Source organism: Phyllostomus hastatus, unplaced genomic scaffold, assembly GCF_019186645.2.
Source record: "Phyllostomus hastatus isolate PE091 unplaced genomic scaffold, TTU_PhHast_1.1 phas_scaffold_555, whole genome shotgun sequence".
Taxonomy (NCBI): domain Eukaryota; kingdom Metazoa; phylum Chordata; class Mammalia; order Chiroptera; family Phyllostomidae; genus Phyllostomus; species Phyllostomus hastatus.
Window position 1 is genome coordinate 12,710,618 of NW_025334036.1, and position 285,300 is coordinate 12,995,917.

Consider the following 285,300-nt stretch of genomic DNA (forward strand, 5'->3'; position numbering starts at 1 on the left):
TTTTGCAGCCCAGTGGCAATACCAAGGAGCACCAAGGTCCTCCTGGCCCCAGGAGAACAGGCGTGCTTCTGAATGGAGCCTGGACTTGTTGGGCACAGGACAGAGCTGAGGGTGTGCATGCAGTGGGATCTTCCCGCGTCGACTGAGCACGTGCTCTTGCCTTCCATGGAATCTCCCACTTTACAGGTGCTCAGGTGCCACACAAGCAGGCTCGATGCCTCAGACTCACACCCAAGTGGAGAAATAGGAGCTTCCCCACGAGCCAGGTGTCCCTCCCAGTCTCGGCCCCCTCTTCCAGCGGAGATGAGTCCTCCCTGCCACTCTCTGCTGTTGATTCCTTGCAATTGCACAGCTAAGCTGTAGGGATATGGTTTACATAGTTTTGCCTACCCTTGACTGTATAGGGTTTGTCTTTTTTGTGTAATTTTTAATATTCATGTTGCATGTACCTCCACTTGTTCCTTTTCATCTGCAGATAGTGTATTATCTGTATCTACCCTACTGTAACTGTATTCATGGATTATGTATGTATCTGTATATGTCTGCATATTTGTGTGTATATATGTGTGTATGTAGATGTATACATATATATAGTGATGTTAAATATATGCCTATACCTCTGTACCTACCACATGTAGAGGGTGCCTCTCTACCTGACTGTTGTTTGGGTCCCATTTAGTCTGCATTGTCATGAGCATCATCGTTTGTGTGTCCTGAGACCCTGACACCTAAACGTAGGGGTACACCAGACCCTCCTGTGTGAGTTATCATCCAAACCCGCACACTTCCGAGACAAGGGAGGGGCTGTTCGTAGCCCTGCTGGAAGGGTTGCAAACCGATCTTTTACCAAGAAGTGGGATATATATGGCCCCCGGGGTAGAAGACTGACTTCTCACTGTGTGTCATTACATAAGGTTTGAGTTTTTAACTCTGTGAACATGGCTATTCAAATACATAAATAAAACAAGCACATAAATACATAAGGAGCCACTTAAAGTATCGATAAATATAATAAACATTGGAGACTGGCTGAATTATTGAAATGTTCATAGAGTAGAATATAAAGTGACTTCAAAAAAAGGGAGGTAGATCTATTGTATGAATACCACCAAAAGTATAAAGGTAAATATTTATACTACTTTCCAAATCCAACCTTCACTCACAAATACATGCATACATAAACACATGCATACATTATAGTTTTAAATTTTAAACAAATGAGTGTACTCATGCTATTTTTATTTAACCTCTGTTTTGAAAAAACAAACTTACAGAAATGGCAAGAATATTAAAAAAAGAACTCTCATTTATACTTTACTGAGATTCACCCATTTAAATATTTTTAATTTATTGATTTTAGAGAGAGAGAGAGAAAGGGAGGAGTCAGGGAGAAAGAAACATCGATTTTTTTGTTCCACTTATTGATGCATGCATTGGTTGATTCTTGTATGTACCCTGACCGGGGATCGAACCAGAAACCTTGGCGTATCAGGACGTCACTTTAACCCACTGAGATACCCGGCCAGATCCACCCATTTTAAATATTTCGCCACATTCACTTTGTCATTCCCCACCCCTGCCCTGCTCTCTACATGTGCACTTTTTCATTTGTTCTGACAAATCTGAGAGAAGGTTGCAGACACCGTGCCACATATAAATTCCTTAAGAACAGAATGTCCCTTTGGATAACCATGGCACAGTTATTAATTCAGGAAATTGAACATTCACGCAATTCTTTCACCTAATCTGCAGTCCACAGCCCAGTTCCTTTACTTGCCCCAATAGTGTTTTTTTACAGCATTTTTTTCTGCTAAAGGTCTAGGTCAGGACCACAGATCCTATGAAGCTGGCATGCCTTTTGTAAATCATCTTTAATCTGGAATGGTTTCTAGCCTTTTTTGCTTTGCATGTGGTTATTATCTGGGAAGCACCTACGTCAGCTATAGAGTATCCTCCACGTCGGTCTATCAGAAATGTCCTCAAGGCTGTGTTAGGCGATGCCTCTTTGGTTCTTACAGCACAATTCTTTACCACTGTGGTTCAAAATGAGGTTTTGGCCCCAGCTGGTGTGGCTCAGTGGATTGAGTGCCAGCCTGTGAATCAATAGGTTGCCGGTTCGGTTCCCAGTCAGGGCACATGCCTGGGTTGTGGCCCAGGTCCCCAGTTGGGGGTGCATGAGAGGCAACCACACATTGATGTTTCTCTTCCCTCTCTTTCTCCTTCCTTTCCCCTTTCTCTAAAAATAAATAAATGAATAAAAACTTCAAGAAATTATTTGGTTTAAAAAAAAAAACAAAATGAGGTTTTGACTACGTTATTCCTTCGGTATTCTTTAGTTGGCATTCTGTTATAACAAAGGACTCCCCCAATTCTCTCTTGCCCCCCACTCTTCTTCCCTTGTGATAGGGAAAGGCAGAAACCATGTCTCAGTGCTGCTGATATGTTATTGCTTTTAGATAAAAATACAGTCATACCTGCCTGTGCAACCATATGTGGCTGTACATGCCTTACAGGGGTGGGCAAAAGTAGGCTTGCAGTTACAATACAGATAAATGTTACAATAATTAATAAGTAGCCCTGGCCGGGCAGCTCCGGGGGTTTGAGTGTTCTGATGCACCAGGGCTGCAGGTGCTGTGCCCTGGTCAGGGCACATACAGAAATCAACCAGTGAGTAAGTGGAACAACAAATCAATTTTTCTCTCTTTTTCTCCCTCTCTCTCCCCCTGGTTCCCTCCCTCACTCTGTCTCTCTAAAATCAATCAATACAATTTTTAAAATAATAAATAATAATACAAGAATAAATTGTTTTGTGTACTCACAGCTGTAAACCTACTTTTGCCAACCCCTGTATACATGTAGTTTGTGTGTGTGTGTGTGTGTGTGTGTGTGTGTGTGTGTGTGTGAATGAGTTTCCAGCCCCCAGGGTTTGTCCTCATTTCCTGATTTGTCCATTCTTCTTTTTACCTTTTTTACTGAATTTACTGGGGTGACATTCCTCATTTGTTGTCCACTCTTACTTGCATCACCTCCTTCCACCGTGAGAACCCCCCTCCCAGCCAGGGCCTCCCCTCTGGCCTGTCTTCTCCCCTCCCCACCCTCCCCCTCCAATCTCCTGGTTCCCAGACCCAAGGAGCACAAGGCAGACATCATGGATTTAATATCAAACTGTGAAAAGTATCACAAGAACCGCAAGCAGGCTTTTGGAAAGTGACAGAGCCTTGACCTAGGAGGATGCCTGTGGGCACCCGGGGCTTCGGGAGAAGCTGCAGGGACCCTGCCAGGTGGGTGTCCCTTCACGCAGTGACAGCCTCTGTGCCTGGGCCTCTGGTCTCCTGTGCCAGGTCCGTGCACATTCTGTCCTGAGCAGGGGGCAGTGTGTATTTTGGTGGGCAGAGGGTCAGGGTCACCACATGATTCTTCTGTCAGGGCCAGTGTCTGCCCCGTGGAAACATACATATTGTTCAAGTAAAAGAGTTAAGGACATGACAAGTCTGCCTAAAGATTAACAACGTGTTTGCTCAGGATTGAACTTTCACCGTGGTCAGAGCTCTGGGTAAACGGGCCTCTGAGAATATGCTGACCGGTGGTCTGTCGGTCTTTCCAGTTCAGAGGTGGGACTGATCAATACATTGTGTTATCGAAGAGGGCAGAGGATCATTTATGCACAAAGGTTTTTCATGTTCCTGCGTCCTGGGCTTAAATTCTCAGAAGACTGATCACGATCTCTAGACACCTGTGAATATGAGTCTCATCCCATCTATACATTCTTAGAGCTGAGTTTCAACAGGTTTTTTAAAAAGCAGTTTTGTCATTGGAAGTTACATGGCTACAAGCTAATTTTGTAGAGCTTATTTTCATAGTTGTGTATTTTATTTTGTGATTGCACAGTCTTTTATTATCAGGACATTCACACTTAGTTTTGTTTCTGTGTTTTGTTTTGTTTTTAGATCAGAGAATTTTATTTACTGGAAAGTCAGAGGATCAGTACAATTTCCTGAACACAGTTTTGTTGGTGATAATGAACAGAATCAAGAGTAGTTTAATATATGCCCTGGCTGGCGTAGCTCAGTGGATTGAGCGTGGGCTGCGAACCAAAGAGTAGTTTAATATACAACATAAATGAACAAACAAAACGGAAACAGACTCGTACATACAGAGAACAGACTGATAGCCAGTTACCACAGGGATAGAGGGGTGGGGGGCTGAATGAAAAGGGAGAAGGGATTAAAAACTACAGATGGGTGGTCACAAAATAATTGTGGGGATGTCAAGGGCAGCACAGGAAATAGAGTCAGTAATATTGTAGTGACTATTTATGGGACCAGGCAGGCACTGGAAATATCCCAGGAAACACTCTGTAAAGTACATGACTGTCTAGCCACTACTCCATACACCTGACATCAATACAAAATAATATGAAATGTGCCCTGGCTGGCGTAGCTCAGTGGATTGAGTGTGGGCTTTGAACCAAAGCATTGCAGGTTCGATTCCCAGTCAGGGCACATGCCTGGGTTGCAGGCCATGGCCCCCAGCAACCGCACATTGATGTTTCTCTCTCTTTCTCCCTCCCTTCCATCTCTAAAAGTAAATAAATAAAATCTTTTAAAAATAATATGAAATGTCAACTGTAATTGAAAAATAAAATTTAAGAAATATGTTGAAAAGAAAAAAATTTACCATGTAACATCACTTGGTCACTTGGTGTATAATCTACCTTAAAATAAAATTAAAATATAGTTTTTGTGCTATCTTTAGCCATTAGTTTTTTTATATATTTCATTTGAAAACAAATCTTAAAAAGGCAATATCTTCAAAAGGCAATATATGGGAAACAGATTTGTTACATATTTTCTTTTTTATTTTTAAAGGTTTTATTTATTTTTAGAGAGAGGAGAAGGGAGGGAGAAAGAGAGGGAGAGAAACATGAATGTGTGGTTGCCTCACATGGCTCCCCAACGGGGACCTGGCCTGCAACCCAGGCATGTGCCCTGACTGGGAATCGAACTTATGACCCTTTGGTTCACAGCCTGTATTCAGTCCACTGAGCCACACCAGTCAGGGCTGGTTAAATATTTTAAACATGTTCTAGCTTCTATGTGAGATACCACTTCAGTTTTAAAACCATCTGCAGTCTAAATGCCATTTCCATTATAATTCTAAATATTGAGGCAATGAGCATCAATTGGAACTCAAAATCCATAAAAGAAACACCATAAAATTTATCTTTTAATTATATATTTTTTTATTTTTTGTTTTCACTTTTTTGTTGTTATTCAAGTACAGTTGTCTCCATCCCCCCCCACCATTTTCTCCCCACCCCAGCCATCCCCACTCCCCACCCTTGATCCTACCCCACTTTGGTTTTGTCCATGTGTCCTTTATAGTTGCTGCTGAACACCCTTCCCCCTTTCCCCCGCCACCCCCTCCCACCTCCCCTCTTGCCGTAACATTTCAGTGCAAACTGTCACATCAGCAATATCATGAATTAACAAAGAATCATCCAAAGAGCATGGCATGGATTAAGCGAGGCACATGGAATGTTTCACGATGACTAAGTCCTGACTGTGCTGTATTGGTGTCCTGGTCCACATCCAAAACACTGATGCTCTGCTGACTGAGGAGGACCATTTGGGAGTGGACAGTAGACGAAGTGTCTGTCGCCTTAGGGATAAGGTACAGATGGGCCAGGTGCTTTGATTTGCAAATGATGGTACTAATCCAACCGACCCTTAATGACCAGATTCTTTAAGTACTATGAGAAGGAAACCATCCTCTTACTGATGGGAAGATGCCCATCTTACTTGGGTTGGATCTCCTGGATGTCTCAGTTAAGTAACAGATTGCCCTGGCCATTTGCTTAGGGCTTCATCCAGATACGCTAGGGTTGTGGGTTCGATCCCAGGTCAAGGCACATAGAAGGATCAACCAATGAATGCATCAGTAAGTGGAACACAAATTGATCTCTCTCTCCCTCTCTCCCCTCCCTCCTTCTCTCCTTCCCCCTCTCCCACCCCCTTCCTTCTCTAAAGTCAATAAATAAGTTAAAAAAAAGTTGCAGATCACTCTAAGGTGGCCATCACTAATTTGCACATGTGGAACATCAAATCATTTATTTATGTGAATCTATTTCATGCAGGACTATCAGATATGCAGTTGATTCTCGAATGGTTTTCAAATTTCTATATGGTAGAGGAAAATCGTCTTCCAGAAACACCCAAGATAATGAAGAGTTTCCCCTTATATGATTTGATAGTAAGCATTTTTGTTTTCAGTTTACTAAGGGTTCTCAGTTCAGAAAAGGTTCCCGTGTGATGTTTCACTTCACTGAGGGATTCCTGTGTCTGTGGCCGTCCTCCTCCAATCGCTCGGTTCCACTCCCAAGTCTTCCTTTCACATTTTGCTCTTTGGCTGGAATGGTAATCAGACCATCTCATTACATTGTGTCTCAGTTCTGGGAACTCTTCTGTCCTTAGTGCTATGAGAATGGTGTACATTTTTCAGGGGTCTCTTTCTGCCATTGGCTGAGTTCGGTGGCCTGAGGTTTCACTGCATAACCCAGAACGGTAACTGAGCATTGGAACCAGTGAGTGTTGGGGGAAAGACCCCCCAAGTGTAAATTCAGGATCGGTTCTGAAGAACTGACACGTAGCTTTGTTGAAATTCATTAGAGATTTCATAGGAGAAATGTCCGCACAGTGGCAAGGGGCAAGAGGGCAGGAAGAGTCCACCCCCTCTTGAGACGGGGTCTCTTTGTTCAGGGAGTTAATAGTAAACCCGCCTGGTGGGTGGTTTACACAGACCACCGGAAAGAACAGAACATTCCTCAGATAACAGATAATGACATCGGGCGGTTATCACACTCTGTACACTCATTAACCTTCTTTGTGGGGGCACAGCATTTGTCTTTGGGTGGCATGCTCGTTTTCTGGGGACTCCCCCAAGCTGGGGGGTGCCCAGAGAGTGAGGAGCCCAGCATTTCCCTAGTGCACCTCCTGCGGTTGCGCCCCGCCATCCAGTGAGTGTCCCCATGCCAACCCACAGTGGCGTGTTCTGACCTCCTTCCCCATCATCCCGTCTGTGTTCCTTTGCATTTTCTAGCAAGCTCTTCAGCATCTGCCCCGTTGGCAGAGCTGTTTCACTGACCTGTGCTTGTGATTTCCTTGGCCTTATTATTTCATTTAAAGAGCGTGAGACCTTGACCAAGTCACTCAAAGTGCATCAGTTTCCTTATCACTCAGCTGGGTCCTATGAAGGTGCCAACTCCCACCAAGAAGATGGGAGACTTGGCAATGCCTCAAGCCCATTTTACTGTCGGACACGGTTGAAGACTCTTAAGATGGGGGAGGGCAGAAGAAGGGGGAGTTGGGGGAAATTCCTGGGGTCTCTTAATGAGGTCTGATTCTAAGACACTATCAGCCTGTCACCACACTTCAGGGCTGATTGTGAGTGAGTGTCACTGTTTTCTGCAAATAAGCTGGTAAATGATTGTCCCGGGGCCATTTCTTTCTATAAAGAAGCAGACCCATTGAACTGAGATGTTATCTGGAGTCTGTCCCAAACTGTTGTTTGATCAGGCGGTCACGGTCATGAGGTATTGACTCAGGAATTTAGCAATCTTGCTAAGCCCCGACGTTTATACATTAAGCAACCTGTGTCTACAAAAGGACAGGGATCGAACCTGCAACCTTGGCACAGCTCTGTACTTGGCCTGGCTGGTGGGCTGGGATTACCCTCTTCAGAAGATGTGTTATAGAGATTAAACAGTTTAGGGGAGAAGACACATTTGGAGTTTTTGAAGGGGAAACCACAATTATGCAGTTCCTTTTAGGCCCCACCCCTCAGTCTTCCTTTCCCCTCCTCACCAGTGGGTTTCCAGAGCTGGCCTTGGTGTGGGGGCTGGAGAAGAATGCACTCAAGGCCCGGCTGGACGTGGGGTAGCAAGCATGGGGTTCTGCACCCCATTTCTGCATGTATAGTCTCTTCCCCAAGCTGCTAAGCAGTTCTCAGATGATTGTGGCCTACAAATCAACTTGATTCTGATGCTCTCTACCCAGAGACGGCATTGGATTCCACAGGCGGAGGGCTCAGCCCCACAGAACTGTCTCCCCTCCCCCACTTAAGGTGCCAATCGCAAGTCCAGGTTGTCACCCGCGCTTCTGACCACCTGGCTGTAAGTCACAGGGTCCTGTGACCTACTCCTTGGGTTCGATTAATTGGCTAGGGGCGTTCACAGAACTCAGGAAGCCTGTTCACTCCCCGGATGACCAGTTCATCATGCAGGATCTAAAGGACAGAAATCAGGCCTGGCTGGTGTGGCTCAGTGGATTGAGTGTGGGCTGCAAACTGAAGGGTCACGGGTTCGATTCCCAGTCAGGGCACATGGTTGGATTGCGGGCCAGCTCCCCAACACAGGGAGTGAGAGAAGCCACCACACATTGATGCTTCCCTCCTTCTCTTTCCCCCTCTAAAAATGAATAAATAAAATCTTTTTTTAAAAAAAGGATGGAAATCAGCACCTGATGGAGAGGTACCTGGGGCAAGGGCCGGAGCGAAGGCACGTCTGTCCCCGGGGATTTAGGGTGGACACCACGGCACGTGGACGTCTTGTGGTTCCTAGACATGGAGGCCCTCGAACCCTTTCCTTTGCAGGTTTTTATGGAAATTTCATTACATAGTAGGACTAATGAAATTGTTGACCAGTGAAGATTTTGTAAAAAACATTTTATTTATTGATTTTAGAGAGGAAGGCAGAGGGAGAGAGAGAGAGAATTGAGTTGTTCACTCATTCATGTGTTCACTGGTTGACCCTGGCATGTGCCCCGAATGAGGATTAAACCCACAGCCATGGCCTGTGGGGACGACGCTCTAACCACGGTGATACCCGGCCAGGGCAGGCCCAGGAAGCTCAATTCAACCTCAGGCCTCTCTCCCCAGAAGACGGGGGATGGGATTCCAAGTTCCAAATTCCGATCACTCGGGTCTCCAGGCAACCAAACCAGCCCCCACCCTTCCATTGTCTTCCCTGAGCCACTGTATTAACATAACAAAAGACACCTTATTTATGCCCATCAAAGGAAATTTCCAGAGCGCGAGGAGCTCTGTGCCTGAAAGGGGAGTGACTGCCAAGTCGGCATTTTTTACTAAAGATTGCGGTGTCGCAGGCCCCGCGTTCCCAGCAGAGTCTTCCCTTCGGACTGGAGCTCTGTCTCCTGGGGGCTGCCTGCCGCCCCAGTGGCCATTCACTGCCGCCGTCAGACATTATGTCGTACATGTTCTGTTGTGTCGTGTGTCATATATTAGATCCTGTGTTCTACATGCTATGTCCTGTGGCCTATGTTCTATATTCTATGTTCCATGTTCTGTGTCTGATATTCTATAGTCTATGTTCTGTGTTCTATATTCTCTGTTCTGTGTTCTATGCCCAGTGTTCTGTATTCTGTGTTCTATATTCTATGTTCTGTATTCTATGTCCTATGTTCTATATTCTATGTCCTATGTTCTATGTCTTATGTTCTATATTCTTTTGTTTTTTTCTGCAATGTTATATTGCACTTCCTCTAATGTTCCCTCCTCACCACTAACTTCTGCTGTCTGCACGGTATGCTAGAAGCAAGGTGGGACTCTGTGAGTAGTCTAGTCCTATTTTCATTCAGAAATCATGGTGTGTTGGTAGATGTTTAACAACCAGCTCTCTGGGTAAAGGGTTAGATCTGCAATATTTGTCCATTTCTCTGGTGTAGATACTCCCACCACAGCCCATTTCCATCTACCACCTCCGTCCCTGAATACGGACTTGGCAAGAGTCGTGTGCAGGCCCTTGGCTGTCTAAGACCTCTCGTGTGACGGGGCCCAGGGACACTGCCTGCAGGCTGGTCCTCATGGGGCCATTCGGAGTTGCAGGCTGGGTTCTCCAGAAGCAGCTCAGGTGGATGCTGGGGAGGAAGCAGCAGTGGGAGGAGGGAGAAGCCAAATTATGATGGAGGCACCCAAAGCCTCAGGGGGTCCTGTGTGGGGCTGAAACCAGCCCTTCGTACCCTGTGCCTGGCTCTAGGGCCTGCTGGGTCTCAGGCAGACCCTGGCGGAACCAGTGAGTGGGGGCTGACTGCTGGTGTGCCCTGTACAGCTGTCCTTCACAGGGGGACCTGGGCAGCACGTCTCAGTGACAGCCATGCCATGACACACCTAAGTCAGAGTGCGGGGCCCCTGCACATGGGTGGGTTTGGGGCTCTCAGCAGGGGCCCCTAATGGCCTGCTCCCATCTTCTGAGGATCAACCTGAGCATCTGTCCCTCACCTGGTCCCTGTCTCTGCCTCCAGTCTCCATCCTCAGGCTCCAGTGGAAACTCCCACAGGCTCCTTTGTGAATTCCGTCCATGCTGCTTGCCTCGACATTTCTGTGCCTCCTCTGAGTGTCTCACCTCAGCTGCTTTGAGCTCCTGGCTGCTGGCAGCTGGGCATGGTGGTGGGGGGTGCAGACCCGTCCTATAGGGCAGATAGGAAGGGGCCCTGGGTCCCAGCTCAGCAGTGCTCTGGCCCCAGGGCAGGAGGCAGGGCCTCCTCTGCGCATGGGTGAGGCAGCCCCACCTGCCCAGACTAGTCTGAGGAACATGGATGGGTTTGGTCTGACACTGCAGGAGCCGAGAGTGACTCTGCAGCTCCATGGTTTATCCTCCTTGCTTGTGAGGACGCTGTGGCATGCTGTAAGTAACCGGCTTGCCCAGAGTCTTGTGGCTGGTCAGAGACAGGGCTGGCATGACCACATTGCCCAGCGACATTTTTGTATATCCTTCCTGAGGTCCGATTTGTTCCCCAAATTACAGTCTTTCCCCCTGCCCAAGTGAGTCTGTGTGTTTAGAAACGGCCTGGTTAGCAGATTTTATGTTCTCCCTGGTGAGCCCCTCCGCACACTTGCCCAGGTCTGGCAGGTGGCCTCTGTCTGCGGGGGATTATGCTGCCTGCCCCCGAGGGTTGGGTCACGTGCTAGCTGGGCCCCGGGGAAGTCTGTGGTCTGTGTTCTGTATCCTATTCTACATTCTGTGTTCCGTGCTCTATGTCCTATGTTCTGCATCATGTGTTCTCTGATCTATGTTCTACGTTCTGCATTCCATGTTCCCTGTTCTATATCCTGTATTCTATGTTCTACATTCTGTGTTCTATGTCCTATGTTTTCCATATCCGTGTTTTCCATATGTTGTCCTATGTTCCGTGTTGTCCTATGTTTTCCATATCTGTGTTTTATGCCCTATGTTCTATGTCCTATATTCTGTGTTCTATGTCCCATATTTCATATTCTATATTCTAAATTCTGTGTTCTATGTTCTGTTTATATTCTATATTCTATGTTCCATGTTCAATATTCTATGTTCTATATTCTATGTTCTATGCTCATAATTTATATTCTATGTTTTATATTCCATGTCCTCTGTTCTATATTCTATATTCTATGTTCCGTGCCCTATAGTCTATGTTCTATAATCTGTGTCCTAAATTCTATATTCTATATTCTGTGTTCTGTGTTCTCCATTCTACATTCTGTGCCCTATGTAATAGGTTCTATATTCTATGTTCTGTGTCGTATATTCCCTATTCTATGTTCTATGCCCTATATTCTATATCCTATGTCCTAGGTCCTATGTTATATACCCTATGTTCTATATTCTACATCCTTCTTTTTAAAAATTATTTTATTGTTGTTCAAGTTCAGTTGTCTGCATTTATCCTCCGGCCCCAGCCATCCCCACCTCCCTCCCTTGATTTCACCCCACCCTGGTTTTGTCCGAGTGCCCCATGTAGTTGTTCCTGATAACCCTTCCCTCCTTTCCCCCATTTTCCCTTCCTGCCTCCCCTCTCGTTACTGTCAGACTGTTCTTAATTTTAACGTTTTTGGTTATATTTTGCTTACTTGCTTTTTGTTGATTAGGTTCTACTTAAAGGTGAGATCATATGGTATTTGTCCCTCACCGCCTGGCTTATTTCGCTTAGCATTATGCTCTCCAGCTCCATCCATGTTGTCACAAAGGGTAGGAGCTCCTTCTTTCTGCTACGTAGAATTCCACTGTGTAAATGTGCCATAGTTTTTTGATCCATGCATTGACTGATGGGCACCTAGGTTGCTTCCAGCACTTGGGTATTGTAAATTCTGCTGCTATGAACATTGGGGTGCATAGGTTCTTATGGATTGGTGTTTCAGGGTTCTTAGGATGTAATCCTAGCTGCGGAATTGCTGGCCATGTTTAGTTTTCTGAGGAAATTCCATAGTTTTCCACAATGGCTGCACCAGTCTGCATTCCTATCAACAGTGCACTAGGGTTCCCTTTTCTCCACATCCTCTCCAACACTTGTTTGTTGATTTGTTTATGATGGCCATTCTCACTGCTGTGAAGTGGTATCTCATTGTGGTTTTAATTTGCATCTCTCTGATGGCTAGTGATGCTGAGCATCTTTCCATATGTCTCTGGGCCCCCTGTATGTCCTCCTTGGAGAAGTGTCTGTTCAAGTCTTTTGCCCATTTTTTTAATTGGGTTGTTTGTCTTCCTGGAGTGGAGTCGTGTGAGTTCTTCATACCTTTTGGAGATCAAACCCTTGTCCAGGGTATCATTGGCAAATATGAGTTCCCACATAGTTGGTTCTCTTTTTATTTTAATGCTGTTTTCTTTAGCCATGCAGAAGCTTTTTATATTGATGAGGTCCCATTTGTTTATTCCTTCTTTTATGTCCCTTGCTCTAGGGGACATATTGGTAAAAATGTTGCTGCGTGGAATATCTGAGATTTTCCTGCCTATGTTTTCCTCCAGGACTTTTAGGATGTCACGACTTATATTTAAGTCTTATACACCTTGAATTTATTTTTGTATATGGTGTAAGCTGGTGATCAAGTTTCATTTTTTTTTTTTTTGCATGTAGCTGTCCAGCTATACCAACACCATTTGGTGAAAAAGCGATTTTTATCTCATTTTATGCTTCTGCCCCTTTGCCAAATATTAATTGAGCATAGAGACTTGGGCTTATTTCTGGGCTCTCTATTCTGTTCCATTGGTCCATGTGCATGTTTTTATGCCAGTACCAGGCTACTTTGATTACAGTGGCCTTGTAATTCAGTTTGATAGCAGGTATTGTGATCCCTCCTACTTTACTCTTCTTTCTCAGAATTGCAGCAGCTATCAGGGTCATTTATGGTGCCATATAAATTTTTGAAGTGTTTGTTCTGTATCTGTGAAATATGCCATTGTACTTTAATAGGTATTGTGTTGAATCTATAAATTGCTTTGGGTATTATGGACATTTTGATGATGTTAATTCCTCCAATCCATGAGCATGATACATGCTTCCATTTGTGTGTGTGTGTCTTCCTTAATTTCTTTCTTCAGTGTTGTGTAGTTTTCTCAGGACAGGTCTTTTACCTCCTTGGTTAGGTTTATTCCTAGGTACTTTATTTTTCTTGTTGCTATATCAAATGGGATTTTTTCCTGATTGCTGTCTCTGATATTTCATTGTTGGTTTACAAAGATGCCTTTGATTTCTGAATATTGACTCTGTATCCTGCTGTTTGCCAAATTCACTTATTAGGTCAAGTAGTTTTTGGTGGAATTGATGGGATTTTCTATGTGCACTATATACTATACTCCATGTTTTATGTCCTATATTCTATATTCTATGTCCTATGTTCCATATTATATATTCTATATTCTGTGTCCTATGTTCTGTGTTCTATAGTCTATGTCCTATGTTCTATATTCTAAATTCTGTATTCTATGTTCTCTGTTCTATGTCCTATATTCCAAATTCTAAGTTCTGTGTTCTGTGTTCTATGTTCTATGTCCTATAGTCTAAATTCTGTATTCTATGTTCTATGTTCTATATTCTAAATTCTGTATTCTGTGTTCTATGTCCTATTTTCTACATTCTAAATTCTGTATTCTATGTCCTATACTCTAAATTCTATATTCTATGTTCTCTGTTCTATGTCTTATATTCCAAATTCTAAATTCTATGTTCTATGTCCTATGTTCTAATATTCTAAATTCTGTATTCTGTGTTCTAGGTCCTATATTCTAAATTCTATGTTCTGTGTTCTATGTCCTATGTTCTATATTCTATAGTCTAAATTCAGTATTCTGTGTTCTATCTCCTATATTCTAAATTCTATATTCTATGTTCTCTGTTCTGTCTTATATTCCAAATTCTAAATTCTGTGTTCTATGTCCTATGTTCTGTGTCCTATAGTCTAAATTCTGTATCCTATGTTCTGTGTTCTATGTCCTATGTTCTAATATTCTAAATTCTGTATTCTGTGTTCTATGTCCTATATTCTGTATAGTCTAAATTCTGTATTCTGTGTTCTGTGTCCTATGTTCTACATTCTAAATTCTGTATTCTGTGTTCTATGTCCTATACTCTAAATTCTATATTCTATGTTCTCTGTTCTGTGTCTTATATTCCAAATTCTAAATTCTGTGTTCTATGTCCTATGTTCTAATATTCTAAATTCTGTATTCTGTGTTCTGTGTCCTATATTCTAAATTCTATGTTCCATGTTCTATGTCCTATGTTCTATAGTCTAAATTCTGTACTCTGTGTTCTATGTCCTGTATTCTAAAATCTGCATTCTATGTTCTGTGTTCTATGTCCTGTGCTCTATATTCTATAGTCTAAATTCTATATTCTATGCTCTCTGTTCTATGTCTTATATTCCAAATTCTAAATTCTGTGTTGTGTTCTATGTCCTATATTCTAAATTCTATATTCAATGTCTTACATTCTAAATTCTATATTCTATATCCTGTGTTCTATGTCCTACATTGTATATTCTATATTCTAAATTCTGTATTCTGTATTCTGTGTTCTGTGTTCTATGTCCTATATTATGTATTCTATGTCCAATTTCTTTCCTATATTCTATGTTGTGTGTCCTATATTCTATGTTCTATATTCTATGGTATATTCTATATTCTGTGTTCTATATTCTATATTCTGTGTTCTTTGTCCTGTATTCTGTATAGTGTGTCCTATGTTGCATTCTCTATATTCTATGTTCTGTGTCCTGGATTCTGTATTCTGTGTCCTATGTTCTATATTCTATATTCCATACTGTGTATCATAGCACCTCCACAGCCCATCTCTCAGCAACACAGAACTGTTGGTTCTTCCGTTTCTTTGTTCTGCCCCATGGCATTCCCCTCCCACACCCTTGTCTACACTACCAAGAATGCCAGGTGTATGTGGTGATTTCCAGTTAATTTCAGTTTTCCTCTTTCTTCATTACAATGTGTCTCCCAGCCGTGAGCCATGGATTCTGCAAGGTGGATTGAAAGTCGGGTTTTTGCTCGCCCATTTGTGGGTTGGTTGGCAAAACAACTGTAGTTCTCTTGGGCCGAGGGGAGCTGTTTTGAAAATGAGGGAGGGCGAGCCATGGGGCAGCCTGTTCTCTGTGAGAGTGGGGGAGCCAGGTGCGGCGTGTTAAGGAGCTCAGAGGAGCAGCCTGGCAGGGACCCTTAGGGGAGACAACAAGGGGGCTGGGCCTGGGGTGAGTGTGGGGTCTGGAAGTGGAGGGGTTCAGTGGACGCTCACAGACAAGGAGCCTGGGCCCACCAGAGGTCCTGGCTGAAAGGCAGAAGACCTGCCTCCCAAACAGGGAGGGAAACTGGAGAGGCAAGGCCTGGGGCGCTGCAGGTGTGGAGGGGAGCCGGCGTGCACAGACAGACTCAGGGCGGCCCCTGGTAAGCCGCGGAGGAGCCCGCAGGCGACTGGTGAAGCAGAAAGGGTGGGGCTGCAGTGGCCCATCTGGGAGCTACACGCACCGCCTCCCTGTGTGTGCCGGGGTTGGTGAGTTCGGGCTGGGGCCCCATCTGGGTGTGCTTGGGAGCTCAAACTGAATTTTATGTTTTTAAGCTCTTAGGGGAAAAACAATCGAAAGGAAAATACTACTTCTTTGCATTGCAGGCTCCGTGAGGATGGTTCCATGGGAATCCGCTCATGCCCCCTTGTCTGCCCACTGTCTGTGACTTGCTTTTCCAGCCCTGTGAGGTCGTGTCCCAGCCCTGCAGATCGACAGCTCTTAAAGCCCGAAGTGTTCACTCTGTGGCCCTTTACGGAAGACACACCCGGCCTCTGAAGGACACAATGAAACCGTCTTGTTGAATGCCCACGTGGGAGCGGGTGCTCCATGTCTGTGTATGTTGTGTGGGATCTGAAGTTAGGAAGACATGACATCTTAAAGGTTTCATTCTGGTGTAAGTTACTTTTTTTTTTAAATAGATGGGTTTATTTGAAATCTAGATAGAGGTACTGGCATAAGAAATAAGCTTTCAAAATTTTTTTTCAAACAGATTTTTAGAGAAAGAGGGTGAGAAACATCGATTTGTTGTTCCACTTATTATTGATGCACTCACGGGTTGAGTCCTGTCTGGACCCTGACAGGGGATCGAACCTTCAACCTTGGTGTATCAGGACGACACTCTAACCAACTGAGCTATCTGGCCAGGGCTGATGGAAGTTACATTTTTTTAAATAGGTGGGTTTGTTTGAAATCCAGGTAGACGAACTGGCATAGGGGATGTGCTTTGTGTTAAGGCACCTCTGCCTCTGAGAACCTCCAGAGAAGCTTCCCGAAGGTTGTGTTGTCCAGGCTGAGATGTGGATGGAAAGCAAGAGGTTCTAGGCAGGTGGCGAGAGTCTGATGTTCGGATGGGATGGACCGTGGAGAGATAGGGGCTGTTTCTGGTCTTGCCCACAAAGTGGGAAACATGTTGGGGACAGGGCAGGGAAGAGAAATTAGACAGGGAAGGTTCCAAGGGGGTGCGGCGACCCACGCCAAACACATCAGTCACGTGGACTGCAGATTGCTTTGCTCTAACCGTGTCATCGCCAGCTCTTTGGAGCAAATGCAGTCAAAGGAAGCTTTAAACAAGAGACCTTTCAGACCAATAGAATTGAAAAGTTGCCCCCAAATAAGGTTAGGTATTAGAAGGCCACCCCTGGTCTTGGGAGAAGTGAGCGGTGGGTGCCCAGTCTCTGGGACCAGGCGGAGAAGCATCATGGATGGTGTCGGTTATGTTCCTTCTCCTGCTTCCTTCCACGGATGACCCCCACTAGTGTCCTAAGAATTGTGTCATTAATGAACTTCCTGCTGCAAGACACACTTTTGTTTTTATCCTCACCTGGGGACATTGTTTCATTGCTTTTTTTTTAAGAAAGAGGAAGGGAGAGAGATAGAGACCTCGATACAAACATCCATTGGTTCCCTCCTATATGCACCCTCCCCAGGACTGAACCCGCACCCCAGGTATGCACCGGACTGGGGATTGAACCAGCCGCCTTTCGGTTTACGGGACAATGCTCCAAACCACTGAGCCACACCGGCCAGAGCAAAAGACACACTTATTTAAAGCCCATGAGTTTGTGTAAAGCTTGTCCTTAAGTATCAGACGTAGCTGAACAATCTCTTTGACATCAAGCGTTGGGAAGCCAAGGTGCATCATTAGGGAACCCAGACTCCTGGTATTGGATGATGAAGGTGGTGCTGAATGGTGAGGGGGCTGGAATGAGGCCCTTGGGGAAGGGGAGGGGAGTCATACAGCATGTGTCCTTTGCTCTCTTGCACATAATGTCCTCAAGGTTCATCCATGTTGCAGACATGTTTCAAAATCCTACTGTATTAATATACCACATATATATATACCACAGAGAGGAACAGGGAGAGAGAGAGAGCAAGAGACAGAACATCAACTGGTTGCCTCCTGTGTGCACCCAGACTGGGGACCAAACCCACAACCCAGACATGTGCCCTGACTGGGAATCAAACTAGCGACCTTTTGGTTCACAGGCTGGTGCTTAATCCACTGAGCCACACCAGGCTAAAGTTATTTTTTCTTTTTTTTTTTTTAAAGATTGTATTTATTTATTTTTAGAGAGGGAAGGGAGGGAGAAAGAGAGAGAGAGAGAAACATCAATGTGTGGTTGCTTGGGGCCGTAGCCTGCAACCCACACATGTACCCTGACTGGGAATCAAACCTGCGACACTTTGGTTCGCAGCCTGTGCTCAACCCACTGAGTTATGTCAGCCAGGGCAAAAGTTATTTTTTCTTAATCAGGTTTTGTTATTGTTGAGTTGTAGAAGTTCTTTATGTACAGGGGTGGTCAAAGGTTTACAGGTATACAGCTGTGAGTATGTAAAACACACAGTTCATTTCTTGTGTTATTCTTTTCTAATTATTGTATTATCTGTATTTACTAATTGTATTATTTGTATTGGAACTGTAAACCTATTTGACCAACTACTGTACATTGGTTATTAATGTCTCATCGGGCATGTAATTTACTGATATTTTCTCCTGCTCTGTGGTTTTTTACTTTGTTGATTTTACATGCAGATGTTTTAAACTTTGCTATACTACAATTAACCTCTTAAATTTTGTTCTCTTTGTTTTTGTTGTCATATCCAAGATATTTATTATTGCAAAATATGATATTGTAAAGTACTCCCCAATGTTTTCTAAGAGGTTTAGAGTTTTAGCTCCTCAGTTTAGGACTTGGGCTGCATTGTGAGTTAATTTTTGTGCATTATGTAAAGTAAGGGTCCGGCTTCACTTTTTTGATGTGAGGATATCCAATTTCCCCAGCAGCGTAGGCTGAAATGACTGCCTTTTCCCCATCGGATGGCCTTTGCATCCTTTTTGAAATCATTTGACCTCCATACGAAGGTTTATTTCTGGGCTCTCCACTCCATTTCACGTTTCTCTACATTTTGCATCCTTGAAAAATACTTTTAGGCTTTCCATTTCAAAACCAGCATCCCTGGTACAGCTTATAGGTATGAATACATCAGGGAAGGTTGTTAATCGCACTGTGCTGCCCAGAAATCCCTGACTGCGTTTGTGATGTAGGCCACGTGACTATGGCAGAGATCCACAAACTTCTTCTCCTCGGGGCCAGTTTATGAGACAGACAAATTTAAGGAACTGACTTGCCCTGGTCAGGTAGCTCAGTGGGTTCGAGTGCCCTGCCCATACGCCAAGGTTGTGGATTTTATCCCTGGTCAGGGCACATTCAAGAACCAGCTGGTGAATCAATGAACACATAAATAAACGGAACAACAAATCAATGTCTCTGTCTCTCTCCCTTCCTGTCTCTCTAGAATCAATCAATAAAAAGTGAGGGGGAAAGAAGAAAGAAACTGGCTCATGTGATTGTGTCGCCTGGCAAGCTCCAAATCATTATGATAAGCTGGCAGGCTGGAGCTGCAGGGGACAGTCCCACAAGCTCATCGAAAGCCAGACGGGGACACAATTCCATCTTGTTAGGAGACCTCAGTCTGTTCTTTCTGAAGGCCTGGAGCTGACTGCAGGAGGCCCACACACGTTAAGGAGGGTGATCTGCCTTCCTCAAGGCCTGCGCACTTAGATGTTAGCCTCATCCAAAGTACAATTTCCAGGTTGCTGTTCGACCAAGTATATGGGTCCCGTGGCCCCGTCAACCTGACCCCCCAAAATTGCCATCTCAAGTCCACCCCTTGTCAACTGGGCACCCAAGTGCATCTCCTCAAACCGTCCTTACTTCCCGAAGCTCCTGCACTGGGGACCCTCCCAGATCTCACCCCATGCGTCTCCTCATGGCTGCTCACCTGTACCCTGTACCTCATCCTCTGATCCACTGGTCAGCGTAAGTAAATATTTCCCTGAGTTCTGTGAGCCACGTTAGCAAATGAATCAAACCCCAAGGGGTAGGAGGTCATGGGAACCTCCAGTCTGCAGCCAAGTGGGACAAAAGTGGATGATAAGCTGGGACCTGGCCGCCGGTGACAGGCATGTGAAGGGAGGGCAGTCTCCCTGACCGAGGGAGGCCTTAGCCTGGGGAGCTGACTCTATCTCCGGGTGGGTAAGGTCCACGATGAGTTCAGTCATAGGACCCCAGCTGGAGTCGTGGCGAGTACTTGGCGAGAGAAAAAACCACACACATTTGGGGACGGAAGTGTCAGAAATGAATGATTCCGTGTAAGCGTGGCAGTAGCGTGATAGTAACGATCAAACACACAGGAGGGGGAGGCCCGGGCTTTCCCTACTCTGGAGAAAGAGACTGGGTGTTTCTTTGTTTTCTTAAATTATGTATTGATTTTGAGAGAGAGAGAGGGAGAGTCATTCGTCGTTCCGCTTGTTTAGGCATTCATTGGTGGAATGTCCATTACCAGGGATGAAAGCTACAGCCGTGGTGCATGTGGTTCGACGCGAACCAGCCGAGCTGCGCAGCCAGGGTGAGCCGGCTTTTGTGTTCAGCTGTGTGCTGACCTCTCTTCATTTATGGGCATCGGATTGTGAACTTAGCACGTACTTTCCCCATGTCACGCAACAGTCTTGCTTCGGATACCTTTGCAACGTTTTGAATCACAACCATCTGAAAAAGGTACAAATAATAAATGGGATTGGGCGGAGTTTGCTGACCCTGTGGGGTGTTCCTGACCAAAGGCTGACACGATCAGGGGTAGAAGAGTGTCTTTTTTCTTTTTTTGGACGCTGGCATCCCACAGGAGTCTTCTCAAGAGAAATAGGGACTGTTTTCCCTGCAAGCTCAGCCTCTTCCGCAGCTGGCTCTGCACTTGCTCAGAAGGCCGCCATTTGCAGAATCTTCCTCCTGCTGTTCCCAGGTTGGGGGAGGGGGCCTGCAGCCAAGACTCCTCTCTCCGGGTCCCCTTTTCTGGGAGCGGCCTGTGCCTGTAACGAAAGACTGCCACCCAGCGCTTTGAGAACGGCTTTTGTGTTGAGAGTGCGCCTCCTCTTTTGTCTCCTCACCCAGCTTTTCTCCTTGGGTTTGAGCTTAATCCGCAGGGTCCTGCAGAAGGCGCGTCTGCGTGAGTGTGGTCGGTAGGGCAATGACACGGGTGTAAGGATGTATAGCTTTAATTTCAGCGTTTCACCTGAAAAGTCCTAGGGTGTGCCTGAGCGTGATATTGGTATGTTACAGAATGACATGCTTATGATGCTTAAGACAAAAAGGAGGCGTTATTTGTGCCGGACCCTGGGTATGGATTTGTATAAACCCTTTGTGGAGTAAAAATTACAATGAAGAGAGGCATTGCCCATAGTAGGTGGAGGTTGTGGCATAGGGTAGTGGTTAGGGGCTGAGGCCATGGGAACCACCCTGCAGGGCTGGGATCTGAGTTCAGCCACTCATGAGCTGTGTGTCTCTGAGGGTGGTGGTTTACCTCTCTGGTCCTAACCTGTGAAAGGGATAGAGATAGGGAACGACTCCTGCTGTAGAGGTGTGGACTGATGTTAAAGTGCCTGGAAAATGACCTGGTGCATGGTAAGCACAACATGTGTTTGGAAAAGAAATAAGTCAATAATAAAATTAGCAGCCCTGGCCAGGTAGCTCCATTGGTTAGAGCATCTTCCTGATAACACCAAGGCTGTGGGTTCAAACCCCCCCCTCTTCTGCCCTGCCTTGGGGCACACGCGTTTTTTCTCTCTCTCCCTTCTTTTCTTTCTCTAAAAAAATTAATCCATAAATGAAAAAAAGAAAGAAAAAGAAAATAAAATTAGTTGCTCGCATAAAATGCAGACTTCAAATCATATAGTCTTTATAGTTTTGTAGCCTTGAGTTTCTGCGGCCAGAAAAGGACTTCCGTGGCTCTGCGGCACCATTTCCAATATTGTCCACGTTCCCCAGATTTTTCAGATACAAGATGATTTTACCTTGAACTCGTTTGCATCTTATTTGATCATTCTCATCTTTCATATTTGTTTTAGTTTTCATACACTGGAATGAAATTTTTGTTTTTAAAAATACTATGTTTATTTTCATATTACCTGAACTGCTTTTTAGTGAAGACATTTTATGTTTTGCTTTTGTCTTTTTTCCTTCTTTTAGTTTTTTTTTAAGACAAATATATCTTAAAGCCTTCCACAAATGTTCTCCTAATGGCACAGGAGATAGACCGAGCATTTTCCAGTGGTCACAAAAACAAACTTCGTTAATACCTCATTTTATATGTAAAAAGTAACCTGGTTTTATAGTTTGTGTGGAAAGAGAGTTGTGTTTTTGTTTTCAAAGGTTTTTCACCCCCTCTAAAAGTCTTTTATCCAAGAGCGGCACATATATTTTTTTTTTAAATGACTGGGCAGGACTTTTTATATTTGCTTCAAATTGAGAAAATGCAGCAAATTTATGAGCCTGATGATCTCCGTCTACCACTCACTCTTCAACAGGAGTTTATTAACATCCCCTCCATTTGAGAAGAGCCTTAGAACAATTTGCCCTTAAAACCCAAGACTCTTTCCCTTCGCTCCTCCCTGCCCTCAGACCTTAACCCCCCCTCCCCGCCCCACGTTTAACCACCTTATCTCAGAAAACATCAAGTGTGTGTGCTTGGAGTTCCCACTGTTGACTTGGAGGCTTCCAAAGAGCAAGAAAAGTCAAAATAATGGCGCTGGGGTTTGTACAAATCTTGCCCCGGCCGCAGATTTTCCAGGGGCTGGAATACGTATTTAAATGCTGAAGCCCTCGTGGTCAGACTGTTAACGTTTTCTCCCCGATGCTTCTTCCACCATTCGCGGGCCTGTCCCCTCGCTTCCGGTTGGGGGATGGGCCCCTCAGCCCCGCGAGCTCGGGGTCTGTTCTTTGTTCTCCAGCGGCGGGAGGAATTCGGGGCGGAGCGGGGAGGCTGCACGCGGTGCAGGGTCGGGGGTGACTACGGTGAGGCTGGGAAGGGCCCCCGAGGTAGGGAGCTGGGGCAGATGCACAGCAGAGAGATCCCAAAGAGCACACTCGACCTAGCGACTCGGCGAGTATCTTTTCTTTGAAGTACACCCTTCTTAATAAAGACATCTTGCTCGATTCCCATGAGTTCTTGATGTAACAGGTAGATACACTCATTCATTATCAAGGAATGTTGCAAACGAGTTCCCTTGTGTCCTTTCTTGTAACCTGATACATGGCGTCCGTTGGACGGGTTTCCTCGGACAAGTTTTTCGCTACCAGTTGCTTTGTTTGCTTTTCATTGGGAACAATTGATAAGTATAACAAATCTTTTTAAAAACGGAATTATGGAGATTCTTCGGTGGGGTGTCTCCCTGTTGCCCTTGTCCTCCAGCCTTCTCCTTTGTAGTTGATCACGTTAGACATTTTTGTATATCCTTTTCCGACAATTCTTCCTTTAATTTTTTATTTTAGAACAGTTGTATATTGATATAATTATTTCAGAGAACACCCCTACACTATGTGGACACACACACACACACCCCATCAACATCTTCCGTCATTATTACAGTCAATAAACCAATATGTGGCTGCGTTAGTATTAACTGAAGTTCATACTTCATTCAGATGTCCTCCGTGTCTCCATAAATGTGCTTTTTCCGTTCCAGGCTCTCATCCAGGCGACATTAAATTTAGTATACCTCTCCCAAAGCTCTTGTTGGTCATGTCAAGACTCAGTAAGTGTCTCAGATTTTCTTCGTTTTGTTTTTTGAACTTTGTTTTCCAATTCCAGTTTACATCCAGTATTATTAGACTTTTACTTTGATTCCTTTGCTGGTTTTGGTGATTACTGGGCAGGTATTTTGTAGAATGCCCATCAACTGGGGTTTTAAAAATACTGAGTTAGAATGCACACATGAATTACACATGAAATGCACATAAAATCTGCTTTCTTAAAATTGCACAATTCAGTGCTTTTTAGTAGACTCACAATGTTTTACAATCATCCCTACGTTTTTAAATTTTGTTTTTGAACATCTCTACATTTCTTTAATCCTATAAAGAACCCTAGAACTCCCTGTTCCCTGATTTAAGAATCCCTAGTCAGCTTTCCCTGTGCATTTGCCTGTTTTGAACATATCCTATAAATTGACTCAATCAAAATGTGTGATCTTTTGAGTTTGATTCTTTCACTTCGCATAACATTTTTGGGGGTCAATTATTCTATAGCATGAATCTATACTTCATTCCTTTTTATGACCTAATGATATTCCATTTTATAGATATATCATACCTCATAACTTGTTTATCCACTGATCAGTTGGTAGATATGTGGGTTGTTTTCACTTTTTTTTAGTATTATAACAAGACTTTTAAAAATTCATGTGCAAGTTTTTGTGTAGATATATTTTCCCTTTGGGGGGTTAGATACGTAAAAGTGGAATTGCGGTTCATACAGTAACCTTATGGTTAAATTTGCAGGTGCTCCCAAAGTCTTTTTCCAAAGAGGCTGCACTGTTTTACCTTCCTACCAGCAACATAAGAGGGTTCCGGTTTTTCCATATCCCGCATAACACTTGTTCTTGTCTTTGTGAATATAGGTCCCCTGGTGAGGATAAAATGGCATCTCCTTGAACCACTCATTTGCATTTCCCTTATGATTCACGGTGCTGAGCATCTTTTCGTGATTGGCCATCTGTTCATCCAGTTATTTGGGAATTGTCTACGAATCCTTTGCCCATTTTAATTTGGGGGGGGATTTTTATTTTTGAGTTGTCAGGTTCCTTTGCCATCTGGATGACTCACAAATATTTTCCACCATTTTGTTGGTTGCCTTTCCATTTTCTTCATATTGTCCCTTGAAGCAAAATCCTTCATATAATGGTGGTGAAGTCCGATTTGCCTTTTTGTTTGTTTCGGTTGCACATGCTTCAGGCATCCGATCTAAGAAACCATTGCTGAAGTCAAGGTCACACAGGTTTGCAGATTTACACCTATGATTTCTCCTAAGAGATTTCTATTTTAATCACCTGCATTTAGGTCTTTTGAGCCATTTGGAATTAATTTTTGTGTCGTATGGGATGTAGAAGTTCTGATCAGTTTTTGGAGATTCTCCGGCTTCAGCTGTGTAAAGAATAGTTTTTTTCTCTCCCAGATTCGATGTCCTTTAAACTCACACCCTTGTGTGTTTGACTTGGAGGTAAGTCTAGACTTGGGAGAAAATCGAATCACTGGGAGACACATCAGGCTCTATGAGCATAGTCCTGACAGCCGAGTTGACTGGTGAGGTCTCCTTCCCTGTATTGTAGGTCCCTTCCCACTAGTAGTATGTGTTTTGGCTTATAAGCTGATGTAAATGATCCTATTGATGTAGATGAAGGAGCTAGAATGGCAGCTGTCTTTGGATTGTCTGAGACTCGAGGAGCCCCTCATGCCCAAGGCAGCTTCTCACTGCAGGAGAGGAGCCCGGAAACGATGGGCAGAGTGGTCAGCGTTGTCAGAAAGAGCAGGCTGGAAAGGGTGAGAGGTGGGTCAAGAAATTAGACAGCCCTGGCTGGTGTGGCTCAGTGGATTGAGTGCCGACCTGCGAACCAAAGGGTCGCTGGTTTGATTCCCAGTCAGGGCACATGCCTGGGTTGTGGGCCAGGTCCCCAGTGGGGGCCATGTGAGAGGCAACCACACACTGATGTTTCTCTTCCTCACTTTCTCCCTCCCTTCCCCTCTCTAAAAAAAAGCTAAATAAATTAAGTCTTTAAAAAAATTAGACAATTCAGTACATTAGAGTTAAAATTAAGTATACTTTTCTCTTAATAATACTTGTTTTTTTGTCATTCTGAAACTATTTAATGATCACTGAAAAAAGTGTAAACACAGTAAAAAGTAAAAGACAACCCCTCTAAAATATCTGAATTGTCTCAACCAAGAGGAGCCTAAAGAAACAGGACTACCGAACACAGTATGTGTGTTAATTTGCAAAAGGAAAGGGATTAAAACTGAGGAAACCTGAATTATGTATGGACTGTTGTCAACGACAAGGAATACATACGCAAGCTGGATAGCCCCTTTTCCAGGTGCAACTACAAGTGTGATATTTGGTACAATTCTAAGAGCCACCGCTACCGTAGAGATGTAAGTCTGTATCAGACCTTATTCTAAGTATGTATGTTAACTCATTTAATTCTCAAATCATTGACTAAGATAAAATTCTGCCACATTTTACAGAGTAACAAAGTAAAACAAAGAAAGTGAACTTGCCCAAGGGAACATTACTGTCCAGGGTCAAAGCTAGAATTCGAATCAATCGAGTCTGAGTCCAAAGGCATGTTTTGGGGGCGGCATAGTCTAACATCCTTCCTATGGGACTTCCCATGAATATGTAAGGATGAACTATTAGAAACTGCAATTTTCACAGTCACTGTGCAATTTTCACAAACACTGTTAAATGTCGATAATTTACATGGCTCAGCCTAATATTTCCTTCTTTACACCAGTTGCATTATATTTTATTGTTTATATGTACATTAATTTTTATTTTTTCCATCACCTTTTGTACCCACATACCCTCTTCCACATCTGCCCACCTTATACATTAATTTATTTAGCCTACCCAACTTCCACGATGCACATTATATAGTTTCCAACATTTTGCTGTAATCGAAGTCTGCACTGGTATGTCTTCACACTTGCTTGAGTAGAAGATCTTTGGGAACAGAGAGCACTGGCGCAGGGGGATGGGGAAAGGATTTGAGCTGTATTAGTGACCATTAATCCACCTCCACCTTAGTTCTTTGATATGGGCAATTGAAAAAAGGGCAGAGATATGCAAAGCACTGTGCAGATGGAGCTTCTGGATTAGGTCCTCACCTTTCCCTTCTTAGCTTTGTTTTTTTTTCCGTGCTATACATAGGCGGAAACTTTAGAGTTACTGAAGAGTCCATTGCATTTGTAGAGGGTCTTTTTAGGAAAGAAAATAATTTAATTAGTTGTCCTTTTGTGTTGTATGACGATACTATTCCTCCCAGGCCAGATATCATTGATTATTGGGGAAAAAACCCAATCATTTCAATGTACCCAAGTATGATAAAATCTCGTTTTATGTAGGGATTCAAGTTCATTTTTTTGTTGTTGTTCTACAGAATACGAACAGCCAATTTTGCCTATTTAATGATCTATTCGTTCTGTATTGGAGAGTTTAATTACATTGATATTTTTGGCGTAGCTTTCGATTTACCAAAAAAATGTAGGAAGTGGGAAAAAGAGGGAAATCTCATCAAATTTGAACAATGCACTATCTTTGTAGATTTGCGACTAGCCAGGGCCCCGCGTCCTAGCATCTGTGCATTGACTGTGGTTTTGCATCAAGTGTGATTTTCCAAACCAACAGCTCTGCTGGGCCTGTAGCAAGATGTGACCACTAATTGTGGATCGGGACTGTTTGGTCAGTGGTGCCCGCACACATTGGTTGGGAACCAAGAATCATTTTCTGAACATTTTACACACACGTTAAAATAGGGAGACACGATCATTAACCTGCAGCGGCGGTGGTGATCACTGGAGCCCCTTCCCCAGCCACCAGCGCCATGGGGACCGGGAGACAGCACCCCACCGTTTTTCCAGTCTAGAAGGGCGCTGGCGCCCGCACTGCGGCAGGAACGCGGCACTGCGGCAATTTGCCGCGCAGGCGCGGACGGCAGTGGCGCGGGGTGGGGCGCATGCGCAGACAGAACTGGGGTGATTAGTTGGCGCTGCGGCGGCGGGGGCCAGCGCAGTCTGGAGCGGCCGCTGGCGATGCCTGACGTGGTGTGAGGAGCGGCAGGAGCGCGATGGAGCGGGCCAGGTCAGCGGTGCGGGCAGCTTCCCTCACCGTGCCTGGGGGACAGTTGTAGTTACATCTAATACTCCGGGGTCGCAGAACCTGGAGCGTGTTGGAGATAAAGGGAACCTGGAACCTCAGAGCCTTTGTTCTTGAGAGCCGCAAGGAACGCCTTAGGAGGCGCAGGACTCGGCTCTGCGTGCAGACTGTGCGCTATCCGCATCGTGGGGTGTTCTGGCCTGTCTGCACCCTCCTGCCGCTTCCGATGAGGTCGTTAGCGGGGTGGCCCTTTGTCCTTGGGACCTGAGGCCATGATCGTGGGTGGGGGGGATTCACAGCGATGGCGGACGGCCTCGCTGCGTCAGGCGGGACGGTATGGCAAAGGGTGGGCGGGGGCGTCGGCAGTGGTGGGGAGGGGGATATAGGGTGGGGCGTCCGTGGTGGTGTGAGGGGGCGGAGCGTGTTGTGTTAACAATGAAGTCGGTCGTGAGCGGTGGCCTCTTCAGTGGTTCGGGGATCTGCGGTGGACACCGTGGCGGTTTACGGGGAGCTCAAGGTTGACCACGGTGGCTGTGGTGGGAGTGGGAAGTGGAGAGACCGCCTTGGCGGTGGTGTGGGGAAGGGGGCGGCATGGCGAATGGGAATGTGGCCCGTGGTGTGGCCGAGGTGGCAGTGATTCGGTAGTACGGTGGGGGTTCGGTGCGGTGTTCGCCTCGTTGGTGGCGGCAGCGCCTGAGGGCAGGGCGGTGGCGGCGGGGTCTGCAGGGGCGCATTCTGCGGTCCGTTGACGTCATTTGTAAGAAAGGGAATGTTCGATTGTCTGATGAGTGGCTAGCGGGTTTAGTACGCTGTGGCTATTCTGTGCCCCACCCTTGGCTGAAGGGATGGCTGCATTAATGTTCACGCCCTTCATTTTTGCTGTTTTGCATCCCTTGTTTTGTACAATTGAATCTCTTGCTTTGTAGTCTTGTGCAAGATAAAGTAGAGGGCTTGCAGCACTCCCTAAACGTGTGGCGAGTACGTGCCAGGGCCGGGATGCGGCATTGCGAAGCGTGTCCGGCCCTCATTCGAAATGAGGTGTGGCGGGCGGGCGGGCTGGCCGCGCGCGGTCCGGGGTCTCAGCCCAGCCTTTGTGCAGCTCTCCCAAGATGGCCGCTGCCGCAGCCATGCGGGGCGCGCAGGCGCGGGCAGGGGGCCGCCGCCCCCACAGCAGTGCCGCAGTGGGGGAGGGGCAGCGCGCGCCCCTGCGCGGCAAGAATGCTTGCCGCCATCGCCCCCTGGCGCAGTGCGGCCTGCGGAGGCGGGCCCGTGAGGGTGGCCGCCCCCTCCCCTCCTAGTCGCAGTGGTGGAGGGTGTGGGGTCGGGTTGCGCAGGCGCAGTCGCTGCAGTGGGGCCCGCGCTGGGGAGGGGTGTGCACAGCATATACCTGGAGGCGGCAGCAGCCACTCCCCTCACCTGTCTGTCACATACGCCGTCCCTGCCTAGTGGAGCTACGGTTGCGGGAGGGAGGAGAAGGGGATTGCTTGCTCTGCAGCCACACAGCTGCCCCTCCCCACAATGGTTGGGGGAGAGCGGAAGGCGTGAGGCCCAGGATTTGCGCAGGGGCGCCTTCTGCTTGTGGGGCCCGCCAGGGGAGAGGTGGGGCCTGGAGGCTGAGAAAAGGGAGGGTCAACCACTGGTGCTAACGCAGCCGCCTCCATCACTGGTAGGAGCAACTTGAATCTCTTTTCTGACTCTTAAGAGTTTTTTTTATTTTTTTCATAGGTTTTTGGGGGGTTGTATTATATGAGCAAGCTAACTGCTCTCTATTCAAAGTGGATTTAGTAACCCTTTGGAAAACTGTTTTTCCTATAACCTTTTATAAATATTTCCACTTTCCAGATTTTGAGATTGCACAAATGTGTCACCCTTAAGAGGGTTGTGTTTCTTAATTTGGGGGTATTTTGTTCATGATGTCACCTTTACACTGTAATATGAAATTGGGAACTGGGCCAAAGAAGAAGAGCACAGGAGAGAATCAGAAAAGGGTAGAGAAGGCTACAGGTTGGTGGTTGTACGTGGGATTCAGAAACTGATATTTGTCCGTAATTGGATTTTTAAATTAATGACTTAACTGTTTTTGAAGTTGGAGGTACTATGAAAACTTGTTGGAAAACGAAAATTAACAAAGTAAGTTCTGTTGAGTATTCCACCATTTTGACTGGGGAGGTGCATTTTTAAGGATTTAGTTGGGGTGGGGTTTTCTGTTCTTTTTTTTTTTCTGGATTTGGATGTGTTTCTTTTTATTTCCTCTTTTCTCATCCATCATACCTAAATTATCTGGTTGTGCTCAGTGGGAACATAATTAAGACAAACATAAACCGAGATCTTGGAAAGATTTGTTTCAAAATTGTTTATTTGCGAGGAGATCGAAGAATAACAGGACTGTGGAATCTTCTGGTGCTTCAGATTTGCGCCTTTTATCTCTGGCTGCATTCTGGAGTCGCTTGTACGCCCTGGGCCCTTTGGAGGCCGCCGGGCGGCGGGTCCGCCATTTTACCTTGTCCAAGGCGGGCGCTCTCTGGTTAATTCTCGGGGGTTATCCTGCATTGTCTTGGTCTCCCTGGCCTGTCTCTGTTTTTATTTCAGAAATATTTTCCCATATGTGGTTATACTTAGCTCTGTGTCCCCTTCCATCTTCTTTAATGTGCATAGTTTTTAACTTTTATAGGACATCAAGGAATTTTTACTGTAATCTTTTACTCTGACATCGAAAGCTGATACTAATTATTTTTTTCTATTGTATTGAATTTAGCGAGGTGATATTGGTTAATTAGGGTACTTAGTTTTAGGAAAAATCCTTGAAGTGAGAGTGGGAGCGCTGCCTCAATATGGCGGGAACAGGGAAGATTAGATTTGATCTCCTGTCTTCAATGTGCAATTAGGGTTTTATTGGAAGTCCATTGTGTCCCCTCTGCTTGGTGGCCCAGGGCGAAGCAGCCTGAGTAAGTGTGGCTGAGCCTCCCTTACTGATCAGTAAGATTGGCGGGGAAGGTCCTTTGTCTTCTGATTCATGGATGCTGCTGGCCCAGATTCTTCTGGGCGATTCCACGTGCTTTGTTTTGGAAAAACTGATTTTTCTCATTTTTGCAGGAGAATGTACAGACTGGGGTTAGCTCACGTTGCCTTTTTCTTTTTAAATTTTTAAAAGAATTTTACTTACTTTTAGAGTGGGGGCGGGAGGGAGGGGGAAGGGAGGGAGAATGGGAGGGAAACATCGGTGTGGTTGCCTCTCGCCCGCCCCCTACCGGGGACTTGGCTCGATCACAGGCCAGCACGCAAGCCACTGACTTACACAAGCCAGGGCTCAGTGGATTGTAATTTTGAGATATTAGTCATTGAATATTAAGGGTTTTTTTGGGGGGGGTGTAAGGGATATTAAATATTTGGTAGACTATTAGACAATAAGGAAAACCATTGTGTGATCTTAAAACTTTGCTATTTGGTGTATTGCCATATTTTAATGAAGTGATTTTGAAACAATGTTATGTACATGAAAAAATTTTTTCGCTTTAAATGCTTAATTTTCTGAAATGTTGGTTTCCGTGTAGTGAATGCAGTCAAGATTATAAGTGTGTATGTATTTAGAACACATTTCAATATTTTTTAAAAGAAACTACTCATAGGTATTGAATGTAACTTTTAAAAAGTAGGTTAAAATTGATTTTTTTATACTCTGGTTCTTTTTTCTTAGTTGAATGCAGACCTCTGCACACTGAGCAACTGATACGAATGCGTAAAGGAACTGAAGATATTTTTGGAAATGGTGTTCTCAGTTACAGTTTGAATCATAACAGTGGTCTCTGACAGCAGTGGTCCATGATAGCCCATTTTTATTGTTTTAATGTGTAATACATTAAAAAGTATGTGAAGTGAGAAAAAGTAGGTTTACAGTTCCGAGTACCTGAAACAATTTATTTTCTTGTGTTATTTATTTGTATTACAACTGAACATGTACTTTTGCCCACCCTGTATTTGAAACTGTTGTATGAGTCAGTCCTTTCTTCCTCTTATGGCTGAGTGACTTTCCATGGCTGGGTGTACCATCCACACTTTGTTTATTAATCAGTTGATGTTCTTAGGGTTATTTCCATGTTTGGCCATCATGAATAATACTGCTAGGCAAATTCACATTCAGGTGTAAATTTTTTATTTCATCCCGTCTAGTAGGTATGGAGTCAGTGGGTTAAATATTAACTACCCAATCAACATTTCAGTTTACATTCCCACTGGCAATTGCTCCATTTCCTCCTCCTGAGGTGTGAAGTGGCATATTTTTGTAGTTTTGATTGGCATTTCTCCAATGACTACGCTCTGGAGCATCTTTTTGTGTTGATGGAAATTTGTACACCTTTTGGAAAGCAGTCTGTGAGTCCTTTACCCTTTTTAAATTGAGTTTTGTTGTAAGTACATAATTAGGGTACTAGATTTTCATCAGCTCTATTAACTGCAAATATTTTCTAACATTGTTTTTTTCCCCCACTTAATAGTGTCCTTTGAAGCAAAGTCTTTGTTTTTACTTTTGGTAAAATCTAGTTAACAAATTTAACAGGTATCATGAGTAAGGAACCATTTTCTAAAAGAAATTAAAGACTTACTTAAAATATAATGATTGCACATGATTTTTTAAATCTTCATTATTGCTTGATTAGACCGTTACAGTTTTTTAAGCAATAATACAATTTATTTGGGGTTATTGGCAATCTGGGTTACTTTGCGCAATCTACCAAGAATTTAAAAAAAAATTTTAAACCAGAGTTCTACCTTTCTTGACTTTTGTAAAATGCCTTGTCTTCTGTCTTTCTGAATTAGCATCTTTAACGTTTCACAAGGGGCTCGGGTTTCTGGCGGGAATGGCTCAGGGGGCGGACTCCCCGCCCAGGCCTCTGGGGCAGCCATTTTGTGAGCCGCTCACGCTTCCTAACATGGCGCCAGCTGGGATTTCCTTTTTTTTTTTTCTTACACATCCCTTTTATTTATTTCATTTTTACCTTTTTCTTTTTTTGCAAATCCTAAGAAAGCAATTGCACAGAAATTGCTTAAGTAGATGTTTTGTAATTTAAACTTGATCCTTTATTCAACTATATAAAAAATTTAATGTTTTAAAAATTATTTTTCCAAACAACTTAGCTATTGTTTCCACAGGTACTTAGGTGTATGTAGTACTTCTGTATATTTATATATAGATTTACATCTATATGTGAATAAAAGCAAAATGTTATTTTGTTTTTGCTTAATTTTCTTATTTTTCTCCTAGGTTTTTTGTTAAGGGGCTTCTAATGGAGGGGGAACTGGTGTTAGCATAGAACCTGGCTACTGGAAGACAAAGACGTGCTAATATTTTAACTTTGTTTTTTCCAGTTTCCTTGAGAACTAATTGACATATATCACTGTACCTTGCTTTAATTACATTATGGATGATTAAAAAAAAACTCCATTGTGTCAAATACAGCTATAAATATGACTTTCAAATAAATTGTAGTTTCATAAACTGATGAATCGTATCAAACAAATCCCTTTTTCTGCTCCAGGGACCGCTTACACTTGAGAAGGACCACGGAACAGCACATACCCGAGGTGGAAGTCCAGGTCAAACGTAGGAGGACGGCCTCCCTGAGCAACCAAGAGTGAGTGCCATCTGGGTTGAGAGCCAGTTCCCACCCAAGTCCTTCCTCATTTCAGAACAGAGTACCCCCCACAGTGAGGGGCCAGAATGCATACATGTGATACAGAAGATGTAGCGTTAAAACCAGTGAAATTCTCCTTAACTATGTTGTCTTAAGTGCTTATTAAAGTTTTAGGAAAATGTATTTTCTTTTTTACACACATGTGTAGGTAGGTTCTATCTTTATACAATTATGTATGCAACATATAGTAAAGTTGTCTGCTTTATTATTATTTACTAAGTAACTGCATATAAAATGCTCTGTTCATTGAATGGATGTTAATTTATGTATGCATGCTTGCTCTGCAATATTGAGACTTTTTTGATTAGTACGTTTATCCACTTAAAAATTTGAAATATATAAATATTTCCTCCTTTATGTACTATATACAAGGTCTTCCCAGAAAAAGCCCAACCATTGTTAACATGAGCATTGTTTGCGCAACATTGGTGCAACTTGGCAGCCAAGGAGAGTGGAATGGAATGCACGTGGGTGAACAATGGTGACTTAACTCCACTATTCAGTGGGGGTGGTACATGCAGCTCAGTGAGCATGTGTACTGTGTGGCCGTCACATTCAAAATGGCTTGAGTAAGGAGAGTAACAAATCTGCATCAGATTTTGCATTAAGCTTGAACATTGCTCTGTGAAAACTATTTGGATGATTCAGAAAGCTTTTGGGGCTGATGCAGTGAGTACAGCATAAATAAAGGGAGCACACATTTCAGAGAGGGTCGAGAATCTGTTGAAAGTGATCCACGTTCTGGGAGGCCCGCAGCAAGCAGAACATTTGAGAATGTTCAAAGTGACTTGATTCAAAGTGACCTGAATGACTTGATTGAAATTGCTACTAATGAACCATATTTCCTCAAGAAGGTCATAATTGGAGGTGAAGGTGGGTGTATGGCCATGATCTGGAAACAAAGGCCCAGTCATCCTAATGTAAGTCTATGTCACTTGGTTCTCCATGCCCAAAGAAGGCGTGGCAAAGTTGCAGTAAGACCATGTTAACTGGTTTTTGTTTGGGTGGGTGTTGTGCATTATTATTAGTATATTTCTTCAGGCCAAACAATAAAAGGTACTACCCTCAATGTTCTTAATTGGTTGAGAGATTGAATATAATCAAAATGACTGCAGCTATGGACAACTGGTGATTGGCAGCTTCATCACAACATGCCCACTCAAGCATTGTGACTAGAGATTTTTGGTGAAACATCAAATCATGCAGGTGACTCAGCCCCTCCTACGGCCTAGATTGGCACTGTGCATCTTCTGGCTTTTCCCAAAGCTGCAGTCACCTTTGAAAGAGAAGAGATTTCAGACTGTTGATGAAATTCAGAAAAATATGATGGGGCAGGTAATGGCGATGCCAGCACAGGGTTTCAGAGTGTTTCCAGCAGTGGAAGAGATGCTGGGAGAAGTGTGTGAGGTTCCAAGATGCCTACCTTGAAGGGGTCTGAGGGGTCATTGTCCCTTGTGCAGTGTTTTTTTGTAGCTTGTATCTTCCATGTAATATTTTTCATATTACATGGCTGCATACTTTCTGAAAACACATACACACACTATAATGTTCAGAATTTCAGAAGGGATGTTTTAATTGAAACCATGTGAACAGTTTTAATGATACATATAGAGTGTACATTAAAGAATTTTGTCATCCTAGCAAATCGTAACAGTAGCTAGCTTTTTTTTTTTTCTTAAAGTCCCCGTAAAATGTAATTTTGAGAGGTAACAAGGGAGTATCTACTTCAAGTTTCCAGCTGTCTGTTCCATCCCCAGGTGATTCTCAGGTAGTTTGACCTGCGTCCTCTCATACCTTTTCCTCTGCGTTCCTGTGCACACTCCTGCACCAGCACTTGTCCCCGCAGACACAGGGGGAGCATTTGTGATTGTTTCCATCTAGAGACTTGTACATATGAGGCTTCTGTAACAGCCTTGGGTCTTTGGAAGTCAGTGCATATAAAGCCTCCTTATTTTACAAATTGCAGGGTATGGGTGGTGTAATAACATAATTGTTAAGTATAATTATCTTAGGTTTTTATTTTTATTAGCTGTTAAAAACAAGATAAGAGAAGTCCATCTGAAATTTGCTAATATTTGCATTTTACTTCAAATCTTGAAAGTTTTTAAGTGATGAAAAGTACGTAACTATCGTCTTATTTTATTTGCTCATATATGAAGACTTAGAATATTTATTACCACAATTTCTTTTTTTTTTCTTTTTTCTTTCAACTTGTTTCCCGTGACAGGATACAAGACTAACACCCAGTTTGCTTGAGTTTTAAAAGGACAGTTCCTTTGCCCCACTTGAATGGCCAATTAAAGACACAAGTCCAGTTGGCAAAGTGAAAAGGGGGTATATTTGCACATTTTAAATTACCAATGAGACTAAAGATTGCCCCATTCTGTGTTTACCTTATTTACATTTCTGAGTATATTCTTCATTATATTTTCATTTTAGAAATTTCAAAAAGTATTTTTATGAATGAATATTCTACAAAATTTATCCTTTATAATAGTATATTTGTTTTTTTTTTGATATGGTAATGTCTTCTAGTTTTCTGTAACTTAAGGAATTTTTAAGTATTTTATTTTCAGAGAAAGGGTAATAGAGAGAGGAACATCAATGTGTGGTTGCCCCTCTCTTGTGCACCCCCTACTGGGGACCCAGCCTACAACCCAGGCATGTGCCCTGACTGGGGATCAAAACTGCAACCTTTCCGTTTGCAGGCCAGCACTCAATCCACAGAGCCACACCAGCCAAGGCTGTAACTTCAGAGTTTTAAAAAGTGCCAGTGCCCCTAATCTCTACAAATACCTTGAGATAGTTATTGTAGGGAGGGTCCACTGGGGGGAGATATTTTGTTAGTGGGTAAAGATCCCTTCCTATTTGTTACATTTTGTTAGATCCTTCATACTGTGCAGCGTCAGTGTGGACAGGTGATGTCATCACATCCTTTTTCAGTCTGTTTTTAGGTATGGCCACTTTGTCCACGTGTGGGGAAACCTTTTGTTGTTTTCAAGAAATAACTTCATTTTCTTGATCTAAAGTCTGTAGTATCAGATTCACATACAGGGTGCTGCCTTGGAGGAGGATCTGAGGAAAGGTTTCAGTGGTGGAAGTAGTGTAGAGCATAGTTACAGGAATGGGTAAGGAGCGTGTTGATGTTCTCGAAGCTCTCCCTAATGGTGTGTATGCTCAGCATCCTCAGGATTGAGATACTTAGACTAATTATAGTGTGAGTGTGCATTTTCATCCTCATTCCTATCTTTCCCCAAAACATAGGTACTAGGAATCTCAGTATTCCTGAGTAATTGCCTGGGTACCAGTTTGAAGACTAATATGATTATCCCATTCCAAAAACAAAGCAAAATTGAATTACTTATGTAATTGGTCCTTTTACTATTTACCTGTTTTCTTTAATGTTGTTGTAATAGCATTTTCCCTCTAGTATTTTGTAAAACCTGAGTTTTAAAAAGTGCCATCTCCCTTCCAGAATCTCCAAAAATATCTTGAGGTGGCTTAGAGATTGTTGAGGGGGGGGGTATTGTTGAGGGGTTATGGGAGAGGATATTTGTTAGTGGGTGAAGTTTCAGTCGTATTTGTTTTCTTAGAGCCTTTATCCTACATGGCATCAAAACAAAACCCAAAGCAATATGCAGACCAAAAAAAAAAAACCCCCACAGACCAACAGTAATGCTAATAGCTCATTGATATTCCCTAGAGTTGATGGTACTCTGTCTGCCAGTACATACAACACCCAATCATTTCTTACTCTTTGGGCCTGGGGAATGTTTTCCCTATTTCCTGATGTACTGTGAGTTTGAGAGAAATTGGAAATTGGGCTGGAGAGTTTTGTGACTGTTTTATGTCCCCCTTCAAATGTCTTCCTAAATGTATACTCTGCATTTTATAAAGTAAAGGCTTTATGGAATGAGTCTTACTTTCTCAGTCTTATCCTCAGTCTTCAGTTGGGTTTCAGGTTAAACCCAAGAGGTACACCGCAATAAGAATTTCAAGAAGAAAATGGGGGGTGGGATGGAGGATACAGCACTGTTAGAACCTTGTGGATTGTAAAGAGAGTTTCTATTTAGGAATGAAGGAGTTGGAACTGAGATTGCCCAAGCAAAGATTTAATCGTTCAGCAGTGGCAAGGGGAAAGTTGAAAGGCATGAGCAATACCTTTCTGTCTGACCCTTCCTTCCTTCCTTCCTTCCTTCCTTCCTTCCTTCCTAGAGTAGGTTAGGTGCAGGCTTAGATTTGACCGGAAGAGCTCAGTCCCGCAGTCCCTGCGTAGGAGGACCCACAGTTTCAGGCCCCTCCCTTCTAAGGAGCTCTGGGCTCAGCCCCAGCCCTAGAACTTCTTGATTGGTCTTTGGGTACTGGAAAGCTGCTTTCCTCATCTTGTTTACATTACCTCAGGTGTGATTATTGCGGCAGCCGTGAATAACAAAGACTCCCATCAGTAGGACCACAGCCTTTGCTAGGGATTAGACTTGCTCCAGATGAGGAGATCAGAAAGGAAGTGGGTGTGGGGCTACTGATAGTACTTCCGCAGGAAAAGCTGCTGGGTTTTTTTCTGCTTGGTTGGTAGTATCCCTGAGATGGGTAAGTATCCCTTGGTTTCCTGTGTGCAGAGACTCCCATTTTTTGTTCTAGTGTCTGTATAAGGTGATGCTGTGCTTGGACCCTGACGGGAGATCCTCTTACATGTAAGGGTCTCTGCTTGCTTTTAGGGTTACCTGTGTGGGCGAGAGCCTTTCATGCATTTGTGTTGTGCTCTTGTGACAGGTGTCAGCTGTACCCGAGGCGCTCCCAGCAGCAGCAGCAGCAGCAAGTACCTGTGGTGGACTTCCAGGCGGAACTGAGGCAGGCTTTCCTAGCTGAGACACCCAGAGGTGGTTAAAGCAATCTTGGGACATCCCAGGTAGCTTATTCCAAGCGAAAACCCAGGTTAGAGCTGATGCAGCCATGATCAGGAGTACAGAAATCCTTAAGAATAGGGTTTTGGGAGGTAAAAACAAACTTCTTTAAAAGCCTCATGCCATAAACCCTTCGCAGGAAGTCTGTAACAGTGACAGCAGGACCTTAGTGCTCTTGCACTGACACCTTCGTCATGTTTCTGTATTCCATCTCATTGTGCTGCATGCCTTCTGGGTAGTTTTCATATTTAATTTATATTGATTTCAACTTGATATGAAAAATCACTATGAATGGCTGCTAAATACCCTGCTAATGAATGTTTTAGAATTTTCTTTGGTAAGATACTTTATTTTTTCTGCTGATAGCAGAAAATTGCATTGCATGAAAGTTATTTCCTCAGATGTCCACATGCGCAAATAAATCAGAAATACCAACGCATGCTACGTTTTCTAAATTTATACAAAGTATTATTTATATTAGTCCATCTTTGTTGCCTTGAAAAGCGGAGTGCCAGATAAAAGCACTTTGTCCTATGTTGCTGTAACTTAGGCCTTCTGAATTACAAGTTCACATCACATTCATTAGCAAATAAAAAGCTAAATATTTTCCCATGCTTATTTACTAATTATTCCTTTTTGGTGTGTCTTTTTCTCACTTTTTGTTTTCATCACTGTATTTCAATCAGCTGACAATGTAATAAAGACTTGATGATTTTTCACTGTGCTGTAGATTTATTTGCAGTCTGTCTTTGTGTTGCATACATTTTGTAGGAAAAAGCTATTCATATTTAGATTCTGATTTAATGGTTTGTTTTTACTTTATGACTTGAAATTTTAAGATGGGAATGACCTCAATCCAAAGGGGTTAAAAATATGCTGTCAGAAACTGAGACAGAGAGGAAAGGGTGTTAGGGCTCAGTTTACTTCTTTCTGTGTGTTTTAAATGTTTCTCAATGCAAGTCAGCTGGTCCTGTTTATGGCCACCATTTTGAGTTAGAAAACAAAAGAAATTTTTAAAGAAAAACCCACCCCTGCTAAATTCTTTTTCTAGCATTCTTCAGTGATTGCCTAGACTTGAGTATAAGAGTGGGACTGATTTCAGTGGAATCTCTTCATAGCCCCAATTTATTCCAGGAGAAGGGATGCTCTTAAATGCCTAAGTGTTCACAAGTTTTTTAACAGTCATTTTTTTGGTTCCTTAATACAGGCCACATACTCTCCTAAGTCCCGAATTACAATGTTACTTAAATCATACCTTATGCAAGTAGGACTGTGTCATTTCTGATTCTCAAATCTAGTTTTATGTTGTAAAGGGTAGTAGTTGCTAGGATTATTTCAGAGTAGGGAGGTAAGGATCTGACCACTCACTGCCAGATCTTGTCAATAAAAGTTGACTGGCACACAGCTATGCCCATGGATCTGCATATGGTCGATGGCTGTATTGACAGTACAGTGACAGGTTGAGTGGCACACAGAACCTGAAACACTGCCTTTTAAGAGGAAAGTTAGCTGATCTGTCTTTAAAAAACCCCATGCAAAGATGAGAACACCCAGGTGAAGCCATTGGGGGGGATGGTCAAGAAAGGGATTAGCATTCCAGGGCAGAGAACCAGGGGTTTATGGGAAAAGGGTCAGGTCTGGGAATCACATTCAAGTCAGGTAGACATGTAGATAGGTAGTTTTGAAAGACAATTTTGACAGTCGAATAGTTTTTTTCATTAAAATCAAAAGCCTGGTAGCGATAGCAGAGAAAAGTGGAAAAAAGAGAAAAACTGTACCAATGTTTCAACCACAGCATGAGGTTGGAATTTTTTTCTATTTTGATATGAGAATGTTGTGTAGTTGGACTCTTTTAAACTAGTTTATTTTCTATTCTACTTTAGTATTAATGATTTTCATTTTATTACACAGTCCTTGTAACTTACCATTTATAATGAATAGATGATAGACCATGATTTACATTGCTCCTGTATTTTTTTTCCTAGTGTGCTAAGCTGTTGAAAATGTATTATACTCTTAAGATGTATTTGCTGCCTTACAGTAGAGTAAGGACACATGCATTTGTGCTGCGAGTATGAATGTTACTATGACTAAAGTGTTCTGTTCCCATGGCTTTCTAGCAGCATCATAAAGCACGATGGATTGTTGTCAAGGGTTACCAGAGCGCTAGTTACTCAGAACCACGTTTGGTATCTTGATTACTATTGTTTTTGATGAATAAACTGATCCACAAAAGCATAAAATTTGTAGTTTTAACTGACATTGCTTTGTGGATGAATATTTTCCATGTGCTTATATTTTTCTCCGGTTACTTTTAAACTCTTGCGCCTTTTTTGGTGGAGATTCTGGTATTTTACTTGATTTAGTTAAGCACTAGTGTATAACCTTTTTTCCACAATGTCCCATGTGTATTGGCCAAGTCTGACGATGTTATTCTCTGACTTTTAAAAGAGCTTTAATTTTTTATGCATTTTAATCACTTGAAGGTCCACACTGTCCAGAAATTGGAGAACTTGAGTGAGGGATCGTAGCATGTCTGGGCCAGGGACTTGGGGTCATTGATTTGCCCTATGCCCCGTGATGTACAGGTCCGTACAGGTCCTGACTGGAACTGCGTAATACAGACGTGCAGGACGAAGTCCTTGCTTCCCTTGTCCTATCCCTCACGAGTCACTCTGTGCTCCTTTGCTGTCGAGGTCAAGTTGACCATTCTACATTGTGACTGACTTTCACAATACGTGGATTTCAGGACCAAGGTGAGCTAAATTTAGGGATGAGGGGTAACTTAAATTTTAAGTTGGTCTCATTAAAGTAAGTCCTTATTTTTTAATTTCCAGTCAGCGCCTATTCTCTGGTTCTACTCCCTAGGTCTTCATGGATTGCTGAAGACCCTAAATCTTAATAGATACAATGTTATGAGAGTGGAAATGGCTAAGCATTCACATGTAGACCCTGCTTAAGGAGATTCTTGTCAAAATCGAGAACATCAAAATCATGGGCCTTAAGTTCACTCTTGTGAAGTTGTGTCAGTAACTGCATTTATGCTAGGGTTTACTCTGCTGATTTCACCAGGTCTTTACATAATTTTATTTTCAACAAACACTGCATACCAGACATGGGCAATACCTGTGATGTCACCCCTGTGTCTGAGGATGTAAGCAGGGTAGACGGGAGAAGAGGGACTCTGCATGGCAGAGCAGTGTGGACAGACTGTTGAGGGCGGATGGACAGTGATCTTCAGCCAACGCTGCATGCAGGAGGCGGACAGTTTGCATGTGGACAACCAAGGTTGGGATTTTGCTTTTTAGCCAGTTTGATGCACTCCGTTGCCATAGAAATGTATTTAACTGAATCAAATTTTTGTAGTTAAGGGAAACATCCCTTCTACATCTTAGCACACTCGTACTGAATTACTTGTCATGCCATGGTTACTCTTTCGAACAGTGTGAGTTTGTTCCACATGGAAAACTGTTGTCCTCAACATTTTTACTTTATTTTGATGTTCTGGTTCATAACCACCATTTAAATGATACCATTTTCATGTCCTGAAATTGATGATTCGGTATTAACAAGTTTATATTGCTGCTTGGACATGTTCTCTTAAGTGGGCATCTTAATGAAATGTTTGTTAAAAGCAAACAAACAGTCAAATACAGATATTCTATCTGTAGAATAGACAGATATTCTCTCTGACTTTGTTTATGGTATTTAGCTACTTAGGTGCATAAGACCAAATGCTCATTCAAAAGTAATATAATTTGAGTTTTCTTTCGTATTAACTAGTAATTAATCTGAGTCCCTGGACAAGTTTCGGCTAGATTTGGTTGCCATACTTAATAGCAACCTTTTTTAGTATATTGGGGAAATAGTAGCATTGTTATACTGCATGCAAGAAAGTTGCCCATGTATCCATATAAGCATTCCATAGTTGCATGAACCCTTCCAACAAAGGAAGTATTTAAACCCTTACTTGAGGAAACATTGGGTTCTCGGGAAAGACCGACTCCCTGGAAGTATGTTGAAGGGAATTGGCTGGGGAGGGGGAACAACAAGGTTGCAGACAGGTGGTTCAGTCAAGAAGTGAGAATTTGCTCTAGTCAGGGATGAATTCAGAAGGAGAAACTTAAGGACGTCAGACTGTTGAACTTGACATACTCGGTATAAACTCGGGACCAGAGAATGAAATACTATGAACAAGGATAAAAAAAAAATCATTTTAGAGTGGAAAAAGATCGGAAGGATCTGTGTTAAGAAACATGGATGGGTATGGGTGAAAAGGTGAAGGGGGGGAAATAGTTAATAGTGTGGGAAGAATGCACAGTGAGAGATGATTGCTAGAATGAGTGTGGAGAACCCATAGTAAAGTATAAAAAATGGCAAATCACTTAATTGGACACCTGGAATTAATATTATATCAGATATACTTTTAAAGGAAGAAGAAAACTTCATAAATCTGAGGTGCATAAAATGGGGGAGTGAAGGTGAGAGAAGCATAAAATCGAGGTTTTTGTAGCGCATGGGAGAATGGGGCTGGTTTTCAGTGTGTCTGTTAGTGATTTTCATGCCAAATAGCTTGCAGTGCAGCTGGACCATGCTTTCCTCTGCAGGCTCAACCCACTGTTTGAAGCTTCTGCCCCAGCTTGCATTGTGTTTGTTGCAGAACCCGCGTCATACCTTTATCTATAGCCTTCCCTTAGGTCTTAAGGATCCTGAATCTTTACTGTGGATATTGGATTTGGTGAAACAGCAATCATGGTAAGATATGTATTCGTGGGGGAGGGGAGAAGATACTGTATGGGCCCAACACAGTTGTTTGACAGATCATAGGGTAATTAGGTATTAGAGATAGTTTAATCAATATGGAAGGTGTTCAATGCATTGAAAAATTACCTCACTGCGTGGACCAACAAGTGCAGAAGGGCAGTGTCATGACATACTGAAAAAAGGATAAAAAGGCTTGGAAACGATCTTGAGTTTTTGGTCCTTATGATTGTAATAAGGAGCCTTCTGCAGATGGGGCACTGACTTCAGTTGGGAACAGTAGACAAAGCCTACTTTGAAAGTGGAGGGGTTTGATGAGAACAAAGGAAAGCAGTCTGAGAAACATAGCATCCTGATCAGTGTGCTTCAGTTCAAGTTCAGCTCATCTAGTAACATGTATTGTCAACAAGGATATCCCAAAGGGGCAAAAATCAGTTCTCGAGAAGGGGAAAAAATCTTAGATACCACTTTTTTTTTTTTTTGTCTTCCAAAGAGTCACAGGACTTAAATATAGATGCATGAGGGAGAAGGGGGAAAGGGAAACCCAACCTGGATTAGCATAGGTGGGAAGGGTTGGGAAGTGGCTGCAGGCCAGCTGGTGACGACTCTCTCTCCTTCCAGACTGTGGGAAAGAGCAGCAAGATGCTGCAGCACATCGACTACAGGATGAGGTGCATCCTGCAAGATGGCCGGATCTTCATCGGCACCTTTAAGGCTTTTGACAAGCATATGAATTTGATTCTTTGTGATTGCGATGAGTTCAGGAAGATCAAGTAAGACCACCTTGGGGTTGGGTGGTAATGGGAGGTGAGGGACACTAAGAACATCAGCTTTCCTTAGTCAAATTGAGAAGTCTGTAATGTGCACTTTGTCCTTTCCTTCTTCCCTTTATTTCCTGTTACTCTTCCTTCCTGCACAAGGCAGATTACTTCAGAAACTCTCGGATGGTGCATGCTTCAATGTTCTTCAAATCTACCTTTTTACTGACACAAAAACCTGTCATGTGGATCAGTACTGAAGGCATTTGGCCATAGCTCTGGACAGTCTTAATTTCTCTTCATTTTTCTCACTGCACTGCAAGGATAATGCCATCTAAGTAGTGCTTTAGGTGGTACATGATTTTTATCTTTACTCTCTGGTGGTACCTACTGGAGTTTAATGAGGCAGACTGTTACCTAGGTTGTATGTTAGAGGCCTCATGGCATGCTGGCACACAGGGTGGGGCAGCCAAGTTTACAGTCATGAGGATGCAAAAAATTATTACACTATTATTAATTACTGTATTTGCCATATGAACAACTGTACACCTATTTTTGCCTCACTCTGTACTATTTCTGCTGACAGATAAAGAAACTGGAATCAGGGTTTTTTCAAAAATTTCCCATGGTTAAGTAATAAAGTTATTTGTCCAGGAATACACAGCTGTGTGTTATTCAGAATTGTTCATTGTATTTTTACCATTTGGTGTTCTTCATTATTAGTGTTGCCCTCTCATTTCAGCTCCCATCAAGATTGCATATGAAGTTAAAACATTTCAAAACTTTTATTTCCCATCTTAACATGAAAACTGAGGTTTCAGATTGCCTGCCTGAAAAGTTGTATTTTGGCCAAATCATTTGCATCTTTCATAATGAAGGAGTTCGCTCTTACGTAGTATAACATTGAGGGGACGTTCTGTCAGTTCAAGAGCTTTACCAGTCACCCTTCTATATCACTTGAGTCTACTGATGTGTTTTGTTTTTGTTTTGACATAGCTTTTTGAATATCAGCATCTTTGCATATTGTCTTAATTGGTGTTTAATGGTCTATAAATGACTTGAGTGAGTGTGTGGTCCCTAAATTTGCATACTAACAATTTACTTTTGATTTTCAGGCCAAAGAATGCGAAGCAGCCAGAGCGTGAAGAGAAGCGGGTCTTGGGTCTGGTGCTGCTGCGTGGGGAGAACTTGGTTTCCATGACAGTGGAGGGACCTCCCCCCAAAGATGTAAGGAAGCTACAGAGCAGGGCAAACATGACTATAAGGGACAGGAGAGCACAGCAGAGGCACAAGACCCTGCTCCTTGTCAAGGGCAGTGTGCCCAGCAGCTGCTGCCAGCTCTGTCTGATGGAGGAAATACATGGGGAGGAAGGGTTCCGATGAGTTGCTCTGAGCTGGACACTCGCCAGTGTGGGAGGAGCGCCACTTTACTTTCTCTTGGCAGGGTCCTGAGATCCATGTGGCACAGTGGTGGGAGTGAGGCCTTGAATCTGCAGGGCACCTCTGTGGTGCACTTGTTCACATACTCTTTCAAGTTCAGAACTAACACGAGATCATGGTGTGGGAAAGGATGAGAAGGGTCTATTCTTTAGGGGTAACTGAAGATAGCTGGTAAGTTGCCTAAAGCATTTTCTTTCAAGCCATCTTTTTTTGTGCTTTCAGACCGGCATTGCTCGTGTACCACTGGCAGGAGCTGCAGGAGGCCCTGGGGTTGGCAGGGCCGCGGGCAGAGGAGTCCCAGCTGGTGTTCCGATTCCACAGGCTCCTGCGGGATTAGCAGGCCCAGTCCGAGGGGTAGGGGGACCCTCCCAGCAGGTGAGGAGGTGGACAGGCCCGAGGGCCCATCCTGTGTGGCGCGAGCCTCACGTGCTGTGCAGGGGAATGAGGACAAAGGCATGGGAAGGGGGTAGAGTACAGCCACCTGGATGGGACTGACGCAGCGTGTTGGTGGATGCAGAGAAATGTGGGTGAACCGGAGGTGAGAAAATGATTACTAGATTAAAATGGGCATGTTCAGTTTAAAGGGGAATGTTAATGTGGTAAGACTTTTAATCTTAAAGTGAGAATAAGTGGAGAAGTACAGAACTGCTATGGTTGTTTCCTATCTAATAGGCCACGATCCACCATTTGTTTTCTGTGTGTGAGTGATGTGAGGGTGTGCCTTACCTGTGCTGTCTGTCTCTCTGGCCATCCTCCTCAGGTAATGACTCCACAGGGACGAGGCACTGTCGCAGCTGCCGCTGTGGCGGCCACTGCCAGCATAGCTGGAGCCCCCACTCAGTACCCACCAGGTCGGGGGACTCCCCCCACCCCTGTGGGCCGGGCAACCCCCCCTCCAGGTAAGGAACTGATGAACAAGAAGTACACGAGTTTGGCTCTTAGAGGTGTGGGTCTGTGAACGCATTGTAGCATCTTGCAGTGGTGACTAAATGTTCTAAGAAGGCCCTGCCTCAGTAGCTAACTAGGAGCTTAGATCTGTTCCCATTTTGGGTACTGGCTTTGACTGGAAAGACTTTGGACTTTTTTGAGTTGCAGATGGCTTACGTGGTGAATGGTCAAAGAGGAAGTTGGTCAGCTCTCTGCTGGGTGTCTGTGCCCATTTCATATTGTCTTGGGTTTAGGTCTCATCTTTCTCTGAGGTCTTCCTTTCTGCCTTTTCTTCCACAGGCATTATGGCTCCTCCACCTGGTATGAGACCACCCATGGGACCACCGATTGGGCTTCCCCCTGCTCGGGGGACCCCGATAGGCATGCCTCCTCCAGGGATGAGACCCCCCCCACCTGGAATCAGAGGTGAGTGGGTTCCCATGTGCCTGGAGGCGCCAGCCCGGTCCCTTGATACTCACATGCATTTTGACCTCATGGAATTTTGCTCTTTATTTTCCAGGTCCACCTCCCCCAGGAATGCGTCCACCAAGACCCTAGGATACTGTTGGTCCTTAGTCACTTTTGCCTGCACTGTGTCTTGTGGAACTGTGTAGAGTGTTTGTGAGCTTCTGTCCCCTCTGCAGCATTAATATTCGCTAATAAATGCATAGAGCAATTAAACTGTGAGGTACTGTTGTACATTTTCTTGTCTATTGGTTTTGTTGAGGTCACAGTGACACTGCGTGTGCTTTATTACGGATGAGGTAAAGCCTTCCAGGCAACTATTTAAATAAGTTTTTTTTAACTCTTACGATAGAATGGTTGTGATAATTGTTTCAGCTTCCTAACGTTTACTCTGCATTGAGTGGTGTTGGTTAATGACCTTGACACATAAGGAACCATGGCCCAGGCAGTTAAGTGGTGCAGCTGAGACACGTGCCTGGGCTCCTCCACTTCCGCAGTGCCAGACACACTGCAGGGAGGCTTCGAGGACGCCAAAGGCCTTGGGAGGGCTCGTGCAGATGGAAGCTGTGGCACGGAATCAAACAAAGCATGTGGAACAGGAGGTACGGCTTTGGGAAGTTTATACCTCCATTTTCCAGCTTTCACGGTGCTCTGTGCCTGGTGTCATTAGTGGGCGCACATGGTCCTGGGACAGCCATCCTCTCCTGCCCGTGGTAAGTGACCTTGCGCACTCGTACACTGACAGCAGAGTCAGGGTGTTGGGAGAGGGGAGCTCATATTTGAGAAAAGTCGTACTATTTACATCCTAAAGTACACTTGACACTCCAAAGTCTGAATTATGATTGTATCAGCTGAGTCACTTAGTGGTCCATTGGAAGTACGCAGGAGTAGACAGTGTCTCCTAGTTCAGTACTTAGAAATAAACAGAAATGTCCAAATATGTAGGTCCAGTTAGAATTGGTGATACAACAGTGAAACTGTAAAAGGGGGAGGACATGTAGCTTGTGCTGTGAAGTTTTCAATGAGGGAATGAGTGAGGCCTTCCTGATTTTAGGAGGTAGTTTATAAACACAGCGGAGTATGATACTAACTCTTCACAATAACTTCAGGAATTGTCTCACCTTCAGTTTTTTCCTCCAGCACAGGTATGTGTGTCAGTCATATTTTCCATCCTTTCAATCATGGCCTTTCAAGTAAATGTCTCCCAAGGACAATGGACATTCAAAATGACAAGTCGGTGTTGATAGGCACTATCAGGTAAGGAGCATGAAGTACCCAAGCATTCCTTGTTTTAGGAGACACGATGAAAATGACTGATACATAGGACAGATTATGCTTACACGAACTGTAGACAGTACATAAAAAGCCCTGTTTTCTGTGCAGTCTGCTCTCTGGATTCCTTCTAATAATGTGTACTCGTTTTTCTGTTTTTGGAGGGAAAGCATTCCTCCTTGCATAGATCTGCAGGCGCACATGGCCCTTAGACTTTGGCCTGACTGTGCATTGATGTGGAGAAAACCTGTGCTCTAACTCAGGCATAGCTGTGAGGGAGTGTGTGGGCACAGCCAGACCACCCCAACAAAGTGAGTCAGAGTCTTCTTGCTGGCAGAGGGCCTTCAGTTTGTAAAATAACATCTGGGATGCATAGTGAAGGGAGGTATGCCTATATTTCCTTAACTAAAGGTTGCTTCTTGCAAGTTAAGGGGACAGGTAAGAACTTGGGTTTCTGGAAGGTGCTTGCTTTCAATGGCTGTCTTGGTGGGTGAAGTTCTGCCTAGACTGTCCTTGACTTTCTGAGAGTATTGCTTGTGGAACACGCTAAAAGGCAGCCTGATGCAGCTGTTCCTGTAGCGGCATGAGGGGTGTAAGAGAAGTCTGTGTCTCCTTCGTTACCGATTGCTAGATCTAAGCCTCTGCAGCATTCTAGGGGGGCATACCGATGCAGCAGTAAATGCTTTCAGGCTCTAATCGTTATGCGTTCAAGAGAGTTCTTGTTCTTGTTTTCTTTTATCCTCACCTGAGCATATGTTGACTGATTTTTATGGAGAGGAAAGGGGAGAGAGAAAAAGGGAGACTACTGACATGAGAGACATTGATCAGTTGCTTCCATACACATCCCAGTTAGGGATAGCCACAACCTAGGTATGCGCCCTGACTGGGAATCAAACCCACCACCTTTGGGGTGTGGCAACAGCACTCCAGCCAACTGAGCAGCCCAGCCAGGGTCATGTTTTAAACACAGTTGAGCAATGGCTTCCCAGTTTCCTGGACACATTAACTTCGTGTTCTACACTTAGTATAACAGTATGAGTTTTTACTGTGGTTTACAAAACAGTTTCAGACAGAACTCTGGAATTTAGATGTTAGGCTGCCTTAAACCCTTGTTTTTGAGTTATTGTTGGTATTCTGTGTTTAATAAACTGGCTTTGTTATAAAGAACATCAAAAGTGATGCAGTTTCCTGCCTTTTAAAAAAATTTTATTTATTTTTAGAGGGAAAGGGAAGGAGAGAGGGCAACATCTATGTGTGGTTGCCTCTCATATGCCCCCTACTGGGACCCTGGCCAGGCCTGTGACCCTTTGGTGTGCAGGCCAGCACTCAATCCACTGAGCCTCACCAGCCAGGGCAGTTTCCTGCATTTATAAACTCATCAGTTCCTGGTTGTGTAATTATTCCCAATTTTAGACATCCTGTAATTTTTTCTACTTTCCTAGATTATATAACTTATAAATACAACAGTGATTTTTAGAATTCCAACATTTGATGTATGTATATATTGTGAAAAGTTGAACAAAATCAGATTACATAGTTTACTGTTTTGGTGGTGGGAACATTCACAAGGTAACTGAGCAAATGTCAGGTAGAGCTGACCTTCAGCACCATGAGCAGGATCTGTGCGGACCCACTACGTGTGTATGCTGTTTTCAGTGAACACAGCCCTCTGGGTCTTGGGGTTCCACACCTGCAGACTCAAGTCACCCTCAGATTGAAAGCAGTGTTTTCTTTGTAGTTGGGAGTTTGCAGAGGTAGAGACCAATTGGATGCATTGGATTCTGGTACCCACGGGGGAATTGCAACCAATTTTTTGTGGATACCCAGGGGTGATTGTAGTTGTTTTGGGGGAGTCAGTTAATTGTGGCTTTCAACTCTTGGGAGTCAAGGCTGCTAAGCCCCATATGGTTCAAGGGTCAACTATATACAGTTCAACCTTAACTATCATAACCATGTCCATGATTCCCCCAAATCTATTTTATAATCCAAAGTGTGCACCCTTTGGCCAACATTTCCCCACAACCCCCACTGCTGGCAACCACCATTCTGTGCTGCCTGAGTTCCAGCTTTTAGATTGCAAGCATAAATGAGGTCAGAAATCTTCGATGTTTCTAAACTAAACTAAGCGATGTTTTGTTTCTTGTAGGTCTTTACTTGTGTAGTATAGTAATACAAGTCATTTAGGGAATTAGGTGTTAAGAGTAACACTTGTCTAGATTATAGTAACCTTGTTTCAAAGGTCAGAAAAAAAAACTTCATTGTGTTGATTTTAATTAAAACTCACTGATTCCAAGAAATAGTTCGTTATAGTTGCTACTATATAATGAAGTGCTCAGGTACACGTTAGGAAGTTGATAATTCTTTACCAGATTCTGTCTTAATTTGCACTTTATTTCCAATGGGCCTGGCAATATATAAGTAATGCTCAACCTTATCCAGTATGGCTCAGTTGGTTGGATGTCATCTCCCCAACCAGAAAGGTCACGTGTTCAATTCCCAGTCAGGGCACATGCCTCGGTTGAGGGTTTAGACCACGGTTGAGACACATACAAGAGTCAACCGATTTCTCATGTGGATGTCTCCAACCATCGTCTCTCTCCTTTCTGCTCTTTCTAAAAACGCATGAGTATGTCATTAGGTTAGGATAAAAGAAAGTTAAATGATCCTCATGTTTGAGTTGTATTGCATAAATCAAAACATGTTGGCACAGGTGATTGGTATTACAACTTTTTCAATCTTACACAGTACCTTTTTGCCCACATAGCTGATGACTGAAAAGAAGCGGGAATTTGAGCACTGAATTTTCTGACATCTCAGTGTGGATTCTACCCAGTACTGTTGCATCAAGGCTGAAAATCATGTTAACTGCATTTAGGACAGAAACGCAAACCACTCCAGGTAAAGTAATCTTAAAAAGAAAGGTGTGTGTTACAGAGGCCTTGGCTAGATTTATGATGAGAAAGGACCTTGTCTGAACATAATGATTGCAAATTGTGAGCTTGAAAATGTCACTGAAATCAGTCAATGTGCCTCACTAGACTTTTCAGAGAACATTCTCAGCAGAATATGGTGTCAAATGTTAAAACTTCGCATACTCTCCATGGCAGGTGTAGACACTAGTGCACATGCCAGTTCCTCAAACATCCTTTCAAAAAATTTCTCAGAGACATTTTGAGCTAATTTTTTTTTCTGTATATATTTTATGCTGTTGAGAGCAACAAAGGAAGCTCATCCTTGGATCCCAGAAGGCACAGATCTGTGGTGGGACACAAGCCAGCATACGTGGAAAGGAGGCCCCGACCAGCTCTTGCATCGAACATCAAATGCCAGAGTTGTAGGTGTCTGACGTCCAGGTAGGAGCGGATCTCGTAGGGTGGGAAGGCAAGGAGTGTGACAACGCCTTCCCATGGACTCCGATGCTGTGTTTGAGGACCATTTATTTTGTATTTTTGCTTCTTTTCAGTTGTCTGTACCCTAGAACAGCGATTTTCAACTGGTGTGCCTGAAGAGTCTTTAAAACACACAGTACCTGAATGTTTAGTCAGGGGCATTGACCGCTTTTCCCCTTAGATTGTCCAATTAAAAAACTGAAAACAGCCAATGCAACAATTAGCTGTCTCGTGTGAATGGATCAAAATTACACCTTTTTTTGTCAGATTGGCCAAAGATACATTTTTTGGTGTGCATTATAATTTCAATAGTTTGTATGTCCTGGGATTGAAACAGTTGAGGATCGCTGTGCTACGTCAGTGTGTAGGGCAATGACATAGCACATGTTTAAGACATGGCAGTATTACTTTGATTCATAGCATTTATGTTTTGATTGAATGTATTGAAATATTACAGTGTTACAGTATAACTCTTAAAATACTTTACAGTCACTTCCTTAAAGTGTAATACTTGTAATTATAATCTAGGCCTATCTTATTTTTCAACTCCATACTCCTAACCCAGAAAGGAGTCAGCCATAAATATTCCTGGACAGTGCATTTGTAGGGGACCCATCTTAGCCATTATATATAGGTCAAAAAGTAGAAATCAGAAAGTAGTGTGTTGAGGTCACAGGGGGCGAGAGGGCTTCAGTGAAAAGACCAGGAGAGGAACAGTATTTGAAATATAGCCCAAAGGATGTCAGCTCTGGACGTGGGTGTTGATGAATGGTTTCAGGAAGTGCATCTGCCAAAAGTGCGCAGGCAGGCTCTGGAGGGGACATCTGTGGCTTCGTTTCCTTTCTCAAATAGCACATGAAGAAACCCAAAGTGACTTTTTTCCTTTACTCAGAGGAGATGTGCTGGGGGCCCCAGTGTCCTGGGGACAGGGCCACAAGTGGCTTTCTGGCTCCTCGCATGGCAGCAGCATCTTTGCAATTCTGGAATCCATATGGCTAACACAACATGCCCTCACCTGTGATTGAGGAATGGTTAGCAGGGAAAGGCTTGGCTGGGTGAATTCTTTCCTTTGGTAGGCAGGATTAATCTTAAAAATGTAGGTGTGGTGGCCAAGCTGCAAGACGGTCTCCGATAGCTCAACTGCTCAACTGGATGCTTGAGATTGCAGATCACTTTGTGTTAGATTTCTTGTGGAAGAGAAGAACAAAATGACCTAGATGGGGTAGAGTTCATTAGGTACTGGCACAGCGCTGTGTAGAGGTTCTTTTACATGATCACTTGACCTGTGGTGGTAAAAAGGTTGGACTCCCAGTATGAGTCTGTTGGGAAACATATGTCAGGAAAAGTAGTGTGTGTCCTGTTGTTTCCATGATAAAATTGGACTATATTACCATAGTGTTTTCGTTTCTTGGTTCAGAGATGTTAGACGTTAGCTTAAAACACCTTCACGGTCCTCCAAAATGCAGTATTCATAGACAGGTCATTGGACTTGACTTCACCTGTTTCATCTACCTTGATTTTATTTGACCATTCTCATTGATTCTTCTTGTTGATTTTTCCCATGCTGGGATATTTTGATTGCTGTTTTCAGTGTCGTTTAGGTTCTTAAATTGGATTAGAAAATAGAAAGTTGTCGATACTGTTACTTCTTGGTGTTCCATCCGTCTGTTATCATGTGCATATTCCAGTTTTCAATTGGTTAGACCATTCGCTTGGGGAAGTGGATTGTAAGGTATTACATTTTGTTTTAAGACTCCAAAGAACTCAGTGGTGTTCTGTCAGATTGCTGGGTATTTCACTGTGTTTGAGTTTCCCCCAGATTGTCACCTTAATTCTGTGTCAGTTGAATGATATTGCTGCCAAAGATGGTCGATCCTCCTTCTCCTAAGCCGGGGGCCTTTGCATTAGTAGAGCTGCGCAGTCTGCTGGTAGAAGTGTTTTGACCAGGGTGTGCTCCTGTTGGGAAGACCTTGGCTCGACTTATGATGAGCTGTGTTGTCTGAGCATGACCACGTGAAGCTCATTCTGAGTACTCTGAAGTCCTGCCCAAGTGTCCGTCAAAGGACGTGGGACACACCTGTTCTAACACGCGCTCGCAGGTTGTGATTTTCAAAGGCTTCCCCCATCAGTGTTGTGCTCGGAGAATGGAGTTGCAGGTTTTCCCAGTGAAGTCAAGGAAGGTGGGTTTTGATCCACTGCTCTGGTTTCTTTTTGTATATAGTATGTTCAGTGCTTGTGACATTGGTGCAGCCCACCTTTGTCTTTTCATTGTGCGTTTCAAGTGATAACTTCAAGAGAATACGGACTTAGGAGATACTGTGGTTTTTTTCTTTCATACATCATGACTCAGTTTCAACCTTGTACCAGAATTGACTGAGACCATGTCCCCAACCCAGGAGGGGCTCCAATTACCACATGAGTGAGAAATTGCCAGTTATTTGTCAAGGCATTGCTTTGTTGAGTATAATATTAAGATGACACTTTGAAAATATAAGTACTCTTTAATTATTTTTTAGTGAGTTGCCACCACTCTCTTGGCAAGACACAGATGAAGAAATAGAATTTTGGGCTCTGATTGAAGGGGATGCAATTCGCATTTGGCAGTTGGTGGATCTGAGCCCTAGAGTGAGGAAGGGTTTTGCCTTTTTGGAATTGGGTCTCTATTCTCACATCATTCTTCACACTCTGTCTTTATTTGCTGGGGTAATGGATCTTGTATTATCTGAGATTGACATTCTTTGAGTAGATGTTTATGCTTTGCTTATTGTAGCCATTGTGAGGGGGTTGAATAATAATTAAACAGGTGTTTAGAAAACCTGTATAAAAATGTTACCATGGACAGTTGAATGTACTAAGACCTTATCCTTAAATAGTCACCTTAATTTGTTAGTGCGTGTGAGTGTGTGTGAGTGTGTGTGTGTAACTAAGTGTAAATATGGTGTGGGTGTTTATGCTGTGATGAGTGAACAGCTTCTCGTGAAAAGCTGTTGGGGTTCCAATGAATTACATTCTTTTTAAAGTAAGTTAGTGTTCCTACAGTTCTTTACCTTATTTAGTCCCTGTTTCCCTGCCAGAAATGTCTGTATACTTACTACCTCAGAGACTTGTTTGGTTTCCCTTGGTGTCGCTGATTTGGAGCAGCAGGAGCAGGTGGAAGGAATGAGAGCAGGAAGTCACCTTTTATTGCCTGAAAAGGAGCTGAGTGAGAGGAAAGGACTGAACTAGGGGTGTGTTGAGGTGCAGTGTTGTCTTAGAGGCATTCGACCTTGGCTGTTTGGTGCAAACTAGGGTGGTCACTTACTGCTGGGAGAAAGGACGCTGGTAGCTGCTGGGTGGGCCCCATGCAGGTAAACCATTCGTGGGGGCAGGCAGGTGACCTAAAGGAAGTCCCTTCACATGTGAATCCCTGGAAGATGGTCAGCTTTTCATTTCTTGGAGGAGGAGGAGGAGGTTCATTCTTGAACCTGAGGAGGGCAGGTCCAACGCAGCTAGTGGTGATGACAACGGAAGGGACTGCGTTGGCACTAGATGTTGAAGGCAGTGATGGGTGGAGGGAAGACAAGAAGGAAAAAAGATGGCTTTAAAGGGAGTTTTTGACATCGTTGTGTTGTCCAAGTGTGAGGGGGAGACATGTCCATTGATAGCTTCCTTTGTGGGGGGTTGGGACTCAGAGACACCATCCTCCCACCCACCCCTGTGTGGTTAAATTCAGCATGCCTGTCTGCACCAGCTTTGTCCTGTTAGGCTCTGTGTCCTTTCCTGAGATCACTCCATAGGCATCCTGGGGTCTTCTGTGGGTGGAAGGCCGGCTCCTGCTGTGGTTATCGGAGTGGTCCCGTGGTTTACTAGTGTGGGCAGCTGAGAGGAAGTCAAACTTTTCTCCAACTCCAGTGCACGTGAGAGTCACCTGGCGGGTTGTTCAGTTTTCAGTTTCTGGGTCAGTGGTCCTGGGTCTGAGAAATTGGCATGCTCTTGGTGGAGGCACATAGAGAACATCTGGGTTTTATTCATTTTCTGAAAGTGCTGTTGTACGAACGCTCATTTATATGGTTGCAGGTAACTGAGTTCATTACAGAACATTTAAAAATGAACAAGAACACGGAATTTTGAAAGAAAATTGGTTGTCTTACAAAGTGAGTGGAAAATGCTTTTTTTTTTTCTTGTAATACAATGAACTGGGAACAAGTGACAGTAGCCACTGGAATCAAATGCATGGTTGGACACACACTTCCAGAATTTGGACAATCCGAATCCATGTATCTTATCAGAACAAATTGTCAATATTCATTTATATTATGTACCTCCATTGAGGAAGTGAGGTCATTTTTTATAATTCTTCTAATAATCAACTACTACCTAAATTTTCACCTGGTTTAATTTGGATAAAAATGACCAAACACCAAAATTTCCAGAAAACCAGATGTTTTAAAGCACTTTAAAAAAATAGGTGTGATCCTCACTAGTGTGCTGATTTCCTAGACATGGCAGTTTCTGCCTATTGCTTAGGCTTTAGGGGTGTCACTGTATCCAGCTGGTGTTCTGTGTTGGTCCCTGAACCATGCATAACTTTAATTACTTTGCATTTAGGCATGTGTTTGTTTTAACCATCCACTTCTGGATCATTTCACATGGGCCATAAACTGGCAACACCAACGAACTTTTCTGGGTGATGCTCTTTACTGGGGAAATTTCAAAATGTATGTTGTAGCTTGGCTGTAAATACCCTGCTAACTATATTTTATATTGAAATTGAGTACTGTTTTGTAAATACGCTTCTCTGTGGGAATAGTGTTAAGAGTGGACAGTCTGCTTTACTTATGAACTTTGAAAGTCAGCCTCTTCAGACGGGGTTTCTCTGCATCTGGAAGTGCTGAAGGAATGTACATACAGATCAAGTCAGTTACCCTCCATGGGACAGCACCTGAATGAAGAAGGAGCCCAGACTAGAAAGAAAGAGACTTTTTTTTTTCTGTGGCTTGGACTGAAGAAGGGAGAAATTGTGGAGTTTTAAAGATTGTGACTTATGAAGGAACTCTTGAAACAAGGAGACTTCCTTTCTATGGGATAGGCTGAATAAAATGAGAAATCGTGGAGGATTTTAAAACACTGAGACTAACGAAGGAACTCTATAATTTGAAATATGGAGACCTCTCTATGGTTTGGACTGAATAGAAGGAGAACTCATGGGGGATTTTTAAAAATTGTGACTTACGAAGTGATCCAAACCTGAGATAAGGAGACTTCTTTTCTGTGGCTTGGACTGAAGACAAGGAGAAATCACACAGGATTGTTAAGAAACTGATTTATGATTTCTGTGAGAATAATTGACTATAACAATACTGGTTTTCTTACTTTGATAGGATGGCAGGAAATGTGTGTCATATTTTTCTAATACTTTTGTGCAGCTCTGGTGAGCATGATGGATGCCACAGCTTTGACCTTTAGATGGACGAGGTGTTTTCTCTACTGAGTCAATTACAGTCCCAATTGATGTCAGAGTAATGATATAAAAATCCATCCCTCAAATTACTCAAATCACAGTGAAGAAACTTTCATAAAGACCCTCAATTACTGAATAATACCTTTGTCTAAGATTGGAAAAATGGATACAAGAAGGCATAGGCTGATTTTCTGATATTCTTTGATTGGGGGAAAAGACACTAATGGTTCATCATTGGCCTCAATGTCATTATTACTGTTCTTTTCCAAGGCCAAGTATATATAATAGTTGACATCTAGTATGGATTTGATGGATAATGAATAATTTTGCTATAGTGGTATATTGTCATGTTATTGGTAGAATCCACCTATAAATGAACAAAAGGTATAAGGAATGAGACTTACACAGTCCAGGCAAAATTTGGCTTCCAGTTTAGAGCATTATTTTTCATATTCTTTATAAAGGTTTGAGGCAAGAAACAGGGCATTTCGTTGTGCTGCAGTGCTGGGCACAGAATTGGGTGATACCATCTTAAATTCAACTTCCCTATTCCATCAGTTAGAGTGATATTTCCACAACAGTGCCAAATTTCAATTTGTGGCTTTGTTGGAAAGTGGTGTCCCTTAAGGTTGTCTACTTTATTATCTGCATCCATCTGTTCAGTCTAGCTCACTGGAGAATGAAGCTTGTTTAACAACACAAGCATGTGTTCATTTAAAGCAATCATGTAAATCTGGGTAAAAGAGTACTTAGCCACATAAAAAATGTGAAAATGCATCTATCAGTATATAGGTTGGTAAAATCCTGCATAGGTTATTTTTCTTGCTTTTTGCAATGTACATAAGCAACTTCTACAACTCTTTGTAAAAGAAAAGACTTTGAACAATTTTTTTAAATGACAAAATCATGTCCACATCACACGTGAAATATCTCAATGTCTTCTATAACATCATTTCAAAATCACTGTATGGTATATTTGGGTATTAATTTTATAGGAATGTAAAAAGGACATGCCAGCTAGGAGGTAAGGAGGTGGTTGTGCTTGGTGGACACAGATGGAGCCTAAGAAAGATGGACGGGGGTTTCATCCCCAAACCTCAAGTATTGATTGCATGGACGATGCTGTTTAGACTCCATTGGGTGGAGCTACCTTCCTAGTTGAGAGTTTGGACATCTTTAAACTGTATTCCAATTTCCAACCAGTCGCCTTACTTCTGTCTCCGGATTCTCTATTTCATGTGCCAGAGAAGTCTTTGGGACAGATGACAAACCACGTCATGTTTCAACAGTGTTAGAAATAAGCAATAATCTGAGAAGAGAACAAAGATTATTTAACCTGGTAATATTTAGAGCATCTTTTGTCATTGTCAATGGGAGACGTTCCACTTGCAGTCTCTGAACATTAGGATTCTTAAGATCTGTGATTCTCCTTCACTGTTACCTTCTGGTCTGTAAGAATCTCCTGAAGTGTGTACAGCAAGAAGAAACCAGTGTGACCGCAACCCAGGACGATGCACAGATTCTCTGAAAAGCTTTTTTCCGTGAACGTAGAGAAGCAGGAGATCACAGCCCGAGGGACTGGATCTGCATTGGTAACCGATTCTTTGTCAAGTTCTGAAGATCCCCGAACTGTTTGGACAGCTGTGGGATTCTCAACCTCAGGCTGGCTTACGGGGTCTTTGGCAAGATCAAGAGCGATTCTCTGCCTCTGATCTGTGTCTGTGCCTGGCCCGACAGCATCAGGACAGCCTCTCTCATTGTGTGTTGCTCCCCAAAAGGCAAGTGTTTGAAGGGCGATGATTGAACTGAAATTTATTTCAAGCAGATAAAACTTGTAGTGTTGGGCTTTTACAGACAGTATCAAGTAGCCATAAGCCAACCCTGCAGGAATCTGGGGAAAAAAGGAAAAGGACGGCACATTTGAGGTGATCTAGAAGCTTTACCAGCTACAAAAACAAAGACAAAATAAATGTAGATGTATAATGCTTTGAACTTAATTCTGCCTTTCAAATGTTTACATTTCATTGGACATCTTTGGATTTGGATTAAAGAATATTTCTTTTTTTTTTTGATCATGGAGTATCAACTCAGCTTCATAAGGTTTACCGTGAAAAGCCATGCATTTGGGACTTTCCTATGCATGTGTGACAGTTTTTTTTTTTAACTCCTAAGCATTTTTAACACAGCCCAAAATCTAGCCCCACTAATTACTTTATTGGACACATAAAGCTTGTGTGTGGGTGATGGTATTGAAATGTAAATATAAAATGGAATAATGAATGTATATGAACTGTTCATTGATGTTAGGAGATGAAAAGAATGAAGTTCAACATGTAATGGTTTCATTTCATTGTATTTTGTTTACTGAAAACGTTCTTGGAATATAATACTCAAGCACAGAGGCCTACATTTATAGACAAATCTGTTATTTTGGATAACCTTTTAAATGGTGGTTGTGATACTAGAGCTGGTTTCCTAGGAAGTTTCTAATAACATGTTTGATAAAATTGTCTTCCGGAAAATATTTTAGACAAGAATTCTGAGGACGTTTGTAAAGATATACACAATTATATATTCATTGTGTGCTCAGGGATAACATAAAAGGAACGGCGCGCTTAAAATGTCAATCAGGAAAAAAGTAAGGCACTAGTATTGTGTTGCATATTGAGAATACTGTGCATGAAAAAAACCAAATATGATTGTTTTCTGACTTTTCCTGATAACAGTTGTTAACAGAGTTGGGTAAGATATATAGAAGAAATATTTTAATACGTGATTATAAAAGTAGAACTGTCAGAATACCTCTGAATGATGTGCATTTAAAATCATTTGAATAGGTTATTGCTGTGGGACGTTGGGGAAGGTGGATTTTTCCGTATACAGCTGTCACGTGGACATGATATTCAGGCTGCTCTGCGGGGATGTAGATGTTACTGTGTAAATGGTGTCTCTGTTAAAACATGTGGTGTGAGGGAACGGTCGCTCTATGCTTGATAAAAAGTCCAGAGCTGTGAAGGCTTTGTGATTACTTGTAAAGTGCTGTTACACCATCTTAATCAAGCATGGAGGTGGCTGACATTTGGGGCTTCACTCCAAGCTCAGATGTTGGGAATCCACATAAGTTTTATAAGTGTTCTAATGTTAAATGCCTAGATTTCAACGTTAATTTATTTCTGCTACGTACTGCTATACATTTTGTTAAAAACAGTGTTACAAATGTTAAATAATTTTGTTTCAATAGCAATTTTCTACATGTATATACATGATTGTAAATGTACTATAAATATGTATCAACTTACTAGGATAGAATCTTTTTTTTTTTTGCCAAAGATGTTAGATATAGCCTCTCTTGTGTGTTCTCTGTATCCTTAGGCTCTGTTTTCAAGTTGCAGTAAAGGCAAATGTACAGGTCCCTGCTTCGTGACACGACTCACCCCTGGAAGTGTCGTGGCAGCTGCAGGTTGGCCTTCGTTTTTGGTTTTCCGAGTGTGTGCAGATACATCACAGTTCTTGGCACAGCTTAGAGACATCTCTACATGGGATAAAACAGCCTTCGTTAGGAAAGGTTTCATTTGCCAGCGCAACTTGACTTTTAGTAATACTAGTCAATTTTTCTTGTCTTTAAGTACTTTTTTATAGTTGTATAGGTGTTTTTTATGTGTTTTACGGGGACATTAGCAATGGTATATTATCAAACCCAAGTTCATTAAATGTGGGCTGACAAAAGAATGTTTTTGTATTATATGTATATAGTAGACACAGTATTATGTTTTTAAAGCATAGGAGCTACTATATTTGCATGTTTTATAGGTATATTTATTATATATAAAGTGCAAACTTCCCTAATGGTTGTCGTATTATCCCTGAATAAATAATTAGGCAGCTGATGGGGTATTTTTTAGATCAGTGTATATAAAATGGTTAGAATGTGTAAGTTTTTGCTTTAAACTTTTAGTCCTTCAAATATAAGGATTGTTTACATATTCATATGTGTATACATTTATACACATATACCTACATGTACATATGTGTATATGAGTGTATAGAACTGCTCATTAAAAGTCAGGATAGAGACTTACTGGAAGATACTGTGAGGCTGCTAGCTAATTACATAGTGGACAAATGTTTTGTTTTACAACATCTGCATAGGATTTGTTGATAGACATATTTTGTGATTACCAAACTAATCAGTTGAAAAACCTATTTTGCAAATTGAATTGCTATACTGTGTCTATTTGGGATATATTCGGTTAAAGGTGATTGTATTGTTTGTTTTGTACATAGAGGCTGAATGTTTTCTAAAATAGTTTGGGACATAGAATTTCTATCAATTTAAGAAGTGTGTGTTCACTGAACTGTTGAATGTAGTCACTGTTTGGTCTACAGAGTATGCGTCTTCATGAGTTAGGCTTCATTTTGAGGATTTGTGTTTTTGTGTGTTTTTTTTTCCCCTTAGACATTTTTTGAATGTAGAAAGTGTAGAAATCATTGCCATTTATATTTTAAACTATGTAAACATGCATACATTTTCTTCCAATCTAATTTTTGAATGTTAACTGTTTGGACCGAGCAGGGAAGTTTCTGACTGCTGTATGTATAGTGGACAAGCTTCTTAGAGCATGGGGACTGCCTAGGTGTATAAAAGTGCCCTCTCTCCACGCGTACTAGGCGCGCACACACGCACACGCACACACACAGAGAGTAAATATTTTGATGTTGAATATTGTGAAGGGGTGACTGATCTGATCAGATCTTTGTTTCTATACCACATAACCTTGTAGATATGCAGAACTTTGTCATTGTAAAATATGTTTCATCTAAACTTGGCTGTTTTTGCCTGGTGCTGTTTTTTGCCTGGTGACATGGTACACCAATCTGGTCTGCTGTGATCTTTAGACTGCCCTGTATTCATCTTTAAAACACTTGTTCATTGCTGGTACAGTAGAGTTTCTGTCTGCATTTGAGTGGATTAATGGCTATGGACAAGGGTAGTGGATATTTTCTGGTCTCTCACGTATGATTCTTTTTTCATTACGTCTACTCTTCCGCACATGCATATGCTAGTCAAGACATGTTAAACTATAAGGTTGAAATATGGTTGCAAATTATTTTAAAAACTCTATCTAGGTGGCTCTTTGATTTGTTAAAACAACTGCGTTTATAATAATAAACACAGGACAATTGGGCTTTGTAAATATGTAGGATGTTGATAAGACAGGATGGTAGAGGGTAGAAATTTTTCCGAGGATATCATTCCCCTTCATGTAACCTTCATTGGATTGGTGGGATTGTTGAAGACAAATTACTTAAAAACTGTTGTCATGTTAGTGAGGAGATAGAGTAAGCATTGACACTATTTTTAACTAAATTTATTAAGGTGACTGGTTAATAACATAATGTGTTCCAAGTGTGCATTTCTACGATATATCATCTGTATATTGCTCTGTGTGCCCATCACCCAAAGGCAGATCACCTTCTGTTACCATGTGTTGGGTCCCCTTTACCCTTTACTAGCCTCAACCCCTTGCCTACAACAAGAATGAACCTCGAGAATATCATGTTAAGCAAAGCAAGTGAAGTCAGAAAAAGCTGAGAACTGTATGATTTCACTCAATGTGGGATACAAAGCATTGAAAGCATTTTTACCTCATGTTTTTATTTAGAAGAAAAATTAGATAGTAATCATTAAATCGTTTTTATATAAATTGTCCATTTTATATAAAAATACCTCTATTTCAGGGACATGTATGGTAGTTATATCTTATTTTCCCAGATACACTGAGGTTCATGGTGGAATTTGATTTCACATTTACAGATTCTCTAAAATACACAGTTCTGTGTTCATTTGTTACATAGCAATAACCAAGACAACTTTGTAAATAACGGACAAGTGAATTATCTGGATGTACTGAGAGTCTCACAAAGTATAATCCTGTAAATATCTTACTGTAAATTTGTTACTACCATTGTTTTTTAAAAATACCGTGGCAAAGAAATTAATCATTGATAAAGAGGCTCTTGGAGCTTTGAAAAATTTATATATTAATTTGGTTAAGAGGAGAAATGGACAAGATAATGCATTTGCCCCATTCTCAAAGAAGAGTTTGACATTTTGACAAGTATGAATTGTTACTTTAGAATACCATGAGGATATACTTAGTGTTTTGGATATACCAAGCTTCCTGATATGTTTCTCTTACTAATAGTTTTATTAATACTTTTGAAAAGCAGTTTCAAATTCACAGCAATATTGAGGGGAAGGCACAAAGACTTTCCTTCCCCACACACATGCATAACCCTCCTTGCTATCAACCCGAAATTCGGGAATGATGCCTACTGTTAACATCCCCCACCAGAGGGGCACATTTGTGACAGTTGATAAACCTACATCGAAACATCATAATCACCCAAAGTCCATCGTTTACATTAAAGGTTCAGTCTTGGTGTTGTACATTCCATGAGGTTATGACATCCATCCATTATTATGGCAAACACAGTATTTTCATTGCCCTAAAAGTCCTTTGTACTCTGCCTATTCAACCTTCTGTATGTTTTTCTCTTTATTTTAACATTCAAGATATTAATGACTTCATCAAACGGATTTTATACTACCTCTTGGAACTATACACAGTTCTGTATGTGTTCCCTTGGCTGCATGACAATATTCAAGACAACTTTGTAAATAACAGGCAGATACACGTTTTTTACTTCATAACATCTAGTCTTTCCACATGTATAGAGTCTCACCAGGTATTCTTATGTAAATAATTGTAAAACTCCATGGTGGTTTGTTGGAAATGGGTTGACCTCAAAGTGGCTAGGATGGTGGGTTTTTAGAGCTTGTACATATCTGTGACCTGTTGGTGTTAGGGGAAGGAAAGGTAAAAGGGAGTGTACCTTCACTCCTGACTTCTCGCTGTACAGAAAAGTTTACATTTAAGCCATTGTTCAGTGCTTGTATTACTACATGTCATAATTGTGTATTTGTATTGCTAATAGGGCATTATGTATTTTAATCATAGGAAGTGTTTTTATTGGAACTTCTGTTTTCCCTCTTTGAATTATACACTTTTGTACTTAATTGGGCTGCATGACCACATTCAAGACAACTTTGTAAATAACAGGCATATAATTTCAATTTAAACATCTAGGTTTTCTAGATGCTGGGAGTTTCGCAAAATTTTGTAAATATTTAATGGCAAATGTAGTTGGCTTTTGTAATATTTCAGCAATGTGACAGATAATGGTTAACAGTCTGCCTCCAAGGGCTGTGGCAACATTCTGATGTTTGTTGAGTGAGGTTTTGGGGATAGGGGTTGACATATCAACTGCTTATCTTCATGTTAGGTCCTCATTTATAAGAGAAGATTAGATGGTACACCTGTAACAAAATACACCTGGGTCGTACTTTTATCTTCAGTAGGAAGAAAAAGAGTTGAGAAGGGAATTGTCACTTGGTCATGTTCTGAAGTACTCAGTGATACATTCAGAGATAAAAGACAGCCACATTGCTGATGTTATTTTGTTATGCTAGATAAATGTCTGCAAATTCACATGCCCACATAGCCATATATAGTAATGCATATACACACATGTAAAATTAGTTTTAGGAATATAATTTTGAAAATGTTTCTTTTTACATTTATTAGTTTACTGATTTTCATTTTATTTTCCTGAAAATTTATGGAAATGGTATTCTTAGCTTAGTATTCTTATAGACTGCTTCATGTTACATTTAAATGTATGTTAATTTTTATATAAGTATAAGCAGCTTCATATCTTAATTTTAGTCTGTTTTCATATATACGCATCTATGGGAATTTCTCTGGTTACGAATATTTTTTAAATTCTCTGAGAGCTTTTTAAAGCTTTCTGGTGAATTGATATATTTGAATGTTATGTGACAAAAGCCAAAAATGTTGACTCAGTTGTCTATGATGTAAATTCAAAGTACAAAACTTGCTTAAGAAAGGTGGTCCTATCCAGTATTGATCAGAGCATATACATAATATCTTTTTGAACATCTCTTGGTAATGACAATCAAAATTGAATGTGTAAAATTTTAGAAATGATGTAAGGTACTGCTGTGATTTTATCTGTCTAAACTCTCAGATTTACAAAGAAGAAAGTAAGTTACAGATCAAGTGTAACATTGACCACTGAAATAGACACCACCAAAAGAAAGATTGTAATGATGGTAGCTTATATGTCATAAATATAGCTTAAACACTTGATAAAACATTCTCAAGTGGAAGTGTTTTACTTAAGTGTTGAGTAAAGTGTTGATACTTAAAATGGTCATTTTTGAACAAAGACTGAGTAATTGTGTTTCCAGAGGTATGACCGTATGCCTCTAGTTCTGCTCACTGGGGAATGAGATTGTCCTGTTAAGATTGAAGAGTTAAGTAATGATTGTTCATCATCATTGCGACTATAATGGTAATTGTTTTGGCATTCTTTCTGAAATTTCTGTACATGTACTAGCTACATAGTGAGGCATTTTTTAATCCATGTATTTGTGTATTGCTACACGACAATCTACAATGAGTGTAATGAGTTATGAAAGAGAAAGTTGTCCGGAGGATCATGGCAAAATTTAAATGCATGCAGAGATGGAAAAAGGAGGACTGCCTGTACTTTCTGCATTTAAAATTTAAAGGCATTTCAAACGGAACATTTAATGAATAAGGAATTTTAACGATATAACCAACTTGTGCCTGTCTTCAATCTTGCCTATAAACATCTTGGGAATATGGGGCCACTGTGTCCTGCTTTGTATTCCCGTTGGCCATTGTGAATGGTGTTTGAGTGATCAAGAAGAACACGTGACTGAGACAAGTGCAGCGGCGAGCTGTGCCGTGTAATACAGAGAGTCGATCACCCAAGGAGAGAGGAGGGAAAGGATAGTGTTGGAGGTATGTGCCAAACACTTCCATTCGGGTGGACAGGCAAAGCGGCAGTGACCATGGTCATTGTCTTCTGAGGGGTCAGTTCTTAAGAGGCATGGCCATATTTGTCATTGGTGATGGTCTCTTCGGGCATGCTGGGAATTATTCTTAATTAATGTGAGAGTTGTTGGGGAACAGATTATGTTCTGTCCTTCACTGTAGTTGATTATGTGAAAATGATTTGAAGTTGGGCTTGATGGGATTAGATTATTTGGGATTAGCACAAAAACATTTCGACATTCTCTACATTTGTGCTGAAGGTGCTCCAAAAAGGTAAAAGTAAAGTGAACTGATACTTCATTATAACCATTGTCCATGTAAATTTACCCAAATTTTGTGTCCTGGTATCTCATTTATATCTAAACTTGGCTGTACTGTACTTCTCAGGTGAACATGATGAGAGAGAACTGTATTTGCAGATAATATGCACAGACCGATAACAATAGGAATGAACATCTGTCTTTCTGTGGAGTTCCTTTATGCTTAAATTTCAACTGAACCACAGGTAAGAAGGTTCTGGAACGAAAAGTGCTCTTTTAGGATGCGGTGTAGCTACACTCGGGAAAGGGAAATCTTGCTATTTGTTGTTCTTGGCCACATTGGATTTTCATTTATGCCTGATAATTAGTAAATTAATTCTGAAAGAGGGTAATTTTACAAAAGAAAACACATAGAGTGTACACAGAATGTAGGAGAAAATTGTTTCTTCAATTAACTTCCTAATTTATGACGAAGCTGGCAACATAGCTAGTGTTCTGAAAGAAATGGTGCATTGTGGTTTTGCAGTGTGATAAAAGGGGGTGTCAAGAGAAGGAAAAAACGTTGCAGATTCTGCCAAGTAGTCACGTGGTGGCTGACCTCAGTGAGTTACCTGCTGCTTCAGTTGTCTTATTGGAATGGTGTATACCTTACCTTACCATACAATGTTCTTTTTCCCTGTAGGAGCTGATAGTTCCAAGAACCTACACTTTTTGCTGTTTTGTCCTTGTTACAAATCCCAAGAATTGGCACCGCCGTTTTCTGCGGAGCAATCGTCAACTGCAATTTGCTTCGCACCTGGTTCTGCCCGTCATTGACAGGACTGAGGGTGGCCGGCTGGCTGGCTGCTCCTCTGATGCAGGGAGGTCCCTTCACGAGACAGTAGTTCGTATTCTGCTTTCTTAAGCTTAATGAATTTTGGTGGCAGCTGGTGGGTTTTGAGATCTGTTCAGGTTAGTTACTGCTGAGTAGCAGAGAATCCTGAGGCTTAGTAACCTACAACATAGTTGTATTATTTCCAGTGATTACATACCTGAGCACTTCAGATAGTACTGGAGTATCTGGGAACAACGGGGAAGACCCAGTGGTAGAGAGGGCTTCAGGCGAGAGCTGGGCCTCGTCTGTGGCAGGCATGAGTTGCAGAGGGTCGGAAGGGTGGGCAGGCACAACTGAGGCTTCCAGGAGAGAGCCCCCGCAGCTGGATTACTAGGGGGAGCAGTGTAGACTCGAGTGTTGAAGGACAGCTCGCCTGTCACCATGGCATGGCTTCTGACCTGGCTTCAGACGTCACACAGTGTCACTGCTGTGTCCCATGGTCAGCCCACATTCTGGCAGAGATGCCATTCTCTAGATTCCTCGTCATCAGAAGTTTCTGGCTCTATTGTTTAGATTCATTTTGTTCTTACCTTGCTCCTGTTATGGGACTATTTTTCCTGGGATCTCTGGCTCTTTTATCTAAGTTTGACCCAGATGTTATTTATCCATGATAGAATGGCCGCTGCATTGAGTACACCCATACTAATGATCCAGCGAGCTATGAGTCTGACCTGTTCCCATTTTCCCCATTGTGTTTGCACAGGAGATGACTGTCCAGGAGCCCATGCCCTTGCTTCTGCCACCATCTTCGAAACCAAAAGACAGTCTTCATCTTGTGTTGGAGATGCCACTTCTGTGCGTGGCCATGGACACTTCCTACAGATCAGACACACGGGACTGAGAAAGCCCGTGTGGGAAAGTGCCCCGATGGGTGTCATGGAGAGACTTGTAAGCAGGCATGTTGGCTGTTTCCATTGTTGCTGGTGGACAGAGTCCCAGGAGATGGAGCAAGGGAGCCGTTTCTCCCAGGAGGCCTTGGGACAAGCCGTGGCGGGGCCCCGCCCGCGCTCCTGTGAGCACCGAGGGCGTGTGACTGACTCCACGCACCGTAGGGTGGATTTGAAATGTAGTCACTAGAAGTCATCTTGTGATTTTAGAGGACATAGATAGTTGTTAAGTATATATTCAGTAGTTTCCTTTCAAGTGCCTTTGTTTTCTTTTTTTTTTTAGTACCCAGTATAGATTGCCTCTTTTTAATTTTTCAATTATATTAGACATTCATTACTATTTTGTATTATTAGATTTAGGTATCCAGCACAGTAATTAGTCATATACTTCAAAATGTTCCACCCCATATTTCAGGCACCCACCTGGCACCATACACAGTTCTCAAACTGTTACTGATTCTGCTCCCTGCGCTGTGATCATCAGTGGAGTGTTGTGCACACCTTCTTGGGTTGTGTTGACGGATAAATTGGTAGTCAAGTAGTGTTTTGGTGCCCAGATACTGGCTACATGATTTCTGTGCAGTAAATGTGCAGTTGTAAACTCACTTTGAATTTGTTCCAAGTAATTTGTTGAAATAATTTTAAGTCAATAGAAAAGCTGGGGGCTAAAGAAGTCCAAAATTTATATTTTGAGGCAAACAGTAGCAGCCGCCTAATTGTAGAGAGTCTTCATCAATCTCGGCGTGTATGAGAGTTCAGACTGCACAGCACAGCATGTTTGTGCTTTGACAGTGTGATACCATGGAGAAATTATTATCAGTCAATGTTCAGGACACTCATCATAGTCTTAATTCTTAATTGCCATTTGTATTATTTCCTTTTTTTTTCCAGTTCCCGTGGATTATTGGTGTCTTTGTAACTGGTTTCTTAAGAGCTCATTTATGATAAAAGTGTTAACCATATCTCATACATTGCAAATGTAATACCATATTTTTGTTATTTCACTGTGCTGTTTTAGTTTTTGGTTGTAAGCAAGTTGTGTATTGAAATATAATCATTCTGTTTTATGCCTTTTGTGTTCGTGTTTTTCTTTAAGAACATGTTTACATTATTATCATACACTATTGTCTCTTTCCTTCTATTTTCATCAATTATTTTGTCTTTTTATTTCTTTTTTGGAGAACCATTGCAGCGGTTTGGTATGCATTACATATACAAAGTTCTCACCCTCACCTGCGCAGTTAACCAGTTCTCTTAAAACCTCTGTCACATAGAAATCCCCACGTTTAGTCGGCCGACTTTCTGTGTTTTTTGTCTCCTGTTAATGCTACAGAATTACTGATGCTTGTTAGTCTGACCCAGTCCATTGAGTTCTGTCTCATTTCTCTTCTTTTTCAGAATATTCCCTGTCTATAATCGCACTTTTTCCTCTCAGTTGCTGGTTAAAATTATTTTGCAAGTTGGAAAATAAGTGCAGTTTTATTACATTTGCAACAAACTTAATAGATTAATTAGGAGACAGTAAATCTCTTTAGAAGTGAGCCATCTTACACAACAACAGGTATGTTTCTATTTTTAATCAAATTTTTGTGTTGGGATACTGCTACCATAGCTTTTGTTCTTCATGTTTGGGCCTTTTATAGTTGTACTGGTGGGGTTACCCATCTAGTTTATTTTCATACTAGTATATAAAAGCCCACTTTGTATACTTCTTGGATGGTACTTCATTTACATTCCAACAGCACAGATATTTTCCAAATAAATAGCAGCAGGCAGCAAAACCTTCCTTCGGTTAATGGATAATATTTTAATTTTGTTAGTTTAAGGTTTGTCCCTTATGATTTATTTTAAGAAGCTTAGCTTTTATTGTGAATTTTTAGCCAAGTTTGTAGACAGATTTAATAAAATGCCTTCGAAAGGGCTGACCGATTGGATGCCTGTGCCAAATTTATCTGTTGATGAGCAGTTTGTCTTACTGAATTACACAGCTGTATGGCTGTCCACATTGTAACGCTGCCTCGAACACAGGTGGATCAGCGTCTAGGTCCCTGATTTCATATCCATTGGGCAGACGCACATCAGCAAAATTGCTACGAGTCCTAGTTCTGCGTTAGAGTTTCTGATTTTTTTAACTTTTTTTGTTCCATTAAATTTTTTGGTTAAGAAAATCAGATGTATTAACCATGTTTTTTGTATGAAAATATTCCTACACATAAGGATAATACCAGTATTTTGCAATATGTTGCAAATTTTAGTCACGATTGTATTTTTTAATTGTAAGATTGTATACACATCAGAGTTTTAAACAGATCATATTCTTATGGTCATATTCTTTGGTCATGTTCTTATTGTTAGTGAGAGTTCCTTATTATCTTTTACAGTAAGTCTTTGTGAAAATGTTTTCTTGTCCCAGAGATAACAGTTGGAACCACTCTGGTGCTGAGTTGTTAGCGTATATTCTCACGCAGGCTGTGTTTATGTCTGCCTTTGCATTTGGACTGATTCATTCCCACCTAGAAATCTTTCCATCTCCTATATCGTACATTTTTCTCTGCTTGTTACATTAGATACTTTTTACATATCTGATGTTTAAAATAATTTCATTTGTAACTTAATGTTTGTGTTTGTTGTACTGTTAGATTTTATTGACTACTCTATGGTGTGTTGAGTGCATTTTGGGTCTGTACTCACTCATACATGTGAATTTATAAACTACATAAATACCTTTATGAACTTACACAGATATGTAAGTTAGTATGGATTATAACAAAAGTATAACTCCCATGTTAGAAATATGTGTTAGGGGCATTCAGTAAGATACTTGTTTACAATGTACAGAGCTCTGTAATTGTGTTACCATGTAGTTTTCCTAATTTGAATATGGATGTGCGGATGTTGATTTTATTTCTTGTAGAATGTTTTACCATGATTTCGATTTTTCACGAGCACATACTCAAACAATTTCTTAAAAATACCCCAAGTAGTATCTGAATGCACAGCCAGCTTTTTTATCCCTCATCCAAGAAATAACAACCAAGACCTAGTTTTCTGTTGATTTTTTTCAGAATGTATATCGTTCAATATCAAGATCTGAGGACACCAGTATTTTTCAAGCATAATCGTAATCAGCCTACTGAAAAATAAAAAACATAATTTCATAGTGTTAATCTCACAATGGAATATCAGTACTACCTGTGAAATATTTTCTTGCTAAATCTTAATTGTTAACATGTTTTAAAGTAGTTACATTAATCAGCCCTTGAAGAGTTATGCATTCTTTTCCATCTAGTTTGTTTGCTTATGGTTTGACTTCGTAGATGGTCTTGGTTTTTATTTTTGTTTTTTGACTTTTATTTTTGGAAGACATCAGGGTGTGTACCCTGTGACAGTTATATTTTTATTTTTTGGATATGGTAAATAGCATCTGTGTGGTAGTGTTTAACATATTCATGAGTTTTCTGTGGTAGTTTTCCATTCCTTATTAGACTGGTTTTATTCCAGTCGTATCAGTTTAGTACAAGATTATGGTATCACATCATGTTCGAATGCTACAGCATTGAGTCATTCAGCTGAACTTGGACAGCTTTTCTATAAATCATGGCCTCTCTTCACTAGCATTTTTTGCTCTAAGAGATAACTAAAAATGATGAGTAATATCTTCATTTAAATGAGAACTCTCTAAAACTACCATTTTTTAATTCAAAACAGTATATAAATGCGTTTGTCAATTTCAGAATAATGAATTTGATTTCTCAAAGTCTCTGCATGTGATTAATATAAGTTCATATAACAGTCTAAAGACACAACTGCAAAGAAACTTCCTTTGCTAATAGAACACTGGTAATGCCAATTAGGAAATCGAGATAGAATAAAATATTTTAACTGCTAACAATTCAAATGGACATTCAGTTAGTACAATTCACTTGTATAAGGTGAAGTTAGATGTTTTCTTTTTTTCTCAGCCTTTCTAAAATTTTAATTCCATTCCTATTTGTATGTAGCAAGTTATGATTGATTTTGTTTGCCTTTTATTTAACTTTTTATGTTTACTTTCTCTTTCAAACATGTTACATCACATACTCATTTGTTACCTTTCCTCATTCTCACTACATTGTTTTGGGAAGATGTACTTTGGTTCACTCTTATAGCTTTAAAAATACTTACATGTATATTTTGCTTTTGAACAAGTTGTGAATATCATGATATCTTGAAGGTTAAAGATAATATTCCATTTCCCAGTCTTTTGTGAGTATCAAAGAAAATAGTTAATAGTCAACTTTGAGTTCTGAAACTAAATGGCTGCTGTTATTTTTATGCACTTCATTTTATAGCTTCAAAATTTCCCTATAAGTACTTTATTGTTTAGTTTCCTCATCAGTAAAGTGAGGCCAAAATATGCTTTTGTGTTAGGTTCTTAAGTATTAAGTGTCTTATCATTCAGCTAAAAGGCCTGGCCTGGCTGATCACCTGGGCCTTTCTGTTTGTGTAGTAGCACTGGTGGTAACTCCAGCAGTGCTGTTAGCAGTTCATTCGGATGGGATAGATTCAGTTATGTAGAACAGGAATGGAAGAGGAATTGGCTATGGATTCCAAATGCTTAAAGATATGTAACTGGACATGTTAGTAGCACATAAATACCTACTAATGTAATTATGATAATGGAGGAAAGAAAGTCCAGTAAAGTCAGTCTGCAATTATTAGGATGAGGAAGAAGCAATCTTAAGGCAATGAATTTAATATACAGTGAGTATAAAATGAACTTGTCAACTATCACATTAGCAATTCAAGATGTTTGATGAAATGAAGAATCAGATGGGATGTAAAAAGGGAAGACAGAAAAGTCATATGTTTTTATCATCATAACTCTTACTGGCCTCATTTATGAAGTCTTTGGTGGCCACTAAAACCATACAGGGCTGAAAACAGGGTTGTCCAGTAGAACTAACTCTAGTGACCTCACAAGAATAGTTTACAATGGTAATAATCATTGTATACTTGAATAATTGGGGAGTTTTAGCAGTTTGTTCAGAAAGGGAATTTTACTTTGTGATTTATGTTGGTTGTGCGAATATATCACAATTTTTCCATATTTTTCAGTTTTAACTGAGGTGATACCAGTGTAAGAAGTGAGACCTCTTAGACGCTGGCATTTCTGTGTCCACATTCTAGTTTTGTTTGTCATTTCTGTGGAGTTTTTCTTCAAAAGTACTGGTAAGAATAATCAGTGACACTGGTGTACTCTTTGTTTACTTTTGCCCACTTTGATGTGCAACCCAGTTTTGTTGTAATGCTTGAAAATTTAAAACCAGATACGAATTCCATAAAACATTGTCAAATTATAGTGATGGCCAATGATACACCATAGAAGGTATAAAAAGGTTTAGTTTTGATACAGTGTTTATAAATAGGTTTTGGTGGACTACAGATACTGCTTTTGGTATAGAATGTGATGTTACCTACACAGTATAATGTCTACATTCAGTTTTAAGTTCATTTAAATATGAAGTGTTTTGGAATGAGTCTGTTAACAGTGGATGGATAAAGGGAGAGACACGAGTCAGGCAGGTTGAGGGGGGACTATGAAAGGGGTATCAGGATTATAAAAGGACCAGGACCACTTTGATTAGGAAGTAGAATTGGCTGCAGATACTATGGGTCTAATGACAACAGAACATTGAATTTTATTTACAGATGTATGAGTTAGGGCATTGCTAATAGTGGGTAGACTGTGGAAGATGGTTCTGAACACCCTTTCATTTGATGTCAATGAAGGAAGATTGTTCAAATATTTTCAAGCATTCCTTTTTTTTCTCTTTGTCCCACAAGCATTTTCCATAAGCAAGGACCAAAGAGATTGTGACTGCAGGTAAGAGCATGAAGGCTAATATTCTGATTTTCAGATACTCCCTTGGCTGTATTGATGATGGACTATATTCTTGTCTGAGTTACTGAATGCTATATTTGTTTTCATTAAACCTGTTGTGTTGTCTGTGTGATTATTTTGAAGTTACAGTTCAACCCAGGAGTTCAGTTGTCTCTTGGTAGTCACCAAGACTTAATAAAATCCTAAGTCAAAATACAAGATTTTTTTAGAGTTAGTCCTATTAGAAATTGCACAAGAAGCTTCCAGGAGGGCAAGGAGAAGAGAAACATGGATAATGTCCCAACAATATTTGGGTTTGTTCAGAAGTAATCACTGTGTGATTTACAGAGCATATTATTAAATTTACTCTTTATTAAATGCATCCTTGTACCATCATTTTAATTTTGATCCTGATCTGAAATATGAATTCAGTGACACAGAATGTTAGCTTAAAGAATGCATTTGTTGGAGGAATGACATGAAAGTCATCAGGAGTGGCAGATGGGTACTCACGGGACAGCAGAGGGCCCGACGCAGGAAGAGGATGGTCTCATTGATTTGGGGCTGTCAGCTCACCTAGGTTTTGTAGCTTGAGGATCCTTAGCATCAGGACCCTGGGAGTCATGTTCCATGGAGTGACAGTGAAGTCCCTGACTGATACTGATCTGCAGCATCTCCCTCTGTCCTCTCCCAGGTCGTGAACGTGTGGACAAAGCATCCTAGACACCTGCGGAAGTGGCTCCATCCACAGCGTCCCCCTGATGCTGTCATGCTCCCCGCTTTGGGAAGCCGATTGTGTCTTTGTTTCTCAGGAATAGGACTGACCTGCTGTTTGGCAAGTAATTGCCTGGAATGTTGTTTCGGACTTCTCTTGTGCTCTGAACGTATCACGTGATTTTGCCTATTTTATTTATCCTCATTGAATTTTTAAGATCCATGTCTTAGTTTACCGATGGGAGTAAGATACAGGTGCGTGTTAAATGTAATTATGCAGCATGAGGACACCTTGGTCACACCCAGACCAACAGCCTGACTTTCTCACAAGCCAGGTGTCTCCCATGGACAATTAGAGTACCATTTTTAAGAGACTTTCTTGTTCATTTGAATCATGAGCCCACAGTTTTTATTGAGGTCCCAAACAAGATCATTTTATGACATCTGTGTCACCTGCAATAAACTGTTGGCTTGTTCTGTTTTCATTGGACCTAGTAGATACCCTTCTAGACTAGGATTTGGAGTTGACCTCTTCCCAATGTCCCATCATTTTACTTGACTGCCCTCAACACTTGGGTTGTGGGAGGCAGTACACCCTCTCACCGACATTGGGAGGCATGGTGACACTATCTTGTAGAATCCATGGTTCCCGAATTTTCTTAGTATCACTGAAATTTTCTTTTGGGGTTGGGGTGAAAAGTGGGAAGTAATATACTTCACTGTTACCCCTGTTGCACCGACTTTCTTTTGTTGCGGGTTTAGTATAGATGCCTGAGTTCATTCTAGGTTTGAACTCTGCCTGGAGAGAACTCACTACATCGCCCAGTCTGTCTCAATAGACTGTCTTGACACCTAGGACATTGACTGGGCCACCAAAAATAAATGGGTCTTTCACCAACTTAAAGCAATCAGTGGTCATTCATCCTCCATTTCTAGTTCCTAGGGGAGAAATAGTTAGGCATTGATGGTAAAGCAGTTAACTTTTCTCAGCTTATATAAGTTTATGTTGGATTTATTTTATATATATGCCATCATTGTGGTACATGTTTTGTAATTTGATGTTTATAATATTGTGGATGTATTTTCAAAACAATAAATATAACTTAGCTATAGGTTATTCATTGGATGTCAAGTATATACCCTATTCGGTTCATCCATTTCTCTGTTTGGGAAATGCAATTTACTATTTATTCGTTTTTGCTGCTGCATATAATGTTGTGATGTATATAATTCTAGTCATGCTCCTGTGCTCCTGATGCTATAAAATAGATCTCTATAAGTGGCAGCTGGAGTTCATCAGTTTTGCATGCCCTTGATTTTGGTGGGTCCTGTAAAATCACCCTTGAACTGTTTCCCAGGCCAGCCCACAGCCGTCGTGCCAGGGCCGTGCTGATTTTCCTAAGAACTTCAATGTGAGGGACAGTATTAATCCTTTAACATTTTAGCCAATCTAATAGGTGAAAATGCTATTTTTTTAACCTGAGTTTAATTTCAACTCTAAATGGCCGTGGATAAAATACAGCAAATAGTGATAGATGATTTATTGCAAACAAACAATAGCCCACCTTTCCTTTCATCACAAGAGTCACCTGGTTGTCAGAGGCAGACACTGTGGACCTTTTCAAAATAAGAGTCTTCTTAGAGGTTGATAAACTGCCTAAGAATACATTCTTTTGGCTTTTTACTTTTAAATAATTGTGGATTTAGAGTTTCAAGAATCATACAGAGAACCCCCCCATATACTACTCACCAAACCAGATTTTTTCCTACAGTGTTGTGTTCTCTTTCTCTTACTTTACCTCCCTCTCTCTGTCATCCACACCCCCTTCCCCTCCCCTCATTTGCCCTCATTTATTCAGATTTGGTGAATTATTTGTTAGTAAGTTGCAGATACTGTATCCCTTTAACCCCAAATACTTTAGCATTCACTTTCTAAGAGCTTGGGAGCCCTTTTATATTAAACCTGATAGAGTTGTGTAAATTAACTGAATTTATCAGTACTATACTACAAATATATTGCATTTGTATTTGGTCTGTAGTAAGATTTTATCAGATGTTCTAGTAATGCTGTTTATTATTTAGTAATTAATTCTTATTATTATTAACTCTTACCTATGGATATATTGATTCCAGAGAAAGAGGGAGAGTGGTTGGGGAGAGAGACATCAGTGAGAGAGAAACACAGATCGGTTGCCTCCTGTTAGCGCTCCGACCTGGCAACTGACTCCACAACCCAGGCATGTTCCCTGACCAAGAATCAAACCTGTGACCCTTTGATTTACAGGATGATGCTCCAACCAACTGAGCCACACTGGCCAGGGCTCTAGTCATGTCCTTTACAGCAATTTTTCTCCTCGTTCAGAACCCAGAAAAACAATGCTGAGTTGAATTGAAGTGTTAGGTTTCTAGTGTAATTTAATCTCGAAAAGGTTCTCATTTGTTGTTTTCACCTTGGTGACTTGGGTATGCTGGGAAAGGTAATGCCTTACAGCTTTTAAAGTGGTCTCTTGGATTTTGAATTTCTGGTGTTCGGGAGAAAGATTACGTAACACATTTTTGGCAGGAGTGCTTCATAATTGGCGTGTACCTTGGTGATTCACATCAGGTGGCAAATGATGTCCCTTGGTCCTGTCATTGGTGCCATCAACTGTGATCACTTGGTGTCCCCTAAATGTCTTTCCTTTAAAGTTCAATTTTGTTATAATTACGAACTGTTCTATAGGGTGATCATTTGAAGCTGTGCCCTGTTCTGTATGTCAGCAAACTTTGCCACCATGGTTTTAGGAGCTGTGGGGGTATTGATGATAGTTAGAAATCTGATACTGGTGTGTACATGAGTTGGTGTTCTGCCCTGAGGAGGAGCTGTTGTACGGGCGGCTTGTGAGGAATGAATGAATTGGTGACCCCTAGGACAAGCAGGGACAGGGTCATCTGAAGGGTTAAATGAAGTTGTACGTTTAAACCATGGCATAGAATGTGAGGGGCACTTGGAATTACTTAAGAGGTGGAGAATGAAGTACATTCTGGTGACGGAGGGACAAGACTGTATTGTGGGTAAGGTGGCCCAGCTTAGGGATGTGGCACTGCTGTCTCTGTGGCAAGGTGCTCAACGGTCTCTTGAGCTGGCGGTGAGGCGAGGCGGGGAGTTCATGTTCAGGTTCACTCTAGATTGATAGTCTACATAGATGGGTAAATCAGCAGTGTTCTCCCTACTTTCATTTATTTCTTATTAGGTTCTATTTACAAATTTTTAGAGAGAAGGGAGGGAGATACAGGTAGAGACATTGATCAATTGCTTCTCCCATGCCCTTACCTAGGGACCTGTCTTAGAACCCAGGCATGTGCCCTCACCAGGAATGGAATTGACACCTTTCGGTTTTGCGGAGTGATACCCAGTCAACTGAGCCGCACCAGTTAGGGCATGCTTGTTATTTCTTAAGTTTTCATAAGTGATGAATCATTTGCACAAAAATGCAGGCTTTTTTGGTAAATGGCTTAACTGAAAGGGACAGTAAGTTAATTGCAAAGCGGAGCTTTATAGTTGGGTGAAAATGCCAGTTCTGTATGTATGTTCCCAGTTAGAATATTCTCTGCTGCCTGTTCTGCGTACTTCATCACACAGGATCATACAGTCCTGTTAGCTTTCCTTAATTTTTTTCAGAAGACAATTAAACTCCAGAACTGAGGTATCATTCATTATTAAGAATTATAGGCCCTTACACAGGTTTCCCCTCCCATGATGTCTCACTTACCATTTTTTCCAAAGGTATAGTTCTCACTGAGTGGCTGGGGCAAAAGTCACTGCCCTGTTTAATGGGTGTATTATATTCATGATTAACCTGTCAGCTGCTTTGGGTTTGAGAGGTTCCAAATTTCGATTTCTACAGCACTCCAGGTTTCCATTATTCTTGAGTATTCGTTATGGACTAACCCAAGTCAGGTAGGACAAAAATCAGTACTGATAAATTAGCCAAACTGGAATGAAAGAGGCAAGTGACATGGTAGCTTCAATAGTTGGAGTGAAGGTATTGTGCTGGGTTGGTGGATGTAGACGTGTGGAGAAGTTCTGAGATCCAGGATGCGTTTTGAGAGTGTTGTGAGTCATATTTCATGAAGTCTTGGGGTGCCCGTGGGTAAAATAAGAGCGGGACTCAGGATGGTGATGGTCTTCAGCCACCGAATGAATGGTGTTACCACCATGGACCAGGCTGGGGAAGGTTTGTTTTCTCCGAATGTATGCTAAGAAAGAGATCTGTTTTGCTGGTCAGATATTTATATTAACACCCATGGACTAAGATGTTGATTTTAGAGGTAAAGATAGGCGTGTGGACTAGCTGGTGGAGATTGGGGATAGAGGTATTACTTTGGATTGTTTTGTACACAGTTGTTACCTGCATCCGTGGCAGAGGATGAGATCTAAAGATGATGTGGGGGGAGGAATGGGTTCACGTGAGGACTGTACCTTGGATGCGTAAGCATTCAGAGTTTGAGGAAGGTCTATGAAAGGGGATGGTCAGAAGTGTCCAGAGTCATAGAGGGAAAACCAAAGAAGTAGCTGCCTTAGGCATGGCATTCACTGAGAAACACAGTTAAGGTTGGAGACAGAGTATCATTGACGTTGAGTAAAAATGCTATACAGTGGGGGATGGTATTTATTACATTTTATTTGAGCAAGAACAAATCAGGGGCTCCCTTTGGAGTCTATGGTTTGCCTTCTAATGCTACCCTTGTCAGCCCAGCACAGGCACACGCTACTACCGTGTCAGTTGCTTGCATGAGTAGTAAATAAAATGGAGATGCCCCTCAGTCATACAGGTTGAGATCCTGAGTAGTATTCGTCATCACAGGAACACTGAACACAGCCAGTTATCTTCCTCACAACACTTCATTCTTCTCATAATAACCTTGGCCGTTCCCACTTGCTTTGGGTCTGTCTGCCTGTGTTCATTGGCCACAGTAGGACTCCTCACAAAGGCAAGGTCACTAGGGTGTCCCAGAGATACTGGCTTTGGGGAGATGTAGAGCAAAGACTTGAAGAATGGGATGGGTGAGGGTCCACGTGAAAGGAAGGGTAACCACCTAGTCATCAAGAAGTGGAAACATAGTGAATGAAGGTTGGTACTGGGAATCAAGGAGCAGATGGAACAAACAGGAGGTGGTCTTTGGAAGGAGAGAAGAGGGGAAGGAGAGGAGACCAGGCTGAAGGTCCATTTCATGGACTAGTTCTAGGTCAAGGGAGACCACATGGAAGCTGATCTTTCCCATTTGTGTCTGGAATATTTCCAGAGGTGTAGTTGTGGTACGTTGACACTCCCTAGCTAGTGGTTTAGAGATGAGTCTGGAGATTTCCTGTCCACCCTGTCGAAATTGCCACCATTTGGTTCATTTTTGTAGTGAAACTTAATTGGGTGACATTGGTGAATAAGATTATATAGGTTTGAGCTGTGCAGTTCCATGATACATCAACTGAAGATTGCATGGCGTGCCCACCTCCATTTACTTTATAACACGCTTCATGCCTCTAACATTTCAGTTGGCGGATTTTGTTTTGTTTTCATGTCTGTTGGTGTGGAAGTAATGAGCTCCTCTAACAGGGACACTTTTCCTATTCAAATTTAACTCTCCGTTACCTTCCAGAGCCCAGTATGTCATTGGTATACCGTTTTATAACTGCATTCACTAACCTGTGTGTTTAGATGGTTAATGAGTGAGGTTCTGATGAATTAGCCAATCAAGGTCAGGAAAAGAAAAGTTCGCGGGGTCAGGTGACCCAGCGTGAGGCCACTCTGAAGGTCACAGTCATAATTCACAAAGTCACATGTTCTGTGGTCTATGCTGAGTGGCAATGTGCAGGTACAGGTGTAGTATCAGGGAACCAACTGTCTGCTGGATTAGAGTTCATGGAGTTACGCATGCCCATTGGTCATTGTGCAAGTGGTCAGGTTCACCCCTGAATACCTTTCCTGTCATCCTGGTGGGTACCAGCAGAGTTTCTTTCTTCAATCCAGAGACAGTGCTTTGCAGGGGTGGACATGTTCCTCTGGGTAGAGTATGCATGCCACTGTTTTTAGAATGACCGTGTAAGAGCAGACAGATCATGATCAGTAAGACATTAAATAGCACCATATAGTCAGTAACGTCTTTTAATCATGAGGCGGAACTATGTGGTACAGTCTGTATGACTGACTTCAGTGAGACCATTCTGTGCCCCTGTAAATACTGTATTTATGTTGCTACCTTCAATTTTTGTAGCTTTTCCAAATTTTTCCTTTGTGCATATGCTGTATTGCTGTGCTAAGTATGAATATTTCCCAAAACAATGACAGGTTACCAACTCTGTGACCCAAAGTCACCTGTTTACTGTTACTCTTAGGTTTGGAAAGTCTAGAATAGTAATAATTGTCAATTTTATGGATATTGTGAAGAGGTAAAAAAAAAAAAGCCCTGTCAGCGGCGGGGGCTTTCCAAGGTATCACAGAATGTTGATTTCTAGGACTTTGAAATACTACATGAATGGGAGATTACCTCCTTTCCTTCTGGCTTTTAACTGGTTCTGGGTTAGTTGAAGATTTCCTCCGATTCGATTACCTTTAGGAAAATACCACTGCTGGTTCAATTTGGGAGTAGTGATAACTGCCACCAGAGCCCCGTAAAAAAAGTGACTCATGATTATTTTGATTCATAATATTCCTTCACATGCCCAGAATGCTCCATCACTTAGTGGAAATAGTGCCACTGTGCAGTGAACCTTCAAGCGCATCCAGGACAAATGGGACATTGGGGATGAAGCTGCTGTTGATCGGTACTGAGATCTGAATTCTCAGGAATAGCCGAGTGCTTATTGCTTCATCTTCCCCCATCACATTCTTCAGTGTTGCATTTTACAGCCTTGTCCTTAACGCACTTCGCAACATCCATTCATCTGATGTTCTGTGCATTCTGTCTCCTTTTCCCAAACTAGATATAACGAGCTCCTATTTGACAGGGACATTGTGTTTTGTTGCCTCATTTTATGCTGTAATGTGAGGAAGTAAGAATTCCATTGTTGTTTGTCAAACACATGTATGAAGGAGAGCGTGAGAGAGGTCAACAATCATGAGAGAATACATAGCAATAAAGGAGTCCTAGAGTTATTCAGATGCACGCGTGATGCGCTCTAATTCCCCAGTCTCTCATGGTTGGAAGTGTTGAAAGGAGGACATAAAATTCAGTGATTTTTTTCCACCCCAAAACCTAACTTGTAGATATTCTTCTGTCATAAAGTATTCTATTTAATAATAGGTATAAAACCACGAAAACGTCTGAATTCGGGAAACTAGAAAAGGACCATCCTTGGGGGCCTCCCTCCCAGCTATTTCACATGTGATGATGTGTCATTCTATCTTTCCTTGGCCCCCATGTTGCTAATAACCCTTTTGGATTTGAGCAAGGAAGGGGGGAGGTAAGGGTTTGGGTCTGCGTATTCATTGGGCTAAGACAACACTTTGTTTCTTGCCCATGGAAATAAAAGGGCTGCATTGTTCCAGTTGCTACTACTTTTGTGTAATGCTGGTTAAGAAATCTGTGTTCCCCAAATTTTCCTCCCAGCTTTATTGAGGTATGAGTGACAAGTAAAATTGTACGATATTTCAGTATAAAATTGTACATAGATAAAGCAATAGTTAAAGTTGCTATGCTGTATGTAAATAATGTGACAGGATTCCCCCCATCAAGTTGATGAGAACATCCATCACCTCACACTTGGACTTCCTCCTGGCTGAGAACGACTTTCAGTGTTAGTTAGAATACAGCATTGCCAACACTAGTCGCTGTGGTATACGTTAGAATAGATCCTCATAGAATAGATCCTCAGGCCACCTTCATCTCTTGTAACTGAGGATGAACCTGGCTCTGTTTCACCCACTCCAAGGCCCTGGCAGATACTTTTCTACTCTTTTTTTTTTTCATAACTTTGACTCTTTAAAAGAATATTTCCTATGTACCTGATGCCGGGTTGTGTTTGGTTTGTTCTGTCTGGCCTATTTCACCTAGCATAATATCTTCCCGGTTCATCTTACCACAATTGATAAGTTTTTTCCTTCCTTTTAACAGTTTTTTTTTGTGGGTGTGTCCATATTTTCTTCATCCATTCATCTGTTCGTGGGCACTTCGGTTTTGTTCCCGCACCTGGGCTGCTGTGAACACAGCTGTGGAGATATTTCTTTGTGACTATTTTGTTTCTTTGGGCTGAAATTCCACTTGTTTTCAATAGCTGATGTACCAATTTACATTCTCACTGGCAGTGTGCAAGGGTTTTCTTTCCTCTGCATTCTCACCAGCATATGTTGTTTCTTTGTATGAAGTTTTATTTTAGTTATTTATTTAAAGATTTTACTTATTTTTTGGAGTGAGGAGAAGGGAGGGAGAAAGTGAGGGATAAAGATAACACTGTGAGAGAGAAAGATGGATTAGTTGTGTCTCTCATGTGCCCCCAACCAGGTACCTGGCCTACAACCCAGGCACCAGGCATGTGTCCTGAGCAGGAATGGAACCAGCAAACTGGCTGTTTGCAGGATGTCGTGAAATGAAGGGAGTCTCTGGTCTTTCTGACAATGGACATCCCAGCAGGTGTCACATGATACCTCATTGTGCTCTTGATTTGAATTTCTCTCATGGTTACCGACGTTGAGCAACTTTGGAAGTACCTGCTGGCCATATATATATCTTTGAAATAATGTCTGTCCTAGGGCCTTGGTCCTTGTCCAGTTTTAAATTAGTTCGTTCTTGTTGTCCCTACTGAGTTGGGTTCCTTTTATGTTTTGATCAGACATGTTGTTTATAGATCCTTCCATTGTATTGGTTGCCTTTTTCATTTTTTCATGATTTCCTTTTCTGAGTAGACGCTTTATCGTTCAGTGTCATCTCCCTTGTTTTTAGTTTTGCTTATGGTGTCAAATCCGGAAGGTTATTGTCGAGATCAAGGTCAAGAGTTTAGTCTCTGTGTTTTCTTCTGAGAGTTTTAATAGTTTTAGGTCTTATATTGAAGTGTTTAATCCATTTTGAGTTGGTTTTTGTCTATGGTATGAAATAGGAGGCCAGTGACATTCTTCTAAATGTGGCTGTCCACTGTTTCCAACACCAATGACTAAAGACTCTGTCTTTCCCAGTTGGGTATTGTTGGCTCCTTTGTTCAAAATAAAATGACCTGCATGTATGCATGGGTTTATTGATCACTCCGTGCTGCTCCATTAACCTAAGTGTCTGTATTCATGCCAGCACCATACTGCTTTGATTATTACAGCTTTGTAATACAGTTTGAAATCAGGAAGTGTGATACCTTGGACATAGTTTTTTCTTAAGATGGCTTAAATTATCCATGCTGTTTTGAGGTCCCACCAAATTTCAGGATTTTTATTCTCTATTTATTTGAAAACCACTATGGGAATTTTGATGGAAATCACATTGAAAATATGGATTATTTGGGGTTAGGATTTATTCTTCCAATCCACCAACACAGAAGAGCTTTCCACTTATTTGGGTTCTTTTTAGTTTCTTTCATCAGTATCTTGTAGTTTTCAGTGTAAAGACATTTTTCCTCCTTGGTTAAATGTGTTTCTAAGCATCTTACTCTTTTTGGTGCTGTTATCAATGACATTTTCTTAATTTCTGTCACAGAAACAACTGACTTACATATATTGATTTTATATTCTATAAGTTCAGTTATTCCTGAAAATTTTTGGTGGAGTCTGAGGTTTCCTGAATACAGTCATGTACCACATAGCGACAATTCAGCCAATGAGTGACCACAGCCATGATGGTGGTCCCGTAAGATTAGAATGGAGCTGAAAAGTTCCTGTTGCTTAGTGATGTCATTGCTGTCACCATGTCATCATGTGACACATTACTGGTGTTTGTGGTGATGCTGATGTGAATAAACCTACTGCACTGCAGTTCTCTCCACTATAGCAATACAGTTACAGAAGTAGGCTGTGCCCCGAGGTTCTCAGCTTTTCACCATGAACGTGATGTTGCGTTTCGTTACATCGCTCTATACCCACTTTGCTGAGAATTATTACAAGTTGTATTTTGTCAAGTGATTGTTCTGCATGTATTCAGGTGATTGTAGTATTTTAATCTTTTACTTTGTTCCTGTGCTGTGTCACACTGATTGATTTATAGATGTCAAATTACCTGTGACCCATCCCTGGAATGAGTTTCACTTGATCATGGTGTGTGAACCCTTTAATGGATTGTTGAATTGGTTTACTAGCATTTCATTGAGGTTTTTGCATTGATGTTGATTAGGGATATGGGCCTGTAATTTTCTTTCCTTGTGGTGTCCTCATCTGGATTTTGTATTGGGATAAGGCTGGCCTTACAAAATGAATTCGGGGGGTATTTTGTTGTCTTCTATTTTTGAAAGAGTGTGAGACGGATTGGTTTGAATTCTTGTTGAATTTTTGTGAAGAATTTAGCAGTGAAAGTCTGTCCCCAGACGTTTCTTCTTGGAGTGGTTTTTGATTGCTGCTTCCGTCTCCCTTGTGTAGTAATCAATCCATTCTGATTTTGTATTTTTTCATTTTTCACTCTTGGTAGGTCACCTGTAGGAATTTACCTGTTCATTCTAGACTGTCGTATTTGTTAGCGTGTAATTGTTCCTAGTATAGTCTGTACCTCAAAGTGATCTTTCAGTGCACAAGGGACCACATACACAAGGGTGGTGCCATAAGATTACAGTAGAGCTGAAAAGTTCCTATTGCCTTCTGACCTAGTAGCCATCCTAAGGTTGTAGCACAACACATCACTGTTTCAAAAGTGGTCTTTCAGCTTTCGTTGCCCTGGGAAACTTTTTGTGTCTCTCCTAATTCTGAACACTTACTTTGCAGGGTCGAGTGGTGTTGGTTAGTGGCTTCTCTTTCAGCACTTGGAATGTATCGGCCCACTGCCTGCTCTCCTGCAATGCTTCTGCTGGAAAACCTGCTGCTGGTCTTAACAAGTTGCTTTTTCTTGCTGCTTTTCAAAATTCTCTTCTAATCTTTGACATTTGACTACTCGATTATATCAGTACTATGTCTTTGTGTCGGTCTCTTTGGATTCCTCTTCTTCGGTATCCTTTGGCATTCCTGGATGTTGAATGCCTTATTATGGAAGTTTGTAGCCATCATGTATATAAATAATCCTTGTGAATAAGTTATAAATAAATAATAAGTAGTTTCTCTATCTTCTCCTTCTTGGGCCTCTGTGATGTGTACTTTGGTCTGTCTGATGTTGCTTCGTGAATTCCTTCAGCTTCACTTTGCAATCTATTTTTCTTTTGGCTACTGTGATGAATTTCACTACCCTGTTTTTGCCAGTCCTTTCTTCTGCTTTGCCTGCTCTGCTGCTGAACCCCTCTATTGAGTGTTGCCATTCAGTTTCTGTGTCCTGTAGCTCTGTGATTTCTTTTTGGCAATGAGAAGTTCAACCTCTGTGGAGCAGTTCACATTTTGTTTCTGAGCTCCGTGATCATCTTGACGAAAGCTGTTTTAAACTCTTACTGGATAAGTCACTCATCTCCATTCTATCAAGATCTGGTTTTTGGATGTTGTGCGTTCCTTTGGAGCACATTTCTTAATTTTCCTTGACTCTGTGATATCTCTAGGTATTAGGTAAAAAAGCCTCCCCTCCCAGTCTGCACAGAATGGTCTTCTGTAGGAGGTGAAGCCTGTCCATCAGCCCCACCTAGGCTTCTGGTTGGCTCTCAAACCTCGGTGATTCTCTCAGCCTTCTTTTTTCTCAGTGGCTCCCAGTATTTGTGGAAACACCAAGACCTGCCAGTGTCCCAAAGGGGGGAGTGTCATAGTCATCACATATAGGAAGGCCTAATAGGAGCTGCACCTAAGGCAGCAGCTGGGAAAGTGTGTAGTTGACTCCCTTCCCAGGGAGAAACTGGGAGATGAATGTATTTGCCTGCCTACCTTGTGGTGGGCCTGGGTGGAGAGCAGCCATGGTCAGGGCTGGCGGGGGGATGGGGGTGCTCCTGTGCCTGTAAGAACTGTTTCTGTGTTCTCGCCAGTCCTGTGGGACTTGGGGGTTCAAGCCCACCTGACTGTGGGAGGCACATCATCCAGGGCCTTTCAGGGGGCTGCCGCAAAAGCTGGGTTGCCAGATGAGTGTAGAAGTTCCTTCCAGGAAAACCTGTTAAGTTGGTGTTTTTATTGGAGTGGGTAGAGGGACGGGGAGAAGTGTCTTCCTCCTTCCCTGGTCTCTCGCGTAAATGGCAACAGACCCTAGTGCCCACTGAGTTAGAAAGCTGGCCTCCTGGCAGCAGCTTTTCTTTAAAGAAATTATTGTTAAGAGAGAGTAGGACGGAGGGAAAAAGAGAAGTATGGATGTGAGAGAGAAACATTGATCGGTGGCATCAACCTGGCCTACAACCCAGGCATATGCCCCATCGGGGAGTCGGCGACCTTGCAGGTTTGCGGGACAGTGCTCAACCTGCTGAACCCCACTGGCTGGAGAAGGCAGCAGCTTTTAAAGTTAGCAGATGAAGTTCTTGTTGGGACAGACTTGAGGTGGCTGTTGTGCATGCCCCTCTGCGCCGATCCCCGGGATGACATTCTTTCTGAGTACTTGGACTGCCTGTTCGAAATGCTTGCTTTGTTTTCTGTACTGTTGGGAGGCAGGTGGGCACAGCTTCGGTGGCTTTTAAGGCCTGGGGTTTTGCAAACCTAGCTCTGTGGTCATTGTCCTAAAAGTTGGAGTGCTTGGTCGGCATCCAGGCCCTTCACTTCTCAGGGAGAAGGTGGAAGTTAGGTTCCCTCCTGAATGTGTGATTCTGAGCTGAGGGTGGGATATATGGTAAGCGTGTGTCTCAGCCTTTATTTAACTTGTTTTGATAAGTATTTTGATAGTTTTTTCAGTATCTTCTAGAGAGAGGGCGAGGGACGTAGACAGGGAGAGAGACACTGGTTGATCAGCTGCCTTTTGCTCTGATGGGACCGAACCCACAACCGCGGCATGTGCCTAGACCGGGAATTGGGCTGGTGACGTATGGCTTCGAGAGACAATGCCCAACCCACCGAGCCATACTGGTCAGGGCTTGATAAACATTTTTTAAAATACATAGCGATTTTCTCATTAGTCTGATGTGTATGAATCACTCAGGTGAGGTCTGCATGTCTTCCGGAGGAAACTGCTCCCCGTGTAGGTGTTGTAAATCCAGGAGGGCGGGATGAGGGGAGCTGGGGAGCTTCTTGGGTCACCATCTTGGCTGGCTCCCAATTCTTGAAGTTTTGAATTTTTGTTGTCCTTGAAAATTCTTACCTTCAGAAGCATTTTCTACAATGATATATTCAATAATGTTTTAATCTCCTGAGTTTTCTTGGTCTTGGGTAAGATGTCCCACTTCAATGGCAGTCAGATGAGTCCTTTCTGTCATATCCCTGGGATGCGGAACCGTTACTCTGAGATTGCATTTCAGTCTGGTGTTGACTGGACTATTTCATGTCAGAATTGCTTCCCTTTGAGAAAGAAGTGAGTTAAGAACTTGGCATTGTGGCAACTAAGAGGAATGTTAATTCGCTACACAATCTTCATTAGCTACACAGATGTAGAAGTCCTTCATTGATTTCTTAAAGATACTGCATGGACTTCTAATTTTTACTATTTCATGCTTTTTATCTATTGAATGGTTTTAAATCTTGGAAGACTTGGTTTTTGGCCTAGTATATGATTTGTCTTGATAACTGTATCATAGGCACTTACAGTTTAGGTCCATTTATTCTATAGTGTTTGGGTATAGTGTTTTTTAAGTGCCCATTACGTTGAGATGGTTGATAGTGTGGTTTGTAACTTCTAAAGTGTCTCGTTCTATAAATTACTGAAATAATAGAATTTAAAATCACCCACCTATGATTGTAGATTTGTTTCCTACTCCCTTTATTCTGTCAGATCCATTTAATGTCACCTAACTATTCATGATTGTTACGTCTTTCTTGTAACTGGACCCTGTTCCATTACGAAATGTCTCCATCTCTGATACTCTACTGTCTTCCAGTTCATTTGAAATTGATACATTCACTCTAGCCTCCCTGTACTTAAGTGTGTGTATGATGTGTGGTCAGATCATTTTTTCCTTTCATCCTGTATCTTTTTGTATAAAGTCTTTCAGACGGCATATACTTGGGATATGTTTTAACCTTTAAGAGTTGGTGTGTTCATTCAATTTATGTTTAACACAATTATCGAAAAGTTAGATTTAAGTGTTTTATTTTTTATGCTGTTTTCTAGTGTCATCCCTGCCAGTGTCGTTCTGTTTTTCATTTTTGTTTTGTTTTTGTGTTGTTTGCTTGTGGGGTTTTTTTTTTGGTTCTTTTCTGCCTTCCATTTCATTATATGACTTTTTTTAGAGTTTTTTATTTTTATCTTTATAACTACCTCCTTGCATTTTAGTGGGTGTGTCCCATTGATTACAATACTTATATTTAGTTTAAGACTGTTACATCAGTAAACATAAGAATCTTTTACCTGTATATACCCATTTCCCCAGTCTGCCCCATTTCATGGTAGAATTCCCATGTATGGGACAGGGCAGAAGTAGGTGAATAGTTGTGGGTGTGAGAAACAGTTGTTAAAGTTACTGTGTTAATCATAACTGTGTGTTTTTCCATATGAATGACTGTAAACCTACTTGTGCTCCGTCCTGTGTATCATATCTATATATACTCTATGTAGGTCAATGGTATAATTGCTTTAAGTACCTATTATTATTGTAAAGAATTTAAAATGGAAAAGTATTTCACATGTACTTAAATATTAATGAGTTTCATTGCTATTCATCCTACTGTGAAGATACATGTTTCCTCTTCCTGTTCATCATTTGTCTTCCTGGGGGACTTTCCTCAGCACCAGGATGACCAGTGATAATTTTTCTTAGTTTCTCTTTATCTGATAGTCTTTTCTCCAGCCCATTTTATTGAGGGGTGTTGTTCTTGAACACAGCATTGTGGTTTGCCTTCTTCCCCACTTGTACTTCAAAGATAATGTCCCATGGTTCCCTGGTCTTTATTTGATGTAACCATTTATTTTTTCCATCAATGGGAATATAAAATAGTGGAAATGAAAGTTTTGGTTAGCTGGACAGGTTTTGATAGAGGCTTTAACAGTAGTTACGGAGAAGTCTGAAGGCATGTTTTACGTCGTGTTCTCTGTGACTGTTGCAGAGTTGTGAGAAAAGGAGCTCCTTTGACAGGGAATTGTTTGGGTTCTTGCCTCACCTGGAGCGTCATACAGAAACAACCATCACATAATTTTAAGTGGCTAGTGTAGCTGTTACGACCTTTACAGTGCAGGAATAAATTTAGAGAGGTAATGGTGCTAAGAGAAGACAGTGTAAAAATGTTGGTGTGAGTTAACGATAATGATATTATTTGTTAGTTAGTTGACAACGCTACCATTATTGTTGAAGCATGGAAATGGGGAATTTTAGGCAAGTGTGCTGTGCTGTGGACATTTCCCATGAGTCCCACAGAATTGATTCAGCTCTTGAAATACCATGTTTTCATTTTTTTAAGACAACATAGTTTTACTGAAGACCTCTGAATTTTGGTGAGATGCATTTAGTCTTCTACAATTGTATGTGTGGTTTGAAAGGTGTGTTTTTTCCACCGTGACGTGACTTCCGCGTGTGGCAGTATCTTTAATGTACACCATCACAAAGACATCTGCTGTCCTGTAACCTTAGAAACTTAGAATCAGTCTTCCAATGTACGTGTCAGATATTTGTGTCAGTGGAGACAGAAGCACTCAGTACTGAGAAACTTACACTTCTCTTTCATCTTGTTAGTTTGCCTTTCATAATCTGAGAATGTCTGCCTGTCCACCATCTATTTATCCATCCATCATTCATCGTATTACCCGTTTGTCTATTCATCGCTTTCACCATTAGAGACACGAGTCAAGGGAGGATGGCAATGGCAGACCAAAGGAGTCACCCCACAGGGGTGGCAGTGGTCTCTGAGGTCATGATGGATAGGAGGAGGAAGAAAGGAGAAAGGGGATAGTGAGGACTGAGGGACCGCCCCCCCCAGCACGAACTCTGCTGTTATTACTATATTTGAATTGAAATGACCAAAATAGATCTGCCTCCATTTTATGTCAGCCTCACGTGAGAAAATTGAGATTAAATGCGAGGACACTGTGCTTTCAGCCCTGCTGGATTCCACATTTTTAAAACTAATTTTTACTGACATGTAATTATATCTGCAGTCTGTTAAATCAGACCACGAATTGGCAGGTCTTTTGGGAAAAGGGCCAGATGGCAGGCAGGTCCCGTCGTTCAGACTTTGTGGTCCGTGTTACAGTTAGTGTGCTCTGCTGTTACTGCATGAGAGCCGCCAAACTCGGTGTGTATTGGGATTCATCTGGCATGTGTGTTTCAATAAAACTTTATTTATAACATAGGCTACAGGTGCGAGTCTACCGGCCCCTGAATTGTAGAGCACTGGTTGAAACCAAAATTAACTCAGCCACATGGTAAAAATATCTGAGTATCATATCCACGTATCATTTTTATGAAGAGTCATTATAGCTCCTTACTGACTTTCATAAGAGAATGCTACAAATGAGTACTAGTGGCCATTGTAACCTATACTGTGTAAAACTGCACTGTGTAAAGGATTGGAGTGATATGAGCCCTCTCCAGGTATAGATGGAAACATTTCTCCCACCTTCCACATGTAAGGTCTCTGAGTTAGTGTCCCAAATCCTGCTGGCCTCCTTTACACCTTGGGCACAGTTTGAATCAAAAGGTTCTCTCTCCCATCTCCTTGGGCACTGACTTCGGTCTGTTTTGACTTCATCCGAGCCGTTGAAATTGTTTCAGCATCTCAGAATAGGATTGGTTTATTTCAAGGATATAATTGAACCTCGTTTATCAAAATTTAACAGCCAGTAATTCAGGTGTGAGCAAAAGTAGGTTCATACTTGTGAGTACACAAAACACTGCGTTTATTCTTGCATTATTTATGGATTAGTGTAGTCTTTTCCACACAGAAGAACTATAAACCTACTTTTACCCTTATATCTCAGTGAAGCCAATGGAGACGATCTTTAATCCAAGTAAACAGTGATTTCCACATTTGGTCTTGTGTGTCCATTGGCTGCATTGGAGGGTTTAGAGGAGAGAAAGAGAATTTACAACCTGCCAACTGAAAATGAAATTGGGGCTACTTCATATTTTGTAGTCAGTTACAAATATGTATGTATGGTTCCTTGAAACTCACATGACAAATTTCGTGTTAATAGTCTGTGAAAGGCTAACTCAAATTAATTAGAAAAATACAAGCACCCCAGTCTAAAAGCAGGAAAGCCTGTACATATGAATTCATAACAGGAGAGTATGGTACATGGCCAAGAGCGTATGGAATAATTACAAATATCAATTAAATGTGTGTGCACTCTCACACACAGTGAAACAAATCAACAATTGGTTACCTTTTTCACCTATCAGATTAAGAGATACAACATGTGGAGAATTTTGGACTCCTGATACATTAAAAATCTTTCCAGCAGACAGTGGAAGAAATATGTTAGATGAAAATCAGCACATTTTGACTAACAATTTTAGTTTTAGAAATTTACCTAGAGGATATAATATGTAGTGTTTAAAGATGTATGTAAACCCAAGAGTCCTTGTTGCAGCCTTAGTTATACTTGTAAAATTAGAAGTAACCTGTTTATCAAGTTCTAATGCCTGGGTTATTAGTGATCCATGTAGACAATTGGTTGTATTTAATTATATATAGTAATGTGTGTTCAAATTAATTGTTACGATCTAGGTTTTTCAAAAGCTCATTTTTTCACCAGTTACTGAATTACTGACTCTGTTTTAGGCATTAATATTGTATTTCATTCATGTGAAATGATATATGTTTGCTTTTTTGGACATGGTCAATAAACTAATTTTATGGGAGGAATATTCAAAAATGGTGATAGTGAGTTCTGCCCATTATTTGACTGTTTTATTTGTGTGAGTTTGTGCGTGGTTTCAAATATGAGTATTTCAATTCTATGTAGCACTTAATGAGTTTTTAGGGTATGTAGTGCACAGTGAGAGGTAAACACTTTTTCATGGATTATCTCATTTAATATTAACAATAACAATGCCATGTAGGCTATTCCTTTTTTAAAGAATAAATACTGGCCAAGTTTGAGGTTGAGTTTATGTAATTCATCCTATTCTTCACAGCTTATGAAAAAACCCACGTGGTGTCACAACCTTTGAAAGGTAACAGTGAAAAATACTTCTAGTGTGCTAAACTGATGGAGCCAAACCATGTTTTGGGGGGAATGTTTCCGAGGTGTCATAGTCATTCTCCCTTTGACTTAGAGTCAAGAGTCACGAGACTCCTCAGTACAATTCCTCAGGTTACAACGTGTAAGTATTGAGATGGTGTAGAAACAGGATAGAGGCATGAACAGGATACTGATTTGTGGGAAATTTTGTGGTATAAACCTGCAAAGTGAACCTCCAGAAATATGGGGTGCCCATGCTTAGGAGAAGGGCCACTGTGCTCCTCAGCAGGACCACGTCACAGAGCAGTGGGGTGCCGTGGGACATATCAGAGTCCAGGAGAAATGGCCAGTTCGGGGAGTGTCACTAAATGGAAGGGACTGACCATGGAACAGACTTCGGACTTCGGGGAAAAGCCCATGAGGATCTAAGCGTGAACAGGCCCTCCCCAAACCATATAAACACAAACGTCAGAATCTTTTGGAATATTGTTTCTAATTGTATTTTATGGCTGACTGTATGGTCTCAATTCTAAACTGTGTACCCCCTTTGAATGTCTTCTACTACAAGTTGATTTCCCCCCAGGTCTCTCCACTCATTCTAACAGTTTCTAAACATAACGCCTTCTGTCTTGCAAAGTACAATGAAGAAATCTGATCTACCAGCTGAAACATCAGCGAAAATCATAATAATGGCAATAAGCAGGGACTCACATCCTAAATCCCCTGAGTATGTCACAGCAGTGGGTAAAATGTGTTTAGAAATGTGACTGGTGTATGAAGTAAGGCATGTGCTATGCTCTTCTAACCTCTCCCTTTTGTTTTCTGGCATTTGGAGGGAAATGGACTATACGAGACACTCACAGCTGGCCTCCGGAGCGTGGACAACCCTGGAGGAGGGAGATCAGAACAGGAAACAGCAGTGAAGGATGGCTGAAGCTGGCTGTCACAGAGGCATGAGGGACACCCTGCTGGGAGCCACCTCTGCCTTGATTCATACAATTTGGCTGTGTTTGGACGTGGTCAGTCTCTTCAAGGATGAGGAAACCATTAATGCTGGTAAGATATTTATAATGTAGTTCAACTAACATGTGAATGGATGGATGGATGGATAAATAGGATAAAAATGGGTAAATAGGAAAAAGTAAAGTTCTTTATTACAGAAAACTCAGACATATAGGATACTAAAAATTAGCATTTAGCAATAATAATAGTTGCTTCATCCAGGAACCATCATAGGATGCTACAACTTCTGGAGGAAAATTTGAGAACATACAGCATTTTTGTGGTCTAGCTGTCTGTTTCATAATCAGTTACAAAGAGAAAACAACTCCACATGGAGAACCTGGCCGACACTTCCTGAATTAAGAGGTGAAAGTTCCCACAGCGATGTCACATCTGCTGTTGTTGGTGGGAGGTACTGAGAATAATTCTCATTTCTGTAGCCTGTCCGACAAAAGTGGGTGAACCTTAATCTATGGGGAAACATCAGACCGAAGTTGAGTGACATTCTCCAAAACAAAAGGTAGCCTTAGTCTTCAAACATGTACACACATGTACATGCTCACCTGAGGACATTTTCATTGCATCCAAAGAGGAAGGGAGAGAGAAGGAAACATGCATTTGTTGCCCTGACTGGAGATTGAAACTGTAAATGCCCTGACCAGGAATCAAACCCACCAATTTTGGGTTGTTGGAACGATGCTCCAACCAACTGAGCCACACCAGCCAGGGCTAGTCTTCAAGTATGTTCATATCACTGAAGAAATGGGCCATAGCACTAAGACATGAAAACTGAATTGATTCAGGACTTTTGTAAAAGATACTAAAGGGGATATAGGTAAAATTTTAGGAAACAACATGCTTCCTTTATCTTGATTCCTTTTATGTCTGACTGTTGTAATGCCCGTTTTCATTTGGTTCTTTTTATAATTTCCATTTAACTACCAAAACTCTTTTTTCTGTGTTTGTATTGTTACCGTTGTTCCCCGAGCTTGTGTATATGCTGTTTGTAATACATTTCCAAAGTTCTTGTTCAACATATGTCTCATGGCACCCTTATCTATGTCCTTCCTTTTCCCCATCCCAGAGCATTCTCATCAAGTCTTTATTTGATGGAATACAACTACACAACTTCCCGTTCAAAGGTAAAATTGCTACATCCCTAATTTGTGTAGCATGGTAGAAATGATTACTGACTATTGCAGAGTGAAGAATGTGGAAGAGAAATAAGTGTTGAAATACCAAAGTTTATAATGAAAGAAGCAACTTGATTTTTGTTATGAGACTGGAAGTGTGGGGTTGCCTGTATGATAAATAATTAAAGCAGAACCAACTCTGCTTCTATACTTTGAAATGAATGTCCTGTATTTTCTCATCTGATTTACTGTTCTGCTGTTTTGCTGCAGGTCAAAGGCTAGAACCATTCCTGTACTTCAGGAAAGAGGTGAGCAACTTTTGGATGCTTTTAAAAAAGGCTTGTGTGTGTTCTGGCCAATAATGGTCAGTAGTTGAAATGTTTTGGGCTCTGTCTTCCAAGGCACAGTGGAGAATAGTTTATGGTAGATTCTTTTCCCCCAGCAGTGTGGAATCTCCATTGTTGATTCTTTCCCTTTTTAATAAAATGTTTTTGGAGTCCACGTTTAGAATGTTCACTGCACATTTACCACCGGTCCTTCAGAAGGCAGTAGACAGTTAGTGTCCACCCCAGGGGCCTGGCCATGGCCATGCATGTGTCGTGACAGGTTCCTGTGTGGATCTGGGATGAGCACGGTTGTCTGAGGATGCTGAGGGACTCGTTCCAGATGTCAGTCTGAGGTCCAGATGAGCGGCCCTCAAATAGGACCAGTGAGACTCTAAGAGCCTGGCTCTGTTTGCTGACCTCTCCATGGCAGCATCACCTGTAGTGTCCCAGCTAGTGAAGCCGTGTGCGCCACCAGGTGTGCGCAGTGACCCAGGACTGGCTCCAGGCCGCTCCCTCTGCATGGAGAGTTGTGGAGAGAGACGTGTGTACAAGGAAATATGTTCTGGAATCACGAACGCGGGTGTGAACAATATTGAATGAGGAAGGGGTCAGGCGATTGTGATGGATGCTGAAAGTGTCGTTAATGTTTGGGGTGGTGTAGGGGGTAGAATCCAGCATGCCCATGTTAGGTATTGACAGGGGAATCAATTTTTGTGCTTTGTTATTTCTACTGTGGATTTTATTCTGAGCTCATATCTCTGCTTCTGTTTTGTCATTTGTTTCCGAGGCGGAAGGGCTGACAGCAAGGTTCCCCACTTGCGAGAGCAGCGGTGAGGGGCTGCACCAAGATACTTTGACGTTACAAGTCGCTGTATTCCTGTCCTGTGCTTCACTGGAGGAGATGTGTCTTCATTAATGGGTCACTTTCATGGTGAGTGTATTCACTATCATTCTGGAATTTTACATTTTACTTTATATGAGTTTGGGGTAGATAGACATATGTATAATTTTGGAAAATCATGTATTTTTTACAATTCCATATTTCAATAATGTATGCTTTTGCCAAGAATAAGCTGTTTTTTTGGTTTTGTTTTTGTTTTTTTGGGGGGGGGTTGTCATCTCTGGCCACTCTGGAAGAAGAATTGTCTTGAGACACACATTAAATACACAAACACTAATGAAAACTGATGAACAAAAAAGAGACTTTCAGTAAGTTTACAATTCTGTGTTTGGCTGCATGCAAAGCCACCTGGGGCCGCAAGCAGGCCTTGGGTTGGATAGCCATGGAAGAAATTATGGTGGTGTCAGAATGTAGGCCCACATTTAAGGACATCATATTCTTCAGATCACCTTTATCTGAGCCATAACATCATTATAGATCATTGGTACTCTTTGCATCATTAAGATTTGGCTTTAATAAGCCTTTTTGATGTGGAAAATTATATGTTAAATGTTAGGAGATCATTCTAAGGTCATGAAAATTTTAAATGATAAGGAATCACACAGTATTTCATTTTTTTTTCTGAGAAACAACAATGTTCAACATTCCATACTGTGTTGGCCGCACAAAGGTTATTAGCTTGGATTAAGTGGAGAAGGAATGAATTTCATGTAGTAAATCATTAATTATTTGTTATTCAAATGGAAACAGCCATCAATAAGAACAATGCTCTGTATATTCTTTGGAATCATTATGCAGAAGGCTTTGTCACCTGCGGGTTGTTGTTTGATATTTTAGGAACAGATGAATTCAGTTTTTCTCTTGATAAAGTTCTTGTCACCAACTTTCAAGTAGTATTTTATTCAAGTCAGTCACTTAATTGACTAATTAAAATCTTTGCAATCATTGCTCCACAACCTGGCAATTCCATTCAGATCAGCTCAAATATTATTGAAATAGCCATGAAGACTAATAATTGTAGCAGTGAGGAAAGGAGCCCTACCAGATACTGAAAAGGGACTCCGGATATCCATCATGAAAAAATGCCTAATTTAATATTAAGAGTCATAGAAATGTATAACTGATGCATATATGTTTTTACCCAGTACCATCCCAATAAGCTTAATGTTTAAAAAATGCTTGACAGTGAATATGAATGACAGGAACGTTAGAATATATTTTTATCTAATGAAAGTGACTATAGAAATACATATTTGTATATTTGGCTGTGTTAGCATATAAGTAGATTTGTGGTGGGTGGCTGATGTCTCAATGTATAGAAGTATGCTGGCATACAATACTTATACTGAAAATGACAAGAATTAAAAGCTCATAACCCAGTGTAGTTTTAAAAGAAGTTATTTTCCTGTAAGATTGCAAACAAAATAATGGAAGTCCTGTGTCCTAACTTTTGTTTACATTGTTCTGCAAAGCATAACCCATGCAATATGACAAGAGAAAAAACGAAAGGCATAAAGGTGAGAAAAGAAGACAACAGGTTTTTTCAAAAAGTGTTTCACTCATTGACTATGTTACAAATTCCCCCAAATTTACAATAACAATCATAGAACTACAAGCTTGGTTTAGTAAGTTTAGAAAATACAAGCTCAATATATAAAAATCAACCATATTACTGTGTACTGGCAACAACCAATTGGACTTTAAAACAATGCTATTCACATTCATATGAGCATACAAATGAGTTCCTTTAGTGTAAATCTAATAAAGCGTGCACTATCTATGTGGTGAAAACTGGAAAACATTGGTGCAAGTTATCAAAGACCTAAATAAATGCAGATGTATACTATGTTCATGGATCAAAGGTCTGAAAGTGTTAAATTGTCAGTTACCCCAACTCTGTGTATAGATTGAGCGCACTCCAAATAAACACCATTTTAGCTTCTTCCTAGGTATTTTATTCTCATACTTATTTTAAATTAAAGATTTTTTAAAAGTTTTTATACAGTCGATTCCACCGTTTTCTTTTGGTGTACATTTATTTGTGCACACGTAACTGTGGCCATAATCAGGATACAGAACTAGTGTAGCTTTTGGCCTTTAATTGGCCTTTAATTGTGGCCACAGACAACCTTGTGTCTCTATGGTCATACTTTCCTCCCACTCTTAACTCATGGCAACCACTAACACTTGCTGTGTATCGATATAGTTTTTGTCTTTTGAGAATGTTGCATAAATGAAATCATACAATGTATTGCTTTTGAGGCAATTTCAGTCAGCGTAATTCCCTAGGACTTGTCTTTCTATCCTATACATACTGTTTTTGTCACAGTAAATGTGTATAATTTTGATAAAATCTAACTCATCATTTTTTTAATTAATCATACTTTTGGTTACACGTTTAATAGCTGTTCAGCTAACTCTGGGTAATAAAGATTTTCTGTATAATTTTTCCTATAGTGTTTTATTAAGATGGGTAATTTAATCCTATCTTTACTTTGAGTTTCTTTGTCTATATGTTAGAGTTGAGGTTCATTTTTTTCCATTGTGTGAGAAATTATCGCAACATCCATTTGTCTCTTCATGGAATTATTTTTTTATCTTTGTGAAAAGCCCAGTGGACATTTTTATATGGATTCTAGACTCTCTATTCTGTCCTATTCATATACATGCCATTGTGTACCGAATTTTACAGTGGCTCGATTACAGTGTTTTTGTAATGTATTTAAAGTTAGGTATATACGACTCCTCCAATTTCATTCTTCTTTATCCAACACTTCTTTATGTATTCCTTAGTTCTTTATCTATTTCTGAATCAGTTCATATATATAAAAATCCTATTCTAATACTGATTGCCATTACATCAGATCTTTATCATCTTTCATAGTATACACATGGTACTTAATTTCCATTTACACCATCTTTGATTTTTTTATAAACAATTTTCTTTATTTTCAGTATACACATTTTCCATATACCTCAGTAGTTTTTTGTTATTGGAGCTTTTGTGTGTATTTTTAAATTTATATTTCAAATGGTACATCACTGGTCTGTATAAGTACTGTTGATTTTTGGATGTATATGTATTTATTTACCACAGTTTATTCTTCAATATTTTAAAACTTTAGGTTAAATGAAGAAATTGTACTTCATATACCCTTCTTCCTTTGTGAATTGTTGTCTTAAATGTTCCCGGTCCAGACTTTGTGAAGTATGTCAAACAATGCTAGAGTTTGAAAATCTGAAATATGTCAGAAAGTCTGAAATACGTTTCTTGTAGATAACGTGTAGTTGTATCATCTTTTCAAATGCCCATTGCCAATCTGTGTCCTTTACTTATAAATTTAAACCATTTACATTTAGTGCAATTACTGACAAAGGAGGGTTTTGCCACATGTTTTCTTTGTGTCTTATGTGCTGTTTGCCCTCTTCTTCTTCCTTTCATTCTGCATGTATGTTAAAGAGTTATAACTTAGTGTACCATCTTATGTGCTTTATTTTCTTCTTTTTTAAATATACATTTCTTAGTTATTTCTTTAGTGGTTGCCCTGGAGATAACAGTTAATATCACTGTAACATTCTAGTTTAATCAACAGCAGTTTAAATAAAATCTTTGTTTCACATTGCCCGATTTTCCATTTGTGCTGCCATTTTCACCAGTGATGCTTTCATACATACAGGATTGGTCACAAGCAACGCCCCTGCTATTTATTATAAAATTACATGCATGTAATTCTGTAACATAACCGTATCACACTCAAGCACATTAGAGGACATTTTAGGTGAAATGTTCAAATTAAAACCATAAATTATAGCCCTGGCTGGTGTAGCTCAGTGGATTGAGCGCGGGCTGCGAACTAAAGTGTCGCAGGTTCGATTGCCAGTCAGGGTACATGCCTGGGTTGCAGGCCATGACCCCCAGCAACAACACATTGATGTTTCTCTCTATCTCTTTCTCCATCCCTTCTCTCTTTAAAAAATAAATAAATAAAATCTTTAAAAAGAAGTAATACACAGGTGACGTGCATTTAAAAAAAACAAAACCATAAATTATTACACCCATATTATTACGCTGCCAAGCACACTCGTGCAGACTGTATTTCTGCATGATACATACTCATAACCATTGACTTAAAATTATTTTTATGCAGTTACTTTAAAAATATTGTAGGAAAAAAAGTTACTGAAATACATTAATACTGGCTCATATTTTTTTGTGTAGTTTCCTTTATTATTTATTTCTGATGGAGTCAAGTCACTGTATGTCCTCCCTTTCAGCTTCAAGGATTCTAGTCTGCCACCATTGTTGCTGGGCATGTCTGCTGTCCAGCGTCATTCTCAGTCTTAGTTCGTCTGAGAATGTCTTAGTTTCACCTCCATTTTTACAGGTAATTTTTGTCAAATAAAGAATTCCTGCTCCAAATGCTTTTTGTTTCGGGACTTGCAATGTGTCATCCTTCTGCCTTCTGGCCCCCCACTTTTTTGTTGAGAAATTACTTGTCCGTCTTGTTGCGGGTTGCTTGGCTGTGATGAGCCACTTCTCTGGTGCTGCCTTGAAGGTTTTCTGTGCTTTTCACATCTGCATTACCTTGTGGCTCAGCTGGGATCTTTTTGAGTTTATCCTACATGGAGTTCATTGGACTGTCTGTGCAGTCTAGGTAGATTATCATTTTTCATCAGCGTTGGGAATTTTTGGCCATCACTCTGTGAAATATGCCTCTGTCCCTTTCTCCCTTCTTGTCAGTTGTGACACTAATACTAGTGACACCTGTTTTGACATTTAGTAATTAGTGTAGGTTCCCTGACAGGACTTTTAGAATAATTTATCTTCCTGTTTCTTTACTGGATAATTTAATTGATGTATTTTAACTTTATTTGTGGATGAATGTATTTTTATGTGCTACCACATTTGTCAATTTCACTTTTTATTTCACGTTTTATTTCCCAGTCACTAGTGATATGTCAGGCATATTTCAGTGGGTTTATTTGCCACTTGTATGTCTTTGTGAGAAAATGTCCGTTAAATTAATTTTTACATTTTTAATGGGTTATTTGTCCTCTTGTTGAGTTGAAAGAGTTCATTATATATTATGAAAACAAGTGCTTATACGTCATAATAATTTGAAATTTTTTTCTGTATGTCAGTGGGTTATATTTTCTCTACATAAGTGGTGTCCATAAAACACATCATATATAAATACTGCTAAAGTAAACTTACATTTTTTTTATTTGTGATGGAGATAATTTATTTTTTCTATTCCTACTGTTTTCATGATGGAAGTGTGTCTGTTCATTTATCCTTTGTAACATAAATGTGGCAAGGAATGGGAATATGTTGAGTCCCATGTTGCCATTGATAAAAATTAAAATGTTTAAGAGTGTTCCTTGAAGACACCTCAAAAGCCTGTGCACATGATATTTGAGTGTATTTCATGAAGTTTTGGGTCCAGTCGAGAAGATGTTACTTTGACAAATCATACTTGAACTTTGTTAGAAGTCACTGTAACAAAGCCCAGAGTTGAAGGAACGCCAAGATGGCTGAATGGCAACGTGCCCTGTTCCCATCACAGTTTGCTGTGGGACATGCAGTACACAGAACGAGAAACTGGCACAAGTGAGGTATTGCTCATGACTGACCCTTACAAAGCCTGCCCTGAATTAACTTTCCCAAGCATGCATGATTTCTCCAAACTGGACTGGTAGACATGACAAGTAAGAGTTTCCGTTGGCCAACAAAAGACCTTTCTGTTCTTTAATGACTGGAGATGTTTGGAAAAAATATCAATGGAAAAAAACTATGGTCCTGGATGTGTACCATGGTCTGCAATTGCTCACCAAGGAAGCATCCCTTGGCCCCTGAGTTCTGCCATTTACTTGAAGATTTCATAGTCCTGCCAGAAAGACTACAGGTGTGTCTCCAGTGGTGTGTGAGGGCTTCACCCTGACAGCAGAGGGACAGTTCCACTTGGTTACTGCCTTGGATCTGGATTCTCAGGCTTCTGGAGACCTGGGCTGTCATTGAGTTCCCAGAAGACTTGCCGAGGCTGCTGTCCCGAATCTCCTGCAGCGTGGAACGTGCCTGGATGGATGACAGCTCCCTCCTGTGTTTCAGGGTCACGGTGAGTAAAGACCACAGATGGTCCTCCGGTTTCCTTCTGTTCCGCCGAGGGGGTTAGAGTTAGTTAGGAGTAACAGGTGCCTGGCCACAAGTCACTCAGTCAGTGAAGATTCACGAGGGCAACTTGGGCCCTGTGGTACTGTCAGTTGCCAGCCTTTACGTCGGTGGTTGGTTGTTTCTGTGGTTGGTGGGTTTCCATCCAGTGAAGCTCACCTGTGGAGGCTGCAGGGACACATCAGGTTCACAAGCAGGAGGGGCTGTGCCTAGAATGGGGGTGAGTCGCTAAGAAGGAGCAGCTGGGAAGTAGCTTGTACACTACTTTCGAAGTCTCTTGAGGTCATAGGTAGATGCTGTCTTTAAAAGTCTCATTTTGTTGGTCAGAAGGAGCATGTGAGGGTAGGGATATGGCCCAGGCCATGCTTGTTCAGAAGTTGAGTCCTCTGTCAGGACCACGTGCACACACACCTGTATAACTGCCTGCCTCGTGGTGTCACACAGCCCTTTGTCACTGCTAAGGGGCAGAGGTACATGACAGGTGCAAGGCTTACCTGGGGAAAAGGTTGGTGTGAGGGTCACATTACCTGAGAATCTAGGGGAGTTTCTTATATGTGCATGTGATTTCTCTGCAATTCCCAGGTGGGGTGGCCATGGAAGGTTTGCCGTCAGCCACGAAGAGACGACCTGCTCTCCTTTGATGGCCAGAGCTGTGTGGGAGTCCTGGAGGGAGTGTGACCTTGGGTATACCATCTGTATGGATTGGTCAAGAAAGTAAGTATTTCTGTGAGCTGTGTTTTGTCACTTGCCTTAGGATTTTATAGACCTACCTGTGGCAGCCTGTCCAAGTGTCTCCAGTGTTGTGGGGTTTTGCTCTATAAGTGCATGGACTGTCCCTCCCTCTCAGTGGCTGGAATCTGGGTGCTTCTGGCAGGTGTGGGATACTGAGGTCACTAGCTCACTAGGTGACCCTGAATCACAGCCAGCCTTGCTAACATGGCCTCATCCCAGAGCGTGCTCGGATCGATGATGAGTCCCTAAAAATGCATTCCTTGGAAAAGCTGAACAAAATGAGTGAGAACTCCAACCGTCGTTCTCATCGGATCTGAGGTCCAGCATGTGGAAGGAGGCCCAGGGCAGGCAGCAGGGAGGGACAACTGCCCCTCGGTGATACTCATGCATGCTCCACCCAGGGCCTCAGCTTATGTAGCTGCTTGAATTACTGTGTATACGTTCAGTGTGTTCGTTGCTGAGCATAGTTCTCAAATGTGCATGTGATTTCTCTACACTTCCCAGGTGGGGTGGCCGTACAAGCTCACCACCAGCCAGGAAGACACAACCTGCCCTTCCATTGATAGCCACAAGTGCTCGGGAGTCCTTGAGGGAGTGTGGCCCCAGGTGTGCACTGTACCTGTTGATCCCTCCAGAAGGTAAGATGGCCTCTGACTTATGTTCCGCTGCTTGAGATAGAATTTCAGAGACGCAAATATGGCCGCCTGTCTACATGTCATCCAGTAGCATGCAGTTTTTGCACAAGAGTGGACTGGGATCTGGATGGTTGAGGCCAGTGTACAATGCTGAGGTCCTCATCTCACTGAGTGAGATGCACAGCCGGACTGGCTCACACGTCCTGGCTCCCAGAGTGTGCTCGGATCGATGATGACTCCCTCACAATGCATTCCTTGGAAAAGCTGAACAAAATGAGTGAGAACTCCAACCGTCGTTCTCATCGGATCTGAGGTCCAGCACATGGAGGCCCAGGGCAGGGAAGAGTGAGGGACAGCTGCCCCTTGGTCACACTCATGCATTCTACAAGCAGGAGCCTCCTCACTTAACTGTATTTTCACTGCATTATTTGGCTGTTTAATAAGGGTAGGATGTGGGTGAGTAGACAGTCATTCCGGCTTCTGAACTAGCATACCTTTTAGTTCCAGCAGTCATTGGTGTGGCGTGGCTGTGGCAGAAGCCCATGGAGTCCTTGGCCTGGGCGTGTTCTGACCAGGTTTTTTCTGGAGACAAAGGTCTTGGGGCTCCGCGTGAGGAGCGAAAGAGCCAAAGCTTCTGTGATTTTTGATTACAGTCCTATTGTTGGCAGTTTGGGGAACCTGTTCCTGACTCTTGTCTCAGTGCAGAAATTGTCACTAGGTTCGGAATGGGGGCGGGTAGGTCCTGGTGTGCAGTTGGCAGCTCCTGTGACTCAGCTTCCCACCTAACATGGCCTCCCAGGGACTGTGCTGTTGTCCTAGCTCTGAGGTGAACACAGAGGTGTGACCAGTGGTCTGGAAAGGACAGGCCATCCTGTGGTTCCAGGGCTCCCATGGGTTGTACTGTCCCATTGTGTTTCTAGTGGCATCATCATCAGGTCACAGGAACCCTTGAGAGCCAAGATCCCCAGCACACAGCTATAATCAGGTTTCTGTCCTGGAAAATGTCTCACGCATTGTGATTTCTTCCTCATGTCTTCGTGAATGGCACATTGGAGCACTGTGAGGTCAAGGGCAGAACTACCATGTAGAGAGACGTCATAACCTTGAAGCTCATGGGGCTGCCATATGCAATGTTGAAATCTTACCCCTCTTCTGCCTGCTGGTCACTACTGCCCAGGGTGGCCCATGGGAGACTTGGCATACAGCCATGAGAAGGCAGCTTTCAACAACAAACCCTTCGTATCTGAATTATTTTTGAATGTCAGAGCCCTGAATTCCTCTGTGTGGAATGTCAGTCTCTGGGTGCGAACATGGCCTGTTTTCCATTGTTCTCACTTCCTGAGTCATGGCAGGTGAAGACCCCAATACCCCTCTGGTTTCACGTTGGCCCATGGAGGGCCTTTGGCTTATTGTCCACGAACAGTTGACTTGGATGAAGTCATCTGATCCCTCTCTGTGCACTCGGGCCTGAGTAACCAGTGTGCTTCTGGTACCAGGTGCACTGTCAGTTGTCATTTTCTCTGCTGTCACTGTGTTCCCATCAAGCACAGGTCACCTGTGAGCATGTGCTGGGCCCCAATGTTCGAGTTTGCTTCTCCTGCACCATCATCAGAGTGCCGGTAGGGGGGCGGTGTGCACTTGGGCGTAGAAGGAATGGATATTGCAGGGGGGTGTCCTTCTGCATTTTTGGAGCCCCTTTGTGTCCAGAAGTTACCTTACGTTTTTGAAGGATAGTGTCTTTATTTGATGGCAGGTAGGGATTGTTACTGGCAATCAGAGCCCAGGGCTCGCTGGTTCACATGAGGAGGCCTGTGCCCATGAATACATGCAACATATTTGCACACTGACCTACATGCATGGGATCACAGAAGCCCTGAATGATTTGTCAGGGGCAGAAGTAGGTGACAATCAATGCAAGTAGGATGTCATGGATTAATTTCCTGAGGACTTGGGCACATCACTGAAACGCATGTATGTTTCTGTCCACTTCTCAGGTGGAGCTGCAGCGCAAGGTTCTTCGTCTGCCCAGAAATGAATACCACTCTCTCCCTGGTTGCCTGAGGTCCCTGAGAGTTTCCGAGGAGGCGTGGCCCTGAGTGCTCAGTGACTGGGCCTACAAACCATTCAGGAAGGTAAGTGTTCCTCTGATCCCAATTCATCCATCACTCATCAAATTTTTTAGAGGTGGCTTGTGTGGTTGTCCTGAGTGGCTCATGGGGTTCCCCTCCAAGCATGACTGCATGTTTGTCGTCTTCAGTGGATGGGATGTGGAACCTGCGGGCCACTAGAAGAGGCTGAGATCATTGACTCACCCAGGTGGCATTGCTAAATTACCTGGTGTATCATAACGTGCTTGGATCGATGATGACTCCCTCAAATGCATTCCTTGGAAAGCTGAACAAAATGAGTGAGAACTCCACACCGTCGTTCTCATCGGATCTGAGGTCCAGCACGTGGAGCCCCAGGGTAGACAGGAGAGAGGGACAGCTGCCCCTTGTCACACTCATGCACGTTCCACCCACGGCCTCAGCATCAGGGATCCTCCTGACTTAGTGTCAGGATTTTCACTGGGTTAGTTGAAAATTTGTCATTGATGGGTTTTGGGGGGAGTGGCGATTCCTTAACTTGTCAGCTGGCCCATACTCTAGTTGTAAAGTCTACATAGTGGTTGCTGCAACAGTCCATTGAGATAATGCAGAGGGGGTCCTTGGCACATTTTAGGAACCCTTTTAGGTAAAAAAGCTGCCTTATTTTATGTTTTTTTTTTATTTTTGAAATGGTCTTCCTTTAATGGCTGTCAGGACTTGTGGCAGGCGATGAGTTCTGTCGCTTGTTCAGCTGCAGCAGCCTCTGCCCACGAACACATGCAACAACATATTTACCAACCACCTTACATGCATGGTATGACGTAAGCATTCAGGCATGCATCAGGGACAGAGTAGGTGATAGTCAGCTGCAAGGCCCACTGTGAGAGAGAGGATGACATAAATTGGACCTGGGCACATGACTCAAATGCACCTGTTTCTGTCTACTTGTCAGCCAGAGTTGCAGTGCAAGGTTCTTCATGATCAAGAAAAGACCTGTGTCTCCCTGAATGACCTAGGTCCATGTGTGTCCCGGAGGAGATGTGACCCTGAGTGATTACCAGACCTGGGCACCGTTCAGGAAGGTAAGTGCTCCTCCGCTGCAAGTTCCGACAGTAGCGTTCACATTTCTTAGAGCTGCGCAAGGTGGCCTGTTCTTGTCTTTGTGAATATTGCGTTTTACTCTCTAAAGTCATTTGTGGCATTACCATGTGCCATCTGTGGGTTCACCTGTGCATACCAGTAATGACATCATGTGAAATCGTTATCTTCTGTAGCTATGCTCTGTGACTCTTACTGAACCCTAGGGGTGTGTGGTGCCTGAGGCTAGTTTGCTAGAACCTTCCCTGGCAGACATGTGGACGTGCCTTTTGTGAAGGCAGTGAGTGTTGGGATATTTCCATGAAGGTTGTGGCGTAGAATTTCCCTGGATTGGGTGATGCCCAGTCCCTGCAGGTGACTGCACCTTTGTTTCAGTTGATTGCTACCCTGGGTCATGGTGCGTGATCAAGAGCCATTTTGTCCATTTACCTGGCGACCAAAAGAAAACTAGATTCACTTTCTTCATGTGAACTCATTTGGCCACTAAAGACTAAGGGTAGTTCTGCCAGGTCCCGATGGTGCCATCTGTAAGTGGGTGGTTTTTCCAGTGTGATTTAAGTGATAGCTCATTTTGTGTGTGGACGAAGTGTCTTAAGGTGACAACCACATTCATGGGTGTGGCAGAGGCGTGAGCACAGTGGGTGTGCTTGTTCCGAAGGAGCAGCTGTGAAAGGAGGCGCCTGTGGATTTTCGGGGAATTTTCCTCATTTGCGTGCATGCTTCCTCTCAGGGCCATGTCTTCTGGTTTTGAGAAGCTGAGTATGCTTCAGGGGACCTGGGTCCAAGGTATGCGTTCAGGAGCTAAGTCCACTGTCAGGACCATGCATTACCACACGTGCATACCTGCCTGCCTTATGCTGTCACGTGTGTGTGCAGTCACCTCCAAGGGACAGAAGTGTATGACAGTCAGGGGCAGGGATTACCTGCGGGAAAGGTGGCCATCAATTTTGTTACCTTAGATTCTGGATGAGTTTCTCAAATGTGCTTGTCCTTCCTCTATATTTTCCAGGGGGGGTGGATGTGCAAGACTCGCCATCAGCCATGAAGACATGAACTGCCTGTCCTTTGCTGACCAGAGGTGCTAAGGAGTCCTGGAGAGAGAGTGTCCCTCGGTGTGCCCTGTGCATGTGGATCCCTCAGGGAGGTAAGATGGCCCCTGTTCCAGTTCATTACCATCACTTTAGATTCCCTAGCACTGCTAGACTTGGCGTGTCCGTGTTTGCCCCATGGTTTCCCTCCAAGAGTGGATTGAATTCTCTTGCTCAGTGGCTGGGGTCCTGATTCTCCACTGCACTGGGGGTCTCAGGTCATTGGCTCACACAGTGGTCTGCCCCACCCACCCTGGTCAATTGCACAGCATCCCAGAGCGTGCTCGGATCGATGATGAGTCCCTAAAAATGCATTCCTTGGAAAAGCTGAACAAAATGAGTGAGAACTCCAACCGTCGTTCTCATCGGATCTGAGGTCCAGCACGTGGAGGGTCCAGGGCAGGCAGCAAGGAGGGACAACTGCCCCTTGGTGATACTCATGCATTCGCCACCCGGGGCATCAGTATTTGAGAATTTGCAGTCCCAGTGTTGTATTTTTTTCTCTGCGTTAAGTTTCTGAGTACACTTCTCAAACATGCATGTGATTTCTCTAAACTCCCAGATGGGGTGTCGGTGCATGTCTCAACGTCATTGGTGAAGAGGGGACCTACCTTCCTTTCATTGATCAGTGTTGTTTGGGATTTGGAGACATTGTACCTCTGGGTGTGCACCATACATGCGGATCCCTCAGGAAGGTAAGATTTCCTTTGACCCACAGTCTGCCATTTCCTGCAGGATTTCACAGGTCTGCTACAGGCAGCCTGTCCATGTGACCCCAGTGTTCTGGTGGTTTCCACTGGAAGAGAATGGACTGTCCCTTATGTTCAGTGGCTGGTATGTGGATGTTCCAGGCCACCAGATGACACTGGTCACAGGCTCACCAAGTGAGCCACACAGGGCTGCGTCGCCCAGGTGCCCTGCGGTGTAGAGCGTGCTTGGATCGATGATGAGTCCCTAAAAATGCATTCCTTGGAAAAGCTGAACAAAATGAGTGAGAACTCCAACCGTCATTCTCATCGGATCTGAGGTCCAGCACGTCTAGGTCTAGGGAAGGCAGGAGAGAGGGACAGCTGCCCCTTAGTCACACTCACACATGCACTACGCAGGCACTCGGTATCAGGGAACCTCGTACTGACTGTCAGGATTTCCATGGCATTTGCTGGGTGTATATGATCGATGGTATTTGGGTGAATGTCCAGGCTTTTGTCTTGTCAGCTAGCACTATTCTGTTCCTGACAGTATGCCGTGTGGTTGTGGCACAGGCTCATGGAGACCACGGCCCTGGCGTGTCATGTCCAGGGTCCTGTTTCAGATGTAGTCCTTGGAGTTCCGAGTGGGGAACCTGTGTCTTTTGCACGGCTTCTGTTGAGAACTCCTGTCAGGGTCATTGATGAGTCTGTCTTGCCTGTCATGTAGTTCAGGACATGTGAGCCACCATGGCATGGGGAGGAAGGTAAAGAGAGGTTGTAGTTGGCCTTTTCTCTTATTCACTAGTCACCCAGTTTCCATGGAAGCCGGCCAGCCAGGGACTGGACTCACCCTTTGTCCTTGAAATCAAGACCTTGAGGTGACTGCTGGCCCCGAGAGGGATGGAAGGTCTTGAAGCAGACAGGGGTAGTGTGGTTCCATGGGTGGTATTGTTCCCCTGTGTTCCTGTGACATCTTTGTCATTAGATGTCAGAGACCTCTTGTGTCCTTGGTGGTGGAGACTGTGGTTGCCTTACAGGGAAGATGGCAGCAGACCTGACTGTGGTCTGTGGTTTCTGACCTTGTTCACTCACTGCTTCGGTTGTGGTTCTCGGTGTCAGTATTATTTTGCCAAGTATTTTTGAAGGGGTCCAAGGGCCCATGGTGTCATTTGGCCATCTGTGGTTGAAGGGCTTAGTGAGTAGTTTCTTTGTCCTTTGTCCTCTGGCATGGAGCATCCCAGTCCCCCAGGAGGGGGCTGTTTGCTTGGCACAGGTGTGTCCCCTTTCCACAGAGGGACTGAGATTGACCATTTGGTGCCAGCCTGTGGGCGTGTCAGAGCCTGTGATCACCAGGATGCCCGGCACCAAGCAGTGAACAGATATCAGATTACATGGAATGAAATATAATATACGTTGTATAATGTGTTTGTGAACGTCTCTGTGTATGGTGCAGTGAAGCTCATCATGTCAAGGGTGGAGCTCGCATGTGGAAGGAGACATCATAACCTTGCCTCTCATGGGGTCATTGTATGTCTTCACAACTGTCCCTCCCTGCTGTCTCTGCTGCCCAGAGCGGCCTGGGTTTCACAGCTCTATTGGCAGAGAGTTGCCCAGCAAGTGGGAAGACGCCACTCAGCAAGGCTACCTTAACATTTGAAAGTTTACTTGAACATCAGAGTCTGGAATTCCTCTAGTTTGGGAAAGTCTGGTCTCTGGAGTAGAATGTGGCCTAGTGTTATATATGCTTGCTCACTCAGTCACAGCGGTAGAGGGCCCTCAATGCACCCGTTGTTTCATTTTGGCCCTTGAGGCCCTTTGGTGTTTCGTGCATGAAAAGGTCCCTGGTCCATGGTCACTTGGCCCCATATGAACTCACGCTTCTCTAGGGGTGTGCTCTCTGTCCCAGGTGGGGTAGAGAGCCCCACCTAGTGTGCTGTGGGTGGTCTCCTATTTTGGGGGGGTCTCTGTTTCTCTCAAGTTTATGTCCCCTGTAACAGTTTGGTTGGGACAAAGTGCAGTTTCACATGCACAGTAATGTATAGCGTGTACAAGGATGGCACACATGGTTTTTTATTTGGAAGGAGAAGATACTGGATTGTAGTCCTTGGCCTATTTTAGGATCCTAATGGGGTCAACATTTCTCTCTTTCACGTTGAAGAATCGAGTCTTCCTTTGATGGCAGTCAGGAAGTGTGGCCAGCAGTCGGTGCCAGGACTCATTGGTGCCCTGGTTCAGATGAGGAGGTCTCTGCATAGGAACACATGCAACTGGTTTGCAGACTGACCCACGCATTTGCCATCACAGGCATCTCACATTATACCTCAGAGACAGAAGTGGGTGACAGTCAGGTGCAAGCCCTGCTAAGGCGGCAGGATGTCATGGATTAATTCCCTGAGGACCTGGGCACATCACTCAGATGCACGTATGTTTGTGTCCACTTCTCAGGCAGAGCTGCAGGTCGAGGTTCTTTGTTGGCCCAGAAGTGAAGATCTCCCTCTTTGTAAATGAACGAGGTCCCCAGAGTCCCAGAGGATCTGTGTTCCTGACTGCGCACCAGCCCTGGAAACTAATTATGAAGGTAAGTGTTACTCTATTCCATGTCTAGTTAGTTAGCTTTTAAATTTTTCAGAGCTGCCTGAGGTGGCTTGGTTGGATGTCCTGAACAGCATGTGGGCCTTCCCTCCACGAGTGACGGATGTCCCTCATGATCAGTGGCTGGGGTCTGAATCCTGCAGGCTGCTGGAGGAAAGTGAGCTGATGGCTCACTCAATGAGACCTCCTGCCTGCCTTGTTAAATTTCCAACATCCCACAGCGTGCTTGGATCGATGATGACTCCCTCAAATGCATTCCTTGGAAAGCTGAACAAAATGAGTGAGAACTCCACACCGTCGTTCTCATCGGATCTGAGGTCCAGCACGTGCAGGCCCCGGGGACAGTTAGAGTGAGGGACAGCTTACTTTTCATCACACACAGTTGCAAGCATCACCCATGGTGTGGCTTCTCAGTACGTCCTTGTGAGGCTCAGTGCGTTCTCCTCTATTTTTGGGTGTCCATGAATGAAAGCTTCCTGTTTGAATGCCCAGTCTTTGTTTTTATGGTAGCCTTCTATAATTTCAGTCCCAGAAGTTGGAGAGTTTGGCATTGGTCTTGGTCTAGTTTACTCATTATGTGGATATGTGTCATCCAGGATTTTCTTCATAATTATCTCCTGAAGGGCCTGACTTGGGTGCTAGGCAACAAAGAGTCCCCTGGCTTCTGATGAGGACCCCAGGCGTTTTTACTTCCCCAGGATGTTTGCAGCCAGTGGCACATGATTGGGTCTCAGTGCTGCCATTGGTACTCCTGTTTGTAACATACTCCTTAAGCCCACATGCATGGTGGTGCCCCTTGGAGTGGGCTGTGTTCCAAACACTGATATGAAGACTCTGTGCTTTCTTCTTTTTTAATATTTTTAGTTAATTTTATAGACAGAGGAGAAGAGAGAAATCAACTTATTGTTTCATTATTGATGCATTCATTGATTCATTCTTGTCTGTGCCCTAATTGGGGATTGAACCTACAATCTTGGTGTATGAGGACGACACTCTAACCAACTGAAATAACCCAGCCAGGGTGTCTCTGTAGTGTTTGATTCTTTGTCAAGGAAGGAAAGGTCACCTCTTAGGCAGCTTGGTGAGTGATTCAATGAGATGAACTACGATTGGTGAAAAGGAGTCTTCAGCTTCCAGGGATGTTTGTAGGGCCTGATGAGGCTGTGAGTTGCTGTGTGCACAGGATGACTAGCACACTCCTGTATGATGCTGTCGTGCAGGTAGGTGGTCCCATCAATGTCTGCATTTCAGAGGAGGGCACCCATAGTTCTGTTACTAACACCTTGTGGATGTCTTGTGTGTTTTTATAGCCCGTATTTCACATGTAATAGTCAGGCATTCCTTTTCGACCCTTTGCCCTCGGAAGGCCCGGTGGTCTTCAGGTCAGAGGACTTCAGCCAGATGGCTCAAATTTCCTGCGATTGCAGTCTTACATTTTCTTCTGAGGATTTGGGTTTTTCCCTGGAAGTCTGTGGGCTTGGCACCTAGTGGGAGCACTGGTTGTCAGATCCTTCACCAGGGACTGATTAGTCCTTTGAAAAAGGGCTACTTTGGTTTTGTGGGAAAGGTTTGTTTTATTTCAGTTCCTGCTTTTGCCTTCATGAATGAAACCCTTGACCTTTGTGACGTCCGTTTTATTACATGCTGAGGGCTGGGAAACTTGCTGAATCCCAGATTGTGGCCTCGTGAAAAAAGCAAAATCTTTATGGTTTTGCTCCCTGGGAGACTGCCTTCATGGGGTACAGTTGGTACCACCAGATGGGGGTTGTGGAGTGCCAGCCGTCACTGGGTTCTGTCCAGAACATCATAGACATCTGCGCTAAGGAAGATGTGTAGGGACAACCAGTGTGACTTGTTCAGGAATGGCTGTGACAAGACGAGCCTGTGCACTGTTGTACAGTCTCCCCAGTTAGGGTTCACATGTCATGCTAGGGTGCTGGGCCCATGGTGTATTCTTTTATGAGCTGAGTCCTCTCTCAGGAGCACACAAACCTGCCCTCAGGTGTCACACATGCCTGCAGTCAATCCTAAGGGACAGAGGTGCATGACAGATAGGTGGGAGGCTTACCTGGGGGAAAATGTGGGTAAGCATCTCAGTAAATGAGCACCTGAGTACGTTTCTCAAGTGTGCATGTGATTTCTTTATACTTCCCAGGTCACGTGGCCATGCAAGGCTTGCCGTCATCCTTGAAGGCACGATCCTCATTTCCTGGGATGAGCAATGCTGTTCTGGAGTTCTCTCTAGAGGAGCGTGTCCCTGGGTGCGCTCCACGGTCGTGGATCATTCAGGAAGGTAATCATTTCTCTTTCCCACATTTTACCAGTTGCTTCTGCATTTCATAAGCCTCATAGAGGTAGCCTGTCCTCTTGTCATCCAGTGGCACGTGTCCTTTGCTCAAGAGTGCATTATCTGTCCCTCTTGTTCAGGTGCTGGGACCTGGATGCTCCTGGCTGGTGTCATGCTGGGGGTGTTTGGTGCTGAGGGTCATGATCATACTGAATGAGCCTCCCAGATGGCCTTTCCAAAATCTTGTCTTAGAAGAACGTGCTTGGATCGATGATGAATCCCTAAAAATGCATTCCTTGGAAAAGCTGAACAAAATGAGTGAGAACTCCAACCGTCGTTCTCATCGGATCTGAGGTCCAGCACGTGGAGGCCCAGGGCAGGCAGGAGACAGGAGATACGTGTCAGACCCATGCGCGTGATGCGCGGAAGCAAGGACTGTGAAGGGGAAGAGGATGATGTTGGTATTCTTACTTGAGCACCCGAGTTCAGTTCTTAAAGGCACACATGATTTCTGTCCCCTGCTCAGGTGGAGCTGCAGTGCAAGGAAAGAAAAGACTTCATCTCCATGAGCGGCTAAGATCCCCCGTCCTCACAAAGGAGGTGTCGCCCTGAGGGAACACCACCCCTTGGGATCCCTAAGGAGGAAGGTGAGCATTCCTCTGCTCTGTGTTCAGACATCAGCTCTTGGCATTTTTAGAGCTGCCCAAGGGGGCTTGTTTGAGGATCCTGAATGGCTCATGGAGTTCCCCCTAAAGAGAAGACTGCATGTCCTTCTTGCTTAGTGCCTAGGATCCAAATCCTCAGGCTGCTGGAGGACTCCGAGGTCATTGGATCACCCAGTGAGCCACCCAAAATGCCATGCTGAAGTTTCTAGCGTATCAGAACGTGCTCGGATCGATGATGACTCCCTCAAATGCATTCCTTGGAAAGCTGAACAAAATGAGTGAGAACTCCACACCGTCGTTCTCATCGGATCTGAGGTCCAGCACGTGCAGGGCCTGGGGACAGTTAGAGTGAGGTACAGCTTTTCCTTGGTCACACTCACGCACGCACCACGTCGTACCCCAGCATTGCAGCACCTTCCATGTAGGGGTTCTGTGCGTCCACCACTGGAGTTGGATGACCGTGAATCAGGGGTTGTGGGTTGAATGCCCAGGCTGTGTTGGCGTGGTGGTCTTTTTCTACGCACTCAGTCCTAGGACAGAGAGAGAGATTCGCATTGCCCTAGGCCAGGTGACCTCATGGCGTTGTTGTTTGTCGTCCAGGCCGCCACTGCAGGCGTAGCTCTCACCCTCTGTAGTTTGGTGCCGAAGAGGCTGAGCTCCCATGGTTCCTGAATAGGTCCCCAGCCCTGGTGGGTCGTGATACCTGTTCCTTACTTTGCCTTGGTGAGGAATTTTGAGAGCCCCGAGGAGCTGGCATCCAGCTGCAGATGACTGGGTTAGGGCTCTGCAAGTGTCATCTCCTAGTTGTAGCACACTCACCCCGTGCACACGGACAGCAGCCAGATGTGGGCTGTGCTGTGTTGAAGCCCTGAGAGGAATACACGGTGTAGGCTGGTGGCCTGGCTAGGATGGAAAGTCACCAAGAGGACAGTCACAGTTTGACTCCCTGGGCCTTCCTGCCATCACAGTGTCTCTGTGTGGTCCATTGGAAGTCGTTGGCGTCCCAGGGGTTTGTCTTGCTGCTGACTGGGCTGTCACTTGTTGCCTTCTAGGGACGGATCAGGGAGCCCACTTAGGAGACTGTGGTGGGTGAGGACTCTTTTTGGTGTCTCTGTGTTAGAGTAGTGGCTCTGGTGCTCAGTTTAGTGACTTGGGTACAGTGGTCCATGTCGGCTGAGTGTACAACCCACTCTGGATCAGATTTCTTAGCGGCACGTTTCTTTTGATCTCTGCCCTCCTAAAACCGATAGCATTGTTAAGGTCATTGTCTTTCACCAGGCTGATCCAATTTTCCTGGCCGAGGTGTCTGACCCCATTTTCCCACAGATTGGACTTTCCCGTGGGAGTCTATACATGTGACAGTGATTGTGGGCCCTGGTTTTTCAGGTGCATGGCCCGAGGACTTCCATATCCCTTCGAAAGAACCCTTGTTATTATGTGGAGGAGATTCGTTCTTATTTCAAGTCTGGTCCTTGTCTTTGTGAATTCAGCATTTGACGTTTGCAAAGGCGTCTGTGTGTCCGCTCATTGGATCTTGGTTGTACACTCACGCACACCCAGGACCTTTCTTGCCTGGGGCCCGCTGACACACACTTCACCTTACGTGGGTACAGTGCCTGGGGCTCCTGCTTCTGGTATGTGCCTTGGAGACATGAGGTTGCTCTTTTAGTCAAGGCCACCTAGTATTTGGATATTTCCTTAGAGTTCAGGGCCTTGAACTCCCTGCGTGAGGAAATGCCCTATTTTCTGTTGGTGTTTACCCCGGGTCCTGGTTCGTGAACAGGGGCCATTTTTGTCTGGTTACTACCTGTCTTGTGAGGATAATTATCAGGCTGAGTGTTGTGGACGCATTTGGCCACTGAACACTAAGGCCGCTTATGTCAGGTGCCATTGTTGCCACATGTATATGGGTGGTTTTATATTTCCAGAGATCTCGGGGTTCTGTTCCCAGTGGTTTACCTGTGAGACGTTGCACACAGTGTCCAGGGTGACCTCACATCTACAGTCAGGAAGAGGTTGTGTGCGGAATCGCTGTGATCTGTTCAGGAGCAGCATCGAGAGGAGGAGTCCATAGACTGTTTTACAAGGGCCTGGATGTCAGACTTTGCAGCCTTTCTTTTGAAAACCTGTTTTTTTTCTCTTGAGAGCAGGGCGTAAATGTAGGGGCGTGGTCCCGGCCATGCTTGTCCAGGTACAGAGTCCTGGGTCAGGACCACACGCACACACACCTGCACACCTGCCTGCTGCATGGTGTCACACATGCCTGCAATTAACTGCTGAAGGATAGAGGTGTATGACAGACAGGTGCAAGGCTTACCTGGGAAAAGGGGGCATGGGTCTTACCTGAGAACCTGGGTGAGTTACTCAAATGTACATGTGATTTCTCTATACTTCCCAGGTGTGGTGGCCGTGCAAGGCTCGCAGTCAGACATGAAGAGATGACTTTTTCTTTCCTTTGATGGCCGGACCTGCATTGGCGTGCTGGAGCGAGGGCGACCCTGGGTGCCCCAAGCTTGTGGATCCCTCAGAAAGGTAAGGTTTTCTCTCTACCACTTTGTGGCTGGCACTTTAGATTTAATAGACCTGGTAGGTAGGTCTATTAATAGGGTCCAAGCACAGGGCTTTCTGTTCCAGTTGGGGAGCCTGGCCCAGCAGTAGTATGTTCACACTGCACAGTGGGTACCACACCTCCCGTCGTCACACCTCAGGGACAGAAGTGTGTGACTGTGAGATCCTCCCCCCGGGAATGGTTGACAGGGGTCTTTGCCCTGTTCACCCAGTGGCATTTCTCAAACGTGCATCTGATTTCTGCCTCGTTGTCAGGTACCGTTGCAATGTGGAGGTCTTCATCAGCCAAGAAGAGAAGAGTTCTCTGCCTGGATGCCCGGAGGTCTCCAGGGTTCGCAGTGGTGACATGGCCCTCAGTGAGCCTCACCCCTCCCGACACTCGGGAAGGTAAGCGTTCCTCCGCGCCAGTTCAGCCAGCTGTTGTCATGTTTCGTAGAGCTGGTCAAGGTGGCTTGTTTGGCTGTCCCGAAGGGCCCACGGGTTCCCCACAAAGAGAGGACTGACTGTTCCTCTTCTCAGTGGCTGGGATCTAAATCCCGCAGGCCACTGGAGGACTCTGAGGTCATTCCCTCACCTACAGAGCCACTTTGCTGAATTTTTTGCCTTTGAGAACGTGCTTGGATCGATGATGACTCCCTCAAAATGCATTCCTTGGAAGCTGAACAAAATGAGTGAGAACTCCACACCGTCGTTCTCATCGGATCTGAGGTCCAGCACGAGGAGGGCCACAAGGACCATTAGTGTGAGGGACAGCTGCCTCTCAGTCACAGTCGTGTACACACCACACTTGCCTGCCTCATGGTGTCACATAGGCCTTCGGTCACTCATATGGGACAGGGGTGCATGACAGGGAGATGCAAGGTTAACTCCCAGTGGGATGGTTGACAGGCTTAACTTGTTAAGAATCTGAGTAGTTTTCTAAAATTTCTTTGTGATTTCTCTACACTTCTCAGGCGGAGTTGTCTTGAAGGACTCGAAGTCACCACGAAGGGACCGCCATTTAGACTTCTGATGACGGGAGGTGCTGGGCTGTCCTGCAGGAGTGCGTCCTCGCTGTGCACCACACTGGGTTTCTCGGGAAGGTAAGCATGTTTGTTTTCCAGGTTCATTCTCTTGTTTGAGGAATTTGTACATGTGCTGCAGACAGCCTGTCCGTGTGTCCTCGGGTATTCAGGGTTTTGCTCTACAAATGGGTGGACTGTTGCTCTTCCTTAGTGTCTGGGATTTAGGTGCTCCAAGCTGCTTTAGCATGCTGAGGTCACTGGCTCAGCGGGTGGAGCACCCAGGATGCCTTGCATAAGTGTCCTGTGTCCTGGCACGTGCTCGGATCGATGATGACTCCCTCACAATGCATTCCTTGGAAAGCTGAACAAAATGAGTGAGAACTCCAACCGTCGTTCTCATCGGATCTGAGGTCCAGCACGTGGAGGTCCGGGGCAGGCAGGAGAGAGGGACAGCTGCCCCTTGGTCACACTCATGCATCCTGCACCCATGGCTTTAGCTTACAGAGCTTCTTAAATTTCTGTGTGTATGTTCGTTGTGTTAGTTTTTGAGCACATTTCTCAAATGTGTGTGTGATTTCTCTACACTTCCTAGGTGAGGTGGCCATGCAAGGCTGTCCGCTGTAAAGGGATGACTTTTCTTTCCACTGATGGCTGGAGGTGTTTGGAAGTCCTGGAGGGAGTGTGTCCCTGGGCGTGCTTCATGCATGTGGATTCCTCAGGAAGGTAAGCGTTTCTCTGACCCCATTTCTGCTGTTTGTTTTAGAAATACGTAGCACTGGTGGAGGCTGCCTCTGCAGGTGTCCCCAGGTGTATACAGGTTTTGTTCCATGGGTGGAGAAAGTGTCCCTCTTGCACAGTGGCTGGGATCTGGGTGCTCCAGGCTGCTGGAGGACTCTGAGGTAGTTTCCTCCCCAGATGAGCCACTCAGGAAACCTTTAGGGTAACCCAGTGTGCCAAAATGTGCTTGGATCGATGATGACTTTCTCAAATGCATTCCTTGGAAAGCTGAACAAAATGAGTGAGAACTCCACACCGTCGTTCTCATCGGATCTGAGGTCCAGCACGTGGAGGGCCCCTGGGACAGTAGCAGTGAGGGACAGTTGCCCCGTAGTCACACACATTCATGCTCCACCCGGGGCTTTAGCTTATAGAGCCCCTGGTATTACTGTTGATAATGTTCATTATGTTTGTGTCTGAGTACGTTTCTCAAATATGCGTGTGATTTCTCTGCACTTCCTAGGTGAGGTGGCTGTGCAAGGCTCACTGTCAGCTGTGACCTGCCTTTCCTTTGATGTCCAGAGTTGTGTGGGAATCCTGGAGGGCGTGCATCCCTGGGTGTGCACCTTATAGATACATTGCTCAGGAAGGTATGTATTTTTCTAACTTTCGTTTTTTCCATCTATTTAGCATTTAATAGACTCGCTAGAGTGGTGGCTCGTCCACGTACCTGCAGTGGTATGCAGGGATTTACTCTGAGAATGGAGAGACTGTCTGTCTCTCTTGCTCAGTTATTTGGATTTGCTTGCTTTATGAAGCTCCTGCAGGGCTCTGAGGTCACTGGTTCACCCACTGGCCTGCCCGTCTTGCCTCCCTACATTTCCCTGTGTCCTAGAGCGTGCTCGGATCGATGATGACTCCCTTACAATGCATTCCTTGGAAAAGCTGAACAAAATGAGTGAGAACTCCAACCGTCGTTCTCATCGGATCTGAGGTCCAGCATGTGCAAGGGCCCCAGGGCAGGCAGGAGAGAGGGACCAGTGCTCCTGAGTCACACTCATACACCTGTCAGCTTCATAGTGTCACACACACCTGTGGTCACTTGACTGGGAGGAGTGAGGCTTAGCTGGGGGAAAGGTTGGTGAGGGTCATATTACCTGAGAACCTGGGTGAGTTACTCAAATGTGCATGTGATTTCTCTATACTTCCCAGGTGGATGACCATGCAAGGCTCGCCATCAGCCATGAAGAGACGAGCTTTTCTTTCCTTTGCTGACCAGAGATGCTAGACAGTGTGTTTCTGGGTGTGCCTTGTCCATGTGGATCCCTCAGGGAGGTAAGATGGTCTCTCCTACAGTTCATTACCATCACTTTAGATTCCTTAGAACTGCTAGACATGGCGTGTCCGTGTTTGCCCCATGGTTTCCCTCCAAGAGTGGATTGACTCCTACTGTTGCTCAGTGGCTGGGGTCCTGATTCTCCACTGCACTGGGGGTCTCAGGTCATTGGCTCACACAGTGGTCTGCACCGGCGACCCTGGTCAATTGCAGAGCATCCCAGAGCGTGCTCGGATCGATGATGAGTCCCTAAAAATGCATTCCTTGGAAAAGCTGAACAAAATGAGTGAGAACTCCAACCGTCGTTCTCATCGGATCTGAGGTCCAGCACGTGGAGGGTCCAGGGGAGGCAGCAAGGAGGGACAGCTGTCCCTCAGTCGCACTCATGCATGCTCCACCCAGGGTCTTAGCTTATGTAGCTGCTTGAATTACTGTGTATATAATCAGTGTGTTCATTGCTGAGTACATTTCTCAAATGTGCATGTGATTTCTCTACACTTCCCAGGTGGGGTGGCCATGCAAAGCTCACCATCATCCATGAAGAGACAATCTTTCTTTGGTGACGTGAATTGCTTAGGAGTCCTGGAGAGTTTGTGTCTCTGGGTGTACCTCACACATGGATCATTCAGGAAGGTAAGATGTCCTCTGTCTCAATTTTGGACTGTTGAATGGTCTCACTAGAGTAGCAGGGTGTCCACACGTTCCCAGTGGTATGCAGGGATTTGCTCTGAGAATGGAGAGACTGTCCCTCTTGCTCAGTGACTTGAATCTGCCTGCTTCTCGCTCCTGCAGGGCTCTAAGGTGACTGGTTTACACACTGTCTGGCCTGTCCTGCTTCCCTACATTTCCCTGAGTCCCAGAGCGTGCTCAGGTCCATGATGAGTCCCTAAAATGCATTCCTTGGAAAAGCTGAACAAAATGAGTGAGAACTCCAACTGTCGTTCTCATCAGATCTGAGGTGAGGGACAGATGCCCCTTAGTCACACTCATGCATGGTCTATGCATTAGGGAGCCTCCTGTCTTAATTTCACCACTTCTCTTAGTGGTTTGGGGCTGATTGGCATGGCATCGTCATTTTGACTATCATTTTTTAAAATTTAGCAGGCAGGGTGGTGGAGGCCCAGTAGGCACACTGTGCGGAGATGTCTCTGCTGCATGTCCGGGTTCCGAGTAGCCCTTGCAGGTCTTTTTCTAGGAGTTAAAGATCAGACTCGCTCATGTTTTTTGATTATAGCCTCAGGCTCACACTTGTCAACCTGTGGCCCCTTTTTGTCGTGCTGAGGCAGTGTGACTGCAGTTCAGCTGGTAGTGGGGATAGAGGGAGTTGTTTGCAGATCGTGTGGCTGAGTTCCTCAGTGCATCCAGATGCACAGAGCCCAGCCACTGACCTGCTCTGCTTTGGCCTTTACCCTGAAGTCCAGATGCTATGCTTGGTGACCCAGAGGGCCAGCCAGGAAGTTTGGGTGGGTGGTAATGTGATTCCGTGAGGTTCCTTTGGATGTCCTGTCTTTTCTTGTTTTCACAGAGTTCACTGGGCTGCCTTGAAGTCCTTGCTTTCATTGGTCACTGGGTTCTACCAGGGAAGGCGTGGCCTGTGTGCCTGGCTCTGTGGTGGCTCACCTTGGCCCACTCGGAGTTCCCATTCCAGGTCAGTGTTGCTCTGTAGGGCTTTTCCTTTGGTCTTGAAGAGGTGCATGCTCGCATGATCCATGTTCTCTTTGATTTGAGTCCTCTGAGTTCACAATTTTCAAGGTCAGAGTGCCAGGGTGTTTGATTTTTCCTGGTCCCAGCAGCTCTCAGTGTGCTCAGAGGTGTTGGATGAACAAGGTGAAGGACCTGGATGAGGCAGGGACTTGGAGCACCATGTGCCCAGTTCACAGCCCCTGGCAGAGGTGGTCTACCTTGGAGAAGACCCCTATTTTCGTTTGTGGGAGATGAGCTCTGTTTTAATTTTCTAGAAGCTACCTGTGGGGTGAAAGTCCTTGTAGGGTGTGAGGGCACTGCTTTAAGAAGCAAAATAATGAAAGAAGACAGTGGTCTTGTATGAACAGTTTATGTTCAGAAGACAAATGCATGTTTTACCAATTTGTATGTTGGTAAACTTTAAACTTAAAACTTTGCAAGTTTTGCTGAACTTTTCTTTAAAAGTACATTGAAAAATAATAAAATAAGTAGAAATGTTACTCCTTTATATACAATATTACAAGATATTTTAATGATTGACATAATAGAGGGAAACTTGTAAATATGTTTGATAATACTTATGGTATTTTGCAGATGGCTTCAGAAAGAGTGTTAGGATATTAGAGATACACACAATTTTTCTCTTGTTCAGTGGCTGATTGACAATGTTGCGATCAGTAATCACACAGAAGCCATTATTCTGGGCATTTTGGGGAATACTCAATATTGTAATGCATGTGGTCACATCAGCTTTATGGTTATATTGAGCTTGTTTGATAATGATGATTTACCTCAGTCGCTTTCGTCAAGACTGTAGATTAAAATACTGCATTTGTGATTTCTTTTAGATGAAGAATGGTTAGTAGTTTCCAATTATGTCCCAGAAAGGCTGCAAGTCCCTAGGTAATGGCCTTGGGGCAAATTTTATACTGTTGTTCAGAAAACAATCATTCCATTTCAGTTAATCTTTCTAGATACCTGGATACTATTGACATGCATATTTCCCTGAAACAATGGTCTTAATGAAAGTTGATAAGCTGGCAGCGCTTTTTGTCAATGAACTTGTCAGGTGCCTCTCTCTGACTTTGGCAGGGAGTATTAGAGAAACCATTTTTTATGAATACCATTTTATCATTGATTAAATAATAATTTCCATATTATTTATTTTCATTGATAATAGCAAAAAATTGATTCAGAATATTTAGTGTTTAGATTATGGAAGTATTTGATTTTGTTAACATAATGATGAGGCAGCCCCTGTCTCTTTCTATTGGCTTTTGGGGGGAGGGGGAAGGCAGGTCCTGTTTGAATTTGTGCCTGTGAGATACACACACACAGAACTTAAGATTAAGTTCTGTCTTCCCAGCCTGCACAGGCTACCCACAGTTCAGAGAGTTTTGTGTTAGATTAGATTATGTGCACGTGCATTTGCATTCCGACTGTAAGTACACAAAGTGCATTTATATCTATCTATATATATGTCTTAAAATGTTGACTTCCTTTTCTCCCTTTCAGGTGATAGTGGAGGCTATAAGGGAAGGGGAGCAGTCTAGACCTTTGCCTCACCTCTTCAGGATCTGTTTCGGAGGACTTCTCCATTGGTGGTCTCAGGCACCCTCGCAGGTATGACTCCGCACAGGCAGGGAAGGGCATGTTGATCAGAGGTTTAACAGGCCTAAGATGACTAGTGGTCAGTAGATGTTATTCTTCCAAAGCTTGGTGGCATGTAGGTCTAGTTCAATACCATGAAAATTCTTGCTCCGAGCCCCACGGGAGTGGGTACAGAAATTGGGGGTAACAGTTTTGGGTCCTAACCAGTTTCCCTAAATGGGATTTCAAGCTCCACTATTCTCATCAAACAGGGTACAGGGCTGGATAATTACCTTCATAGTGTGGAACTAGAAGCTAAAGAACTAAGCTAAAAGAAACCCTCTAGTGCAGGAAAGAACCATCTCATCTCACAGTTGAGTTCAAAAAGGAAACTTCAGTAACAAGAGGTAGAAAACTCAGAATAAAAGACTAAAAATATGGACCCCCCCCGCCATGGTTACAAAGAAATACGCAGTTGACTCTTCAACAAAGAGAGGGTGAGGGCCTCAACTATGCTTGCACTGGAACATTTGCACAAGCAGATTCTTGACCTTGAAGTTGACCCTTGGAAAACTTGGATGTGCAGTGGATACACCAATTGCAAAAAAAATCTGCAGATAATTCATCCCCATAGTTCAGTCCCGAGGTGTTCAAGGGTTAACTGTAATTCCAAATAGATGTTTGCACTAATAAAAACTAGCCTCTGAGATATTTAGGTTTATTCTTTAAGGAAATGTATTATTATGGCTAATTCTTCTGTTTGTGAGTGACTCAGAAGATACAAGACTCAGGGGAAAAACTTTATCTTTGTACCTGAGCTTTGCCTTAAATTGAGAATTCTTGTGATTCCTTGTTATTATTTCTATGGTGTATAATTGGTTATATTTAAATCCATATGTAGATGAATTATATCTGGTACATTATTTTGAGTTTGGTATAAAGTGTTGTGGTAACTGGATATCATAAATGAACCACTTATCACAGAAGGACCTTAGGAAGTGGACCAAAAAGATTGAGATTTGAACATTTGCTTTGCCCATATGTGAGGCTGAACTAAAATTCTAAGCAGCCTGATACCTGATACGTACCTGTTATTATTTAAGGGGAAAATCTGTGCTGTGAGTGAGGCTGTGGTTTTCTGCTCTGCTTCCTCGAAGGTATAGCCTGGGACTGGTTAATGGTAAGGTTTTGTTTCTATATAAAAACTCCTGATAATGTGCTTGAGGCCAGGGTGTCTTGGTCTCTTTGACTTGACTGTCTGGTAAATCAGTGGTGTATACAGAAAGGAATGAAGCCTTCTCTGTGTAAGGAGAACCAATATTCCTCATGCAGGGATCACAGGGACACCTGAGCAAGGCGGACGCAAGAGATGTAGTACTCATCTTTTTAAAAAATATTTTATTTATGTTTAGAGACAGGAAATGGTAGGAAGAAAAAGAGGGAGGAAAATGATGTTGGAAACACTGATTGGCTCCTTCTTGTTTGCACTCCAACCAGGGCGTGAACTCACAACCCAGGCACGTGCCCTGCCTGGGAATCAAACTGGCAACCGTTTTACTTTTCAGTTTGACACCCAACCCACTGATCCTTACCCAGTAGGGCATGTAGCATTCATTGTTGACTACTCCCCTAATCCTGTCCTCAGACAGAAGCCATTGGGAAAGGTGACCTTTTGTCCCACTCCCCATGGGGCACCACGAAATCCCTGATTGTTCTACAGTAAATCTGAGACCTTTGATGCACTTGGAACCCGCGATGAAGGGTGCTTTTCCTTGTAGGAGATTTCAGGAGAAGGGAGTTCCAGGAGTGGGGCTGCTGCGGTTTTAGTGGATGATCAGATCTTGTCTTGAAAGATGTAATGCAGAACATTCACGCTCAATAGGCTTCCAGGGGGCCCAGCAGAGGTGACAATCTCAATTAGTGGATAGGGGAGGGGTTTCGTAACTTCATTAGAGTAAAAATTCTACTCCTGGTCAGATAATGTCTTGTGGAATACTCTTTTCGCCTCCATCTGTCCCCCTTCAACTGAGCGATGCTATTGTATGAACCAGTTTGGATGCTTGCTTCTCATAATTTTAAGAAATTACGTGTTCCTTTTTTTACCTTGTACGTAGCAGAAAATATGACTTCCAGGATATGCACCATTACGTGGATTAAGGCTGCCTTTACTGATTGAGAAATCCCAAATAAACCGTCAACCTAGTGAAACTTGCTTCTAGGGAATGGAGGCCTGTTCTTTCAGACCTGAACATTATGATAGGCTCCTCTCTACAAGTGATGTACATGACATGACCCTTATCAGAATTGTACTTCCATGCTAAGCTTGCATAGTTGAAAGTTGACCAAGTGTTATGATTCAATGATGTATTTAATTTTTCAAAAAAAGATTTTACTTATTTTTACAGGAAGGGAAGGAGAGAGGGAGAGAAACATCAATGTGTGGTTTCCTCTCATGAGCCTCCCACTGGGGGACCTACCCTGAAACCAAGGCCTGTGCCCTGACTGGCTTTCGAACCCGTGACACTTTGGCTGGCAGGCTGGTGCTCAATCCACTGAGCCACACCAGTCAGGGCTCAATGATGTCGTTTCTATTGAGTCCTATTTGTTTGGGTCTAAATGCCCAAGCAGATAGCTTCAGCTCTGTCATATGATGTTAGGTTTTCCATGTGTCATAGTTTTAAATTATGTTTCAACTAGGAATACCTAGGGGTCCTGAGAATTTCAGCCACAGTGTTGAGATCAGATATTTTTTTGCTTCTGGATGTAAAATTCAATAGAATTAGAAGCTTCCTGGTTTTTATTATTCTTATTATCATTATTATTATTATCATTACTAATAGCGTCCCTTAGGTGCAGTTCTCCTGTCTGACTGCTGTCTATTCCTGTTTTGGTAGAGAAAGACTCCTGAGGAGGAGAGCTGGTGGCCTCCACTCCAGGCACAATGTAAACTACTCCAACTAATTTCACTGAATTTGCCAAAAGCCCAGACTATTCTGGAACAGGGTTTAAGGATGGTATTTCTGGTTAGAAGTTCAGCATCAGATTGATGCATAAGGGAGCTGGTATTGTTTGGGTCAGGAGGACATTTGATGCCATAAAAATTATTCTGACACCCAGCATGGCTGCCATTCTTGGGAGGGGATGTAGGACTGACTCAGGCTATTCAAAATACAGCTATGGAAGCAGGAATGACTCAGACCAAAGAACATGTTGACATAGCAAATTTGGGAAAGATACCATGCATTAGAATAAAAACATCAGATTGGACAGTAGATGCCCTAGTAACTTGGAAAAAGGAAAATAGGAAAAGTCAGGCTACTAATGGAACTCAAACTCCAATGTTGTAGATACCAACTTTTGATTTCATGTTGAAGAATGTCGGTCCGATCCTTTTGTAATTCTGGGACTCAAAGCCCTGTTACTGAAAATCAGTCTATATATATCTTTTTTACTCAAATAAGATGAGCTACCTAAGGCTTATTTTCAGCTGCTCTGGAGAGATCTACAAAGATTTCTTTATGTGCTGTGTAGTATTTAAGCGATTTTTCTTTTTTAAGGGACAGCTCAATATTGTATTAGTATAGGATGTACAACATAGTGGGTGGACATATATATGTTTAGTAGCCCCAGCACCATAGTCACTACAATATTGTTAACTATATTCCTAATGCTGTACTTTACATCCCCACAACTATTTTGTGGCTGCCAATTTTCACTTTTTCAATCCTTCACCTTTTACACCCAGATGTATAACCCCAAACCCCTCTGAGAGCCATCAGTCTGTTTCGAGTAGGTATGAGTCGGTTCCTTTTGTGTTTGTTCATTTCTATTGTTGTGTGGACCCCACATGTAACTGAAATTATGGTATTTGTCTTTCCGTGACTATGTCTCTTAGTAAACTGTATAGGTCCATCCATGCAGTTGCAAGGGGAAAAATTTCCTTTTTTTTTAAAGGCCGAGTCATGTTCCATCTTTTAGATGCGCCTCATCTTTATCCACGCATGTATTGTTGGGCACTTGTCACCTCCCACATTTTGGCGAATAACGCTGTAATGAACATAGGGGCCTCTTATCATTTCTATTTGGGTTTTTGGTTTCCTTGGAGCCTGGCTAGGTCCGTTTTCTGAGGGGCACTACTGGTCCTTGCAGGCTCCGGGATTCTCTTCCACTTCAGGAAGTGGGAAGTTCACCCTATTGTTTAAAACATCCTCAGAAGGAGCAGCGTCTGGGTAGACCCTGTGCTATCAGTTTCGGGCTCTACTAGCCCCGCCTCTTCCTGCTTTTCGGACAGCCTCCTGCGCCGGCGTGGCCCCAGGGTCTCTTGGGTATTTCCCAGCTCTCTCTGGGCCTGGGTAGGTAGTTCCGGCAGGATTGGCGCGTAGAGGGGCCTCACTTCCTCTTCCTGGGGCCGCCATGCTTGTGAGAGGGCTGTGTCCCTTCATTCCCGCACCTTTGCTGGACAGGGTGGCCCCGCGGGTCGGTGGGTGTTGCGGTATTCTGTTGGTGCTTTTTCGGGAAGCCGAGACGTGCGCAGCAAGGAGGGAGCGCAAAGCAGCTACCACCTCGTGGTATGGTCTCCCAAGTGAGCGGCTTCTTGTGAGCACGTGGTGGGTCTGGCTTTGCTGTTGTTGCTTGGAGTAGCTCTTTTGCGGGTGGCTGGGGACGAGTTCTTTCGCCGTGCTGGGGGCCAGGGAACCTGGGTGGAGCTTCTACGTTCCATCCAAGTCCAGCGAAATGCCACAAGGGCGCTCACCTGTGCTCATCTGTGCATTCCGGCCTGGGTTGCTGGCCTTCTCTAGGTGAGGTCAGTCAGTTGGTTATTGTGCCGCGTTTGCTGGGCTACAGTGCCTCTCTGGGATTTTTCTTGAAATACTCACGTACATTTGATGTATTCTTGTGAGGAGGCGAGGTCCAAGTCTACCTGTGCCACCACCTTGATGGGCCACACGCGTGTATATATTTTACCATACCGTATATTGCTTTTTCATCGTGTTTATTGTTTCCGTTGCTGTGTAGGCCAGTTGTTCAGTTTTGCTTTTGGTGTCCTATCCAAAAAAAAAAAATTGCCCCGACCAACATCAGGGTGCTTTTTTCCTATGTTTACCGTTTCAGGTGTTAAACTCTTTGTTAAAGTCTTTGACTTTATTTGTTGTGCATGTCGTAATATACGTCTCTTTTTCCTTCCCATCCCCCCCACATTTTTTCTTTCTTTTTTTTTTTTTTGCTACGTGGGTATCCAGTTTCCCGGCACTATTTTTGGAAGAGATATTCCCTATTTTGTACTCACGGTGCCCTTGTGGAAGATTAGTTGACCGTGGTTTTCTGGGTTTCTTTCCAGCTTCTCTATGTCATTGGTCCATATGCTTGCTTTTATTTCCGTGTTTTGATTACTGTAGCATTATAATGAATATTGAGGTCTCTAGCTTTACTATTCTTACCGACATTGCTTGGAGTTTTGGGGTCTTTTTTTGCTTCCCTGTGATTTTTAGGATTTTTTTTTCTATTTTTGTGAAAAATGTCATTGTGATGTTGATAGAGATTGCATTGAATCTGAAGACCTGTTTGGGACATGTGGTCATTTTAGCAATACCAGTTCTTTCAGTTCATTAACATAAGACACATTTTCATGTAATGGTGGTATCTTTAATATCTGTCCTCAACGCTTTACAGTTTTCAGTGTATAGATGTTTTGCTTCCTTGGTTCATTGTATCCCTGTGTATTATTTTGGGTCCTGCTGTAAATGAGATTATTTTATGAATTCCTTTTACGGAGAGCTCACTGAGAATGATACAGCTGATTTTTGTACGTTGATTTTGTTTCCTTCAGGCTGCCTGAATTCATTTATTCTAACATTTTTTTGCAAATTCTTCAGGTCGTTTTTACATATAAATCATCTTATCTACAAACAGACTTAAATTCTTTGTGGTTTGGATGCTTTTTATTTCTTCTCCTTAGCCAATCACTGTGAATCAGATTTGCAGTGCTGTGTTGAGCGGAAATGGCATAAGCTGGGATCTCAGTCTTGTTACTAGTGTATAGCACAAAAGCCTTAAGCATTTCACATTTGTGTACAATGATTTTGTCATATGTGGCATTATTATGTTGGGGTCATTTCTTCTACGCATACTATGTTGAGTGTGTTTAGCAGGAAAGGGTGGGGAATATTAATATTGTCAGATGGTATTTTTACATCTGAAATGATCATATTAAGTGTTATCTTTTATTTGGATAATGTGGTAAATCAGATTCATTGGGTTCTATATATTGAAATATCTGGCATCCCAAGAATAAATCTTACTTGGTCATAGCGTATGATATTTTTAATTTGGTGTTGAATTTGGTTTTCTAGTGTTGGATTTGCCAAAAATGTCCATTACATTCTTTATGCATGATGGCTCTTAATAGTGCCTAGTTGTGTATAACTTCATTCAAAACAATTTTGTTAGGTTTATTGTGACAGCTGTCATATTAGTCTGCTTTTTAAAAAACGTATCAAAGTTGAACTTTTGTGCAGCCATTTTAATATTGAAGGTAGAATAAGATATGCAACATTTTCGTATCTTACTATTTCCAGAAAGGTAAAAATGGAATTGAAATGCAAAAAAAAAAGATTTGTGTCGTGTATGGAGAAGGTGCTATGACTGATCAAATGTGTCAAAAGTCGATTGTGAAATTTCTTGGTACTACTGACATTTTGGCTAAGTAATTCTTTGCTGTAGGGCTCTGTTACACATTGGAAGACATTTAGTAGCACCTGCAGCCTGTACCCAGTAAAAGCCAATAGCAGGAGATAGCTGACATACTCTGAATATCCAAATTAATAACGTTATTGGTGAAAATGGGAAATATGTGTTCTATTTTATTGAAATAAAAAAAGTAAACAGACTTCTGGCCAATGCAATATGTTGTTAAGGATTTTGTGTGGATGTTCGTAAGGAATAATAGCCTGTAGTTTTAATTGCTCATGATGTCTTTGTGTAGCTTTTGTATCAGGGTGACAAAGCTTACCTCCCTGGAAGGAGTACTGCCTCTGCCCACTTTACTTCACCCTGCCTGGTCCCCAATGCTTGATCTTTTAGTGAATGATATGTAAGATTCCCCAAGGGAGCAACGACTTAAGACAGGCATGATCATTGGGAGGCCCCAGGGAACGACTTGGGGGACTACAGCAAAAGGGGGTGATGGACTCTGGTCCCTCCACTTTGACATAGCCTGAGTCCTCATTCTGTCTTCCAGAAGTCTCCTAATCTCTTCACTGCCTTACTTCCCCTTCCTGACTTAAGCCTGAAACAATGACTTAAGCCTGAAACAATGCTAGTGGTAGGCGCCACCCTGTGCTGGAATGGGCGGGTTCCCCAGGTGATCAGCCCTAAGAAAGAATATGTAAAATCCTGTGAAACTTGCTTTGTTTAGAATGCCTTCAATTAAATGATAAGGGTCCAAGAAGGAAATAAGTTTGTTCCTCAAATTTTTATGGCTCTTTAGCTATCTGCTCCTGACTCAAAATAGACCTTCAGAGTTCTTTGTATGTTTTCTGTTGTTTTATCTTTACTGCCTGACAATGATTAATGAGCTCTACCTGTATCCCTGTTAATTCCTTTAGGTGAAAGGCTAGATTGTTATTTTGAAACCCTTTATCTTTCACATACCATATTGGTACCCATAATTGTCATGTGCTTAATGGGCGGGTATCACGGTCAGTGTTGGAATTTCACAAAACCTTGTTTAAAAATATACTGTTCAAGTGGAATCCATTGATTAAAATGCAGTAATAATCTTTTGGTGCTTAGATTGTCACTTGAAAGTTTCCATGGTGGGTAGGTTTCACCTTGAATACAAGTGAACAGATAGGAGGTGTCCAGATACCCGTGTTCCATTGAGAAAATTGCATGTGACTTCTTGGTGTCATTCTTTGTTTTACGCTGAGTAATAGGGTCACCCAGTATTTTGTGTGTGACCCATTGTCGAAAGGCTGTGAATAAGCAGTATGCATTGTGTTCACCTTTCATTATCAGTGGTGTGTGTGCTTGAGTGAACTTTGTTCAGCCTTTCTTTGGGTCATTTTCTTTATGTTATTTATTTATGTAGATACTCATTTATTCATTCTTTGATTCCCTCCATCTTTGGAATGATCGTCACCACAGAAAAGAGCAACATGTATTAGCTTAAGTTCCCAGAATTGTTAGAAGAAATGTTTCTGATGGGTGTTTCACTCCTTTTTTTCAAGGTCAATTCCCAAAAAAGATTTTCTTTGACCCAGAGCTGCTCTCGCTCTGCACGTCGGGGTTCTTCGAGAACTGGAAACAGGCAATCTGAAGCCCGACTTGGTGTCCTCAGATCCAGGACCATCTCTGGTGAGTGAGCGCATGTGCAGGCGTACAAATGCTTGCCTGTGCCTTTGTTGGGTCAATGATGAGAACTCATACTGCCCTGAAGGAGAGGATGACTTAAAAATCATGCTCAATATGTTCACGCTGAGGCCCAGTGTAAGTGACAACCTTATGTCACCATGATGGGATGAGTGATTTCTGAGGCAGCAATTTCAAGCAGGAATCCCTCGTGCCTCTACCTGATCGTTCCAGTGAACACGGCCTGTTCCAGCTCATGGGCTCTGACGGTGCCCTTTTGTTCATCATGAAAGGCCGTATACGAGGCCTGTCTTTCCAACTTCGTGTGTCTCTTATTGTGTCTTGCAGGGGGACCTTGGGCAAGGTGGTGGCCGTGGCCTTTAAGTTGAAGGTGAGTGGGATCTTTATCTTGGCTGGAGATGAGAGACAACGTGAAAGTAAAAGGAAGCTTATTTTGAGGCAGTAATGATGTTTTTCAGTACTGCTTTAATGTCAGTATTAAAGGCGGCTGCATTTTTTACAACTTTCAGTTGTCGGAATGGGACCTTTAAATTCCAAAGGTATGCTTCCAATTTATAACACTGGACTCCGAGGGGGCCATTTTTTTTCCATGGGACCCTGAAGAAGTGTGATGTCAATTATATCCCAGAATCCTCATGCTTTCCAGATGATCAATATCTTGCTTAGTGTTAGAATTTCACCAAATTCATGTAAAAATAACCATTGTAAGGAGTCCAGCAGTTGAAGGGCTACATTGCTGTTTTCCTGTGAGCCTTTGTGGTAGGCACTACTGAGTTTTGGACTAAATAGTGTAGCTTCAACAAAACAATAAGGCTTCACCATGTCCACTGACAGATTTGTGGGATTCTGTGAGTTTGGTTGTCCTCAATTGGATCTTTGGGCCTCTTAGTTTCACGAAAGTCAGGTGGGTGGTTTGCCACTGATAGTGTTTCCTCTCCAGTTAGGTTTCCTTCAGCCATACTACGTAGATTTCCACATTTCTCAACGGATGATGGGCACCACGTTGAGAGTATTTCCAAATCCCTGTTGTATCTTTGCTCGACTTCGATGTTCATGGAACTTACGCTCCATTTTTGTGCGATTGAGGATACTTCTGCATGGCTTTTGGGGGGATGTGATCATATATGAAAGGGACCTTTGAAGTGCAAGTTTGTACCTAGTGCTTGGGCTCCCATTTGAAAATATCCATGTTGGGAATTTTTTGCCTAGGATATAGCAAGTGAGCCACACAGGTGTGCTGATATCCATGTTCCCTGGAACAAGAATCATGTGACTCCATGGTGTCATTCTGTGATCTTTCCTGAGCAATTGGCTTACCCATTGTTTTCCCTGGAGGATTGTTTTAACACCAGGGATAAGAAAATGCATCGTCTTCACCTTTTCATGACAAGTTCTGTGTGTTTCTATAATGAATCTTAGGATTAGTTTTTTATGCATGAGTTTTAAAATGAAAGTTGTTGAGTTTTCACTTGGTTCTTACTCTATTATTTACTTACCTATTTGGGCATGCATTTTTTCAGTGATCAAAGCACAGAAAGGAGCAAAATGTATTGGCTTCAGTGCCAAAGAGACAGAATCGAGAGTTTAGACAGCTGTCTTTCTCCTGTTTTTCCAGGTCATTTTTAAGTGAAGACTTTGGTTTGCCCTAGACTTGCCCATGCACTCTCTGTGAGGCTTCTTTCTTCCAGAAGTGGACACGTGCAGATCCCAGCCCTACTTGGTGTTCTCAGGTCCAGGACCATCTGTGGTGAGTGTGCACATGTGCAGGTGTACAGGTGCCTGCATGTGTCTGCATTGGGTCAATGATGAGAACTCATACTGCCCTGAAGGAGAGGATGACTTAAAAATCATGCTCAATATGTTCACGCTGAGGCCCAGTGTAGGCGACAATCTTCGGCACCATGAAGGAGAGTGTTATTTCTGGAGGCTGCATTTTCTTGAGGGAATCCCTCCCATGTGCCTGCACCCCATCTCTTCCCTGTGATTTGTGCCTCATGGAAGCGCACGCAGGGGCCAAACTTTCCAACTCCTTATTTATCTCCTTGTGTTTTGCAGGGAGATCATGTTGTAGAGCGTAGACCGTGGACTTAATGTTGAAGGCAAGTGGATGTCTCGTCTTGGATGAAGACCAGGGACAACATGAAAGTAAGTTGTGAAGCTACCTTTCGGGCAGTAAAGACTTTGGCATGCTGCCCTACACATCAGTAATAATTGAGGGTGTATTTGAAAAGCACATGAGGACTGGGACCTTCAAAATATCAAAGATTTCCACCTTTTCTGTGATGAATCCCACTCTAAGAGGACTAGTTTTTTTTTTGTGGCATCCTGCACCATTTCTGCACAGCTAGATACCCATAATTCTTATATCTGTAATGCCAGATAAATATCACGGTCAATGTTGGAATTTCACAAAAATGTGTAAAAAATGACCAAATCAGTGACATCTACAGTTTGAGGGACAGTGAAAATCTCTTCCCATGCACGTTTGTTCCTCACATTGTTGATTTGGCTAAATGTGAATGTGGTTTTGATAAAGCTATAATGCGTCACTATGTGTATCATGCAGCTGTGGGCTTTTGAGAGTTTGGTGTGTTCTCTTGGTTTGTTGGCCTCTTGTGCATCCTGGAAGACAGGCCGCTGGTGTGCCGTTGTCAGTTTCTCCTCTCATGAGTGATGCCACATAGGGATACGCAGCTGCACCCACAGTGCCAGACAAAGTGTTGAGCACGTTTCAGAAACACAGTGTGTCTTCACTTTGATGACAGTGAGGCATTCAGTTGTGTGTCCGTTAAGGAGACACTTGCCTGGCTTCTTCAGGCAGGTGGTTAGATATGGAAGGAAATTTTGAAGTGCAAGTTCTTAGCTGCTGTGTAGGCTTTGGCTGAAAGTTTCCATGGTGGGTGTGGTTTGATTAGAATATAGCATGTGAGCACACTGAGAGGTGCCCTGGTATCTCTGTGCTCTGGAGTAAAGTGTGTGAGACTTCGTAAATCATTGTGGGCTCTACCCTGAGCAACAAGACTCACCCAGTGTTTGTGTGAGACCCATTGTTCTAATGTGAGAGATGAGTTTCCTGCTTTGTCTTCATGTTTAAAGATGACAGCTGCGTGTTTACAGTGAAAATTATAGTATGGGCTTTAGCTGATGTGCTCTTCAATAGTGGTCTTAAACCTCTTTAGACTCATTTCATTGTTTATTCTTCCTTCATATTTTTATTCCAGTTTCCTCTCCCTTCCTCTCTCCCTCTACTGTTCCTTCTTCCGTCTCTCCCTCTGTTATTTCTTTCTGTATTCATTTGTCTCTTCATTATTTTATTTTGGAATGACCATTGCTGCAGAAAGCAGAAACATGCATTTGTTCATTCCCAAGAGTGAATGAATAAGTGATTTAGTCCCCTGTCTTAATCCTCTTTCTCCAGGCCAAGTTCCAAAAGAAGACACTTGGTTGGCCTAGGGTTTCCAGGGTGCTCTCTGTCAGGATTCTTCCATTGTTGGAAAGGTGTGGATCTGAAGCCCACCTTGGTGTCCTCTGATCCAGGACACGTCTCTGGTGAGTGTACTGAATGTGGAGTCATCCATGTGCCTGTCTGCGCCTCTGCTGGGTCAATGATGAGAACTCTCACTGCCCTGAAGGAGAGGATGACTTAAAAATCATGCTCAATATGTTCACGCTGAGGCCCAGTGTAGGCACCAGCCTCATGGCACCATGGTGAGGAGAGTGGTTTCTGGAGTCAGCAGTTTTATGAGGGAATCCAATATGCCTGCACCCCGGCACTTCCCCATAATCACGGTGTGCTGTAGTCTCAGGCTTTGATGGTGCCCCTCATTCAACATGAAAGGCCATGCATGAGGGCAGTCTTTTCAACTAGTTTTGTTGACATTGTGTCTTGCAGCGAGTCCTTGCTGCCCAGCGGTGGCCGTGGCTGTAATGGTGAAGGTGAGTGGATGTCTGTTGTCTTGGGTGGAGACCAGGGACAACTCGAACATGAGTGGGAGGCTGGCTTCCAGGCGGGCAATGAAGAGATGCTTCTGTCCTCCCGTCACCTGCAGTGTTGATGCGGGCTCAGTTTTGTGTTTGGCAGTCCTTAGGGATGAGGCCTTAAAACTCCAAAGATTTCTTTCCTTCCTGTACGTAATGAATTGGAGTCTTACATGTGCTACTTTATTTTTCTATGTGAACGTGAGCAAGTGTCATGTCAGTCTGTACACAGCCTGCTATTGAGAATGCTCACATCATTAATGGGGTATCATACCATCGCCTGTTGGAATTTCCCAAAAGCGTGTGTAAAAATTGATCACTGTGGTGTCATCCCGAGCTTGAAGTACAGGAAAAATTATTCTCCTATGGTCCTTCATTGCCCAGCACTGTTGAGTTTTCATCTGACTGTGCTCTTTGACAAAATATTAAGGTTACACATTGTCCTTTTCAATAACTATAGGGTTCTAAAAATGTGACTGTATATAATCTATTTGCCCTCATATACTTCACCAAAATCAGCTCTCTGCTGTGGCCTTAATGATACCCGATAAATATTCAGTTGGACACAAAAAGTGATAGACTCAAGGTGGAGATTAGTTAAAATCACTGTATGATGTTCACTTGTTACTTCAACTTCATCAAATTCAATCACCAACTAGTTGTGTTTCTGGTCAGGAGACACCTGCATAGCTTATGAAGGATGTGGTCAGATTCAGAAGGGAATGGTGAAGTGCAAGTTCACAGCTGAGCTTAGGCTCTGGCTTGAAAGCTCCATGATGGGTGGGATTAGTGTAGATAAATATGCAAAGGAGCAAAATGGGAGGTGTCCAGAAATCTGTTCCATGGAGTAAACCATGGGCGTCATGGTGTCATTCTGTGCTCTACCCCCAGCACTGGGTCTTCTCTGGTGTTTGGTGTGTGACCTGGGTTTTCAGCACCAGGGAGGAGCAGCCTGGGCTGTCTTCAAGTTTCATTAGAAATCCCATATCTTTATATAGTGGAACACAAGAGGCTGTGTTTTGTGTTTGTGTATGTTCTTGCATCAACATTGTTGGAACCTCTCATGGGTTCCTGTCTTTTTGCTGCTATTCATTTATTTATACACTCATGTACTCATTCTTTCATTCATTTATTGGTTTTTCAAATGATTTTTAGCTCTGAAAGGACCAGCATACATTCAGTCCAGTTCCAATATTGATGGGATAGTAACAGTTTAGAGGATGTGTTTTACTCTTTTCCAGGTCATTTTCCCAAAGAAGATTTTCATTTTACGTAGTCCATTTGTGGCTCTCTCTCATTTCAGGCTTCCTCCAGAATCGGACATGTGCAGATCCCAAGCTCATCCACCATGGTATCCCCAGTTCCGGGACACATCCCTGGTGAGTGCATGGTGTGCAGCTATCAGAGAAGTGCCTCCATTGGGTCAATGATGAGAACTCATACTGCCCTGAAGGAGAGGATGACTTAAAAATCATGCTCAATATGTTCACGCTGAGGCCCAGTGTAGGTGACAGTTTTGTGGCACCCTGATGGGAACTGTTATTTCTGGAGGCAGCTTTTTCTTGAGAGAATCCCACGCTTCTGCACCCCATCACTTCCCCTGAGAACAGGGCCTGCTGTCGCCATAGGCTATGGCTGTGCCTCTCTGTTCGTCACTGAAGGCTGTACCCAAGGACAGTCTTTCTAAGTGCTTGTTTCTTTTGTCTTGCAGGGAGACCATGGGCAAGGTGGTGACCATGGCCTTGATGTTGAAGGTGAGTGGGTGTCTTGTCTTGGAGGAGGCCAGAGACAACATGAACGTATGCAGGAGGTTCATTGTCGAGCAGTAAAGACATTTATGTGGTGATGTGACCTGCTTATTGATGTAGGCTAATATTTTACAACTTTAGTTTTAGGAATGGGACTTTTAAACTCCAATGGTGTCCTTTCTATTTATAATTCTGGAATCTAAGGGGATCATTTTCTTTTTCCATGGGACCTTGGACAAGTGGGATATCAGTTGTATCCCACCTTGTTACCCATAATCCTCATATTTTTCCTGGATGATTAATTTAAATTTTTTTAATGTTCAAATTTCACCAAACCTTTGGGTAAAAAGTAACTATGCCATGGAGTCCGGAGATTCAAGTGTGGTGTGACATTTTCCATGGGTCTTAGTTTGCAAGCAGTGTAGAGTTTTGAGCTAAATAATGTAGGTTACACAAATCAGTAGGGCTTCGCCACATCAATTGACAGACTTTGGGCTTCTGTAAGTTTAGTTGTGTTTGATTGCTTCTCTGACCTCTTGTGCTTCACCAAAATGAGGGTGCTGATGTGCATTGAATGGTTTGCCGTTCACTGTTGCAGATGGAAAGCTGCATTTGCTGAAACTGTGATAAGTGTGCTGTTGAGAATATTTGAAACTCTCTGTTTTATCTTTACGTCATCTTGCTCAAGAATGAGGCAGGCAGTGTGTCTCATGAAGAAATACTTGCTTTGCTTCCTGGGGGAAGTGGTCAGGCATGAAAGGGAAGTTCGAAGTACAAGTCCATAGCTGGTGCTTAGGCGCCACACTGAAAGTTTCCATATTGGGAGGGGTTTGCTAAAATATAGCAAGTAATGAAAATGGGAGGAGTCCAGATTTTCATTTGGCCTGGAGCATTTTTGATTCTGTGTGCCGGCTTTCTTCCAGAACTGGACATGTGCAGATCCCAGCCTTCCTTGGTGTCCTCATTTCCCGGAACCATCTGTGGTGAGTGTGCGCATGTGCAAGTGTACAGATGACTGCATGTGCCTCTGTTGGGTCAATGATGAGAACTCATACTGCCCTGAAGGAGAGGATGACTTAAAAATCATGCTCAATATGTTCACGCTGAGGCCCAGAGTAGGTGATAGTTTTGTGACACTATGATGGGGGAAGTGCTGTTTCCCTCCTGAGCAATGGGAAATTTTGTGAGAAAAATCCCCATGCCTCTACCCCATCACTGCTGCATGTACATGGCCTGCTGTGGTTGGCACCTTTGACGGTGCCCCTCATTCATCACAGGATGCCACATATGAGGCCAGTCTTTCCAACTCTGTTTCTCTCGTGTCTTACAGAGAGACCGTGGTGGTCGTGGCCTTCATGTTGAAGGTGAGTGGGGCTTTGTGTTTGGAGATGAGAGACTACTGGAAAGTGAGGGGAAGCTTGTTGTCAGACACCAAAAGCTTCTGTGCTGCTTTACCCTCTACACTGAAGCAGGCTGATTTTTTATGAAAGTCAGTTTTATACGTCGGTCCTTAAAACTCCAAAGGTGTCCTTTCTGTTTGTGATTGTAGAGTCTGGGCGGGGCCATATCTTTTTCTATTGGATCCTGAACAAGTATGAGGTCCGTTTGTGCACAGTTTAGTAGCAATACTTCTGATTTTCTTAATGGATGATCAGTATCTTAATTACTTTGGAATTTCACCAAAACTTTGTAAAAAAAACAACCATTCCTATGCAGTCCATAGGTTGAAGTGGCATAGTGATATTTTACCGTCGGTCTTCCTTGGCAGGCACTGTTGAGTTTGGGGCTGAACAGTGAAACTTCAGTGAAATAGCAAGGCCTCACCACGTCCATTGGGAGATGCGTGGTCTACTGTAAATTTCCTTGTGATTGATTGGTTCTTTGACCTATTGTGCTTCACCACAATCAGGTCACTGATGTCCGATTGGCAGTGTTCCTCTCCGGTTAGGTCTCCCTCTCCATGCTAGGTACACAGCAGCATTTTCATAATGGGTGATGGGCACCATGTTGAGAATATTTGTAAATTGCTGTGTGTGTCTTTACTTCATTTTATGTTCCAATGAGACTCTGGTAGTGTACCCTTGAGGATATACCTGTCTGGCCTCTGGGTGGATGTGGTAAGATGTGAAAGGGACCTTTGAAGTGCAAGTTCATAGCTGGTGCTTAGGCTCCAGCAGGAAAGTTTCCATGTTGGGAGGGGTTTGCCTAGAATATATAGCACGGGAGCCACATGGGAAGCGTCCAGATTTGTGTGCTCCCCAGAGTAAATTGCATGCTACTTGCTGGTGTCTTTATGTGTTCTGTACTTAGCAGTAGGGCTCACCCAGCAGTTTGCCTGTGACCCTGTGTGTGAATGCTGGAATGACCAGTATGCGTGTCTTCACCTTCCAGTACATGTGCCTCGTGTTTTGTGGTAAAATAACATTAGTGAGTTTTTTGTGTGTCTTCAGTTGGAACTGTGCTGTCTTCTATTGCTTTGTTTTTTCATTTTACTATCTAGCTCTCTGTCCACCTTTGAATCACTTACCTGTTCATGCTCTTCTGTAAGCTTGTCTGATCTGGATTGATTTTTTACCCTTGGTGGTTCACCAAAGTCTAGTCACTGATGTGCCATTGGTAGTATTTCCTCTCTGGGTAGGTTGTCCTAAATCATGGCAGGTAGACACCTGCATTTTCCCAATGTGGGGTGTGGATTGTGTTGAGAATAGTTCAAAATCACTGTTGAGTGGTATTTCAGTTCGTTTTTACCAAAGTGGCGCTCCAGGTGTGTAATCACGGAGGAATCACTAGCATGGCCACTTGGGCGGTGGTCGGACACAAAGGGCATCTTTGAAGTACAAATCTGTAGCTGGTGCTTAGGCTCTGGCTTGAAAAATTCTGTGTTGGGCAGGTTTGCCTCAGATAAGCCAGTGCACACAATGGGAGGTGTGCAGATATGGGTTCCCCAGTTTAAATTGTGGGTGACTTCATAGCGTTAACTGTGTTTTACTCATAGTAACAAGGCTAGCCCTGTGCTTTTTCACTTACCTATCTGTCACTTACCAGAGATGAGCCATATGCGTGGTCTTCACTGTCATGACGAATGCACTGTGTTTGAAGAGAGAGTCACGGGAGTGGTTTTATTGTGTGTGTGCTTGCTTCAGTGTCGTGAGCCTTTTTTGCCTTGTTTTGTTATTGTTTCTCTGTCTGCCTTTTATTTGTTCTTTTTTATTTTTCTTTCCTTGGTTTTTCTTTTTTATGTAAGTTATCTGTTTATTATTTTATGTTGAATGATTATTACCATGTTAGAGACCCACATTCATCAGCTTTAGTCCTGATAATGACAGAATAAGTAGATTAGACGGCTGTCTTTCTTTTCTTCAGGTCATTTTCCAAAAAGTTTTGTTTCGCCTAGAGTTACCAGTTTGCTCTCTGTCGGGCATCTTCTAGAATTGGAGAAGCACACATCTCAAGTCTTCCTTGGTGTCCTCCATTCCAGGAAACATCTCTGGTGAGCATATGATGTGCAGGTGTGCAGGTGTCCAGATGTCAGGAGCGTGCCTCCGTGGGGTCAATGATGAGAACTCATACTGTCTTGAAGAGAGATGATGACTTAAAAATCGTGCTCAACAGGATTACGCTGAGGCCCAGAGTAGGTGACACTTTGCGGCACCATGATGGGGGGACCATGATTTCTGGAGGTAGCACTCTTCTTGAGGGAATCGCATGTGCCTCCACCCCATCTCTTCCCCATGAACAGCTCATGGTCATGGCCTTTATGGTGCCCCCTCGTGTCTCCTGGAAGGCCGTGCAGGATCCAACTTTCCATCTCAGTTTCTCTGATTGTGTCTTGCAGCAGATGATGGGTGACGTGGTAGCGCAGGCCTCTATGTAGAAGGGGAGTGGGGTGTTTGTCTTGGATGGAGACCAGAGATGACTAAAAGGAGGGAGAAGCTTGTAGTCAGGCCGTAAAGACTTTTATATGCAGGTTTGCCCTCAACACTGAAGCTGGCTGTATTCTTAATGAGTCCGTTTTGGGAACGGGACCTTCAGACTCCAAAGGTGTCCTTCTTAGTACTAATGCTGGTGGACTCTAAGGAGGCTACTTTCTCGGTCCACTGACCCCTGAAGAAGTGTCATGTCAGTTGTATTCCAGCTTGTTACGCATAATCCTCATGTGCTTAATGGGTGATCAGTGTCTGTATTAGTGTTAGAATTTCACCAAACCTTTGGGTAAAATACAACCATGCTGGTGGAGTCCAGAGATAGAAGTGTTGCAATCTTTCCTGCTGGGGGTTGGCAGGCTCTGTCGAATTTCACACTAAATAATGCAGCTTCAACAAAATGGTAAGATTCCACCTTGTCCATCGACAAATTCATGGGCTTTTGTAAATTTGGTTGTTAGTTTGGTTCTTTTACCTCATTCCTTGCTCTTCACCAAAATGAGGTTGCTGATGTGCCATTGGTAGTGTTTTGTCTCCAGTTGGGTTGTCCTAAATCATGGTATATAGTTGGTGAAAACCTTGATGTTTAAAATAGTTTAAAAACACCACTGTATCTCTACTTGAGTTCATTTTACACCAGAAGGCAGCATCTGGTTCCGTGTGTTGAGGAAATACATACTGTGCTTTTTGGAGGATGTTTTTTTTTTTGTTTTTTTTATCTCTCTCTTTATTCATTAATGTATTTATTTTCAAATGATCGTTGTCACATAAAAAAGGGAAGCTTGCATTAGCTCAGTCCAAAGAGTGACGTAATAGCATGATTTAGACAGGTCTTTCTCCTCTTTCTCCAGGTCATTGTTCCTGAGAAGACTTGTTTGGCCTACAGCTCCCAGGTGCTCTATGTCAGGCTTCTTCCAGAACTGGACATGTGTAGATCCCAGCCCTCCTTGGTGTCCTCGGGTCCGGGAACCATCTCTGGTGAGTGTGTGCATGTGCAGGTGTACAGGTGCCTGGATGTGCCTGCATTGGGTCAATGATGAGAACTCATATGGCCCTGAAGGAGAGGATGACTTAAAAATCATGCTCATTATGTTCACGCTGAGGCCCAGTGTAGGCAACAGTCTTTGGCACCATGATGGGGGGACTGTGATTTCTGGAAGCAGCATTCTGTTGAAGGAATCCCACCTGCCTGAAGCCCATCGCTTCTGTGTAACACGGCATGCTCGTGTTAGTCAGCTTTGAGGGTGCCACCTTGATCCTCATGGAAGGCCGTACTAGCGGCCAAATTTTCCAACTCCTTGTTTCTCTCATTGTGTCTTGCAGGCTGACCGTGTGGCAAGGTGGTGGCCATGGCCTTACTGTTTAAGCTGAATGGGTGTATGTGGTCTTGCATGGAGACCAGGGACAACATGAAAGTAAGTGGGAGGCTTCCTGAAACCTTGGTATTGATGTAGAATAAATGTTTTGATGGTCAGTGTTAGGGGCTGAAACTCAAAAACTAAAAGGTTTTTTTTCTATCTGTATAAAGTTGAGAAGAGTGTTGATTTTTTTTTTTAATGAGTTCCTGAGCAAGTGTCTTGTAAGTTTGTACACAGCTTGATACTCACAGTCTCACATGCTGGATGGATGATAATATCATGGTGAGTGTTGGGATGTCCCAACACTGTGTAACAATGACTGTGAGAATAGCTTCCAGAGATTGACGTGCACCAGAGATCCTTTCCCACAGGCCTTTGGTGCCCAGCACTGTTGACTTGGAGGCTCATTGTGGGTGTAGTCAAGACATTAAGGCGTCATCATGTCCATTTACGGATTCACGGGCTTAAGTAATTGTAGTGGGATACCACAGGTCTTTCGACCTCTTGTGCGTCCCTGAAAACAAGCCACTTGTTTGCCAGTGATAGGGCTTTCCCTCCAGTAGGGTCACCCTGACCAGGAATGTCAGGTCAGCATCCTGCGAGCCACATGCCAGTCGGGATGGCTATGAATGTGGCCCAACGGAAGACATAACTCTACTTCAAACAGTATCAAGTTTGTCTTTTACAGTCACAGTGTGTAGAGTGTGTGGCTCCGGTACATCAAAACATGGACACCCCAACAGGATGCCCCATAGACGTTTGCTTCAGCACAGACAGTGAGAGGCTTGGCATGGGGCATATTTTTGACTATCACTGTTGTATAATCACTTATACTTCAGTACACCTGATGTGTCCTGTCAGTGTCCAGTGAGGAATCACTCATGTAGTTCTCATTATGAAAGGGAACATGGAAGTGCACGTTCACAGTGGGTACTTAGGCTCCTGCGCAAGTTTCTGTGGTGGTGGGGTTTGCCTAGAATATAGTAAGTGAGCACAGTGGAAGGCTTCCTGATACCTGGGTTCCCCACAGTGACTTGTGTGGGACTTTAGGGTGTCCTTTTGTGGCTTGTCCTGAGCAGTAGTCTTAGCCTGGTGTCCTGAGTGTGACCAATTACTTAGTTATTATCCGTTCATTCTTTCATCATTGGCATGAACATTACCACCGAAACCAAATAAGCATTAGTTCAGTTTCAGTATTCATGGAATAAATAGTTCAGGTGGTTGTCTTTTCTCCTGTTTCTTCAGGTCATTTACTTGAAAAAAAAAAAAAGTTTTGCTCTTGTCCTTCTTCAGCGCTGCATGTCAGGCTTCTTCCAGAACTGGAAACGTGCAGATCCCAGCCCTCCTTGGGGTCCTCACCTCCGAGAATCATCTCTGGTGAGTGTGCGCTTGTGCAGATGTACAGGTGCCTGCATGTGCCTGCACTGGGTCAATGATGAGAACTCTTCCTGCCCTGAAGGAGATGATAGCTTAAAACTCATGCTCAATTCGATTACGCTGAGGCCCAGTGTAGGTGACAGACTTGTGGCACCATTTTGGGGAGTGCGATTTCCCACAAAGATGGGGGATTTGGGTTCTCAATACATGTAATTTCATGTGGGAACCCCACGTGCCTGTACCTGATCACTTCCTGTGAACACGGCCTGCTCGTGGTCACGGGCTTTGATGGTGCCGCCTTGTACCTCACAGAGGGTCTTGTTAAGGTGAATCTTTCCAACTCCTTGTTTTTCTCTTCTCTCCTTAATGTCTTGCAGGCAGACCATGTGGCAAGGTGGTGGCCATGGTGTTAATGTTTTAGGTGAGTGGGTGTCTTGTGTCTGTGGTGGACACCAGAGGCAACATCAAAGTTAGTGGGAGGCTTGTTTTTTGGCAGCAAAGTCATTTCTCTGCTGTTAATCCTCAGTAGTGATGCAGGCTAAATTTCACCACTGTGTTTAGAAATGGGACCTTTCAAACTCCAAGGATTTCTTTTCTGTCTGTAATGAATCAGACTCGGAGGGGCCAAATTCCATTATCCATGGGTTCCTGAGCAAATGTCATGTCAGTTGGTGCACAGCTTGTTACCGATGATTTCTCGTGTCGTTAGTGGGTTATAAATACCAGGGTTGTTGCTGGAATTTTACTAACATTTGTGTCAAAAATGCCCAGACTGGACGTGTTCAGAGATTGAAGTGCAGCAATATTCTTTCTCGTGGGAATTTGTTGCCCCACAATGCTGAGTTTTGGGGTAACTGAATGCGAGCTTTGGCAAAACTAAGGTTTCACCATGGTTGTTGAGAGAATCATGGGCTTTTGACAGTTTGTTTTTCGTTGGTTCTTTGATTTGGTTTTGCTTCTCCAAATTCAACCCCCAGCTGCACCACTGGTGTGTTTCCTTCCCAGGTAAGGTCAGTTGCCCTGAATGATGTAGGGGGAAGCGCACTTCTATTAAACATTGAGATGCACAATGATGTGAATTATAAAAAGCCACGGTTGTGACTTCACTTTGACTTCAGAGTGTGAAAATGAGGCTCCATTTCATGCAGTGAGGAAACGCTTGCATGGCTGCTTGGCAGATGTGGTCATGTATGGGGGACAACTTTGAAGTGGAAATCCATGGCTGGTGTTTAGGCCCCACCTGGAAGGTTTCCATGATGCCTGGGCTTCTCCTAGAGTACAGAATATGTGAGCACAATGGGAGGTCCCTGTATTTCTGTTCTGAATAAGTTGTGTGTGACTTCATGGAGTCCTGTGGTTTACCCTGAGCAATGATATTGCTCAGGGTTTTGAGTGTGGCTAATTGTTTTCAAGGGCAGGGGTGAGCAGTGTGCCTTGTGTTGACCCTTCTTGACCACTGCTGTGTGCTTTTGCAGTGAAAGGCCTAGAAATGGCTTACTCTGCTTTCTTGTAAACATTGCTGAGTTTTTTGTTTGTTCATTTACTTGTTCTATTATTCATTAATTCCTTTGGAATGATCATTACCACGTATAGGAGAAAAATATATTAGCTTTATTCCTAAGAGTAAGGTAGTAAATAATGCAGACAACTGACTTAACTGTTTTTTACAGGTCATGCACTCAAAAGAGACTTCTGTTTGGCATCCAGCTTCCCGGTGCTCTATGTCGGGCTTCTTCCAGAACTGGACACATGCAGATCCCAGCCCTCCTTGGTGTCCTCAGGTCCCGGACCATCTCTGGTGAGCACACGCGTGTGCAGGTGTACAAGTGCCTGCTTGTGCCTGCTTTGGGTCAATGATGAGAACTGACACTGCCCTGAAGGAGAGGATGACTTAAAAATCATGCTCAATATGTTCACGCTGAGGCCCAGAGTAGGTGACAGACTTGAGGCACCACGATTAGGACTTTGATTCCCCTTCACAGAGGTGGGATTCGGGTTCTGGATGCAGTAGTCTTTTGGGGGATTCCCATGTACCTCCACCTGATCACTGCCCTGGGAACACGGCCTGGTGTGGTCCCAGTGTTTGAGGGTGCCCACTTGTTCCTCCTGGAAGGCAGTTCTTGAGTCCTGTCCTTCCAACATTTTCTTTTCTCTTTGTGTCTTGCAGTGGGACCATGTGGCAAGGTGGTGACTGTGGCCTTAGCGGTGAGTGGATGTCTGGTGTCTTGGCTGGAGACCAGAGACAACCTAAATGTAAGCAGGAGGCTTGCTTTCAGGCAGTAAAGGCATTTGTGTGGAAGATGTCTTAATCCCTAGTACTGGCGTGCAGGGTATATGTTAGGCTTATCGTTCCTACTGATGGGGCATGTAAAACTCCAAAGGTTTTCTTATTTGTAATGAATCAGACTCTGAGAGGATGATTTTTTTTTCTGTGGGGTCCCCTGAAAGTGTCCCGTCAGGTGGAGCATAGCTTGTTACCCACGATTTGCATGTCCCCAATGGGTGATAAGTACCATGGTCAGCATTGGGATTTTGCCAACTTTATGTAAACAGTGACCAAACTGGTGGTATGCAGTGAACGAAGTGCAGTGGTGATTTTTCCGACAGGTCTTTGTTGCTCAGCGCTGTTGAGTTTAGGACTAACTGAATGTGAGCTTCATCAAAACCAGGAGGTTTCCCCATGTCCACAGACAACTGTGGCCTTTTGACAGTCAGATGCATTCAGTCGGTTTCTTTGACATCTTGTGCTTCACTGGTATCAGGTCACCAGTGGGCCATTAACACTTTCTCCCCCCAGGTAGGTTGCCATAAAGGATGCGGGGTGGAACTTGGCATTAACACAGAAGGTAACCGGCTGGATGTTGGCATACTTGAAAATTATTGTTGGCTCTTCAGTGTGGCTTCAGTTTGCGTGGGAATGAGGACTCTTTTGTGTCCTGGTGAGGCAGTGCTTGTTTGCTTCTTTGTGGGATCTGGTCAGATGGGAAAGGACACTTGGAAGTGCAAGTTCACAGCCGGTGTGTAGGCCCCAGCTTTAACATTTCCATGGTGGGTGGGATTTGCCTAAATGATAGCAAGTTACCAATACGCAAGGTGTGCCCTTTCCTGTTACCCTGGAAAGAATCGTATGTGCCTTGTGATGTCTGTGTGTGGTTTACCCTGAACAATACCCTCGCCCAGTGTTTGTGTCTGAGCCATTGCCGTGGATGAGGAGTGTGCGTTGTCTTCATCTTTCGTGACCACTGCCCTGTGCTTTGTAGTGAAAATCTCTTAACTTGTTTTGAGTGACTGACCTCACTCAAAAGAGACTTTCATTTGACCTCTATCTCCCAGGTGCTCTCTGTTAGAGCTTCTTCTAGAACTGGAAATGTGCAGATCCCTGCCCTCCTTGCTGTCATCTGGTCCAGGACACATCTCTGGTGAGTGAGCGCACGTGCAGCTGTACAGGTGCCTGCTTGTGCCTCCGTTGGGTCAATGATGAGAACTCACTTCATTCTGAAGGAGAGGATGACTTTAAAATCATGCTCATTATGTTCACGCTGAGGCCCAGAGTAGGTAACAATCTTGTGACACCATGGTGGGGAGTGTGATTTCCCTCCAGGGAAGTGGGCAGTTTTCTGAGTAAAAGCCACATGTTTCCACCCCATCGATTCCATGTTTTAATGGACATACGCTCATGGTCATTGGCTTTGATGGTGCCCCCCTCATTTGGCATGGAAAGCCGTATCAGAAGCCAGTCTTTCCAACTCTTTGTTTCTCCCATTGTGTCTTACAGGGAGCCCGTGGGCAAGGTGGTGGCTGTGGCCTCTGTGTTGAAGGTGAGTGGGTGGGTGTCGTGTCTTGGAGGGTGACCAGTGATGATACGAAAATACGTGGGAGACTGGGTTTCAGACTTTGATATTTTTCAGGTGCCTAAAATGTCTGCACTGATGGAAAATAAGTATTTTGGTTGTCAGTGTTAGGGACTGGGACTGTAAAATTCAAAGATTGCCTTCTTTCTGCAATAGGTTAGAGAATAAATGGGCTGATTTTTTCTGATGGGCTGCTGAGCCAGTGTCGTGTCAGTTGTATGTACCTCAGCCTGCCGCCCGCGACCTTATTTACTGGGTGGGTGATGAGTGTCACAGTTAGTGTTGGAATTTCAGAAAGCTCTGTGTGAAAACGGCCATGCCCATGGTGTCTAGGGATTTGCTTCCTGTCTGGGTCAGGGAAGAGCACAGTTGTCTAAGGATGCTGAGGGACTTGTTCCACACGTCATTCTGAGGTCCAGATGAGTGGCACTCAACCAGGACCAGTGAGACTCTCAGAGCCTGGCTCTGCTTGAGGACCTTTCCGTGTCAGCGTCAACTGTAGTGTCCCAGCTGGTGAGGCCATGTGTGCCACCAGGTGTGCGCAGTGACCCAGGACTGGCTGCAGGTAGTTCCCTGGGAACGGAGAGTTGCAGGAGAGATACGTGTTTACAGGGAATACCTTCTGGAATCGTGGTTGAAATTACTGAATTGAGCAGGGTACAAGGAAGTGTGATGAAGTAAACAACAAGGGAATACTGCCTGCCTGTATCAAATGATGACAGCAGTATCAATTTCAGTTCTTTGTGGTCTTAGAATATAACTCCTTTTGCTTTGATGGGAAAATGTAGGAATTGAGAGAATGTTCAGCAATTTAATGTTATTAACTTGATTCAAAATTGGGAAAAGCAAGTGTGCTGAAATATTATGAGAGGTTTCACCTCCGTGTAATTGTTCAGCCCGATGAGCAGAGACGCCATGGCGCCCTTATATTTGTGTCACCTCTGATTGAAGATCAACGTGCTGTGATCACTTCTCACTCTGGCAGCGTGGTAAGTCATGTGGTTTCTGTATGATGTGATATGTGACATATCTTATGTCTGGGAAAAGATGCGTGTTTGATTTCCATGTTCGTTCCTTTGTTGCTGTCAATCTATATCTTGTGTGAGTCACAGCATATGGTAATTGGCTTTTTCTAACTGATTTTGCTCAGCATGATATTCTCGAGTCCATCCATGTTGTTGCAAATGGTAGTATCTCATCTTTTCTCGTGGCTGAGTACTTTTCACATCTGCTTCATCCAGTCCTCTGTCCAAGGTCACTGTGGTTGTCTCCATGTTTTGGCCATTGTGAATAATGGTGCAATGAACATAGGGTGCATGTATTTTTGTGACTAAGTGTTTTCAAATTTTTCAGGTAGATGCCCAGAAGAGGGGATGCTGAGTCATAACGGTAACTGTATTCTTTATTTTTTGAGGACCCTCCAGGCTGTGTTCTGTGTTGGCTGCCCCAATCCGCCTTCCCACCAGCAGTGAACGGGGTTCTTTCTCTCCACAACGTCTCCACCACTTGCTAGTACTTGTCTGGTTGGTAACAGCCATTCTAACAGGTGGGAGGTGGCATCTCATTTGTGGTTTGGATTTGCGTGTCCCTCGTGAAATTGAGCATCTCTTGGTATATATGTTGGATGTTTGTATGGCTTCTGGAGAGAGACGTCTTTTCAGGTTTTCTGCCTGTTTTTAATTGAATTGTGAGTTGTTGGAGGGTTTGGGTGGTGAGTTGGATGGGTTCTTCAGGTAGTTTGGATAGTAAGCCCTCATCAGAGCTTTCATTTGGAAATGTGTTCTCCCATTGGGTTGGTTGCCTTTAGTCTCATTGACAGTTCTGTGGAGAGCTCATTGACACAGACTAGAGAGTGGCGGTGACTGGAGCGAAGGGGGTGGGATGGTCAAGAGTGAAGGGGGTCACACCTGCGGTGATGGAAGATGCTTGGAGTGCGCAGTGGGCACACGATGCAGTGACACAGAGATGGCATGTCATGGAATTGTGCACTGGAACCCGGTATAATCTTACTGACCAGTGGCACCCCAGTAAACTTCCATTAGAACACGTAACAAGGATTGACACCCTCTAGTGCTGTTGAAGATGCGGTGTGATCAGAACTCGAGCACAATGACAAAAGAATAGAACACAGGGCAACTGCTTAGGGAGTGTAGTTGCAATGTTTATTTGAAACACAAAATTCTTCAAATGTCTGTACTGTTTGTGGCTGTAAACAGTGTATAGAAAGGGATGTGTTGGAGGTATCACTTGGTGGGAGCCAGAAATACCATGTCAGTGTTTGTGAGTAAAACTTGAAGCATGCTGGAGGGGCCCGTGCACAAATGGCGGATGCTGTTGGGGGCAGGGGTCTGTCGGCATCAGCGATCAGTGCCCTTAGGGTTGGTAAACTTTTTCTTGGAGAAGTTCTTTCATAAAATCTGCATAGTTCGAATTTATTTTTGTGTGAATTTATTATACACTGTTAATTCCATTTATTCTCTACAACCATAGAAGGTAATTTTAAAGAATTCGGTCACAACTTTTAAAAAGTCACAGATCCAAGACAAAATTTTACTCTGTCAAATATTGAAATATACTCTGGAGCTTGGGTCATTCAGAAAACTTTGGGCAGGCTGATGGTTGCTGGGAACAGTGAGGCATTTTTTACTTAAAAAGCATATTTTCACAAGCCCATGTTTGCATATTATCATTCGTAGACTCAGGGAGTCATGTAGTTGGGCCACTGTCTCAATTCGCCGAGTGTAACAGCCTATGGAAGCACACGTAACACACCCTGGGTGGGCGGCCGTGTCATCGCCTGCAGTAGCATGGGTGCAGACATGGTGGAGTGGCCAGGTTGAGAGCCTTCCTCTGGGGTCTACTTCAGCTGCTTTGCAAACACTGCCCATCGTGTCTTTCATATGTTAATATTTTGTGTTATCTCTCAGTCTGATGTGGAGGGTTTCAGTCATATTAATTATTTCAATTAACTTTTGTTGTTTTTTAACGTTTGTATTCACATCTATTATTTTGCTGATTTCTGTTAATAACCTCATAAAGTTTCTTCTTGTACTTCTCTGGAATTGGATTTTGTTTTTCATTATTTACATTATTGGAAAGTGTGTAATATATGCATTTGGCACCTTTTCCAGTTGTTACTTTTTACTGTAAATTTACCTGTAGGGACTTTTCAGCTTCTTTAGCTGAAGTTTGGCATTTTGCAGCTTTTCTTTCCTTTTGTAAGTATAAGTTATTAATCAAGTATGTTCTATGTTGAATTGTGGATTATTTAAAAAGGCATCGCTTAATTTACAAACAGGCTTCTGCTGGTTTTTATTACTGATTTTGAATAGTTCGATATTAAGAGAAAACAGACTTTGAGTGATGTTATTACTTTGGAATAATCTTGTGTCCATGTAGTGACCCAGGGTTTGGTCAAATTTGGCATATAGGTCATTTGCAGTAATGGCTACGTTAGGATGTAATTACATTGTGGTAGACACAGGGTTCCAGACCTGCCAGTCAATTCCATGTTGAAATTGCCTCGGCCATGTCTGTTCTAAAGTCACTAACCTGTGATCTTCATCGGTAACAAAGTCACATGAGAGATGCTCATGGAAACAAGACAAGTGGGTGGTTTTGGAAGCTTGTAACATTTGCATATTGATCTGTGTGTTAATAAGTTGATGTGTTTGTATGGTACAAATGGATTGGGCTCTAAATTTTAGTGCAGGGCGTTTTCTACACATGTGTTACATTGCAATTGAAAGGTTAAAAATATCCCCATGAAACTATCCCAGACATTAGCTTACAGATGTCTAGGAGTAGTGGATAATGACTACCTTGGGGTACTAATGGCCGATGTCTTCAGCATAGGTCAACAGCGTCCTCTTGAATACAGACATTTTCAGTAAATCAGATGACACAGCCCTGTGTAGCACCAGCCGCACCACAGGAAAACGCTTCATTTCTAAGCACATAAGTGATGCAACCATTGAAAAACAAGACGTGTGTGCTAAGAGTCAGATGCTCTGAGAAAGCCATTGTCTGGATAAATGATACAAGTTTCCCTTTGTCTTTATAACATTACCTTATATCCTGATGACCGTGGTGAGGGGCAGAATTGGTTAGATGGATAAAAAGGGTGGTGACATAAAATACTAATGAGAGTGTCTTCCACAGTAGGAGCCTTTAAAATTCTGGTGTTGTGCATGCTTCTTTCAGGCAATTTAAGCGCATATCTACTTGGTGCATGGGTTTTTTCATTTTATTTCTTGATTCTGGGAGTTGGCAGTCCATGTCCAAAAGCAAAGAAGAAAATAAATACAAAGCTACACATTATGCTCCAAGTTGTAGGGAGTTACAAACACAAGGCCCAGGTGATTTTAATGTAGCCTAATGTTTCCTCAGCTGCAGAGAAGGTGGCACAAAATGGATTGTGGCCCCCTTTTCTGTTAGAGGAACTGATCACTACTGAGACACACACTCCAGTTTTGTGCCAGCCACCCTTAAACATTTTATGGCATATTCAGATGAGAGATTCCGTGTGTGTGTGTGTGTGTGAACTTAACACAGAGAAACAAGAGTGTCTGGTGGTCAGTGTGCTTTGTGTATATTCAGTTGCGGTCATGCTGACTCACTTTTCCACGTCAGATGTGACTGACCCAGCTCTGTAGTGCACCCACAGGTCAGGCATTCCCGGTAAATGTGGCAGGTTTGATTCTTTGTGCTCACAGCACTTCCTGGTTAGTTTAGGTCCGTGTGTTCAGAGTATGCCATCTGTGTGGAGGGAAATCCAGGGTCGTTTTCCCCCGGCCTGCCCCAGTATGCAGCAGACTCATCACTTGCTCACAAAAAGGGATCATCAGAGGTTGGCAAAGGGAGAATAGTGGAATGGAGACTCAAGTGTAAATTAGTGATGTGTTCTGGGTTTGTCTAAGGCGATCTGAGAGGAGGTGGGGAAGAAACACATGGCAGGAAAGGTTCTATAGGACACCTTTATTGAGAGTTTAGCTCCTGTTTTTTTTTTGTGAAATAGGAATATAGGTTGTTCTCGCGAAGTAAAAAAAGCACATGTTTTTTTCATGTTAACAGAGACAGAAAATTAAAGAAGTGAACCGTAAGTTCAGATGTAGTGAATAGACAGACCGGAGACATCATTGGCAGGGGGGCACGTGGCGGTACTTGATTCTGATGTGGAGAAAATAGTGCTTGTGATGGGACAGGCGGAGTTTCTTGGGGCAGGTGTATATCAGAGGGGCTTGGGGTTTTTTTGGTGGTTGTGTTTTTGGTGTTGATTGCTTTCATCTCAGTCAGTGGTGAGTCTTGAAAATCAGCTCCTGCATCAGTGTTTGTCCTATTACGATGCGTGTGCACATCAGCACTGCTGTATCCTACTCAGTGCCGTCTCCACAACCAGATGGGGATCTGCAGAAATGCGGGGGCTCGTCACACTGTGGCCTCGGTGAGCGGAGCTGAAGGGCTTTGTCTCCTGAGCACTGGTCATCATCCCAGGGGCTGGTGACGCAGTGACAGAAATAGTCCAGTGACTATAAAGTGGGTTATTAGTGATAGTAGTAATATTGAGGGAAACAATAAGGAAATCTAGAATGCTTAGATGTTACATAATGACAGTTGAGCCAAATTGTGCTGTTTCATTAGAACTGTTAATTTACATGTTCTTTCAGTTCATATTCTTTCTGCCAATTTCTTTATTTTTAAATAGTAACAACACAGAACAGTGAACTGCAGCTCCCTGTATCTCTGAAGTTCTTCACATGCTGGGAGAGCTATAAACAGTATTAACTCCTCACTGGGATGAAATTAGAAATCATAACAGACTCGGCTCTGGAAAACCCTTCAGCACTTGGAAATCAAAATTAGCACTCAGATTCATTATCAAGGAAGATATAAAAATAAAGTGTGGGCCTGGGTAGAAAAGGTGAAGAGGTTAAGAAAGATTAAGAGAAAAAGACCTCATGGACTCAGACAACAGTGTGGTGATGACCAGAGGGCAGGGGTGGGCGACTGAGGGTGACGGAAGGAGACTTGGCTTGGGGTGGTGAACACGCAGTGCAGTGTCCAGATGATGTGTTGTACACCTGAAACCTGTGTGATAATATTAACCAATGTTACTACCAGTAAATGCAATTAGAAAAGACTTTTAAATGCAGGAATAACCTAATCATAAGGATAAGTAAAAATCTTTCTCCCATAAAAAGAAAAATAGTATTTTGAACTGATAAAGATGAATGCATAACATATCAACATTTATGGGATGCTGGTAAAGCTGTGTTTAGGGGGAAAATCATAGCACTAAAGTGTCTATTTTAGAAAGAAGAAAGTTCTCAAACCAATGACTTCACAGTTGACTCATGAACAACACAGGTTTGAACAGCCTGTATGTCCTTTTACGTAGGTGTTTTTCAATAAATACAATGCAAAATTTTCTGGAGATTTGTGACAATCTGAAAAAACTTGAATTGTGCAGCCTAGAAATATTTTCTCTTAAATGTTACTTGTGTCATTAACGCATAGAATATGTGTAGATGCTAGTCAATCATGAAACACACATAAATATGTTATAAATTATCACAGTTGATCAGAACTTACGCAAACAGATATGTACAGCATGTACACGGTGCCATTCACCGTCAAGAGAAATACAAACTGGTGCAGAGACGCAGTGTTAAGTCACAGCTGCGCTCGTGCCCGCCGTGCCTGGGCCATGATGCCCCAGCTCCCTTTGGTGCTTTTATGTGATCCCCATCAACTCTGTGTGAGGAGTGTGTCTCTCTATGAAACTGTGTGTCACAGCAAACAGTGATCTCTGTGGTTCTCGTGTATTTCTTTTCATTGTGTTCAGTGCAATACCGTAAGCCTTGAATGACACCACAGGACCCGTAGGAAGTGCCGCTGGCGATGCTGGAAGTGCCCCCCAGTGAGAAGGAAGGTCGTGACACGACGGGAAGATGTTTGAGTTTCTTGCTCTGGCTGTAGATGGAAGTGTGCAGCGGAGGTCATCCTGCATTTCAGAGTAATTGGATCCAGTGTAAGGATTATGGAAAAGAACAGGAAAGGGATGAATTGATTGCAGCAGCTGTGTGGCAGGCGTGAAAACCTGGCAGTTTTGAAGAATACCTTTTCATCTTGGTTTGAAGGTGCAGCTTTTGTGTGGATACAGGATTGCTATGGGAAAGGCATACCTACAGACTCTGTCTACTGTGATCCAGAAGTTAAGTATTTGGATGGCAACTTACAGCAGAAGGGAGGAGAAGGATCTGAAATGGGAAGAGTTAATGCCTGGGAAGGACGGTTTTATCATGTGAGAAAGACGTTGGCTTAAAGAAATGGCAAATGACAGAAGCAGCTTCTGACGACTGAGAGGCAGGAAGCAGATGAGTCTTGGGAAACCATGAGGAAACTGGAGGACAGAGGGTAACTCCTGGAATGGCTTGCATATGCAGGTGGAAGCGCCCCATTTTGAAGGTGGAAAAATGCCAGAAAGGATGGTTGTTAGTAGGAAGGTTGTTAGCAAGGAAGAGGAGAGAGCACCAGGGTGTGAGGTGAGAAGGGATGGGCGACTCTGCTGTTCTGTGCCAGTGAAGGTGGATTTGTGATCAGGACTGCCCTTGTCTCAAAAGCTGCTCGCCCCCAAGCCTCAAACGGGCGGTCACCACCAGCTTCCTGTTTTGGGGTTGTGTAAGAAGGAGGACTTGGACAGTGAGCTTTCTCTTTTTGGACTGGTTCCATCAATGCTTTGTCCCCGAAGTCTGGAAGTATGTTGCCTGGGAGGGACTGCCTTTTGAAGTTCTTTTGATATTGGAGAGGGCCCCTGGCCACCCAGAACTGCCTGAGTTTGATGCCGAAAGCATGAATGTGGTCTCCTCACCCTAAGACATGATGTGTCCAATCAGCCTCTGGATTGGGGTCTCTGAGGACACGTGAGGTTCATTTCGCACAGCACTCTGTGGAAGGGACTGGTGACACCATGATTGAGAACCCAGGAAGGGAACACGCCCCGCAGGTCTGGAAGGACAACAGCCACCAGGGAAGATGCCATCATTGTTCTAGAGAAAGCCATGACGCCTGAAATAGTTCCTGCGGAATAAATTGCATCCAGATGTTGTGCGTGACTTCACAGGAACCTCAGGGGCCCATTGAAAACAGATACAGTGAAAGAGATTATAGACGTGGTAAAAGCAGAGTGTGGAGGGTGAGGGGTCTTGAGGCATGGATCTTAGAGAAAGTCAAGAGCGAGTGGGTACCGCACCAGAGGAATTAACAGATGATGATTTGATAGTGATGAGAGTTTCCACATAAGGGCTGCTTGAGGAAGAGGGAGCCATGGAAGGATATTGCCAGGACATGCATGGGCTTGGAGGGGCTCTAGTTAGTGGAGACTGCTTCTGATCTTTGAGAACGTGGACCTTTCCTACGGAATGGGCACTGCACCAACAGCAGATGGTGGAAGAAGAATTGGTACTGTATGGCAACATTGTTAGAGACATGAAAGAGCAAAGTGTCAAATGGAAATTAAATGTCTTTCTGTGAAGTTACACCGACTGTGCCTGCCTCCCCCGCCTCTTTGGCTCCCGCCTACCTCCTCCACTGAGCCCTCGAGGCCAGCCCCTCCTCCCTCTCCCCTGCCTCCGCCTCCCCGATGCGAAGACAAGAGAAATAACGACCCTCATGACGATCCACATCCATGAAACGAGGAGGAAATCATCACCGTGCCATATAGTTAACAAATTTACCTGTTGTGTGTGCACGACACCTGTGGAAGTAGAGCTGCTGTGGCAAGAACTGTGTGAGACGTGTTGTGTCGCTGTCATTCGCTAAGCAGTCACCATGTGGAACACCGTGTGTGAGCCTCCTGTGCAAGCAGAGCGACCGCTTACCTAGGCATGAGGTGAGTGATGTTCAGTAGAACATTAACAATGAGTGAGTTTTCTCGCTGTTTACAGCTTTGCCTTCCAATAATTATAGTTCTGTTGTAATTGGGGAGAGTGGGTATTGTTAGCCTGTTACCACAGGTAGGTGTTCCACTGTAACAGTGTCTCTGACGCTGTATTAGAAACACGCCTGACGCTGCAGGCCCTAAGAATTGCATAATAGTTAATGTGTCAGCGTGCAGGCCAGGCCACGGGGAGCGACTGTCTGTGTCACCAGGCCACTGTAAAGCAAGCGTACTGCTACTTCTGTATGATCAATCATGATACTTGCAAATAAATTGGAGGTTTTCCACATTATTCTTTCAGTAGTGATGTCTAGGTTTACTTGTACACGTAACTTACACCGTGTTTTGTATCCTACGACAATAAAGAAATGACAGGAGCATGGTGTCACTGCACGCAGTACTGTGCTCTAAATAGTTTCCTTAAAACCTGCTCTCTCCTCCAAATATAAGATCCATGCTATGCAGAATATGTGTTCATAGAAAGTTTATGTTATCAGTAAGGCTTTTGGACCTCAGTAGGCTTTTAGTGGTCCAAACTTCGTGGTGGAGTAACCTGGGTACCACTTTTGGGGGGGTCAGAAGTAGTGCACAGGGCCCCCACTGTGCTGGGGGCCGATGTCCCTCACCCTAAAGTTGTTCAAGGGTCAACTGTATTCTCACTTGAAGAAACTTCAAAAAAGCAAATAAAGACTCCAGTTAAGAAAAAGAAAAGGGGACAATAAAGATAATGAACAAAATAAAGAAATTATAAATGAATAAATGTATAAACAGGAAAAATGAGTAGAAATGAAAACTTTTCAATTGGTAAACGGGTAGTACTGGTAAACTCAGAGCTGGACTGCGTAAGGGAAGAAAAAAGCAAAGGCACACTTCCAATATCTTTAAGTGGGAGAAGGGACATCGCTTGAGATTTTGTGGCTATTAATCGTAGCAAGAAGTAGTTGTAAAATTTTCTGTGCATATATGCCCATATTTATGCTTATAAATTTGACAAGTGGAAATTTTTCTTTAGGACATAAACCACCAGAATTCAGTGAAGAACTAAATTACGTGAACACTTTTTAATGGAGTAAATTGAATTTATAGCTAAAAATCTTACACACGAAGAAACTCCAGGCCCTTAGAGTTTCAGATACAATAAAATAACAGTAAGTCTACAATTGTCTAGAAAATGGAGAAGAAAGGAATGCTTTCCAGCTTATACTAATGGGAAGCAATGTTCTGACCAGAGAAAGAGACCAAACATTTTAAAGAAAACTATACAATATCCCTTATGAGCATAAATTCAAAAAATCACAATCAGAATTGTAGTAAGCACGTTGGACCATATGTAGGAATATTTTGTAAACACATGGGGCTTATCCATGGTCTGCAAGGTTGGGTTAACACTTTTTAAATTAACTTTTGAAGCACAGTTGAGATAGATAGAACATTATATTATTTTCAGGTGTACAACACAGTGATCAGGCATTTACACAACTTACAAAGCAACCACCCCGTTAAGTCTTACACAGTTGGTGCCATACAGTTTTTATAACGTTACTGACTTGACTCCTTACACTGTACTTGACGTCCCCATGACTCTATTTGTAACTGGCCATTTGTACACCCTAATCCCTGCATCTTGTTCACCCAGACCCTGAACGCCTCCACTATGTGGCGGTCATCAGTTTGTTGTCTGTGTCTACAAGTTTGTTTGTGTTGTTTCTGTTTTTTTTTTATTTTGTTTTATTAGATTCCATATATAAGGGAAATCGCATGATATTTGCATTTGACTTCATTTAGCATGATACCCTCTAGGTTCATCCATGTTGTCAAAAATGGCAAGATTTTATTTTTATGGCTGAGAAGTATTCCATTGTACACACGCACCGCCTCTTTTCTACGCTTCTGTCTGTATGGACACTCAGTCTGCTTCCATTCCTTGGTTACTGTAAATAATGCCGCAGCAAAATTGGGGCATGTACACCTTTTTGAATTAGTGTCTTGGGGGTTACAGAACAAGCACTTGGAAGTGAAACTGCTGGGTCAAAAGGCAATTCCATGTTTAGCTTTTTGAGGAAACCCCATGCTCTGTCCCACAATGGCTGCCCCAGTCTGCCTTCCAGCGACAGGGCTCGAGGGGCCCCGTTCTGCACACCCTCACCAGCACTTGTTTGCTGGTTTACTGACAGTATTTCTGACAGGTGGTGTCTTACTGTGTTTCTGATTTACATTTCCCTGATTATTCATGATACTGATCCTGTTTCATGGGTTTCTCGGTCCTCTCTGTGTTTTTTGAAGAAATGTCTATTGAGGTCCTCTGTCCTCTTTAAAATCGGGGTGTTTTTTTGTTGAATGGTATGAACTCTTCAGATATTTTGGATATTATCCCTGATTAGATGTGTTATCTAAAAATACCTCCTCCCATTCATTAGGTTGCCTTTTTGTTTCATTGATGATTTCCTTCGTGCAAAACCTTTTAAATTTGAGGTAGTCTCGTTTGTTTATTTCTGCTTTTGTTGTAATTCTTAGGGCTCAGTAACATACTGTTTAGTGTCAACGTGTTTTTCCCCCGTTTTCTTCTCATAGTGGATTCTTTGTTTTCTAACATGATTGGAGAACATTCTTGATACGATTTGAAACTTCTTGGATTATTGAGACTTTCTTTGTGGCCTAAAAAGTAATCTGTGTTAGAAAATTTTCATGTGCACATGAAAATAATGTGTACCCCACTGTTCGGGGGAGGAAGTCAGTCTGGTCTAATGTGTTATTAAAGTCCCTCCTTTCCCTGTGATTTGTGGTCTCGATGATACATCTGTCCATGTGAGTGAGGTGTTCAAGTTCCCCCCATCACTGCATTACTGTTCTCTCTCCTTATATTTGATAGTATTTGCCTTCTGTGTTTATGCATTCCTACATTGTGTTTGCAAGAGTTACATCCGTGTGTTTGATTTATCTGTTTATCATTATGGAAGGCATTTGGCATCTCTTATCGCAGCCTTATTTTAAAGTCAGGTTTTTTCTGATGTAAGTATTGCTGTTCCTGCTTTCTTTCCTTTTATGTTTGCATTCAGTATCTTTTCCATGTCATTCTATTTGTGCGTCTTTCAGGCTTGAGTGGGCCTCCTGAAAGCATCATACACATGTAGTTTATCCGTTTCCATCACCCTATGTCTTTTGAGCATTTTGGTGCTTTCACATTCAAAGGGTCGATACGTGTGTTTTTACTGCCGTTTTAATGATTTGATTTCTCATTGATTATGTGGATCTGTTTTTTTTCTCTTGCTCTCTCCTTTTTTTTTTTAAAGATTTTATTTATTTTTAGAGAGGGGAGGGAGTGAGGGAGGGAAACAGAGACAGAGAAATCAATGGGCGGTTGCTGGAGGTCATGGCCTGCAACCCAGGCATGCACCTTGACTGGAAATCGAACTTTGGTTCGCAGCCTGCGCTCAGTCGACTGAGCTACTGCAGCCAGGGCTTCTTGCTCTTTTCTTATAATTTGATGACTTTGATAGTTATTAATTTGAATACGTTTCTCTTTATATTTTATATCTGTTACTGGATTCTGCTTTGTAGTTAAGATTCATATATAACCAGCTATGTTTGTAGCAGCCCATTTAAGGTTGGTTGTCACTTAAGTTAGTGACCACCATTTTAAAAGCGCCATATTTTTAGTTTCCATCCACATTTTGGGTTTTGACACCACAGTTTACATTGTGTGTGTATTTTCCTTAGTTTATTATTGCATTTACATTTGGGCTAGCTACTTTCACATTTTAACTTTTATGCTGGCTTTATAACTTGTTAGTTCACTACTAAATATTTGCCTTTATCAATGAGACTGTTTCCTTCCTTTATATTTCATTATTGTTAGTTTCGGCCATTTTTCTGCTTAAAAATGTCCATTTAACATTACTTGTAGTGCCCGTTTAGTGGTGATAAAATCATTTAGCTTTTGCTTGTTTAAGAAACTTCATAGTTTCATTTTTTTTATTTTTTGAAAATTCAATTACAGTGGATATTCAATATTATAGTACTTACAGGTGTGCTGCATGGTGGTTAGACATTTACAAAACTTAGGAAGTGGTCCCCTCAAAAAGTCTAGTATCCCCTTGGCATTATACATTGTTAGATAGTACTGTCGACAATTTTTCATTATATATTACTGTTGACAGTCTTGTCTGGGAAAGTATTCCCCCTCCCATTCTGAATGGTCACTGTGCTCACTAGCAGGTTTTCAGTTGTAGTGTTCTTACTTCTTTTCATTATTTGGAATATACCCTGCCCTTCCCTCCGGTCCCGCACCATTTCTGCTGAAAACTCAGATGGTGCCATGGCGGGGGGGGGGGGTCCTTTCATATATAACCAGTTGTTTTCCTCTCAGTGCTTTCAACTTTATTTGTCTTTACTTTTTGGCATTTTTGTCCTGGGATGGGCCATTTGGTTTTGTGTTGGCTCTGTGGTTTATGGGCTTGGGCGACTGTTAACTTTGCCGGGTTAGAAGAGTTTTCGGCCACTATGTCATCAGTCCGTTTGTGTCTGTCTCTCGTCTCCTTCTGGAACCCCACTGATACGAATGTTGGTATGCTTAATGCTGATTCCCAGAGATCCCTCAAACTGTCCTCATTGTTGTCAAGTCCGTTTTGATGTTTTCTGCTGTTCTGTTTGGGTGATTTCCACTACCTTGTCTTCCACATCACTGATTCACTCTTCTGCAGCATCTAATCTGCTCCTCATTCCCACGGTGTTTTTCATTCCAGTTATTCATTAGTTCTGTTTTTTTTTTTAATACTTTTGTACATTTGATCAAGTACTTAGAGTATACTCATCTCCCAAGTTTGTTGAGCGCCTTTAAAACCATTGTTTCGAATGCTTTTTGGGGGGGGGGGTTGGCTCAATATTTTTCATGAGAAACTTCATACACACACAAAAATATAGCAGATAGAATAATGAACAAATACTCGTTCCTATCACCCACCCTCTGCAAACTTCCTTTCTCTATTCACCCACTCACTCACTTCCCCCCCAGTCATGCTATTTCTCTTTGTTTAAAATTATCGACACTATTACAGATGACACCATTTCACCCCCCTTTGCCCCCCCTCCACTTAGCCCCCCCCGCCCGGGCCCTCACTGCATTGTTTTCTCTTCCACGGGCTGTGTTGTGTATTGCTTGTCTCCACGTTCTGTGGTTCATTTTCTGGGGATTTTTTCTGTTCTTTCCTTTGCAACATACTTCTTTGTCTACTCGTTTTTGCTGTCTCTCGGTGTTTTCTATCTATGCTTTAAGTAGATCTGCTTTGATTTCCAGTCTTGAAAGAGGAGTCTCATGTAGAGGGTGTGTCTGTAGATACCACGGTCAGCAGACCCCTTTACTATAGGTGTGTTCCATGTGTCGGTTGTGTATGTCCCTCCACTGTGATTGGGCCATAGTTCTCGCAGGCACATTGATGGGTGGTTTGTCACTCAGGCCAACTCACTGCAAGGACAGGCTGCAACTGCTGTGCATCAGCTGCTGTGTGCGGGACGACCCATGGAGTGAGAGTCACCCTCTTGGGCACTGTTGCTAGCCAAGGTTACCCCACACGTGTCACATGTGGAACCTTTTGGGGGGGACTGAAGTGTGGGGTGTGCCGGGCTGCTGGGTAAAATAGGCCTGAAGCCACTTGGGAAAAAGTCCAGTGTGGGCAGAGGCTGTTTGCTATTTCCGCTGGCTTTTGGGGTTCCTTTGGAAGGGGCTACACCATGAGCCAAGGCCGGCCATCTGTTGTTCCAGATTTGAGGTTGAGTGGGAGTTTGTGATGACAGCCAAGCTGACTACTGCTTGATCTGGGCTCGGGGCCCTTTGCTGGGAGCGACACTGTGGACCGAGGCTAGCTGGCAGACCTGAGAAAGGCAGCAATGGGCACTGTGATCGGCTGCTACTTTTGCTCGGTTTGAGGGCATTTGGGAAATATTGAAGTACGAAAAAAGCCTTTTCTGCATCTTTTCAGATGATAATTTTTGTATTTTGTTAATAGATTCCACTTGCTCATGGTGCATATCCTTTGCATGCGTTGTTGAATTGCTTGGCTAATATTTTGTTTAGAATTCTTCCATATACATAAGAAACACTGGCATGCAATTTTTTTCTTTTATTTGTAGTGTCTCTGTAGTTTTAACATTAGGATAACCTTGGCTTCATAGGGTTTAATGCATTTCTTTCTCTTCTAATTTTTTAAATCGTTTCAGGAGAGTAGGTATTAATTCTTTAAAGGCTTGGTAGAATTCACCTATAAAGCTGTCTGGTCCTGGGCATTTTTGTTGTTGGGAGCTTTTGATTGCTGATTCAGTTTTTACTAGTTGCTTCTCTTTGTTGTTTCTGTTATATTTATTTGGGCTCTCTGATTTTCTTGATGAGTGTGGCTTGATTTATCAGTTATGTTTATCTTTTCAAAGAAGCAACTCTTAGTTTCATTTATTTTTTCTAATTTTCGTAGTTTCTATTTCATTTATTATGCCCTGATCTTTATTATTTCTTTTCCCTTCTTTTGACTTTCAACTTTGGTGTTTTTCCTAGTTTTGGCCATCAAGACTTTTGTTGAAAAAACTCAGCTGGTGATTGTAGTGACAATCCCAAGTACATGAGTGGTTTCTCTCTTCGTTGCCTTCAAAATTCGCTGCCTTAGCCTTCTGACAGATGATAACGTGTCTTGGCATCACTCTCTTTTGAATTTATTCTACTTAGAGTTTGTTGTGATTCTTGGATTTCCAGATTGTTGTCTTTTATCCAAATTGTCTAGTTTTGAGCCATTTGTTACAATGATCTCTCTCTTCTCCATTTAGGAACCCCATAATACCCATATTAATTTATGTGATGATGGCTTATGAGTCCTATGAGCTGTTACTTTTCTTCAAACTTTTTTTTGGTCTGCAGGCTTGATCATTTTAATTGTCCTGTGTTCAAGTTTGCTAATTCTTTGTCCTGCTGAATCAAATCAACTATTAAACTCTTCTAGTGAAATTATCAATTCAGATATTGTGTTTCTCAGTTCCAGCGTTTGTTTGGTGACTTACTATTAATTCTATCTCTTTGCTGAGATCTCCCTTTGTTCCTTTGTAATTTTCCTTATTTGTAGTTTTTATTTCTGTGTTTTTCTTTAGTCATTTGAGCCTATATAAGAGAGTCCCTTTAAAGTCTTCATTGAGAGTTGCTTTATTTGAGGACGCCCAGTGTCTCTGCTGCTTCAGAGACATTTTCTTCCATTTGCTTTTCTTCTGTTCTACTGACCATGTTTTCCTATTCCTTTATATCCTGTGTGATTTTTTTTAAGTTGAAATTTAACATTTAAAGAACAGCCGGGACTCCCAGTGTTTGTAGAGTGTCTCTGGGCCATCTGAGTACTCTGATGCGCTGGGCCAGCTCTGAATGTAGGGACCAGTGAGGGAAAGGTCCTCTTAGAGCATGTGTCCTGCTTATGCCTGTGTGTGACTTTCTTGGCACCCCTGTAGAACACACAGGTTCTTTTGAATGTCTTCATTTTCCAAAAGTCAGTCTTGGGGCTCCAGGTGGTTGGCAGTATATGTCTCCACCCGTAATCTCTGGTCCCAGGTTTCTGCACATCTGCCGCTTGTGGCCCCAGTAGTGGCTGTGTTCCTGCATCTGAGATCGAGTTTGGTAAGACAGACCAGTCCTTCAGGCAGCCTGGGGTCGGCAGTGACGTTTCAGCGTGTGCTTTCCTGCTCCTGGTTGGAGAGAGGGAATTGGGATCTGAGCTTTCAGTTTCATCATACTGACACCACCCCGTGGCAGGGAGGTGGTAGGCGGGGGGAGTAAAAGAAGCCCTCAGACTTGCTGCTGTTTTGCATGTAGTTTGTTTAATGATTATCAGATTGGTTGCTGTAGACTGTTGTCTGTCTTTCAGATTCTGGACAAGTTTATTTTAGCTGGTTTACAGTTCTTTCTAATATCTCCATAGGAGAAGGACAGCTCAGACATACTGGTCCACCATGTATTTCACTGATGTCAGTGTTCTGTAGTCACTTTTTAAAATGTTGATACTTGTTTCCTTGCCCTGAATGTGCTTTATCCTTGTGGACATCCTGTGTGCTTTTGAAATTCCTGTGCATTCTTCTGCTGTCGTGTACAGTGTTATAGAAACATCACTTAAGTCAAGATGGTTGATGGTATTGTTTAGGTCTCCTATAATCTTCCTGAGTTTTGAACTTAGGAATTGCTTTTATGGCATTTAATTTTACTCTTAAAAATACCACCTTTTGCCCTAGCTGGTGTACCTCGGTGGATTAAGCATGGGACTGTGAAGCAAAGAGTTGTGGGTTCGATTCCCAGTCGGGGCACATGCTTGTCTTGCAGGCCAGGTTCCTCAGTGAGGGGTGTGCAAGAGGCAACCACACATTGATTTTTTTTCTCCTTCTCTTTCTTCCTCCCTTCTTGTCTGTCTAAAAATAAATAAAATCCTTTTTTAAAAAAAGAATACCACTTTTTCCCTAAATGAAAGCCAACCATGAAGTCCTAGTATGTGAGGAAGCTCTCAGAGCTTTGTGATTTGCATAGCAGGGCTGTGAAAAGCACTTACCCTTGAAGGAGAGCAAACATGGGGAGGCTAAGGCAGCAAAGAGGTGTGGTGGGGTGAAGGACAGCCCCCTGGTTTTTCAGGGGCACAGTGTTCAGATACAGTAGGTTGGGGTCCATTGGTCTTGAGGAGAGTGGAGGATGCACTGGGAGGCAGGGCTGAGGTATGGGAGAAAGATCAAGGGCATGGATCGCTTGCATACTGACGGGGCAGAGATCAAAGGACCCTAAGGAGAAGAAAAGTAGAGTTCTTAAAAGACCAGTTGTTGAAAACAAAAAATAAACCCTAATAAGTAGCGGTCTTCGTTTTGAAAGAGGTAGTTTTATCCTAACTTCTGGTAGGACAAAGGGCACGTTTTATTTCAGGGTGCCGTGTAAGTGGGTCTGTGACTGGAGGGAGGGGTGATGGAACCAGGGTAGGAGGTAGGGCGTCTACTGGCCGACATCAGGGCCATCTGGGGGCTCTGGGGCCCATACCTTGTCACCCTGTCTGCGTCCATCTAGAGAAGGTCTAATATGAGGTAGGGCCACAGTTCTTGAATTTGGCGCCCAGGGACAGATGGGCAGAGAACCTGATGACCCGTGGAATCCCTCACAAATGGGCTGGAATAGAACCCTGTGAGCACTGTGCCCACGTGACACCCACCACGCTCCTAAGTCTGCCATCAGCGGCGGCCGCCAACTCCCTGGGCGGGTGGGGAAATGTCAGATGCCCAGTCCCCACTGGCCATCCCATGGAGGAGCCACCAGCTGAGTGACCACAGGCACATGCTGGACAGCGATGGCAATCTGGGAAGCAGACCCTGTCCCAGCTTCGTGGAGATCAGGAAGTTTGTGGGGAGAGAGAGGTCCTCCTCGGTTCTGTCCTTCAACTGGAAAGAGGAGAACCTGCTGAAAAAGAAACTCAGTTTTCTGGAGTCCATGAAGAAGTACGAAGCTAACGCCTGGCTCCGGGAACAGAAAACCTTTTACAAACGATACCAGATGAGGCTCCAGACCCTGGAGCTGGAGCATGCCCGGTTGCTAGGCAACAAGGACCTGGTCCGACAGCTCACCTCCCAGAATAAGTTGTTAAACTATACCAGCAGCATGGTGGACGAGAGTGAGGCAGCCGTGAAGGCGATAATTCAGGCCAGCGCTGGGAAGGAGGGCAGGATGCGGCTCAGGGGCAGCGCAGGTGGAGACAGATCCCCGTCAGTCCTCAGCGAGGGTCTGCTCGACCAGTCGCAGGCCCAGGCCCCAGCCCCTCCCTCGGCAACTTTGAAGGTAGACTGGAGGCCAGAGAGATGGATGACAGCTGTGACTATAAGGGGGTCTCCCTCCAGAGTGGAAGACAAGCCAGCTCTGGCATTTTCTTTAGACGCCCTGGGTGCTCCAGAGCCAGGATCGCAGCCCAGAAGGCTCCTTGTGGACAGCAGGCGCATGAGCACCGTTCAAAGTCACCTCACAGATGTGGACGGTGGCAGGAAAACAAAAGACAAGTTTTTGCAATACATAGTCTCGGGGGATAGGGAGGTAGAGCATCTCAGGAAGATAGGACCAGGACCCAGGGATAACCTCCGCAGTCTCACGGAAGTGCAGGTGGCCAAGGCGCTCCTGGCCCGGAGGCGAGCTGTACTAGGGTGGGAGTACCTCGAGCACGAAGGAGCTAAGTGCCTGGAGGACAGCACCCAGAGTCACCCTTGGGCCACTCGGGTTCTCAGGATGGCTCTTCCCACAGGCACTTGGGGAGGGCGGCGAGGGAGCGGCGCGTGGGCCCGGGGCCAGAATGCCCGGGCCCCCGAGAAGGCAACATCGCTCTTTGAGTAGGCCTGATAACGAATGTGAAACCATCGTGTCGCCCTGGCCACCTTGTTTTCTCAGGCCAAGGCTCAGGTTTCTAGCTTTTTCTGTATGGATGTATGTAAATGCTGCGGCCAGGGCACAGAGCTCCACGTTGGAGAGCTGACCTTTTACGTCATGTTTCCCCCTTAAACATCACAATACAGTTACTTTTACTTTTGTCACCAGAGCAGGGGTTTTTTGTTGTGTTTTCTTATTTTTAATCGAATTTAATAGGGATATATTGGTTATTAAATTATATAGGTTTCAGGAGTACAATTCTAGGTAATACATCATCTGTACACTGTATTGTGTGATCCCCACCCCGAGTCCAGCCTTCCTCCTCTCTTCTACGTCCCCCACAACCTCCCTTCCCTCTGGTCATTACTACACTTTGTATCTATGAGGGTTTGGTTTGGTTTGTTTTGCTTAATCCCTTCTCTTTTTTCACCCAGCCCCTCATCCTTCCTCCTCAATTGCCAACTGTCAGTCTGTTCCCTATGTCTATGTGTGTGTTTCATTTTGTCCGTTAGACTCCGCATGTGGGGGAGAGCATATGGTCCTTGTTTTCCTGTGTAGCTGGATTGTTTCACTGAGCATAATACTCTCTAACTGTGCCCATGCTGTTGCAAAAGATAAGACTTCATTCTTTTCTATAGCTGAGCAGTGTCCACTGTGTGAATGTACCACTGCTTTTCTGTCCATCTACCACGGCTGGGCTCTCGGGCTGCTTCCAGATCTTGGTGACTGTAAGTGACTCTGCAGTGAGCATGAGGGTGCTTCTAGTGTTTAGAATTAGTGTTTCAGGTTTCTTTGGGTATATTCCCAGAAGTTGAATTGCTGTGTCAGAAGGCAGTTCTTTTCTTAATTTTTTGAGGACCCTCCATACAGCTTTCTGCAGTGGCTGCCCCAGTCTGCATTTCCACCAACAGTGTACAAGGGTCCCCTTTCTCCACATCCTCACCAGCACTCATTTGTGGATTAATTGATGGTGGCCATTCTGAGAGGTGGGAGGTGATACCTCAGTGTGGTTGTAATTTACGTCTCTCTGATTAGTGACGTGGAGCATCTTCTTGTAGGTCTGTGGGCCATGTGTAACTAACTCCTCTTTGGAGAAGTGTCTGTTCAGGTTCTCTGACCAGGTTTTAATGGGGTGGGGGGTTTGTATTGAGTTATATTAGCACTTGATAAATTCTGGATGCTAAGCCCTCATTAGATGTATTGGCAAATACGATCTCCTATTTCATGGGTCGTTTTTTCATTTTATTGCTGGTTTCCATTGCTGTGCAGACACTTTTTAGCTCAATGTCCTATTTGCTAATTTTTTGTTTCCTGTGCTCAAGGAAATATATCAGAAAAAATATTGCTACGAAAAATGTCTGAGATTTAACTGCCTATGTTTTCTTCTAGGATTTTTATGGTTTTGAGCCTAATTTAAATATGTAACCTGTTTCGAGTTTATTCTTGTGTATGGTGTAAGGAAGTGGTCATGGTTCATTTTCTTCCGTGTTATCTGTCCAATTGTCCCAACATCGTTCACTGAAGAGATTCTCCTTACCCCAGTGTATATTTTTGCCTCCTTTGACAAATACTAACTGACCATAATGGTGTGGGTTTGTTTCTGGGCTCTCTGCTCTGTTCCATTGACCTACAAGGGGGAACCCCTCTCCTTACAAAAAACGGAATTTATTTATAAAAAATTGTGTGCTTACATGTTTAAACTTCAGGCACCTTCAAAATTCTCTCCAGTTGATGCAATACACCCATTGAAACTTTTTCCCACTGCTTAAAACAGGTTTTGAACTCATTGATTTTGGTGCGTTTTAGTACTTCTGCATTTTTCTGGTTAAATCTCTGCCACATCAGCAAATTGTTTCCCTTTGAGCACTTTCTTCCTCCAGAGAAGAAGAAAAACTCGCTTAGGGCAAGACTGGGTGAATAGGGAGGGTGGGGCACAGGGATCATGCGCTTTTTCCTCAAAAACTCTTGAACACTCAGCATGGTGTGGGCGGGTGTAATCGTAAATCACCCATCATGACATGGGCAAACACTGAAAGAGTCTTCAAAAAAGATCTACCAAAGCCAAATGCAGCCTCTCACCACAATGCCAGCTGGTACAGTGATGAGATGGGTTCCTAGTACACTCGCCTAGAGGAGGGAAGCCTGGACTAGAAGAGGCCGACTCTCCTGAAGATAAATCGGGGGCGGGGGGGTTAGGTCCCCCTTGTATATGTGTTTTTGTGCTTCTAACATGTTGTTTTGAAACTTCACACTTCAGTTAGAGTAGGACGGAGCAGGTTTGTCTGTCATACCTGTTAATGCTGTTCCAAGTGTCCCATGTCCTTTCCACAGCTCTGGTTTCCTACGCAGTACATGCCCGTGTGCTCATGTGAAACGGAGATGGCCCGTCGGAGGGAGGCAGGCAGGCAGGCAGGCAGCCTTGCAGAACCCCTCTGCTCATGAGCCTGTGCACGCTCTGCCTTGTGATGTTGTATCAGGATTGAAGTCTCAGGTCACATAGCTTCCTGATCACTTTCGGATAACACAGTGTCTGTTGGTTTGGGAGCAGTAAGTCCACACTGGTGAGACATCCGAATGTCACCGTGTGCCCCAGGTGAAAATGGAACTCCTAATGGGGCCTTCATGAGTCAGAAGTGTGAGACCAGGTGTGCTCTTGCTGGTTCTTTTCAGCTTCCTCCCAGTCCCTCTTTCCCTACTCAGGTTACCCTGTTTCTGGCCCTTCTGGAAGGGTGGGGGCGGGGGTAGTGAGAGAAAAGGCCTGGCATGGCCTCTCTCCACCAGATGCACTCCGCTGTGATCCCAGTGGCGAATCCTCCACTTCTGTCCCTCACAGCTGTGTTTCCCAGCCTCTAAGCATCATGGGGACCCGGTCCCCACGTAGGTCAGCATTACGTTACGGGTTCAGGGTGAAGGGAGGCCCCCAGCTTATGTAATGGGACCGGTGTTAATCACTCTGGCAGCAAAACCAGACAAAGACAAGGAAAGTAGAGATAGAGCAGTATTTATTATAAAACATAGATGCAACTATTTTAGCTCAGTTGGTTGAAGTGTTGTCCTGATAAACTAACGTTACGGGTTCGATCCCCAGTCAGGGCGCATGGAAGAAGCAACCAACCAATGAATGCGTAAGTGGAACAAAGCAATGTTTCTGTCTTCCTCTCTTCCAGTCCGTCTCTAAAATCATTAAAAAAAATTTTTTTAAGTACTATCAAATTGAACACACTCCTTAGCTGTGAGACATTTGCCACTCGCCCAGTGGCTGCCCTGATGAGGTCGCGGGTGGTTGGAGTAAGTTGTGAACAGTGTCGTCATGCAGCTGCTCCACACAGAGGCACAGATAAAAACAACTTCAACGAATCAGCTCACTCTGGAGGGTGACAGTCACTTAAAAAAAAACAAAACCCGTAGCTTCTCCCTGATTGGACTAGAAAAGTACCCACTTGCTGGGCTGTCATCCAAGGTCATGTAGAAACACTGGGTGAGTGGGTGGGGTCTCTGTGGGTGGGGTTGCATGGGGAAGTGCCCAGAATACGTGGCAAAATGGGGCAAAGAGCCAAGGCCTAGACTCTGGTGGGTTGGGATGCCCGGCATAGAAATTGATTCAGAGGGAAACAGGTTTGAGACAGAATATTTACATTAGCACGTTGGGTTTTATCAGAAGGAGCAAGAGAGAGTAAGTCAGGAAGGGGAGTCGAAGCTTTCAAGAGGGTGCAGCCAGCGTGGGTGTTGGGCCTGGAGTGGGCGTGGTGGGGAAGGAGGATGTACCAGATGCCTTAGAGGGGAAAGTGCTGGTGTAGTCCTGGGTGGAAGACGTTACAGACTCGGGGGGAAACAAACCAAAGGCAGAGATGCAAGATGAAGGGGTTCCTTTGCAAGAACAAGAAAGGAAGCAACTTCAAGGTCCCAGAAAGCCCCCCTCAGGATGGAATCTGAGCTAGACAGGGTCCTGGGCCAGAGTCCTCGGGGCCAGTGGAAGTGACCCAGAGACCCTTAGGTGGAATTAGAGCGGCATCTGACCACAGAGCTCCTTTGAACACTCTTTTCGAGTCCTGGCTGGTATGTCTTAGTATGTTGGAGCATCATCCCATGAACAAAAGTTTGTGGGTTCGATTCCTGCTCAGCGCACATGCCTGGATTGTGGGTTCAGTCTCTAGTCGGGACATGTACAGCAGGCAACAAATTGATGCTTTTCTTGCATTGAGGTTTCTCTCTCCTGCTGTCTCTGTGAAAGCAGTGAAAAAATGTCCTCAGGGGAGGATCGAAAAATAATAATAAAAATAAAATTCTTTCAAATACCCATTAACATCAGTTTTCCTTGGCTGAGGTAGTGAGGTTGCAGTGACCAGAAAGTCCTTGAGGAGTGCCATGCATGAGGCCTCCTGTGCAGGTAGGTCTGGGGGTCCATTAGGGTGCTAATTGGGGGTCTCATTCACAACACTTTCTGCAGCAGGAAGACACTTAAGACAGGTGAGTAGTACGAGTTCGCAGGGCAAGGATGACAGCGGGGAGAAGCAGCTGGAGATGTGCAGGTCTTAGAGTTGTCTGTATTTTCATTAGACTGACTCCAGGTAACTGGTCGATGGTGTAGGACTCAAAACTACACCATCTGTACTCTGTACTGTGTGCTCACCAGCCCCGGGCTGGTCTCCTTCTATCACTATCTGTCCCCCTTTACCTTCCTTTACCTCCCACCGCCTTCCCTCTGGTCACCACCACACTGTGGTCGTGTCCATGAGTGAGTTTGTTTTTGCTTGATCCTTTGCCTTTTATACCCAGCCCCTAATACCCATGCTACCGGCGGCTGTCGGTCTGTTCTCTGTGTCTGAGTCTGTTTCTGTCTTGTTAGTTTATTTTGTTAATTATATTCCACATGTGAGATCACACGGTATTTGTCTTCCTCTGGCTTATTTCACTCAGCATAATATTCTCCAAGTCCATCCATGAGGTTGCAAAAGGTAAGGTTTCCTCTTTGTTTTTCCCGACCAAGTAATACTCTATTGTGTGAATGTATGCAGCTTTTGTGCCCACTCCCGTGCTGAAAGGCACCTGGGCCGCGCCTCGTGTCTTTCATGTTTCACTAGCCTTTTGCAACAAATCTCTCAACAAAACTGTTTTGGAACGTGGAAGCCCTGTTTAGGCTTCTGCGTGCAACTTAAAATACGTATCATTCTGTTTGATTTGGAAACCCAAGTTTTTGAGCACATGTGGGTTTTTATAATAATAATATTTCCATCATAGTTGGTGTACAGTGTTGGTTCCAAGTGTACAACTCCGTGATTAAAGGTTTATATGTCATTCAAACTGATCAGCCAGTCAATCCAGTACCCACATAGAATCTCATGGTTATTACTGTGTTGTTGACTACATTCCTTGGGGTGCACTGCACATCCCATGACTAGTCCGTAACTACAAATTTGTGCTGCTTAACCCACTCACCCTTCATACCCAGTCCCCCACCCGTCTTACATCTGGGAACCTTCACAATGGTAAACAAGTCTGCTTCTGGTCTGCTTGCTCATTTATTTTTTTGTAATTCCATGTACAAGTGAAATCACGTGGTCTTTGTCTTTCTCAGTCTGACTTGGCTCACTGAGCACAGTGCCGGCCAGACCCATCCACGCCCTTGCAGATGCGGGAGTTCATTCTTCCTCGTTTTTATGGCTGCGTCCTGTTTGCCTCCACGTTCTCCATTATGCACTCATCTGTCAGTGGCACTTAAGTCGCTTCCATATTCTGGCGGTCGTGAGGAACGCCTCAGTGAGCAGGCGGGGGTGCGTTTCTTTTCTAGAAACCTAGTTGACTAGGTTTTTGCAAATATCCCAGGAGTGAAACTGGGGTATTTGTGTCCAGGTCTCTCTTGTCTGATGTCAGTGTTGCCACCCAGCTTTTTTCATTTCCATGTTCACGAAGGACCTTTTTTCTGTCTATTTCAGTCTGTGTGGTTTTATTTGAAGGCAGTCACTGGTAGACGGTGAGGGTCCTGTTTGTTATCCATTGACCAATGTCTGTCGTTTGATTGGAGCATTGAACCCATTTGCATGTGAAGTGATTGTTTTGATTTTGGGGGGGCCTCCACTGGCTTCTGTGTCCTGCAACTCCTGGCCGCGGCAGCGCATGCCACGGGGAAGTCACAGACCCCCAGGAAATGGCAGTGCAGCCTGAGACCAGACTGGGTGAGCTCTTTTAATGTCTCTGGTCTGAAACGCTGGCCGTGCTGGGCAGAGGAACACTGGTTGTAAGTCCTGGTGTTCATCATTCTGCATATTCCATGCCAGTCCCTGTGGACTGCAAAGCTTGGCCGAGAAATCAGCTGACAGTTTCGTGGGGGGAAACTGCTCCTCCCTCGCTGCTTTTCAGATTCTTTGTCTTCAGTCTTGGGCATTAGGATTATGACGTGTTCAATTATGATGGTCCTCTTTGGGTTCACCTTGGTTGGGACTCTCTGAGCTTCCAGGACAGGTGTGTCGTCTTCGTTCACCAGGTTAGGGAAGTTTTCGTCATTTTTTCACATGGGTTCTCAGTCCCTTGCTATCCCCTCTGGCCCCCTCAGGCCATGAATGTTGGCGCAGTTGAAGTTGTCCTAGAGGATGGAACCCCCTGGGCCCGCAGTACCCTCATGGTTTTGGATTCTTTGTTTCTTTTGCTGTTTTGATTGGGTGTTTTTTGTACTTCTTGATCTTCTGAATTGCTGATTTAGTCCCCTGCTTCATCTGATCCACTGTTGATGCCCTCTGATGCGGGCTTCATTTGTTAGTTCGTTTCTCATTTCTACGTGGTGTGGTCAGCCGCCACCTTTGCCCTGCCCAGGGCTACCAGCATGAGCCTCAGTCACCTACAGGTGTGGTTACCTGTGCTGGGGTTTGAGGTGCCCAGGAGAGGCCAGGCAGGAAGCGAGGCCAGCTGCTCCTAGTGCTGGGCCTGGGGCCACTCAGGGAAAAGTGCAGGGTACGTTGGGGCCAGACACTGCTTATATGGAGTGTGGGAAAGTCAGCAGCAGGAACCATGGCTGGCCTTTTGTGTGGAAAAGCCACTGGAAACAGCTTGGGAGGGCCCACAGGCTGGGTGAGGGCGGGGTCTCAGGATCCAGGGGGCTGGGTAAATGGTGTCAGCTGCAGAGCTGAAGCGGCACTGGCTGCCCGCCCTGTAGGGCAGGGCTGAGAGGAGCAGGGGCTGCTGCGGGCACTGCTCTCTGGGAGAGAGCTGCCCCTCCAGACAGACTGTAGAGTTCCCATATGGCCCTATTACCCAGGGCTGTGGCTCAGAGGGGAGAGTCCCAGGAAGTCAGTGCACTGGCCCTTAGGAGAACTGCCTGGGACTCCTGCAGCCTCGGTCTTACTCAGCCACTGCCCCCACTGGTTCTTCAGAAGTCTGGGGGCTCCTCTGACACTGGAACCACCTGGGTTGGGGCCTAGAGTAGGGTTGGGGACCTCCATTGTCCCTCCCGACCTTCAGTGGCCACATCCCAGTGTGAGAGTAGCCTCTTGCACATTTCCGTACCTCTACCCACTCTGACATGGCTTCTAACTCGCTTATGCATGGTTTTTTAATTTCTCAATTACTGCTGGCCATTCATTACTGTTTTGTGTTAGTTTCAGGTGTAGAACACAACAGTTACGCTGTCATGCACTTTACAAAATGGCCCCAACACTTACTGTGCCACGTGGCCCTGCACAGTTGTCACTTGGTGACTCTCTGTGCTGCATGTCACGTGCCCGGGACTGTCCGTACCCACTTGTCTGCCGGCCGTAAACCCCGCCCTCCTACCCCCATCCACACACCCTGTTTTATGAGTCTGTTTTATGTTGTTCTTTATGAATCTCATGGTACGTGTCTTGAGTATGCCTCTGAGGTTGGTCCATGCTGTCTCAAAAGGTAAGGCTTTCGTATTTTTTATGTCTGGGTAACGCCAGGTCGCAGGTGCGCTCCACTGCTTTTTCATTCCCTTGCTTGTTGGTGGGTACTTGGGTTGCTGCCGTGTCTTCCTACTGTACGTAAGGGTGCATTTATTTTTGAATTAGTGTTTTGGGGATTTTTTATATATACCTAGAAGTGGGATTGCTACATTATAATTGCTTCTGATTTTTTGAGGAAGCTCCATACTGGTTCCCACAGAGTGACCCAGTCTGCATTCCCACCCACAGTGCCCAAGGGTTCCCCTTTATCCACACCCTCGCCATTGCGTGTCTGTTGATTTATTGATGAAGGCCAGTGTCTGATGGGTGGGAGGTGATACCTTGCTGTGGTTTTAATTTGCATCTCTGAGTGTCAATGATGTTTCACATCTGTTCATGTTCAGTGACCGTCTGTGTGTGCTTTGGAGGAGTATCTGTTCAGATCCTCTTCCCATTTTTGATTGGACTGTTTTTTTGGTGTCGAGTTGTGTGCACTTTATAAACTTTGGATGATAACCCTACCAGATGTATGGTTAGTGACTATTGTCTCCCACTCAGTAGGTGGTTGCCTCAGTAGGTAGGGGGTAGGAGAATCCCTTCTCGGATTCTCAATTGCTGTGTGTGTTGTACGCACAGCCATGAACTGACCTTTGCCTCAGCCTGTGGGCAAGAGAGCCCTTTGCAAAATGTGCCCAGGGTGGAGGAGGAAGCACCTGCTGTGGTGACCATGTCTACTGCTTTCACCCTCCCTGAGCTCCGGACGGCTCAGTGCAGAGTAGTGGTGGGGGCAGGGGTGGGGCAGGACCGTCTCTCACATCTAAGCAACAGGGAGCAGGTAGTCTGGATCACCAATAACTTTTTCTCTCAAAATATTTTTAAGGGTAGTTTATTTTGAACTGCTTGTTAAAAGCCTAGTCTATATCTGATAACCTATACTCAGTTACCATTCAGAAAATTCCATACAGACACGTCATTACAGGTGCAGAACTTCGATAGGATAGTGATGATGAAACGTGAGAACTGGAGAGCACAGGTTTCTCCACAAGTTTATTATATAAAAGGCCCCCGGGGAGCGCTCGTCTCCCTTTCATGGCACGCAGGGAGAGGCCCTGGGGAGGGGGACTCAGCAGCAGGAGCAGCCCTTGCATCTGGCGGGGTTCACAGCGCACCCTGGAGCGCGCTGTCTTCCTTTCCAGGGAGCCGCGGTGGAGTGCGCAGTCCTCGCTCTTTGCTAACTGGTTAAAGGGGCGGGAAAGACACCTTGTCCCTCCTGCCAGTTTCGGACAGTAACCTGTGGACCTGTCATTCTGCTTAAAACAAGGCACAAGCTCAGCGCAGCAGCTGCAGCTTGTAGTGAAAGGATATATCATGTCTCTCCTCAGTTAAAAATACATAATCCTTTTATTTTATATTGCAGTAAAAGAAATTGACATCGTACACACAGAACACTAGAAAGGGGAAGCTACTTCTGAATGTCCAATAATTTAAGCCTATTTGTACGTGAAAGTAGCATTTAACACTTAAGTTTTGGGGTAAAATTTAATCTTTGGGGACACATGAGGGGGAACTAGGGACTTGGAGGAGTAGTTCCGCTTCTCCCAGCTGCGCCTGCTGCGCGACTTGGCCCGCGATCCCCCATCAGGGGCCGTCCTTCCCTTATGGGACACGAGAGGATGACGGCACAGAGGGAAGACTTTGGATTGTCTATTTAAATGCAGGTAATAATTAATCAAAATTTATTTTTATTTTAAGTGCACTTCCACATGCTTTGTGTTTAAAAACAACTTCCTAACGTTCTTGCAACTGGCTCGACTCACCATTTCTTTTGGCCGAATGCACTTTTCCCCAGTAAACTTAAATGACAACGACGACAAGAACACAACGAGAATGGAGACAAGCCCTGTCCTTCACCTACTAGGGACGGTGAGTGGCTACAAAGCAGGTCACTGCGGGACACACGAGGACGACACTGGCACGAGTGGCTGGACTCGGTAGTGCGGGGACTAAAGCAGAGCTCTGAGGGCTGCAGGTAACATTCCGAGTTCTCCCTTCCATCTTTATTGATTTCAAGATTTTGCACAGAAAACTCTTTGGGGACTAGAACAGCAGCAAATGCATCACACTGTTTTCAAGACTTCAAGTTTCAAAAGCAAATTGTTTTAAAAAAAAATACAGTTCCTGATTTGAGTTGGCTACAGGGACGAGGCAGAGCGCGGACTCACTTGGAGGTTGGCTGCGTGGCCCGCGGGCGGGCACGCCCCTCCTTAGGGGGGTGGTTTGGTTGGTGAGTGTCTTCTCAGTACTCAAAAAGGCTCAACCTCAAGCAGTAATAAACACAAGCAAAAGTGATTTAACCATTAAAATAAATATTCAGAAAAACCTCTCTGTACATACAAGTGAAAGGATAAGTAACACTTTCACACAAAAAAATAATTATAATAAAGGCTTTGTTCATATAAGTAGCTGACTGTGCTGTCTGTCCCAGCCCCCAGAGCCCCGGCAAGGAAGGGAGCGCGGAGACGGTGACTCGCCCGCTACCTCACAGCCTGCGCGCTGGGCCCCACCCTCCACCTCAGCCCTCCTGGGGTATATGTTCACATTGCAAATTTATTTTTCCTTTCACTGCTTTCCTTCCTTCTCTTTACAGCATGCCAAACCCTTTGGCGTAAGTGATGGCCTTCAACAATCTTTCTTTGAGTTTCTCTTTGCTGGAGTATTCCGGCAGTAAAAGGACATTAAAGCAAGTATGAGATGTAGGCAACCTAAACAGAGAAAGGGGAGAACAGAACCGTTAGTCGGGGGTGGGCAGCCCTACTGTGTGCAGCTGAGGGCTGGCAGTGCAGCCTGCACCAACGGTGCAGGGCGTCGCCTTCCCACTGCTGCAGCATGACAGCCAAGCCGCAGGTTGTCTGTCCTTCACAGCTCGCGTGAAGGTGGGGGAGCGCCCTGCATCTACTGAGCCACAGTGGAGACCCCAGAGTTCATGGATACGACCTCCTCTCACCGAAGCTGCAGGACTGACGTCTCAGGGAAGGTAAGGCACTTGCTTTAAGGCGGGGCTCTATTCAGACTTGTTGTGAAGGTTTCAATGTGCTCTCTAATACTTAGTAGTCCAGACAACGTGCCTGTGTGAATGCTGTCATGACAAGTATAAATAAGCTCACATTAACACCGGACGCAGAATACAAACAGAAACATTTCTGCACATGGGAAGCAGGAACTCTGATCCTGCTCACGCATGCTGCGTAATTAATCCGGACTATGAAACTGACAGTGACAGTCCGGTGCCAGACGACCTCCTGAGCCTCACCTTAACCATTGTAAGCATCACACAGTATGGCTCTCAATGAAAACTTCTGCCAGAGGCGTACCCATGGGCAGAAATGCAAGTCAAGTGAGCCCTGCAGTCACTTTTAAGGAGGCCAGCCTTTAAAAAACGTCCTGAAACAACAGTATAACTGTCCCTGCAACTATGCTCAGGTGGCTTGGACACTTCAGTGTAACCACCTAAGGGCTCAGGAGCTAGTACACAGGTGGGCGCCGTAGGTGCCAGCTTTCTGACACGCTGCCTCGTCTGGGCAATTACCGTTCTGTGTCCGGGCCGTTCTTCGCTATGATCATCTTAAGTTTCCCCAGGCCGCCCACAGGCGCTCTGTCTGTGCCCGTCGTGAACTGCAGGAACAGCCTCTTCTGCTCATCGGTGAAGGAGTGCACGATTTCCCAGAACTCCCTAGGGAGGGAAGACACACAAATTGTATCACAAATGTGAGTTTCTGGGCCGCGTTAAACCGTGTGAGGAGGGAACTTGGAAGTCAGCATCAGGAATACTAGGAATTCCATATCCGGCATTTAAGGCTCTTTCCTTATGTTGAACAGGAAAAACCAGGAAGCCTAAGTGTCCTACAAGAGCAAATAGTGATGTGAACTGGGGTGCGTCATCAGTGACAAAAGACGAGACCATATCACATGCACAGAAACTGACTCGAAGGAAAGGCTCAGAGGGTGGGGTTGCTCCAAAGTTTCCGCACAGGAACGGACTCAAGACAGAGCCCCCCACCACAGCCTCCCCAAAGCCTCAGTGATGGTGCGCAGGCCGTAGTCCCCCTTGTTACACTTGAAAAACGAGAGACAATCTCAGGAAGAGAATATTTGGATATCCATAAATTTAATGGACAATCACTGGTTCAAAATTTTAGTAGGATAAAAACAGTAAAAACCAGAAACATTTTTAATGTTTAATCGGCAAAAGAGTGATTTAAGTACTGATTTGACAAGTCCTTTGCAGCACCCTGGTGGAGAGCGGCACGTTTCCCACGCCTGTGATCACAGCACTCATGCTCCAGTCTGCATCCCTGTTACCAGACATTGCAGCGCAGGTGTGCGCCGCCCAGACCCTGGCTGCCCACTTAGACTGGCTCCCTTCCCGCAGAGCTCGGCATTCCTCTCCCAGGTAGGACGGAGTAAAAGGTATACCACACTTGGTGGGTTGGCAGGCACGCCTGCAGAGGCAGGGACAGTCCCCGAGGGAAGCAGTGGACCAAAGTGGTCTTTGTGACCAGTCTGGCTACACTGTGAATGAGCTCTTTGTTCAGCGCTTCCTAGCAAATAAGAATGTGCAATCCTGGGATTACTACTGTTATTCGTGTAAGGGTTAAAATTCTGAGTTAACAAGGTGGTGATTATTTGGACAACTGAAAGTGAAAAAACGGTATTCTGCATTTCCACATGAAAGTGATCACAACATCGATGGAGCCCCTAAAGCCTATGCATGTCACAATAAAGAGAAAAACTGATGAAAACACGTGCAATCCAGGCCGGCGTGAAAAGTAGGAAGTGGATCAGCAAACCCCAGGTGACGTGGGAGTTGCAGGGTGAATGCCGCAGCCCACATGGATCGAGCTCCGCCCCAAATACCCACTCTGCAGGACAGCACAGGTCACAGGGTGGCTGGAATGAAGAGCCTCAGAAGCAACGGCAGCGTTGGCAATGCGCCCCGCCTGGAAGGGATGGAAGCAGCTGATGAAAATGGCCCTTGTTCCACAAGGCTCAACTGAGAATCCAATGCAGACAGTCACGCTGATTCCTCCCCAGACTCCCAGATCCAGAAAAATGGAAGGGAAAAAAAAAAATCCCAGAATCCAAAAAAAAAAAGGGCATCCATCCTGCCAGAAGTTCTCTGGCAGAAACAAGTACACCTGAAAAAGTCTCATGAAGAAAGGGAAACCTGTAACCCCAAAAATCCACACGAGGGAAAAATGCTATATTGTTAAGAAGGCACAAAACTCAGGCAGAGGACAAAGGGGAATATTCAAAACTACTGAAAGGAGAAGATATGTAACTGAAGTTTCTACAAGGACACAGAAGTCAGAAACGAAAGACACGCAGACCAAAGCAGAATAGAGAAAAAGTATTTTAACTGCTCACGTGAAAACTTGCACTCGGCAAACTACCCTTGAAACAAAGTCAAAGGACAAATGACAGAGAAGGGGTAACACCTGCAAACTCAGGGAGGAGGTTCACACTCTAACTTGCCAGAATGACCAGTAACAGGGCAGCAGAACGAAAAGACAGGAACAACTTCACATGGCTCTGGGCACAAGAAAAGACACCCCTGATTCCACTCTCATTCACAATGAGGAAAACACAAAGTACAGTAGACTGGAGGAGCATTCCTCAGCCAGCAGGCAAACACCCAAACTTCAGCTAGGTTACATGATGCTCGCTCTTACTGCTGGTGGGTGTGCAGACGGCGCGGTTTCTGTGCCAGACAACGTGGTGGTGTCCAGCAAAACTACATCTATGCCTGTATTGGATGCTCCGGTCCCACCTTCAGCAATGCGCCTTAGTGCCATCCCTCACATGTGTACGAGTAATCCTTGTGTGAGATGATTAACTGCTTCTAATAGCAACACAGTGGGACTAACTGGTGTGGCCATGACACTGAGTGTTCAGCCAAATGGAAGAAAGGGGAGACAGCTCTGCCTTGAGATGGGTGGTTCCTGGGGTGTGTGGGGAAATGTCACGCCAGTTCTGTACCTTGAGAAACACCTGCAAGCAAAAACATTTAATTGAAAAGGTCATACCTCATACCTAAAACTGTCTTCTAAATGCCATTCCCCAATAATTGTTTTACGAAAATGGCTTACTTCAGGCCTGCAGGTAAACTAAAAGAAAATCTCAAAATTTGAAGATCATGGTAAAAGCGTAATAAGATTGAAACAAATTTAATACACAAAATCCCATGAGATCAGAAAAGTCCATCTCAATTGCCAGTATTAAATAACATTAATTGCATACTGTAAAAGAAAATTATTTTCCAAATCGCCGTTTCTCCCCAACCCCAGGGAAATCACAGATTCAGGTAAGGGAGTATTACTAGGAACCAAAATCAGGTGATGAAAGGCACAGAAGGGTGTGAGGAAGTCCGTTACAGCAGTCACAGCGTGATCTGGATTTTGCTTTTCCTCATGAATGCTCCCCCCCGCTCCATGAAAAAGAGCAAACAGGATGGGAAGACGAGACTTGGTGACAGTTCCTTAGACACAACCAGGAAACAAGCTATATACCCCAACCCTCCCATGTGCACAGACAGGAATGCCCACGGGCAGCTCCAAGACCTTGCAGGGAAGGGACGCAAGAACAGAGCGAGGTCCCAGAGAAGGTAGCCTCAGGACCACCAGTTGGTGACTGCAAAGCACCAGCAACATGGTAGACGTACAGGATCAAAAAATACAAGACAGTCCAGGTCCTTGAAACTCTGGAACACCCAATTCACTCCAAAGCAAATCCCAAACAGAGGAGGAACTGCTTAGGTAACATCCACACAGATGACATCAAGAATAATGAAGGCAAATAAAAATAAGGTGGGAGGGGAGGCCATATTTTTTTAATAGTTGTGCCAAAACAGACACAGAGCCCTCCTGACCCTGAGAAGCTGTCCTGGCCTCTCCTCCCTCCTGCAAGGATGGAAAATTTACTTTTAAAAAGTGAGCAATGCAAAGGGACTGAACTCAAATTGAGGTTAAAAATTTTTTTTTTAAAGAGTAGTAAAAGCTATGACAACAGTTCTAGAAGCTGTAATAGAAGTAGGCAACAGTTGGAAATAAAAAGAAACTAGAACCACCAGGCAAATTAAGCCCTGTGAGAACATTAGAGAAAGAGAAGATAAAAACCCTTAAAAATCAAAAAGAAAGGACGCTGCTCTTGTCTGAGGCTCTGCCGCCACCGCCCCCAAGCCTGGCTGTCAACTGGCCTGGGTGGGATGCATAGGACCCAGTGATCACATTTCTGGTGACTTGCGCCCCCCGCCCCCCAACACAAAAATATACATTCACGTAAAAATCTGCACCTGGATATGGCACAGATTTTGTTCCCAGCAGCTAAACGGCCCACGTGTCATTTAGCAGTGTGGACAGCTGTTCAGCAGCCTCCTGCGCAGCCAGAAAAAGAATCTAACTGCCACCACCTGACTAAGTCCCAGGATCTCATGCTTCAGGGGAGGGAGCATGTGGACAGGACAGCCTCGGGACCCATCCAAGTAAGTGCGTGAAGCACCTCGGAGATCTGAGCTTGGTTCATACGGTGTGCCACTGGCGGTGTCCTGACTGACACGGTTCTGGAGGGATGCAGGACGCACCGTTGTGAGCCAGTGGGTGCAGTGTCCACAGGACCAACTGTGACTGAACAAAGAGGTCTACTAAATCTATACTCACATACAAAAATAATTCTTAAAACACAAAGAAACCTCAAAGACCCAGATAGTGTCACTGGTGAATTTGATCAAATATTTAAGGTAGTAAAAGTTGATTAAAAAGTTAATATTCCTTATTATTATGGATTAAAAATTCATCACAAAGTAACAGAGCAATGTATTTATAAACAAGCGACAAGTTGGACTTATCTAGGAATGAAAGGCCAGTAGATCACGTGATTGAACATGGCAAAGCTCAATGGAATTAGCAGAGCAGAAGGGTTCAAATCTGAATCTGATCAAGCCTTCGAAACAAAGTCAGGACCACTTTAAGAGAAACTGCAGTTGCTGCTCCTCACCCCAGAGACGCAGGTGGGGAAGGGGGAGGGCATTTGGAGAGAGAACCTTGGTGACCACGGCAAACATGGACTTGGAGCTTTACCAGTGGCTAGAAAAACACGCACAGACGTGCTTGCCACTCAGCATTTTCATTTTTTATTAATCCTTATATGAATGCTGTACTTGTAAAAGTTCACATTTTCAATACACATTTTAAAAATTTATAACATTTCAGTGGCGTTTTTACATTAATGTAGAGTTTCAAACTCATTCGTTTCATTTCAATGAATTCTTAATAGATTATGTGAAATTGTAAAATACAAAACCAAGATAGCAATAATCCTGGGGGCAAGTTTTCCCTTGGGATTATAATCACTATTTTAAGTCTTTTAACTTTCTAGTAATTGTAGACTCTCTTCAATGAGTTAATATTTCCATACTGACAAAACTAAGCAGCTGCATTTTTGTCTAAACAAAAAGGCACCATGGAGAACAAGCTGATGGTTGTAGATAGGAGAGGAAGGGAACTAAGAAGCACAGATTTCCAGTTAAAAACAGCCATGGGGGCGTCATGCACAGCAGAGGAACAGAGTCAGATAAATATCGTAGTGACTCCGTTCAGGGCCACCTGATCTGCTGTGGCAATTGCTTCCTAAGTTACACAAATGTCTAACCACAACATACTACACCTGAAACCAATATAATACGTGTTAACCATTTCTTTAAATGTAATAATAGGGATTTAAAAAGAAAAATCAAACACCTCACCTGATCAGAACAGAGTCCCTGGTATAGCCACCATCATATTCCGTAGTTTCTTCTAGGGCTTGGAAGTCGAGATTCTGCAAATTCAAAAACACGTCTCAGCATCCTGTCCACCACATCAGTATAGATGACACGTCACTGCAGGGCGCTTTTGCAGGCGCCGCTTTCTTACCCGGCTTCCACATATGAGCAGTTCAATCTCCTCTGGTCTGAACAGGTACTTTAAGGGAGATTCATTGGTCACCATATGAAAACCTCTCCGAAATGCCTTGAACTGTTTTTCTACTGATTTATTGAGAATGTAGTCAGAATAGAGATTGACAAATTCCTGCAGAAAACATTAACCAAAAAAACCCATGAATTATGCAAACAAAACACAAGAAGCTAATGGGCTTCATGGCTTTATTATATTTGTGTTTATTTTCCCAAAGAAAAAACATGCGAAAACATCTTTAAAAATTTGAATTACGTGCAAAGGAAAATGCCTTCAACGATTTCCCAGCTGTCTGCAATACTAGTGCTAACTGGTAAACGGGGTGTACATACGCACTAACACATGAGTGTTTCCATTCTGGCGCTTCATTAAATAAGACATCACGCCACTCGGAGTCCTCTCTGCTGGCTGCACACACCAAGAGCCACACAGGGTGCGACAAGATGACTCTGAAGAAACCAGGGAGTTTCATGGTTGCTCTTCTGGAATATTTGGGACACTAGCTGCCTACTGTACCCAGTTCGGCAAGAATCTGTCTTACTTGACAAGTTACACCAAATTATCAGGGGAAACCCACTTTTTATTCTTAATGAGTAAATCGTTTATCAAAAACTAGTAATCTAAACACATTTTTAAAGGTTAACTATATATTCATCATAATGGTCCTGCTACGTTCTGATTATTCCCTTGTGTCCAGAGAGAACACACAAATGTTATTTGAAGAATACCACACTCGTGTGCCACCACTACATACTTGGTGAGGAGGACCATTTGGCTTCATGCGTTGTGTTGCAGCTTCGTGGAGCCACAATTCACCCCCACTCCCCTGTCCCTCCCCACAATGGGCTGGGCGCCCCACTGCACGCTGTCCTACCAGCTTACTTCCCAGATTTAGAAACTGGCTGCTGCATTTTCAAGAGGTTAGTTACTTGCCTTCTTGGGACTTCGTACAGACGGTATGAGATGCTGTACTTTGCTGTGTGTAATGCGCTCACGTCTGTTTTTAGCCCAAACTTTTCAGGAAAAAGATCTTACATTTTAATTTTTAATTCATTCATTCATTCATCCGTGTTTATTTATTTATTTATTCTTGCAAACAAAACGAACTACTATATTCCAGGGTATTATTTTGTATACAGATATCATTGTTTTCTAGAGTTACACTTTTAATGCAAAAGCATTAACAAGTTAAAAAAATTCATATAGATAGAGAATTAGTGCTACTCATCTCTTATTCCTGAAAAATTTGGGTTTTTTAAACAAAGGCTCATTATACACAGCAAAAGATGGTGGTACTTTTAGAGCCACAAGCATTATGTTCTGAAATTCTGTTCAACAGACAGACACAGCGATACAAAAACATTCACTACCTTCCTGTTTTCGTTTGTGATGGGAATTTTGTCCCCGTTTTCCTTCAGGTCGTACATCATCGGGTTGCCGAACAGGTCTGTCTGCGATATCTGGAAAGTGATCATCATGTCGTCCTCCACGTTCCCTTCATACTCCAGTAAGTCTTTCAGGCTCTGATAAAGAACCTACCGGCAAGAAAGAAGGCCAGGGTCATCGCAGAATCACAAAACACAGATCGCAGCCTCCTGTGTCCCAAACATTTGACAACACACTCTCTCTTGAGGGGCCCCTCCCACTCAAGTTTAGGGATGGACTCTCCACTGCACTCGGGGTCCGGGCCAGGGAGCCTGTGGCGGGAGGGCCAGACACACTAACTGCAGCCACCCAGGTCCCTACTCCGGCATCACCTGGTAATTTCAGACGATCTCATTTAAAAAAAAAAAAAAAAGTTTAAAAACACTTAAAACCTTCCTGCTTGCTGACAGCAATACATTGATACATACAAAAAATTTCCCCTGTGATGTTGTAAATGGTAACATGGATCCCCAGCGAAAAGACTTACAGGGTGAGAGTCTCCCAAATCTCGGAAAGTTCCTTTCTTCCCCATCAGCTTCCTGTAGACCACCATGGGGAAGTGCACGTCCAGTATGCAGTTGTTGTAAATTGCCAGGCCCAGGACTATGCCAATCAGAGTGAACTGACCCTCAGTTTCAAAAGAGGATGGATTAAACCAAAACAGTTTTGTACATTCATCATATGTGAACATACCTAGAAGAAACCATTTTGAAAAATACATTACTCTTATACTTTAAAAGAGCGATGAACAATACAAATATAAAATGACACCTGAACTTATATAGTGTACGCAATTATAAACCTGCAAAGGTAGGACTGTATATATTTTAAAGAAGCCAAGGAAACAAGCAATTTTTGTGGCATTTTCCAAGAAGTTTCAGAAAATATTTATTAAATTCAAGTTCTCTGATCTTGTAATACAAATGATAGTAACTGCATTCATACTTGATCCACTGAAAGGGTGAAAAAGCAAAGAGACAGGAAATTATTTTCAAGATGTTTCACTCAAAAAAACACTTTAACTCATATGTACTGTTTTAAAGGACAATTTTGGATTTCATTAAGGGAGAGTTCTGTTATTTCGGAAGTGCTCGGTGACCCCATGAAACGGCTCCCGCACCTCCCTAGCCAGGCCAGACGTGGCCATGTGCAGAAGCTGAGGTCTGTCCGATACACCTGGGCTGCGTCCCACCATTGAATTGACAACATTTTCATTTTACTAAAGTGTTTTCTAGTTGGTACTTGAAAACTAGGTTAAAATGGTTTAAGAATTAGATCCGAAAGAACGGGGTATTTTAAACAACTGCAGAAATCCATATAGCCCATAAATAAATCAATTATAAGATTTTTAAAAGCTTAACAATAGGTATTCGTTTTCATTCAGTCTGAGTTAAATATAAAAGGAACTTTAAAACTATTCCAAATTAAGCTAGGATGTTTTTCTATTGCAATTTAGTATTCATGAATATTATCCAATTTGTAGTTGAATTTCACTTTACATTTAAACTTTTTACAGTCCTAAATTACAGCATAACGTGGAGTACTAAAGGATTCATGTAGTTATAAATACAGCATTGAGAAGGTGAAAACCAGCTTAAGATAATTACAGCTAATTAATAAATAAGGTGAAACTTCATAAATGTACAAAAGCAACACACTAAAAATTCATTATAATACACATTTCACAGGTGAACACCCTTCTCTGTCTGAAAGGCAACTGGAAGTACAAGGAGATTCCACTCTGGACACCTTTTCAGGTTCCAGGAAAAAAACCACTACCACGCATAAAGACCACGAGTCTTCTAAATTTTGCTATTTCTGTGCCATCATATCAAGTACAAATGTGTACTGCATGTTTTTTCTTATAAGGATTTCGAAATATAATGGAAATACACTTTAGAGCTAAAGTCTAACATTTCTAGATACATCAGAACCTAGTGCTAAGGTTTACCAGACTTTAGGAAGCTTATAAATTAATTTCCTGTCTCAGAAAATGGTGTCTTGGTTCACTCTGAGCAAATGACACAGCCTTGTGACTATGAATTAAGAGTAGCCACAATACATTGTCTCACCATAACTGCAGTGGTCATGAACTGAGAACGTCTAATTCCATTTGCAAGTATACGTGTACATTGTGACCAACTGAGGGTGACAGCAGTGAAGCCAGTTCAAACTGAGGAGCTATGGCGCTTGGGAAGTCACCTGCCTGACTGTGGGTTCTGTCCTCACAACTTAGAGGGCACCTTTTGAGGAAGAGCCCCTGTATGGGTTCTGCCTTCAGTCTCCAAAGTGACACCCAGGGGCTCCATTGCAGAGAGGAGATCGGTCAGAATGACTCAACCCACCACCCGGGCTGGCTCTCCCTGTCAGAGAAATTCAAAATCTGCAACATGCGGACCAGACTTCCCCAACTGTGCTGAGAGGGAACTCCTCTGGGAGGCAAAAGTTATCAATCAGATGCAGGAGAGAAAAGGCTTGCGGAACTGTGGTTAAGAACCCCAATTGGGTGCCGTCAGCCAGCACCCCCAGACTCGGGCAGGACACACCTCCCAGGCATTCCCCACATCTTCAGACCCCTGCTCTAGGGTACCCCAGTTTCAGGAAGGCTGTGAGTCGAATCAATGTTTTAGAGGAAGAGCAAAGAAAACCTGACGCTCCAGTCTAAAGTACTCTGAGTTTATTTATCTAAAGGAGAATCTCCTATAAAATATGGAGGTAAGTAATCTAAACAAGAACTTGAGTAAATGAGGCAAACTAGTCCCAGAAACCCCCCACCAGAACCACCTGTCGCTGCTCTTCCTAAGCGGGCACATCTGCATCCAGGCACACATCCTTCTTTCAGAAAGACGGCGCGTCTCTAAAGTATTTACCAATATCCGGATTGAAGATTTCCTCCACAACCAGCTGAAAAAATTCTTTGGAAACACCACCCTCATCAACTCCTTGTTCTCCTTCGAACTCCACATACAGCTGTTTCTTCAGGTCCGCAGGGTTTTCCATGGCGATCATCTCTAGCTGGAGAGTGGAAAGACAGCGAAGAGAAGGTGACTGCCAGTGTTGGGAGAAAAACCAACTAAAAACAGAAGCAAAAGAAACACGGGAAGCAGGGTGAGGGGCAGTTTCAAGGTCCTGACTTTGGTTGCTTTTAACTGGGAAAAAGCAGGAAAGTGGTAAAACCCCAGTAAAGGAAAGTGGTAAAACCCCAGTAAAGACCAAGACTTAGTTTGAAATAGGGGGGAAACAGGACAGAAATTAAAGTGGCATAGAATATTAAAAGGGTTACATTTTAAGTTCTGATGTCTTACTGTTGGGAACCACTCTGCCTGGTTTCAGAAGCTGTGACCTACCATGGCTGGGTGAGCAACCTTCTGACCATAAGCCCTAAGGTCGCTCCGAGGAGACAAAGCTCACCTCCCTGGCAGGGGTGCTGCTTCTGCTGCTTCTACTTCATCCCTATGTGGCCCCCAATGCTTGATTGCTTAGCCAATAACAGACAAGATTTCCCCAAGGGGGGAACGACCTAAGACAGGCACGATCACATGGGAGGCCCCCAAGGATAGACTTTGGAGAGCACAGCAAAAGGGGTGATCTACCCTCGCCCCTCAGCGTTGACAAAGCCTGAGGCCTCATTCTGTCTGCAAAAAGTCTCCATGGACAGATGGCAGTGCAGCCCTGTACTGGAAAGGGTGGGTTCTCGAGGCGATCATCCCTAAGATAGAATATGTAAAATCCTGGAAACCTGCTTTGTTTAGAATGCTCTCAAGTAAGGGTCCCAAGCAAGAGAAGTAAGGTTGTTCCTCAAAGTTTTATAGCTCTGTATCTATCTGACCCTAACTCAAAAAAGGGCTATCTTATCTAGTTTGATCCTTACTGCCTGACAGTGATTAATGAGCTTTACCTGTATTCATGTACAAACGAACCCAATAAAAGCCCATTGAAGGCTCCTGCCCCTTCTCCTTTGAGAGATCAGCCACCTTGCCTTCCCAGGCAGATCATGTCCTGGTAGACATATTCTCAGATGGCCAAACCCCCCCACTCCCTATATCTTAGGAAATTGGTGGCATATAGTAGAAAATCAATCAGCATTTTTGTCATCTACAGGAAAGTTGTACCATAGTGTTAGGACATATAAGTCGGTGAAATTCGTGACTACTTATTTAGCAAAAACACTGCAAATGTATTTTGAGTTCAAAATTGTCCCCTATGTAGTTTTTTTTTACATTAGAATAAAGAGATTTAATATTAAGCCATAAAAAATTTGAATAGGGAACCCATTGATGATCTGTAAAGCTTACTATAGATTACCACACATTTTACTCTTAATTTCTTGCCAATTATGAAACCCTAGTTTCTATAATCTTTACCAGTTATTTCTTGATTTCTTTACATATACAGAATAATGAATATATGTAGTGATTTGTGTTATCAAATGAATAATCACATCACACCAGATTCTCCCATGAACTATTCTGCAATTTGCGTATCTAAAATTCACTAATAGACACCTGACTGACCGACCACCTTACTCACTAAATCAACGTTAAATGCCTTTTGGCTGAAAGAATTTACAAAATCTGCCAGAACAGAATATTTAAGGGTGCTCAGATTTATTGGCAACTATTCCAAACATTTCTGAGCAATATACAAACATCAGTGGAACAGACATACTCTTAAAATAATTATTTTAGAGTTAGGACTAATTTAGAAATAGTTCGGACATTCCAGTGTGTCTACAACCCAGTACTGGGCAGCCCAGCCCAGTCAGTGGTTTGCCACCTACACTGGGGTCAGGGGTGAACAGAATGCACCCTGCATGGTAATGACATGTATTCGTGAGACTGGCTCCAATGGTATGTACGAACACATGTGTGCTGGATATTATATAAACGGTGTGTGACCAGGGGTTACAGAAACACTTTAAGAACAAAGACCAAAATGATCTCCCGGAAGTCAGCAATTTGGATTCTGTGCTGCTGTGCATTTATAAACTTCAGCCTTAAAGTCCGCTCTAGGCCACGGTGGTCCCTAACTTCCATGGAAATGCCACATTCCCCCCTGCACCAGGGTGTCTGTTTCTGAGGGAGCGTGCTGTGGACATCTGGAGCCTGAGGACTGCACACCAGTCCCAACCAACCACTTCCAACCTTCCAAACTCGATCAAGCCACTCCATGAAGCCTTGGCTTCCTTGTCCACAAAAGAACGGGATAATACTCCACAAGGCAAAGCTGTGAAGGCGTACCAAAAATACACGGGCATGCAAACTATTACCTTTTAAAACAGCTAAAATCTTTCATTGAAAGAGTTTAGAGCATAGTTCCAAGTTTTGAAAACCTTGGGAAAGAAAAATAATTCCAGATGGAAACATGCTTCAAGACATAGAATTGAAGGGCACAGAGTATCAGGATCCTGGGCATCAGAATTTCCCGTCTCTGCTCCAATGAGGCTAACCTGTCAGGCCAGCCTCGCACCCCGCTGTGGAGCCCACAGCTCATCTCTCCCCACCCTGGGCATTAAAGCATGTGAGTCGGTGCTTACACATGGCTTAAAAAACTGGTTGAGCAGATGCCAGGCACTCAAAGATGACCAAAATGATCATCTGATGACACAGGAAGCTTCTTCCTACAGCAGCTGCTCACTCATTTGATGAGAGACCCTGACCTCCGATGCTGGGACCGACAACCATTTAAAGGGTTTGGCGGGGAGATCCCCCGGGGTTCAGTGGCTCTGTATTCTGGACACTGGACAGCGAAAGCCCACTGACCTTCATTCTTAACAAAACACCGCAGGCCCGCACAGTCCCACCAACCCAGGGCCTCTCCGCCTTAGTGCCAAAGTGTTTAAGGCAGTATGTTCTACCCTTGTGATAATTATAAACATGATTATATGTTTTCTCTTTTGCTCTTTGCTCTAGTGTTGACTGTAGAGTGACGATAATTATATGTTGTATTGATACATGAAGCACCTAGAAGAATTCCCTGTATTGTCATATAACAATCCACTCCTGTTATTGTTACTTTTATTTTAACAGTTTTGAAATGTTTCTTATTCTCAGTTAAAACTGAAATGATTCAGACACCGGCACGAAAAGGTCCCAGTAAAGCCCATACCATGCCAGTACACAGCAGCGACATGCTGGACACTACTCCATGCACTGTACATGCATCTCCTGAGTCCCCGCCCTGGCCGCAGGGGGCCGGTGGTACACCTCACCCCTACCAAGCTGTGGAGGGTAAGCCCCTCGCTCAAGGCAGAAGAGGAACCAGAAGAGCAGAGACTGGACCCATGCCTCAGACCGGTGATGAGCAGTCTTTTCCGAAATCATGAATGACTTTTGATTTTATGCTTTCTTGTGTCTTAACTTTTTACATTAATTATATATTAGTTTTAGAATCAGTATCATTCAAATGTAAGTATGTAAAAAGAATAATTTGGAAAATACTTCATCACTTACAGATCCATGGGGAGCCTTTTAAAAAAATTACTGCTAATTGTGGTAAATTTATATACCATAAATTTAGCAACAAGTGTTTTGGCAAAGGCCATCATTATGTAAGACTACATTTCCATTTTCCTTAAAATAACCACTTTCAACTCGCTGTTCAACTGGAGATGAAAGAATTGTAAAGGTATCAATATATCACTCTGTGTAATAAATACCATACCACTTAAAACTGACTTTCCAAAATCAAAAGTTGTCTCGAATGTAGTATATTCAGAAATTAGAAGAAATATGGCAGTGAACATTGTGAACAAGAAATTTGTATGCATCCTTGAATTGAACTCATTTAATAAATATGTGTACCTAGAATTTCCTATGTAGGTTTTCTGGGAGCTGTGTGTACTCTGTATCACTGAACTGCAGACACTGGCAAGATGACAGATTGCTGGGGCAACCAGAACAGCGGGCTGGGTGCAAGGACAACCACCCTTCCTGTAGGACTTCCTCTTCATTCTAGGACTCCCAATTTCATCACCTGTTGGATAAAATGATTTCTAACCGTTTAAATGGCTGTGATGATGAAATCCTAGAAAGGCCATTTTTTTGTAAACTGACCTGACATCAAAAAGTTCCCAGAATCAGGTGGAGAGGATGACAGTTCAATATAAAAATACACTTTGCCAGTCCTGGTTGGTTGAGTGCAGGCTGTGAACCATGAAGTGGCTGGTTTGATTCCCAGTCAGGGCACATGCCTGGGTCCCCAGTAGGGGTATGTGAGAGGCAACCACACACTGATGTTTCTCTCCCTCTCTTCCCCTCTTTCTCAAGGTAAATAAAATCTTTGAAAAAAAAAAATATACTTGCCACATTTACAAGAGTCAAAAGGAAAACCCCAATGTTTAAAATCTGATGGTATCCTGGATACTACTCATGTCAAATCCATCCTCATGCACAGCTGGAAAAAGCCCTTGGTGCTAGTGAAACCTCAGGGCACCGCTGAGCACACAGTCCACTCTGACACAGGAGCACCTGGGACCCCTGGGGAGGGCTGGACTCGAGACTGCTCACACACCACCAGTGGGGGATTCCAGCTGCAGACTAGAACGGGACTTTCAGGTCACCCAGAGACATGCAGTGTTCCCAGTTGTCTAGGAGGCCGAGTCTCTTCTATCTGAAATCCCAGGGTTCTCCCAATGCTGCCACTAACTTCCGCAGGCCGGAAAACTGCATTTCACTTCCCTCACACGTAATCCTGAGTTTGGTAAGCGTCACTGTTCGGAACTATCGGATGGTGCTGAGAATCTACGTGGGTCCAGTTCATTCCCCTGTTCTACTCTGAGGACAGAAATGGGGCATGAAGTTCTTGCTTTCAGTTAGAATGAGCATGAGGAACAGGAATGCCACGACGCAGTGACCACGTGAGACAGTTAACTGCACCCAGTGGCTCAGGGTGATCTCCCTCCAAAAGCACTGCAGGTGGGTCGAGAAGACCCAAGAGTGTTTTCAACTACAACTCGGGGTGTCGTCAGGGATGGGGCCCGGGTAAGCTGTTATGAGCAGAGCCTCTGGGTGGGGCTTTGCATCTCTGCCTGTCACCTTGGTTTGTTCTGATTCCCAGTTCTGGACTCTCCTGGCTGATTCCACCTCTCAGCCATTTCTCTGGGCCTTCAGTCTCTACTCCGATTCTGGGACTGAGGTCCTGACTCATTGGCACCAAGCCTGATACCACCACAAGCCCACCCTGCACCCGAGGTCCTCAGTCACACCGGGGCACCACCCTGGAGCGGGGCACCCACACTGGAGCCCTGGGTTTGAATACATGGCAGACCCTTGGTTGGTTTGGGGTTTTGGACTTTGTGTTTTTTTGCGGGGGCGGGGGGGGCAAAGTTCCCCTTCAGATGTAAAGGCAGTCAGGAGCACCTCCCAGATGGCAAAATACTACCCTCTTCCAGATACTCATACCCTCAATCTTCTGGCATAAGAAGTAACTAAAGTTTTTCTTACACACTCTTTCCCTTGGGAATGTTCTAAGAAAAATGACTCTTTGCCTGTAACAGGACACACAAAAAGATGTTCTTACAGGGAGTAAAACCCTGTGAAAGCCTCACCCCCTTAGGACTGTCCCCAGTCCGTGCAAGCTGGGTTGTGAGCTCAGGCTGATCACTGGACTATTCTAAGAAACAGCAGTAAAAAAAAAACATCGTGACAATCAGTCCTGGGGGAAGTAACCCAGGAACTCCAGGGTCTGGGGTAGTTCTGAGATGACTCTCAGCGCAGAGACAACTTACATTTTCTGTTTCACTGATTCTGAAGTTCACTTTTCTCTTTGCGCATCCCAACATCTCTGAAATCAGGACGCACCGTACAGCAGACAGCATCGCACAATGGACGGCATTTTTCTCTTTTTAGTAATAAGGTAACAGCACATCCTACAATCAGTCTTGTCTTAGGTTTAATAAAACACAGTAAAAACACTAATTCCTGTGTTGCTATCCAAGACAGTTCTGTTAAGAACCCCAGTGGGAACGATTTGCTAGATGGTATGTGACAACGGTGAACGCATTAAAAATAAACAAGCGAACAAAAGGCCTCCCTCTGTGATTATGCACTGACACCCCCCCCCCCCAAAGCTAGGCAGCCTCACCAGGAACAATGGGGACACCAGACCCCACAGCAAACACGCTCGGGAGCGCCCGGCAGCAGAAGCACCTGCGTGAGTGTAGCTGGCAGGGCAATAGTGTGAACATTCCATGTGAAATGTTACACGGGCTGCTTGAGTGGGTCATGGTTATGTTGCAGGATGACATGCTCACGAGCCCACTACGAAAGACTGGGTAATAAAAAGGGGCTCTCTCTGTGTCGGACCATGGGTGTGGCAGCTCCCCTCTGGGCCTCACTTGGCAACCAACACCCCCGAATCCCGAGGCTCCTCCCAGCTCCTGCATTACGCGCTCTGCGAGGTTCCCACTTCCTCTCCTCTTCCCGGCCCCAGTCCATAGTTCAAAATGAACAGGTCCTAAGCAAGTGGGCAACTGGTCTGCTGCCCAGACTAGGACAGAAAGCAAAGGAGGAGACTTTAAAATAGCCAAGTACACCCTCAGGGACTAAGATGTTTAAGATCCATCAGCACTTTTGAAGTCCACCTGACAGGCTGATCTTCAACCACTTCCTGCTGCTAGAATACCATGACTGTACTGAATTTTTTTTTAAAGGGCAATTATCAATTTGACTCCCAAGATCTTTTGTCATCTTTTTAAATCTTTTCACATTGTGTTTTTTTGGGTGGGGGGGCAGAGGAAGGAAGGAAGGAAGGAAGGAAGGAAGGAAGGAAGGAAGGAAGCCAGGAGTTGGGAGCAGGGCCTGCTGAGTGTGGCCCCGAGGCCCTCCCAGGACTGCTCCCCGGCTCGGCCAGCTGCCGCCGCGCCAGGACTTACTGGTGAACAGCAGGTCACACCACACTCAGCTCTGACATAATCACATAGAACTTGCTTAAAAAACAACCTGCACACCTGTTTAACAGCTCACAGTGCATTTTACCCTAACACCCGAAAAGGGAACCCTTGAAAACCAAAACGGGCTGCTTCCTCAAAACCCTAGACGACAGTTTTAAAAACAGAATAAAGTACCTAGATTTGTTGGTCCCTCACCTTGCTTTACTAGTGGAGGACGGTAAGGCCTAGCAGATAGCACATTTACAAAGCAGACAGCTGCTCTAACCTCTGGGTTGACTCTCGCCCACAGGCCCGTCACTGCCCTCCCAAGGCCAGGCAGAGCAGCCCCTGGGAGCCGGGGGCAGGACCCAACCCTAGACGCGCACAGAGCGCGTGGCTCTGGGACGCACGTCTGCTGCCACGGGAAGCTCCGAGAGGCCCCACACTTCCCAGGAGCCCACTCCCGGCCTGACCCACTGCGCCGTGCGTCTAACAAGCTGCCCAATCACGAGCCATGGCGTGCGCTGTTACTGCGCTACTACGCACGGAGCTCAAAACCACCTAAGCGCAATGAGCAGACACCAGAAAGCAAGCGAAGGTTTTAAAGTATCGCTACTTCCTACCTGTCCGTGTGTTTTGTTAGCACAGAAGACTGCCTGCCTCTCAGTATGAGCTGACAGCGAACTCTGCTTGAAGCTGCTGATGCAGCAATGCCAGGGATGTCTGCTGTTAGGACTACAATGAACCCCATGACCACGTGCCTTATGACAGATATAAATTCTGTCACAACGCACGGCGACTGGTCTCTGCTTTCCGGCCAGGCCCACCTCCTTAAATGGGGCACTGAAATTCTTATTTTCAGCGGGGGAAGGAGCGAGCAAGGAAACCCACATGGGGAAACAGGGCGCTGGAAGGCAGCTACTGGTGTTCCCAGTCTCCTCCCAGCTCGGCCGCTCTGAACTGGGGCGACAGAGACTGGCACCCTAAATTCCGAGATTCCTGAAGTAGGTGCTCTTCTCCCACGAGTCCCAGCAGCTCCGAGGTCCTGAGGGGCCCGTGTGGGTCTGAAAGAGGGGAGAAACGACCCCGTGGGGCAGCACCACACTTGCACGCTCAAGTGACCCAGCAGGACCTGGCGAGCAGCGCGCGCCGGATGAGCCGGGCCCTCGCCGACCCCGCAGGAGAAGCTGGGACCTCGCCCGGGGCAGCACAAACAGCGTATGACCTGCCTTCCTGCGCGCTGCTCCTGGCTGAGGCTCCACAGCAGCACTCACTGCTGCCTCTCCCCCCACCCCCGGTTGTGCTTGGGCCCTTCCCCAGCCAGATCCCCTTCTCTCCAGACCGGAGAAACTTCGGGGTGCGTTGTCAAGATTTAGAGAATCCATTCTTTATGAAAGAGGGGGATCGATATAAAAAACAACCAATACTTTGTTGAACATACTGATGAAGCTGGACAGAAACAACTAATGTATGACACTCACATTTACAATGTAAAAAACGTCCAAAGGAGCCCTGACTGGTGTGGCTCTGTGGATTGAGCACCAGCCTGAGGACCAAAGGGTCACCGGTTCGGTTCCCAGTCAGGGCACATGCCTGGGTTGTGGGCCTGGTCCCCAGTGGGGCGCACTCAAGAGGCAACCACACACTGATGTTTCTCTCCCTCTCTATATCCTTCCCTTCCATCTAAAACAAATAAATCAAATCTCTAAAAAAAATTTTTTTAAAAGCGAGCCCAAAGGAGCCCTGACTCGGGAAGGTGGGCACACAATACAACATACAGATGATGTGCCACAGAACTGTCCCCGAGACCTATGTAACTTTATTAACCAGTGTCGCCCCAAAAAACTCAACAACAAAAAAATGTCCACGTGCTCCTGTGTTCCGTAACATTTTTAAAGGGTCACTTCTGGAAGGCGCTCCCGGGACCGGGTCACCACGTGCAGGCACTGGGTCTAGCACCGACTTTCAGGCGGCAGCCCGACGACTTACCCGGACGAGCGCGTCGTCTATGATGTGGTCGCGTCTGACTTTGAGCCTCAAGTACGGGTTCAGCTGCTGCCCTTGAACTAAGCTGTAGAGGACAGTGATTCTCCGCTCACTGTACATGCGAATTCTATTGTCATAGTACAAGCCCAAGTTCTTTGTCACAGCGTTCAGTATAAAGGGGCAAGTCATGAAAGAGAACTTGTTCTCGGTCTCTACTTTGAAAAAGGTGTAATCCTTGTCCATCTCCAGAACATCGTTCAGTGGCTCGTTGACGAACTCTTCGAAAGGGATGAGAGGCTTCCGACAGTCCAGGGTCTTCACGCCCAGCTCCGTCTCCAGGGGGTCCACGCGCGGGCCCTTCTTGCTCCTCCGCTCCTCGCCCAGCAGCTCCTGCAGCGTCAGCTCGCTGGACTCGGGGATGGGCTCCTCGTCGTCCTCCTCGTTGTGCTCCGTGTCCACCTCCCCGCCCACGACGTTTGCATAGTAAACCATTTTCAAGCACTTCGAGGCGGCGACGATGGCATCGTCGTCGTTGACCAGGTTCCGCTCATTGCCCAGGTTCCGGTTGTTGAACTCGTTGCTGATGACCTTGTAGGTGATGAGCTGCTGGAACGTCTCCATCATCCTCCGGATCTGGTCTGCGCTGTACTCGGACCACAGTCTGACCAGTTTCCCTTGGGCCGCCAGCGGCAGCTTGCTCATGGCTTTGCAGAACAGGGGCAAGGCCATTTCCAGGTACTCGGGGCTGTGGAGGTTTCTGTTCTCCATGACAATGATGAACAAATTCAGGTAGTTGGGGTCTCGGGAGTACACGTTGTGGTACGTCAAGTCACACTCCACGTTGGGTGACAAGTACACCAGCGCGTTGAGAAAGGCAGTTTCTATCTTTTCATTCGAGAGCAACCTGGTGTAGACCCTTCTGATGGCCTCGATGTCCACGGACACGTCCTCGGGGCCCAGCTTCTGCAAGGCGTCGCCTGGGGAGCCGTCGCTGTTCCTCGAGGAGGAGGCCTCGGAGTCATCTTCCATGGCGGCGGCCGAGCACGCGGCCTTCTCCTTCTCGTCCTCGTCCTTGTCCTCGTCCTTCCCCTGGAGGGACTTCAGCTCCTCCTTGGTGTGCTGCCTGGCCTTCCGGAAGCTCTGCACCAGCGCCTCCGCGCTGGAGAACACTCGCCCGATGACGCGGATCAGAGGGGAGTAATCCTCTCGCTCTCGACATAATTCCAGGATTTCATACACGATTTCCTCCGTCAGGTAAGTCACATCTAAAAGAGGAAGAGAGAGAACATTCACTTTTAGAACATACGTTTGTGCATTTGGTTTCAGTAAGTTCTAGGGAAAAGGAAGAGTGCTGAACATTTTACCTTCAATACCATTTACGACTTCCAACCCTTTTTAACGAGTATCTAATACTCAGATTCAACAAAACATCATGCTTCCCTGTTTTTCCCTAAACTGCGAACAACAGCAAACTCACCGCCTTTCACCTTCTTTCACTAACACACAGCCCGTAATGGACTCAAACGCTTTCACACGCGTGTGAACACACGTGTGAACACATGTGCCTAGACAGCACGTGCCGGTCATCATGAGACACCGCCTACAACCTCGCTCGGGGTAGGGACGCCCCCGCTGACCCCACCGCCCCGCACCGGGACCAAGGCGAGCTCCGCGGGGAGTCCCCTGGGCACCCCGTCACAAACTGCCCCTATCCTCCTTCCCTGCGCAGTGGGACCTGGCTCATTCCCTCCGAGCCTCCCTCCCAACTCCTCCCAGGGCGCACACCCCGTGGGGGACCCAGAAGAAGGAACAGCCCATCCCTGCGCGCCCCGGGGCTGGCAGGGTGGGCAGCGAGCTTGCAGAGTGCCGGGAACGCATCGAGAACCCCCCACAGCAGCGTGGGAAGGAGGCAGCCTGTGCGCAGACACTGCAGCAGACTGCCGTGTTGTCCGTCAGCAGCCCTACTTCCCCTCCGCCCGGGGCCCACACTGCGGCCTCGGGAGATCAGCGCTCCGGGCAGGCCACGCCTGTCTCCCAAGGTTCAATCCTGCGGGTCGCTGGTTCAATTCCCGGTCAGGGCACATGCCTGGGTTGTGGGCCAGGTCCATGGCTGGGGACGCAACCACACATGGATGCTTCTCTCCCTCTCTTCCTCACTCCCTCCCCCGTCTAAAAAGAAATAAAAGAAAATCTTTAAAGAAAAGAGCCCCGGCTCCACTATGCTATCATGTCCTCAAGTCACACAATCAGAAGGACCCACAAGCCAAACACTCACGCTGCACTGAAACCTCCCACCTGGTTTCCGGCCACAGACTCTCCAGCAGCCACAAAGCCTCTCACCTTTGAAGTCGTTCCGTGCGGCCAGTCCTTCCTTCTTGTTCATCTTCAGGTCCGAGCAGGAGTTGGCACCGCCTTTCGAGTTCTCGAGGTAGGCAGAGCTCGCTCCTTTCTTGGAGGGGTGAGGGTCACAGAGTTTCGCGTTAATCTTATAAAGCTCGAGGGCTTTGATAGCGGCTGCATTGTTATCCATACGGAGGAAAGATGGACAGGAAGCACAAAACTCATTCGTGCAGGCCTCATTCCCACAGCCCTCGGTTAACTGGTGGTAGTAGCGTTCTATTAGGTGCTTTGCAGCTGCTCGCTTCCTGTGCAGACATCCAAACGACAAGCACAGAGATTAGTGCGCCGCCGGGGACGCGGCTCCTTGGGCTCAACCAGCAAGCTAGCCAAGCGCTGACAGGGGGCGGGGGGTGCCTGGGCCCTCTGAACCGGGGAACCATGTGACCACTGGCTCCCAAGGTGCTGCGGTAGGGAGCACCAACACTGCCCTAAGTCGTTTGGATAGAATTCGCTGTCTTTTCGCTTAGAAGGGTAGCGGGCGGGGTGGGCGGGGGGGGTTGTTGGATGGTAAATGGAGTTAAACTGATTATCCCAACAGAGGAAAATCACAAGGCTTACGGCTAAGACATTTCGTATTTTATCACTTTAAGAATTAAAATTAGGAAAACGAGAGTCTATTTCCAGTATCAGCCCAGCTTTCCTTTGTGTCATCACCATTCTCGTTCACCGTGTGTAAGGTGCCCACTGTACAGCTAACGCAGACTTTCTACCTGGCAGAAAACATGCCTCCCCCCACCCCCCAGTTATCTCCCGGATGGGGGATTTAAATTAAATTTGTAAGTGAAGTATCCAATACTGTGTCATCATACAATCCTGAACCAAAGATGTCCTGTTAAAACCTCACGGGGGAGGGGAGTGCAGGGGCATACGGAGCATGAACGGCAGGTAGAACGTGGGAGGAGGTCAGAAATAGTACGGGGAATGGAGAAGCTCAGGAGCCTGTATGTACAAGCCATGGACATGAACTGAGGAGGGATGCTGGTGGGAGGGGGGTCCAGGGTGGACGGCAATAAAGGGGAGAAAAATAAGAGAACTGTAATAGCATAATCAATAAACTGTATTTCTAAAAATAACCCTCCTCGTCAATCTCACGTCGTGGCAACATGAATGAAGTATCTCATATTCACCCCTCTTCCTCTGTGAACTTGAAGTGGGCAGACCAACGGTCCACGACACTGACACCGCCCCCCACAGAGCGAGCAACGACAGCGAAGAGGGGCGACACAGTTCGTCCAGCAAGAGCTGGGCCGCGCCCTCCACCTCTGCGGTGAACCAGCTCTTAGGTCTCTGCGCCTCCGTCTGACATGGGAGCTCCAGGATTTAAGCAGAGTAGCCCACTGCGCCCCAAGAAGCGGTTCACAGCTACTCCCTTTATTCCCAGGGTCACATGCACAGGAAGAGAAACTACAAATAATCAAAATCATAAAAAAAAAATTCACCGAAGCCCATTCTCGAACTGTCCCCTCAAGCATCTCACTACTATGCAGGACTGAAAGGCAACTAACTGGCAGTCGAGTTTTGCATCTCGTTCACCGTGAAACACATCTTGTTAACCACGACAAAACAACTCACGAGGCGAATAAGCGGTGGACAAGGGAGGGAGACGTTAGTAAGTTTAATTTTTCCTCAAAAGTTGGACTTCATCTCCCAGCTATCAAGGAGACGAAAAGCAGTTTTGCACACACGTTGCAGTCATTCTGGTGTTTGTGTTTTTCAAAAGTTCCATGCAAATTTACCACTCACTTCGTGCAAAGAGAGGAAGAAGAAAACCCGCCCCCGGAAAACACCTAGAAACTATATAAATGTGACTTAAGGGCCATTTTATTATATGTAGCTGTACATAAGCCTACTTGTAATTATTGTTCTAGATATATTTCTATGCAAAACAGCGGAGGGTCAGCATGGACAGGAAGAGAAAGAGAGCCTCCGGAAGACGGACGCCCTACTGGGCGATGGAAGGGGAGGCCGCCGCCGGCTCCAGAGCGGCAGGAGCGCTCTCGCTGAGACCCTGCGCAGGCGTGGGTCTCCTGGCTGGGGGAGAAGCGTGAACGTCAAAAAGTGTGCGTATCGAAAGTCTTCAAAGTGAGTCAGAGAACGAACCATACCTGGGATAGATGCCACTTGTGAGTAATTATTGAGCAATTTTGCAAAAAATGCATTGTTTCTATGAAGTCTGAAAAAATCCCCGTGCCCAGTGACAGATGACGACTTAAGTGACTGGCATTCAGACAACGGTGGGAAAACCACCCAGTCGGCACGGGGCAGGGAGCGGGCGTCCGCCCGCACCGCTGGCCAACGGACGAGCCAGTCACAGCCAGGAGTGTGGGGCAAAGCCACTGCCACCTCCAAGTGTTGGTAGCTGTTTTCTCTGAATAATGGAACTGAATCGGGTTTGGTTTTAAACTCTTGCATCTTTCTCCTAATTGATTTCTTCTACAATAAACATGCTACTTGCATATTAAATGCTGCTTGCAATTAATAAACATGAATGGAAAAAAGTGGTTTTAAAACTTTGTAGACATGATTAAATGGCCTCAAGGTTTCCTAAATTGCTCATTTGATTTTTGAAAACTTAATTATCAAAAATCAAAATATCAAAACACTGCACTAATTTTCTACTAAAAAATGCCAGGTTTTGTCCTAAAAAGAGACGAGAAACCCAGTCACGTGCATAATGTGCACGGGGACAGGGGCCCGGCCCCGGAGAGGATCCGAGCGGTGCAAGGAGGGACAGCCCCTGCCGGGCCCCGCAGCCCCACAGCTCCCCCATCCCGAACAGGCCCATCTGCTCGCCCGCGAATCTCCTTTCCGCCCCACACTTCGGCCGCTCCATGCCAGAGAGGTGAGCGCAGCAGCCCCGTCTGCTGGATGCCCGATGACATCCGAGAGACACCACCCGACACCCTGGCACAGGCTATCGCATCGTGTCCCCTGACTCCGATGAGTATCTTTGGTCCGCAGCCAAGAGAGGACACGGGACCGAGAGGTCAAATCACACAGCCGCGCTTATGCCCGGGCGAGCGCAGGGCCAGGGCGACACCGGCGCCCGGGGCCCTCCGGGTGCCCCGCCCATGTCGTTCCCACTGTCCAGTCTCACGGAGGCTGACGCACGTCCAAATAATTCCCAACAGCAGTGCTGCAAACGTCTACGAAAACCACCCCATAAGTAACGAGCAACCGAGGAGAGTGAAACTGCTTCTGGAAAACTGTGATTCGAATTTCACGCCTAGGCGAGTGCTGCCTGGTGCCACTCACGCACACCGCTGCCCTCCGCGCAGCCCCCGCGCCTCGCCTGCAACCCCGGGTGTGCCCGGCGCTCTGCGGACGGCCCTGCCTCGGGGGCCTGACCCCCCCCGGCCGCAAGGAGCCCCCCCTCGAAGGCCAGGCTGCCGTGTGTACGTGCCAGCTTGGCCACACGGGGACTTGGTGACCTTAAATGAGCTCCTTCGCCTCTCTGTGCCTCCGTTCCCTCCTCTTTAAGGTGAGGCTGTACAGGGGAAGTGCCCCGGCTGGACAGAGTGCCCAGGAGACTGCCGGCACAGAGCGAGCCCCACCCTCCCCAGTCTGTGAATCGGCGGGTCAACCCTCACTCTGCGGATGCTCTCCACAGACACGGGACTAGCCACACATCTACACAAGAGATGGGAACCCAGGCCCGGCTCCGAAACCTGGCCTGCAATGCGCTGTGAGGAGCCGGCCCCTGGCTGACCTGCTCCCCAGCCCCCACGGGGGACTGGCGGCCACCCTTGGACAGGACCGACGGGAGGCCACGCCAACCCTCCCGCCCCCACGGGATCAGCGCAGCACGTGTTCTCCCCTTCTCCTCATCCCACGGGCCTCACATTAGCTGTGCACGGCTCAGCTCTGTGTCCCTGCCAAGCTCAGAGCGTGTGCAGGCCCCTGGGCGGCCAGCATGCACACCACCCAGGACAGTGTGGCCGACGGCTCACGGGAGTTCAATCCCTGCACAGTGGCCACAGCCGAATCACAGGGCGGTGCCCAACCCGCCGCCCTCTTTGCAGAGCCCGCCAGCCAAGAATGGCCTGCTCCATTTTAAGGGCTGAGACAGTCCGGGAGAGAACATTGTGACACGGGGCAAGTATGTAGACTTCACATGTCATGGCCCACGCTCACTTGTCTTGGGACTGTCTGCGGCTGCGTCCACACGCCGGCAGCAGAGCCGAGCGGTTGGGCAGATGCTGCTCGGGCTGCAGAGCCCGAAATAAACCCCACCTGGCCCTCACGGAAAGTTCCCGCATCTTAATTTAGAGCCGAGCTCTCTGCACTCCAGGGACACTTCCATGTGACCGCACGGCCTCCCCACTGCCTCCCCCTTGGCACATCAGTGCGGCAGCACGGGGCCCACCCCCGCACTGGGCCCAGCGGGAGGGGGACCTGCGGCAGTGTGGCTGGCGGGGAGGGCAATAACACGGGTGTGATAGCGTACAGTTTTAATTTGAATGTTCCACCTCAGGTGTCCTATGGTGTGCCTGAGTGTGACACCGTCATGCTCCAGAATGACACGCTTATGACTAGGTAATAAAACAGGGGCGTTATCTGTGCCGGGCCCAGTGTAATTACAGGAGAGAAGGAAAGGGGGGGGGGGAAGAGGAGGAGGAGACAGAGGGGGGAGAAAGATGAAGTTCGGGGATACCCTGTCTGCCGTTCCCAACCCCACACCAGGAGAGGGGCCAGGCCGCGCTCCTGTCACTTCCTCACTTCCCGCCGGCTCATCTCACCATCTAAAAAAACAAGCTAAGTAATTAAGTACGAGGATTTTCTAAAAAAGGATGCTTTTCCCATTGAGTCAGTAATGAACATCCAGTGAGACCTTCCAGGGGAGCGAGTTCCCAAAATTACAGCAGACACTTAGAAGTGCTTACTCATTCAGAAGGCAGTATTTCCCCTTTATTTATCTCACGTCTGCGACCCAGTGAGTGACCCAGCCCTAGAATAAACGTGCTGCAGAAGAGAGCCCACGCAGAGACCCGGAGCCACCGCAGAAACCTGACCGAGACCCTGCAGAGCACGCTCTCTCCTTAAGGAGCAGTGCGCTGCCAGCAGCAGCCGGCCGGAGGTGCGCTGAAGACGGGGGGGCTGCGGGGTCAGCAGCGATGGGAGGCCCCAGGTGGCGAGCCTATGGGGCCCCCCCCATAAAATCCCTTCCACTTGGATGCGGTCTGACGTCCTCCAAATAAAACCCTGGGGGACACTGTGGCCCTGCTACCGCTTCCCAGAGAGGTCCCCCGGCCAAGGGCCCGGACCAGCCTCGGTGGCGGAAGAGGGAACCCCAGGGCCTGGACACCGAGGGCCCGGCGCCACCTGTGCTGACGCTGAGCCGAGGGTCCGGGTCAGCCCAGTGCTGAACAGTAACCAAACCCCAGTGACAAGGGTAATGATGGCCGTGAGCTGACCATACCCATGCACGGCCACTCAGCCACCCGCCCTGTGACAAACACGAGGACAGCACGTTCACTGACCCCAGGTCGACGAGGCTGGAGCCGCCGAAGCGGCTGCCGACAGCGCAGGAGGCAGAAGTCAGAAAGACCTCACGCTGACGGCGGTAGGCGGCTGGGAAACAGGCGATGAACACAAGAACAAAGAAGATGAAGCCGTAAAAATAGCAGCTGTCAGAGAGCGAGGACGTGTGCGCGAACAAGGAGCACACCAGATTCACGTCAGGATCAGGAGTCGTGACAGAACACCACGGCAGCGGTGACGGTGACAGGCACAGAGAAGCCCAGGCGGAGGAGGCCCAGGACGGGACAAGGCAGAGGCGAAGAAGCTCAGAAAGAGCCCGTGGGCAGGCGCGAGCAGGCCAGGGCCCTGCCCTGAGGAGGAGGTCAGTGCGGCCCAGCGGGGTCGGGGAGCCTGAGTGGAACAGCAGGGGCCCGGGCCCGAGGGGCTGCAGATCAGGCCTCCTGCTACCTCCGTCCCCTCCAGGGTGTGGCCTCTGTGCGCACGCTCCGCCCCCGAAGTTGGAGTGGATGCGGAGATTCTGGAAGACTGGGCCCTGGAACCCCGCACAGTCCGAGGCCGGAGCGGCACAGACCTGACAAGAGACCCTGGGGACACAGCCCGGGGGCGCTGGGCCCGTCACCGCGGACCGGGTTCACTATGTGGTGACTCGGTGTCACCGAGGCCCAGCCGACAGGACCGCAATGGTAAGACGTAGTTCTCATTTCAATGTGAATTTAACGGGTTTAACAGAACAACCCTGATTAAGAACGTATTGCTCTTTATCATCTCAATGTCTACAGTACTTGTTTACAATAAATACAAAATAAAAGTTTAGGAATAATATTTATATAAAATCATTCACCTTTAGAAAAACATTGTTTTTTAAGAGTGTCACATACTTTGGTTTTTCTTCACATTGCGTAAGTTTTTCTCATTTTACTGAAAGTGTCACATTTTACAGTGAGATAATAAACAAGAGAAATGCACCCACCCACCTGCCTCCCTCACAAAGCACATGGGGCATCAGCGTAGCGCGCTCACCACTTCTCCGTGACAGCCGTGCACTACATACGGCCTGTCAACACTTTTTCCTGATTCTAAGGTGATCGAGATAGAAAATGTATTTCTCGACTAATTGTACACTGGAGTTTCTACTGTGGACCGGGCAATATGTTGTAAATTCTGTGGTAAAGATCTGATTGGCTCATTATTTTGCTCAAGTAAAACCACAGAAGACAGGAAAAAAGACAATAATAGGAACAAAGAACAGCAGCAACAAGCAGGAAACGGGGGCAAACACACACTAGGTACTAATCCAACTACACCGACAAGCGCGCTACGCATTGCTGGCATGTAAACGCACTCATCAGAAGAGCTTGTCAGAGTGAACCAGAACGTAAGACCCAAATGTATGCAGTCTACACTCAGAAAAAGACACCTAAGGACACATTTGTAAGTGACACGGGCCAATGAAGAAACTGCAAGAGGAACTGCTAAATAAAAATAAAAACCTAACATCAAAATTTGTGGAATGCAGTGAAAGCAGCACTTAGAAAGGAATTTGTAATTCTGAATGCATGCATACAAAAAGATTTAAGATTAACCCTCTAAGCTCCTACCTTACTAAACTAAAAAATGGACAAAATAATCCAAAGCAGAAAGAACTGACAAAAATGAGAGCAGAAACCAGTGGAACTGGAGGATGAAAACCCACAGCAAAGCTGGTTCTCTGAGGAGGTCAGTGGAAGAAAGCAGCAACCCTCCGGCTGGCTCTCGGAGGGGAGGGGAGGGACGCAAGGTAGTAACTTCTGGAACGACAGAGCAAATGCCACCCCAGGCCCCACAGGCGCAGAGACAGCACCACAGCCCCCTCGTGCCCACAGGTGGGGCAGCCCAGGTGCGACAGGCCGGTTCCTTCACAGACACCATCGGCCAAAGCTCACAGGAAGGCACCGAACAGGCCTGTGTCTGCTTTTAAAAACTGAGTAATGGCTTTCCGAAACGGAAAGCACCGGAGCCACAGGAGCTTGCGGGTGACCTCACCGCCCTACCGTCCCGGGCAGAGGACACAGCCATGCCCCAGAGCCCGTTCGGACACCCAGGCCCAGCTTGCCCACCGGGCAGCATGCGGAGCACTGGGCGCAGCAGCCTGGCCTGGCCCTCGTGAGTGCTCATTGCTTGTGACCAGGGGTGTTGTCACCCTCGTGCCCGGAGGCCGTGTCCACAGACATCAGCGTGTTTACACATAAAGTGATTCCGGAAAGTTCCTGCATTTCTGAGAGGGAATTAAAGAGGCAGAAACAGACCAGGCTGTGCCAGGCACTCGCACCGGGCTTCCACGCCGGCATGAAGTGAGCCAGACACAGAGAAACCCACGGGCAACCAGCCGGGGGCAGGAGAGCCCGGAGGGGCCAGGGGGACAGAGAGGGGGTGCGTGGAGTGAGAAAACCCTAGGGGCGTCACGGAAGGGTCACGGACCACTGGCACGAGGGTGAGGAACATGGAGACACTGGGACAAGAGCAGTGGGACAATGTGGGTGGAAGTGAGCAGGAAGGGGGAGGCCACGGGGGAGGAGGGGCCCACCCAGGACTGCCCTGTGAGGGGGGAGCCCCGGAGAGGGTGGAGCACAGCAGCGCCGGGCTGCAGGGGACCCTGGGCGGACCAGGGTGCAGCAGGACGGCTGGGGGACAGCCAGTTCTCTCGGCAGAAGACGGTGGCTCTCATCAGTGTCCATGGGTGGCAACGGTGGCGAAAGTGGCTGAACTATCGACATTCTGAGGGCAGAGTCAGCAAGACTCGGAGCATCGGACATTCAGTGACTGGCCACGGGCGTCTGAGCTGGGGGGTAGGAAGAGGAGGAGCAGGAGGAGGGCGCCCTCATGCAGCCCGGGGAAGCGCCGACCCGGAGACCACCCGGCACGCCGCTGCCTGCTCTACCCACCCGCTGTCGTGGTTGGGCGCCGGCCCCACGTGCAGCCTTTCTCAACGGAGCTGGGAAACACGGAGTTCCCCGACATCGCTTTGAAATCATTAAGGAAATGGAAGAGTCTGAATTCCTGTGTTCGAGGAGACTCGACTGCACAGCACGCATAAATGTAAAATCCAGGAAGGACACAGGTAACACTGTATACAAAGACCTGCATCACTGTGTTAGTTCCATTTTTAGGCTCGAAGACACACAGCTGTTAAATATGTTTACTGTTTTTCTGCACCTTGGGAAACAGACAACACTAAGAATTCCTAAAAACATACAGGTACATTGTTTTATTGTATGGGATTACTATTTCAAATGCATGCGAGGTCTTTCGTACAGGATGCCAAACACAAATGTGTCTCAAAACACCAAAACCAAAAAACCACGCTTCAGTGAAAGTGAGAGGCCGCATTGCTCAGACACCCTCGCTGACTCTCAGGGACGCCAGGACCCTGCACTGCCTGTCTGGTGCGCTGGGGCTCACAGACGCCAGCAGAACCACCTGGGCTGAGTTGTCACCTTCCACTTGCGCCCTGCTCCCGCCGCCACAGGCCCCGGGGCTTGAGGGAGGTGGCAGGTGCGAACACGGGAGCCGCACTCCCACCGCAGTCACGGCCAGAACCCCGGACGCCCGGGTGCAGACACCGCGGGGGATCTCATCCCCTGTCCCTGCGCCTTAGCCCGGTGGGGCGGAGCCGTGTGCCAGCGTGCTACATCCACCAACACGCAAAACCAACGCCTCCTCTGAAGACCAGCGGCCCATACGCACCCCACCATGCCTGGCACTCCCGCTGCCCTTGGGTTTCACAGTGGTCACTTCCGTGCGTGTCTGTCCTCGACTCTGGATGCAGCCCCGACCCGACGATGCACCCAGAGGTCGAGAGCCGCCCCTCTGGTGCAGGCTGCCCCCACCTCCACCCGCGGTACAGGAGGGCTGCTGGGCCTCTCAGCTTTCGCAGAAGCCTGGCTCCCCTAAGGCTCGGCCCCCTTGCAGCCCTCTCGTGGGGTCTCATGACAACTAAAACCAGTCAGCCCACCAGGATTCCTCTACTGCCCCATGTGAAAACTCACACGGCCCGTCCCCACAAACCACCGCAGCTCCACTTGTACCTGAAACAGCACCTGTCTGAAGGCCTGCCTCCCTCCCTCCCTCGATGTTCCGGCGAATCATCCCGTCACTGAAGGCTCTGTGTTGCCCCCAGTGACATCATCGGCATGGTGACCTCATCCAAGATGAGCCCCCAAAACACTTGACTTTCTTAACCCGAGGGCCCTGCACCCCTCTCGCTGTCAGCTGACCGAGACCTTCGGCACACCAAACACACCGCCTCGGACTGTCCTCACGGGTCCTTCCGAGTGCCTAATCACACTGAGCCACTTGCCCTCTGACCCCTCGGGCTTCTGCAGCCCACCCAGCACCTTTGCCTGGCCCCCCGCCTTTCCCGGGGCGGCCACCGCCAGCGCCACGGACTCAGCTACCCCCGTGGCAGTGCCCTCCGCACGCACTACCTGCTCTGCGGGTCCCCAGCCTGGACGCCGCCGCCGAGCCCCCCTGATGGCCAGGTCTCCGACTGCAGCCAGCCTCTCGGGGGCACAGCCTCTCAGACTATTCGGCTCCCTTCCTGACCTGCGCCGCCCAGCGGCTTTCCAAGTCTCCGGTCTCCTCGACTGCCCGAGCCCAGCACCGTGCTCCGCAAAACACCACAGAAACGTGTTCATGAAACTCCGAGGTCACCTCGCCCCCGTCAGGATGGCTCCTCTGGAAGGAAAACCGGGTGACCGCAGGACTGACGAGACCGTGAGGAAATCAGCCCTGTGTGCGGCCGGGGGGGACAACGCGGGGCAGCTGCTGGGGAACACGGTGCGCAGGTTCCTCAAACAACGAAGCCCACGGTGCACCAAGGACCCGCACCCGACTTCGGAGCTCACACTCAGAGAGCCACAAGCAGAGTCTCGCAGGAGCTACGTGCACGCCCACGTCCATGCAGCGCTGTTCAGAACAGCTGAGGACACGGGAGCAGCCCCCAGTGCCAGCAGATGAATGGATGAACCCCAGGGCAACATGCATCCAACAGCAGATTACTCGGCCCAAAAAAGAAAGGGAATTCCGACCCAGGCTGCAGCATGGATGAACCTGGGGGCAATGTGTTCAGTGACATAAGCTGAATACTGTGGGATTTCCCTTCTCCGAGATAGAAGAGTCAAAACCAGAGGTGCAAAGGACCCTGGCAGCCGCCGGGGGCTGGCGAGAGGGGCGACCAGGCAGGGAGTGAGGAGGGGGAGGTTTCAGTGTGCGGGAGGTGAGCTGTGCAGGAGACGCGGCAGCTGCACAGCCACACGACTGGGCCTCATGCTGCCGAAGTGTGCACATAAAGTGATCCAAGTGGTAAATTTTATGTGCATTTTCCCCCAAAAAATGTGAAAAATAAAAGGTTACACGGACACATAAATTTTAGAAACACTTTAGAGTCCCTTCTTGGAGAGTCTCACATACACAGCACTTTAAAAGACGTGCACTGCTCTGCAGAAAGCGCCCGCTGCAGCCCACCCCGCTCGGCCACCAAACCCCCTTCCCCAGCAGCACCGGGGTGGTCTCCACGGAGACAGGACCAGCGGTACGGTGGCCCCAAATCCCTCCACCGAGACGACAGCCACTCTGGCACCCCTGGCCTTGACCCCCGCCGCCACCCCCACCTGTGAGCACATCTGACCTCCCACGTCCGTCCTCACCTCCTGCGCCTGGCCCCAGGGACAGGGGTCTCTGTGCTCGTTCCCGAGCAGCCCTGCTGCCGCCCTCCTCGCCCCAGCCCTTCCCGCCTCTTCCCGCCTCGAAGCCCTGGCTCCACTAGCTATCGCCTCTCCTGGATCTTAATCTTCTTAAACTCTCACAACCAATCACTGAAGTCTTCCCTACTTCATTTTCTGAATATTCTTCGTACACCCAGCCGGCCTCACCCTGAACTGCCACTCCGCCGAGGCCCTCGGTGAAGAAAGCCCTCAGGACTGAAGAGCGGAGGCCCCAGGCACCCACCGGCACCGCGTCTCAGCAAAGCCCCTCCCCCGCTGCCGAAGTGGCTGAAGACACGTGTCTAACCAGACACACGGCAGTGGACCCTCTCCTGACCCCTGGGCACTCGTAAGACACCGGCCAGGCCCCGCACACAGGACGCCGGGTCCCTGGCCTCTCGGCCCCATCTCAGCTCCTTCACTCCCTGCCGCTCAGTTGGTCCAGGACCCAAACCCTCGGCCGCCCGAGCGCCCTGGTCCTCCTTTGTGCCCTGCCGCCCCCGCACCCCTGCATCCTTCCACTGCAAGGACTGAGATGATGCGCTTCTGTGCCTGTCCCACCAGGCAGACTGGGACTGTCTGCAGGTCAGGAACGAATTCCTGTGCCTCTCTGTACCCACGACACACTTCACAGGTAACTGTTGCTCCCAGCTCTCCCCCCACAGCTGCTGGGTGAGCAAAGAGACGGAGGAATCCAGGAGTGCACCACTGTCCGCCGAGAAGGAGAAGTCTACACTGTGCTACCAGGGCTCAGAGGTACTTATTTGGCAGGAACAACAGGAGATAATAGTTCTATCCCCTGATTTATTTTTAAGGCGTTACTCTCTTTTAACTGAGAATTATTGTCAAATAACGTGGCACCCTTTAAGGGACTCTAGGGCAATCTGAAAGGCAGCGCAGCCCCCGCCCCGGCACACTTACATTCGGCTAGATTCAATGTCGTCGGACTGAGGTTCTCCTGGTGATCTGCAAAAGGCAATTGAGCAAAGGTAAGTAAAACATTCCACATTCCAAAAAAGGCATGTGTCATCTGGGAAGACGCATTTGAAAACAAGCGTTCATCCTTAACAGTTTTTAAAGTAATTAAAGATTTCACCGCGAGAAGCAGCAGTCGGGTCAGACTGCCGCACGGTGCAGGTATCTGGAAGGGTTGGACCAATGAAAACCTCGGTGCATTTTTTTTTATTAAGGAAACTATAAGCACTATATTTAGATACCATATACATATAAACCAGTATAATTATTCACAAAGTCAAATATTTATAATTAAAACAGACAACCATAAAATTCTCTACAACCAAGTACTGGTTGACCACAGCATCCAAGGTGTTGTGGGTGCCCACAGCCCTGAACTCGGGGCCGCCCGGCTCCAGCTGCTCGTGTGTGGCTGCCGCGCTGCAGGAACCGGGCTGAGAAACGGGCAGACGCGTCCGGCCCGCCGGCCTGAGGAATGTACTGCCTGGGCCTTGTCAGAAAAAGCCTGCCCACCTCTGCTCTAGCTCAATAGGATCGAACCCCCCTCACGGCCTCGGTGAATTCTGGGACCCCTCAGTCAGTCGTGCAGCCTGACCCTGACTGCCGTGGTTCGGCCAGGAAGTGCGCTGCCCCTGGACACACGCCGTTCAGGTGACAGAAGTCTGTCATGGACAACGGGGCATCGGCGACTGGCACCCACAGTCGCCAGTCACTTTCTGCTGCAACCTCAGGTAGGAAGAGGCAGAATTCCACGACACCAAAAGCCTTTTCTTTTGTGTTTGGTCGTGATCCAGTCTGGCCCACCCCCTCGTGCCCTGGCAGAGATGGATTCCCGTCACCCTACTCACGTCTACAAACAGCATCGGTCGGCCCACAGCGCGGTGAGCCCCAGAACGCTGCTGTCTAACCCTCTCAACTTCTCCAAGTGCAGAGAGAATCTTTCAGAGGTCACAAGCTACAATGTTCACAACGACACTACAAAAACTTGACCTGAAATTTCTCAGACCTCAGGCTTTGAATTTTGAACAACTTCAACAGAAGAATCTGCGAATCAGAGCCACCAGCAAAAGAAAAACAGTATGTTGCACATTTCTTATCTTTCAAAACCTCAATTCTTTATCAGACTTTCAGCATCACCCCCACCGCAGGCCAGAGTCCACGGCAGAAGTGGGGGAGGGAGGGGCTCCAGCAGCGGGAATCCAGGCTGTGGGTCTTCTCTGCGGTGTGTCTGCATTCTCGGTTTCCCACAGAACGACATCAGGACTAAGGATCGGGGCGCTCTGGGGGTGGCGGGGGCTGGGCGGTGACACGAATGTGAAAATTTCCCTCCACCCTCTCCCCCGGGGAGCAAGCAAACCACCTTCGTGACACACCCGGTCACCACCAGCCCCGTGGGGAAGAACCCCCAGACTGCTTCCAAACTCTGCCTCTCGCACAGGAGAGCTAAAAACCGATGGTGACCCAGTGTGTCCGCTGACTCATTTTTGACAGTGGGACCCTCCAGCCATCGGATGTCATACTGCAAGGAGGCAGGGCAGGCTTGCAAAACAAAAAAATAACCCTGCTGGCAGTAAGGGAAGAGAGGCAGACGAGAAGCTTCTGAACATGCAGGCAGCACAACTTTCAAAATGAACAGGGGAAGAGACAGCAGGGGGAAGTGAGGACCCAAGGACAGGAAAGTTAAAACACCCCTGCAATGAGGTTAAGATACAAGCAAGAAATGAACAAGTGTGAGTCTTAGCAGCGCTGTGTGCAGCTGCAGCTGGGCCAGAGGCGAGCACGCCACCCACCGGAAACGGCAGGCCCCTGCCCGGCCCGGCCCAAGAGGCTGCGAGGTGCTGGCGTCCACACGCCTCCCAACCACTGTGAACAGGCTGGCCGATCGCTCACTGTTTTCAGGTTAAAGCGAGCCACCACGGGCCATCTGCGTCAAAGCAAGTCATTGAAACCGATTCAGTGTAAAAATAAAGATAAGAATAAAAAGACTGAAAGATGATTATCCCGAAACAGATCTATTCTAGGTCTCATACACATGGTTCACGCAAGAAGTTTCTACTCAGAATGGACACTGTTGTTTACTCAAGAGAAAAGTGAGTATCCACAGAACAAGAAGGAACACTTTTCCTGCAGAGAATAAGAAGGAATAGTACCTAGCTGAGTCAATTTCTAGTCACTGCACTCACACCATGTTTCTCGAGCATTCCAGCACTCTGAACAGCCCAGAGCTGGGATTCCCAGCCCTCAAGTCAAGTCGGTGAAGCATCTCACAGTCAGGACACTGTAGTTTCTCCTGTCAGGTTTCTAGAAGTAAAGATTGCTCTACCACGTGCTGGTCATTTCACCAGATCCAGGAGAGATGATCAAGGGAAAAACAGAAGCCACGGACTCAGGTCAGCGCCCAGTTTGTCAGAATCACAAATCAGAGACAAAATCTTAAACCCAAACACGTGCAAGTACCATCAGAAGAGAAAGCCGGGCAGGTCTCAGTGTTAGGCCTCGGCTCGGACGGCAGAGCATGCGCCGCCCGCCCCCCCCCCCCGCCGAGACCCCCACCTGTGTGCTGCAGCGAGAGCCAGAGTTCGCAGGAGGCTCGCCTCCGTCCACACTAGCTCTCTAGGAGGGAAATGCACACTCGTTTTATTCCACTTGTCAAAACCCCTGGAAACATTCAGTTAGAACTCTCACCACATAAAAGGCACCCTTTAAAATGCACACTAAAAACTTTCTCATAGTTTTTATAGTGCCCATAACAAAACGTTTATGAAGTTTTTGAAAACTGTTTTCCCGTTCACTCACACAGACAGGTCTGGGGGGGGGGGGGCAGGGAGCAGGAAACAGCTGAGGGGGGAGATTAAACGGAGAAGCAAGAGGACCCTTGGGTCCTCCGTTCCCAGCAGGGTTCCCCCCAACTACACATTCTGACGCTTGCTTACAGCACGGAGCTCACTCAGCAGTGACAGCCTCCCCAAGGCTGTGAAGGAACACTCAAACCTTCTTACCTTTTACAAGCTGTGGCCATTCGTTGACATCAGGGTGATCACAGCTCTGAGTCACTGATTCAAACAGGTCGTCACACCAGTCCTGCTGCTACCTTGGTCTGAGCGTAGGTTTAACAACTCTAATGAATGAAACAAATCTTTGGTTAGAACACTTTAATACATAAGCCCGATACGCTTTTCAAAAAGTCATCGTCAAAGCTTCAAATAGGGTTCAATGCAACATTCATCAGAAGAGTCGTCACAGAAATTCTTTGGGGATTATCTTCCAGAATTTTTTTTTTCCGAATGATCTCTTCCCCTGGAAAAATGCCGTCATTATCTCGGTCACTTTTGCCGAGTGGCACAGTTTACAAAGCGTTCTGGTCAACAACATCTTGTTTGCATCTCACGGCCTTAGGCCCACTCGCTAAGCAGGGCAAACACTGCAGCAAGATTGCAAAAGCCAGATAAGCAAGCAGCCTCAGAGAGATGAACGGACTTGCCCAAGACTTCAGAATCAGTGGTGAGGCCAGGACTGGGCCCAGACCTACTGACTTTCCACAGAGGGTCAGAGTGTGCTGGTCTATTCTGTTTCACTACGCCTAGTGGCATCGTTTATACGTGTGTAAACGAGTCAAGACTGACGATGTGGACTGGGACCCCATGATTATGGCACTATTTACATGGGGCTGACAGGCACAGGCCGTCCTGGGTAGCTACGTACGCGCACATGGGCACTGAGGCCTTGCCCTGCTTCCAGTACTTCAACAGAGTCACCCAGCGTGGAAATATGCTCAGCTCCCTTTCAGCCCTGAACCCACAGCAACTCATCTCGAGAAACGGCTGACTACGAACACACTTCCCCTCCCTGACCTAGCATCTGCGAGTCCCTTCACTTGGCCTTAGCTGAACTTCCCTGATTGCCGCAGCTCGAATTTACCCAACGCCCTAATCACACTGCAGCTCTGCAGACACGCATCTGAGCCGTCCAGAGTGGAGAGCTCCTTCCATGCAGCAGTTCCTCCCCTGAGGAGGCCCCCACCCCGCCCGCCGCACACCAGGGCAAATCTGAAAAGCCAACTGAGGACAATGGGGAGATGAGGAGGGAGGAGAAAGGACCCTTGGCAGTTAACACCTTCAGAGGGACAAGCATGGGCGGTGGTCCCCAGCAGGGACCCAGGCCACGCGGAGGCAGCGAGGTGCCCGGAGGACGCCCTGGCAAGGCTGGGGCCCGCACCTCTCAGCCTGTGTGCGGCCCGGGCTGGAAATCCAGGTGAGGGTGAGGGCTGGCCTCAGTACACGGAAGTGACAGGACGGACTCCAATGAATGGGACACACAATTCTCCCTGGAAACCAGTTTCCCAGATGTTGTTCTCACAGCTCCCTGTCTCCTGATAAGAACCTAGAACACTCCTGAGGTCCTATGGGGAAGAGGCAATGGTCACCCTGAAACGAACAACGCTCCCTCTGGGATTCTCAGAAGATGGACAGTGTGTGTGAATTTAGAGGGCTCAAGCAAGGCTAACTTTCCAACCTGCAGACATAAAAATGAGAAAGTCAAAATAACTTTTGATTAACTGAGGTGCATGAATTCATTCAAGAGGAGGATGGGGCCAAGCCCTTCCTGCTGGCCCCCCTTTCCAGGAGGCTCAGTGCTCAACAGCGCGCATGCAGGCATCGGCACCGGTGTGGACACAAGTCCCCAAGGGGCCAGCCCCTCGCCGGGAAGCCTTGGGCAAGTCATTTAATCTCTCAGAGCCCCTTTTTCCACAAAAGGCCGGCCAGTAAGGTGGCGGCAGGATCTATTTCAGAGGGCTGTCATGAAGACAGACAAACTGACAGATGGAACGTTCGGAACAGGGCCGGGCACACAGTGAGATCTCAACAAATGGAAGCTATTTTTAACTCCCAGCCGAAGAGCCCAACCCGCCTCCCTGACCTTGCTTGGCGTATTAATTTACTTCTCACCGCACTCTGACCGCCCCTAAATTCCTCCATAGGCCCAGGTGGGCCCCTCACACAGGCTACCTGGGGCACAGTGATTCAGCACCCAGCACCACGCTGTAAAAATGGCAGGCACCCCAATTTGCTGAACACATTTGCCATCATTCTAACCATGACATCAAGATACACATGCAATGTTTAATTCAAAACAAACAAAAACCACAGAAACATACCATATTTCGCCAAACTTCTGAGGAGCTGGTGGAATCTAAAATCAGGATCTTACGGAGTTTTAACCTAAAATATAAAACACCTCACTCAATTTTTATACAGACAGCTGGAGAAACGTTCAAAGAAAATCTTTTTCTACATTATATTACGAAAGCCAATTCATTTTGGGTAGTACTTACAAACATCAAAACACACTCCCATCAGGAGACAGAGCCCCGGCTGCTGCTGCAGGGGCACAAGGCTGGCCGGCCCCCCCTTTCCTACCCCCACCCAGCGCCCCCGTGCCCCCCGCCCCACAAGGACTGAAACACATGCAGGCAGTCTGACTGTGCGCCTCTCGCCCCTGCAGACCCGCAGCACCTCAGCTCTGCACGCAACTCTGCAGGCTGGGCCCCTGCCATGCCAGGCACACAAAGGCACTGGTCTGTTCTCGGCCTGCCCTGGACACACCCTTCAACCTCTGAGTGCCAGGTGTCAGGTTGTTGTGTCAGAGAACATGCTTTAAAAGTATGTAAAACAGGGCAGCCTGGTATATTATAGGGCCTCGAGATATGGTAGCAATGATCATTTCTTAAATCAGATGTTCGCTACACCTATAAGGAGTAATCTTCCAGTCCTACAGCCCCTCAGTCCACAATACCCCAGACACCTCCTCGAGTCCAAAGCCTGCTTCTCTCCATTGCCGGCGGTGCACGTCCACCTGGATGAGCATCTAAAACCAAACTCAAGCCCTGGCTGGTGTAGCTCAGTGGACTGAGCGCCGGCCTGTGAAACAAAGGGTGGCTGGTTCGATTCCCAGTCAGGGCACATGCCTGGTTGTGGGCCAGGTCCCCAGTAGGGGGCCCATGAGAGGCAACCACACATTGATGCTTCCCTCATTTCTTCTCCCTCCCTACTCCCCCAAAATAAATAAAATCTTTTTAAAAAGAGAAATTTTAAAAAAAAAGCAACAACACAAAAAACTCCCAAAATATTACTGCCAATAAAACTCCACCCTGAACACACACAGCCTTGCCGGTGCCCTGGTCCCGCGTGAACAAACGGGTGCCGCTCTGTTCTTCCCCCCGCGTGTTCCCTCAGCCTGACCGTGAGGCAGCCGACACTCAACTCTTCACAGCCACTCAGCCAAAAGCCACCCACTAGCCAAAACTAACAGCACAAGGCTGTGTATCAGCCATACCTCAATAAAAAAATGCCGACTGGGTTCTGGGTGCCTGCGAAGGGGCTGCAGACACAGTGCACAGCAAGCAGACACGCTCTCCTGTCCGCTCTCCTGTCCGCTCTCCTGTCCGCGTGAGGGGAACCCGCACGAGAAGTAACACAAACCTCAGCGAACGAGGCCCCCGCAGCGCACCGCCCAGCAACTAGGGTTATTCGTCCCGAGTTCCGACTCGGTCTGGGGGAGGGGGACAGACATTCTTCAGGAGTGACACAGACCTGAGTCCTGAGCAAGATTTATCGGACACACCCAGAAAGCCCCTATGAGGGGCGTGGCAGCAGCCCCCTCCGCCCAGCTGCCCGCATGGGAAACAGCCCCTCCTGCAGCCACAGCCCCTCGTGTTCCCAGGAGAGCGGACTGCTCACCACCCAGTGCCCCCAAGTCTCCATCAGAAAGCCACCCCCTACCCCCCCATACTCCAACACCACCCCCAATTCCCCCTTCGTTGGCTTTCAGCTGCTTCCAGAACAAAGCCAGATATCCTAAACGTGTCAGACGAAAGCAGACACAGCGTGGCTCACACCCGCCTGTCTAGAGGCCTCCGCTCTCCCAGGCCAGCCCCAACTTCAGCGCGCACACACTATCTGTTCTGCACACACTATCTGTTCTGTGTCCCCGGTGCGAGCGTGAGCTCCCAGAGTGAACCTCCTACACAGAAGCCGCTTTCTCCCAGGGGCCCTCTGGCCAGCAAGCACGAGGTTAAGGTTCCAACTCTAAAGGCCATGCACCCCTCCTACTGCCTGTCTACTCTGTGTCCAAATGCCACCGACTCTGTCTCCTCTGTCTGGGGTGCCCCTTGCCTCCCTCCTCCCGCGCAGCTAGCACTGCCTCACTGCAGACCGTCAACCCTTCCCCGGGTCCCTGCTGCCTGTGTCCTCGCCTCTGCTGCCACACTCACCGTCCCCAACACCACAAGGTGGCCGTCACTCTGTGCTAAAATTCTCCACACTTTCCCAGCATCCACAGGATCGATCTCAGACTCCACACCCCACAGGCCTGGGCCAGCACATGACACCGAGGCCTGGCGGGGTGGGGGAGACCAGTGCCGTCACTGGGTCAAGGCGATCACAGCCCAGCGGCGCTACCGTACCTCTGACTCCAGTGCTTTCCTTTCTCAGGACTTTACTAGAAATGCTCCGCCCCCTTGGCCGACCCCCACCTCACCTGTCTACCTCAGCAACACTCCACGGGCGGGCACTACAGACCGGACCCCACAGGGCCACCGAGCTCTTCTGCAAATGGCCACTGCCTTCTCAGGTCTCACCATGTATTCCTGACACCATAAAACAGTGTGTTAGCTTCTGCCCCAGACACATTCCTGCAGACCTTGAGGAGCAGCTAGGTATGCACGCCCGTCAGGGCCTCTGGCTGTGAGCTGACGGATGGCAGGCAGGGACGGCTCATCTCATCCTCCTCTTACTTGTATGGTGAAGGGAGTATGTTTTCTTGACCCGGTGCTCAGAGGGGACTGAGGGTCCCTCAGGGCCCCCCTCAGAGTGAGGAGGAGGGGCAGATGCTGGGGCACTGGACAGAGCACTGAGGCCTCCCTGCAGGAGCTGCGAGCCGCCCGCCGCAGCTTCTCTGGACACGCCCTGACACAGCCTGGAGGGGACCCCGCTGACCAGAAGTCCCTCAGCTGGCAGATAAAACAAGGTCTGACACTAACAGATAACGAAATCCAGCCAGAAATTACGAAACATGCAAGCGGGAAAACATGCCCCACAACCAACAGAAGCACAAGTCGATGAGCCCTGCAGTGACAGACCAGACGGACCCCGCAGGCAAGGACTTCCAGATGACCGTCACGGCAGTGCCCGAGGGCTCTGAGAAACAGTCAGTAAAGAAAGTAAAAAAAATCCGTTGGAACTTCGAGCAACACAAACTAAAACAGGGACAGTCTCTGACACTGCAGGGGAAAAGGGGTGACCTGGAAGACAGAGCGGAGCGGAGCGCAGAGACCGAAGAGGAGAGACAGGCAGGCTAGGAGCGGGGACAGGGCGGTGGCCTACCGCACTCGACTGGGACCCCCCCCCCCAGGACAGACGGGGCCGGGGAGCACGGTGACTGCGTGCATCACAAGGAAGAAACAATGGCTGAGACTTTTCCAAATCTGAAGCAAAATCTCAGACGAGAGAGGGGGACAGAGAGCGAGCAAGAGACACAGAGAAGGGGGGAGGGGGAAGGAAAGAGGGAAGAAAGTAAGTGCGGGAGGGAGGAACTCAAAAAAACCTTCATTAGGCTAATCACAAAACCAGTGATAAAAAGAAAATCCTTCTCAAAAGGCCACAGAGAAAAGGCTGAGTACTGGGAAAGAAAAACAAGCTTAGCCACAAGACTTTTCCTCGGAAGCAAATGCTGAAAGGAAAACCGGCCAGCCTAGAACCACCCATCAAGCAGTGATACCCCTCACACCAGGCAGGCAGACCACCGCACACCTCCTACCGTGGCGACGTCGGGAGGCCGGCACCCCAAATGCGACAAAACTGAGCACTGTTCGTAGGAGGGCGAGAGGAAACAACGATTTGGGAGAAAGACCTGGAAATGCATTATCACTACCCCGTAACCCAAAAATCACAACCCCGGCTGCTCACCCGAGAGAAAGAAGTCCTACACACCCACCAAAAACGACCACACCACCGCTCACTGCAGCTCCACTCCTCACTGCACGGGAGACGGCGAGGAACTGACCACCACCCCAGTGTGGGACAGGGAGCAATGCGGGCTCGAGCTGCTGACCTCAGACACACAGGGCACCTCCCACCTCAGGGTTTCCATCCCCGCCCACCACCCCTCCCCCTGGCCCCCTTCCCTGGGAGGGGGGAAGTGGCCCCACCCGCCCACAGGCTGGCTCTCTCCCCTCCTTCCCTCCTGCACCTGAGTCACCATCTCAGGGGGATTTTCTCTGCCCACCCTAAGCACTGCACTCGTTCCCCCCATTCCCAAGACCTTAACATCCCACTCCTTCATTCTTCTGCTTAAAAGCACTGTGCAACACACAATGCGTTTTACCTAACTCATATACCATCTCTTTCCCCACCGAACACGAGCCCACGACAACAGGCGTGTCGGTGGGTTTTGTGCACTGCTGTGTCCACTAGCACCTGGAAAAAGGGCTCGTGCCACAGCAGGCACTTGCCATGCATTCGCCACGCCAGCAAGGCCGGCACGCAAGGAGTCATCCACAAGGGAGACCTCAGTAGCACGCCAAGAGAAAAACAAGTCGTACAAGTTCGGTGCAAAACAGTGAAACTTAGCAAACAATCCCATTAGCAATCAATGTTAAAAATAAAATTCTTAGGAATATATTAAACAAAAATATATTAATTTTGCATAAAAGTGTAAGGTATATACACTAAAAATTATGAAACAAAAAAATTAAAGAGCAAATAAATGGAAGGCATCCCATGGTCATAGATCGAAAGACATAAAATTAAGATAGCAATATTCCCCAGCTAGATCTACCAATTCAACATGAATTCGAATCAAAACGCCAGCTGCCCTTTTTGCAGAAATTAACAAATTAAACCTAAAATTCACACGGAAATTTGAGAAACCCCAGAGACCCAGAACAGTCTTGGAAAATAAGAACGAAGTTTGAATAGTCACATTTCCCAACTTCAAATTTACTACAAATGTACAGTAATCAAGACAGGTGTGTTGACGGCTGAAGAACAGACACAAATGAATGGGAAAGTCCAGAAACAAATTCTTACGTTAATGGTCACCGGATTCCCGAACAAGAGCACCAAGACGACGACGCAGTGGGGAAGAGCAGACCTTCCACCAAGGGCGCTGAGACAGCAGGCGCTCCGGGAGTCCGAGAGTCCGGGAGTCACGCCAGGGCCCTGCCTCAGGCCACACCACACCCAAAACCCAGACTTCTTGTGGTGTGCACACAGCGCCACCTACAGGTGACGGGTGCCCTTGAAACTTGTACAATTTTCTGGACCAATGCAACCCAATGAATTCAGTAAAAATATTTATTTAAAAAAATAAAAGGGACGAACAAAGAAAAGCGTTGGCAGGGAAGCAGAGAAGTCAGAACCCTCATGCCATGCTGACATAACGTGTAAAATAACCACAGTGCAGCCACTTTGGGGGGGCGGGGCACGGCCCCTCGCAATGGCAAACACGGCTGCCCCGGGGCCCAGCAGCTCCCCTCCTGGTGCGCACACCCCGGAGAGAACTGAATGCATGGGCACATGTCCACACAGAAGCTTCTATATGAATGACTATGGCAACATAATTAACCATAAGCAAAAACTGGAAATAATTCAAATAGTCACCAACTGATGACTGAGTAAACAGCTGTGGATATTCATATAATGTAACGTTACTCAGTCATTCAAGCAAAAGGAACCACGCACAAAAGAACGTGCACTTCACGGCTCCATTCACATGGAGCGTGTGAGACAGGCAAGTCCATGGAGAAAGGAGGTCGCTGGGGCTGGAGGGCAGGGCAGCAGCAGGAGGTGCGAGGGTTTCTCTGGGGGACGAAGACAATGTTCTGAACTCAGGTGGTGGCGGTGGATGGTGTAGAGCCGAACATGCTGAAGCCCACTGGCTTGGACACTGTGAAGGGACGAACTTTACAGTATGTGAGTTACATCTCGGTGAAGTTGGAGACTGTAAAAAATGTGTGGCATGAATTTTTGAACCCCGCCCCCACAATAAAAAAGCTCCCTGTATCTGTATTTCTACTGATACTCTATGTATCTCGTTTGCTGGGCATTTTATGTTTTCCTAGACATAATTTACTAACTGTTAAGTCTTGGGACTGGATAAAGAAAAAGAAACTTTTACTTTTTTTTTACACTTAAAAATACCCATTTATTTTCTGTAGTTTCTCACTTTCAAAAATAACCAATTCTACACACCAGTATTTGAGGGTGATTTGAGTGGGGGAGAGCTCACCACAAAATACTAGAGACTCTCTGGAAATAGAAAAATGTTGGAATGCCTGGTTTTACGAAGTATGGGACCCGCCTAACTACACCGACAGCTGAGGCCGTGCTGGCCAATCCGGGTCGCACGGTCACACATACTCAAGTTGTGTGGTCACGAGTACCGTGCGCAGAAGAGAACAGAACTCTCCAGGGTAACCCTTGGCCCATGCTCCCCTCCCCACCTGTGTGCTGTGACCACATCCAAAAGCAAATACCTCTGAGTGACTGCACAAGGCCGACGAGTGACCTGCTGACACTGATATGCCACCTTCCCCCGACGCCATGTTTACTGGAGGGCTCTGTTCTGCGTGGCTTGCAGATTCTTATCGAGAATCTTCTGGGTGCTGGTCTCCAGCGGCACCTACCGAGGAGAGCCTTTGGAAAGTCCACGTCACCAGCATTACTTCAATTTCCTGGCTTTAATGACAAATCACTTGTTCTGGTCAACAACTCCGGAAGCCAATGTGCCCCACGGTCCCCAGAACTTATTATTACGAATCTGTCCTCTCATTTGAGCTTGCTCCTACACAGTGCCCACCACCCAGGCGGCCCCTTAGCCCTGTCCTGCTACTGCTTAAAATTCCTCAGAGCTCTGAGCTCCACCCAACAGCCCGCGGCAGACATCTAAAAACGGTCCGGTCCCGGTCCCGTACTGACGAGAGAGCAGTTTGCTCACACAAGAGACAGTGAGGCAGACAGACAAGACAGCAAGGGTCTACAACTGTCCTCACAGCATCTTCGGCCCGGGGAAAATAGATTATTTCATTTCAGCCGAGATAAGTGACCTATCGGCTCTCCAGCTGAGGCCCATCTGTGTTTAAGTTCACACTCCCTTCGGTTCCCCTAGCCCAAAAGAGGGAAGAGAAATGTTCTGAGGGAGGGAGGGGACTCCTAACTGCATTAAAATGAAACCGTGAGATCTTAGTTTTCATTTGAAGATAATCTGAAATAGAGTACACTGGGCAATAAGTACACTTAAAGAAATACACAATAATTTGAAATGCTGAAATCTAGTTTTGCATGTATAAAACACTCAAGTCAGCTTGGTTTTTCTATTGTAATACTTAAGTGTTCTCATTTCAACACTGTCAGCTTTTTATTTTTATTTATTTTTAAAGATTTTATTTTCTAGAGGGGGGAGGGAGGGAGAAAGAGAGGGAGAAGAAACATCCATGTGTGGTTGCCTCGCGCCCCCTGCTGGGGACCTGGTCCACAACCCAGGCATGCGCTCTGTCTGACTGGGAATAGAAACCAGCAGCCCTTTGGTTTGCAGGCTGACACTCAATCCACTGAGCCACCAGCTGGGGCTAAGGTCAGCTTTTAAGAAGCACTTCCAGTCTGTCAAGCAGGGTATCCCTACCTTGGCTACCAAACTTGATCCACTGAATTCTCTGTTTTCCCTACTCTATAAACGTGTTTGACGTGTGGCCCGGCCCACTCAGGCTGCTGTAACAAGACCCCACAGCCTGGGTGGCTTGTAAACCACAGAGATTTACTCCTCATGGTTCCGGAGGCTGGAAGCCCAAGATCAAGGTGTCAGCAGCTTTGGTGTCTGGTGAGGGCAGCTTCCTGGCTGGCCCAGGCTGGGGGAGGAGGACAGTGTTTCAAAATATTAATTTGGAGAGGCCTTAAACATTTAGTCTGCAGCAATATGTCACAGACATAGCAACATGTATAAGAAATTAAATATGAAAGCAGCAACTTAAACAATTAGGAAAACTTGATTTCTTAGAAGACCTAAATCTGGATCATCTTTAAGGGTATAGTTTCTATCACCAACATGGACTATGACAGATTATCAGCTCACTTCAGAACACTATGATAAAAGACAAATGTTACCCAATTTCAGGATAAATCCTGAAATAGGATTTATCAATTAGTATATGTGTTGCAAACAACAGGTGCCCGGGATGTATCTTTTCAATTCCCTAAATAAAAGCGGTAGATGCATCCTTACTTCTGGCACACTGGAAGGTTATCAATGCTGACTCGTACACAAACGCGCAGGTATGATAAAGAGAATTCCTAAGAAAAAAGTCCTAAGATAAGGAACAGGCTGGACAAAAGCCACATTTTCTCCTGTGACCCACACACAGAGAAAATACTGGGGCATTTCATTCTTCCCCTTCCAAAGCAGCAGATTAGGCCTGGCATCTGATAAGACAGAGGAAAGTATTTGCTGGCAGCGGGGAGAAACTCCTGCCAGGGTATCTGCGGTGCTCGGGGAGCCATCTCAGAAAGCCGTCTCAGAAGAAAGGGACATCGGTTTCAAGAAGGAGCGAAAGAGCTCAAGGAAGGAACAAAACCCTTCCCTACTTAAGGGCGTGGTCGTTACATTATTCTCTGAATTGTCCGCATTTTTACTTGGGGGGGGGGGGGAGTTCGGGATTGATTCTTCTTCACAAGGAACTGTTCACAATAAATGAGCCCAGCTCGTGGGCCCAGTGCAAGGGGCAACTCCAAGGCCACCCTCTGGCCTTCCAGAGGAAGGCTGTCCGGGCAGAGGTCTACGGGAGGCTTGAAATGCGGGAGCCGCCCCTCCTGAGTCCAGGAGACCTTGGTCATCCAATGAGAGGAACAGTTCCAGCAACATCTTCACCCGGCCCCCAACGACAGGGTTTGTGTGAAGAGGGACATCGCGAGTTACTGAGCGAACACGCGATGGGCACACGTCAAGAGCTGAGGAGGAGCTGTAAGCCTGCATCTCACAAAGAGGTCAAAAACACCTTCCACGTTTCATTTCTGTGTCACAAAGGGATCTATCTGTGCCTGACTCACCCTGGGCGATTTGGAAGGCACAGAAGACCAGCTTCTGGAACCCAGTGAGTGAGCGGTCCAGAGCCCCCACCACGTCAGCCGGTGCACCGGCCAGCCCAGTGCCACTCAGGCAGGCAGGCCCTCCCTGTGCGGCAGTGCTCCGGGCTCGCACACCGCCTTCCGTGTGCAGCTCCGGTGCTGACCCGAATCGGCAAAGCCCTACATACGGTTCTCCTCTGTGAGCCACACACGATGTCTCCTGTGAGGTCCCAGCAGACTTCCCACAATGGGGCTTCTGATTCTACTCACAGACTCTGCATCGCCAAATCTCTCCCTCTTTCCGGTCAACCTTACGATTCACTTGCCACTTACCAAATCAAATCAACAGCAGAGGTCAAAGTAAAGCAAATCACAGAAGGGATCTGACTCTGGATTGATAATGCTGAATAATGCATCACCAACCATTGAGATCTACTGTTTATGTCAATGTAGTTGCCAAGTTTAAAGGGAAATCACACACGAAACAGTTCCCCAAATACTCTTCTATGAAAAGGTAAAAAATGTTAATGGAGGAAGCATGGAAATATACCCAGGCTCCAATCACCTACCAATAACCAACTTGTTTTCTTAGGCAAATCACTAACTTGGTTTTAACCCATTTTTTCCGAGAACGATCACATCTGAAAACCGTAACCCTCTGAAACAGACAAAGCGCGTCACCCCGCTGGATGACAGGAGCGGAACAAAGGCTGGGGAGGCTAAATGACCTGCTCGTCACCAGGTGGAGGCTGCAGAGGAAGGACGAAGCCCCCATCTCCCGACACCTCCACATTAACGGCTCTCGGTGGCTTTTGTTCGCTGAACCTGTTAAGACTCTGAAGCACTTAAAATGTTATATATAATCTTAGGGAGTTCAGTCACAGGGCTTAGAATCCAACAGTGATAACTGTCAGCTAATCTCATGTGCAAATAGCAGTATACAAAAAAAAGAGTACTAGCTTTATTTCCTTCTCAGATAGGCTTTAAACTTGATAATCGTCTTGACTTTTTTCCATAATGATATTTACTTGTTAGAGATTTTCTAGATCACAGCGCTGTGACATTTCTGACATTAAACGAAAATGAAAGCTGGCAAAGCAATTCATTAGGTACTTATTAATAAGCAACTTCATTTACAATCCATTCATATAGCATCCTTAAGTGTTTCAAAGTCCTCGTGTTTTGGACATAAGTTCACAGACGAACACTCTTTCTATTTGCTGCAATTCTACTTTCCCTCCTGGACTGGAAAAGAAAGCCCCATTTCCTACACCGACTGCCACGGTCAGAAGGGGTCCACCGATGGCATCTTGGAACGGCTGCTTTCTCTCACACGGTGGCAAACACGGACGTCGAGAGCGTGTCTGCGCACGCTGGCTCCGAGCCTGTGCCCTCCGTGTGCAGGGCCCCCAACTCGAGTTCCAAGACGCAGCCTGCAGCTCAGGTCAGCCAGGTGACTTCAGGAAAACCATCTCGAAGCTCAGCACTTGGATTTCCACATGCGTAAAAGGAATGGAGTGACAGATCTCAAGGAGAGGCCTCCTTGGGTTCAAAAGTTCTACGAATCCCTGATCAAAAGACAGCATAACCACTGAACCTCAGAAAAGCGTCAGCGTATGTACAGGCAACCATCAGGTTTATCCTTAATTTTACACACGCAGTGTGTGCCATACACTGGGTGGTGGGCTGGGGCTGGGATGCTAAGGCATGAAGTCTCCGGCATGCGCCCGACAGCTGCATGAAGAAAGGGGCCCAACAGCTTCCACAGAACAGCAGCTGGGGGCGGGCAGTTTGGGGTCCAGAGAGTGGAAGGGCTGGGGAGAAGGAGGCGCCCTTTGGTCACAGGGCTTCACGGAAAATGGCGTCACGTGAAGAAAGTCACTGGAAGCTTCCAAAAGGCAGAGACATGCTCCTTGTGTCTGCTGCCCATAGCTGAGCTCCCACAGTGCACACCTAATAAATGTTGTTTGGCCGTTGCTGATTTACTGTAACCCGTGCATCCGTTCCCTGCTAACACACTCTCTAGTAAGCACTAGGCGTCCTCGCCCGTAAGGAATGCGTTCAGGGCTGGTCAGAAAGAAGACAATGGGGAGGGTAATAGTTACAACCCACAGCGTAGTGGGCGCTTTGAGATCATTCAGGAAACCTGGGCAGGAAGGCTTCAAAGGATGGTGATGCTCATTAAGTGCAGCTGTGTTGGGCACTTCCCCATACTTTACTCCTCAAAGCAGAATTTCTTCCACCATCCCATTTCACAGATGAAAAAACTGCAGAAAGACTAACTTCTCAAGGGGCGAAAATGAGGGTAAGGGCGGAATTAAAAGCAGTGTCTAACTCCAAAGCTATTTCCACTGCACATACCACCTCGCCTTGCATGCTTACATTTTATCTTTACACCTGCAGCAGGGGCTAGCCAAATCAGCCACAAGTGCTGTCCAGAATCATCACGAAACAAGCATCTCGCTTTACCCAAGTATTTTACCTGAATATTATAATCACTTGTGAAAATGTCTTCACAAAAGAATCAGTAAACTAATTCTGAACAGCTGCATGCATATGTGATGTTCCTACATTATATGAGCATCATCAGGCTAAATGAAAGAAACTGCAACATGACTGAAGAAGTGGCAATGCTTTCAGAAATGGACAAAGTCAGAAATTGTAAAAAATCATTTCCAGTGCTGGGGCTGAGGAATCCAGCAATGATCCACAGTTTTGGGTTATTCCACTGACTGTATATTGAGAGAAATAGCAAATTAGTATTTGTTTGAGAGGACAGAGGATATTTTTGGAGGGGAGGAAGGAGCGGTCATATAAAAACGAGTTTTAAGAAATACAACTAATTAAATACCACGTGTCAAAGACACCGCAGATGCCTGATCAATCTTGTTAAATGGGCTGGACCAGTGGGACCAGAAAGTGTCTTCCTCACACTCCTGACCAGTAGGTTCCCTCACTTAAGAAGTTACTTTTTAAGTCATCAAATACAAAGGCGCTTACAAAACCTCTGAAAAGGGATCAAACACTAATTTGTATCACAATCTGTATCAAGTTACATTCCCCAGTGCCCAGAGGATGTGTACATATTAACTAGCACACTAATGCCAGTTAGCAAATATTGACACAGTAAGATCAGCTTACTGTAGATCCTAATTTTGCAAAGAGTCATTACTTCTTGCACCTATTTCTTATTTTGTTTTGTTGTGATTACGGGTTTTTGAAAGGGCTTCCAGCTATCCTCTAGGTTCATCAGCACCATTATTAATATTGCATTCATTTCATTAAAAATGTGGCAAGTAGCTCAGATTTACAAGCAGGATCTCATTCCCGAGTTACTTCCATTATACCCATGACAAAACTTTATCTTTTCTTCCTAAATTCTCAACTTCTTGACACGGTCTACGAAATAACCTCTCCAGGAAGCGTACTTACTTTTCGTCCTGTTAGTCCAAATCCTTCAACAATTTATTGGGTGCCTAGTGTCTTTGAAACCGAACTTTTAAAGAGCTGTCCGTTTAAACTTTAGGTCCTTTCCATCTCAAGCCCTTTTCCTTCTCGCCCAAAATTCTGTAGGAATTTGCTGCTTCTCTCAATACTGAAAGCAGCGCAACGACTCCAAATTATGGATCGCATTCCCACCGCTTCATCACGGAGGGTAACTTTGAAATGCAAATACACGCTATGAGTTTACCTTTTCACCAGCACCCTAGCCACTTAATAAGTGTAATCCCAAAAAAACTCTGTACCGATTCCATTTCAGCACGCCCATAGGACGCTGCAAAAAAATTCAGAGACTCAAATCTTTCAAGGATTCTAAGCTTAATCAAACAACGTCTGTATAACCCTATCTTTAACGTTACCGACGAAAGCATTTGCCACATTCATTCCTGACTCCACCAACAAAACCCTGCACCCCACGACGAGGAGAGAGTCCTGTTCATGTTCTCAACTGAAAACGAGGGGGTGGGGGCGGGGGGGGGGACAGGCGCCCCGTTTGCAGGCTTGCACTGAGCAGAGCCTCCGGCCAGCCCCCGAGCACACGCTTCCTTTCAGAACCTGGGAGTAATCTGCGAACACAGCCCTGGGCTTCCATTTATCACTTCGTCTGCGCTCTCTCTCCACCAGTCACGCCCTAAACCCCAACCCATCCCGGACCCCGTCTAAACATTTCTCCACCAACCCAGCCAACCACCGAGAGCAAGCGGCCCTTCCCCGGCTGGGCCCAGGCCCGGCCCGCGACCGCGGCTCCGCGAAGGGCCACCGCGGTTCTCGCACGCCCGCCCGCCCCCGGGCCCGCTCGCGTCCCCCGGCGCCCCAGTCCTCCCGCCGGCGCACAGCAGCACTGACAGTTACGGCGGCGGCAGCCGCGGCCACCAGGGCCTGCTGCTGGCACCGGCCCCTTCACCCCACGCGCCCCCCAACACGCGCCCCGGGGCTGGGGGCATCCCTGCCCTCGCTGGAGCCGGCCCCCGCGGGCCGCTTGGGAGACAGCGGGGCCCCAAGGAGCTGCCACCCGGCGTCCCCAGCCCAGGGCCCCGCTTCGGCCACACCGACCTGTCGTCGCCCCCGCGCCTGGGCTGCGGCCCTCGCAGCAGCGGCTGCCTCACTGGTCGTCGTCGCCCTCGCCCGCCGCCTCCGCCCGCCACCGCCTCGTTCCCTTTCGCTGCCGCCACCGCCGGCGATCATGCGGGACCCGCGCTTCTTTCTCCGGAGACCGAGGCCGGGAAAGGGGGCGCCGGGGCCGCAGAACACCCCGAGCTCGTCGCCAGCCGCCGCTCCGACGCTGCCTGTCCACACCGGGGGGCTGCGGGGCCCGCCTGGCCGCGGCTGGGCTGCGAGCTGCTCCGAGCGCGGCCCCGAGGAGGAGCCGAGGGAGGCGCCGCCGCCCGCGGCCGTGAGCGCCGGGTCGGCAGAGGTGACGCACAAGCGGGGGCGGCGGAGTGCGCGAGGGAGAGGAGGGCGGTGTGTCGAGCTTCCGGCCAGGGAGGATTCAGGTTCTGTCGTCTCCTGCAGTCACCCCGAGCCCAGTGCCACCATCTTGGGGAAAACGCGGATCTCGCGACCGCGGCGAAAGCCGGGAGGATTGGAGGGGCGGGCTGAGTATCCCAGCAGGCAGCGCGCTCCACGGGTTTGGCGACGACTCCGGGGCGGGGACGGGGAGACGCAGGGCTCGGCTCCGCCCCCCATGCGCGGCCCCGCCCCCCTCCCGATCGCCGTCGTCGCCTGCGCAGGGGGCGTTGGGAAGGGGAAGTTGCTCGCGGCTCTCGGAGTCCCACCAGGGTCGGTCGCCATCTTGATGCCGGGAGGAGGGGGCAGTACCTCCCGAGACCCGCCGTTGTCCGTCGCCCCACAGAAAGAAGGGATCGCGCCCCGGAAACCCCCTGGAGCCCCTGGGAGTGTCGGAGAGCCCCCCGTTCTTCCCAACCGAGGACTGTGCCGAAATGTGGTCGCTCCCCATTTTGTTGGGGGACGAATTGGGTTGAAAGTGTGTCAAGGGGGCCTTGGGTGGCCCTCAGCCTGCAGCGCGCAGAGTTCCCCGAACGCTAGGTCTCCGACCCCCACCCTTTCCCCGCAGCCTAAGGAAGCAGGGCAGAGGCAGCCCGAGAGCGCAGGCCTGTTTACCGGGGACCAAGGTCATCTGCCCAGGTTCCTGCCAACACACGGCGTATCACGGCTTACAAAGGGGAGAGCCCGCCTCCCGCAGGTCCGACCTTCGGCAGGTCGTGGGCAGAGGGAACGTGGCCTCGGGGTTGACCCCAACTGGAAAGAGGCCGATGTGCCGTTTGACAGATAAAACCATTTAAATCCGTGTGTCCTCACATTTAGTCCCAAAGTCTCCGTTTTCTTGAAAAAGGGCCCTTTTTTTCTTTTAATGACTCAGCCACACATTTTTAGCAAAGCAATAATAGAACTAACAATTCATTGTTTCAACACCTTGCAACTTTGCTGATAAGCCCATCATAAAATGCTGGGTGAGATCCCATGCATCTGCTGGTCAACCTTCCTGTGTATCAACAATCCTAGATTCAATGCATTTGGCTGTTGTTCTTAGCACATGTTTTTTAATAGTCAGGGCTTCCCAACTATGACCAACTATAAAAAGTTAACCAATTATAAAAAATAAGCTAGAGGAATTTGAATTATTCTAGGAACACTGGTGATAAATGACGGTGTTAAATTGAGTCCAATTTTAACTCAATTCCTTATTCTTTCGTCATTTCCCCATTACAGGTCCCCATTTGGAAACGATGAGCAGCAATATTTTATGGGAAAGATCAGTTAAAATCACCATCTTTTAAGGACGTATCTTTATGTGTTATCAAAATAGGCAAATGGGAATGAAAGTCTTTAAAGACTTTGAGTAATTAAATCAACGTGGTACTACAGTGTCTAACATGTAAGAACACACTTCAGCTATTCTACTTCCTCTTAAGCAGCAACTGAATAAATGAAATGTAATTTTATAATGACCTGGTATATCAAAACGTGGCAGAAATCGCTGAGTTCCCCCACCCCCCTCCAAAAAAAATGCATAAAAATAAGTAAACTCTGCTCTCAGTTAAAAGTCAGAAGGACTACCGAGTTCTTTACCAGGACCAAGGGAGAATCTAGAGACGGTACCCACAGCCCTCTAAGTTCATGAATATTAAACGGGTGTTCTTCAGTGACACTGGCGGCAGACGCTGCGAGGACCCACTGTGCTCTTCGCCTTATCCATATTCAAATTCTGAAATGTTTGCTGGTAAAAAAAAAAAATACCAGCACGAATATTGTCAGCAATTCTCACAATGCTCATAGTGTTCCATCTCCAGGTTTTGTGAATAAAATTTTCTCCCCAGTGAGGCCCCTATTTTTCTTCAGTGTGCTTTTTCCAGAAAAACACCTGAGTTCCTACTGACCAGTGAAATTTTTAGACTTCCAATCAGAATGAAACCCAGTTGTTTCTAATAATTTTCTCATTTCGGGTGGAAAGTGAAAGAGGTTTAATTTTTTTTTAATTTTTATTTTTTGTCTACTGCACAAAGGCCTTGAACAAGCCTTGAACTTTTACTATGAACCCAGATCCCGCCAGGCCCCGGGGAACAACAATAAGAGATTGACGAACCCTATCACTTCCTTCTGCTCACAGCCCGAGAGGAAGTCACAGCCCTCAAACCGTGGACACATTTGCAGAATAATCCAGCATTTTAGTGATTACGGGGGTATTCACTAACGCATACCTTCTAACATTCATACATTTTTTTAACACATCATTTTGCCTCAAATTGCTGGTGAAGTGGGTTTGCTGACAGGGCTGTTTTGGTGCTCAAGATTTCTCGTTGATATGAGTCACGACCGATGAATCAATATGGGAAAAAAAAACACATTTTTTTTTATGACCTAGCATTCCCCCGAGACCAGAAAGAAGCCTGACACAGAAAAGGGTCAGATAAGGTGGGATGAAAGTTACTGTTGCTATTTTTAGTTTGCACCAAAATGTTACAACACTCAACTACTGAGAGACACCAAGCTCTCAGTATGTAAGAAGGGCCGTTGGAGCACAATTAGCTCCCTGAAGAACTCTGCCTAGCATATGGTGTAAGTGCTGGGTAAATGTTAGTGCTTAGTAATAGCAGCAATAATATTAGTATTATCTATATCACTGTTCAGCGTTACACACTTCAGGCATGAACTTCACACCTCCACCCTTATTTCTCCAGATCTATCTCAATTTGCACTCCCCCGATCTCTTGTCTAAAAGTATGAGCCATCCTTCTGCGTTGCTACAGCTAATTCTTTTTGGTGGGGCGGGGGAGTCTTTTCAAGACTTGAATCGCTGTCATTGCCTCTCTCTCGCTCAGAAATTCCCCCTGTACTAACGTCATCCCTTCTGCCCAGGAGAGCTCTCTGTACTTACTTGGTCCTTTGCTCCCAAGTCCCTCTTCAGCCCCTGATATTTAGCATTGGCCTCCATTTTCCTATATGTGCAGCTGTGGTGACATATGTGCAGACATCAAGGAGGCTGCTCCCCAATGTTCTCGGTATGCCTGGGAATGGCGCCCCAACAGCCTCTCCTGTGTCTCAAGCCACTCCTCCTCAAGCCTTCTTTGCAGAATGCTCCTCTCTCCACCCTTGGTCCTCTGTGCTGCCTCTGACTATACCATTTGCATACGCTCTGTGTCCGTCACTCAGAGATCTGGTTGGATTCTCCAGCACAGACCTCCCTCGGAGACTTCAGACACATGTGGGAAACCCACACCGGATGTTCTGCAGGCACCTCACACTCGGCGTGTCTCAAACAGAACTGCTGGATTGGTGCCATGTTCCACTACTAACTGAGAGGGAGTAACGGTGGAGAGGAGCAGGTTTTGGAGGAACGAGGAATCAGGTCTGGGAATGTTAAATTTGCCAGGCTGTATATCCGCGTTAGATATCGGTAGTGGAGACTGATTGCTAATTGACCCCTAGGCAGTCTTCATGATGACGGGCTACCTAGCCAGATGCATGGTCACTTGTAAGAAAGACTGTGTGTGGCCACATCACTGCACTCTGGCTCGTTGAATATGAGCAGAAATGATGTGTGCAGCTTCTAGGCCCTACTCTAAAAAGAAATGGAATGCCCCATTTCCCTTCATCCTTTTCTCTTAAAAAAAAAAAAAGATTTTATTTATTTATTTTTAGAGAGGGGAGGGAGAAAGAGAGGGAGAGAAACTTCAATGTGTGGTTACCTCTCACGCGCCCCCTACTGGGGACCTGGCCCACAACCCAAGCATGTGCCCTGACTGGGAATCGAACCCGCGCCCTTTTGGTTTGCAGGCCAACACTCAATCCACTGAGCCACACCAGCCAGGGCCCTTTGTCCCTTTCTGATGATTGGAATGTGCTTGGGGCTGTGAGGTATGTTAGAGGAATCACAGAGCATCAAGGGGGGCCCCCAAGGATGTCTTGGGTCAGAGCCTGTGTACCAGCTTGAGCTTTGGTGGGACACAGCTACTAACTTCCATAATGTGCCATGCTTATTCTCTAGGTTCCTTTTACTGCCACTGGCCCTGTATCCCAGCATCCAATGGGAGAATCCAGGTGGCAGCTGGATGTGGGAGAATCAAGGGGAGAGTCAAACCAACCCGCCCTGCATTCCCTGACTTGACTAGTGATCTGCCATCTTTGACAGTCCCTGCTCATAGTGAGGTTAGAAATCCCAGATTTCTTTCCCTCATTCTCCCGGCAATGAGGAGGCAAAGGCATATATATATTCCTGAAAGAACTAGTTTTAGAATGAGGTAGCATTAGCACGTGCCAAAAGTCCAGGCAAACATGACAAGCAAGCCCCTTTCTGATTTAGTTTTCTCTTCTGTAAAATGGGTTGTGAGGATTGAATATTCATATACACAATGCACTTAGGATAATGAAGGGTGGGTAATACAAGCTCCATAAAGGTGAACTTTTTTACATCATGAAATCCCAGTTCTGCCACTTACCAAATATAGAAACTTCCATTAAATCTTCAGTTAATTATTCTGTTTCTCCATCAGAAAAGGGGGGAAAATATGCCCTGGCTAGTGTGGCTCAGTGGACTGAACACCAGCCTGCAAGCCAAAGGTCTGCCAGTTCGATTCCCAGTCAGGGCATATGCTTGGGTTTCGGGCCAGGTCCCCAGTAGGGGGCGCATGAGAGGCAACCACACATTGATGTTTCCCTCTCTCCCTCCCTTTCCCTCTCTAAAAATAAATAAATAGAATCTTTAAAAAAAAAAAGAGGGGGGAATAGTAGTACTGACCTCACTGTACTGTATGCCTTCACTCATCCATTGGATACATATTTATTGAGTAGATTGATGTGTTTGCACTGTTCTGGAATACAGCAGAGCTCGCCCTCATGAGATTTATGACCAACAGAAGGTGTCAGAAAGGCGGTCACTGTTAAGCAGACACATAAATCAAGGTGAAGAGAATAGTGAATTCTACAGATGTCATGCAGGTTGGCGAGAGGAGGTCTTGTTGAAAATGCATGTAAACGGAGGTTTGACGGAAGTGAGGGAATGAGCAATGGGAACACAAAGGGAAGAACATTCCCAGCGGGCAGGGCCCTGAGGCGGAAAGGTACCTAAAGCCACCTAGGACCCACGAGCAAGGCTCAGAGCCTGGTGGGCTTTGTGCCTCATCCCGAGGACGTGGCTGTTGGCGTTGAACAAGGTAGGAAGTCCCTAGAAGGTGCTGAGACTCGTGACGGGAGCTGACTTTCGGTGATTATAAAGAAACGGGACATCACTGCCGTCTCGCTTGAATCCAGAATCTATCCGCGGCTCTTCGAAGCTTTCTGGATAATATCCAACCTCCAGGAATGTGAGCCCCCTCATTGTGGGCTTTGCCTCCTCCCAGCCCCCTCTCCACCCACTCCCCACGCCGTGCTTACCCATGAAGGCCAGCGAGGGCCCGTTCGCGTGCAATTTCTTCTGCCTTGCAGCCAAGTTCAAGCAAGGTTATGGCGGCGCCTCTGCTCCACTCTCGTTGTGTCTCTTCTCACACACTGTTGACACCACGTGCTGTTCACTCGTCTTTCTCCCCTTGTGTTCCTGGAGAGAGGAGAGGGCCCTGGACTTGCTGTGTTCCCAGTACCTACCTCGGTGGCTTAAACCTGGTAACTCCTCGGAAAGCCTTTGAGTGAACAAGCTGATGGCTATTTCTCTCTGCAACTATGTCAAGCAGAGAGATACAAAGTGCAGAGATGCCTGCTTATCCAGTTCCACGGGGACAGAAAAATCAGGCAAAGTAATGGACTGTAAGAAATTCGGTGAACTCCAGCTACTAAGGAAGCAGCAAATGTCTAAGACCTTCGTATTATGATGTATCCAATGAAGATATTGAGCAAGGTGGCCTTGAAAGTCCTCTTAAATCTATGCTTATTCAACCAGTAATTTTCGCTAATTGCACCTCCATCCAAGACGACATAAATCATTCAAGCACAAAACCTGGAAGTCCTATCGAATTATGCTTTGACCTTGGTCATTTCGGTCTCTTTGTGCCTGCCTGAACCCAGCTGGAGAGTGGGTGGAAGGGAGGAGATCCATTGAGCACCAGCTGCCGCGGCTGCTAATCTGAGCTGTTCTGAATAAAACAGTTTCACTCCAATCAATGAAGCCACCCTTAGCAATGCTGCCTCCTGCAAAGCATCTCGCTGGGGTTCTTTGAAATCGTTCCCACCGCATTTGTATATCTAATGCCATTTTTCATAGATAGCATACCAATTCTCATAGGAACTCGAACAAGATAATTTTTTGAAATCTAAGAAAGCGCATGAGTAAAAGACCATCATAGTTATTAAAAATGATGCAGACAACTACATTTATTTTTTTTCCAGGATAGCTCAACTAAAGAAAACATCTGGCTAGGGGAGCATCATGAATACAGTTTGCAGTTGATAAGGAACATTGTATTTTTTATTCTTGCTTGACAGGAAGAAGAGGAAATTCTCAAAATGCTAAAATTTACGATTGGACTCTTTTTGAGATTGCCGCAAACCATGTTGTACCTGATGCTGGCCTTTTTGAAAATGTTTGTTATTTTTCTCCTGACAGCAAACTATCATTACAATATAGAAAGACAAGGTTTTTTTTCAGTTAGTAATTTAGATTGTCAGGGCATAAAATATTTTACATTGCTTTTTGTTTTGTTGTGTTTTGTTTCAGCTAAGTATGGTGCTGTTTGCACCCATCAAAGTTTTTAAAATGACAGTTTATTTCCACAAAGTGCTTTGGGTTGCTTGATTGAATCTCATTAATTCTGGCAACAATTTGGGGTATTACGCATTTTATGAATTAGGAAATTGAGCTTAGAATAAGTAACTTGCCCACGCCTCACAGCTAAAGCTTGGTAGAACTAGGACTTAAATCCAGGTGTGGCCCTGACCCGTGTGGCTCAGTGGGTTGGGTGTTGCCTCACAAAGCAAAAGATTACTGGTCTGATTCCCAGTCAGGGCACATGCCTGGGTTGCAGGTTCAGTCCCCAGTCTGGGTGTGTGTGAGAACTAACCGACGGGTGTTTCCCTCTCACATCAATGTTTTTCCTCCCTTCCCCTCTCTCTAAAAATAAATAAAATCTTAATAAATAAATAAATCCAGATGAGTGCTGTTGGGCGGGGGCGGTGAGGGGGGTTGCTGCTTCCCAGAAAACAGATTAATTTTTTTGAATCTCAAAAACACATTTCATTCAAGTGTTTCTTAATCATCCCTTTATTCCTAACAATGTTATACCAGGGTCATATTCGCAAGTCGTTAGCTCAAGAGAAAGCTCCTTTTCCATGTTGCTCAGTTCAAAACTGGGCTTCTGAGCCTGGGCCCCCTCTGCCTTCCAGTGGCCAGTGCGAACTTGGTGAGGATGGGCCAGCTGCTTCTCTGCTCGAGGGCTCCGTGTCCTCCCCTCTAAAAGGGACGCTACTGCAATGATCATAGGGACAATATTTTGCTGAGGACTTGACTCCATGCCTGGCTCGTCAATGCTCAGCAAAATGTTGATGGATTGCAGGGTGAATGGGTGAAATTGTCTCCATTTGGGCTTCCCCACAGAACAGGTTTTGAGTCAATGATGTGAGTGCAAGCGGTTTCTTTGGGAGGCGATTCAGACACCTGGGCACGGAAGGAAGGGAGGGAGGGACGGAAGGAAGAGAGACAACCCATAAAAGGTGTGTTGTCAATCACACCCCCACGGGCGGGCAGCTGGAGATAAACTCTGCGGAGGAGCTCTGGGTGCCAGGGTACAACACGCACTCCACCGTTGGATCCTGTCGCAAAGGAAGGGAGAGGGAGCTTTTACTCACAGCCACCCTCCCAGGGCCGACCACTCACACCGCTGGCTCAGAGGGGCACCTCAGCTGCCTCTGGGCAGACAAACCCCACGGCAAAGAAATACAGGTGCTGGCAATTGGAGCTGTGACGGGCTCGTGTGACACTGGGAAGACTTGGGTCCCCAGGACCACCCGCTACAGGAATGAATGCACGAAGGAACAAACGAGCCAAATTTGATGGATTCACCAACTTCAGTCCCACACATCCTGGTGGTAGGGCCAGAAACACTTCTGCAGCCCTGGCTGGTGTGGCTCAGTGGATTGAGCGTGGGTCTGTGAACCAAAGGTTGCCAGTTCGATTCCCAGTCAGGGCACATGCCTGGGTCACAGGCCTGGTCTCCAGTTGGGGGCATGTGAGAGACAACCACATATTCATTTTATCTTCCTCTCTTTCTCAATCCCTTCCCCTCTTTCTAAAAGTAAATAAATAAAACCTTAAAAAAAGGAGAATCAACTTGCATTAGGAGTATCTGAAACTCATTGGCCAGTGTGCCCCAGGAAGGTTACATGGAGCATTTCATGGCCTGACTTCATCCACTATTTCCACTGATGGCTGGCCCCTTCTTTAGAAATGTTTTCCATGATGTCTTGCAAGTGTGGCAGGCAATTCTCTGTTTTTAAAAGTGACTTACGTTCCCTGGCCAGGTGGCTCAATTGGTTAGAGCATTGTCCCAATACACAAAGGCTGTGGGTTCAATCCCCAGTCAGAGCACATGCAAGACTCAAGCAATGAATGCATGAAAAAGTGGAATAACAAGATCTCTCTCTCTCTCTCTCTCTCTCTCTCTCACTCCCTCTCTCTCTCCCCCTACTTCCTCTCTCTCTCTAAAATTAATAAATTAAAAAATTTTAAGTGACTTATGCCAACCTCTGGTCCATCATGCACCTAATCCAGAAGAGGCCATCTTATTTTTCCCATTTTCTTGTATTCCTGGCACTTCTCACCGTGCACACCATCCATATCAGGCTTTATTCATTGAATGGCTGTGACGTCTCATTTAGAATTGTTTTCCTATACGCGTACTAGGGACTTCTTCGGGTCTCTCAAGTTCACGACAACCCCTACTAACCTCTCAGTCCCATTTTTCCTGCTTCTCTCTCCACATCAAATATTTGTCGCACAGAACATGCCATCGTTGCGCTGACGTCCCCGCTTCCTAGTCACTATTTAACCCTAAAGAAAAGTTTAAAGAACAGTGCAGCGAACACAATATTTGCTGCACCTGGGTTTCACAACAGTTCATATGTTACTATATTTGCTCAGTCATTTGTCATCTGTAGCTGTGGGACCCTTTGACCCAAACGACAGGCTTTTCCACCCTCGTCAGCATGTTTTTCCCAAGAACAAAGGCATTCTTATGTATTTCAGCAACTCCATATAATATTTAACATTGATTCAATGATATCTACTATACAGTTCACATTCAAGTTTCCCCAATTGTTTCAAGAGTATTTTTATAGATTTTTATATCCAAGATTCAATGAAGGAATACACTCCTTTACCTGTTGTTTCTTTAGTCTTCATTCATCTAGAAGCATCCCAGAACTTCTTTTCTTTTATGAGCTTGATTTTTTTTTTAAGATTCCAGGACAGTACTTTCGCATGTTTAAAAATGTATTTATTTTTGTTTTTTTTTAAAGATTTTATTTATTTATTTTCAAAGAGGGGAAGGGAGGGAGAAAGAGAGGGAGAAAAATATCAATGTGTGGTCACCTCTTGCATGCTCCCCACTGGGGACTAGGCCTGCACCCAGGTATGTGCCCTGACTGGGAATTGAACTGGCAACCTTTTGGTTCACAGGCCCGCTCTCAATCCACTGAGCCACACCAGCCAGGGCTAAAAATGTATTTATTTTTAGAGAGGGGGGAAGGAAGGAGAAAGAGAGGGAGAAAAACATCTATGCGAGAGATCACTTGCCTCTTGTATGCGCCCGTATTGGGGACCAAACCCACAACCTAGGTGTCCACCTCGATGAGGGTGACTTTTTGGTTTGCGGGCTGAGGCCCAACCCACTGAGCCACGTCAGCCAGGCCTCTGGCTGGTTTTGGATTACTCACCTCAAAGCTGTACTATCCCTAATATAATAAAGGGACTCAACTTACCTTCCCAGGCAATAGGACAGTCCTGAGAATATAGCCCAAATGCTGATTCCCCAGCTCCCTCTCTGGCACAAAAGAGGCAAGATGGCTGGCCAGGAGAGGCCAGGATAGAGTGACAGGTGGCTTTACATAACCCTCTGTCTCTTCCCTGAAGGAGACATTTATGGCGAGGAATTCCTTGCATTTCTTTATACTCTAACCACCCTCGTTCGAATTCCTAAACACTACAATTTTCCTTGTTTTTTGAACTTCATATAAATGGAATACTATGGCACATATTCTTTTGTGTCTGCACCTTCTTTCACTCAAAATTATGTTTGTGAGATTCATCCATATTGTGGTGTGTGTGTGTGTGTATACTTAGTTTGTTTTCATCATTATAAAATGCTAACATACTGCATCTTATTAACCCATTGTCCTGTACACAGCCATCGGGTTATTTCTTATTTTTGGCCATCATGTTGCTGCTAGGGAAATTCTTGACGTGAATGGAACCGGCTTCTGCCTGGGTCGTGAACAAAGGATTCTTCTGCCTTAGAAACAGCTCCCGGGTTCTGCGGGCGTCCTTATTACCATTCCGTCTTATCATCTCAATAACTCCTCGATGACTATATTCTTCCACGAGAGAGTGTGATTCACCCACACAAAATAGGCTTCATTTTCCTGACTTTTCTCTGAGTAGCTATTTGCCGCTAGCGAACAGGAGGAGAATTAATGAGATTTATGGTTCTCCAAGTCCTTTGAGCCCCTCGAGGGCTAGACTCACTTCCTGCTTATTCACGCTTCTGACACCCAAGCACAGCCCGGATCAGAGCTATCGGCAACACCTGAGACCTCGGTTGGGTCATACGGTTTAGTCACACGTTAGAAATTCCCCTCCAGCGTTCTCAAAAAAGCTTCTGAGAGCAAAAATAACAGTAAGAACTAGCGGTGATACTGACCTGCTAATATCTACGAGGTTCACCTGGGGAGTGTGTTGACATTCAGCTCCCCACGTCCCACACTGAGAGTCCAGATCAATAGGTCCAAGGTGGAGGCCAGGAATCTGCATTTTTCACAAGCATCCAAAGCATTGCTCGGGCCGTGCTGTGAGCAGGGCTGTCCGTGAGCAATGTCAGGAAGGAGAAATGAGCAGCACGACTACAGAAGGGAAGAGAAAGACAAAAAAAAAGTTGTGGAGGGCGCAGGCTGCTGTGGCTCAGTGGATTGAGCACTGGCCTGTGAACTAAAGGGTCACTGGTTCGATTCCCAGTCGGGGCACATGCCTGGCTTGCAGACCAGATCCCCAGTTAGGGGCATGGGAGAGACAAATGATCAACAACTATGTGTCTCTCCTTCTTTGTCTCCCTCCCTTCTCCTCTCTCTAGAAATAAATAAGTAAAGTCTTTTTAAAAATGTGGGGAGAGGACAAGGAAACCAATCAGTCATGCTTCTTGCTGGGGACAGTGATAAAGATCGAATGGTGGGACATGACCAGTACCCAGAGTTCTCCACTCCAGGCTCATCTGCCTCCCAGTTCATGGCGGCTGGGACCTCATTCTTGCCCACATGGGGTGGAGAGGAGGAAGGCTGCTTTGTGACAGCTAGGCTCGTGCAAGGTCATTAATGGGCCAGGCCATGTGGCAGAAGAACAGAACCTGAAAATTGTACATGTGTCCACTCTAGTTGTGGTCAATGCCTCTCAAGTGTCCCTAGAACTAAACAGTGGAGAGCATGCTCTTGTTTTCAAATACCACATTCACTGTGGATAATGCGCACTGACGGGTTTGCGCATATTATACATGGGATTATCATACCCATGGTATGTAATCATTATACCCATGTGTAATGTGCATCCTTATTGTCCCCTCAAAAAAAAACTGACCAAAAAACCTGTGCATTATACACAGCAAAATACGGCAAGTGCAAGAACACCACCTAAGTACAATCTGCAGTTAGAGAGAGGCAATGCTCAGGGTAGGTTAAAAGATCTAGCCCTGGCTGGTGTGGCTCAGTGGATTGAGCGCCAGTCTGCCAACCAAAGGGTCGTTGGTTCAATCCCCAGTCAGGGCACATGCCTGGGTTGTGGGCCAGATTCCCAGTTGGGGTCATGCCAGAAGTAACCACACACTGATGTTTCTTTTCCCCCCTCTCTCCCTCCCCCTCCTTTCCTTCTGTCTAAAAATAAATAAATAAAAAATCTACAACCACTACGGAAAGCAGTATGGAACTTCCTCAGAAAACTAAAAATGGATCTGCCTTTTGACCCAGCAATTCCACTGCTGGGACTTTATCCTAAGAACACTAAAACACCAATCCAAAAGAACCTATGCATCCCAATGTTCATAGCAGCACAATTTACAATAGCTAGATACTGGAAGCAACCTAGATGCCCATCAGTAAATGAATGGATCAAAAAACTATGGCACATTTACACAATGGAATTCTATGCAGCAGAAAGAAAGGAGCTCCTACCCTTTGCAACAGCTTGGATGGAGCTGGAAAGCATTATACTAAGCGAAACAAGCCAGGCAGTGAAAGACAAATACCATATGATCTCACCTTTAACAGGAACCTAAACAACAAAACAAAGAAACAAGCAAAATATAACCAAAGACACTGAAATAGAGGACAAGCTGACAGTGACCACAAGGGAAAAAATAGGGAATTTCAGGGGACAATGGGAAGGGTTTACAGGAACAAATTTAAAGGACACATGGACAAAAACTAGGGGGAGGGTGGTAATGGGAGGGAAGAGGGGAGGGTGTGGTGGGTGGGCTGGATTGGGAGTAAAAGGGAGAAAACTGTACTTGAACAATGATTGAAATAAAATAAAATAAAATAAAATTTAAAAAAAAAATAAATAAAAAATCTTTAAAAAACAAAAGATCTAGAAAGTCCCATCTAAGACAGCTGAAATGAAACCACTTGTCTCCCACATGTATTTAGCCATCCCATGCCCAGTCACAGCCAGCAGAGCACCACTTGGGAGCCTCTGGGAGAGGCTCTCGAAGCGGCCCAGCCGGAGGATGAAAGATAAGGCGCCTGAGGGCCCGGGTGCCAGAGACAGTGACGCTGCAGGGGGTGTGGTGACAGAGGGTGTGCTTTGGCTGGGCAATACGAAGGGACAAGTGGGAAGTTTGGGAGTTCGAATTGGCAGAATCTGGCAACTGATTTTGGTGGAAAAAGGACTTCACTTCCTTAGGGCTTTCAAATGGGGCTAGCCAGGTAACATACTTCACCAAGCTACTAGGGGAATCAGAAGCAAAAAGCTCTTGGAAGAACCTGTAGCATATGATTAATACCTGATGCTGATCATTTCCTTTTTCTTTCCTTTTAATTATTCATTGATTTGAGAGAGAGAGAGAGGAAGGGGCAGAGAGAGAGAGAGAGAGAAGCATTGATTTGTTGTTCCACTTATTCACGCATTCAGTGGCTGTTTCTTTGCTTCACAGGCCCGTGCTCAATCCACTGAACCACACCAGTCAGGGCTCATTGGTTGTTTCTTGTGTGTGTCCTGACCGGGGATCGAACCTGCAACCTTCATCAGGATGACACTCCAACCAACTGAGCCACCTACCACCCGGCCAGGGCCGACCGATGCTCACAGTTTAAAGCAATCCATCAACCCAAACACTCCTACCACCAGGAGGCCCTGGTTAGGGATAAAAAGTAATGAAAGACTGGGTGTGAACATTGAATGGGGTAGGGGCTCCCTGAAGTATCCGTCTGGTGATTGGGCACAAGATGAAATGGGAGGTACAGATAGGGGATGAGCTCCGTGGACATCCTTGGCAAAGCTCTGATGGGAATACAGTCCCCTTTTTAGGCAAAAAGAGCACATCTAATAGCCAGCAGTGGTCAATATCTACATTTCTGGGTGATCAAAGGTAGTTGGGATAGTGGAGGATCTTTGAAGTTAGCATAGGATCAGCACAGAATCAAAAAACTTGGGGAGCTGCCTTAACAAAGAGACTTTGGCCGGACCAAGTCCCAAGAAAACGAGGACTGAGAACGCACAATCAGCATCTGACTCTCCATGTGTCTCCGGCACGCTTTTGGAAGGCATTTTTGCACCCAGTGGTGCAAAGCGAAAGGGTTAAGCAACAGCTATTTGGCAAGGGACCAAAGGCTGAGGCTGGCGTCCAGTCTTGAGAAAAGTCTGTTCCAGGAGGAAGGGCAGCGAACACGGGAAGTTAACTCAAGAGGGTACAAGATGAGTCCCACCAGGCAACTTCTGCTTATAGCTTCTAGGTCAAAGCCATGTCACGTGACCCGCCCATGCTCAGTCTGGCTGTAGCCAAATGGCCCCTTCCCCACTCGGGAGGAGTGTTTCCCACTGAAGGAATTTGTGCTTGTCCTTGAAGACTGTAACAATCTGCCTGGCCTCCCATGTGTCCAGCGGGGGGGCCCCACGGTGGTTCAGAATCCAGAGATGTCCAATTTGCGTGGCTGGGTGAGACCTGGGTATAGCCTTCCTCTGACCTGGTGCCCTGGGCCCAGCACCTGGGTTTCTGCCAGGTTCTGCCTCCTCTCACCCTCTTCGGGGACCAGGTCTCTCTCTCGGCAGCTCTCAGAGGACTGAATTCTCTGCCAGAACCACAGGGCAGCCGCTGGCGTTGCCTGCACCTCAAGCACCTGCCTGCGTGGGGGCATTCACGCCTGTTTCCAGACTCCCACAACCATGGGCCGGCTTTTGAGGGCTGACCTTGACCTCCCACACATGAACCCGCTGCTGAGACCATCACCTCTGCTTGACGTCTGACCCTCCAGGGCTCAGTTGGTTGGAACGTCCGTCATCCCCTACACCAAAAAGCTGTGGGTTCGATTCCCGGTCAGGGCACATGCCTAGGTTGCACGTCGAGTACAGGAGGAAATCGATCAACGTTTCTCTCTCTCTCTCTCTTTCCCCTCCTTCCTCTCTCTCTAAAACCAATAAACATATCCTTGGGTGAGGATTAAAAAAATTTTTTAGAAGAAGAAATAGGTTAGTAGATGGATCTGACTGGGACAGCCTTAATGTAAGCAGAGGACTGTAATTTAAGCAGAGGAAATGGAGAAGCCCAGGTTTCGGAGTGGAGAAGCTGAGGTAGAAGCAGCACACCTCACTACAAGCTAGAAGAAGAACCCGAAGTCAGGACCTCTGAGCAAACGGGCCCGGTCCCACAAGGGGCATTTCCACGCAGGCCAGGCCAGCGCAGGGCTATCCGGACAAAGAGGAGGGAGGGAGGGAGCGAGGATCACAACACCCAGGTCTTGAGCTGGACTTACAAAGAGCTGGAACACCTCTTTAACAGACGCTGCGATCACGGGCGGCCCTGATTGGAAGGCACCGAGGTCACGTGACGCAGCGCTGTGTCACGTGGCCCGGAGGAGGTGGTCCCCAGGGAGCGGGTGTTGATTAGGAACTATGAGTTACGTGAATTATTATCCCTCAGCCCACGGGAGGAGCAGGGAGGCAAGTGGAGCCGCTCTGCAGGGGGCAGTGCAGGTGGGGCAGGGGCGGGCGTCTATGCTAAGGTCGTGGCTGCGCAGGACAGGACTGAAATGCCAAGGTCACTGTCACCTGCCGTCAACAGGGGCAGCCCAGTTGCTTTCCGTGCACAGGCGGAGAACTGGAGGAAGAAAATGACTGGAGTGTGGGTGCCAGGAGACTGTTTTCGAAATCCTAAGTGTTCACTTTAATCCTAAATATTCCAATAAGGGAAAGGAAGAAAATTAAACATGAAGCGGATATAACATAAAATATTATGGTAGGGCCAGGGGAAAAGGTCTTAAGGAACTCAGCACAGTTCAGCGTACTGTCCAGATAGGTTTTTAGTGTTGAAATCCTATTGCTTTATATTGTTGTCAAAGTCTTGGGGATGTTTTGTATCATACAGGCCAGGCAAAAGGAGATTTACAGATGTGAGGATGCGTAACAGTTTATTCTTGTATTATTATATATTAATTATTTGTGTTCTTTTCTTTTTTTTTGGATTTTGACTCCTTAAGATTTTATTTTAATGTATTTTCAGAGAGAGGGGAAAGGAGAGAGAAAGAGAGGGAGAGAAACATCGATTGGCTGCCTCTCTCACACCCCCAACTGGGAACCTGGCCAGCGACCCAGGCATGTGTCCTGACTGGGAATTGAACCCGTGTCCTTTCAGTTTGCAGGCCTGCACTCAATCCACTGAGCCACACCAGCCAGGGCTAATTCCTGGTTTTAATTACTGTAGTATTTTCCACAAACGACTGTACACCGACTTCCGCCCCACCGTGTATGAAAGGTCACTTCAACGGAATTTGAGACCGTGACATAGAATCAGATCTGTGTCCCCAGCATGTGTCTTAGGAAGTAGCAGGGGAAGGCCGTTGAGCTCGGCAGGCGGCTGAAAACAGTGCCTAGGAAATAAACCGTGACATCACCGGGTAGCTTAGCTTACCAAGAATGTTCCACGCTTCCTTGGTCCCTGGCCAAGGATCACAGCCAACCGCTGGCACAGAAACCAGGAAAGAACGCTGGGTGTGCCATGTCCTCTTCACCCTCAGGAATAATCCCAAAGTAATTCCACCAGCCCTGGCCAGGCAGCTCAAGTGGGCTGGAGCATTGTCACAAACACCAAAAATGGTTGCAGTTTCCATCCCTGGTCAGGTGCATATGGGGGGAAACTGATCCAAGTTTCTCTCTCGCATTAATGTGTCTCCTGCTCTCTCTCTCTCTCAAATCAATAAAAACTAAACAAGAAAAAGACCTCCAAGTCCATCCATGAGATTAAGGAGCTCGCTCTACCCACAGGAGTTTCTCATGAGTGGGTTTCTTCTTTAAGTCCTGGGTAATATGCTGGTTCATTGGGCTTCGGCTGCTGGTCTGGGGTGGTGAAACTTACCTGGTCGTTCCCAGCTCCCACCCACCTGCTACAACAGCCCCTCCAGGGGCAGATGGGCAGCTCCCAGCCCCGCCCTAGCTGCAGGACCCCGGTGCAGTCCCTCCGGAGGGCCAAATGACCAAACACATTCCGAGACTTGATTTGCATTGATTGGCCATGGGGTCCAGCCCGGGCGAAGGCGACAGTGATGGCCGAAAGGGGATGAAAAGCCAGGACGACAGGAGACTGCGCCTTGAGACAAAGGTCTCTAGTCCCTCGGAAGGGAATACGCTAAGTCAAGGGTCAGGGGCGCCCCTCTTCCCCAAGGTGCTGCTAGACAGAGGCCCACGTTCCTGTCCTGTGCCAGTTTGGGCTCACAAAGCCACTGCGCTGCCCCTGCTGATGGCAGGGTACAGTGGCCCTGGCATTGCGGTCCTGCCCTGTGTGTTCATGGCCTCCGCAATAGGCTGGCACCTGCCCTGCCCTGTGCTGTGCCCCTCAGAGCAGCTCCACCCCCACCCCCCGAGATTGACAAAGCCCTTGAGGTAGTCCACTGGACGTTCCTACTATTTCTCTCCTTCCTCCTGTTCCAAGTCTCCAAGACTCCCCGTTTCATCCGTTTCTTTGTCTGATTGTTTTAGCCAGTCCTTCAGGGTCCGGCCACCAGCCACAAATTCTTTTAGTTTTATTTCATCTGCTTAATGGCCTATTTCCCTCGCGTTCCTGAAGAAAAACCGTGCATTCTCAGAGATAAAATTTGGGGTTGAATTTTTTCCTTTCAATGCTTGAAAATCTCTGGTCACTTTTTTTCCAGTTCTCATTGTTGCCGACCAGAGATCTTTTCTCATTTGAATCCTTTTCCCCGCTGTAGGTCATGTATCATTTCTCTCTAGCTTCTTGAGAGCCTTTTTGCTTTGTTTCTGGTGTGGGTTTCTTTTGGTTGATCCTGTTTAGCGTCTTCAATCTGTAGCTCCATGTGGGTGGTTTTCAATGATTACTTTTTCAAATATTCTTTCAGCCCCTCTCTCTTTTTCTGAGATTTTGATGACAGAAATATTACTGTTTTTTTTAAATAGTCCCTTAGGTCTCAGAGACTGTTCATTCTTTAAGTCTCTCCCTCCCTTTTGTTTAGATTGGTTGTTCAAATCGGGTAAATTCCATCCATGAGTTCAGCGATTCTATTCTCCGCTGTCACCATTCAATTACTGATGCTGCCCAATGCGTCTTCTTTTTAAATTTGCTGCTGTGTTTTCCAGGTTTCAGACTTCTATTTTTTGTAATATCTGTTGCCTGCCTCTGAGGTTGTCATGGTTTATGATTTTTTTTTCCGGTTACAGTTGACATTCAATATTATTGCGTATTAGTTTCAGGTGTCCAGCATGGCGGTGAGACAATCATTTGCTTTACAAAGTGTTTCCTCCTGACAATTCCAGCACCCCCGCCCGGCCCCGTACAGAGTTATTACAACATTATTGACTTTATTCCCTGCGCTGCCCTTCACATCCCCGAGACTCTTCTGTAACCGCCAATCTGTCCTTCTAGTTCCTCCCCCCTTTTCGCCCGGCCCCCCACGCCCCTCCCCTCTGGCAGCCACCAGTCTGCCCTCTGTGTCTCTGGGCATCTGTTTCTGTTTCATTTTGGCCTTTAGCTTCCTCACAGAGGTGAAATCAGGGGGTATTTCTCTTTCTCTGTCTGCCCGACTTCACTTGGCCTAATGCCCTCGGGGTTTTGTTTTAAGACAATCTGTTATTATTCAGCGTGGAAGCATTTTTAGAGCAGCTCTGTTAAAACCCTGATCAGGTAATGCCAACATCTCGTCCACCTGCATGTTCATGTCAGTGGCTCCTTGGCCCTGGGCACGGCGGGCGTGGGGGTGGCACTGCTATTGTCTCCTGCACATTTGCTTCGCTGTGTGAGGAGCCCCCCAGGTCCTGTTGAAACCCTGCATGGTAGCAGGCAGTCACTGCTGCTTCGGTGTAGCGCTCAGGCCCTACATCTTTCCGGGTGGTGGCTGCTAATCAGCAGTATTCCAGAGCCTTGGGTCCTATTGATTAATCTGCCAATCCTATTGATCCTATCTCCCACTCGCTGGGCCTGAGCGAGTAGAACAGGTTTCCCCAGCGTGGCCTGGGAGGAGGAGGGGGAGTCTCGGGTCCTTGGGGACAATGAAGCTTCCTGGGCTGGGACATGTGTCATGGTGGCACCTGTCTGCTGAGTCTGCCCACCCACCTGCCAGGCACATCGGGGACTCTCAGCACTGTGGGGGGTCTTGCTGGGATCTCCCCCACTCAGGAAACCTATAGAGGGAACGGCCAAGGCCAGCTGCCTTTTGTGTTGCAGCTCCACCTCCAGGTCCTGCGTGGCCCAGGGTCCACGGGGCACCGGGGGTGTGTGAGCTGGGCCGCCTGCGCTATTGTTCTCCTCCACCCGGGGCGCCTCGGAGAGTCAGCTTATCCGAGTGCATCACCTGGCTAATGAAATGCGTCACGGAGGGCGGGCGGAAGCTCAGACAGACAGGGGACTCTGTGCTTGCCCCCCCCCCGCCCCCCGCCACGGTCACTGAGGCTGCCTCAGATGGTGGCTGTTCAGCCAGCCCACGCCCCGCGCGCGGGGACCATGACAGCTCAGAGCCGAGCCCCCGCAGATCCGCAGATCCGGGAGGGCGCGTGACGGCAGCGATGTAAATGAGCAGAAGCCTCGGTGCGCGCCTCGGGGAGCCGAGGCGTGCTGTTTGTTACCATAGCATCCCCTGGTCTATGCTGCGGCGAACTCTGCTTCGGAGGAAACCCGGAGCCAGGAGGCGAATCCTGACAGCCCTGCGGGGCACCAGCCGTGCACAACGCCGTGTACCTTAACCAAACATTCTATTAATTCACCGTGCGTTCCTCGGTGACGCGGAACAAATGGCGTTTGCCTCTAGGGCAGTGGGAACGCCGGTTGGGTTTGGCGGCATCTGCGTAGGTGAGGGTGCCCCAGCCGGTTGTGGAGACGTTGCCACGGAGCGGGCTTTTCAATGGGAGAAAGGCGGGGTGGGGCTGATGGCAGAGAAAGCTCCATTTCTGGCTTCCACCGCTGCGGTCTGAATGCAGATGATTAGGCCCCCCGGCTCTGAATTATGACATTAATGCCGCTATCAGAGGACCCTCAGAGAGCCCCCTTCTCCCCCCCCCCCCGTGCGGACGTAGCAAGCAGTGGGCACGTGCAACCCAGAAGAGGGCTCCCACCAGCCCCCGGCCACGCTGGCGCCCTGACCTCCGATGCCCAGCCTCCAGAACCGCAGCAGAAACATTTTCGTTGCGGGCATGCCACCCAGCCTCCCCCGTGTGCTGTTACATCAACCGGGAAGGACTGAGACACCACCTCCAGGGTGGACACCAGCATTCAGAATTATTGACACACCCTGGCCAGGTCGCTCAGTGAGTTGGAGCGTCATCTCTCACAGCAAAAGCTTGCAGTTGACATGCCCAGTCAGGGGTATGCCCAGGTTGCAGGTTCGATCCCTGGTTGAGGCACATGTGGAAGACAACTGATGGATGTTTCTCTCTCTCTCTCCCTTCCAAGATCAGACAAGATTGGGCATGTTTAGTGGGATATGGCTGTGGACTCCCCTCCTCTCTTTCTAAAATCAACAAATATATCCGTGGGTGAGGAGTATATATAAAGAATTATTGAGCCCTGGCTGGTGTAGCTCAGTAGATTGAGCATGAGCCTGTGAGCTAAAGGGTCCCCAGTTCGATTCCCAGTCAGGGCACATGCCTGGGTTGCCAGCCAGGTCCCCAGTGGGTGGTGTGTGGGAAGCAACCACACATTGATGTTTCTCTCTCTCTCTTTCTCCTTCCTTTCCCCTCTCTCTAAAAATAAATAAATATGTCTTTTTTAAAAAAAATATTGACTTCATTGTCAGTAGCATTTGCATTTTTTGGTCTTTTTTTTTTTTTCTGTCTCCATCCTACAATCTTGCACTGGGGTCTCCGCAGGTCACTAATGGGATCCATCCACCCCTCACCAAGCCTGGATCCCGCCCTACGGGAAAGACGGGAGGTTTCCTCCGGGGGCTCTCAGGCGAGCCCGCAGCCCTGAGGTCACTGCTGGGTGGTGCTGGTGGTCTGTGGCCTGGTCTCCAGAGTCCCCACTATAATTTATAGTGAGGAAGGGGTGTCCTGGTTTTTGTGAAGGATCCAGAGACATTTCCAGTCACATCGTGAGGCAGGAAACTGAACCTTTTTTTTTTTTTTCAGCACAGAACTGGGGAAAGGGAAATCGCTTTAAAATGACGGGCGCACCTCTGAACTGGGAGCCACCGGACCTGTGTCCCATGAAGCCCCCAGGACAAGCTCTCCGCCTGTGACTGTCCCTCAGCACTGATTTCTGCGGGAGATTCGTGGGGAGCTTTCGTTCCCTACCCCTTGTATTTTATTTATTTATTTATTTTTAAATACTCACTGGAGGATATGTTTGTACTGATTTTAGAGAGAGAAGAAAGGAAGGGGGTACACGTTGATGAAGGAGGGAAATGTCTCTCCCACACTCATCACAGCAACGACCAAAACCCCAGCTTTGCGAAGATGTGAGGCGTGGAAGGAATGTAGGGATCTAATGCTCAAGGTGACTTACCTCGGGCTACTGATTCCCCAGATGGATGATGGATATCGCTGTGTCCCCCTGGAAAATTTAAAACATCCGGGAGTCTCTGTGAGGCCCCTGAGGTGACTACCCCAGGATACCGTCTGTTTACTCAAAACAGTAGCTCCTTGCCGGAGGACACGAACAGGTCATCTTTTTCCCTCTGCTTGACGGTATGAGATATGCAGAGATTCGTGGAACAGAGGAAAAACAAAAAGGGGGAATGAAAATGGAATGAAAAAAGAAAAACTCCTAAAACGTCATTTTCATGTGGTACCACAAAAATAAGCTTAGAGTTTTACTAGGTATTTGATAGCAGGATACAATTACGATTGAGGTAAATTGCATTATTTGCCTGATGTTTCTAGTACTTAAATACTAAGTTGATAATTGTTTAGGTTTTAATAATGTAATCCCAAACAGAGGGCCACAGGTTTTTAACATGTTTTCTCAATTGGAAAACTAGATTTGTAGTAACGACCAAACGTATAACAAATGCCAACAATTTATTAATTTGATAATGTGTGGTTTAAGTGGGGTTCGAACAATTGTTAGCAACTAAGGGTTCCACATTTCTTCCTTCAAGAATGCTGACATGTGCCCTGGCTGGTGTGGCTCAGTAGGTTGAGTGCTGGCCTGTCAACCAAGGGGTTGCCGGTTCGATCCCCAGTCAGGGCACATGCCTGGGTTTCGGGCCAGGTCCTGAGTAAGGGCAGGGCATGTGAGAAGCAACCACACATTGATGTTTCCCTCCCTCTCTTTCTCCTTCCCTTCCCCTCTCTCTAAAAATAAATAAATTGATTAATTAAAAAAATAATGCTGATATGTGGGAAGCAAATTATATTCAAGTATTCGCTTCAGTGTTGTTAAGTCCAATGGACAAGTGGAATAATTCTAATAAATGAATAATCTTTCTACTGGAACACAAAAAAGCAATTGTTATAATTTGTAGCATGCTATTTGTGGGCTGTTAGTTGATTTTGACCCGATGTGCTTAGGTAGGTGTTGTTTGTCTGTTTGATTCCATATTACTTCAGGACGGATGGTTGAGTAACTTGGTTTTTGATGAGAACATAAAGATTTTACATCTCATTCCTCTGGTTCTTTTTTTTTTTTCCTTCTGAGTTTTGGACTTCTATGTGCTTATTTAAAAAGTATGTTGCTACTGCCATCTGTTGGATGGAATGTGCATCCCACTCAGACACAGGCACTCTCGAAACATCGGAATATCTGTCCCTTGCTTCTTTTAACTTCCCAGCTATTTCTTTGTCTTCTTAAATGTTTAAAGAAGAGTTTATTTTTATCTAATTTTAGGGAGAGGGGAAGGGAGGGAGAAAGGGAGGGAGAGAAACATCACTGTGTGGTTGCCTCTTGAGCGCCCCCTACTGGGGACCTGGCTGGCAACCCAGGCATGTGCCCTGACTGGGAATCAAACCGGTGACCTTTTGAATTGCAGGCCAGCACTCAATCCACTGAGCCCCACCAGCAAGGGGTTAAATTTTTATTTATTGATGAGACAGAGAGAGAAATATGGATTTGTTGTCCCTCTTATGGATGCATTCATTGGCTGATTCTTGTCTGTGCCCTGACCCGGGATTGAACCCTCACTCTCACCAACTGAGCTGCCCCCCTATTTCTCAAAGGGGAGGTTCCGCCTTTCATTTGTAGATGTGAGGCATGGCTTCTGGCTCCCACTCAGAACCTAATTTATTTCAGGAGTGTCTTCTATGGTGGGGCGGAGAGTTTCTCTTCAGAGCGTGAAATGCTTTCTACGGATGGGAGAGTGTGTGGTTTTTATCTTCTCAATAAGACAGTGAGAGAGGTGGGCTTGCGGGACATTTTGTCTTAAGTGTGCATTTACTGTGCCGTCTCAGTTCTCAGCTCCTTCTGGAGGCCCTCAGGTCTCATAGCTCTGTTCCATCACAAAGCATCTTGGAGAAATAGCCCCTTCTGCGAGGTGAAGGGTGGACAGCGAAGCTGAACCAGGAGGGACCGGGCGCACTGCATGCTGGTCTTGGGAGGCGGGGCAGGCGGGAAGCACACCCATCACCAGCTCCCGCTCCCAAGGGCCTTCTTTGTGCTCTTTGATACAACTTCGGGGCCTAAGGCTGAGGGAACTGGTTCAAAAGGGCACGATATGGCTCAGTGGGCGGGGCGTCATCCCACGAAGCCTAAGGTCCCTGGTTCAATTCCCGGTCAGGGCACATGCCTGGGTTGCAGCCTGGTCCCTGGTTGGGGCGTGTGCCAGGGGCAACTGATGGATGCTTATCTGTCACATCAATGTTTCTCTCCCTCTCGTTGGCCCTCCCTTTCCTTCTCTCTAAAAATAAATAAATACAATCTTAAAAAAAAAAAGAAAGAAACCAATGCTCCAGTACATCAACAAAGTGCTCTCCCAGCTTTGCTTGAAGAAGGGGTGCGCGTGTGTTTAGTGATTTGACAGCAGACAGACCCCCCTGCCCGGAGCTGAGCCCCTCGCCACCGCACACTTGTTCACCCGGGCCGGGCCGTCCTGCGGGACCCGCAGCCCCAGGTCCTACCTCCCGGTTCCGGTTCCAAGAGGCGTAACTCTTGCTCGCGGTGTGCTCTGTTCTGCGGCGCCCGTGGGTGTGGGTGGGTGAGAACTGGCCCCGCGGGCCATCATCTGCGTCTGCTGCCCAGGAAGCCAACGCGGAGGCCACAGCGCGCGGGAGCCCACGTGACGCTGTCACTTGTCCTCCGGCCTGTGCTGCCCCCCGAGGCCGCCCCTGTCTGCAAAGGCGCCGGGCTGGTCGGGAAGGACGGTCGGAGGCCCGGTGCTGGCGTGGCAGTCCTGTTTGGGGGCCCCGGTGCAATCGCCGCGCAGCGCACCCAACGAGGCGGAGGTGGCGTGCTGATGGGGCCGGGAGACGGCTGCTTGGGGGCATCTCGCCCGCCCGCTGCGGTGGGCTCGGGGGTGGGGGCGGGGCAGCCTGGCTAATAAACCCGCAGTGGCCCTGACGCCGCAGGAAGGGGCAGCAGAAACAGAACAAAAGCAGGCGCAGATCTGAGACCCAAGGAAGCACAGACAAGGCCGATGACATCTAGAAACAGCGGCCTGGCGGGGCTGCGGGCTCAGCACGGTCCCGTGGGGCTGGACTTCGCCTCTCAAACCCCCGGGGATCCCAGGGGTCCGTATTTTCTCTAGCGGCTCTGACGTCTGGGGCCAGATTTAGGGCTTGCGGCGGCGGCAAAGGCCTTTGTGCTCTCCTAAGGGCTCCAGCGGGCAACTCCGCTTGGCTGCTTCCCCAGCGGGCCGGCCAGGTGGTTTGGCTCTGAATGGGAGGCACGTGGCCGTGTGGCTCCTGACATTTACTTTCCCGGGAGCAGAGCTGCGTCCTGGCGCGCTGCCCTGGTGGGGGCGGAGTTGGAAGCGCTCCTCGGCAGGCAGAGCCCTGCGCGCTCGGATGGGAGGCCTCAGCCTCAGACACTTTGTTCCCTGATGGCACTGTTTACAACCACGCTGGAGAAACAGAATTAGGGGACACGATGAACGCGTGGTCGCGGAATTGCGATGAGATGCGTGCAGGGAAGCACCCCTCCCCCCCGCCCCACCTCAGGGGAGCTAAGCAGACGCCTACTCCCTGAAAAGTGTACCCCAAGGAAAAACTGAAAAGTTCAAGCTATCCCTGACCTGTGTGGCTCTGTGACAACCGGCTGGTTGGGTGTCCTCCTCCAAAGCAAAAGGTCTCTGGTTTGATTCCTGGTCAGGGCACATACCTGGGTTGCAGGTTTGGTTCCCGGTTGGAGTATGTACAAGAGGCAATCAATTGATGTTTTTCTCTCTCTCTCTTCCTCCCTCCTTTCCTCTCTGTCTAAAAATAAATAAAGTCTTCTTTAAAAATGTTGAATGTAGGCCATTGAATCTGCTAAAGGAAGTGCAAATATGTCGCCTTATTAAATCGTGGGAAGCTCCAATGGGCTACTACTACTCAGCCATAGAAAAGAAGGAAACCTTACCTTTTGCGACAGCACGGATGGGCCTGGGAGGCATTCTGCTGGGTGAAATAAGCCGGTCAGAGGAAGACAAATACCACGTGATCTCACTCATACGTGGAATCTGAGGAACAAAATTAACAGACAAAAATAGAAACAGTCACAGACACCGAGAAGAGAATGACAGCTGTCAGAAGGGAGGGGTTTAGGGGAGCCGCGTGAAAAAGGGGAAGGGAAGAAACAAAAGAAAACAACCTCACAGACAAAGACAACAGGATGGTGATGACCAGAGGGAGGGGGGTGGGGGAGGAAGAAGAGGGTGAAGGGGGGACAAATGGTGAGGGAAGGAGACTTGCCCTGGGGTGGCGAACCCACAATACAATATACAGATATCGAATAGTACATCTGAAACCTATATAAGTTTATTGACCAGTATCACCCCAATATATTCAGTGAACATTAAAAAAAATAAAAATAAGCCCCCCGCCCCCAATTTTGTGATGCTCCAGAACAGCACCTGTATGGACCTCAGGTATGAACTTCTATCCTGGGGGCCAACGTTCTCACGAGGGACCTCTGGGTGTCCCAGTGACTAGAAGAAGGCCATGATGAGAAGACAAAGAAATTCGTGCCCCTTTGAAACACTTCCAGATCCTGGGTAAATAAGCGCTTCCACCTGTTCACCAGCAGATGTCACTGTTTGCATATGGAATAGAAAAAGTTATCCTCTCCTCTGTCCCCGCCCTTTTCTTACTCTAAAACATGACGATCGTCTCCATATCCCCCCCCACCCCATAAAGCCTTATCACAAGGTCATTTGGGTTCTGGAGGAGAAAGATATTGTTCATCCCTTTAAAGAAAAACTGTGCAAGTAAAGGGACAGGCTTACATGAGACACACACACACTTTGTATAGTGAGCCGTACTATGAAACTACACTAAAAATCATCTGTTTAGCACTCACGATGTGACTGAAAGCAGCTTATGGGACCCGGGCACCCTGAAAGATTAAGACCCTGCTCCTCAAGGGTCTTAAAACTCTTTTGGAGACAAGACCTAAATGACAAAGCAACTTAAGGCCTCAGAAGGTAAGTACTGAAACTCAAAAGGAGTGTGATGTTGTCTCAGATTTTATTTCGGGGACCTGGGGGTTCAGAGTGGGCTGGAGCGGGTGGAAGACTGTACAGCAGGAAGTCCCAAGACAAGAGGGGACTTCATTTGTTTGGTGATAAAAGGTATTGTGGGGTGTTTTTTTTCCCCTGAGAGTAAAAAGAGAAAGAAGTATTTTTGGAAGATTCCTGAGATTCCTTTGGTGGAGTTGTCACCAGTGAAATGGATGGGGGTGACGTTATTATGGAATCTGGGAGTGGAGCCTGAAACTCATGCAGTGGTTTCTAGAGATCAGACTAAGACCCAGAAAATTAAAGGGAAGGGACGGGCCACCACGCTGGCATGTGGACAGCACGGTCACCACAGTGTCTTGTCCTCCCGGTCCCGGGTCAGGGTGGAAAGGTTGGCGCGTGGTTAGACGAGAAGACCGAAGATCCGAGATCAGAGCTATTTCCAGAAACGCATGGACTTGGAGCAAAACAAGCACAGTGATCCCTCACCTGTCGAGGGAGTTAGTTACCTTCCAGACACCCCCACGATAGGTGAACATCTGCAAAGTAGCAGCGTTATATTTATTTTATTATTTATATATATATATATATATATATATATATATATATATATATATATATATATATATATATATATATATATAAAGGCTTTAGAAACCCTTCCCACACCCTTATTAACCTTTCCCCCACTCTTATAAACACTTCATATGCTCTTAAACACTTTCTACACTCTTCAACCTATGTAATTTTAACAACATATAAAACTCTACATGGGCACTCACCAGTGAAGTGTACTACAACTTGAATGATGAAGATCATGCATCATGTAGCTGTGCAGTACTGATGGCGATGAAGGTGATGACGATGAGATGAACGTACTGCACAGACAAGAAGAGCGTTACAGCTTCAGGCGCTCCAGCAGGTGGTGCAGTATCTTCCCCCTGGGCCGTAACTTCTGTTTCTGCTAAAGGCATAGGTGTAGCTGATCTCTTCGTCCGAGTGATGAACATGGTTATGGGGAGTTGCTGGCGCTGCTTTTTATCTGCAGAAGCAGCTTCTCCACGCAGAGAAACGCTCTTGAGTCCGAAGCGTCTCTGAGATTCGTCAGACCAGGCCTTGCTGGCACCGAAAGGGGTTGGTCTGGTGGAGAAGCACTCAACAGTCCTGTTCCTGCGTCGTCGTCCTCGTCTTCATCCCTGTCACCGTCGTGAATGTCTGCGATTTCTGCAAAACTATCATAAAGTTTCTTGGCCTTCGTCCGGATGGTGTTGGTATCCGGCGAGATAGTCTTTGTTCTGCCTGCAGTCATTTATCCACAGGGCCAAGGCAGACTCCGTCTGCACAGTGGCCTTATTGCGGGAAGTGACCACCCTCTCTGCAGTCTTGTTGAAAGTCATTGTGGCCGTAGACCTGACAGTCTTCTCGTCTTTCTTTATGGAGCGAACGGTACATTCGTGGATGCCGTAATGGCGGCCCACGGCCACGTAGCTTTTGACTTCCTTTCACCTGTCGAGAACTTCCACCTTTTCTCTGATGGTAAGCGTATTCCTCTGGCACTTGGGTTTACTGCCGGAAGCCTTAGAAGGCACAGAATGTTTGGGTGGCGTCATAGGGCTTGAAATAAATTCAAACTTTTACGAAAATTTCACAAAGACACAACACCTCAGAGCAACCCTACGCGCAGTGATCAGACGACGAAGTGAAGTGGCCAAGGAGAGACTCTGAGCGTATGGACACAGTGCGGGAGGGCAAAGAGACCGATGCTGCGGTCACTGAGCCAATCAGCGCCCAGGATGCAGAATGCAGTGCTGTGGTTGGTCGCCTTCCATTTCATCAGCCAATAGTGTGCCGTGCACAATCTCACGCTGGCAAACTTGTGCAAGCAGTAGTAGCCTTACTGCATTTTCATTGTGTACAATAGGGCATTCATCTGCTCATGAAATGCATATTGTATTTTATTTTGATTTAATATTTTTTTAAAATTTTAAATTCATTTTTAGAAAGAGGGGAAGGGAAGGAGAAAGAGAGGAAGGGAAACATTATGTGTGGTTGCCTCTCACATGGACCCCATTAGGGACCTGGCCTGCAACCCAGGCACGTGCCCTGACTGGGAATCGAACCTGTGGCCCTTTGGTTTGCAGCCCACACTCAATCCACTGAGCTACACCAGCCAGGGCTTGATTTAATATTCTTTTAATATGTTTGAAATAACATTTTTAATATTTCTATATTGTTTTAAAATGTTTAGGTAAAAATAATTAAAATCATAAATATTATAGAAATACGTATATACTGCAAAATCCCGCGATATAGCGAGAACTCCATGCTACAGAATTAGATATATATATTTTTAAAAACCCGCGATATAGTGAAGCCACAATAAGTGAACCTTGATAGAGCGAGTGACGACTGCATGTGAAGAAGAGGGGGACATGAGTCTTTTGATCTTGGGTGATGGGTGGGAGGCGGTGATGTCACTGATGGAAACTGAAAAGCTGGGGAGGACGGTGGGCTTGGGTGAAGAGGGGTGGGGTCCATTGTGGGCTGTGTGGTCAGAACCGCACGCTGCAGGTCCTGCTGGCGAGATCGGGAGGTGTGAAGGTTGAGGACCTGGAAACTGGACCAGATCCAGTGAGGAACCTGATGGAACCACGGACCTGGGAATGGAAATGCCGGGGAGTGGTTGGAAGGCACCAGGTCTGGGCGAACGCCCACAGCTAGGAGATGATGTCAGAAAAGAGACAGTAAATCAGGTCTTGAAGCCTAAGGACAAGGAGGAGAGGCAGGGGATGGAAATCAGGACTAACAAGACCTCAGGGAGGCCCGAAGAGCCAGGGACGACCCTAGGGCCATTCACAGGACAAGAAAATTCCTGGCTATTTATTTATTTTTAGACAGAGAGGAAGGGAAGAAGAAGGGGAGGGAAAAACATCAATGTGTGGTTGCCTCTTGTGTGCCCCCTACTGGGGACTGGCCCACAACCCAGGCATATGCCCTGGGTGGGAATCGAACCAGCAACCCTTTGGTTCACAGGCCAGCGCTCAATCCACTGAGCCATGCCAGATAGGGCAGATGTCTTGACCTTAAAGAGGAGCTTGATCAGAATGCCAGTTGCAGTCGGGCCCGAGCCTGTGGGTGCACAGTATGAACCTTGGATGGACAGACCATGGGCGGAAGGTAAGTCCTGCTTGTGGATGGAAGTAATAGCAGCAGCCAGTGTTTTCGAAGACATCAAGGGCATAACAGTTAGGGCCCTGAGCTTGGGTTTCCCTGCCATCTCTGCGGCTTGCAAGCTGACCGTGCGTGCTCACACTGGTAAGTGTGGACACACTGGAGGGTCCCTGACAAAACGGGGCTGAGAGCCAGAACTACTTCTGTTGAATTTGGCCTGCAGGAGGAAGGGAGGGGAAACGGGAAAGCAGCTCTCTGTTACCCGACCCTCAGTTAAAGCTGATTGTGGAAACCAGAAGAGATGCTGTTCGTGAGCAGGCTCTGCGCCCTGCTGTCCTCTCTGCTGGGTCAGCCGTTATAATTTAGCAGCTCCAAATACATTCCAGGTGTGAATGAGACCCTTCGGGTGTCCAACCTTTTGGCGTCTCAGGGCCACACTGGAAGAAGAAGAGTTGTCTTGGGCCACGCATTAAGTACACCAGCACTAATGAAAACTGATGAGCAAAACACAGGTTTTAAGTAAATGTACAATTTTGTGTTGGGCCACATTCATAGCCTTTCCGGGCCACAGGTGACCCATGGGCCGAGGGTTGGACACGCCTGTAATTATGACGTTCACAAGGACATTGGAGACACGGTATTTTGTGGCAAAAAATGACCTCCTGGGGCGCAGACAGGGTCTACCTGCAAGTCTCTCCATGCATTCTGACCACCACCACGACGGCCATGGAGACGGTGGTTACTGTTGTCTAACTGCTCCACTTACCAGATGGCCCCCCCATCCCTGCCTGCCGAGAGCCGGCCTGGTTTGGGCCGTGCGGGTGTCCACGTGGGAGTCCTTCTGGAATGTGCAGCACCGTCCAGAAGGCTCTTCCCGCCTCTCAGAGCCCTGAGTCGCAGATCAGCTGCCGCTGTCTGAGGACTTCTCGGACACTGGCCACCCCCAAACATCGGCTGCCTTGGAGAGAAGGCTGGGCACGCCAGCTTTCTTGGAGGCCAGAACTAGACGGCCTAGGCACGCACGATGCAGGAAAACTCATATTCACGAAAGTGTCACGAACTCCTCCCAGCTCCTGTCCTTGCCACTGTTAACAGAGAGAACTAACCTTTTAACGATTCCCTGCCGGGCACAGGGCACCCTGCCGGGCACAGGGCAGAGATTTGCACTGTAATCCTCGGGCACTGAGCCCAGGGAGTGCCCCAGGCATTCCTAGCCGATAGCAGCACTCTCGATAGACCGAGACCAACGGAAAACAGAGCTGAGTGATTCTCCTGCGTGGGTCCTTACAGTGGTCCTGTGAGCTAGACATTACTACGTGCCCCGCACACAGAAGAGGCTGAGAGAGGTGCGGCAACAGAAGTCACGTCCCGCCAGTAAGTGACAGAATCCGAACGTGGGCAGGTGGTTTGTCTCTGGAGGGCTGAGACTGAAGCTCTACTCCACGTTCACGGTGTAGGAACAGTCAGCCCTGGCTGGTGTGGCTCCCTGGATTGAGTGACGGCCTGTGAACCAAAGACTCGCCAGTTCGATTCCCAGTCAGTGCCCAGTAGGGAGCACGTGTGAGGCAGCGAAACGTTGATGTTTCTCTCCCTCTCTTTTCCCTTCCCTTACCCTCTCTAAAAATAAGTAAATATTTAAAAACAAAACAAAAAAACCCAGTATAGAAAGAATTCCTATTTCTAACCTGGCCTTGGGTCATTGCTCTGGTTTGCTCATTTCTACCAGAGCGCCCCACCACCCCATCTCCGCTGTCAGCAGTAACTTCACCGGAGAAGAAAGGCATCGATGTTCATTGCGGAGCAGGAGAGCGGGAGGCATGGGGCCGACGGTCAGTAGGAGGTACCTGTTGAATGAAGTCACCCCAGTCTTCACGCCATTGGAAGCTCCCAAGTGCAGCTTGGGTGAGTCATGTGCAGAGAGAACCTGTGAGCTACGCAGAATACCACTTCGAAGGCCATTACTCTCGTAATTGAGACAGTTCGAATCCTGAATCATATGAGGAAAGATTATTTTTTCCTTGTTTGTACTATTTTAGATTCCATTTCTCATACCCTTGTCTTCCCTTATTTGAACTCGAGTTAACAACACCCACAGACAGGCAGGGGGATGCCTCGAATCTGGCCCTGTCCTGGAGAAGCAGGGCCCGGAATGTGATCGGGCAGACATGTCAGTGCATTGGTGGCCACCCCATCCTCACCCCTGTCCCCATCCTGTCCCCATGGTTACCAGGCTCTGACTATCGGGAAGGATGCTGCTCCTCGGTCCCGAGCCATTTGATGCATTATTGGTTTTTAATCAGCCTTGGTTAACATCTACAAGATGCAAAGATAATGTCAGCTGCCCGTGCCACTCCCCCCTGCCCCAAACCCGTTCATAATTTTCTATTTTTAGTCTGAGCAGCCCTAAGGGCTATGAAGACTTCCTGAAATAATACATTGGCTGTGATCAGTGTTCATGGAGCACCAGGCATATTTCCTGTCTTAGAAGAAACATCTTCCACTCTGGCTGGTGTGGCTCAGTGGACTGAGCTCTGGCCTGGGAACCAAAGGGTCGCCAGTTCGATTCCCAGTCAGGGCACATGCCTGGGTTGCGGGCTAGGTCCCCAGTAGGGGGCATTCAAGAGGCAACCACACATTGATGTTGCTCTCCCTCTTTTCCCCTCTCTCTAAAAATAAATAAATATTAACAAAACAAGAAGAACATTCAGCCCCCTCTGCTCAGAGTGTGAGGAGCATCCTATTTGCTCCAAACTCCATTTCCTTGTTCTTATTGCCCCGGGCTCTGTCCCAGGCTCTGTGGCCGCTGGTGATGGAGCAGTAAGGAATGACAGGTGAAAAGCCGGCCTTCAAGACAGACAGACAGAACTGGGTTGAACTCTGACTAAAATCCTGTGTTTCCCATGGGCTTGCTCTCTGAACCTGACATGCTTCTAAATAGATCTGTGCCTCAGTTTACTCAGCTGCAGAATGGGGAGAGCAACACCTACCTCTGAGGGTGGAGCAGAGGGCCCCACGGGGTGCGGGGAGAGGTCCGATGTTAGTAAATGACAGTAGGTAGCAAATGCCAGAGCCCACAGCGAGTCCCCTTTTGTCGGCATAATCGATGAGTTATGTGACCAGAGATAAGAAATTTATGGGTGTGAATGTCACAGCTCTGATCCCGGCACCTGCCAGCGTTTCTTTTGTTTGAAATGCTGTGCACTTAATTTGCATTCAGAGAAAGGTCACACATGGAATGTTCCAGGTCCCCTGCAAACCAGGAATAGGCAGGCCGGCAAGGCCAATATTTTTGTGGGAATGTCGAGTGATTAATCATAACCTAGCAAAACAGGGCACTTTTATTTATAGCGAGCTGTTGCTAAGCAGATAACAGACCCCTTTCAGGGCTTGCGTATTGTTTTGTTTTTCACAGAGAAGTGCTTGGCTCCTAGAGTGCTTTCTCAGATGAGATACAAACCTCGAGAGAGCATGAGCTCTGAGTGTTTGTGGGTTTTAGACCCAGGTCATTGGCATTGGCGGGCCCCCGCAGGGCGGGGCAATGGGATTGCAGCAGCCCCAGGGAAGGGGGCTCAGAGCATGGCTGGCTCACTTTTACAGGAGACTGGGTGACGTAAAACACACTCATCATACACAAACAGTATGGTAAGGTATTTGCTTTGTGTGTTAGTTTTCAGTTCAATCAAAAAAATTTAGCCATGGCTGGTGTGGCTCAGCGGATTGAGCGCCAGCCTGAGAACCAAAGGGTTGCCAGTTCGATTCCCCGTCAGGGCACATGCCTGGGTTTCGGGCCAGGTCCCCAGCAGGGGGCGTGTGAGAGGCAACCACACATTGATGATTCTCTCCCCCTCTCTCTTCCTTACCTTCTCTCTAAAAATGAATAAATAAAATATTTTTAAAATAAAATAAAATAATGAAAAATAATAACATTAAAAAATTAAAAAAATTAAATATCGAAGTATTCCATATTATTTTGTATTAGTTTGAGGCGTATAGCACAGTGGCCCTATACTTTCCCAAGTGTGCTCCCCGACACTCCCAGCACCCACCAGGCACCATACACAGCTACTGCAATACGATCGACTATATTCCCTGAGCCGCACTATACGTCCTGCGGCTGTTGTCACTACTCACTTCTACGTCTTAGTTCCTTCCCCTTTCTCACCCAGTTCCCCAACGCCCTCCCCTCTGACAGCCACCCATCTGTTCTCTGAACCTGAGAATCTGTTCCTACTGTATTGGTTCATTTATTTTATTTTTCAGATTCCACATATATGTGAAATCATGTGGTATGTGTCATTCTCTGACGGGCTGATTTCAGTTGTTGCCCATGCTGAAACAAAATGGTGTGGTTTCATTCTTTTTCATGGCCGAGTAATATTCCACTGTAACCCATAGTATTAAGAGTAAGGACACCTCCAGCCTGAATCCCACGGGTCAGCCCTCTAGGTGTTTTCTGTATTTCCATCTCCCCATTTTGACCCAAACCAGATTATATATTCACAACACACATTTCCTTTCAGTTCACTTAAAAATGTACCTTGGGAGATCTCTCCATATTTATACATAGATATTTCCTTATTATACGGCTATGCAATAATTTATTTAACTGGTCCAAAACGGTGAATTATTAAGGTAACTGAATATGCTTTGGCTTCGACAAGGATGATGGGATGGCTTTAAACTTAGAAGACCACCGAGTATTTTTCTTTCCCTAAATCATGGCAAAACTCTTGGGAGTGCCCTTCCAAGGCAGCGTGGTTGATGAGGAGGGTTGGGTTCTGCAGAGTCACCCCCAGGTTGGGAGACAAGTTTGGGACCCTCTGAGCAACTTCCCTTGTTGCTCCTCATCTCAGGCCCCAAACACACCGCTCCTCCTTCATTCATCTCTTCACTGGTTCAGTGTGTTCGCGAGCCTTCTAGTTCCCTGACGTCCTGCAGGTGACAAAGGTGAAGGATATAATCGCCTGGCCTCCCAGGAGCTGCTGCCCAGTGAGTAGGAGAATCAAGAACGCAGACCGAGGTTTGCCTGCGGCCAGGCGTTGTCCTGAAATGCTCTGTATGCATCCCTTTCTCCCGTCCTCCTGGTATTATCCCATGTCCCACACGAGAAACCCCAGAGAGAGAGAGAGAGAGAGAGCGCGAGCGAGCGAGAGAGCATGGCTGATTAGGCGAGGTCGCAGTGCTGGTAGGCTGCAGAGCCTCGGGGGCGTGTGTGGGGGGGGTGGTGAGCCTGGGCCGGCACACGCCCGTGCCCATCCCCCTAGTAAAGGCAACCACAACACATTGGCACCTGCTGCTCTGTTTCTGCAGTTCGCGCAGTGCTCGGAGATGGCAGCTCCCCTTTGCAGAGGCTGCCACTCCCAGTAAACTCTTGCTCTGGGGAATTCAAGGACGTCACTTCCACGGCATTCGTTGGGCAAAACCATCACGAGGCTGGCTGAGCTTCAAGGGCGTAGGGGAAAGTACTCTGCCTCCTACCGGGGCAACATCAAGGTCACCTGGCCAAAGAGCGTACGCGGCGGGAGAGGCTGCCTCTGGAAACCCCTGGAGCCCACTCTGCAACGCGGGATTGCCCACGCAGACCAACCACTGTCCCACGAGAAGAGAAATGCTGCCGTTGGAACGGTGCAGCTCGCAGGACTGCCAGATCCCGTCCAGTTTGCCGAAAAGGAAGACGGAGATTCACGAGGGGGTGTTGAACGTGGTTTGGCGGGTAGGCAGCCTAAGGACTGCACGGGAGGAGAGCTTGCAGGAGCTCTCCTGCAAGGCCAGCGCGGTGTGTGGCGCGTCCGTGCAGGAACTCGGTGTGCCTGTGTCTGAGCGCAGGTCCCGGGGAGCAGGGAAGCACCAAGACAGGAGCGAGGCACTGCGTTGGCAGAATCAATTGACGGAGATGGAGACTGAAGAGGAGAAAGCATTCAGGAGGCGAGCGGCCGTAGCGCCCGTGGGGCTCAGGGGAGGCGTCCTGGGGTGACCAGTAACTGCCAAAGTGCCAGCAGAAAGGGGGACGGGGAGACATTTTAAAGCAGATGACATACAGACGATGGAATATGACTCAGCCATTAAAAAAAAAAAAAAGAAACCCTATCATTTGCGACAACGTGGGCGGACCTCCAGGGCATTGCGCTCAGGGAAGTCAGAGAAAGGCAAGCGCCACACGGTTTCACACGCACGTGGAGTCTCAAGAACCAACCAACCAAGCAAACACATAAACTAGAAACAGATCGTAGACACAGAGACAGACTGATGGGCGCTGGAGGGGAGAGGGGTCGGCGGGCTGGGTGAAGAGGGGGAAGGGACTGGAAGTGCGGACGGGCAGTCTCCACGTCGTGGTGGGATGTGATGTACTCGGCACGGGGGAACGGGGCCCCTAATACCGTGATAACTGCGCGTGGTGACAGGCGGGGACTGGAAGTACCAGGGGCAACGCTTTGTAAAGTACATGACATTGTAACCTCTCTGCCGCACACCTGAAACAAACACAAAATAATACTGAATGTCGACTGTAGTTAAAAAGTAAAAAAAAATTTTCAAAAGTGTGTGTGTTTTAACCCAAACATCTAGCAAGAAGACGGTGGAGCGCTGTAGTGTGGCCTGTTCATAACCAAAAGATCAAACACGCAGGGGAGGTTACGGATGAGCTTGGCTTTCCTTGGCGACCAGGAGAACCGGCGCATGCCGGCTCTCCGAATCTGCAAACACGGGTGGAGGAGAGGACTGGATCTCTCTCCCGCCCCCTCCCCCCTGGCGGGGCAGGAGGGGCAACTGCTTCTCCTGGAACTGGCGCCCAGCAGACGTACCTGATCGTGCTCCTTGGCATTGCCTTTGGTCCAAGAGGAGCGCGGAGTGGAGTGTCGCCCAGGAGCCAAGGATGCCCCCTCCCCAGCACCCTCCCTGCACGCACCTGCCCTGCCGGGCGGGCCCACCTGCCGCTGCCACGTCCAGTAATTGCAGGAAGAATATGCTAATGAGCAGATGTCCAAGATTAACTTGGTTTTTCTGTCGCTTGTCAAGTCCAAGCTGCATTTGTTGGAAAAAATAACGACATCGGAAGCCGAGGCCTGCAGTCAGGTTTTTGCGCGGGGTTCCACACAACAACGGAGTAAGCTGACGAGGATGTCCAGCCGCAAAGGCCCCGCTTGGTCCTGGGTGAGGGCGGGCGTCTGCCCCAGGAGCTTCTGGGTAAACAACCAAGGACTTAGTGGTGCAGGTCCAGCGTCTTAGCTGGTTGACGCTGGAGTGTGAGGGTGATGCCTGCTTGCTCCCCCAAGAGTGCACAAAACTTGGAAAGGGTGCAGTTCGCAAGGACTAGGCCAGGCCAGCCTTGTCTCTGCGTCTCCCGTTTGCTCTTAGCTGATGGGAAATGCAGGTCCATTTCTAGTAATTCTACCCTGTGTGCATTTTTTAAGAAAAAGCCTCACTTGAGAATATGTTTATTGATTTTCTAGAGAGAAAGATCGAAATATGGATCGGTTGCCTCCTGCACCAGACTGACCAGGGATGGAACCCACAGCCTGGGTATCTTCCCTGACAGAGGATAGAACCTGCAACCCTTTGATGCCCAGGCAACACTGCTACCCACGGAGCCACCCCCACCCCTGACCAGGGCTGCCCCGCATGCATTTTTATTTTTTTTTAAGATTTTATTTATTTTTAGACACAGGGAAGGGAGGGAGAAAGAGAGGGACAGAAGCATCAATGTGTGGATGCCTCTTGCACACCCCTCACTGGGGACCTGACCCACAACCCAGGCATGTGCCTTGACTGGGAATCCAACTGGTGACCCTTTGGTTTGCAGGCGGGTGCTCAATCCACTGAGCCATACCAGTCAGGGCCGCATGCGTTTTTGTATTGCCTCACTCCATTGGCTCCAAATGCTGGATGTTGTGCTTGTAGCATTATTTGCTATTTGTAAGATTCCTTGGACTCAATTTTGGAACAAGGCAGTCATAAATTAACCCAAATGGCAAACACATACCCCTCTTGTGGCATTCTGGAAACTTTGCTAGATCTGCACTCAGAACAGTCATAGGCTGCCACATTTACAGACTAAAAAATAAAATAAAATCACAGTGTTCATTGTTTTCTAAGGTCAATACTGGACCTCTGCTTCCAGGAAGATGGAGTACACACACTTCCCTCTGCCCCTGTCATTTCTCCTACTGAATATAAATAAAATCCCTGGACATTACTTACAAAATATAAGGCGCTTAGGGGTGGAGGGAAGGAGGTAGACCTGGTAAGGACCTCAGAACTCCAGGAACAGCCTGGTGTGAGCTCCTAGGATTTCTCTTTGCCTTTTCCATCCCAGAACTAGAACGGAAGAAGTCAGCGATGTGGAAACACCAAAGGGTGTGCACAGAAACCCCCCAAAGCCCGCTCTCTGGCCAAAGGACCAAACAACAGGCAGCCCAGAAGGAAAGAAAACGTTAAAATGGTAGCTGTTCCACTAACGTGGAAAAACTGTGCCCTACCCCTCACCCAGAGACCAAGGGTACTCCCACTCCCTTAGACTCCCACCTCTCCAAGGCTGTGATCGGGTGCTCCCACAGCAACGCTGTGGTGGTGTTAATAAAGCTCAAGGAGCCCTGGCTGGTGTGGCTCAGTGGATTGAGCACTGGCCTGCGAACCAAAGGGTCACCAGTTCAATTCCCAGTCAAGGCACATGCCTGGGTTGCAGGCCAGGTCCCTAGTAAAAGGGCTGCATGAGAGGCAACCACACACTGATGTGTCTCTCCCTCTCTTTCTCCCTCCCTTCCCCTCTGTCTAAAAATAAATAAAACCTTTAAAAAAAAGGAGGTGACAGAGACTTTGGAATCCCATAGGTGGTAATGAGCACCCTGCCCAGGGTACAGGGTGTCAGAGGAGACCACATGGGGAGCACTAATGAGCCCCCCGTCTATTTCCCAGCCTAGGATAAGTGGAAGCCTCATTAGGAGCTCAGAGTCCTCTCCTTACCTGGCGGTCCTAGCAACAGCTGACAATAAGGAGGTGCTACCCCATCCCTTCTCCCGCCGGAGTGGTGGCAAAGGGAGCCCTCTGCCAGAGGGCTTAAATAAGATCCAAAGTCTCCTGCTGACCAAAATATCCAGGTCCTATCCAGGTCCCAGTGAAAAATCACCCATCAGCCAAGAACCAGGAAGATCTCAAACTGGGTGAGACAGTTATCCATAGATGTCAATGATGAGATGCCAATGAAGACATCTTAGAAGAAGATCTGAAAGTGGTCATCCTGAAAATGCTTCATGAGCAACCATGAACAGTTCCTTATTGTTTTTAAAAGATTTGATTTATTTACTTTTGGAGAGCGGGGAAGGGAAGGAGACAGCAAGGGAGAGAGACATGGCTGTGAGAGACAGAAACATTGATTGGCTCTCCCTTGCATGCCTGCAGACAGGACCTGGGCCCAAATCCAGGCATGTGCTGGATTGTGTATGTGCCGACCGGGAACCAAACCAGCGACCCTTTGGTTCACAGGCCAGTGCTCAATCCACTGAGCCACACCAGCTAGGGCTGAACAGTTGTGAAACAAATAAAAAAATAGACCTTAGCAAAAAATGCAATGAATGACATAAAACATTCAACAGACCAGCTCAACAACAGAGAGGAGCAGAGAGAGAAAAGAATCTATGACCCGAAACTACTCAACATAAAAAAAAAAGAAAATAAAAGAGCAGAATATCAGGGACCTAGAGGACTACAAGACAAGATCTAATGTTTGAGTCATGGAAGTTCCAGAAGAGAGAAGAAAGAGTCAGGACAGAAAGAGTAATTAATGAAATAATGGTTGAAAACTTCCAAAATCTGGCAATAGACATGACCTACAGATTTAAGGATCTGGGGGTATTAAAAACCAAAAAAAAAAAAAAAGTGTCTTGACTGGTGAAGCTTAGTTGGATGGGCATCATCCCACACACTGAAAGGTCACCAGTTCGATTCCCAGGCAGGGCACATGCCTGGGTTGCCCGTTTGATCCCTGGTCGAGGTGTGTATGACAAACAGCTGATCAATGATTCCCTCTCACATTAATGTTTCTCTCCCTCTTTCTCCTGTCCTTCCCCTCTCTCTAAATATAAATAAATAAAATCTTTTTTTAAAACTCCAAGAAACTCATACTGACACACATATAGTCAGAAATAGAACTAAGTAGAAAAAAATCTTTAAAAGGCAGCAACAGAGAAAAACGATGCTTTACCTTTGGGGAAGAACAGTACAAATGACAGCTGATTCCTCATCAGAAATCAGCGAGGCCAGAAGGAAGTGTCCCAACATTTTAAAGTTCTTAAAAAATAAATATGAAAAAAGACCTGTCAAGCTAACATCTTATGTCCAGTGAAAAATATTCTGGAGGAATGAAGAAGAAATAAAAACATTCTCAGCTGAAGAAAACTAAGACGCTTTGTTGTCAGCAGGCTAACTCTAAAATAATGTCAGAAACAGAGGGGAATAATGAAAGAAGGGACCTTGCAGCATTAGGAGGAAAACTTTCTTCATGTTATTTGTTTTTAATTATATTTAATGATGGAAGCAAAAATTATAGCACTGTCTGATGTAGTGTTTAGTTACGTGTGTGTGTTATAAATGGAGGAGAATATAGGGATGTAAATGGGGTAAAACGGTTTCTACATTTCGTGCCACTAGTAAAATGTCTACATTAGTGACTATGACAAGTTATATACATTTCATGCAACATCTAGAGCGACAAATTTAAAAATTATACAAAGAGATGCACTCAAAAAACATAAATAAAAATGAACATTTTAAAGACTATTTATTTATTTATTTTTGGAGACGGGGGAAACGAGGAAGAGAAGACGAGAAACATCAGTGTGTGGTTGCCTCTTGTGTGCCCCCTACTGGGGATCTGGCCTACGACCCAGGCATGTGTCCTGACTGGGAACTGAACCGGCGACCCTTTGGTTCGCAGGCCAGAGCTCAGTCCACTGAGCCATACAGCCATGGCTGAAATCTTAAAATATGTTTAATTAATTCACAGAAAGGGAGAAGAAGAAAACAGGAATTAGAAGTAGAAAGAATAAACCAAAGAAATAAATTAAATGGCAGACTTAGGCCTAACATGTAAATCATCACATTAAATGTAAATGGTCTAAGTATACCGGTTCAAAGGCAGAAAGGGGATTTTAAAAATGACCTAACTTTGTACTGTCTCTGAGAAAGTCATTTCAAATATATGACAATGTAAGCAAGTGGAAAATAAAAGGATGGAATAAGATGTGTAATGAAAACATTAGTCAAAGAAAAGCAAGAAGGGCTACATTAATATTGGATAAAGGAGACACCAGGACAAACAAAATGACCAAGGGCAGAGAAGAACGTTATGTAATAATAAATGGTTCAATCCATCATGAAGATACAGCGATCTTAACACCAAACAACAGAGCTGTAAAATAAAAGAAAAATGTGAAATGAGAAATAGAAAAACCCACGCTTATATTTAGAGAAATTTAACACTTCTCTCTTAGCAATTGATAGAAGAGCTTATCCAGAAGAACAGCAGGATATAAGAGAACTCAAGAAAACCATCTGCAAACAGGATAGAACACTGTGGCCCCAAAATAGCAGAATTTATATACTTTTCAAGTGACTATGGAAAATATACTGAGAGAGATGATAACCTGTGCAATAAGATAAATCTTAACCAACTTAAAGGAAGGGAAGCCATACAGAGAGCATTTTGCAATCACAAGTAATCACACAAGACATATAACAGGAAAATAGATACAGTAGAATACCAGAAAAATCTCTAAACATAATCTCTAAACATAAGTCCTTGGGTCAAAAAGGAAGTTTCATGGAAAATTTAAAAAAGCATTAGAAAGTGAAAAAAAAATGAATTAGTAGTTACGAAATGGTCAAGAGGCTGTCAAGGACAGCATAGGGAACATGGTCAATAATATTGTAATAACTGTGTATGGGGCCAGGTGGGTATTAGAAATATCCAGGGAGCCCTGGCTGGTGTGGCTCAGTGGATTGAGCACCAGCCTGCGAACCAAAAGGTTGCTGGTTCGATTCCCAGTCAGGGCACATGGCTGTGTTGGAGGCTGAGTCTTCTGCTGGGTGCATGTGAAAGGCAACCACACATTGGTGTTTCTCTCCCTCACTTTCTCTCTAAAAATAAATAAATAAAATCTTTAAAACAAAGAAATATCGGGAGAAACACTTTTTAAAGTGTACAACAGTCTGACCACTATGCTGTACAGCTGAAACTAATACAAAATAATATTAAATGTAAAAAATACCCTCAATAAACAACTTGTTAAAAGGAAAAGAAAGTTAAGTAAAAAAAATGCAGTGACTTGAACGGAAAGAAAAATACAACATGTAAAAAAACCTGTGGGACTCATCTATGGAGAGAAGCACTGAGGGGGAAATTTATCACACTAAGAAATTTTTTAAAAAGCAAAAAAAATCAACGCAAAGCGAGTGCAAGGAACAACCGAATGAGGTGAGTGAAAGGAGGGGGCGGTGCAGGCGGAGTCCAAGCAGCGCGTTCATTGGCCTGAGGATGGGGAGAGATTCTTGGCGGATGTCCATTGGTCAGCAGATCTGTCACTGTCTCTCGTGAACTAGGCATTTACAGGAAATCTGTCTATAGTTGTCCAAGTTCCATTTTTCCGAAGGCTCACGTCTGAGGTTCTCTATTCCCTCCCCTCCGATTCTCTTTAGATAGAAACCCGTCCACACCCGGAGGGAGGTATCTCTGTGATATTGAACTGTAAATCCGATTTGGCCTTTCTCTGTCTTCCCAGGCTGTTTACTGTGTCAATACCCTTCACGGGACAGATTCTCCACAAAGGCAGTCCGTCCTCTGCTTGTACATCATGCAGAAATCCAGGACTTAGTATAAAATTAAAAATGCTTTTGTGAGGTTGTCCAATTTCTTTGGGGCGGGGGAGAGGACAGTTAACGTTTTTTCATTGAAAGGCTTGGCGCAGGTCCTGGAACATGGTGAGTATCGAATAAAAGTGAGTTGCCAACTTTTGAAAATATTTCACAATCATGGAAATCTCTTCTTGTCAGCTGATCACGTTATATATCTTTCCACCTGTACTTCCCACTGAATTTTCCCGTCTTTGGCCTATTCCTTATTCTTCTTCCTCTTCTCCTTTTTCTTCCTCTTTTCCTCCTTCTCCTCCTTCTTCTTCTTCCTCCTCCACCTCCTCTTCCTTTTCACCAATTTGTTGTTCCACTTAATGATACATCTTTTGGTTGATTCTTGCATGTGCCCGGACCGGGGATCGAACCCACCAACTTGGCATATTGGAACCACACTCTAACCCACTGAACTACACAGCCGATGCCCTTCCTTTGTGTTCTGGTTTGCAGAGGAATCAAGGGGTTCCAGAAACTAGCTATAAAGAATGTTAGGGAGCTCTGTGGTGTCTGCTTCATTTCCCAGGAGAGAGCTGAGGACGTTATCTATGACTTTAACAACTTTTCAGATCTTGGAAGATTAAATTCCATATACTTGGGCCAGTAATAGCTTTAAAAACTCTCTGTTCCTGGTTTATTTTTAGTCATGATCTTCCTTGAGAAGTATAGATTAAAGTCTTTTTTAAGATAGAATAAATAAAGGGGTGGTATTTGCTCATGAGAAGTCAAAGCAGGGGGTGGGGTGAGAAGCAGGTTTGGGAGCAGAAATTCATCTATCATTCCATTGCATTTCAGCATTGAATGGTGGCCAGGGGACCACCGAGAAAAGACTGGAAGATGTTACTAAAACCTTGACTTGTAACAGAAAAAAGTTTCTTTGGCTCTGGCTGGGTAGCTCAGTTGTTTACTAGAGCATCATCCAGATACATCAAGGTTGAGGGTTCGATCCCCGGTCAGGGCACATACAAGAATCAACCAATGAATGCATCAATAAGTGGAACAACAAATTGATGTCTCTCTCTCTCAAATCAATAACAACAACAACAACAACAATAATAGTAATAATAACAATAACAATAAAAAGATTTCTCTTCTTCTTTCACGTTTTAAACTCTGTACAAGCAGAGAGTTGGGACACAGCACAGGAAAATACCAAGCTGGCAAGATCTCAGCTCTTAGAAAAATCATATCAAGATTTATTTTTTAAATTTCTGTCTAAATAAACTGCCTCTGCTATTCTTTGTGATTTTTCCAGTTTTAGGTCCAGGCAGAGGAGAAGGAAAAAATAATCTTCTCCGGCCTTTGTCCACACAGGACGCTCCAGTTCCTAATCCAATGTCTCATCTGCTTCCCCTGAAACTGCCGGCAGGCCATGCTGCTCGTCACCCCCAAGGGACACTATTTTTGCTTTGTTATAGTTTTCTTATTGCCTCCTTTCTAGGAGCCCTTGTCCTTATTTCCAAACTAGGACGTTGCTCGCTCTTTCTTGTTTTTTTAATCCTCACTGAGGATATGTTTATTGATTTTAGAGAGGAAGGGAGGGAGAGAGGGAGGGAGAGAGATCAGTGTCTCCCATAGGTGCCCAGAATGGGGATTGAACCCGCAACCCAGGCATGTGCTCTGACCGGGAATTGAACCCACAGCTTTTTGGCATACAAAACAATGCTCCAAGCCATTGAGCCTCCAGCCAGGGCCTAGTACGTTACTCTTGACTGTCTCTGTGGACCCTTCAGGGTCTGGTGCACTGCTGGGTTCATGGTCAACCTGGACTGATGGAATCATCCAGCAGGTGGGACCCGAGAGTGTGGTACGCGGTTTCCATTTTTCAGAGGAAACGAACCACACACAATACAAAGCTATTGTCCGTTTTCTGCTCACCTGCGCCCCATGTGCTTCCTGGGGCATCGACATCTCGGGAATAAATGTGTTCTCACCAAGTCAAGTGCGGACGAAAAGCCAAGGTCCACGGGGTGCTTGGTGCCGCTGAAAAAAATGGACTCCGTTCTGCTCACACTTTCGGGTGGTTATAGAATTTTAAATTGGCTCCTCAAAACACATGCACTCTCTAACCCAGGTATGGTGCAATCTGCTCCTATTTGAGGAAGTTATTTGAAATCTCTTCCATCAAAGTATCCACCTCTTGCCTCTTGCTTGCTCCCTGGGCCCATGTCATCTTCTCTAGTCCTTCCCTTCCTTGGAGAAAAGGGTCAAAGTGACGTTAGAAATAGGTTCCCTCCATCTGCAAAAGATCATCCTTGCCAGGCTGGAGTGAGGAGAGAAGACACCCGCAGTCCTGCCCTGGCCAGGTGGCTCCAGTGGTTGGAGCATCGTCCTGTACAACAAAAGGTTGCGGGTTCGATCCCTGATTGGGTGTCTATGGGAGGCACCTTATTAATCTCTCTCTCTCTTTCTCTCTCTTCCTCCCTCCCTCTTTCTCTCAAATCAATAAAACATCCTCTAGTGAGGGCAAAACAGACAAAAAAAGGAAACCCGCAGTCCTTCGGTAGAAATAGGCTCAGCTCCTGGGGAGAACCCAGAGCTGGCTTTAAAGAGACAGTCTTGACAAAGCTCTGCAGGTGCCTAGGGCTCAGTCCAAGTCCCTGAGGGCCCCAGCTTTGGCTTGCTGGGTGCTTACGCACTGGACCTGCATTTCACTTGGGCCTCGCTGGCCTTGCCCACGCTCCTGCCACTTACTCTGTCCTCACAGAGACCCACATGCTTCTTCCTCCTTCAAGAACTTTACATGTCTTGCAGCGGCCCCCCCAGCCTTTCCTTTCCTCACTGCCTCCCTCATTCCTTTCCTCAAATTTTATTCTGTCATGATAGAAACACTTAACATGTGATCTTCCCTTTGAACACATCTTTTTTTTTAAAGCAGGTTTTATTTATTTATTTTTAGAGAGACTAGGAGGGAGAGAAACATTGATCCATTCCCTCTCTCTTCCCTCCTACTGGGGACTTGGCCCTCAACCCAGGCATGTGCCCTGACTGGGAATCAAACCGGTGATCTTTCAGTCTGTGGGATGATGCCCAGCCCACTGTGCCTCACGGGTCAGGGTTAGAAACATCTTTAACTGAACAGTACATTAGTGCAGCAATTTTCAGGCACATGCTGCAAGAATTTGTAAAACATCCAACAGCTGACAATCGAGTCAGGGGCACTGATTTCTTTTCTCTCAGATTGTCAAATTAAAAAAAATGACAATAGCCAACACACACATAGCCTTCCAGGGTGAATGAATCAAGATTATACCTATTTTTTTGTCAGATCGACAAAAAATACATGTTGTGGTGTGCTGGGGAATTTAGGAAATTAGTGTATGCATGCCCCGAGACAAACAGCGTTGAACATTGCTGCATCCGTGTGGACCCTAGGGACCGCCCAGCCGCTTTCCAGAACTTACTCATCTCACTGCACTGAAGCTTTGTGCCTGTCAGCTGGTAACTCGCCAGTTCCCCTCCCCACAAGTCCTGACCACCCCCTGCCTGTCTTTGATTCCATGTGTTTGACTACTTTAGAGTCCTCAAACGAATGGAATGATGCAGTATTTGTCTTTCTGTAACTGGCTTCTGTTACCAAGCTTAGTGGCCTCAAGGTCCAGGCATGCTGTCACCTATGGCAGAACCTCCTTCTTTCCTGAGGCTGGATATTCCATTGTATGTAGGGACTGCACTTTCTTTATCCATTTGTCTGTGGAGGGGCATTTAGGAGGGATCCCTGCCTGGGCTGTTGTGAACAATGCTGCCGAGAACACAGGGGTGCCGGTATCTCCTTCCGGTCCTGTGGAAACCAGGATGGAGGTTTCTGAAAAATTAAAAGTAGATCTATCATGTGACCCAGTCCTCCCCGTCCTGGGAGAATGTCATCTTCTCTTACTATATGACACACATTTTAAAAACATTTTAATTTTTTTTAATAAGAAGTGCCACGTCCCCTTTTAGTAGTTTTGTTCAGCTTAGCATCATGGCCATTTCTTGAGGTCCTACTGTATGCCTTCACAATGCCTCTTCAGCATGCCTGGCCCATCCATACCGACTAAGTCTAAATTGTTCACAAAATCATTTTATTCATTTATTTATTGTTGTTTTTTTTAAATCCTCACCTAAGTATGTATTTGTTACTTATTTTCTTTTTCTTTTTTCTTTTTTAAAGAGAGGAAGAGAAATATTAATGTAACCCCTACCAGGGACCTGGCCTGCAAGCCAGGCATGTGCCCCAACTGGGAATCAAACCAATGACCCTCTGGCTGGCCCGTGCCCAACCCACTGAGCTACACCAGCCAGGGCTATTTGTTATTTATTTTAGAGAGACAGGAAAGGAGAGAGAGAGAAACATCAATCAGTTGCCTCCTGCATGTGCTCTGACCAGGGATCAAACCTGCAACCTTGGTTTGTGCCCTGATTGGGGATCAAACCCACAACCTTTTCTTGTATAAGACAACACTCCAACCAGCTGAGCCACCCGGCCATGTACCAGGGCTTCCCAAGGGTCATTTTAAACCAAGACTCAGAAACAACCCAAATGTCCTCTGATGGATGACATAGAGAACTCAGTGGAATACCACTCAGCCATGAAAAAGGTCAAACATCGCCATTAGTGACAACACGGATGGACCTTGAGCACAATGACTAAAATAAGTCAGATGGAAACAGACCAGACCCATATGATTCTACTCCTATGTGGAATCTAAAAGGAAAAATAACGAGTATACAAACAAGCAACAAAACAAATGGTTGGGTACAGGTAACAGCATCTGATGTTTATCAGAGGGGAAGGGAACTGGGTGGGGGGACAAAGAAAGTAAAAAAGGGTCAAGTATATGATGATGGGAGGAGAGTAGACTTTGGGTGATTGGCACACAGATGTGGTGTTACAAACTTACACACCTAAAATTTATGTACTAACCAATGTCATTTAAAAAGCTCATGCCCCAAAGAAGAAAACCCCAAAATAAAAGTCTTGAGGTGATCTGATGTCCATTGAACCTGCCTCTAGTAAAGAAAGCCCTCACATGGGAAGTAGCTGGCTGTGGCCCTTGAAAACACTACCAGTGTTTTCCCTTTGTTTTTATTTTTAAGAGAACCCGGTAATTCCTGAACTTCTTCCTTGCTTTAAAAAAATGTTTTTGTGACAATTAAAAAATTCATTTATTGATTTTTAGAGAAAAAGGAAGGGAAGGAGAAAGAGAAGGAGAGAAACATCATGTGTGGTTGCCTGTCATATACCCACTACTGGGGACCTGGCCCACAACCCAGGCATGTGCCCTGAGTGGGCACATGCAATCGAACTAGCAACTCTTTGGTTCTCATGCCCTCACTCAATTCACTGAGCCACACCAGCTGGGGCTTGTGCTTCTTCCTTTTGGATTCATGCTCTTGCTCCCTGCTCTCACGAAAAAGCTGGCAGTAGGCGTTTTGCTGGCCTATTGGCCGATTCGTTCCCCATCCTCCATACTCTGCCCCTGATTTCCCAAAGGTAATCAAGCCATTAGCTACAACACAAGTCAACAAAAACCAGCGCAGGCCATTTGATAGGGAGGGTGAGCAGGAAGCTGCTCTGGACAGGGCTGTGGAAACTTCTCTGCTCTTCATTTCCCTGCAGAAAACACTGTGGACATATTTACAGGCCCCTCTGCTAAGTTGAGTCTACAATGTTCTCTTGTCCCTTTGGCAAGCTACTGTGTAGCATGAGTGTGCAGTGGGTATAAAAGAGAATGTCTTTTTCTTTCGGATTCAAGTGCTTAGAGGCGATTTGCCAGTCTCATGGCTAGCATATTCTTCTCCGTGTAGGTCCCAGATGATACAGTCCCCAGTTCTTTTTTGAACAGCAAAACAAAGAGAGCAACCCTGGCATCATAGCTCAGTGGGTTGCAGCATCATCCTGTACACCAAGGTTGTGGGTTTGATCCCTGGTCAGGGCACATGCAAGAAGCAACCAATGAATGCATCAATAAGTGGAACAACAAAGTGGTCTCTCTCTATCTCTCTAAAAATTAATAAATAGCCCTAGCTGCTGTGACTTAGTGAGTTGAGTGCTGGTCTGTGAACCAAAGGGTCGCCGGTTCAATTCCCAGTCAGGGTGCATGCCTGGGTTGTGGGCCAGGTCTCCAGTAGGGGGCATGCAAGAGGCAGGCAACCACACATTGATGTTTCTCTCCCTCTCTTTCTCCCTCTCTCCCCCTCTCTCTAAAAATAAATAAAATCTTTAAAAAAATGTGGTCCCAGGAACAGCTCTGACCCAGTCGGCAGCAGCTACTGAACTGTCTTCCTTTCAGAGAGAGGGAGTGTGAGAATACAGGGGGTGGACTGGCCTGCTCACGTGTGTTGTTCCATGTACACTTCCCATCTGCGTAGGGGGCACAAAGTTCCCCTACACTGCACGTTCCACGAGGCCAGAGACTGCAGTCTTTGCCAGGTGGGGCTGGAAAGTCAGGGTAAAAATATCCCAAAAAGTCCTCTGAGTTCTTCCACGGTGGGTGATCAGCAGTGGTGAATTTCATCCACATGTGCCTTTGTGATGGAGAGGGAGAGTTGATTAACTTGGGAGGGAGGGAGGGTGGAAAGAAGTAGCAAACAAACAAAAAAGCTTGGAATTGAGGACCCCGACTCCTCTTTCCATCACTAATTATTCAGCCTTCAGGCAGGGTGTTCTGTCTGCCCACGCCCAAGGTGAACGAGGAACAAGGGAGCTGCTCTCTGAATTTATCCTGAGGGCCAGTGCTCTGACCTCCTTGAAGGGTGGTCTCTATCGATCAATCTATTGATCTATCATTTATCTATCTATTATCTATCGATCATTATCATCATCTATCACGATCTCTCGATCTATCTATCATCTGTCCATCACCTGCCTATCATTTATGTATCTCTCTACCTACCATGTACCTGTCTAACTGTTCATTTGTCCATCTGTCCCTCTGTCTATCTGTCGCAGATTCCTATTACCTCTGCCGGGGCCTCCCTCGTGGAGCCAGATGCCCAGACCTGTCCCGCAGCTGCAGGCCGCAGCGCTCTATCACAGATGGCCTAGTTCCAAGGTCTGGGCTGCCGGCCAAGGCTTGGTCAAGTGCACCTCCGGGGAGGTGTGGGGGGAGAGTCTCCTCCCTCCTCTCTGTTTCATCTGGGTCAGGCGGTAGGCGGCATCTCAGGCAAAGAGGACGCGCGCATCCGCGCTGTGGCTCGGCTCTGAAATAGAGCTGACGGGGGACCTGCGTCTGTTCAGGAGCCAACGCGACATTCCGCTCACCCCAGTCATCCACCCGAGTGTCCCCAGGCCTCCTCCCCGATTTCGTATTTCTCCCACCCCCGTCCGGGTTCACCTGCTCGCCGGCCAAGCCAGCGTCTTTCCTCTTTTCCCCTTTTCTCTCCTCTAGCCGTCAGCCTCTCCTGGTCAGCCCGGTCCTTCTCTTTCTCTATCCTTTTCGTTTTCTCTTTGACTTTCCCCCCTGTGTTGTGCCTTACAACCGCCGGCATCACGCCCCGACCTCAAAGGGAACGCAGCATCTCAGGATACGCAGGGCCCCCCTCTAGAGCCGAAGGATTCAGCCTCTGCTTTGTGCCTGGGGACAGGGACCGGAGCTCAGAAAGCCCAGATCAGCACCATGGACACGGGCCCCGGGAAGATCGCGATACCAAACTGAAGTCAGGAGGCTGCCTCTGTTCCCCCATTCGCTCACCCGGTGTTGACGGGGTGCCCGCCTCCTCCACCTGCTGTATCAGGTGCTCCGTGCAGACACGAAGTTGCTACTTCTGCCCGAAAGAATCAGTTTGTTGTGACCGCCTCTCTCCCAGAGTTGTCCAATAATCCTCCTGCTTTTTCAGATTTTTAAAAAAATTTTCTTTATATATCTATTTTATTTGTATGTATTTGTGTTTCTCTTAATAACCCTATGTAGAGATTTGCTGTTTTAATATCTTTCAAAGACAATTTTTAGATTTATTCAATCCACTGTTTTTCTGTCTCCTAATTCTTTAACTTTTGCCTTTATCATCTTTTTTTTTAAATTTTATTTTAATCATTGTTCAAATACAGTTTTCTCCTTTTTACTCCCAATCCAGTCCCCCTCCCGCCCCTCCCCACTTCCCTCCCATTACCACCCTCCCCTTAGTTTTTGACCATGTGTCCTTTAAGTTTGTTCCCGTGAACCCTTCCCAATGTCCCCAGAAAGCTTTTTCAGATTTTTAAAGAAACATTTATTTTCTTTTTAGAGAGATGTGAAGGGAGGAAGAAAGAGAGGGAGAGAAACATCAATGTTCAAGAGATACATCAATCAGCTGCCTCTCACACGCCCCCTGCTGGGGAACCTGGGCTCCAACCAAGCCCCGTGCCCTGACTGGGAATCAAACTTACGGCCTTTTGATTTGCAGGCTGGCGCTCAGGCCACTGAGCCACACCAGCCAGGGCCCTCCTGCTTCTCCTACAAAGAAGAGTGACAGCTGTGGGATATCACAGTGACATAGACACAGCCATTTGAAGATTTCACCCAGTGCTCAGAGAGTCAGTCAGCACCACAAGCAACAAAAAAACTGGTCTAAGCCCAAAAGTTTACAATGAAATCAGGGTAGACAAGATGTGGGTGGTGTCCCAGCTGAATGATCACCTGAGGCCACCTTCAGAAATTTGCATGAAGTTCTTTAAATGACTTTTGAGAATGAGCTAAGGCTCTCCATGCGTCACCAAACATAGGGCAAAACCTCCATCCGTCTCTGGAAAGAAATTTTAGAATAAGGTCTGAAGTGAGCCCAGCATTGGATGGTCCTGCTGTACTGGCAGAGACAACAGTTTTTAAACGATTTAATTTGTTCGTTAAATTATTTCCACCATGAATGTGGTGTACGGACGTAGATCTGCCTGGAGCCTCCTTCCTGCCTTTACCAAGGAGTGTGTGACACAGTGCTCTGTCAACTCGGTGCAATTTCCAGCAAAATCAACACAGTGGCTCTACCCGTTTCCACGTTTTGCTTTGGAAATCCATCAAATCACTGATTTTGCTGGTGTCACCATCAGTGCCCTTCAACTATCACCTCAGGTCCCCGATGGTGCAAACGCGGGTTAAGACTACTATTTAATGTGCATCCTTCTTGACAACATGAACATGTTAAGATTCTAGAGGTGCTCTGGCTGGGTGGTTCAGTGTTGTCCTGATTGCACCAAGGTTGCAGGTTCGATCCCCGGTCAGCACATATACAAGAATCAACCAATGAATGCATCGAGAAGTGGAACAACAAATCTCGCTGTCTCTGTCTCTGATTCTCTCTCAAATCAATAACTACAAATTTTTTAAAAAAGGAGTTCATATCTCAGTAGGGAAAGCACAGGCAAACAAACAGAAGATTCTAAGGCACATACTCTGGAGAGCGGGTCACAGCGTCTGCCTCATCCCGAGCAGGTCAGTAATAAACGTGGGTGGTTGACTCTACCTGATGCATCAGTTAATCACATGGGATCACTTTCTAATAACATTGATGACACCTCTACCTGATGTTTCAGAACTCACTCTGCACCGGCCAGGAGTCTGTCCTTCCTCCCATGTGTCTGTCCCACCATTGTCAGAGGGGCAGGCTCATCCAGCTAATGCTTTGTGAGGAAAGGGAGGGTCCCCAGGAAAAGGACAAGGTTGGAGGAAGAGAATGATGTTCAGTTATGGTAAAAAAAAAAAAAGGCTAAGGCAGTGAATGCATGCTAGCACTGTGTTTTAAACTTCAATGTGATTAGCTCGAAGTCCTCTGTGGCAGGCGCGTGGAAAATAAGATCAGGAACGGGGAGTTTAAAAGGATTTCAAGACAAATCCCGACAGGGTAGATGCAGAAATGGAAAGAGAAATGAAGATGAGGACTTAAAAGAAGTTAAGTGAGCAGAAAGGAATTTGCCATGCAAAAGAAGGAGACTAGAATGTTCTTCAATGAAAATACTTACGTGAAAGGCTAAGTCCTGGTGGCGATCGGCCGCTTACTCTGTGGCTCGGAAGGAAAACACACTTTTGTTGTAATTCTCTCACATGGTCTCCAATAGAGGGGCTGGGGGGAATAAGAGACAGGGGAAGAAGAAAATGCAAACCAAAACAGCTATAAGCATTTAGCTATAATCATTTCTTTGTCTGTTATCTCATTTAACCTCAACTCCAGCCCATGAGCTAACTGTTTGGTAGTCGGCGTTACTGAGGCATCATTGCTGATATTCAGCTGCGCTGGCTGAAACTGCACCATTTGATGAGGCCAATGAGACAGTAACCCCAATCAAGATAAGACAATGAATATATCTATTAGCCACAGAAATTTCTCTATGTTTCATGGTAGTCCCCTTCTTGCCTCTTCTGACAATAATTTCCTCCTTCCCCAGGCAATTTCTTCTTTTTGTTGCTATAGATTGATTTGTATTTTCTAGGAGTCTACGTAAATAGAATTGTACTGTATGTATTGGGGTGCGGGGTGGCTTTTAAAATGAGCATAAGTATTTTGAGATGTATTCAGGTTGCTGCATGCATTCGCTTATTTTTTTTTCTCACCCAAGGATATTTTTCCATTGTTTTTAAAGAGAGAGAGGGAGGGGGAGAGAGAAAGAGAGAGAACCATCAACTGGCTGCCTCCTGTACTCGCCCTGAACGGGAATCGAACCCACAACCTTCTGGTCTACAGGACGACCCTCCAACCAACTGAGCCACACCAGCCAGGACAACATGCATCCATTTCTCTTGTTGAGTAACATTTTGTTGTCTGTGTGCACCACAATTTGTTTATTTGTTTGTGTCTTCACGGACATGTGGACAGTTTCCAGTGCAAAGCTGTTACAAATAAGCTGCTCTAAATGTTTGTATGCAAAATCTTTGTGTGAACATATGTTCTGGCTTCCCTTGGGTAGATGCTGAGGAGCTGGACTGTGGGGTCACATGGCTGGTGAATATTTACATTGTGAAAAAACAGCCAAAGTGTCTTCAAAAGTGTCTGTTTCATTTTTCATTCTAACCAGCAACATAGTTGTGGTTGCTTCATGTTCTTGCCCACATGCGATCTGGTCAGACCTTCGTTTTTGTTCTTCTACTGAGTATGCGACCTTGATGGGTATTTCCCTACGGGCTTCTGATGTTGAGCATCTTTTCATGTGCTTCTTGGCCATTTGCATATCTTCTTTGGTGAAGCATTTGCTCAAATATTTTGCTCATTTTTAAGTTATAAGAGTTCTTAAGTTATAAGAGTTCTTTATATATTTTAAATAAATAAAAGTTTTTTTTTTGTTAGACACAGCTTTTGCATACACTTGGATGGCATTTTTGTAACTGTGTCTTTGAAGGGCAAAAATATTTTTATTTTGAATAAATCCAATTTATTTATTTATTTTTTGCTTATAGTCAGACTTTTGTGTTACATCTAATAAGTCTTTGCCAAATCCACTAAGATTTTTTAAAAATGTTTTCTTGGAAAAGTTTTATAGTTTGAACTCTTACACTTAGGTCTAAGATTCATTTTGAGTTAATTCTTGTATATAATGTAGTAAGGGACAAAATTTTTTTCAAGATGTTTATTTTCTTCCATATCATTTGTTGAAAGGTTATCTTTTTCCTATTGAATTACTTAGTCATCTTTGATTGATCAATCTCAGTAACTGACGGAATAGATGCACATTTCTGTATTTCTTCTCTGATTAAGTACAGATGAAAACTTTGGAAACGTGACCTGGTGGTGTGATCCCTGGGTTTTAGTTTTGTCTTGTAGATCCCAGACTAGAAACTGGAGAAACTGGGAACCCAGAAAACTCAGGGAACAAACAAACCTCCCTGGCAAAAGCTTTATTTCTAGGCAAAGGATTAGGAAAGAGGCAAGCAAGCCAGATCAAAAGCTTTAGACAGTGAGTACTCCACTGCCAGCACGTGTTACAGAAAAACAAAATGAGGCCCCACCGCTCCCCTCCCCAGCAAATACAGAATAAGGAGTGTAGACTTTCCCATTTGTGTTGCATACATTTTCCTTATTGGGGGTGTCAGGGATGGCCAAGGAGAAGCCATGCCCCCGCCCCGGGCCTTTATTGATTTACTGGGATAAATGCCAATAAGTAAAGCTATATATATATCAAGAGAGAGTTCATAGGCATATACAGGGTCCAGCAGAAGTAAGGCATGCTTGTGTGTTGTTGGCAGGGGAATAATATGGGTATGATAATGTATAGTCTTAATTCGAACGTTTCACTTAAAATGTCACAGGGTGTGCTTGAGTGTGATATTGTTATCTTACAGAATGACATATTTATGGTTTTGTAACAAAAGATTTTGTAATGAAAAAAGGGGTG

At 45.6% G+C, this 285,300-nt stretch overlaps 3 protein-coding genes, 3 long non-coding RNA genes and 29 other non-coding genes across 39 annotated transcripts; 33 read left to right on the forward strand and 2 right to left on the reverse strand.

The window, feature by feature from the left end:
- Positions 1 to 27,407: 27,407 nt before the first annotated feature.
- Positions 27,408 to 38,130, forward strand: SNURF (SNRPN upstream open reading frame). Its single transcript, XM_045824940.1, has 3 exons — positions 27,408 to 27,522; positions 33,069 to 33,164; positions 37,995 to 38,130. Exons 1-3 carry the CDS (start codon positions 27,509 to 27,511, stop codon positions 38,107 to 38,109), a joined length of 225 nt encoding a protein of 74 aa, XP_045680896.1. The 5' UTR covers positions 27,408 to 27,508; the 3' UTR covers positions 38,110 to 38,130.
- Positions 35,434 to 35,561, reverse strand: LOC123809828. Its single transcript, XR_006784117.1, has one exon. It is a non-coding gene; the product is annotated as a small nucleolar RNA SNORA27 (small nucleolar RNA).
- SNRPN (small nuclear ribonucleoprotein polypeptide N) lies at positions 38,047 to 46,698 on the forward strand. 2 transcript variants are annotated; one of them, XM_045824939.1, is made up of 8 exons: positions 38,047 to 38,130; positions 42,823 to 42,880; positions 43,508 to 43,659; positions 44,760 to 44,871; positions 45,307 to 45,459; positions 45,845 to 45,983; positions 46,312 to 46,437; positions 46,532 to 46,698. In XM_045824939.1, exons 2-8 carry the CDS (start codon positions 42,878 to 42,880, stop codon positions 46,567 to 46,569), a joined length of 723 nt encoding a protein of 240 aa, XP_045680895.1. In that variant the 5' UTR covers positions 38,047 to 38,130; positions 42,823 to 42,877; the 3' UTR covers positions 46,570 to 46,698. The 2 variants fall into 2 exon arrangements, with proteins under 2 accessions (XP_045680895.1, XP_045680894.1); XM_045824938.1 differs by having other exon boundaries at positions 38,057 to 38,130; positions 42,812 to 42,880.
- A 3,981-nt stretch (positions 46,699 to 50,679) lies between these two features.
- On the forward strand, positions 50,680 to 68,613 carry LOC123809597. 2 transcript variants are annotated; one of them, XR_006784033.1, is made up of 5 exons: positions 50,680 to 51,101; positions 51,212 to 65,492; positions 65,913 to 66,030; positions 66,468 to 66,668; positions 67,363 to 68,613. It is a non-coding gene; the product is annotated as an uncharacterized LOC123809597 (long non-coding RNA). The 2 variants fall into 2 exon arrangements; XR_006784032.1 differs by having other exon boundaries at positions 50,689 to 65,492.
- Positions 50,695 to 50,767, forward strand: LOC123809831. The gene has a single exon (XR_006784120.1). It is a non-coding gene; the product is annotated as a small nucleolar RNA SNORD107 (small nucleolar RNA).
- On the forward strand, positions 53,114 to 53,180 carry LOC123809829. The gene has a single exon (XR_006784118.1). It is a non-coding gene; the product is annotated as a small nucleolar RNA SNORD64 (small nucleolar RNA).
- A 339-nt stretch (positions 68,614 to 68,952) lies between the features above and the next one.
- Positions 68,953 to 81,416, forward strand: LOC123809571. The gene is made up of 4 exons (XR_006784023.1): positions 68,953 to 69,107; positions 72,644 to 72,757; positions 73,373 to 73,412; positions 74,104 to 81,416. It is a non-coding gene; the product is annotated as an uncharacterized LOC123809571 (long non-coding RNA).
- A 13,713-nt stretch (positions 81,417 to 95,129) lies between these two features.
- On the forward strand, positions 95,130 to 95,196 carry LOC123809832. Its single transcript, XR_006784121.1, has one exon. It is a non-coding gene; the product is annotated as a small nucleolar RNA SNORD109A (small nucleolar RNA).
- Positions 95,197 to 102,869: 7,673 nt separating this feature from the next.
- Positions 102,870 to 102,963, forward strand: LOC123809819. The gene has a single exon (XR_006784108.1). It is a non-coding gene; the product is annotated as a small nucleolar RNA SNORD116 (small nucleolar RNA).
- A 536-nt stretch (positions 102,964 to 103,499) lies between these two features.
- On the forward strand, positions 103,500 to 103,593 carry LOC123809817. The gene has a single exon (XR_006784106.1). It is a non-coding gene; the product is annotated as a small nucleolar RNA SNORD116 (small nucleolar RNA).
- A 2,038-nt stretch (positions 103,594 to 105,631) lies between these two features.
- Positions 105,632 to 105,724, forward strand: LOC123809871. The gene has a single exon (XR_006784156.1). It is a non-coding gene; the product is annotated as a small nucleolar RNA SNORD116 (small nucleolar RNA).
- Positions 105,725 to 107,835: 2,111 nt separating this feature from the next.
- LOC123809820 lies at positions 107,836 to 107,929 on the forward strand. The gene has a single exon (XR_006784109.1). It is a non-coding gene; the product is annotated as a small nucleolar RNA SNORD116 (small nucleolar RNA).
- Positions 107,930 to 108,486: 557 nt separating this feature from the next.
- Positions 108,487 to 108,580, forward strand: LOC123809818. The gene has a single exon (XR_006784107.1). It is a non-coding gene; the product is annotated as a small nucleolar RNA SNORD116 (small nucleolar RNA).
- A 2,478-nt stretch (positions 108,581 to 111,058) lies between these two features.
- Positions 111,059 to 111,151, forward strand: LOC123809872. Its single transcript, XR_006784157.1, has one exon. It is a non-coding gene; the product is annotated as a small nucleolar RNA SNORD116 (small nucleolar RNA).
- A 2,230-nt stretch (positions 111,152 to 113,381) lies between these two features.
- LOC123809814 lies at positions 113,382 to 113,475 on the forward strand. Its single transcript, XR_006784103.1, has one exon. It is a non-coding gene; the product is annotated as a small nucleolar RNA SNORD116 (small nucleolar RNA).
- Positions 113,476 to 114,008: 533 nt separating this feature from the next.
- On the forward strand, positions 114,009 to 114,101 carry LOC123809873. The gene has a single exon (XR_006784158.1). It is a non-coding gene; the product is annotated as a small nucleolar RNA SNORD116 (small nucleolar RNA).
- Positions 114,102 to 116,969: 2,868 nt separating this feature from the next.
- LOC123809813 lies at positions 116,970 to 117,062 on the forward strand. Its single transcript, XR_006784102.1, has one exon. It is a non-coding gene; the product is annotated as a small nucleolar RNA SNORD116 (small nucleolar RNA).
- A 613-nt stretch (positions 117,063 to 117,675) lies between these two features.
- On the forward strand, positions 117,676 to 117,768 carry LOC123809812. Its single transcript, XR_006784101.1, has one exon. It is a non-coding gene; the product is annotated as a small nucleolar RNA SNORD116 (small nucleolar RNA).
- Positions 117,769 to 118,320: 552 nt separating this feature from the next.
- LOC123809811 lies at positions 118,321 to 118,413 on the forward strand. Its single transcript, XR_006784100.1, has one exon. It is a non-coding gene; the product is annotated as a small nucleolar RNA SNORD116 (small nucleolar RNA).
- A 562-nt stretch (positions 118,414 to 118,975) lies between these two features.
- Positions 118,976 to 119,069, forward strand: LOC123809815. The gene has a single exon (XR_006784104.1). It is a non-coding gene; the product is annotated as a small nucleolar RNA SNORD116 (small nucleolar RNA).
- A 570-nt stretch (positions 119,070 to 119,639) lies between these two features.
- On the forward strand, positions 119,640 to 119,733 carry LOC123809821. Its single transcript, XR_006784110.1, has one exon. It is a non-coding gene; the product is annotated as a small nucleolar RNA SNORD116 (small nucleolar RNA).
- A 543-nt stretch (positions 119,734 to 120,276) lies between these two features.
- LOC123809822 lies at positions 120,277 to 120,369 on the forward strand. The gene has a single exon (XR_006784111.1). It is a non-coding gene; the product is annotated as a small nucleolar RNA SNORD116 (small nucleolar RNA).
- Positions 120,370 to 130,920: 10,551 nt separating this feature from the next.
- On the forward strand, positions 130,921 to 132,798 carry LOC123809572. Its single transcript, XR_006784024.1, has 3 exons — positions 130,921 to 131,035; positions 131,378 to 131,420; positions 132,666 to 132,798. It is a non-coding gene; the product is annotated as an uncharacterized LOC123809572 (long non-coding RNA).
- On the forward strand, positions 131,085 to 131,164 carry LOC123809860. The gene has a single exon (XR_006784146.1). It is a non-coding gene; the product is annotated as a small nucleolar RNA SNORD115 (small nucleolar RNA).
- A 48-nt stretch (positions 132,799 to 132,846) lies between the features above and the next one.
- Positions 132,847 to 132,926, forward strand: LOC123809861. Its single transcript, XR_006784147.1, has one exon. It is a non-coding gene; the product is annotated as a small nucleolar RNA SNORD115 (small nucleolar RNA).
- Positions 132,927 to 134,649: 1,723 nt separating this feature from the next.
- LOC123809866 lies at positions 134,650 to 134,729 on the forward strand. Its single transcript, XR_006784152.1, has one exon. It is a non-coding gene; the product is annotated as a small nucleolar RNA SNORD115 (small nucleolar RNA).
- Positions 134,730 to 136,448: 1,719 nt separating this feature from the next.
- LOC123809862 lies at positions 136,449 to 136,528 on the forward strand. Its single transcript, XR_006784148.1, has one exon. It is a non-coding gene; the product is annotated as a small nucleolar RNA SNORD115 (small nucleolar RNA).
- Positions 136,529 to 137,808: 1,280 nt separating this feature from the next.
- On the forward strand, positions 137,809 to 137,888 carry LOC123809863. The gene has a single exon (XR_006784149.1). It is a non-coding gene; the product is annotated as a small nucleolar RNA SNORD115 (small nucleolar RNA).
- A 2,435-nt stretch (positions 137,889 to 140,323) lies between these two features.
- Positions 140,324 to 140,404, forward strand: LOC123809859. The gene has a single exon (XR_006784145.1). It is a non-coding gene; the product is annotated as a small nucleolar RNA SNORD115 (small nucleolar RNA).
- A 1,322-nt stretch (positions 140,405 to 141,726) lies between these two features.
- On the forward strand, positions 141,727 to 141,806 carry LOC123809865. Its single transcript, XR_006784151.1, has one exon. It is a non-coding gene; the product is annotated as a small nucleolar RNA SNORD115 (small nucleolar RNA).
- A 1,677-nt stretch (positions 141,807 to 143,483) lies between these two features.
- On the forward strand, positions 143,484 to 143,563 carry LOC123809868. Its single transcript, XR_006784154.1, has one exon. It is a non-coding gene; the product is annotated as a small nucleolar RNA SNORD115 (small nucleolar RNA).
- A 1,718-nt stretch (positions 143,564 to 145,281) lies between these two features.
- Positions 145,282 to 145,361, forward strand: LOC123809864. Its single transcript, XR_006784150.1, has one exon. It is a non-coding gene; the product is annotated as a small nucleolar RNA SNORD115 (small nucleolar RNA).
- Positions 145,362 to 146,902: 1,541 nt separating this feature from the next.
- Positions 146,903 to 146,982, forward strand: LOC123809869. Its single transcript, XR_006784155.1, has one exon. It is a non-coding gene; the product is annotated as a small nucleolar RNA SNORD115 (small nucleolar RNA).
- A 653-nt stretch (positions 146,983 to 147,635) lies between these two features.
- On the forward strand, positions 147,636 to 147,702 carry LOC123809833. The gene has a single exon (XR_006784122.1). It is a non-coding gene; the product is annotated as a small nucleolar RNA SNORD109A (small nucleolar RNA).
- Positions 147,703 to 175,381: 27,679 nt separating this feature from the next.
- Positions 175,382 to 230,602, reverse strand: UBE3A (ubiquitin protein ligase E3A). Of its 3 annotated transcripts, none has more exons than XM_045824764.1 (13): positions 230,067 to 230,602; positions 216,554 to 216,617; positions 214,398 to 214,516; positions 211,345 to 211,389; positions 199,142 to 199,446; positions 196,805 to 198,066; positions 187,815 to 187,959; positions 185,432 to 185,637; positions 184,890 to 185,054; positions 183,478 to 183,633; positions 183,309 to 183,382; positions 178,098 to 178,241; positions 175,382 to 177,273 (listed from the first exon to the last, which is right to left on the reverse strand). In XM_045824764.1, exons 3-13 carry the CDS (start codon positions 214,415 to 214,417, stop codon positions 177,153 to 177,155), a joined length of 2,643 nt encoding a protein of 880 aa, XP_045680720.1. In that variant the 5' UTR covers positions 214,418 to 214,516; positions 216,554 to 216,617; positions 230,067 to 230,602; the 3' UTR covers positions 175,382 to 177,152. The 3 variants fall into 3 exon arrangements, with proteins under 3 accessions (XP_045680720.1, XP_045680721.1, XP_045680722.1); XM_045824765.1 differs by lacking the exon at positions 230,067 to 230,602 and adding an exon at positions 222,932 to 223,055; XM_045824766.1 differs by lacking the exon at positions 216,554 to 216,617.
- Between the last annotated feature and the right edge of the window lie 54,698 nt (positions 230,603 to 285,300).

Excerpts from the sequence above, each read along its gene's own strand:
- SNRPN (XM_045824939.1), top strand. Across the intron at positions 43,660-44,759 it reads GATGAGTTCAGGAAGATCAA|GCCAAAGAATGCGAAGCAGC; the intron begins GTAAGACCACCT and ends TTTGATTTTCAG. Across the intron at positions 45,460-45,844 it reads TAGGGGGACCCTCCCAGCAG|GTAATGACTCCACAGGGACG; the intron begins GTGAGGAGGTGG and ends CATCCTCCTCAG.
- SNURF (XM_045824940.1), top strand. Across the intron at positions 33,165-37,994 it reads GCCTCCCTGAGCAACCAAGA|GTGTCAGCTGTACCCGAGGC; the intron begins GTGAGTGCCATC and ends CTCTTGTGACAG.
- UBE3A (XM_045824766.1), bottom strand. The coding sequence starts at position 214,417 with ATGGCCACAGCTTGTAAAAG. Across the intron at positions 211,390-214,397 it reads ATGGCCACAGCTTGTAAAAG|ATCACCAGGAGAACCTCAGT; the intron begins GTAAGAAGGTTT and ends TGCCTTTTGCAG. Across the intron at positions 183,383-183,477 it reads TGCTCATATGTGGAAGCCGG|AATCTCGACTTCCAAGCCCT; the intron begins GTAAGAAAGCGG and ends TTGAATTTGCAG.